The following is a 288,358-nucleotide window of genomic DNA, read 5'->3' on the forward strand; positions in this document are numbered from 1 at the left end:
AAAATAACAGAGGGAATAATAAGAACATTTTGAGTGGTGACAGGTAATTGTACAATGCAGTGTTTTTTTTTTGTTTGTTTTTTTTTTTTAACATTAAGTGGTCCACCTAGAATGTCGTGTTCAGTGCCTGAGATTGGAGTTCAGTAGGCTGACAGCTGAGGGGAAAAAAAACTGTTCCTGAGTCTGCTGGTGCGACAGCAACTCCTAAAACGTCTCAAGGAAAGATCCTCAGAGAGATAAAGAACCAAGGAACTTGTAGCTGGCCATGTGCTCCACTTCAGCCCCATCAATGTAGATGAGAGTGTGTGTGGTCCTTCTTAGTCCGCTGGTGGTCCACTATCAGTTCTTTGGTCTTCTAGGTGTTGAGTACAAGGTTGTTGTTGGCCCATCATGTTGATGCTGAAACTTGTCCCTCTAGGCAGTCTTATCAATGCTGCTGATCAGGCCTACTTTGTTGTCATCTCCAAACTTGACTATGGGTTTAGAGCCATGCAGTCATGGTTGAAAAGGGAGAAGAGGATTGGGGATTGGGCTCAGCACACAGACCTGTGGTACCCTGGTGTTTAAAGCAGAGATGGGAAGTAACTTAGTACAAATACTTTGTTACTGTACATAAGTAGATTCTTCTGGTATCAGTACTTGACTTCACTATTTATTTTTTTGACTACTTTTTTTACCTTTACTCCTTACATTTACACACAAATATCTGTACTTTCTACTTCTTACATTTTCAAACCAGGCTCATTAATATAGTTTTAATCAGCATTTGGTGGGTCATCATTCAATAACAAATCTCTAATAAATCATGGATTGGTTAGTCTTGACTGGCAATGCTCGCGCGCTCCACGTCTCCACCAAACAGCTTCTATCAGAGTAATCACTGCAACCATCAAGAATGGTCTGGAAGCACCTGGGTGGATCACAGAGGCAAAACTACATGGGGTGCATTTCCCAAAAGCATCGTTAGCCAACTATGGTCGCAAGTTCTGTCATTACCAACACAGTTCAACAAATCGATGTTTCCAGAAACCATAGTTCGTTGAGGTTGGAACTACAGCTCTCGACATGGTTAGAAGCATAGTTTCTTGTTAGTAAGACATATAGGTTCAAGCTTTAAAGGTCAAGCTACGACTGTAGCTTCCAAGTCCAGTCAAGCTTCCAAGTCCAGTCAAGCTTCCAAGTCCAGTCAAGCTTCCAAGTCCAGCAACGTCAAAGCTGTCGTTCCTGCGTCAAGCAACGTCAAGGCGGTCGTTCCTGCCTCAAGCAACGTCAAGGCCGTCGTTCCTGCGACAAGCAACGTCAAGGCTGTTGTTCCTGAGTCAAGTAAAGTCATTGTTGATCTTCACAAGCCAAGTGAAGTCAGGGCCGCTCCTCCTAAGTCAAGCAGGGTCACAGCCATGGTTCCTAAGTTAAGCAAGGTCTCAGCCGTGGTTCCTGAGTTAAGCAAAGTCAGAGGTGTTGTTCCTGAGTCAAGTAAAGTCATTGATCTTCGCGAGCCAAGTCAAGTCACTGCTGATCTCCAAGAGTCAATTCACTACTGGTCTTCACAAGCTAGGTCAAGTCACAGCTAATCTCCACGAACCAAGTCAAACCACAGCTGATCTTCATGAGCCAAGTGAAGTTATTGCTGCTGTTCCAGAGTCAAGTCACGTCCCGCCTGGCGGCCCAGAGTCAAGTCACGTCCCGCCTGACGGCCCAGAGTCAAGTCACGTCCCGCCTGACGGCCCAGAGCCTCGCCCTGTCTCTTCTGACCGCCCAGAGCCTCGCCCTGTCTCGTCTGACCGCCCAGAGCCTCGCCATGTCTCGTCTGACATCCCAAGGTCACGGCCTATCATGATGGCCAGCGTACTGGATCCACCACTAGTGTCAGTGCGGGCAGCCAACATCCCAGTGGCATTAGCGCCTTCTGAATCCACCAGTAAGGAGACCCTACCTCCCGCTGCTGCTCTTCCTTTAATGGCGGTTGCCATTTGGTGTGTGTGGGCTGCATACTGTGTCCCTGAGGTCACGTCTGTTCATAAGTCAGCCCCTGAGGTCACGTCTGTTCACAAGCCAGCTCCTGAGGTCACGTCTGTTCACAAGTCAGCTCCTGAGGTCACGTCTGTTCACAAGTCAGCTCCAGAGCTCCCATCTGATCGCAAGCCTACCCCAAAGCTCCCGTCTGATCACAAGCCTGCTCCAGAGCTCCCGTCTGATCACAAGCCTGCTCCAGAGCTCTCTTCGGTCGGAGAAGCCGCGCCAATGCCTCCTGAGGTGTCAGCTTCGGCTGTAGATCCTCCTAGGGAGCCGGCGTTCTTCCTCAAACTCTCTGCTTCTCCCCTCATTCTGTCTGCCTCCTCTGTCCCTGTTCTCCCCAGGTCCCAGTCTATGACGCGGGTTCCTGCTCTGCCCTGGAGGGCCCCCTGTGCCTCCTGCTCTGCCCTGGAGGGCCCCTGCGCCTCTTGCTCTGCCCTGGAGGGCTCCTGTGCCTCCTGTTCCGCCCGGGAGGGCTTCTGCGCCTCCTGCTCCGCCCTGGAGAGCTCCGGCGCCTCCTGCTCCGCCTTGGAGGGCTCCTGCGCCTCCTGCTCCGCCCTGGAGGGCTCCTGTGCCTCCTGCTCCGCCATGGAGGGCTCCTGCTCCGCCTCCGGCTCCGCCCTGGAAGGCCTCCGCCCTGCCGGTTCTGCCTCAGTCTCTTGGCCCTCCCACCTCAGATGTGGCTCACCACCAGATGTCACTCTCACCCTATCTTCACACACTGACTGTTGCTTTACACCCCGGACTACATCTCCCAATATCCATCGCGCTGATTGCGTCAGCACCCGTGACCAATCAGCAGCACTATAAAGCCCGGTCTTTCCCCTCGCAAGTCACGGAGTATTGTTTTTGTGTTTCATTGGTTAGCGTTCCTAGTTTCCCTTGTTCCTGTGTTTTTTCCCGTGTTTTCCCGTGTTTAGTTTCCTCGCATGGCTTCCCCGTCTCGACTGTCTTACCGCCTGCCTACTGGACTCTTGCTCGTTTGCTTGGATTATTCTCTACGTCTTGCCTGTGATATACCTGTTTGCTTCTGTTTGACCCTGCCTGTACGACCATGTATCTGTCTCGTCCCTTTAATAAAAGCTCGCACATGGATCCGCTCGCCTCTCGCCTCACTCACTCCGTTACAGTTCTAGTTGCTCCCTAGTCTTTTCCAGCTAAACATCTCAAAAGATGTTAACTTTTTTGGTTTTTCCTTTTATTTTCTCTATATGCTGTTTCCAAGTTAACTTTTCATCTAGGTGGATTTTAAGAAATCTAACAGTTTTGACTTGCTCAAGTGTTTGGCCATACAGCTTAAGCGATATTTCCTTATCTCTTCTCGAAAAACAAATAACTTGTGTTTTAGTTATCAATAGTTTAAAGGGGTCATCGGATGCCAGTTTTCCAAAAGTTGATATGATTCTTTAGGGTCTTAACAAAAAGTCTATAATATACTTTGGTTAAAAATTCTCAATGGTAGTTTAAAACAACACACTTTTTACCTTGCCAAAATTTGCTCTTCAAAAATCATCCCATTCTGGTTGAGGCTATTTTAAATGCAAATGAGCTCTGCTCACCCTGCCCCTCTCTTCTTTCTGTGGATTGATGAGCCTGTTTACTTTAGCTGCATTTAGCCACGTTTAGCCACTAAACTTGCTAACTAGCATATTATTAGGAAGAGCGAGCGCAAAGATTCATAAAAAACCCTTATACTCACTTCTGCTGTAAGTGAAGCTGGATCACGGATGATTTGCGTGAACATAGATGGATATATGTAGATCAGGAGGTGCATTCCCTTCACAAACAAATGTAATCCACTGCATCTTCAGCAGCTCAGATTTCGGGAGTAAATGACAACCACTATGTTCATTATTACATCCAGCAACACAACACCTCAATCGCTCAATTCTTGTTTAACTTACATCCATCAAAACATAAAGGTTGGACTGTTACAACTGATCAGAGGTAAGATGCTAATGTCAATCAGCTATCGTTGGAGCGGCCTCTGTGGGTGTGACGCAACAATGACAGGCATCTGAGAATGGCTCGATTTGAAAAAGGGGATATTATTTTTTACAGATTAATTAAAAACCACTGCATGGATTTTTACCATTACAGGGTAGATTTTTACATACACTAGCAACACACATTGATGTTTAAAAAACATGTAAAAGTAAACTTAGTATGACTCCTTTAAAAGCCCATTTATCTGCCCATTGCTGTACCTTAAAAATTGCTTCTTGCATTTTCTTCTTAATAAAGCAACGCTTTTGAATAGTGTGCATGCGCATAAATGGCTACAGGAACCATAACATATCTTGTGAATATGTTCATTTTTCCCTTTCATGTTTGATATCATTCTAAAGGTCTCCATGCAAAATGTAAAATGGTCTCAATTTTACAGCAGTCACTTATATATGAGAAAGATTGAAAACTTTTGTTGAATTGTGTTTTGCTGCTGAGGGGTGTGTTCTCCCCTTAGGGTTGGGTGAGAATCTCCAGCCAGGTGTGACGCTGGATCACAAGATCTCCTGACAAACCAAAAGGTCTTTATGTTTTTACAACTGATTGGAAGATTTGTTTGTTTTGGTCTGGGTATAAAAGCGAAGTGACAAAACACTACTGGAAGATTCTGTATTCAGAAGAACCCCCACACTGTGTGTGAGAGGCTCTGGCATGCTGCAAATCTCTCACATGCTGCTGTGTATCTCTCTATGGTCAGGTACACTGTAAACCCCGATAAGTTAACAGAACTCAAAAAAATTAAGGCAACCGATTAAAATAATAAGTTCTCAGAAGTTAAAAGTTTCTATTACATACTACTTGTAGTTTTTGATTGTTGTTTACTTAAATTTTTTTTCACTGGGTCTACTCAAATATTTTAAGTTATTATGACTTATTATTATGAGTTTTTAATAATTTGTGCCATTGTATTAAGTTAACAGTACTTATAAAAATTAAGTTATATAAACTCAGAAAATATGAGTATTACTTAACTCAATATTACTTAGTAGCAGTTAACTCAAATACTTTAATTACACAATACTCAAAATCATGTGGCTCAAAACTTTTTAATTTTATGGTAACCGATTGCCTTAAAAACATTGAGTACATGTAACTCAAAAACTAAAGTAATGACTTTTATTGAAAATAATTTTCTTAACCTCTTCCATTTAACACAACAATAAAATACAACAATATATTGTTTATTGTGGAAAATGAATTTCTACACACTGTAGAATTTAAAAAAATACAAACAAACAACATTTTCCACAATATCACAAAAACAAAACATCTCGATAAATGAAATAAGTCTTTTTTAACCTTTTAAAACAAAAGCTTTTTGCCCTTAATTGCACTTAAGGGCCTTGATCACTAACAACAAGTAAGTAAATGTAAGACAGCAGCAACAATAAAAGTACAAAATGTAAACATTTTACAAAATTATTTCTTTTTACAGGTTTACATTCAATAACTGCTGTTAGTGATAAGGCTGTGTGCATATATAATGCCAAAAATTAGAGCAGACAGTAATTGTGCAGACAAGTGTCACTCATTCAGAAGATAAGAAGATAAGAGAATCCCTGATGTCAGCTGTGTTGCAGTTTGGAGCGTTTAGCCAAGCCCAGGCCCGATTCTACAGGGGTTCAAGCAAAAGCACCCTCAAGGACTTATCTGGGTCCAGGTGACAAGTTCTTCACTGATGATCCACCTCTGAGGCTCAAGTTGACGTGGTCCCCGCTGACATTTAGGGCTGTAGAGGTCGTCTCAAGATGCTGATCCACTATCTAGGCTGGGTACAGACTGGATCTGGTGGCTCCGGTGACCTCAGAATTAGAAGTAGAAAAAAATATTAGCGTAGAAACAGAAACAGACTAATATTAGCGTAGATGCCATTCTTCTTATGATGCAACGAGTACATCAGGTGCTATGGGAAGTGTTCCTGGCTCCGGTTGACCTAATTAATGCAGCCTAACAATACTTTAACAGATTTGAATTATAGAATTGTGTTAATGCGTTATGTGTAAGCCAGGTTAAAGAGATGGGTCTTTAATCTAGATTTAATCTAGATCTAGACAGAGTGTGTCTGCCTCCCGAACAGTGTTAGGTAGATTGTTCCAGAGTTTGTGCGCTAAATAAGAAAATGATCTGCTGCCCGCAGTTGATTTTGGGTATTATCAAATATAATGTGACAAGAGCTCGCTCAAGTCAATCAAGTACATTTTTTAACCCATTTTTATAATTCATATCTGTTCAATTAAATACTGTTGGTTCAGCAGAAAGGTAAGTATATGCTAATCACTTGAAGATTGCAGAATTTAATGATTCATGAAATAAAAGATACTGTTAAAGGAATAGTTCACTTTATAAAAATAATTTAAAAAAAAATAATAATAAAAAAAACGATAATTTTTAATCAGTCCACTGACCACCACTGAATTCCACTGTATGGAGAAAAATCCTGGAATGTTTTCCTCAAAAACATTCATTTCTTTTTGACTGAAGAAAGAAAGACATGAACATCTTGGCTGACATAGGGGTGAGTAAATTACCAGTAACTTGTGATTCTGGAAGTGAACTAATCCTTTTAGTACAATCATGTTAAATTTGTTTAGGCCAGAAAGCAAGGTTAGGAATCAGAGCAAGTGCTGGGTTGAAAAGTTTAAGTAGTACAAATGTAATGATAACACTTTGCTATGCAGAACATTTAAAGAAAAATGGCCCACTTCATATTAATCAAACAGACAAATCCCATACTGAATGCTGGTGGAAATGTCATATATACTTGTGCTCATAAATTTACATACCCCTTGCAGAACAAGTTAAATGCTGATTTTAACAAAATAAGAGGGATCATCAAAACTGTATGCTATTTTTATTTAGTACTGTCCTGAATAAACAGTTTAACACTACGGATGTTTATATAGACAAAATAATATCTAATTTAAATTACCCCATTCAAAAGTTTACAAACCCTTGAATCTTAACACTGTGTGTCATTTCCTGGATGATTTCCCCCATGACTTTTTTTATCTTTCGCAACGGTTGTTCATGAGTTAATGTCCTGAGCAGTTCATCTGCCTGCTGTTCTTCAGAAAATCCTCCAGCTCCTGCACATTATTTGGTTTTCCAGCATCTTCTACATATTTGAACACTTTCCAGATGTGACTGTATGATTTTGAGATCCATCTGTTTACAGTGAGAACAACTGAGGGATTCATACATAACTATTACAAAAGGTGAAAACATTTACTGATACTTAAGAAGGCAACACAATGCATTAAGAGCCAGGTGGTGTAAACTTTTGAACAGGAATGTTTTGAATGTGTACATTTTTCTTGTTTGCAGATTTTTTTTTCCATTTAGAATTGTACTTCAGAAGGTATATAAATATTTACATTTCTCCCAGAAGACAATGTAAGTACAATTTACTCTGATTATCCAATTCAAATGCTTCTGTTACGTGTCGTGCTGGACGGACGAGACGGGAAACGAGATACAATACAAACAAACACTTTAATATAAATCCGATATATCCTTTAATATAAATATAAAAACGAATTAAGCAGGAACAGGAAGGAACAGAGCAAAACATCCACAAACACCAAACAACATCAAGGACCGACAGAGAACTCAAAATACAAACAGACTTATAAAGGGTAACTAATAATTACAGACAGGTGAAAGGGATGACGCTAACGAGGAATCAACCAAAACAAACAGATTGACAGGGGGAGACAATGGAAGAAACCAAAACAGAACTGACATAACTGTGACAGCTTCTTATTGCGTTGTGGTGCTTTCTTGAGCATCAGTGAATGTTCTCATCTTTTGTAATAGTTATGTATGAGTTCCTCAGTTGTCCTCAGTGGGAAAAGATGGATCTCAAATTATACAGTCACTTTTTGAAAAGCTGCTGGAAAACAAAATAATGTGCAGGACCTGAAGGATTTTTCTGACGAACAGCAGGCAGATGAACTGCTCAGGACAAACAAAGGACTCATAAACAACTATCATAAAAACAGTCATGGATCATCCAGGAAACAACACACAGTATTAAGATACAAGCGTGTATAAACTTCTGAATGGAATCATTTTTATAAATTCAGTCATTATTTGGTCCTGTGGAGTTTAAATAAACATATTTTTTTTGTGAAATAGCTTATTCAGGTCAGTACTAAATGATTAAACTAATAAAATTTTATACAACTATATATTCAATTTTTATAAAACTAACATTTTACATATTCTGCAAGGGGTATGTAAACTTATGAGCACAAATGTACATGATCATTAAGTTGGTTTGAGAAAGCCATGTTTCTAGTCATGCTAGAAACATGCTAACAACATGCTAGTAACTTGCTAATCATGCTAATAACATGCCAATGACATGCTAATCATGCTACAATCATGCTAACAACATGCTACTAACTTGCTAATCTTGCTAGAAACATGCTAGCAACTTGCTAATCATGCTAGTAACTTGCTAATCATGCTAACAACATGCTAGTAGCTTGCTAATTATGTTAGCACCATGCTAGTAAAATGCTAGTAACTTGCTAATCTTGCTAACAACATGTTAGTAACTTGCTAGACATGCTAGAAACATGCTACCAACATGCTAGTAACTTGCTAATCATGCTAGTAACATGCTAGTAACTTGCTAATCATGCTAATAACATGCTAACGGCATGCTAATCATGCTACAGTCATGCTAGCAACATGCTAATACCATTTCTATCTCTGACTGTAATACAGACTGTATTGCCTTCAAAACATCCAAACATTAACTTTTTAAAACTACTTTAGAATTTAAACTACTTCAGACTGAAAACCATCAAACTTAAAATTTTTTAAAACTTCTTAAACTTTTCAAACTTTTTAAAACTTTCTGTTCCGGCTTTCTCAAGCCAACTTAAAGTTTGTCTTGACAAACTTTTTTATCTAGTTGTACATTAAACTTAAACATCCAGAAACCAATAAGACAAACTCAAAGCCTAAAAAAAAAAGCCTAGTTCCTTAAATAAAAGTTAGAAACTTACCTTTAGTAAAACACTAAAGACCCATGATCCCTTGGTCACTAACACCCTTTGTGGTCCACTGGTGCTTGGCGATGTAATGAGGTCTTCTGAAACAAAACAATTGGTCTGTGTAAGAAACTAAATGTAACAGAGAGACGAGAGACGAGCGGATCCATCTGCATACTTGTATTTAATGGACAAGACATAGACATGGTCAAGGCAGGGAGGGTCAAACAATGGCAGTCAGGTATGTGGACGGCGAGACAAGGAGTAATCTGCGACAGGCGTGGGTCAATCCAGCGGCGAACGTTATCCGTGAAGGGCTAGGCAAAGAGTAATCCGATAAGACAGGCGAGAGGTTTTAAAAGGCAGGCAGCGACACTGACAAAACGAAATAACTAGGCTAGGTCACAAGGCAGGGAAAAAACAAGGCAAAACAAACAGAAACTAGACACAGGATTACAAGGATAACGCTTTGTATGAATGTTAAGACAATTCAATACTCGGCAGTGACTGACAGGAAGACCGGGGTTTAAATACTGTCTCTGATTGGCGCAGGTGATAAGAGCAGTGGCTGATGGGGAATGTAGTCCGGGGTGTGATATAACAGTCCGTGCGTGAAAACAAGGGGTGAGCGATATCTGGTGGTGAGTGGTCCGCAGCTCACCGACCAGATCCGTAACATAGCCTCTCCCCAAAGAGCGGCTTCCAGACGCTCCAAACGAACCATAGTCCAGGGGAGCGGTGGGGCAGGGGTGAGACAGGGCAAGGGCCGGAGGGCCAGGTCCGTGCGGAGGACCCAGTGACTGAGGCGGAACCGGCAGGGCAGGAGCCCACCCAAGCGGAGCCAGAGTCCACCAGGGCAGAGCAGGAGGCGCAGGGGCCCTCCAGGGCGGAACAGGAGGCAGAGCAGGAGGCGCCGGGGCCCTCCAGGGCGGAGCCGGAGGCAGAGCAGGAGGCGCCGGGGCCCTCCAGGGCGGAACAGGAGGCAGAGCAGGAGGCGCCGGGGCCCTCCAGGGCGGAGCAGGAGGTGCCGGGGCCCTCCAGGGCGGAGCTGGAGGCGCCATGGCCCTCCAGGTTCTGGAGCAGGCTTGTGATCAGACGGGAGCTCTGGAGCAGGCTTGTGATCAGACGTGACCTCAGGAGCTGACTTGTGAACAGGCGTGACCTCAGGAGCTGACTTGTGAACAGACGTGACCTCAGGAGCACAGTGTGCAGCCCACACACACCAAATGGCAACTGCCATTAAGGGAAGAGCAGCAGCGGGTGGCAGGGTCTCTTTACTGGTGGGTTTAGAAGGTGCCGATGTCACTGGGAGGCTGGCTGCCCGCACTGACACCAGTGATGGGTCCAGTACGCTGGCCATCATGACAGGCCATACCCTTGGGGTGTTGGACGAGACATGGCGAGGCTCTGGGCCGTCAGGCGAGACATGGCCAAGCTCTCGGCCGTCAGACGAGACTTGACTTGACTCTTGTCGATCAAGCGTGTCATGACGAAACTCTGGACAGACAGTGGGGATGTAACGGGGCTCTGAACAGACAGATGAAACGTGACCTGGCTCTGGACAGACAGACGTGACGTGACTTTGTTCTGGATGGACAGACGTGACATGACTTTGCTCTGGACGGACAGACGTGACATGACTTTGCTCTGGACGGACAGACGAGACGTGACTTGGCTCTTGGAGATCAACTGAGACTTGACTTGGTTTGTGAAGTTCAGTAGTGACTTGACTTGATACATGAAGTCCTGCGGTGACTTGGCTTGTGAAGATCAATAGTGACTTGACTTGATTCGTGAAGATCGACTGTGACTTGACTCGGCTCACTAAGACCAGTTGTGGCTTCACTTGACTTTACCTTGCTGGAACAGCTGTGGCTTGACCTTACTAAAGCAGATGTGGCTTGACTTAACTTAACTGGAGCAACCGCCGTAGCTCGACTTGACACTGTAACAATAGCTGTAATCTTGCTTGACTCTGGGGTGGCAGCTGTGACTTTACTTGACTCAGGAAGCACAGCTGCAACTTGACTGAACTCAGGAAACACAGCTGCACCTTGACTGGACTTAGAAACTTGACTTGACTCGGGAAACACAGCTGCAACTTGACTTGACTCGGAACCTTGACTTGACTCAGGAAACGCAGCTGCAACTTGACTTGACTCGGGTATGGCAGCTGTGACGTGACAGAGCTCCGTTTTCGCCGCCATTTTGTAAACAGGTTCTGCCGTCGCCGCCATTGTATGAACGCGCTCCGGCGCAGCCGCCATTTTGTGCACGGGCCCCGCTGTCGCCGCCATTACATGAGTGGGATGCGCGGCCGCCATTACCGCATTGTCGTGTTCCTCCTCCGCGACCCCCACAGTAAACCGCAAGCCCACACCACAGGGCAAAGTCCAGAAATTGACAGAATGATGAACGCGGACCCTCGTGACGGAGTTTTGATTTTAATAGCTGATTTATTCCTTCTATGAAAAAGTCTATTAAAACACAGTCCGGAAGATGTGAAAAGTGTGCAATGTCCAGATATTCTTGAATGTAGCCCTCGAGCGATCATGTGCCCTGCCCGAGGGCTAACAACCGTCTTGCAGTGTCCATACCTGTGTGGTGTCCGGATGAAAAGTTGCTGGATCCTTTATTGGCCGAGTATTCTGTAACAGAGAGACGAGAGACGAGCGGATCCATCTGCATACTTTTATTTAATGGACGAAACATAGACATGGTCAAGGCAGGCAGGGTCAAACAATGGCAGTCAGGTATGTGGACGGCGAGACAAGGAGTAATCTGCGACAGGCGTGGGTCAATCCAGCGGCGAACGTTATCCGTGAAGGGCTAGGCAAAGAGTAATCCGATAAGACAGGCGAGAGGTTTTAAAAGGCAGGCAGCGAGACTGACAAAACGAAATAAATAGGCTAGGTCACAAGGCAGGGAAAAAACAAGGCAAAACAAACGGAAACTAGACACAGGATTACAAGGATAACGCTTTGTATGAATGCTAAGACAATTCAATACTCGGCAGTGACTGACAGGAAGACCGGGGTTTAAATACTGTCTCTGATTGGCGCAGGTGATAAGAGCAGTGGCTGATGGGGAATGTAGTCCGGGGTGTGGTATAACAGTCCGTGCGTGAAAACAAGGGGTGAGGGACATCTGGTGGTGCGCGGTCCGCAGCTCACCGACCAGATCCGTAACCAGTGTTGGGGAGTAACTAGTTACATATAACGGAATTACGTAATTTAATTACAAAATAAATGTAATTGTAATTAGTTACAGTTACTGAGAAAAAATATGTAATTAAATTACAGTTACTTCTGAAAAATGCCAGTGATTACAATGGGGATTACATATGAATTTTTTCACACACCCACCCCCACTTACAGATTTAATTAACTTCTTTTAAATTGCATTGGCTGCTCTAAAATGAGACACCAATGTTTCAGTAGTTTAGGACACAGAACAGGACACATGCTTATTCGATAACGGTTTTATTTCCTATTTGGGTTTATGCATAAACTTTATTTTTTAAGATTGTTTTTTCCAAGGCATTGTTAGATGCTAGTGTTTTCTGTCATAACTATGAAAACATTTGATTTAAAACCCAGTATCATAGCTATTTCTTGTTATAATGTTATTTATATTATGATCTTGTTATGACATATAGCACAACTGCACTCACGGTGACCCGAGTTCGATTCCCGTCTCGAGATCCTTTGCCGATCCCACTCCCCTCTCTCTCCTCCCAGCTCTTTCCTGTCATCTTTCTACTTTCCTATCACAATAAAAGGCATAAAAGCCAGAAAATATAAGTAAAAAAAAAGTCAGTGCTATATGCTTGATAATTTTTGGCGGAAGCTTTGCGTTTTGTTAGCTAATAACATATTAAAGCTTAATTCAATATTATGTAGACAGTTTCTTAATTCTGTCATCCTGGTATTGTGGACTTGCTCTACTGTTTCATACAAACGCAGCTGCTGCCATTTTTTTTTTGTACATTGTAATGGATAATAAGATAACTAACAAACTAGTACTACTACTTAATAATTTATGTGGTGAAATGTTGTGTAAGAAAACTGGTATGACTGCACTGTATTCCTAAAATGTCTAGTTTGAACTAGCCACTTGATTTCTTCATGGAAGCTTTGCGTTCAAATATTTCAACTCAAGATCAGTGTTTCGTGTCTAATAATTTTGACACAAAACATCTAATAATCTATCAAGCAGCTGTGTAATAAGTGGGATAATGTACATTCAGCCAGTTGTTATCGCAAAATAAAGATGTATATTATCCCTTACTTATTATAATTTTAATTCAAGTAATAAAGGATTTTGAAAGTCTGACAGTAATCAGTGTTGAGTGCTACTGTAAGGTTAACTCTGCTGCTTTAAATGTTTCAAAATGATTAACAGTTGAAAAAATTTGAAATTTAGAAAAGTAATCAAAAAGTAATTAAAAGTAATAAGTTACATTACTTTAATAAAGTAATTGAAAAGTTACACTACTTATTACATTTTATATCAAGTAACTTGTAATTTGTAACCTATTACATTTCCAAAGTAACCTTCCCAACACTGTCTGTAACACTAAACATTATTTACTACATTACTCACATAATGACATACAGTACTTGTCTAGTTTGTAAACATTACAATTTGTAAATGTTCACAAAGAAGACTCTTCAGCTCACCAAGGCTGCATTTATGTGCTCAAAAACACAGTAAAAACATTAATAGTGTCAAAGAGTTTTAAAAATAACTTTAAAATGTTTGTAAAAGACATTTTAAAATGTAATTTATTGCTGTGAAGCAAAGCTGAAACTTCTGCATTATTACAGAAAATTTGTATATTAGAATGATTTCTGAAGAATCATGTGACACTAAAGACTGGAGTAATGATGCAGAAAATTCAGCTTTGATCACAGCAATCAATTACATTTTAACATATTTAAAAAGAAAATAGTTAATCCAAATTGTAACATTTCACACTATTACTGTATATTTGATCAAATAAATGCAGCCTTGGTGAACAGAATATACTTCTTTAAAACATTAAAAAATCATAAATCATCATAATGTTTCAATACTTTTGAAAAGTACTGTTTAAAAAAATCTGTAGAAAATCACGTGTGAACTGATGCCATTGTTGTTTACAACAGCAAGAGAGGACACATGTGCAGAAGGCAAACACAATTTACACAACTTAAACACAACTTACACTGCCAAATCATGCTGGTGCCTAACCTGAAAGAAAATAAAATGTCAAAATTTAATCCTCCATGAATTTTTTTTTTTTTTTTTTTTTTTTAAATGTGAGAGACTTCAATAGCTACTACAGGCAATCTAGGGTAAAACTATATCTGCACTACAAACCAGCATGCAATATATAGAATAATAAATTAATTAAACAAAGAAATACCTATTTGCAGTATCAAACATCAAAACAGACCATTTTCAATTGAATTTACAAATGCATGTGCCACTTTTACGTGTCACTCCTGTTACTGTGAATGTACAGTACAGTAAAACTGCAACGGTCTAGTAATGGAACTCCCGCCTTCTAAATGACAGAGTAAATAGAAAAGAAGCTGCTGCTAAGTTATACGCTTCTGTTCTGGTAAACACGAGACAAGACATTATACATTAACTGGACTAAACTGAAATGGACATCGTTTAACGTCATTTGAGTAACGTTATATGAAACGTTTCTTTTCTAGCAGCTTCACCTCAAATGGCTCTTTCAACTAAAGACTGTTCACTCGTCGCTCATATTTGCACTCTCATACACTTATATCATGACCTTCGGGCGACTATATGATACTTAAATGTATAGAGAATGGGAACATGACGTCAGCAACGCATGGCATTCTGGGACATTCGGACACGAACGCTACAGTCTAGACTGAGAAATAGTGGAGGTAGATGTTAAAATTGATATTGTACATTTAAAAACACATTAGAATGGAGAACGCTTGCTGTGACATGAACTGCCATATTGCATGGCTCTCTTATTTAACCTGATTCAGACAACCAGCTAGTCCAAAGAGAGCTCCACGACTGAACTGTGTTGCGATTAACATGGTCCCTAAACAATGTTCATTGCTCCCCACTCTCTGAGCAGTGGAAATCAGTTTAAGTTTACTTAGGAATATTCATTCTTGGATTTGCGCTACACCACCGCCTGCATAGTCTTCACACACAGACGAAACTTAGAGATGTGTGACACAATATACCCCTGTAAATAAATGCAATTTAAATTCATGTCTTGCACACTTTAATGCTCATTGAATGGAACATACACGCTGTCTTCGAACTGTAATCAGGGCGGAATATCTCGAGTTCGCGGGGCACTTACTTTTGAATAGAACAGACATCTGAGATACACACAAAATGTACAGAGCGGTGGTTCACTTACAAGACCAACTGGCTGAGATCAACCTATAGTGTGTTTATTTTATCTGGCAGATATATCAGTGTCACCTAGTTATTAAAAACTGCAAAAGAGAAATTAATTGGGTCCTGCGTGTGGTACCGTAGAAGGCGGCCGTATGATTTCTGTGAGTGTGTACGTGTCGTGTTCTGGCCACACGACTCAGTGCTCGAATGAACGCAATGTATTCAAATATTAGTACATTTATTCTAAGCAAGTGCAAGCAGCTCTTAAAAATATTAACGCAAATACAGTCATTTTTTCCTCTAGTGATTTGTATTTATTGTCATTGTACGCTATTTAGCGTGTCCTATAACATGGCGGCGACTACCCAGAATGCAATGCACAGTGACGTAAACTCCCGAGCTCTATTCGTTAGCACATTAATAGATGTAAAAAAAAAAAAAAAAAAAAAAAAAAAACATTAATAGATGTACAACCGCTGTCATGTAATTTTAATTCCTATTTCCCCTTTAAAACGGCATACAATTTCATAGCAGTATTCCTCCTTGCACCGAATATAACCGTGTTTACAGTATACCATGGCAAGTCTACAATTACTCCATAAAAAAGACTACAAACTGCCACATTTTTTAAAAAGCCCTCTTAAAACACATTTAAAAATACATATTACTTTGAGACCCGTGATGATTATCGTCGAAAAGTTAAGAGCACAGATCCAACTTGCTGCAGATTCAGTAAGCGTCTTCCTTAAAGTAGATTAGTGATGGGTCGTTCTTGAACGATTCGTTCATTTTGAACGAATCTTTAATGTGACTCGGGACGAACGAGTCGTCTCAGGGAGTGATTCATTCAGTCGCGCATGCGCAACATCTTATTAGGTTCTGTACTGGAATTAGTTTACCTGTTTCGAGCCTTCTGGTTTTTAGAGTCGTTCATTCACCTTATAGGGCTGTCACGTGATGAACGAACGACTCAAACCCGAAGACTCGAGAGATGAACTAATCAATTCTTTTTCCGGCTCAGAGGTTGGTTAGCTGGGCTGTCAGGTGATGAACGAACGACTCAAACCCGAAAACTTGTCAGATAAGAGGCGAGGTGAGCGAATCATAGACTAAAGACCCAGGTAAACAATGAATTATATTTATATACTTATATATTTATTATACTTAATTATATACTTATAGTTTCTTATAGCATTATAGTTTTGTTTTGTTTTAAGTGTGATCAACGTTTGTGTAAGAAGTAGATGTGTTAGGGAGGTAACAGGTAACATTTCAATTATATTTTGCTAAAATGAACGAAATGACTCGAAAAAAGATTCGTTCATTTTGCTGAACGAGACTCAAAGGTCCGAGTCGGTAAAATGATCCGAACTTCCCATCACTAAAGTCGATTCCCGCCGGCGCCTTCACCAGGCGGGAGCTTCTTCTGAAGCTTGTTACTGCCACCTACTGCTTTGAAACTTCGTCGAGTAATATATTCTATCAATCCTGATAAACTCAAAAGTCACATCAGTGGCTCGCACTAATGTTGAAACAATTAAAAAAATAAGTAGAGTAAAATGATACATTTAAGTGGCGCCTCATTCATCAACAGGTAGCTCAGATTAATTAAAAAAATATGTTTTATTTACTTAAAAACTAAAAAAAAAGCCACAGGAACTCAAAATATCTAAGTTAGTAGAACTTTTTTTGAAAATGAAGTTTACTGTACTTAATCTATTTAAGTATTTTGAACGTTTGGGTTTACAGTCTCCCACTCTTAGATTTATCTTTGAGTAATTGATGTTATGTATTTATTTGAATTAGAACTAAATTTAATTCTGAAATGGATTGTCGTTGTTTAATTATGTAACTGCCATGATACATTTTTACCTGACAAATAAAATGTTAATTTGATTTATTCTGATCTCTTCTGAAATCATTATTACTAGTAAATTGTGAGGAGGCTTTTGTTACCGCAAATTATGGCCAGGATAGAGCAAACTGCAGGCACAGGACTGAATGAAGTAGTTGGCACTTCACCTGGAGACCTCCTGATTTCTGTCTATCACTGATGTTAGAAAGTTGTACAGGAGAAGACTAAAGTAAACTACACTTTTTGTGAAGGCAAGCAGTTGGCGGCTGTCAAAAAGGGTATCAGTCACATACAGACCTCTGACTAAACATCAGACTGGAGTTTTTGTGACCGTGAGATTGGCGCTGGCCACGCCAGACTCAAAAGAGACATAAGGTCCCCAATCAACGAATAATTGAAAGTATAGGATTTCCAGAATAATCAAATATCTAAATTATTACATAATCAATATTTGTAATCAGTGTAAATTAGAGTAAACTGTTAAATTTTAATGATCACACGGAATTGGAGTCAGATTAAACATGGAGCTAGATTAAAATTGAAGCTAAATCCTGATGGATTAAGTGAACTTTGCAGAAGCGCTGTGAAAAGACCGAACATGCATTAAACAGTCAACCAGGCCACTGGACTCTGTGTTTGGGCCGGTAGATGGATCCTTACAAAAACATCAAATAAAGCGAAATTACATGGAACAAAAAATAGTCATCAGATGCCATGTTTAATATAGCTGCATTTTAGAGAGCTCTAATAAGTTAAATAGCATAAATTATTACTCGGTGACGTCATTAACAACGGCCCTACATTGTTGAACTAATAGGCTGGTTTGAGATGTGCCTTGCCTCGCCTGAAGTGTAGGCGAGAGTAGGCAGCTGCAGTGAGGGGAGGAGTGAAATAAGTGCAGTCAAGACAGACAGTTCTGACCTCTCGAAGCAGAACAGATACCTACAAGATTAAAGGCGGATATCACACTCACATGCTGTGTTGCTAATAAACATGATATAATTTCAGCTCTGTTGTTTTTATATAAAAAAATAAATATGATGAACAAAATACTCAAAGTGTTTGCTATTTAATTCCATATAAAAGGCCATTTATCAACCATTTTTACTTTCATACAAACGTGTATTTTAGATTCTTATAGAAATATGACAACAATCACATATCTCACGCAGAGATCGCACTGGCATAGTGTTTGGAAATATTCATGCATAATTTAAACACATAACCACATAATATTAGATTACAAAATAAAATATTTTAGAAAAGAAGGGCAACATCACGGTTGTCTGAACCAATGAGCTGTGTCGTCATCCAGGCATTTCCCATCGTGCTTTTGGTCAGCGCAGTCGGTGGAGAGCTACTGCGTCCGACCGCACAATCTGACACAGCCGCCTCGTCATCGCGCAAGTTTTTTGACACACGTCAGCATGACATCAGAGCAAGGTGGATGTAACTCGGATACATTTCTAACCGGCATACATCTCGATCACCGGTGATCGATTCTGTGCAGAATTTGCTCATCTCAAACGAGCCTAATGTGGATAAAAAGGACGGAGAACTACAGCTCTCGACCTGTGGTTAGAAGCATAGTTCCTTATAGGTTCAATAAATTATGCTCTTGGGTACAGTAAGCAAGCTAGCATGCAGTGCAATTTATATGTTCAATTCTATCTAAATATAAACACATTTATTTTTGCATGTCCTCTGTAAGCGCCGTTTTGAATAGTGTGCATGTGCACACGTGCCTAAGGGAACCCCGGAGTATGACGCAAAAGGGAACAATAATCGCGGTTGTCTGAATTGACCACGGTTAGATGAAATAACCACGATCGGGCGGTTATTTAATAATCGTGACAGGCTTAACCATATTTTATGCGCTGTATTTAGATTTTGCTATTTAAAAAAAAAAAAAAAAAAAAAAAAAAAACGTTTTGTTAAAGCTAACGATTATGTGGATAATGGCAACATGCCTGTTGCACCATATGCTGTACTGAATATAATGAGGTGGTTGTTTTGCAACAAGTTGGAGACAGTTCTGCTAATAACAGTAAATGCCTGATGGGAAAAGTGACAGGTACAAGAAAATTAGTGGAAAAAAGCAAACACACACAAAGTGAAATGCAGAGAGATACCACGGAAAATTAAGAGACTTAAAAGGAAAGTGGAAGTGAAGGTGCAGTTCAAGAGAGAGCCTTTTTCTTATTTTGCACGGCCCTAGCCTCACTAAAACAGGCAGTAGTAATGGGTACTTTTACTTAAATACATGGTTGAGCCCATACTTCTTTACTTTAACTTAAGTTTCACCTTCACCCCCTTCTCCTTGCTCTATCAACACTAATGAAAAAATTACGAGGTACGTGGGTGTATCACATCACGTCATCTCTAAAAAAATAAACAGCTTTAGAGCAATCTGGCACAGAAAACAAGTGATATTGCATTAGGATCATGCTTGAGGCAATAGCAGATTGTCCTCCTCCCTATTGTTACATCAGTAAGGCTGTAATCATCACCATAGACAATGTCACTCCCAGAGCAGGACTTGAGTCATTACTCTGGCCCAGACTTTTATGGATTAGCATTGCCATAAAATACACAAAAATGAAACAATGTTTTAACGTTCCTAGAGGAAATAATATGCAATTAGCCATTATAATAGAATATAATCCAGTAAGCGTTTTCTCATTTGCAAAAATAAATTAAAACTCTGAACATGCTGAACAAAAAAGCCAAAGATATTTCTCAATCAGCATTTTTAAACTTATTGTTATCTAGCATTGTCAGGAATTAACTTTTCCGTTAAAGTGCAGTATTCACCCCTTTAAACTGTCAGAAGCTTGGCACTTAGGGCATTACTTCACTCCGTTCACTTTCCGTACAATACCAGGGAATACCATAGAGGGCAGTGGGAAGACACCTGCAAGGTAAACAGATCTACATGTGCTTTGCTGAATCAACTGCAAATCACCTAGACTGCCTTAGGATGGAGTCTCCACTTTCCACTGAGCGTGACACGAAAGCGAGTCTGCTGATATATAAATACAAAGACTCATATCTGACTTTCATATCTGGAAGGAGCGGTAAGCATCAACTGAAATACAGCTTGAAAATAAATGCTGAGCTTTCACTGCCTAAAAGGATATACCAACAGGGTTGTAGTGGGATGTGTTTCATTTAACTGTAAACTGAAATACATGTAATGCACAACATTAAGCTGAGATGCTACAGTTTCAAAATGACCTAGCTTTGACAGAATGCAATCTTATTCTGTTAAGAATAATAGAAAATTGTTGCAGTTGCAAATGTTTTGGTATTCACATGCTTATTGTTTTTGTTTGCGCTGCACAACATGAAAAAACAGAGAACAAAAGACGAACTTGATAAAATTTCACACACAACTCAAAAATACACTGGACAAAATGATTGGCACCTTGTCAAAACTGTAAGAAATAATTGCTTTTCAAGCATGTGATTCTTCTGTAATTTGTATTTAGACACACCTGTGGCAAGTAACAGGTGTGGGCAAAGTGAGATGTAGTAATCACACTTTCAACCAGTTAAAATGGAGAAAAGTTGACTCAACCTTTGTGTTGTGTGTCACACTGAGCAATGAGAAAAGAAAGAAGTGTAGAGCTGAAGAGTTGTGGATTTGAGAGAAAAATTGTGGAAAAACATGGACAATCTCAATGCTACAAGTCCATCTCCAGAGATGTTCCTAATGTTCCTGTGTCCACTGCTCATGGCACTGTAGCTAACCTCCCTGGACGTGGACGGAAGATCAAAATTAATGAAAAATTACAACTAAGGATTGTTCGAACGGTGGATAAAGAACCCCAATTAACTTCCAAACAAATTCAAGCTGATCTGCAGACAGAGAATACAACAGTGTCAGCTCGCACTGTCTGTTGCCATCTGAATGTAAAGGGACGCTATGGTTGGAGACCCAGGAGGACACCACTGCTGACACAAAGGCATGAAAAAGCAAGATTGGAGTTTGCCAAAACTTGCGTAACAAAACCACAATACTTCTGGAAGAACATACTGTGGACAGTTTAGACAAAAGTAGAGTTTTTGGTAAAGGACATCATGGCACTGTTTACAGAAAAAGAAATGAGGCCTTCAAAGAAAAGAACATAGTCCATACAGTCACACATGGTGGAGGTTCAAAGATGTTTTGGGGTTGCTTTGCTGCTTCTGGCACTGGATGCCTTGACTGTGTGAACGGGATCATGAAATTTGATGATTACCAAAGAATTTTGGGGCACAATGTAGTGGCCAGTGTCAGAAAGCTACGTCTCCACCAGAGGTCATGGGTCTTCCAGCAGGACAATGACCCGAAACACACTTCAAAAAGCACTCAGAAATGGTTACAAACAAAGCTCTGGAGAGTTCTGAAATGGCCAGCAATGAGTCCAGATCTGAATCCCATAGAACACCTGTGGAGAAATCTCAAAACAGCAATCTGAATGACCTGGAGTAGTTTGCAAAAGAAGAGTGGTCTAAAATTCCAGTAGAGAGGTGTAATAAACTTAGGTGTAACAATTCCTTCTGTGAGTAGTTGTATCAGATTTGACTTGTCTTCAGATTTATTTATTTATTTATTCATTTATTTTGTGTGTGTGTGTTGTCCCAATGCAAAAAAAAAAAGTACCAATGAGTACCAGTGAGTACCAAAACATTTGCAACTGCAACAATTTTCTAAGAGAAGGGTTACATTTTCTGACAGAATTGCAAAGGTGCCAATATTTTTGGTCATGACAGTAAATGCAATTCTGGTTCAGGGTGTGACAGAAAATTACCTCTTTTTCCTCTCTGATTTCTGGAGTTGGCCAGTAATTTCAGACTTTTCAAGCAAAACTTATTGTACACTGACAGAATTCCAAAAGTTTCCTCCCAACAAGACCTAATGTAAACATGATAAAGATCAGAATCCAACATCCGGTCTTTGTCATTGTTTCTACTGTTGTCTGGCTGGCATTAAACAAGAGCCCATTCAATTCATCTGAAAACAATGAAAGATCACCAGCTAATTTTAAACCCCAGTGAACTGAGGGTTGCCAGGGTGTCAGTGTATGCACTTTGCTGCTCTCTTGTCTCACTGTTTCTTTTGGTACTCTTTGCTGCTTTGCTTTACATTTATTTAGTCAAGCTTTAACTGAATTAGGCATAACTACATAACAGAATGAGAAAGACAATAAGTAAATGTTATCATAAATCATACATCAACATACTGTGAGGGAAAAAAAATGAGCTGGAATAAAAATGCAGTGCACATTTATATTTTCTTTCAGCTCCCAGTGGTTAGACATTTTCAGGCTTATAATATTCTGTAAGATTTTAGCTGCTCCGCCTATTCAGTGGGATGTATAAGCATCTGCAGTGTTGAAATGGGTGTGTAAAATGAGTGATTTGATGTGTGTCCAGAGGACTAAGCCTGAGAGTGATAGAATAAGAGAGAAATTATTGTGTTGGAGGTGGAAAGTTAAGGGTTTTAAATTACAAGAGTGCCCTTAGTCACTAATTATTTCACTGAAATGAATGCATTTCTCCAGTTTCCCATGTGGGGAACTCTGATATCTGTAGTGTTTTCATTTTTAGACCATTTTAATTTTCTTTCAGAAAGCTTACGTTTCTTACAGGAAAAAACAAACAAACAAAACCAAAAAACAAAACAAAACCAAAAAAAAAACAAGCAATGTTCGTGCCGCATTAATCTGACTTAAGTGGAACACAATTTACGTTAATCCTGTCACTAAATAACACAAGACAAGGACTTCAATGACACAAAGTAAAATATTCAAACAAAAATTGCATTCTGCAAGACTTACTTGATTAAACCTGGTGTCTTCTTAATATAGTCTCTAAAATGCAGACTCTGATTTTGGGATGACTGCCTTGCGATATGCAGTTCTTCTTCTGCAGCAGATACAAAGACTGGAAAATCATGATGAAAAACTAGCAGGAGAGGGGAGGGAATATGGGGAAAAAAGCGTAAGAGAAGTAGAGAGCCCTGCCCTGCGTGTTTATATTTGCGAACTTCATAGGATTCACAAGACCACTTCCTTAAAATCTTATTATCTGTTTTACTTTTCTGAATGGTCCCTTGTTTTCTTTTTCGGTCAAGAAAAGCTGAAATGAAAATCATTATATTAGATTATCAACAGCAACAAAACCTTTAAGAGTTAATGTATTTTTTACTTAAAGTTACTGAACATAAGTCTCACACTGGCCTTCAGTCAGGCCCAGTTCCAGAATAAATAGGGATGTACCAATATTACAATTCAATATTATGTTAAAGATAAGGTACTGTGCTGCTTTAATAACGAAATAATAAAACACTAAACAATAGATTTAGTAATATTAAATGCTACAAGTGAGTTTAGACATCACAACGCTATGTATGACTAGAATGGAAAACTTTATATTTATTTTAAGAATTGCTAAATACATGTACATCAGTTGGCGCACTGATTACTATTGAAATGCTGCTAAACTGTATGATAAATTACCTTTAACTGCTATAAATTATATATCTACAACTGTGCATACACAGCTGGTAAACCACATAGCTGTGTTCCGGGTCTAGTTTGGCTAAAAGGTATTATGCCAGAGGACTGCTCTTTGTATCTGGGCATTTTGCCAACATCAAGCCATCAAGTGCATTCACTCACAATGTGGGCTAAGAAACACAAGAAGCTTATTTACCTAGTAACTTAGCATGTCTATGTGTAGGGGAGCGTGGGGCACAACCTAATACTTTTTGAATTTCTCAGTTTGTGTAAATCGATGTGGGGCTCAGAGTGTAATTTTTTATCCATGTTAATTTCACACCTGTCTAGTGCAAATATGTCACTTTGTTTCATAATTACAGTGTATACGTTTTTTTGTTATGTAACTCAAAAGGAAGTAAAGTGTGACAACATGCCCTGTAGGTAGGGTACATTGTAACGTGTGAGGGGCACCTTGTAACATGACCATATGAAAGCTTAAAATGTTATCTGATCGAATGAAAAAATATACACGACAAACTAAAATTTTTGGCAATAAAATAAAATTAATAACTTTTTCAAATAAAATAATGCTGTTTTTTAAGAATTAAAAAATTATAAAATTTTTTGAGTTTCACAATGAACACATCACAACCATGGTGGGACAGCCCTGATCGCAAAACACAGCTACACAGTATAGTTCAAAACAATGTGCGCAAATAGATGAAACACATTCAGAGACTCCCCTCCCTCCAAACACTGCTCTCATAGACCTCGAAACACATAAACAAGCCAAAAATACTTTACATTTCTTCAAATAATTTCTGAACATTAAACATTGATTGTCAGTCTTTATTCACCTGTTTCTTGTGGTTTCTTATTAAAATCCATAAATGTAAATAGTGAAAATGACATTGCTAATGTCATAGAATAGCATAGTTTAATAATAGCGGATTGTAACACACAACAATCCCCATCAACACGACTGGAATTTAAAACTGGTTTGTGTCTTCTGCTTGTTTGCTAAGCATTAATAAACTACCTAAACTGATAAATAACAGATTGTAGATTAAAATAATAGCAGATTTGTCTTATTTTAAAATAATACTAAAAACTGTAATGAAAAATTTATGTCAGCCAGAAATGTACTTTTACTATAGTAAAATATATATTCAGCAATATCTTCAAAAGGCTTTTGAATTTTGGTGCACTTTTTTTCTCTGTATAGTGTTGTTATGGCAACTAGTAAATAATGTAAATTTAATTATGCTAGCATATGTGGAAATATTTAAACCATGTCTGTTACAACTAACTCCGCGTTTGTTTGTGCCCTGTGCTTCACTACTTGAGCTGGCATAGCCTTACGTTTTAAGTAATGACCTTTGGCTAAATTAGCTTCTAAAGGCTAAAATTTATTGTTAGCATAATTGTGATGCCACATAGTAAGCAAAAGATATGAACGATATGTTGTAGTCTAGCATTACAATTTTAAAAAGGTAGTGTTTGTTACAAGTTAGAAAATAAAGAGTCGAACATCTTACGCTGATCTAAAATAAAAAAAAATAAAAAAAGTATCAGACAATAGATGTCAAAATCTATGTTGCACTTTTAAAAAAGATTGACCTACTGAACTTTTTGGCAAAGTTCACAACACCAGCTGCACTCACAGGTGTATACCATAAATGGTTGGAATAGATACCCTTTTGACCACTGAACATCTTAGAGAAAATATCTGTTTTGTTCACTGAACTTTACTCCCTTTAATTTTACCTGACACACCCCCACAAAAGTTAAAAATGCCAGATCCCCTCAATTAGACTGTAAATGAGTCGCAAACCCCCAGAAACCATCTTTAGAGTTTTACAACATTGGCTGATCTGATAAGACATGCATTGACGTTCGTAGACCCCATTCACCAACCTCTCTGTTTTATTAGGCTGTGTGATACAAGATTTTTACATTTCGTGTGATGTTGTTAAGTTTAGACGATTAACTACATGCGCGTGAACGTGTGTTTTAACTACCAGTCCACAAGTCTTACGGGAAGAAAATCCTCTCTTGTTTTTAATGTGTAGCGTGGAACGAAACATTTGCATTCACCTTGATATTTTAACTACCTACATGTACATACATAAGTGCGTTTCAACTGATATAACAGGCTGTAAGTTCTAAGACTGATAAAAATCAAAGAGTGAATAAATAAATTAAATTAATGGAGTGTGAATAACTAAATAAAATAAACTAAAAAATAAAGAATAAATTTCCTGTGGATTAGGAGAAGTTTGTTTGAAAGGAAACTGGTATGATCTTTAAAATGAAAAACTACTTGTATTAATATTAAAACAGGAAGAATGCTTTCATCAATTAAGAAATGTCATAGATTTATTAACCCTTTAACTGTCACTTTAACTGAACAGAGACGTGAAAATGCACTATCCAAACTTATATTTTTATAATTCATGAACGAAAACATTTTGTAATATGACTTTGATGTACATTTTCCATGGTAATGCAATGTCTGATTTTAAAATGGTTTTCAAAAGATACATTTTGAGACCAAAAGTTTTCAATTGATATATAATTTCTTACGATTTCTAAAACAACAAAGAAAGTTTTTTTTTTTTTTTTTTTTGTGACAAAGGTCAGAACTCCTGTTATGATGTATATTTTTGAGATGCACTCTTGTCATAAATTAATCTATTACTTTTTCTGCATAATTTGTAGCACAAACAGTGGCCAAATATCTATTTAGGAGTCTTAGACCTTTCCAACGATTTACAGTTTTGTCATGATAAGTTTAGGATCTATTTGTAATATGGTGAAGTAAACTTAGGCGTCCCGCTGAGGGGATGGGTGACAGTTTAATAAAAGTCTTTTTTTTTATTATTTTGAAAAGTTTATTTTGTTTAATTCTTTTATCATACATTTGAATCTTTGTGTTGGCCTCTGCTTATGGTGTTAAGGTTTGTGTTAGGGGGCGGGGTTTGATCGCTGCACCCGTAACTTCATTTTGAGTTAGGCAGCAAGGAGAGAGGATGTATTTTCGCTGAACAGTGTAAGATGTTTGACTCTTTTTCTTTTCTTTTACTTTAACTCTTGTATCAGTAAAAACTCTACCTTTTTAAAGTTGTAATGTTAGACTACAACATAGATTTTGACAACTACCATATGCTGTTTTACAAGATGTGTCGGATACTTTTTTGTTTTAGATCAACGTAAGATGCTCGACTCTTTTTTTTATTTTACTTTAACTCTTGTATCAGTAAAAAACTCTACCTTTTTTTAAGTGTAACAGATTTTGACAACTATCGTATGCTATTTTACAAGAATGTGTCTGATACTTATATTTTTGTTTGTTTTAGATCAGCGTAAGATGTTCGACACTTTTTATTTTCTAACTTGTAACTAACACTACCTTTTTAAAATTGTAATGCTAGACTACAACATAGATTTTGACAAGTATCTTATGCTGTTGCTTAACGATCGCATCTGATACTTTTTTGTTTTAGATCAACGTAAGATGCTCGACTCTTTTTTTCTTTTCTTTTACTTTAACACTTGTATCCTTGTACCTTTTTAAAAAGTGCAACATTTTTGACAACTACCATATGCTATTTCACAAGACGTGTCTGATACTTTTTTGTTTTAGATCAACGTAAGATGCTCGACTCTTTTTCTTTTCTTTTACTTTAACTCTTGTATGAGTAAAAAAAACCTAACTTTTTTAAAAGTCCAACATAGAATTTGACAACTATCGTCTGATACTTTTTTTTTTGTTTTAGATCAGCGTAAGATGTTCGACTCTTTTATTTTCTAACTTGTAACAAACACTACCTTTTTAAAATTGTAATGCTAGACTACAACATAGATTTTGACAAGTATCTTATGATCAACGTAAGATGCTCGACTCTTTTTTCTTTTACTTTAACTCTTGTATCTGTAAAAAACTCTACCTTTTTTAAAAACATTTAATTTTGCAATATTTTGACAACTATCGTATACTTTTGTTTTACACAGACGTGTCTGACTGCTTTTTGTTACTGGTTAACGATTGTGTTTGATATATTTTTGTTTTAAATATATCACCAAAATTGCTCAACAATACATAAATGTTTGTTTTGACTTGTTTTACTGTTTCTGGAAAACACAGTCGTCACAGTGTTTCTATTGTATGTGAAAAGCTTTAATAAAAACTATCCCTTGATCCCGTTTTACCCAACCGTTTCACAATTAAAAGTTTAAAGCACATAGTTCTGAACATTTTTCAGTGGCCCGCTTCAAAAAACACTTTCAATACAATAAGATAACGGTCATAAATTCCTTTGGATTACTGAGGTGAATAAACAGATGTCCAGTTCGGGGGGGTGAAGGTGTACATAAACAGGTGTCCAAACAGGTGTCCAGTTGGGGGTGGGAGGGGAGGATTTTTTATGAGGGGGCAAGAAATCAAAAGATGACAATCAGTGCCCTATTAACTCTCTTCTGTGTATGGTATGCAACATTTTAAATGGTCTGGCCCCTTCTATACTCAGTGATTTGTACATTTTCACTCTGCAGACTCCGCAAGATCTACTAAATCATCATCTATTAGTGATTGTGCTGTTCCTTTTCGTTACTCTGCCTTTGGATTATTGTTCCTCATTGGAACACTACCAGAAGACATAAGGATGTGCACATCTCAACTCTGTACACACTGACATGGTCGTGTTTTAATTGGATTTTAGTTTTATTCATCTTTGTGGCTCTGACAGGATGTGTGCAAGTATCAGTGTATTGTATGTCTTTGTTGTATGTCTTTGTTGTATGTCTTTGATGACCTGCCAAGGGACTGTGGATGAAAACTTGGTCAAATTTAAACTAAATTTGGTACAATGCATGAAATGGAAACATTAATGTTAAAATTGTACATGGTCCCTTTTCAAATAAATGTTAATAATAATAATAATCATAATAATCACAATCCTGGTCCAAGACCGCATTCAATGCTCTGATGAAGCCTTTTGTAACACACTGCTTATTACACATCCTGATCTGGCACACTTCAAACTAGTTTTACTAGGCAGTAAAGCTTTTCTGAAAGCTTGCAGAACTTTCCATCTTCCTGATAATTAGCAACTTCCTGTTTGACGTTATAATACCATAAAAATAAATTTGGGTCTCAGCACATTCTCTACATTGAGTAATATCTGAGTAATAGTGTGTAATGATGATGATTACTTTCAGACCTCATTGGAGAAATGAGAATTATTCAGAAATGAATAATAGTGTTTTTTGATTGCATAATACGTATGTTGTTACTTTCAAGATATTTTTAAATTTAGTTTCTCAGCTCCTAAACTCAGAAATGAGAACGCATGAAGAATTGTCCTTCCATAATGGCCTCATGACTGAACAGCTCTGTGGGCTTAAGGTTTTATTTATTATTGCTATTATTGGGGGTCCAGACACCAAAGTTGCCCTGTGGTTTTTGTACTGATTTTCTTTTTCTGCTCTAAAAGAGTTTGGTCAGCCAAAATTGTAGGTCCTACAAACACAGAATTTGGCAGGATGGTCTCAAATCTACTACTTTTTTTTGTTTTTGTCATGCATAAAATTATTCCATAATTTTGAGGGTGTTTTAATAAACTTTTTCAAACTCCTCCTAGACAGTTTGTCCAATTCTGCCAATTTTTGTATGTTTCAGCTAGAGACCCTGACGACAACACGTTATCAAAAGAGTTTGGATTGCTCAAATGGTTTAAAAGATATGGTTTAATAAGTGTATGGAGCCATGGCTACAAAATGAATTGTTTTATATCTTTTAAATGGCTTGACAAATTGAAATTCTTTTAATAACCTTTTGTCATTATTGTCTATAGATGATAAACTAAATGTTGTGTGAATCAGTCAAGTAGAAGAAGATTGAAAAAGACGTTTCGGCCAAATCGAAATGGCAGACGGACTACAGCTCGTTGTACCATAGGTCACGTTAATCAATGTGTGTCCGTCATTTGCAGAATTTATTATTAGTGTCAGAAAAATCTGAAGGCCATCCGTCACTTTGACAGTGTCTTGGCCGCGGAAGCATGGCAGCGGGCTTTGTTCTGAGCTCACTTCATTCCAAGATATGTTTGTTTTGGATTTGTATTCGATAAATAACTCAGCAACAGAATTATATTAAAGTTAGGATACAAATTATAACAAACGAAAAAGAAGGAATTTTACAAAAAAACAGAACATTTGAAGTGGTCAAAAAATTATATATGTCCCACTCCCTTTCTTCCGGCCTACTGCCGTCCAATTTTCCACGCCCTTATGACGCTTACAAATTTATTTCTTAATTAACAAATTGAACTAAACAAAACACAAATAAATAATATTTAAACACAAATAAAATAAAACATTTTCATAAATGGCTACAATAGACAGTTTACACTGAGAGTGATCTAATTGTAATTCCCACCCCTGTCCAGTTGGTGGCGCAGGATCCAGAACAAAAATGAAACTGTCACGAATCTTTTGCTTTGTGTTTGATTATGCACAAGCGAGTACCCAGTTTAAGCTACAGCGATCTATCATGTCACATTAAGGAGAGCCAAAACGGTATTTATTGACTGAATTTCCTAATGAAATGGACAGAACTTGAAATCTTAGGGTGCTTTCACACCTAGCACTTTGTTTCATAACCTGGCGCATTTCCCCCTTAGCTCAGTTCATTTGGGCATATGTGAACACGGCAATCACGCTCGGATCCACACCAAAACAATCAGTCTGAAATCGCCTGAACGAGGTGGTCTCGGCTTGATTGAAAGCAAACTCTAGAGCGGTTCGGTTGTAGTGAGAAAGCTATCCAATCCATAGGACCAACGAACCAGGCTATATCACATTGTATAATGGGTAATTACAGTTCCGTGAACAGCAGTAGCTTTGTTGTTTCAAAATCATTCAAAATATAAGACAGCTACAAAAAAAAAAAAAAAAAAAGACGTGGGATTTATCACTTTAACTGATCATAATTATATCTAATTATATCCAATCATACCATGATAGAGACACACTTTGTTTGGTCTGGTAAAATTTAATGGGCTCAGACAAGACATGAGAGATAAGACCTCCCACAGTAAGTATAACTGCTGTTGTTGCTCTTGGACTATCACAAAACAAATAGTATATACTTTTTAATGTCATGTTTTGTAATATTTGTGTTCTTTAATTTTTGTACTGTGGATTATTTCCTAATCCATTTATTTTTCCGGAGATACTGCCTCCTTTGCCTCATCAGAAAAAAACCCAGGTATGTAGAATTTAACATTAAGTGATAATTCACCCAAACCTGAATTCTGTCATCAGTTACTCACCCTCATGTCATTTCAAAGCTGTCAGGATCCTGTCACTTTGGTTGATATTGTTATTGGTTTGGTGACAGGATCCTGACACTTGAGTGTACAGCTTCATGTCTGATCAAGTTTAGTCTTGTCTATGTTGTGTTTTGTATGTTTGGGGCATAATATCTGAGTCATTCTACTCTTACAGAAGTCTTATCTATTTCAATTTTGTTTTAGTTTCAGGATCTGGATGCTCATGCTCCACAATATGCCTTTCATTATGGTCAAATGTCGGGAACTTGCGTATGATGTGTTCTTGTCTGAGCACATAGCTTGTAATCATGTTAATTGTGTAACAGGGCTGCCTGGTGGTCTAAGTTTGTGCAATTATTCACTGGGCCAACTGTCCAACAGTTAAACTCAGTAGCAGAAGAGCTTTTTTCATGCTCTTTTTCATGCTCATGCAGGTTACTTAAAAAAAAAAAAATGTCTTCAAAAAATAAAAGTAGTCTTTACTAGAGAAAAAATAGATACAAAGTACAAATAAACTAGGAGAGCTATATAAACAGACATGTGGATCCAAAAAACACAGCAAGAAACAGACCTTAACTTGAGGACAGGCAGATGAATACTGGATAAAGGGTCAAACAGGCAATATTTGTGCAACATAAACACTTTTCTTTTAATCTCTTGTTGTGCTGAGTTTACTATAGTGCCTTTAATGTTAATTATTTAACCAAAATAAGAGCAAAGCAAAATGCTTGCTATTGTTTATTTCAGTGTTTCTCAACCCTGGTCCAGGGTGCCCCAGAACACTGCACATTTTGTGTGTCTCCCTACTCAAACACACCTGATTCTACCCGTTTCAAAAGTTTACATCACCTGATATATGATGTGGAAAGGAGAAGAATGGGAGAAGAACAAGTTTGGCAAAAGATGGTTTCAAATTCAGGCTGACTGCATCAAAAGTTATTGTCTCAAGTCTTATTCCCTAAGCAACTTAGTGTAAATACACCCTCCATACACAGACATGGGCTTGGAGGGCCTATTACCAGAATTCAACATGATAATCTGAGGGTCAAAAGAGACAAGAAGAGTTTCCCGTGACATGGCAATAGCTCTGAATTATTATTCACTGCTATACTGTGCAGCTCATTGCATTTGTGGAGTAGGGAACACACATTAAATATGATAAATCTAGGCATAGTTGGCTTTAGTTCGTGTTGGTTTATTCTTATGTGAATTATATTTTCAGAATTATAGCTACGGGCAGATGTAAACAGTCTTTGCTCAAAGTGACATATCTATTACAATAGGCTTTCCATTTGTAAAACACTTATCATAAAGACATACTATGTCAAAGAGTGTGAATTTAGCTGAATATCAGGATCTTAATCTTGGTAATAGTATAGAATAAATGTGAATTCTAAACTGAAAGGATAAATGCAGGTACAGCCACATTACTCTACCCTCAGGGTTTTGGCAGTTACGTGACTGCGTGGGAGATGGTTAGAACAAAAAGGCTACTGAGATCGCAACCTTATATTAGCACTGTGCTATTTATCTTCAAGATACTGGAAACTCTTAATGAGTATATATTATTCAAGATATGTTTGCACAGTTTAGCAAAGAACAATGCCCATGTCCTAGGGACAGTACCGTAGACCCCAAGAGACACATACAGCCTCTTTGACATTAACTGGCAGATGCATCAGACATACTGACGCACTTTTGGCTAGACACAAAACCTACAGAGAATAAAACAATGGTGGCTTGAGAATTTCACATAAGTGATGCCAAATTTTTTGCTTCCAGGCAAACGGATTCACAGCAGCTTTGGTGTCCCCATTCATATGACTCATAAGGACTGTTGCATGTTTTCATTGGTTAGGTTGCAGGTAATTTAATGTGTGAGGAAAGCTGTCAGTGAAATCCTTGCCCAAGCCGGAAAATGCAATAATTTTAGCACCCAGCACACCCAGTTAAAAGAATCACCACTAGCCACTTACTACAAACAATAAACTCAGCGAGAAAACAGTGTGGTTCAGAGTAGCATTTATAAAAAAATTTATAAATTCCAAAATGTCATTTAAAGAATTCGTATATGGAAAACATCTGTGTAAAAACATCTGAAAAACACTTGTGTTGTCTGAGGTGTAGTTCCCACAAAGATACTGTTTTGACAGAGAACAATCTAAGCCTAGGATACTACTGTAAGTGCTACTTCTCTTAAACGTCAGATTTCATTTAAGTACTAACTTGTATCTTCTCTGCTTCCCTGTATTGTATGCTCATCTGATCTCCTGGAAAGGAAAGGAAAGGAAAGGAAAGGAAAGGAAAGGAAAGGAAAGGAAAGGAAAGGAAAACACACAATGTGATCTTTAACACAAATTTAGAGATTGACAGGTGAGTGCATCATTCAGAAATTCAGTTTTCTAAACACCCGGGGCAGTGGGTGTGAAACTAACTACATATCAGGCATTTATTCTATAGAAAAGCATTAAAAACTGCTAGATCTGATTACTTTTCATCTCTTTTAGAAGAAAACCGAAAAGCCTAGATATTTATTCAATACAGTGACTAAATGAATGAAAAATAAAGCACCAACAGGCGTTGACTTTTCCCAACAGCACAACAGTAATGACTGTATGAACTACTTTACTTCCAAGATCCATACTATTAGAGATAAAATTCTAACCATGCTGCCGTAAGCTACAGTGTCGCATCAGAGTACACTATAGATTTCTTGAGGAACAATTCCACTCATTCTCTACTACAGGAGAGGAAGAATTGTTTGTTAGACCATATTCCATCTAAGCTACTAAAAGAGGTGCTTCCAGAAGTCATAGATCCTCTTCTGAATATTATTAATTTGTCATTGTCATTAGGATATGTCCCCAAAATCTTAAAACGGGCTGTTATTTAGCCTCTCATTAAAAAAAAAAAAAAAACCACAACTTGATACCAACAAATTAATTAATTACAGACAATTAATTATTGTTCCTTCTTACAGAAAAATGGTATCTGTGAGGATTTCCTTTCAGGACATAGACCATATCATAGTACTGAGACTGTTCTTATTAGAGTTACAAACGACCTGCTCTTATCATCCGATCATGGCTGTATCTCTCTATTAGTGCTACTGGATCTTAGCGCTGTGTTTGACACTATTGACCATAACATTCTTTTAAAAAGACTCAAAAATTATGTTTGCATTAGTGGAAGTGCATTGCACTTATCTGACCACCATCAATTTGTGGCAGTGAATGAAGAGGTATCGAATTAATCACAAGTGCAGTATGGAGTACCTCAAGGCTCAGAACTAGGGCCATTACTTTTTATGCTTTACATGTTACATGCTGATGATACTCAGCTCTATATTTCTTTGTGGTCCGGCAAAACATACCAATTTGAAAAACTAATGGAATGCATAGTTGATATAAAAAACTGAATGACGAGTGCTACTTATCGGACCTAAAACCTCTGTGTATAATAACCTAAAACACTGTCTAATACTTGATGGCTGCTCTGTCAATTCTTCGTCATCAGTTAGGAACCAAGGTGTGCTATTTGACAGCAATCTTTCCTTCGAAAGACCCATTTCTAGCATTTGCAAAACCACATTTTTCCATCTCAAACCTATGACCTATGCCCTCAATGTCAAATGCAGAAATGTTGATTCATGCGTTAATGACCTCAAGGATAGATTATTGTAATGCTTTATTGGGTGGTTGTTCAGCATGCTTAATAAACAAACTATTCCGAGGTCACCGTAGCCACCAGATCTAGACTGTATCCAGATCAGATGGTCACTGTAGTCCCCCGGATTCAGTCCATACCCAGCCCAGATGGTGGATCAGCACCTAGAGACAACCTCTACAGCCCTGAATGTCAGCGGAGACCATGTCAACTAGATGAGTCCCAGAGATGGATTCCCAGTGAAGACCTTGTCACCTAGATGGTCATCGGCACAAGACCACTGGAACCTGATGAGTCCTCTGCACAATCTGACTTTGGTGCAACATGGAACAAACTGAGGAAAACTGCCCCCCCCCCGACTGAGTCTGGTTTCTTTCAGGGGTTTTTTCTCCATTTCTGTCACTGATGTCTGAGTCTTGGTTCCTTGCCACTGTCGCCTCTGGTTTGCTTAGTCGGATACTATTTGAGCTAAACTGAGCTGGAAGATGACATCACTGAATTTTATGATGAACTGCCTTAAACTGAAAATTGAGTGTTTTCTGTTGTCCTTTTGCAAAATGGACACACTATTTCCTATTTAATACTTTAAAGCTGCTTTGACACAATCTGTATTGTTAAAGGAACCGTATGTAAGAAATTTATTTCAGTTAATCATAAAATGGCCCTGACATGTTACTAGACATTAAGAAATCATGTTCATTTCAAATACTTATATCACTGACAACAGTGGTCCGGCCAGGATATTGTCATTTAAAAGCGAAAGTTGCAGCCCTCAACTGATGTTGATGTTGTCATGTTGTGTTTTGGTCTGAGGCGCCACCCTCCAGCTATCTACCAATCACGAAGTCAGTAGAGTTTCGTCATCCGGGTTGCCAGCTCTGCTCTAGTTACAGCTGCAGCTACGAACGTGTCGGATAAAACATGTATAAAGTTACGAAACCTAAAAGACCTTGTTATGAATCCGAAGTACGTTGTGACAAAGTCCGAAATAAAACAAGGATTTGTATAGGAGATGCCTTTGACAGATGAAGACGGCTGAAAACAGAGAAGAATTTTAAGACAAATGCCAACGTTGCTAATTTTCTCCTGGACAGGTAAGAGTCATCTATGTTTGGCTAACGACAGTCGAACAAAGGTATATATGTTCGTGCAAAGTAACGTTACGTTAGCGCATATGGAGGAGGTGGGGAAATAGAAACAGCGAGTCGTCATTGCTAACATTAGCAATGCATTATCTGAGCGCGTTTCTCTGTCATTATGCTGAAACGCCGAGGAAAACAACATTAGCACGTCGATTATGGCAATGTGAAACGTAATTGAGACGAAATATTTGGCTAATCGCCACATAATTACTTCGCAAAACATCTCTCGTGAAGCATAAACATAAGTAACAGAAGAAAAAAAAACTTATTGTGTAGGACTCGTCACTTGCCATTGGAAGCTCCTTGTAGCAGCCTACGTTCCTGCGGAATCCTGCATCTTAGCTGGCAACCTCGAGTCAGGGGGGGAGGGGATACGCCGTTCTACAGTATTTTGAAAGTGATTGCAGTACCAGTTTTGGCCACAATCCTACATACGGTTCCTTTAATAGCGCTATATAAATATATATGTTATATATATATATATAAAAGGGTGACTTTTATCACAATTCCTCCTACTTACCAGTTTTCCACAAGTGGTTACCTGTCACCTGCCACTCTCTGTTCAATAAATACCTGCATTTGGGTGCATCTCAAATTCTCTCCTTCTCTGGTATACTGCGACACAAGTTTTTTGCAAATCCCAGGAATAAACTGTTTTCATAAATGCTTGTAAAAGTAGTGCTACCCCTGTCAATCTAGTAAGTGAAAATATTTCTCATCTGTGATTATGGTAAATCTTGTTTTCTGTATTTCTGTGTTTAAACTAGCAAAACAACTCAATTATTTAACCCCTTTGACCTGCAAGACATGTTGCTGAAAAAAAAAAAAAAAAAAAAAAAAAAAAAACAATTTTGTGAAAACAATTCAATAAAGGCGTCAGTAGACTAGAGAAAGTTTACTAATAGACATTTGAGAAATTCTAAGAACACAAGTTGATGAATAAGGGGAAAAAAATCAAATTGGCTCTAAAAGTCCAATTTGGTGCAGAATCTTTTATTCTTTAAAACCACCAATAAACGCTGCTTGTAAGTGCTTAGAAGCTTCTGTCACCTCTCTACTGCAGTCTTGGCCCATTCCTTGCCTGAGAAAGCTTTCAGATCCTGAGGTTTTTCCTCAGTTGTTCTGATCAAACATTTTATGATATTGTGCTTTTTTGTTCAACACCCTCAAAGGTTTAACACCCTCAAAGTATTTAAAGGCTACCAGCTGTGTCTCAGGAACTTTTAATGTCTAGGAAATGTCTAGCCTATTAAACAGTCAATGACATCACAACTGGAGCAAAGGGCATCTGAAATACACCATCAGGGGTTTCTGATTCACCTTGGGTCTTTTACCTCCAGCCACCCTGGGCTCCACCGCAGAACCTGATTTTACCAAGTACAACATGTTCCTGGATCAACATCTTTGTTGACCCTGGAACAACATTGTGATTAACCAATCAGATTAGAAAAAACAGTTTATACTTTTTGTGAAGTTTAGGCTTACAATCAATGTTTGGTGGTTGTACATCAGTGTCATTTAAAGGTTATGTATATTGTGATTTAGCAGACAGCCCAAGCCCTGAGACAGTAACCTTTTGTCTTTATGAAGTTCCTGAACATCTGGCAGGTTTCCCAAGTTAAGTGTGAAGTCTAAGCTCAAGGTACAACTGTGCCTTTTGTTTAGCACCTTTGCATTTGAATGACACTTGTATGCTAAATAGATCAAGGCTGGGAAAAATCTTTTACTGGGCTGATTTCCTGTACCACATTTGCATGCTTTGTTTAGATTGATTCCACCTCTATGTACTCCGCCTCCTTCAAACCTATATACTCTGCTGTGCTGAGATTTTGTCAGACTTTTTGATGACCGCAGAGCTACGCAGCGAGTATCTGAATAAAGAGAAACTTCTGCTTCAAGATATCCAAAACGTCTCCTGGTCTCTAAGAAAAAATTCACAACACATTCATCTATCATTTCCTCTGATTTTAGGGATTACTCATGGGTAGGTTTAGGTTTAGGTGTAGGGATGTGGTCAAGATTACAATTTTGGATTAAAATGTTGTTCCAGGGTCAACAAAATATGTTGACCCAGGAACACATCTAACTCAGCAAAATCAGGACGTGCGGGCTCCACCACGGCCTTAAAAGTGACAGCTTTCAAAATAGGCTGTTAAAATAGGGTTTCCGTATGTAAAACACATATCAGAAAGACATACTATGTCAAAGAGTGTGAACTGTTAAACTTATATGTCAAAACAAATTGCTATTCTAAACTGAAAGGGTAAATACAGGTGCAGCCACATTGCTGTACCCTCAGGATTTTTGGCAGCTAAGAGACTGCGTGGGAGAGTAGTAGAACAATCGCACTATTGAGATCGCACTATTTGATGCCGGCACAGGGGTAGACAACAATGTGTCCTAAGTGACTGAAGTATTTTGCTGTTGGATGTACTAATGAACATAGCAGTCAATGGCCTAATGTTTTGTTCTTATCCAAACCAACAAGATGGGATAGGCTATTCACACACCATTTTTTCATTTAGGGAGTTTTCCAATTATATGTCTTTGTGTTCAGTGCAAAAAAAAAACAAAACAAAAAAAAAAAAAACATACAGATTTGGAGCAACTTGAGGGTGAGTAAATGATGAAAATTTTCATTTTTGGGTGAAACATCCTATAACCCCTTAGCTGCCACCTTTACTATATTACATTTAAATCTAATCATGACAAACTATATATTGTTGCAAAAGTTTAAGACTCATAAATAGATTTTTTTAACCATTGGTTTTGTTACAAATTATGTAGGAACAGTAATACATTAATTTACATTCAGAGTGCACCTGAAAAAATCTACATCATAACACTGCTATAATTTTATATCAGTTTTGGATTAAAAACTATTTTGTAAAATATTTATTTTATATAACAAAAAAAAAAAAAAAAAACAGTACAGTACATTTTTACAGTAAATTCAAACTTCTATAACTTTTTTTATAGTTTATTTTTTTTTAATGACTTCACAATAATCTTCTGATTATCTTCTTTAAAAAGAGACCAACTTTAAGTCTGTATTTAAAAATGTTTAATAGTGACTTTAGTGTTGTGTTTTGCAGATGCTGAGCAAGGTGACTCCACTACTGATGACCATGAGACTGCACAAATTGAGCCATTGCAGCTGTACAGCGATGCCTGCACTCAGTGGGAAGTCCAGGCATTGACAGACCACACTTATGCCTCAGGGTATACAATAATGTCACACAAAGCAACACAGTTCCACAGTGTAGATCCCTTAGCCCTTTCCATTCTCAAGAATGATACTAGCTCTTTATTGTACACTGGCTTCACACTTAGTGTCTTTAAAGAACATGTTAAATATCTCCAGCAGTTCTACACTTTCAAGTTTAAGATGCACGTAATGGATCGAATTCTAATAACCATGATGAAGCTGAAGTTAAATTTACTTCAGGGAGATCTTGCTGAACGCTTTGATGTGTCCAAGAGTGCAGTAAGCCAAATTCTTTCCTACTGGATTGACATAGTGGAGGACACATGAGAGTCTACATTCCATGGCTACCACGGGAAACAATCCGTAGCACAATGCCTCAATGCTTTAAGGAAAACTTCCTGAACACCACCTGCATTATTGACTGCTCTGAAACAGCTCAAACAATCTTGACTCCAGAGGGAAGTCGTACAGTCATTACTATTCAAACAATACTCTGAAGTATTTAGTTGCCATTGTCCCCTGTGGACTCATTATGTTCATCTCCCCTGCTTATGGGGGAAGATGCAGTGATAAGTTCATTACCCAAGAATCTGGCTTTCTGGACTATCTCCAGCCGGGTGACGAACTGATGTCAGACAGAGGCTTTACTATTCATGATTTTTTGTTTGAGAGAGAGGTAAACCTTATCTTGCCAGCATTTACTCATAAAGGTGGACAGTTGTCTGACAAGGATGTTACAGGCACAAGGAGGATGGCAAATGTTCGTATACATGTGGAAAGAGTAATCAGATGGTTCAAGGTGTTCAGAATTGTCTCCCAGACTGTCTCTATTAACATGGCACACAAAATGGACAAAATCCTTCGAGTGTGTGCAGTGCTTGTAAACATGCAAGGTGACATCATCCACGAGGATTCAGAATAAAAACTGCTACATTGTTCACCATCTGCCCTGTTTCTTAAACTTACGTATATTTTGTACATAAATTTACACTTTTAGTTGCTCCACTGATTTGACAGTGTTTCAAGAAATATTTATTTGTACATTATTAAAGTATTGTTTATATAAAACGACAAACTTACTGCTACTAATTTAGATAAACCAATGAAAAGCCTTTATATGCATTTTTTTTTTTTATTTATTAGAATGGTGTAGTAATTTCAGATACATTGTGCAGTTGTTTGGAGTTATTCAGTGTGGCTTCTTCAATGCACAGACCATTAAATATACTACTTTTACACAAATATTTTCAAGATATTATATTACTTCTTTTTCCCTATATATGCACACAGTCAAAATGTCAAGATGCAATTTATTTTGATTTGTTGACATTTGATGCCAATTTGTGTGTGTGTATATATATATATGTATATTTTTCCACAGTCAAATTCATCTACAATTCTTGGAAGCATATGGGTAAAATAGAAGATTTTAGTTTAGAGATTACTTCAGTACAATACTGAAAATCTATCAGCATATCAATAACAAGTTGCTCAGCTAAAGCCCAAACAAGCGACTTGCATTTCTCTAAGCCAGTGCAAAACATACCTAGTTGCACTTGGAGGTAGTACCCACGAGATCCTTTGGGCTGTAGCTGAGGAATGCCATCCACTATCTTTAGATCGCTGAGCGTGCTAGAGTACAGTTCTGCAAGATGTGTGGAGTTTTTGCTCAATAAAGGACACTTGATTTTCAGCAGCTCTGAGGAGTTTAATATTCCATCTGGGCTTGCAGAAAGCCATGGCTCCTTATGGCTAACTACCATTTCTCTTTTCTTAACAGCATACCCAGTGCTCTCAATCCATGCACGGGCCAACTCCTCATTCTCCTGACCATACCTAGTAGATGAATTGCCATGGAACCTAGGGAAAAGGTGTTCTCAAAGAAAATTGTCCGGTTTGTTGGACACATGGAAAGGCACCTTTTTTGCAGAGCTAGCAGTTATTCACAATTTGCGTGCGTCACGCCATACATGAGAGGCACTTTGTGTTTTGGTCACATTTTCCAAGCTGTTCAATTTACTTACCCTCATCAGTTCAACATATGTGTGGTAAAATGACATGCATTTATGACACTGCAAATCAGGGCCATGGTCATCATGAGGCTGCATCTGTGTGGTACCTGCTGGTAGATTTACTGGTTCAGCTGACATGCATTTGTGCAGAAGGCTACCTCTTGGTCTGAGCTGTTGACATGACAGATCTCATCACAGTTGCTGCTGATGGGTCCTACGATGAGAATAGAGGCTGATCCTCGTAGCACGTAGTCGGCCACAGGTAGTGCACATGAACTGACTGGATGTTGTCAGGTTTGGGGGATTTAACTTTTGGCGTCTTCGTTTGTCTATTGCAGCAGTAATCCATTTTAACTCAATAGAGTGTATAGCAGCATGGCACTGTGCTCGCCATGAGGTCTTATCTTTGACCATCTCCTCGAGGTCATTAGGGTCCATATTACAGAGTTTCAAACTGAGTTTGAGGCCATCCTTGTAACATTTAAATTGTCCTCCTTGGGAGCATGTACTGCTCTGGAGCTGACCATAGAAAACCTGCTTTGGCAAGCGCAGATCTGACATGCGTACAACATGCCCAGCCAAGCATAACTGAGCAGCAACTAGGAAGGCCTCAAAGCCTTTCGTCGACCGCAGAGTTGGATAGTCAGCTGGTCATGGTATTCCAGCAGAAACGGGTGGAACGAGCAATGTTTGAGGAACCTTTTCTATCCCCTTCTTCCATGGAAGAGAGCAGTGTCCCTCAAAAGGGCTGCTCTGACGCCTGCAGGATACGAATGGTACTGTCGTTCTGGATCAGTATCAAACGACCGTCACACCCAGGCCGCCTACGTGCAGGTCAGTGATTGAGTGCTCCCAGTGGTATCCTCCACCTACACCCGTCGCCACTCTCCTATCACCATAGGACGTGGCATTTGTGATATGCTATCATAATGAATAGATTATAGTGGGAAAGGCTTGTGTGACCGATCCCACTCTCTCTTCCAGAAGTGACCATTGCAGACGTGCAGGCTGGAGGCTGCTGGCACAGAAAGTTGGCCAGAAATTGACTCATAATAGTAAACATAACACCCTTTGGAGTGACTTGCAACTGCTCAGCTGCTATGCTGTCTTCAAATGTTGTGACATGCCAAGTTTCTATTTTATTTATTTATTTATTTTTATTACAGACAGATGTAAAAGACAGAACAATACAACGAAAAGAACACTGTCTTAACCCCACTGAATTAAAGGAATCCAAACCAAAATTAAAACAATACATAACCTCCCCCCACCCAACATTAAATGTAAACAATCACATACTGATCAAACTCAGTCAGAATCTTGTGAGGTCAAGTGGGGTTCCAAATTTTGTAGAATTTAACAGTTGAGCCCTGAATAGAGTACTTCAGTTTTTCTAAACAAAGAAATGACATGAGGTCTTTTAACCAGGAAGTAGTTGGGGGTGGCGTTAGACACTTCCAATGTAACAAAATGCATCTTCTAGCAACCAGGAAGGAAAATGCAATAACATCTTTTTGTTGTTTCGAGAGAGTGGAAGAAAGCATAGACACACCAAAGATAGCAACCATAGGATATGGAGGGAGAGAAATATGTAAAGCCCTGGAAAGAACATCAAAAAAGGAAGCCCAGTATGATGCCAAATTAGGGCAACTGAAAAATGTATGAATATGGTCAGCTGGAGAGAAGGAGCATCTAATACAAGAATCATCTGTTTCTGGGAACAATTTCTGGAGTCTAACTTTGGTAAAGTGGGTTTGATGCAAAACCTTTAACTGAATCAGACTTAACCAGGCACATGCAGAAGTAGAATTAACTCTAACAAGGGCCTCCGACCAGAGCTCTTCAGAAAAGCTGAGTTCTAACTCTTTCTCCCATGTTGACAAATATGAAAGAGATGAAGTTCTAGATGAAAGCAACATGAGATAAATAGAAGAGATAAGGTTAACCTCTATAGGGGCTGACATTAAACTCTCAAGTAGGGATTTTTCTGGCAGTTGAGAGAAACTAGAAAAGTGAGTTCTTACAAAATTACAATGCTGGAAATACCTGAATAAATCTGTTGAATGTAAATTATATTTAGATTTAAGGTCATTGAAGTAGCAAAAAATTATCAATAAAAAGATCTGAGAAATGGACAATGCCTTTATCACTCCATCTTTTAAAAGTGTGGTCAATCTTAGATGCCAAAAACAAGTAATTGTTGCAGATAGGGCTTAAAACAGAAAGTGATTCTAACTGAAAATGTTTTCGAAATTGTTTCCAAATTTTTAGAGTTGACAGCACAATGGGAATTCTTGTGTAACAAGAAGGTTGGAGGGACCAAGGAGCAAAAACTAATGCTGGAAGGGAAGAAGTAGTACAAGTAGCAGCTTCTAGTGTACACCAGTTAGACTCTGAAGCATTACACCATAATGAAATCTTGGAAATATTAGCAGACCAATAGTAAAATAGAAAATTTGGCAGGGCTGAACCACCATCACATTTACAGCGCTGAAGAATAACTTGACTTACTTTTGGATTCTTACCCACCCAAATAAAAGAGGAAATTGTTTTATCAAGGCAGTTAAAAAAAGATTTAGGAAGAAAAATTGGGAGAGATTGAAAGAGGAATAACAGATGTGGAAGAACATTCATTTTAATTGTCTCAACTCTCCCTACCAGAGAAAGAGGTAGGCATTCCCATCGTTTTAAACCAAGTTTAATTTGTTCAAACAAATTAGTGAAATTATTCTTAAATATGCAACTAAAAGAATTAGAAATATTCACCCCTAAGTAACGAAACCCAGAAGAAGAGAAATGAAAGGGAAGGGCACTTTTAGGTATTTTACTAGCTGCATCATTTATGGGGAAACGTTCACTTTTTGTAAAATTCAATTTGTAGCCAGAGAAAGTGCCAAAGGTGTCAAGCACACGCATAACCTCATCAGCATAGCCAACAGGATCCTGGAGATATAGCAACAAATCGTCAGCATATAAAGAGACTCAATGTTCAGCGCCTCCCCTGTGGATGCCGGATATTAACCAGGAAGATTTTAATGCAATAGAAAGCAGCTCAATTGCCAGAGCAAAAAGAAAAGGGGACAGAGGGCATCCCTGCCTTGTCCCCCGGGAAAGAGGAAAGAAAGAGGAATTGACAAAATTGATTCTAACACTTGCAGAAGGACTAGAGTATAAAAGACGAATCCATTGAATCAAATTGTGCCCAAAGTCAAATTTTCCTAACACATAAAATAAATAATTCCATTCTACTCGGTCAAATGCTTTTTCAGCATCAAGGGATATAATCATTTCAGGAGCTGCAGAAGAAGATGGGTCAAAAATTATATTAAGCAAACGTTGAATATTAGATGACATCTGACGTCCCTTAATAAATCCAGTTTGGTCCTCAGAAATAAAATCAGGCAGACATGAATCCATGCGCCTTGCCAACACCTTTGCTAAAATTTTTATATCGGCATTCAGTAAACTAATGGGCCTGTAACTACTACATAAAGTTGGGTCTTTGTTTTTCTTTAATAAAAGAGAGATAGATGCTTGATTTAATAAGTCTGGAAGATAGCCCTGTTGAAATGACTTAGTGACACGCTGAATTGTAGCCGAGAAGCACCATGGCAGTCTTCGCTGGAGCCCACGTTAGCCAGTCATTTTCAGGGTTCTCACTAGGCCTGTCCACCTCGCGAAACGCCCTGTGTGATTCTTCTGTATATGTACCTTCATCACTGATGGCTTAGCCCTAGCAGGCAGTCCCCTACTTGACCATTCACCCCCTCACCACGTTGAGGTGTGGGTCGGACTTGGAGGGGGCTACCTACAGGTACATCTGATAAGGTTTTCTTCAGCTCACTGTGAGAAATGAATGAAGGGGTTGGTGGTAATGATTGAGAAACAGCAGCTGAAGTCCCAGGCAAGTCATCCGTAAGTTTGTGATGCTTAAAACTTATCTCTGCCAGCCTCTTTGGTGCCAAATTCTGGTGTGTCCCTGAGTTCCAGTGGCGCTGCTCATCTGTGCATGACATTCCAGTCAGTCCCTTTGACACTGCATTCTGTACCTATACAACAAAGTGTAAATGAAACAGTTATGTATGCAACAATTTTAATGTATTTTACTTGATGTTACTTAAAGGGGTCATCGGATGCTAAGTTCACTTTTTCATGTCGTTTGAACATTAATATGTGTTGGCAGTGTATGTACAAATCTACCCTATAATGATAAAAATCCATGCAGTGGTTTTTAATTAATCTGTAAAAATAATATCCCCTTTTTCAAATCGAGCCGTTCTCAGATGCCACAATAGTTGATTGACATGAGCTCTTACCTTAGACCAGCTGTCACAGTCCAGTAACTTTTAATGTTTTGATGGCAGAGCAGGGATGTAATTTAGACAAGCGATTGAGGTGAGGTGAGGTGAGGTGAGGTGTTGTGTTGCTGGATGTAATAATGAACATAGTGGTCGTCATTTACTCCCGACATCTGAGCGATGCAGTAGATTATGTTTGTTTGTGAAGGGAATGCGCCTCCCGATCTACATATATCCGTCTATTTTTGTGCAAATTATTCATGATCCAGCTTCACTTACAGCAGAAGTGAGTATAAGCGTTTTTTTATGAATCTTTGCGATCGCCTTTCCTTATAACGTGGTAGTTAGGAAGTTTAGCAGCTAAACGCGGCTAAATGCAGCTAATGTAAACAAGACCGTCTTTCCACAGAGAGAAGAGAGGGGCGGGATGAGCAGAGCTCATTTGCATTTAAAGGAACAACCCCTTAGAATGAGATGATTTTTGCAGAGCTGATTTTGGCAAGGTAAAAAGGGTGTTGTTTTACAAAACCATTGAGAATTTTTAATTAAAGTATATTAGAGACTTTCCATTAAGACCCTAAAGAATCATATCAACTTGTGGAAAATGGGCATCCGATGACCCCTTTAATACATTACCTTAAAATGTTTCATTTTCTATTAATGGATATTATGTAGAACTCACCTTCAAGTTGCACCTGCCTTGATGATACAGTGTTACACCATTTGAAATTTTACTGATTTACTTATATTACCTGAGTACACAGCCATCAGTCATTGTTGCACAAACACACTTTTAATGGATCACTGTTATTCAAAAACTGTTTATCTGAAGTATAAAGGATTTCAACTACAATTAAAACCCTGTCATTTGGTCACTCACCATCACAAAAAAATGTGTCCATACAATAAAAATTAGTGGTGACTCAAGCTAACATAATGCTTAATGTGTTACTTTGTGTTTCACAGAATACAGTCAGTCACATAGGTTTGGAACATGCAGATGAGTGATCATGACAGATTTTTTTTTTAAGTATACAACTAAATACACATTAAGGGACCTGTATTACAGTAGCTTACTCTTCTTGTCCAAGATGCCTTGTAACACATGATTAAACGTTGTACTTACCTGGACTGGATAGAATGACCATTCTGATTATTAAAAAAATAAAAATAAAATAATAAAAAAAAAAAATCCTACAAATTCATGTCAAAATGAATGCCAACTCGTTTGGAAAATACAACTACTGGAGTCTAATAACTCCACTAATCATCATACAAAAACGCACCCATTTATGGAGCAGTTAAATTTAATACAAATGTAATATAATTACAATCTTAGCATGCATAACTATAACATATAATATAGTCTAACCAGCGCCGATTTTTTTGTCCCAGTCCAGCCCTATGGGCAGAAGCAATCAGACCTACTGTACTGATGCACATTTGGCTAGACACAATGCCTACATGGAGAAAAAGAAAAGCTGTGGCACCACGGACCTTCAACCCTTCGGCTTCGTCTTGGCTCCTTGCTCCCATCTCTCCACCATGGCCTGTCGTTCCATCAGCTCCGCTGGACTCCCTCATCCCTTTAGCTCTGCCTTGGTCAGTTGTCGACCTGCCTCCACCACTTCTTCGGCTTTGCTTCATCCCTCTATCCCTCTGGTTCTGTTTGGCTTCTCCTTACTCTCCGGCTCTGCCTTTATCCTCCATTGGTCTGGCTCCACCATGGTCTTCCAGGTCTTCCAGGTCCTTACCTCCTCCTCAGTCCCTCAAGCTATCAATTCCACCTTGGCCCTCCGGTCCAACAGTGCCACCCTAGCTCTTTTATACAGTATGAATCAGTTTCTCCAGAACACGCAGGGAAAGCACAGATAACCAATCTGCTAGAAAGAACCTGTTAAACACATTTCTCAAGAAGTTTAACAATGAGTTAAACTATGTTAAACATTAGCAAAACTGATGACACACCAGCTATTTAACAACAGAGAGAGAGCTGAACGAATCAACACAGGAACTTATACTTACACATACAGTACATTTACAGTATACAGCACCAGTACATCAGATTATGGAAATTTCACTACTCTGTGTGTACAGTAAACTGTAGCACATGTACAGCTTCAGACGTGTGACTGTCAAATTTTGATCTGAAATTTTTTACAGTAGGCCTATGTGTACTGCATTTTTGTAGAACTGAGAAATGACTGCCTAGAAATATAGTCTTGTGTCAGGAGACCAAGAAACTTGAAATTTGGCCAAATGTGCAGAGCATGCTAAATGCTGATTTATACATCTGTATCTGTTTTTTGTAATAGTGTTATTGATCTCATGAGTGCTCACTGGCAGGAAAGTTATCAGGTCTTCACCTCCATCAGCTCCATCAGAGGAGCTCATCTTCCTGCTCCCTGGATTAGACTTTTATTGGCACAAGGTTGTGCCTTCTGGGAGGGGAAGCTACTGTCATGTTCAAGTTCAGTTTCATTATCTTGTTCAGTTTCTTCCCCATTGTCTCTCCCAGTGTTCTAATTTTTTTTAATATGGTTTTTAAATAAATTCTCACCAGTTCCTTATTCTGTTAATCATCATCCTGTGCGCATTTAAAACCTGAGTACTCTTCTGGTTGCTGTCTTGCGTTGAAGTTACCTATGTGCATGTGTTAACACTATTCCTTGTTATTAGTATATTTACACTCTGAGTTTGCTGTCTGGTTGCCACAAGAATTGAAAATATTCAACTTTGGGTAAACAGCAGGATAGAGTATGTCACTGTCGTAATTGTTTGTTGGCAGTTGCTTAAGTTGCTTTCACACTGAGATACACACAGCTTTTCATGTGAATGCAAAAGCGCTTCTACATATGCGAGCTGGCAAAATCACTAATAAATGACCTTTTTATACACTGCATGCAAAATCCAGTCTAGTCATCCTTTGATTCCCTCCTGTTTTCCCACATGTTTTTCATGTTTTCCATTCTAATAAAGTTTATTTCTGCCGTCTTCTGGGGTGCTTGTGAGAATGCCTGGAATTTCCTGTGGAAATATTCACAGTAAAAATGTCTGCCCAAAACCCGCCTCCAACAAATTCCATTCTAAAACCACTCTCAATGGATTAAGACTCAATGGAAAAAAATTAGTCAGTCTACGTTTTTCAGACATGCCTATGTAATTATCTTTCAGCAACTTAAGAACCCCTCATGTACATATCAGCAAAGATACCAACAATGATAAGTAAAATGTCGGTGAGAATGCATTCCTGGATTTACAAGGTGTATGATTTATTGGTTTAAAATGTTGTAAAATAGATTACACCCGTGTCTGTGGCTACATGCACTGTAACATAGCATATTTTCATCCTGAACCTGTGTAGTGGGTTGGTGGGTGTGTTGAGATTTGTGGATTTCTTACACCAGTGACTAATTTTTCTCATCAAATCAACTAGAAAAAGTGTACTTTGACTGCTGCAGTGCTGGTTTCTGATGTTGGTGTGCCCGCACTAGGCTTCCTAACCCTCATTTATAAGCCCTTTCATACAGTATGAATCAGTTTCTCCAGAACACGCAGGGAAAGCACAGATAACCAATCTGCTAGAAAAAACCTGTTGCTTAATAGCTATGCTGACCCAAGTTGATCTGTTCCTCAATGGGTTGAAGTGCCCAAAACCCAGAATCTTTCATATCTTCACAATCTTCCTAAACACCCATACAAATGTACCTCTCTCATGTCTAGTTTGGATGAACATTTTAATTATCGCACTTCGGCAGTGATGAAGAAAACACAGCATAAATTTAAAAACCTAACATTTGAAAACCTTATGTAAACACGTCCTGCTTGGAATCTAGAATGAGAAGATTTGTAAATTAAATGTATATCACCCACTGATTTTTATTTTTATTTTACCTTTGATACCCCATATTAAAATGTGTTTTGGTCAATCTAATCCAATCCAATCCAAACTGACACAATCCCAACTGTACAAAAAAGTTTTACTGCAATGGACAACTTACAGCCTTTTCATCTAACATGAAATCATTGTGGGAAGTTAACCTGCTTAATATTAGCTAACATGAGGCAAAAATGAATAAATATGACATTAAGTAAATTATAAAGATTGTACATAAAACGACAACATACCAGCATATATGGGATATTTGTTGAAAATGTGAATTTTGCGATTCTCTTAATTTAATAACACCTGTTGGCAAATGGAGAGTAAATAAAGCATACTAAGAAGTTCTAATCTCACTCACAATCACAATCATTCACAAATACATTTTCATAAAAGCACATCTATGGAGATAAAATAATGCCATAAAGATTTGCATGTGAAGAGTAGGTGTTGTGCAAGTGTACATAAGACTGTAAGCATGAATTAAATTTGCATGCGCAAGAGAAGCTTTGTAAAAGTGTAAATCGCATTTCAAGCTTAAGAAAAAATTATTTGCAGCATTTTACTGTTACTCATAAGTGTACTTCATGTGTTGTGAAACTGCAGCTTAATGCTTTCACAAAATAAATACAATCTGCATTCTTCCGACTTCCATTCTCCATGCTTACACTTTTGGCACGTTGTTCTCGCTAAAATATGGTCAAAAGCACTGCAAGCCTGTGAACAGTGATTTGCACACAAAAACAACAGTTTAAATAACTGCAAAACGGATTGACTGCGTTGGACCAATCTGTATGTGTAAAAAACAAACTGTTGCAAATGTCTAAATGACTTGTTGTGTATGTAGGGCACAAAGTTGCCAAAATAATCTGATATGTACAGCTCTGTCTTTCTTTTATCTGTGCTTACACTTTTGTTACGATTCTCTCACTCACTGAGTTTTGCAAGCGTGAGGGGGAGGGCGGGTCCACCACCTTTTTGTAGCCAATCAAATGAGACTCTCGCGAACTCCATTTACTCTTATCTGATTGGTTCAATAAACACATCACATACCAAAACATTTATCTTCATTTAGTTCTCGCTGCTGGTGGTATGGTACTTTTAATGTACACATACATTAAAATAAATAAATAAACAACAACTTAATTAAAACACTTTATAAGTTGTGTACCATTAGGCTAGACTTTCATGTGTCTAAGTCTAAGTGAAAAGATACTGGAGTAATTTCTTTGACGATTTGGAATGGACCAACATACCTGGGACTGAGTTTCCTGCATGGAAGCTTGAGATGTAAATCCCTGGTGGATAGCCAGACCCACTGTCCGGGGGTATAACGGGGTCCTGGGCGACGATGTTGGATGGCTGTTCTAGTTTGTTTTCTGATTGCATGTGACAGATGAACGTGGGCTTGATCCCAGGTTTCCTCGCTGCGGTGTAGCCAATCAGTGACGGATGGTAAGTTTGATGGTTCACCGGACCAGAGGAACATGGGTGGTTGATAGCCAAGGATGCATTGAAATGGTGTGATGCCTGTGGCGGGTTTAACCAGGGAATTCTGAGCATATTCCGCCCACATGAGGTAGCGGCTCCAATCTGATTGATGATTATGGCAGTAGGAACGGAAGAATCGTACAATTTCTTGGTTTAATCGTTCGGTCTGCCCATTGGATTGTGGATGGTATCCGGAGGTTAAACTGATGTTTACATTGAGAAGTTTGAAGAATGATGACCATACTCTGGAGGTGAACTGTGGTCCGCGATCTGAGACAATGTCTTCGGGGAGGCCATAGAAACGAAAAACATGGTCGCAAAGGAGTTCTGCAGCTTCGAATGCTGAGGGGAGCTTGGGTAGAGGGATGAGACGACAGGCCTTGGAGAATCAGTCTATTATCATGAAAATGGTTATGGTTTCTTGGGGATCAGAGTGAGGAGAGGTCTCGGCCTGTCGAGAGAGGGCATCTGCCTTGGTGTTTTTTGAGCCGGGTCGGTAGGTAACGAAGAACTGGAAACGCGTAAAGAATAAAGCCCACCTGGCCTGCCGAGGGTTTAGTCTTTTTGCTGACCGGAGGTATTCAAGATTTTTATGGTCAGTGAGGATGGTGAATGGATGTTGTGCCCCTTCCAACCAGTGTCTCCATTCCTCCAGAGCTAATTTCATGGCTAGAAGTTCACGATTGCCTACATCGTAGTTACGTTCAGCAGGTGAGAGTTTCCGTGAAAAGTAAGCGCATGGGTAGATCTTGGCTGGGTCTCCATGTCGCTGAGAGAGAATTGCCCCCACACCTGTGTTTGACGCATCCACCTCGACTATGAACGGTTTGTTAGGGTCTGGATGTCGAAGGATGGGCGCTGAAGTGAACCGTTCTCGTAGTTCGTCGAATGCACGAAAAGCTTCTGGGGACCAGGTTAACCTGGTGGTTTGACGTTTGGTCATGGCGGTCAGGGGTGCTGCCACGGAGCTGAAGTTTCGAATGAAGCGCCTGTAGAAATTCGCGAACCCTAGGAAGCGCTGCAGTTCCTTGAGTGTGCGGGGTTATGGCCACTTTAACACAGCCTCTACCTTTTTCTCCTCCATGACTACTCCCTCTTGACTGATGACGTATCCAAGAAAGGAGGTTGAGGTTCGGTGAAACTCACATTTTTCCAATTTGGCGTAGAGCTGGTACTGAATCAGGCGCTTGAGGACTGAGCGTACATGCTGGACATGCTCTGACAGGGTGTTCGAAAAAATCAAAATATCGTCGATGTACACAATGACCCACTTATCCAACATGTCTCGAAAGATGTCATTCATGAAGGATTGAAAAATGGACGGACAGTTGGCTAGGCCGAAGGGCATGACCAAGTACTCATAGTGCCCACTAGTGGTTGAGAAGGCAGTTTTCCACTCGTCGCCCTCACGGATGCGGATCAGGTTATAAGCGTTGCGTAAGTCTAGTTTAGTGTAATATCTGGCTTGACAGAGTTTTTCCAAGGCTGCGGGGACAAGAGGTAGGGGGTAGCGAAACTTGACAGTCACCTCATTAAGACCGCGATAGTCAATGCATGGCCAAAGCCCTCCATCCTTTTTTTTCACAAAGAAGAACCCTGCAGAAGCTGGTGACGTGGATGGACGAATGAACCCCTTAGCTAACTTTTCCTTGATGTAGTTATTCATGGCTTCAGATTCGGGTTGTGAAAGGGGAAAAATCCGTCCCTTGGGTGGCGATTGACCAGGTAATAACTCGATGGCGCAGTCCACAGAACGATGAGGTGGTAGCTGAGAAGCTTTCTCCTTGCTGAAGGCCATCTTGAGGTCTTCATACTCTGAAGGGAGGTCTGCTGTAGCTAGATTGAGTTCAGATGATGGAGGGACGCTTGTGTGCAGGGGCTGAATAGTGGGGAGACAGTGTTCCTGGCAGGTGAGACTCCATCGCTGAATCTCTCCATCCCTCCACGAAATGTGGGGATCATGCTGATGCAGCCAGGGAAGACCAAGAATTATGGGGTGATGAGGTGACGGTATGGTGTAGAATTGAATGATTTCGGTGTGCAGAGCTCCGATTTGCATCCGAACCTCCTCGGTGATGCTCTGCACCTTTCCTTCTCCCAGGGGTCTGCCGTCTAACGCCAACTGACAACAAAGAAGAGCAAGCAGTGAGGGCAACGTTATGTTGGCGGGCGAATTCAACAGATATAAAATTCCCAGCAGCGCCTGAGTCAATTAGGGCCGTGGTTTGAATGGTCTTTTGAGCGAGGTGAATCACAACGATCAGTGTTAAACTTGAATGGGACACAGTGAGAAGACCATAAACACTCACCGCACATGAAGGGTTGGTTGGTCGGACAGGACAGGTGGACTTGACGTGGCCGGCTTGACCGCAGTAGAGACAAAGATGGTTGAGCATGCGTCTCTCTCTTTCCTCCAACGTTAAATGAACAGTCCCCACCTGCATGGCCTCGGTAGTTGGAGTTGTCTCAAGCGGTAGACGCGTTGAGGTGTGAGAAGGACGCCGTGAACGGATGAGATTATCCACTTGAATGGCCAAATTAATATATTCATTCAGCGAACGACCCTCATCACGACAGGCCAGCTCTGATTGTAGTTCGTGACAAAGCCCTCGACAGAACTGTACTTTAAGCGTGTCCTCGACCCACGTGGTTTGAGTAGCCAGAGTACGAAAAGTTAGAGCATAATCAGCAGCCGTTCTCTTCCCTTGCGAAAGACTCAAGAGTTGATCCCCAGCACTTTTCCCTCCGGCAGGGTGCTCAAAAACCTCACAGAAGTGTTGCAAGAAGGCATCAAAGGTGGGGAAGGAGGGACCGTCAACACGCCACAACGCGGTTGCCCAGTCCAAAGCTCTCCCGGTGAGTAAAGCACAAACAAACGCTATGCGGCTCGAATCAGTAGGATATAAGGCTGGCTGTTGATTCACAAACAGAGAGCATTGGAGTAAAAAGCCCTTACATTTAGCTGGATCCCCGTCAAATTTTTCTGGGAAGGCGAGGCGTGGGCTGATGGTGGCTGAAGCCCTGGCAGCCGACGAAATGGCGGGCGGAGCTGGTGCTGTGGCGGCCATGGGCGCGGGCGCGGCTGGCGGTATCTGAAGGCTCTGCAGCGTTTTCACCAGTTCCTTGGTAAGTGTAGTCAAGCGAGTCAGCTGGAGATGATGTGCAGCGAGTTGCGTGGCTTGAGCGGAGAGTTCAAAGGATAATTGAGCCATCGCTGCTGGATCGCTATTTGGCGAAGACTTCTGTAACGGAGACTCAGGGTCTTTTGGATCCATATGCAGCTTTTATTGAAGTGTCAGACAAGACAGGGTCAATCGCCAGCAAAACAGAGTCCTCAGAGGATAGACACAAAACGAAAATGATGAGGCAGGCAGGGTTCAAGGCAGGCAGCTTAACATCAGTAATCCAAGTAACAATCCGGGTCGAAATACACAGAGAAGGTTCACACAATGATAAACTGTCCAGGGGTCGGCAACGAGTAGGCAAAACAACAACAGAATAACGCTCAGAAATGACAGCTGTAGCAAATCAAGACTTTGCAGAGAAGTGCTCTGTGTGTGTGACTTAAATGGTGTGGGTAATGAGATACAGGTGTGTGTGGGTGTGTCAGTCCCAGGTATGAAGGAGCATGGGAGATGAGGTCCGAATCTGATCGAATTACAACTCAGGCGAGGGTTCCCTCTGGTGGTGCGGAGGAGGCGGTACGGAAGCCTAAAACCTCCAGCGGGTAAATTTTAACCAAGCACATGACTACCGTTTTGATACGCCTAAAGAACATTTTATTTCACTGTATTATGCCACTGTTTTCATAAAGAAGTGTCTAGAGTCATAAAAAATTATGTATAGTCATCAACTATATTTTTGTCCTGTTGTTTTATCTTCAAGGCTGTTTATGCAGGCTACAGTCACTTTTCATAATAGTCAATATAAGCTAAACAAGCCTGCGCTGGCAATGCGCTGGCAAAAACAATTAAAAGGAAGTATGTTATGTAAATAACTGAAATAGCCTATTGTCACGGTTGCGTGTGGCAAGGAAACAAACGATGATGAGAGTAACACGAACAGGAATCTTTAATCAAATCCACACTGGTAATTCCAATAATGACAGGAGAACACACAACCAAAAATAACCTTGAGATCCGACACAGACATAAAACTGAATACAACTTATAAAGAGTGACTAATGAGACACAGACAGGTGGAGCAAATAAACCAATAAGGACACAACGAGGGTAGGAAGAACCAAATATGGGCACAGCAGGGAAAACCAACTTAAACAGTCCAAAGGGGAGTGACAATGGGCAAAACCAACAAAAACAGTTCAAGGGGCGTTACATTACTCCCCCCTCCCGGAAGGCGTGACCTCGCACCGTGGAAAAAACAAAAACAAAGGAGGGCATGTAGGATGGCAACAGAAAGTTATTGTAGGAGGAGGCTCCGGAGGAGGACGGACTTCCGGGAGGAGGACTACAAACAAAGTCCATGGTGGAGACGACGGAGGGAGGAGCCAAGGAGGAGACAGAAGGGACCCGGAGCAGGAGGAGCCAAGTGAGACCCAGGCCGCAGCCGTGATGTTAGCCCACGGTGGAGCCGACGGAGGGAGGAGCCATGGTGGAGGAAGGGTTGACGACTCCAGGGGGCCGACCGACGGCGGCGAAGCAGGTGGAGGTGGAGCCCGAGGTGGAGACGGAGAGCCGATAGTCCAGGGCGACTCCGAGGATCCGGAGGGTCGAGGCGGAGCCCAAGGCTCTGGCGACCGAGGCGGAGGCGGAGCTCCAGAGGTCCGCAGCGGAACAGGAGCAACCGAGGACAAAGGTGGAGCTGGAGGGAGGGAGGAGCCCAACAGAGCCGGTGGGATGGAGCGACGAGGCAGAGCCGGAGGAGCGGAGTCCTGAGGCGAAGGCGGGACAACGACCGACCAAGGCGGAGCCGGAGGGTCGAGGGAGCCCGGTGGAGCTGGTGGGCCGACGGGCGATGGTGGAGACGAGGGAGCTTAGAGCCGGGGTGGAGCCGCTGGGTCGGAGGGCCGAGGCGGAGTCCAGGACTCTGAGGCTGGAGGCGAAGACGAGGGATCCTCCGGCCATGACGCCGATGGAGACTGGCAGACCCGCGGCGAGCCCACCGCACAGATGGTGGGCTGAGGGTGAGCAGAGGGGCTGTCAGGAGACAGCGGTGGCAGAGCTGAAGCAGCAGGGCTGCTTGGAGATAACAGAGGGAGGGTGGGTGGGAAATTCAGGCAGGTAGACAGTTCAGGGCAGACAGGAAGTTCCATTTCTATATCCTCATAGCAAATCAAAACCATTTCCATGTTTGATTGTCCCAGATCCCGGCCTTGCTCACCGTCAGCGGCGGTGCAGTGGGCGGTGCTGTCCTCAGCACCCTCACGCCCATCTGGAACATCCACCGTTGCGGGCTCTGTGGCCGGCTCTCGCACCTGGTCGGACAGGATGGGCTCTGGCTCCTGGGCAATCCGCAGCTCTGTCGCTCCACTTGGCGATGGCTCGTCGGTCACGTTGGGCTCTGGCTCTCCGTCCACGGTGGGCTCGGGCTCATGCTCCGCAAATTGAGGTGATTGTTGGCTGGGCTCTGGGTCAAGAGTGGGGCTGGTGTCGTCATCCGCAAAGTCCACGGTCAACGAAGAGTTGCAGGACACCAGCACCCAATCAACATAGGTGGCGAAGCTCTCTCGAGGACCATCCCCGGACAACTGCGCTCGTGTGGTGGTGTTCAATCCAGCAAAGTAGAAAGAGCAAAGGCAGTTGTCCGGGAAGTGCGTGTAGTTAGTCAGAAACACGAAGTCCGTGGTGTGGTCCTCGAGAGAGCGGTCCCCCTGCTCCAGCAGGAGGACAAGGACGGCCGGGTCATCCATGACGTAAAAAACAAAACCAAAACAAAACAAAAACTGACAGAAAACGCAAACAAAAGGCACGGGGTTAACACGCCGCTACTTAGTTTTTGTATGGTCGGATCTTCTGTCACGGTTGCGTGTGGCAAGGAAACAAACGATGATGAGAGTAACACGAACAGGAATCTTTAATCAAATCCACACTGGTAATTCCAATAATGACAGGAGAACACACAACCAAAAATAACCTTGAGATCCGACACAGACATAAAACTGAATACAACTTATAAAGAGTGACTAATGAGACACAGACAGGTGGAGCAAATAAACCAATAAGGACACAATGAGGGTAGGAAGAACCAAATATGGGCACAGCAGGGAAAACCAACTTAAACAGTCCAAAGGGGAGTAACAATGGGCAAAACCAACAAAAACAGTTCAAGGGGCGTTACACCTATAGACAATAATGTGCAATAATGATTCAACACATGATGCCATGATAAATTCAAGCAGTGTTTCACCTAATTAGTTATTAATTTAAATATATTTAATTTAAATTATATAGTTTATTATTTAAATAAGAGAACAACACCAAATAAACTTTGGGTAATCAAAAAAAAAAATGTTTTATTCATTAAACCACAGATCGGAGTATTTTTTTTTTCAGGAAACGGCAGACTAAATGGCAATACAGTAGCGAACAATAAACAATAGCAATGGCAAAACAAAAATGAAATAATTTATTTAAAGTTTGAAAAATATGCGTAATGTTAGGCTAAAATATCTAAATATGAGATCAGCCGTCAGATGCTGACTAATGGCATTTAGTGCTTCTAACCTCTTCAGCATCCATAAATCGCCTTCTTTTACTATTTTTGACTTTATTTATGAATCTGCCTAGCAATCTAGTTACAATTAAAACATAAGTAGCAAGATAATGAGAGCACGAAAATATATAAATACATTTTAGTAAAAGTCAATGACTCGGAGACTTGCATGTTTTATTCAAAGTCTGTTATGTAGGCTACGTTCAAAAAACAGCCACGGGTAAAATATACCCTGTGGCAGTTTTAGTGTTAAGTATCATCAAAATTACAATATTACAATAAACTATCATATATTGCCTTTTGAGGAGGAAAAAGACACAGTGTGTTTTTATTTTTATTTTATTTTATTTTATTTTATTTTTAATATATGTGTACATTAAAAGTACCATACCACCGGCAGCGAGAACTAAATGAAGATAAATGTTTTGGCGTGTGATGTGTTTATTGAACCAATCAGATAAGATTAAATGGAGTCCGTGAGAGTCTCATTTGATTGGCTACAAAAAGGTGGTGGACCCGCCCTCCCCTCACGCTTGCAAAACTCAGTGAGTGAGAGAATCGTGCCAAAAGTGTAAGCGCAGATAAAGAAAGACGGAGCTGTACATATCGGATTATTTCGGCAACTTTGTGCCCTACATACACAAGTTATTTAGACATTTGCAACAGTTTGGTTTTCACACATACAGATTGGTCCAACGCAGTCAATCCGTTTTGCAGCTCTTTAAACTGTTGTTTTTGTTTGCAAATCACTGTTCACAGGCTTGCAGTGCTTTTGACCATATTTTAGCGAAAACAACGTGCCAAAAGTGTAAGCACGGAGAAATGGAAGTCGGAAGAATGCAGTTCGTCTTTATTTTGCGAAAGCATGAAGCTGCAGTTTCACAACACATGGAGTACACTTACGAGTAACAGTAAAATGCTGCAAATCATTTTTTTCTTACGCTTGAAATGCGATTTACACTTTACAAAGCTTCTCTTGCACATCCAAATTTAATTTACGCTTACAGTCTTATGTACACTTGCACAATGCCTACTCTTCAAATGCAAATCTTTATGGCATTATTTTATCTCCATACACATCGCAAAATATGTTTAACAAGACAAGAAACTGCTTCAATACAAATTCTATCATCAAATGTCAGTGATGGTAATTACCATTTAATGGCTCAATTTGAGATTACAATGGAGATAACAATGGTCCCACTCAGCCCCGCCCTATATAAGCCCCCAGCAGTCAGTACTTGCTTGTCTGGGCTACCGTTCACTACCTCATGCTAGCTCCAGACCTCTCCTTGCTCTTCTCCCTGGATTTCCCATGCTACATCCTGGACTCTTTGCTGTGTGTTCAACCTGGACTTATTCATCATCATAACTCTACAACGGACTTTCAGATAAGCATTGCTCAAACCATCCTTGCACAATATTCGTACAACCTTGTCAATAAAACTCCTGTTTGGTTTGCACCTAATATCTGCCTCTGGTCTCATCCCTCTAATAACGTGACACTGATTTTTATTTATTTATTTATTTAACCTTATACCCCATATTAAAATGTGTTTTGGTCAATCCAATATCCAATCCAAACTGGCACAATCCCAACTGTACAAAAAAGTTTTACTGCAATGGACAACATACAGCCTTTTCATCTAACATGAAATCATTGTGGGACATTGTCTGGGAAAATCAAAATTTATTTATTTATTTATTTTTTTTTTAACAAATGTATTAATTTAAAATTTACAGAAATTTACAGAAGGAATTTTAAATTTATTAATTTAAAATTTTATATGAGAGACAGCCCAAATTATGGTGAATTTGGGGGACCACCTGCTTGGAAATACCCTGAGATCAGGGGAGACTGGCCACATATATAAAAGAGCACTGCCTACTTTAAAATCCTAAGGCAGAGAGGCAGCTCAAGCCCACGCACAGCTCAAGGAGGAGAGACCAGATCATCAGAAAGTAGTTCGCGAACATATGCAAAGCTCAACATTAACATCATAAGTCAAGCCTCAGTGCCTGTAAACTGTAAACAGCGGTTAAAACACTCTGATGTGTGGGGGGGAGGGGGAGAAGCTCAGAAGAGACATCAAGGTGAGACATCAGACCAATGGTCATGACACTTCCAGTCAGTCACCACTCTGAGGCCTCCCCACCTCTTATCATTGTGCTTCCTCAGTGCTGGGAAGGGGGAGGAGCACGAGTGACAACATTAATTTCTGGTACTGTCTCCGATCCTCAGATGTGATAGACCAGCTCCCTCAGAATCTCCAGGAAGGGAACTGGAAATCCTAAAAGCAATTACACCCACCTCTTCACTTTTGTGACCGGCAAGGTGTTATCCATGATTTATTACATCAGTGACTCATCAAATCATGATGATGGAAATGGAAAAGGCTGGCTGAGGCTGGAACTGTGCATCTTTTAAAAACGCAGTGATGCTGATCCGGGTGTGGAATGTTTTTGATGCCATTGCTGGTTGAATTTGTGATTGCTGATAAGAAAGAAAAAGTCTGTATAGTGACTTTTTGTAAATACTGTAAATACTGTGTTGATCTTTCTTTCTTTCTTTTTTTTTCTATTCATTTTACCCACGCAGTGTTTTGTTATTAAAGCAGATTGGTTTTCTTTTAACAGGGCTGTGTGTTTTCACCAGTTACTGTAAATATTGTAAATATCACTTCATTTCCAGCACGGCAGCTGTAGGGGTTCAGTGTCACTTTTTTTGTAACCTATTCGTTTTATCCTGTATATATTTCTTTATTTCTTTATTGGTTAGTCAGGGAGTTAGTTCAGTCCCTGTATTTTTGTTGGAACCTTTACTTCTTAGGGTAATAAGATTCTTTTGGAAAAAAAAAAAAAATTATTGTTTATTATTTTGGTCTTGGCCCAACCCTGAAGCCCATTCGCTTCCTATTTTGTGTGCTGATTATTGCCACTGAACGTAACAAGTAAAAATAAAGAAAGAACGAAAAATCACAAGAGTCCAGTGTGAAGACTTTTATTTATGTTATTCTCCTAGACCCTAGATCTGGGACATAACATAATTTGGGGGCTCGTCTGTTTTTTTATCCACAAAAACTGATTATTTTTCTTCCATTAACTTTTCTTGTGGCTGTTCAGTCGGTAAGTCATTCCAATTTTTCTTTGTTTGGCTGCTTTCTTTTTTGGTGTGTCAAGGAGCAGAGTTGTGGACTCGAGTCACATGACTCCAAATTTGAGGACTTTTGACTTGACTCAACATAGTAAAAGAAGTCTTTTGACAACAATGACTTGAGACTTGACCTGGACTTGAACTCTGTGACTCCGCAAGTCTTTATGGCCTACCTTCTATTTAATAATAAAATTAAAAAATTAAAAAATTAAAACAAAAAACAAAAAAAAAAAAAAAAACTGATCAGTAGGATGGTTACTGAAGCGTATGATCACACTGGTACAATTAGCGCACTGAGCCAGAGAGGGACTAAGTGTTAGTGTTTTCATCCACATAGTGTTTAGGATATTTAAAACGCACACAAGGACTAAAAACCACACTGTAAAAAGCTCTTCAAGGGTGTTGTCTATAGGAATTTCTTTTAAAAAGTATATTTCTTCCAATAAATTGATTCTCTTTTCTTTTTGAATTCATTTAAGTTTTACATAAGTAAAAAGTGTGATTGTTTTTGTAACTTATTATTACCTATCAAAAAATTGTTTTTTACTTACCCTCACAATAAATTGCTTCTACAAAACTCTATTTAAGTGTTTATATCCAAAGTAATACGTCACGACCCGCTCACATGCTGCAGCAGAACAACGACATCGATGCTCATTGTCACCTGTACCGGTGTTCTGACAATTTGTGCTACCCTGTCAGATTTTGCTACCTCCCATTAAAACAGATGGTAGCATAATTCGACAGCGAAAAATGCTACCTATCAGATTTTGCTTCCAGCATGATATTAATATTGTGTGAGGCTTTATTAACGTGTACACCTACCCCAACCCTAAACATAACATTACAGTATGAAAAACACAGTGTTGGTAGCACAATCTGACAGGTAGCATTATTTGTTAAAACACCGGACCAGTTTCGGATTTCTTTGGAGTTTTGGGGGGGCTTTATACAACGTGCAACACATGTAAGTAACTATTTACATCGCATAAATTTAGGTTTTAGCCGAATGAGCACGCATTTATTGCACTATAAAATGTAAAGGCGTCGCCAGGTTTCAGACAGTAACGTTAAGTTTGTCAGTTTTGCAGGCGCCATGCGGCCTTACCGAAGGTCTTGAAATTAACATTAATCTTAAAACGACTATCGCTAACGTTAACGTAGGATAGGTTTATGTGAGATATATTGCCAGCTTATGTTTCTACTTAGTCTGGGTACTTTAAAAAAACATCGTCGTTTTGTTTGTTTAAGGAGTCTAATAACGTTAGCCTCGGTGAATGTGAATTATTTTGTCTCAAATCACTCGTCTTAAATGTTCTGCCTCTTTCCGAATTAGCTAGCAAAACACTAGTAGCATGGTCTCTCATCCTCGTACATGTTTCAGTTAAAAGTTACTTTAACTGCTAGGTTTGTAGTCACAGTTGTTGTCCCTGCATGATTGAAAAAGATGAGGACATTATATTTTTGGCGTTTCTCTCGGCAACGTATCATAAAAATTCGTAAACGCTTTAACTTAATATTTTGATATATTTGGTTGAAATATTTTATATTGTCTTAAACCATTTGTTCAACTAAAAAGATTTAATATTTATTTTGCATTGCAATAACATCAATGATCCTGAGTTTTTCATAAACTCTTCTTTCATTTGTGTTGCTTCTTTAGAAGACCATCAGATCTACTGATCTGTAGCGGCTGATCAACGCATCAAGAACTTTTATTGGAACTGATACAGGTGAGGCAAAAGTAGTAACAATGTTGCAGATGCATATTAATACAATAAGTACTTTATTTACTTGTCTTGCCTATTTGGGTGAATATTGCAAAAAAAAAAAAAACATTTTTGTTTACAGCTCCTAATTAATATATAATATAAAGCTCTGTTGAATAGGTAGTACAGAACCACACTAATAATGACATTGTATGTTTGTTGTTATATTGACCGCAAGATTCAGTTTTTTCATTATTCACTTACCAACTATAGGATCCAAGTACCTCTGTGGTGAAGAAGAGAGACGTGACTCTGAGATGCCTCACTGAATACATGGGAGAGAGTGGGCAAGAGCTAATCTCTGACTACTATGTAAGTATTGTTTAAAAAGCATAGTTTGACTTTTTTTTTTTTGGGAAAAGCACTTATTCCTCAGATACTGCATCAATCTTATGTCTGTCTGAGTTATAGTACGGAGCTGGAGTTGGGGATCGGTTCTGGCTCTGTAAAAAGTTCAAAAACACACCTACAAACACCCAAATGTATGTGCAGGAACCAGGGTCCAAAATTAACCTTATGGTCTTCCAGTTGCTTGTAGACTTGATTTAAAAAATACTGTCATATTTTTCAATTGCAGTTTCACAAAAGTAAAATCCTTGTTTTACATTAATGCAGGAGTCATAATCATCTGATGATATAACTGTAAGAGTGGCATTTTCAGTACTTTTACTTAACCACACCTAGCTTTTGAAGATTGTTCTCTGTTGCCACTTATTGTTCTGTTTATTCTCATACAGGGAAAAACGGAGAGCAGTGTCCATGAGGACTTGAAAATATGCAGATATATGTCTGCCGTGAACCAGATGCAGTGGGCATCATCTTTGAGGGAATCCCAGTGCTTACTGATCTTGGAAATCTGGCCAGGGCGTGTTGCCTGCTTCTGGGGATGACATGCTCTGAACCTGCAGTATCCACCACAACTCTGCAAAACATTTGAGGTGTTCCAAAGACTTTTTGTGGGACTTGACACACTGCGCCCAAAGGCTTCCTCCCGATTCATGACACTCAAAAACAAACTTCTGAGTTAGTTGGTCAAATGCCAACCTCACACTAAATGGCAATCTTGTTGTTTTTTTGTAGAGTTTTTCAGAAGATTGTTGTGAATGTTTAATTGTTAATTGGCTGCGGTTCAGAGCTTCTGTTATATAAACCATTTTATGGTAAAATGTTTTAATACATACTAAGATATACTGTACTGTGCACTTATGGATTGAAGCTGAAGTCAGTTCTTTCTTGTCAAATGCTGTGATCCTGCTTCCCTGTGTTTTATTTTAAATTTAAATGTTCTGTGTTGAAGGTGTTCTTGTAAGGATTTATGTAAGATTATGCTTTTTTTATGTTTCTTTGGTTCATCACTCTTGCTCGGTGGGCAGTTTAACTTAGAACAGTGTGGTAGTCAAGCACAGACTTCTTCAGTTCCTGGATAAGTCTCCAGCTTGTGGGCACTTGATGTGCTGAAGTTAGTTTTGTTATATCAAATGCTGAGGTCAGAGGCCCTTTATTTTATTTTATTTTATTTCATTTCAATGTCAAATGTTTTATTGAAATATAGCACAGATTGTGCTTCAAACATGTTATTGTATTAGTTTATTATGTTTTAATACATACGAAAATGTACTGTACTGTGCACTAAAGTCAGTCCTTTAGTGTTCTATGCTGCACTTAAAGATGAGTAACTTAAAGTGTTCTATGCTGCACTTAAAGTTTCTGTAATTTTTTAATGTTAAAATGGTTACAACATTAACATAAAAATTGATGCACTTAATTGTTTGTATATGGCAGCTGTTATAGAGTAATAAACGTTGGAAACGAATACCTCTCTTTCCTTATTAATTAAAGTTATGGCAATGCTAACTAATTATTTCAAGTGGATTGAAGAAATAATTTGTCTAAATTAATAGAGTAATAGAGTAAATTAATTAAAATCAAAAAGTTTATTTTTTTATTTTAAATGTTACTTATTTTAACTAAGTATGATTTGGTCAATATGCTGCTCTTCGTCACAATGGTTAAACTCAAATGTTTTGCTTTATATTGTAGACTGTACTTAATTTTTTAGCATACAGTAAAATAAATAATACTATTTTTACCAAATCAAAATAACAAGAAGTTCACTAAACTTACAAAAAGTAGTTGGAAAATGTTGCCTTAATTTTTTTGAGTTGAATCTAAGTAACAGTTTTTACAGTGCACTTATAATAATAAGAAGATGAATAATAAACACTGATGTATAGGCTAAACCTTTCAAACATAAGTTGATTTTTTTTTCACATCAAAAGCCTGTATGTAGCCTACATATAAAGTTCACTCTATTCTTCCTGTTTACCAGCCACTCACTTTCATGTCTTTCAGAAGAAATGAATTAATTCACATGTTGTATATGCATGGTAGCGCACCTATAGCTCCTAAATGAATATTTGTTTACCTGAATAGCTACAGTTTTACCGTGAATAATTATGAATGCCTCATTTTTTTAAACCCTGAACGGTGTGCTACTTCTGGCAAAGAGTCAATAACTTGTAAACTTGACATATTAACTCTAAAATAGATTATAACTATTAATCCACTCGTCTCCGTGATAGCATGAAATTTGAATAATTTGTTATTATCAATATTTGTTGCAGGAGAGGCCTATATAAGAACATAAAATTATATATAACTATAAACACATCCAATCCATCTTTTATATCCATTCACTTATTATTTTTCATTTGACATTTGTGACCCTGGACCACAAAACCAGTCTTAAGTCGCTGGGGTTTATTTGTAGCAATAGCCAAAAATACATTGTATGGGTCAAAATTATTGATTTTTCTTTTATGGCAAAAATCATTAGAAAATTAAGTAAAGATCATGATCCATGAAGATATTCTGTAAAATTCTTACTGTAAATGTATGAAAACTTAAGTTTTGATTAGTCATATACATTGTTAAGAACATTATTTGAAGAATTTTAAAGGTGATTTTCTCAATATTTAGATTTTTTTGCACCCTCAGATTCCTGATTTTCAAATAGCTGTATCTCGGCCAAATATTGTCCTATCCTAACAAACTGTACATTAATGAAAAGCTTACTTATCCAGCTTCCACAGAATGTATAAATCTCAATTTTGAAAAAATGACCCTTATGACTGGTTTTGTGATCCAGGGTCACATTTGTATATATTATAACTATTCTTATTACTATACTATTATTACTGTAACTATTCTTACTATTCTTACTTTTCCACTTCATTTCATATATTTCTTTGCCCAGTAATTAACATTCTGTATTAATGTATCAGTTTAGGACTTAAAGTACCATAAATATTTTGTAAATATTATGAATAATACCTGCCAATCATGTCAATAAAGCTATGTCTATTTCTGTAGACCTATGTCAGTAGGTGGTGATAAATGAGCGTCTTTGCTATGTATTAGCAAGTTATTAAATAACTGACTCATTAAAATCACTCATTAAAATAACTGATTCTTTAAAATCACTAAATCATTAACAGATGAAACAGTGGACTTAAGATAAATTATTCATTCACCTAGGCCTATATTTCTTCACAAACAATAATTCATTTTTCAATGAAACATTACTAATCATTATATCATTATAATTCTACTTACTATAGACTATTGATTTTGAATTTACTGTAGTAATTAATACAGAGACACTAATTTGGGCAAATGGCACAAATGACTTGTTTATGACTTGACACTTAAAGCGGAGGACTTGGACTGTCTTGACTCGGTACTTACTTGTGACTTGCAAAACAATGACTTGGCCCCACCTCTGTGAAGGAGTACTGAACAGTAGAATTACTATGGATTTTGATTTGATCGCCTTTATACTCGCTTAGAGTTTAATCGCTATCGTAAGGGCGAATTTTTAAAAATTTCTGATTTTTTTTTAAACTGTGGTGCCACGTGTGGAAACACACATGCTTCTATGAAGGAAGTTAAAAAACTATTGCATCAAGAAATGGCTATGCAGTGGATATTGCCTGATAAGTCCAGGGTGAGTGCCATGGATGCAAGAGCTTCTATGCCGATAGAGGTCAACGAGAAACCACCATCTGCACCACTCTCACCTGCACCTTTTAGGTTTCCAGTAGCTGCACCACCCAGTAGTATTTTGTAAGTACCCCATTCGGACCTGATGTTAGTTAAGAACAAAAGAAATAGAATTGGAAATTAAATGGGAGGAGAGTGAGGCAAAAAGGCTTAGGTTAGGAGAACTAGATCTTAAGATGGAAAGGGAACGATTTCTTGAAAAGGGAAAGTTTCCCTGCTTCTCTTTGCTCAGATACCTACAGATCCTACGCCAGTCTCCTCCAGTCCCGTTCCTGCTCCAAGGCGATTACTTCGCAGGGTCTGTTTCTATTGACTTGATGCTGGGTATCTTATTGCAGATTGCGAGGCATGGAAGAAAAAGAATGCATCAGCTAAGCCTAAAATTGTAGGTTTTGTAAAAACAAAATGTGTTTTACCTGATCAAAACACTGCGGGATATGAACCTGTAATGTTGTACAGGTGGGTTGATTACAGCACTGATGACATTTCCAAGTGTCTGTGTTGCGAGACACAGGGGCAGCCCAGAGTCTGATGCTAGCTGGTATTCTCCCTTTGTCACAGGAAACTTATACAGGTGCTGATGTAATTTTGTGAGCAGGTTGTGTAAACGTTCCCCTCCATAATGTCTACCTTGAAACGGATATAGTTACGTGTAATGTGTGTGTTGGAATCTTCCCTGAACTCCCTGTGGAAGGTGTGGATATTATTTTAGGAAACAACCTAGCGGGTGGTACAGTTTTCCCTTCCCCAATTGTTGTTAACCATCCCATAACAGATGCGAAAAGCGTGTAAGGGAAACAGGTCAATTTAGCTCAAAGGAAATTATTTAAGGTTTTATGGGGAATTTGAACAGGATCTTCATTCTACGGCGGATCAATTGATCGGCCAGCAATTCATGGAATGAGCCGTATAACATCAACTCTGCAATGGATATTACTATCCAAAATATAGTGAAAGCACTATTTATTAGCACAGTAACAAGGCTGGCAGTTTAAGACATTAACTTGTAAGCACAAACACAAAATCTCTTTAATATGAATAAGAATTTTTTGGATAAATCTAAGACATATAACCTAATCTAACACATAGACACACGCATTCACACATATTGCAGAAAGTGAGAAAGTAAGGAAAGAATGAGTTAAGAAGAGTGAAAATTTGAAATCCCAAGTTTATGGCAATATGCAATTGCTTAGACCTGAACAACCATCAATCATCTATTTAACCCTCGTATTGAGTTTCTCAATGAGGCTATTAAACTTTATGTCAAATGCACCAGTTCAGATAGAATCTGGAGGTTGTACTTGCATTGCCTTTTAGTTAAGGGATTTCCTTTGATGACTTAGTTGCAGAAAGGGGTTCCCCAAGGTTGCTGATTGGCTGGAAGTTTGTGGTTGTTCAAGGGGATGTCTTGGGCGTTGGCTGAAGATGATGCAGAGTCATGTACACTAGTTAAAGTTTTGAGGCAGGCACAGACGTCTGAGACATGGCTTAGCTGCAAAATTTAACTTAGAATTTGAAACTCTCAATGGAAAGGAAAAGATTAAAGCAAAAGACAGAAATGTGACAATCTCCTCATGTTTTCGTTTTAAAGAAGTGGCTGGCGTGCAAGCCAGGAAGCACTCAAAGAACGCAAAAAGCAGCTGCAAAAGCAATGGCAAAAAGCATGGCTAGAAGCAATGACCAAAAGCAATAGCTAAAAGCATGGCTAGGAGCGATGGCTAAGACCAATAGCTAAAAGCATGGCTAAAAGCAATGGATAAGAGCCCTTACTAAAAGCAAAATTTTATAATGTCCTGAGTATTTAAACTCAGCTTCTGGACACATCCCAAATGGTGTCTTGACCGATTAGATGTTGTCTTAACTTGGGATATGGCTATGGCTATTGGCTATGTTCATCCTCCCAAAACATAAATGAACATAAATCAACATGTTATCTTATCTGTTACAGTGGGAGTGAGACGAGAGGCGAGCGGATCCATTTGCAAACTTTTATTTAAGGGACGAGACAAAGACATGGTCAAGGCAGGCAGGGCAAGGCAACGGCATACAGGTGTGTAGGAGCAAGACAAAGAATAGTCCATAAAGCAGGCGAGGGTCCATCAGCGGCGAACGTTATCCGAACAAGGGCTAGGCAAAAGAGTAAAAGACAGGCGAGGGGTTTCAAAAGGCAGGCAGCGAGACTGACAAAACGAAATAACTAGGCTAGATAACAAGGCAGGGAAAAACAAGGCAAAACAAAAGGAAACTAGACACAGGATAACAGGGATAACGCTTTGTATGAATGCTGAAGACAATTCAATACTCGGCGACTAGAGAATGGAAGTCCGGGGCTTAAATAGTGTCACTGATTGGACGCAGGTGATAAGAGCAATGGCTGATGGGGAATGTAGTCCAGGGTGTGGTGAAACAGTCAATGTAATGTGAATGTGAGAGAGTGACATCTGGTGGTGAGCAGACTGAAGGTCACCGGCCAGATTCGTAACATTATCAGTCACATGGTCCGAATTTTCTCGCTCTTGCAGAGTATAATTTAGATGTGATTTCTATAACAACAATATAATACATTTTACAAAGGATTCAAACTCAAACATACCAAACACAAATATAAACCTATAAACTATTTAATAGTTATTCCAATACATACACAATGAGTAATTTGGACATAATAGTCAAATGTGTGCATTACATACATAATTTGGAGTTATGCATAGAAATTATTAGTTTCTCATAAGTCTTTTTAGCATAATTTAGGTGTATATATGTAAAAGAGTCTGTCATTTCTGTGAACGTGATGGTATGCTCTCTGTGAGGGTACACCAAAGGTCAAAAAGGGTATAGAAGGAATCTCGGTCTGGTCCTTGTCTCCTGGGTGGGGTAAAAAACCAAACAAAGTCTCTACTAATGATTTTCCTCATGATGGTCCTGATGTGCCATATCTTGGACCATTAATATTGGGTTTCTTGCCCCAAAATTGACAATCTCCTTCCTGAGTTGGGATTATCAATAATTGTGTTCTTTTGTGTTAAAGTTGTTCAAAGCTGTGAAGGAGTTGGTTGGTTAGTCATACTTCAGGCTGGCTGGCGCCAGGGTATCATGGACAGATTTATGCCGTTGTCTGGTTATCGTGGGTCTCTTTGTGGAATTTGGCTCTTTGAGTTGTTTTAACACTTCTAAATCTTCACTTCAATTTTCTGATTCACTCTTATACTCTACAAGCGACTTGTCTTCTCAGTTCTTGTCTTCTTGTTTTCTCTTCATGTGTGGTTGCCCGAGCCCAGGCATGTAAATTTGAAGATGTGATGGACATATCTGATTATTTTCTGCAGTCTATGGTTATGTCAGGGAAGTTATATGTAGAACCAGCCTCTTCTACCTGTGATATTGCCTCCTTACAGATGGGTTGTTTGCAATTAATGGCAGCGCACATGTTTTGCTGCTGTAAAAACAAATGTTCCTAGTGAAAGCATATTTATGGGGTTTTAATGTGAAAGTGGCAATAGTGTTCATCAGGTTGTTGTTCCCATGGGTCACCGTTCCAAAATACTAATCTCGCTCGTGACCATGTCTTTTCTGGCCATTTGGGAATTCAGAAAACCTATGATCGTGTGCTGCAATTCTGTTTTTGGCCTGGTCTAAAGTCTGATGTTCTTGCTTACTGCTGGTCGTGCCATGCTTGTCAGCTAGCCGGTAAGCCAAAACAAAACATTCCTCTCGCTCCTCTATACCCAATCCCCGTAATAGGTGAGCCTTTTGAGCGCACCATCATTGATTGTGAGGGACCATTGGCAAAGTCTAAGTCGGGTTATCAATACACACTCACTTTAATGTGTGCCGCCATGCATTTCCCAGAGGCCATCCCAGTACATAGAATGAAGCCTAAAGCAGTGGTAAAAGAGATAATTACATTTTGTTCTACATTTGGTCTACCAAAAATTATTCAAACCAACCAAGGTTCTAATTTTACCTCCATGCTGTTCTCCCACCTTCTCTGCGAACTCTGATAACTGCAGTTATCTTTGGGATTAAATCTGGCCAAATTAGTCTTCAGGCATATCGTGCATGGGTCTCTGAAACTGTTACGAAAACAGTTGTTATTGGAAAAAGAATTCCAATGTAATTATGTGGTTCAGATGTGTCAGTGCTTACATCAGATGTGGGAAACTGCGCAATCAGTTTTGGTTTCAAAACAAGTTCACATGAAAGAACGTTTTGACAAGAATTGTGTAGCGCAAAGTTTTCAGCCAGGAGATTTGAAGTCCTTCTTCCACTTCCAGGTTCTGCACTGAAGGCTAGGTTTTCTGCGCCCTATGTGGTGGAAAAGAAATTGAGTGAAACAAATGATAGAAGAACATTTGTCTTCCACAGTCTCAACATACAGATGTTGATTCACTTATTCAGACAGCCCCAGGCAGACCCATGTTCTGTTTCATGATATTGAAACGATAAACTCCTCACCAATAAAACAGCAAACTTATCATGTTAATCCCTGTAAGAGAGAGGAGATGAGGAAGGAGGAAGATTATCTGTTTACGCCTAGTCTAGCGGTTCCCAGTTCGAGTCCATGGAGCTCTCCATTCCTGCTATTGCCAAAGCCGGATGGTTCCTTTAGGTTCTGTACAGATCACAGAATGGTGAATAGTGTCACCCAGCCAACCTTCTTTCCATTGCCTAGGATGGAGGATTGTGTCAATCATGTTGGTGCCTCATCCTTTGTAACCAAGTTAGATCTATTAAAAAGCTAGCGGCAGTTGCCACTTACACAGCATGCCTCACGGTGTGTTCACACGGGGTGTCAGCGTCAACGTTTCCCATTGACTTTGAATGGGTGACGTCAAGCGTTGCCGAAAAGAATTGTGGAATTTTTCAACTTCTGCCGCGAGCAACGCCAGTGAAGCGCCGCCGACGGAAGCGTCAGCCAATCAGGATCGCTCTATGCAAATACAGTAGCCAGGCGGCAGCCAATCACGTTCATCCTGTTCAAGAGCAGCAAACTGAGGATAAATTTTAAAATGGAGGAGAAACTAATTATTGTGGTGGGCAATCACCTGGTCCTTTATGACCAATCACTTTTTATGTACCGGGATTCATACTGGAGAGACCAGGCGTGGAAGGAGGTGGCAGAGGCCGTTGGTGAATCTGGTGTGTGTTGGACCCGTGAATGACAACTACCATACATAGATTGTACCGCCAAGAATAGCGTGCCATCAGCCATCAGAAATTTAGGTTAAATTTCATATAAAAAATATATACATGATCAGAGTGGTGGGTGATTTTTTACTATTTATTATATATAATAAATATACAAATATATAAGGGTTTTTATATTATTAATGTTATTAAACTGTTCTTTTCCCCAATATTCATATTTATTTCATAACTACACATTTTATAAATAATTGACAAACACGTGTATATGAAGGAACTGTTTATTTCTCTTTTTTGCATCTCAGAGGACATATGCAAGACCAGGTGGAAGTCTTTGAGAGACCGGTTTAAAAAAGAAAAAAACAAAGAAAGGGAGATGAGAAGGAGTGGAGCAGGGTCCTCGGTCACACAGCCATGGCGATTTATGGTGGTGATGGGGTTTCTCATGCCATTTATCACTGATAGAGAGACATCCAGTAATGTCCACAGGCCTCCATCCCTTTTACCCAGCTCATCTTCTGTCCGAGCATCCCTCAGTCCAGATCCAGAGGACAGCCAGGCCGAGGGAAGCAGTCAGAGCAATTCCCAGCAAGCACCTGCAGGCAGAGATGAGACAGGGAATGAGGAAGACAGTCAGGCAGACAGACAGACAGAGGCAGGCAGACACACATATTTTTTTCACACATTCACACACATTTCTACTAGGGGTGTGCAAAGCAGCCGGTATTTGTATCTGTATTTGTATTTGTTGAGGGGGGAAAAGTATTTGTATTTGTATTTGTATTCGAGTAAAATTCAAAATAGGCGTAAAAATACAGTTTTTTTGCGTTACACTTCTACACACTTTTTTTGGCTGGTGGAGGACCAAGAGATGGCTCAGCAGCAGCCGCACTCTTTTCTATTTGGTTGTCCAAATCTATGTGAGGTGTTTTAGCTAAGTTAATGAGTGACGGGAAGCTAAGGTTAACTGGGGAGTCGCTCTCTAAACGTGGGGTATTTAAAATTGCTTTTGAATGCGCGCGCGCGTTTTACTTTCGGTTTCGTTTTAACGATGGCGCGAAACTCTCTGCGGTGCTGAGCGTGCATTCTACAATAAAAGACATCAGTTTAACAAAGCAATTTAAAAGTGGTGGGACACAAACGGGATTTTGAAAAGTGTGTCCCCAGTGGAAATTACGCACCTGCGTGAGTGGAGTTATCATTTGATGTGAATGTGCCGCGTTGTACAGTATATTGAGACGGAGGCGCCAGAATTGCATCTGACAGAATGTGCGCTGTAGCACAAAATATAGTACATTTCTTCAAAAGCAGATTGTGGAGACATTTTAATTTTCCACAATCAAAAATCGTCATATCACACACCCCTAATTGCAATGTAGTTTGTGCAAATCTGGAACAGAGGTTGGTTAAGAGAGAAAAAAACGGCCGGTTCCGAGTTTCAGCGGAGCACAGTGTCAGTGACTCATGAGGAAACGCAGCTTTTTGATATAAAGTTTTTCTTGTTCCCGAATACAAATATTTTTTAAGTATTTGTTCGAAATAAGTATTTGTAAAAAACACCCTATTTGTGCCGTTCCGAATACCGTATTCGGGTTCGGCTCCACCCCTAATTTCTACTTGCATAAATAAACCAATTAGAATGAACTCATGCTTGTGCTGTGTTTTCTCTCACAAAAAACATGTATACACACATATATGCATACATAAACATATATATATATATATATATATATATATATATATATATATATATATATATATATATATATATATATATATATATACATAAACACACACATATATGTGCATGTGTACATGTGTGTATATGTGTGTGTAGCTGTCTATGTATGTGCATATATATGCCATTTTTACTTACCTCATATCAGCAGTACTAACAGATGCAGACCTTTGTATGTTCTCTCCAGAAATCTGCACAGATCATGATTAAAAACCTGAAAATGCACACATAAAATAGATTGTCATTCAAGGCAATGGAATAAAATACAGAATAATATTATACATTTATGACATAATTGAAATGTGCTCTTTTCACATAAAGTGTAGGTAGCTCTTAAAAGAGCTGTTGGTTGCTTTTAAAAGAGCCTTTGGTGGGCTCTGAAAAGAGCCTTTGGAGTCCTCTATGCACTCGGCTGCCATGGCACTGCACCCTCCTGGATGAAATAGGCGCAGTATGTGTCCCGGAGTTGGGTGGCTCTACGGCTTGCATTGTTGGGGCCCATCCTTGGTGCATCTCTCAGGCCCTCTGGAGCTGAAGGTGCTTCACTGGCAGGTGCAGCTGTGGGTGTGCATCTCCGACCTTCCAGCATTTTCTTTCAGAGGAAGTTGTGCAACACGCATGTGGCCAGCACACATGCCTCAGCAACCTTCGGACTTGTCGCGATGACACGATGATACATCCGCCAGCAAGCAGAGAGGATGCCAAAGGCACACTCAACTACCAACCTAGCATGGCTGAGGTGGTAATTGAATGCCCTTCTCTCTGGTGGGATGTGATGTCCAGGGTATGGCCGCAGAAGGTTTGTAGTGAGCGGGAAGGCCTCATCTCCCACACAGACACAGGGAAGGGGCCCACGATGCTCTGCTCCAGGGATAGCAGCATCTGGTGGTAAGTCCAGCGTACCATCTCTCAGACTCTCTCCAAACGCTGAATTCCGGAGTGTCCCACCGTCACTGGTCCTGCCATAGCCACCAACATCCACCACACGGAAGAGATAGTTGGCATCCACAACAGCCAGGAGCACTAGCGAATAGCTTGACTTATAGTTGAAGAACAAGGACCCTGAATTCGCTGGCGCTTGCAAGAGGACATGTTTCCCATCGATTGCTCCGAGACAATTGGGAAAGTTCCAGCGTGCATAGAACTGGTCAGCTATAGCCCTCCAGTCCTCCTTTTTTGGAACTGGCATGGTGTCCTCCACCAGAGCCTCCCAGATTGCACTGGCCACATCCTGCACAATGCCTGCGACAGTAGAATGGCCCACTCGGTAACTGAAGGCGATAGTTCTGAATGAGTCTCCAGTTGCCAAGTACCTGGGGGGAAAAAAAGCATTATACAGTAAAGACACTGCAATATATATATATATATATATATACACACACACACACACACACACACACACACACCTTTTACTACGCAGACAATCGGACTATCAGATATTCAATTTTATTTATTTACCAACGACCATGAGCTTGGTTTCTACATGTATGTATGTGTGTGTATATATAAAGAATACGCAGTAATATAAAGTTATTCTTACCGAAGACAGATAGCAAGTCGCTGGGCAGGCCCAATTGCCTTCCGCATCATGGAATCAGTTCTTGTGATCAGTGGTCCCACCCTGCCCAGCAACTCGTCGAAGGTGTCCGGGGACATCCTGAAGTACTGCTCAAACATTCCCGCATCCAGACGCAGCTCCCGGACAAGTCCGTGATACTCTCCCCATTGTTTTCGCTTCCTGAGAATAGAATGTACCCAGAAGCGCCGAGTACCACGTCGTTTCAACTTGCGTTGAATGTTCACAGTAACCACACCAGCTATAGCTAATGCAACCAAATTGGCGTCCATGTTGAATGACAATGAAGCTGTATCCGAGTTTTTGTTGTTGAGTTCCTATCTAATTTCATTGGCTGACGCTGCTATGACCATGGCGTCAGTGCCAAACTTCAGCCACGCCTTCCGTCAAGCGTTGACACTGATGCCCCGTGTGAACACACCGTCAGAAATCTCCGCATTTGTAACACCAGATAACTTCCTTAAATACACTGTGATGGCTTTGGGGATGTGAAACGCTCCTGCAGCCTTTCAGAGGTTGATGCAGAAAGTTTTATCTGGTGTGGAAAACTGCAAAGCCTTTCTTGATGATGTGGTAATTTTTTCTAACCCGTGGACTAACCACATGAACTCAGCTGTGGTCACTTACCTGAGTAAACAGTTTGGCCAAGGACTTGAGGTTGTATGACTAGCCAGTTTGGCCTGTTGATGCCAAAGCTGAGGCAGTTCTGAATTTCCCCATCTCTTTTAGATCTCTAAAAGAGAGCTGCGCCGTTTTCTTGGTATGGTTGGATATTACCCAGGGTTTTGTAAAAAATTCTCCTTTGTTGTGTCCCCTTTGACAGATTTTTTTGACCATGCCCAAAGATTTCATCTGAAGTCATGAATGTAATAACGCCTTCAATGTTCCCAATGACCTCCTGTGTAGTGCCCTAGTACTCACTGAACTTAACTAGTAAAAATAAAGAACGAAAAATCACTCAAGTCTGGTTTAAAGACCTCTATTATGTTATTCTCCTAGACCCTAGACCTGGGACGTAACATTCAGTGAGTTGAAGTACCTGTATCTCAGCTCTAGGCCTGCCCACTTTAAGAAATGCGTCACTAAAATGAACTAAAACTCAGCGAATACTCCACACAGAGACATGAGAGAGATATCTATAGAAAGCCTGATATGTCTACTTTTAAATTGAGTAAGTCTTACCGAAAACAAATATCATGTGTTAAAGTAATCTGTATGAAACCAACCCCATGTCCAGTCTTTTTTTTTGTAAGACCTAATTATTTTTAATTTGATCACGCCCACGAGCTACTTTCGGTTTGTTATTATAATCAGCCACGTGGAGGCGCAAGCGGCGAACCGCCCACATCAACGTAAACAAACCGGGAGACTTCACTTCATTCTTCATCTTGGCTACTTGCGTCTTGTTACTGGAAGAAGACGCGCTGTGAGGAGAAAGATTTATATTTCCCTCAGAGGAAGAGCGCGATGCGATCCACCGAAAGAGTAAGTCTTTCTTTTATTAGCCTACTTACCTTAGTTGTTGTGTTACTGTGATATAACTTGTACACATTATAGTAGTTAGATTTTTTTTCTAAACTATAATTCCTGACTACATGTAATCAAGTGAAATGTTATGAAGTATGTTTCATTTCATTGCATCGAAATGTTTGACGACGCCAGGATGTTTTTAATTAAAATAAAAATGACACGATATAAAAGTAATAGTGTTTACACTGTAACACTGAATGATAGAGTCTAAGATTGTTTAGACCAAACTACTGTCATATACTCTGTTTACGAATAGATGTACTTCACAATAGTAAATTAGTTTCCCAAACATAAAATGGCTTTGTATTGTATAAGACATACAAAGCATGCTTGTGTTTATGACTATAAAATCATATTTATTTATTTATTGTATAACAATAGGATACTGTTAGTTTATTATTAATATGTGTTAATGAACAGATGTTTAACGTGCTAAACAATAATAATTAGTTTCTCAGATATAAAATGACATTTTTTAAAGATAGTATAAAGCATGTGCGAGTCTATGACTACAAAATCATACTATATGTATATTTTACAGATGCTCCTGATATTAACATGCTTACAGATGTCTTTTTGTTTTTTTTTTTATTTTTTTTTCCCCTAGTGATCTGATTCCTGCACCACAGATGAATGCTACATGAATGCCACATGAAGTGTACTGTACCCACATCAGATGTTCAACTACACTGATTTTTTTTTTTTCCTGGACTACTGATGATGAGTTTTGTTTCTTAAATCCATGGAAAGAAGCAGCAATCACTTAAATATCAGGTATAATTTACTTGTTTCACTTGTTGAACAGAATTCAGAAAACAGGAGTTTTCAGGAATGACACAAAATCTGTTCATGTCTCTATGGTTAGATCAGTGTAGTCAATAATGTGCTTTTGACCTTCATTATGTATGTTTTGATGATACTGTGTTGTAAATAAAATACAAATAGTCTAAAATTCCATTCTTTGAATCTCTCATTGTTTCTACCTGACAGTCACAGTCTTATTGATGGGCCATTAGAGGAGGGCCTTTTGTCTTTCAGGTGCGAATCACTAAATATTCATGGTTGTTGTCACTCCCTCGCATATTCCCTTTCAGTCACAAAACATGTTTTAGAAAATTTAAATTAATATATTGTTTTCTGTAAATGCGTGAATGAGATGATTTTCACATCTTTTTGTAGAAAAAACTCTAGACAACCACATCCAGTTCTCAAAAGTCTTGTGAACAAATGTTCTGAATGTGTTTCATGACCTTATTTCAGTGACTTAAAGATTTTAGTTTTTCACTAACCACGCATAAATGTTGTTCCCCTTCAGGAACTCAAGCTGCGTCCGGAGACGCTTTGGGAACGCCTTTGGCGGAACCACGCTCTGAATGATGTGTAAACTAGCCAATCAAATGACGATATGTCACGGGCGGGTGACGTCATCGACCAGGAAGCATAAAAGCACGTGCGAAGCTGGCCGGCGTCAGCTTCTGTCTTTCAGCGGAGCGCTCTATGTTTGTGTCTGTCACCCTGTTTTTAGTGCAAGTTTTAGCACAACTTTATTTTGAGGGTGATGTCTTTTGAAATGAGAAAAGCCATTGTAATAGGAGTGGACTAGCGTTTCAGGCTGTGTTAAAAAGAAAAGAAACCCCCTTGTAAACGTTATTTCCTACAAGCATTCTTACAAATATAAGCAGCGACATTTTAGACTGTGCGTTCCTCTCTGCCCGCGCTATTTCGGGTGGGGATACACACAGTCTATTTGTTGTCTGTCTGGGAGCGAAGCAGGGGAGTCAGTTCTCGAGGGAGCTGACTGCCCGCGTTTGCGTTCCCCGCGGCTCAGCTTCCGCTTCTGCCGAGGCAGGGCGGCGGCTGTGATCATGGGGATCGCACATAGATCTACGGACAGGTAGAGACTGGTCCTCCCTATCTCTGCCTTTTGTCCCTAGATGTAGCGCTCTTTCTCTGGGCGGGAAGCCCGCGCTGCGGTTCTCCCCCCTTTGAATGAGAGCTTGCGGCGAGGCGGGTGCTGTCAACTCCCGAGGGGGCTGACTGCCTGCTTTCACGCTGCACACGCTTCGTCCCCGGAGGGCTGTCTTCGAGGAGAGAGTCCTCGTGAACTTCCTCGCGGCTCGTATCCCGCTTTTGCCGAGGCATTGCGGCAACTGCAGCTGTGGGGATTGCAGCATAGATCTGTGATCGGTTAGAGACGGGTCCGCCCTATCTCTGCCTTTCTCCTTTGATCTAGCGCTCTCTCTCTCGGTGCTCTAAGCCCGCGCTGCAGTTCTTCCCTCTGAGTGAGAGCTCGTGCTGCTGCGGCTATTTTTCTCCAAAAAAAAGAGGCAAAAGAGAAAAAATAAAAAATAAATAAATAAAAGAGAAAGAAAATGTGAGCTGACTGCATACTAGATCGCTCGTTTCTAAAATGCCTCGCCGTTCTCTAACCTCTGCGGCTGCTGGGCGTGAGCAGCCGCAACCGAGTAATATTAAAAAAAAAGCTGAGTGTCGCGACTCGCACTCCCCCATCCAGGGACTGAGACCCGCGGCACTCTAGGCCGGGGTCCTCCAAGGCGAGGCCCGACAGGTCAGTTTGCTGTCCCTGCCAGTGTTACAGGGCACAGCGGCCTCTGACGAGCATTTGCCCCGGATTTCTCCGCCCGGGATCGTAGCGGAACCGGGGTGCTCGTCACCCCCTCGGGGGTCTCTAGAACAGTTAGCTCGGCAGTCTCCTGCCGGTCCGCCGTTACAGGTCTCCGAGCTAGTAGTTCAGTCAATACCAGAGGCCAGCCTCAAGCGGCTGGTTCCCTTAGTAGACTATTTAGCAGCGTGGAAGCTACTGCCAAATGTGTCTGCATGGGTCCTGCACACTGTAGAAAAAGGTTATGCTATTCAGTTCGGCGCCCCGCCGCCGCCTTTCGACTGGGTTTTTCCCACTCTGGTGGGCCCCGAGCAGGCTCTGGTCATGGAGCAGGAAGTAGAGACCCTTCTGAGGAAGGAGGCCATCGAGGTGGTCCCTCCTCACGCGAGGGATTCCGGGTTCTACAGCCGGTACTTCATTGTTCCAAAGAAGGATGGAGGGCTGCGGCCCATCATAGATCTCCGCCGCCTCAATCGATCAGTTATGAAACTGAAAATCAAGATGCTTACAGTCAAGCAAGTAGTGTCACAAATCAGGTCCAAGGACTGGTTTGTGACGATAGATCTGAAAGACGCTTACTTTCATGCTTCCATCCTTCCTCAACACAGGAAGTTCCTGAGGTTCGCTTTCAGGGGCGAAGCTTACCAGTATCGGGTTCTTCCCTTCGGCTTAGCACTCTCACCCCACACGTTTACGAAATGCGTAGATGCTGCCCTGGTCCCTCTTCGACTTCAGGGCATTCGCATACTAAACTATCGACGACTGGCTAATCCTCGCACACATGAAAACGTTGGGGTTAAGACTAAACGCCAAGAAAAGTGTGCTTTCTCCATCACAGAGGACCACTTGTCTGGGCGTGGTGTGGGATTCGACCACGATGCAGGCACGTTTGTCTCCTGCTCGGATCGAGTCGATCCTCGCCGCAGTCAAGAGAGTCAAAGAGGGCCGGTCACTCACTGTCAAGCAGTTTCAACAACTGCTGGGTCTAATGGCAGCTGCGTCCAACGTGATACCTTTTGGCCTGCTGTACATGAGACCCCTACAGTGGTGGCTCAAATCCAAGGGGTTTTCCCCGAGGGGAAACCCGCTCTGCATGATCAAGGTCACGCGCCGAGGGCTACGTGCCTTAGATATGTGGAGGAAGCCGTGGTTCCTAATCAGGGCCCGGTATTGGGAGCTCCTTGCCGCCGCGTCACGCTAGCGACAGATGCATCCCTCACTGGATGGGGGGCGGTAATGAGTGGCCACTCCGCCCAAGGTCTGTGGACGGGTCGCCATCTCAGTTGGCACATCAACTGCCTCGAGATGCTGGCTGTATTTCGAGCGCTGAAGTACTTTCTCCCAGACCTCAGAGATCGCCATGTGCTGGTCTGCACCGACAGCACAGCGGTGGTCTATTATATCAACCACCAGGGAGGTCTGCGGTCGCGCCCCTTATACAAGCTGGCGCACCAGATCCTTGTGTGGTCCCAGGACAAACTCCTCTCTCTTCGAGCAGTTCACATTCCTGGGCATTTGAATGTGGGAGCAGACATCCTGTCGAGACAGGGGCCGAGGCCCGGGGAATGGATGCTTCACCCAGAGGTGGTGAGGCAGATATGGGAGATCTTTGGGCAAGCCCAATTAGATCTCTTTGCCACGAGGGAGAATGCACAATGTTCCCTCTGGTTCTCTCTAGTTCATCCAGCTCCTCTGGCTTCGCCTTTCCCCCGATTGCTCTGCTCCCGGGAGTTCTAGAGAGAGTACGCCAGGACGGGGTCAGCCTACTATTAGTAGCCCCGTACTGGCCGGGCCGAGTATGGTTCTCGGACCTGATATCTCTTCTCGACGGCTCTCCATGGGAGATTCCCGTCAGGAGGGATCTCCTCTCACAGGCGCCATCCTTCACCCCCGCCCGGAGCTGTGGAAGCTGTGGGTGTGGCCCCTGAGGGGGCGCAACTCATAGATTCCGGTCTCTCAACTGAGGTTGTTGAGACCATCCTCCAGTTCTCTCTATTAAGACTGTGCTATTGCTAGCTCTTACTTCCCTTAAGAGGGTTGGGGACCTGCAGGCCCTTTCGGTGGCCCCTTCTCATTTAGAGCTTTCTCCCGGCATGATCAAAGCCTTCCTTTACCCCAGGCTGGGGTATGTTCCTAAGGTCCCCAACAATACACCACAGCCGGTTGTGCTCCAGGCTTTTTGTCCTCCTCCCTTTCGGGAGCCCGACCAGCAGAAGCTAAACTGTATGTGTCCCGTACGTGCTTTAGATGCCTATGTCCACAGAGCTGCCCTGTGGCGTAATTCAGAACAGTTGTTCGTCTGCTATGGCCCCCCTAAGAAGAGGTATCCTGCTTCAAAAGAAACCTTGAGTAGATGGATTGTAGATGCTATATCTACGGCTTACGAGTCCTCTGACCTCCCCTCACCTCTGGGGGTCAAGGCTCACTCAACGCGCGCTATTGGTGCCTCTAAGCTTTCTTGGCAGGTGTCCCAATTCAGGACATCTGCAATGCTGCGGGATGGTCCACGCCCCTCACCTTTGTAAGGTTTTACAACCTTGATGTCCGAGCCACTCCCGGCTCTTCTGTTCTCCTGCCCTAGCTCTTCCACTAGGCAGGGATGTGGAAGTCTGGGGGCGTGGGCATCTCGTTCCCAAAGCGTCTCTGGACGCAGCTTGAGTTCCTGAAGGGGAACGTCCCGGTTACTTATGTAACCTTGGTTCCCCGAGGGAACGAGACGCTGCGTCTCGGTCCATCCTTCCGGCATCCCTGCCGAGCGCTCGCTTCATCCACGAAGCTGACGCCAGCCGGCTTCGCACGTGCTTTTATGCTTCCTGGTCGATGACGTCACCCGCCCGTGACGTATCGTCGTTTGATTGGCTAGTTTACACATCATTCAGAGCGTGGTTCCACCAAAGGCGTTCCCAAAGCGTCTCCGGACGCAGTGTCTCGTTCCCTCAGGGAACCAAGGTTACATACGTAACTGGGACGTTTTCTCAAAAACACAAACATGTATATTAATGTTGCTTGCATATTATTGTAGCCCCGTTTGTGCTGATTACAATGTAATCAGACTTTAGCCATTAATATGTTTTTAAGATACTGAAAAAAGCACAAATGTGAGGGCATGTCAAAACTTCTCCAGGGCCCCAAAACACCCTCAGACCCCAGAGGGTTAATGACGATCACAGAGAACAACGCGGCAGACTGCATACCCTGTTTGTTTGCTTTATTTCACAAAACCACAGAGTGTTGTTGTTACTATGAGTGTACACAAATAAAAGTGAATTCCTCACAGATTCCAGTGATGTATCGCTCTTATCTGTATGATCAAAAATGACAGAGAAATTTAAGTTCTTTTTGGCGTTATCAGAAAAACGGCCACAAACCACGCCGGCGCGTTTTTCGACCCCAGAGGGTTAAGGCCAGGGCCTCTTTTTCAACCGCTGCATATCTGGTCTCTGTGGGGGAAAGCTTCCAACTGATGTAAACCACCCGGTATTCCTCGGATGCGGCGGTTGGGACCAAGACCATGACACAGTCCCCAGGTTGAAATTCCCTCACTTGGGCAGGCCAGTCATACAACTTCTGGTGGGCACGCTGGGTGGTTACTAGATGCTCTCGGACCAGTGGCAATACACGATCGATCCTCTTTCTCATGTCCCGCACATGCTCTATGACAGTGCGATTCGAGGTGTGCTGGTTATCCCAGGCTTCGCGAGCAACATACAGAAGCCCTTGTGGTTGCCTCCCAAACAGCAGCTTGAACAGAGTGAATCCAGTGGAAGCCTGAGGAATTTCCCAGTCTTTGAACAGCACGTAGGGAAACATAAGGTCCCAGTCACGTCCATCTTTGGCTACTATGCGCCACAGCATCTGTTTAAGAGTCTTGTTGAATCTTTCCACCAAACCATTCGTCTGCGGGTGATAGACAGATGTGCATAGTTGTTTTACTGTAGTAGCCGGCAAAAGACTCATCGTGCACTCATCATAGGCCCACTGATGGAACTCCTGGGCAGTGCAGGTCAGAGACAAACCGACCTGGGTGATGATCTTGGCTTTCAGGTCATTTTACTGTTCATTGTGTGGGGCTTGTAAGGAATAATAGGTTCGCTGTGCTTCCCCCGTGAGGCAGGGCACAATGATGAAAGCCCACTCTTCTTTCACCCACCCCTCTCAGGTAGCAATGACCACAAATTTATCGAGGTAAGCTTTGACATCATTTTGGTCAGTTAACCTTAGTAGGCATTGGTGCGCTTTGCTGGTGGTGTCCAGGAGGGGAAAGCGCCCGGCTGGGCTGGCCTGTAACTGCTCAATCACCCGGTCAGTATATTCCTGCCGAGTCGCCAGCCTCTCCAAGAACTGTTGTTGGTGAGCAGAGAGTTCAGTGAGGCAGAATACCCAAAACCCAGAATATATCTTCATATCTTACTCATATTCTGAGTCTGCAGCAAGTTATCTGATTCGGCAGGGAAGGTATCTCCTTATACAGAAGCCTACCCAGCATCCCGTGAGATGCTGCACTAAACACGCATGCTCTTCACTAAGACACATAATGCAAAGGTCATGCATGTCCTCAGGTGTCAAATATCTCAGACACGGAGGCACACATATGCTAAAACACTCGGTTGACTTCTTGCTCTCCATAGTGCTTCAGACACACTGAACAAACAAATGGCTCCTGAAGGCAAAAAAGCTGATGATGTACATTAAAGTCGCCCTCTTATACTCTGGGCACTTCACTAATGATGTGTCACTGGGTGCATGATTCTTTTTTTGGCCTTCTGTACATGATACTATTACAGTGGTGGCTTAAGACCAAGGGGTTTTCCTCGAGAAACAACCCTTTTTGCATGATCACGGGTAGGCTCCGATTCCTTTGTACCTATAGCCCCCAAATTTTTGATACTTGAGTACTGCTCAATTAAACTAAAGCGATTATGACTGTATTAAATTTCACTCAGAGTTAGCCCACCCAGGGATGCCAATTAATGTAGTGAATCCATGAATCTGTTTTGACAGCCTTGAACATGAAGCACTGTAGGATGCTGATCTCCTGGAGCACCAAGGGTCCTAAAATCTGGAACATGCAGATGTGGCCCTGGAGTAGGTGCTGAAGGTCCTTAGCTTGGAACATGCAAGCAAAAGTACCTGAAGTGAAGGTTTGCTCGTCGGAGCTTAACCTTGTTGCAAATATCTGTGTGTCTTCTGCCTCTCTGGGCTAGAGACTGGTTGCCCACCCTTCTTTCCTCCTGTGGAATTTACTTGCATAGTCCAAACAGAAGGTTAGAAAAGTGTCACTAAAGTTTTACCAGTTCATTTCTCACTTTCCAAACCTTAAACAGAATGCATTTGGCAATGTTATGAACACATTAAGTCCAAACATGATGGGAAAAGATCCTGGCATCTTTATCTGATGGCATTGGAAGCAAACTGCTTATGTCAGTTCACTAAGATCCAATCAAAATGTAGCAAACCTCTGTCCACTATTGTGGTCAGGGAGGGGCCCACCATAAACTGGGCCCTGGAATGTGCTGTCCACTACATGACTGTTATGATTAAAGTAAAACATAAAAATGTATATTTTTGTATATATGTAAGCTATTTAAAATTATAATAGTCTCACTATTGTCTAACATTATACAATAATTCCATCTTTAAACAGAATGAATCATCATTAAACATAATGTAAATGCAACTTCTGTGCAACCTTTGTAATGTAAAAATTGATTTGTTGAAGATTTGTTGAAGTTGATAAAATGTTGTTGGTGACTCAGTAATCAAATACTAAGTGGAAAAATATGATGGTTTGCATCCATTTGCCATTGCCTAACATGATTTGTGCTGAATTAAAGCTTTGTCTGATACATAAACATGCCACGAGACATGGTGTCTCAAATGAATATATTTTTGACCCAGATTCCCAGACTATAGCAGCTACATCCTGTTGCCTCTGTCTGTATGGTAATGGCAGTGTCGGCTACTACAGCATGTTCAAACTGTTTCTGATACTTTTCCAGACTTGATGGCGACAGTCTTTACGCAAGTTAAGTGTGGCACACCTCTCTCTCTGTCTCTCTTACGTTATTACTTGTCAATTCACTGTAAATCCTTAAAAAATGTTTCCAGACTGAAGCTGTCTGCAGTTCCCATATAAAATAAACAATTTGGATGGATGCAGACGTAGACACAGCATTCAGCCACCTCAAAGAAATCAGTGGTTTTAAGAGCATGTCCGTTTGCAAAACCCTTTGAATAAATAGATTTTTATGACAGCTATTAGTAGGGCGTATTTACAGTGCAATACTGTCTAAATATTTCTGTAGTCCTGCCAATAGTTACTGACCACCAACACAACTCAGCAACCACTAATCCAGGAAACCATTCCTAATAGTCACACAGCCTGTTAGGAGCTATAAATAGTAAAGCTTGTTATATGAATGTGCAGGGAGATTTCAGAGATATAAAAATGCTGATGTTTTCTCATTAAGAATGTATGATCTTCTATAATGTATGAAGGCAATACCAAAATGGCAGCATGGTGGCTTCTACTTTTATGATGTCATGAGCAATTCAGTTCTCCATTTACAGATCAGTGTGACCACCATAAAAACTATATAATCAGAAAAAAAAAGATTAACTAAGTCAACCTTGATTATAATCACTGTGCTTACCATCTTGCTCTATTAAACCTGTTATTGTGTTTATTATCATCATGGAATTATTTAAACTAAGCCCCAGTAGAAGTTTAAATGATTTAAGCTGTAATCTAATGATCAAAATCTATTACAATAGTCTTTTTATTTTACCATTTATATCAATGCATATGTGTAATGTTTATGAAATCTTGTGATAATTGGTTAGAAGGCAGACAGACCTTCATCTTTTCATACATATCATACAGTCGCCGCTAATGTTATGTCTACATTCTATTGTTTATTGTTCTGCATATCCTGCCTGTCAGGAGTATAAAGTACTTGGGTAATCACTGGTCATCATGCTGTAATCATCATGAGACAATATATACAATATTGCCTCAGTGAGGTAAATAAAATCACATTTGTGACCCTGGACCACAAAACCAGTCATAACGGTAATTGTTTTTAGATTTTTAGCTTTATATTGATGTATGGTTTGTTAGGATAGGGCAATATTTGGCCAAGATACAACTATTTGAAGATCTGGAATCTGATGTTGATATATATATATATATATGGAGAGAGAGAGAGAGAGAGAGAGAATATTGAAAAAAAATTTAGCAATGCATATTACTAAACAAAAATTAAGTTTTTATATATTTACGGTAGAAAATTTACAATACATTTTCAAGGAACATGATCTTTACTTAATAACCTTAATATTAAAGTGCTCCTATTATGCCTTTTTAAATATGACCTTTCGTGTAGTGTGTCATGTAGCTGTATGTGAACATAAACTATCTGCAGAGTTGTGAAGTCGACAGTGCACGATACATAAACGTATTGTCTATCAAAAAAAGGAATCAGTTCACAATAGCCTGAACGAGTCGTCAGGAATTCAAATCTTTTTCTGTTACGGACATACATCACAAAGTAACATATTTGCATAATGTCCACCCACGTTCTACGTCGCGAACAACTTGCCCACCCACAAACACAGTAAAATTTCCATATGCTTTACATCATGTCGAGAAGACGCTGTATCCTAAGTACAATGCGGGATTCACCAAAAGGCTTGCTCTTAAAAGATGGATCAGTGACCAGTTTATTTGGACCGGCTTCCTCCTCTGAACCTCTACCTGTAAGTGTGATTAATAATTGATGGTTGTATTTTCTAGCGATCGTTCAAAGACGTAGTTGTGTGTTATGTGGTGTAATATTATGTTGTGTATGACATGGGGGTGAGTAAATTATCAGGACATTATTATTCTGAAAGTGGAGTAATCTTTTAAAACTTGTTGCTCTCACGTAACGTTACTCTGTATCATGCAAAATACATATTTAGTAGTTTGTGTGTTGTGTTCGCTCCGTGCAGCTCGTAGGTCTCTGGCTAACCGGCTGACAGAACGAACCATTTGGGAGTCGTTGAACAAATAAGGTAAAAATAAATGCATATCATAAGACAATAAAAGTGTTTTATGACCTTGCATGTATGTCAACTTCTTGCTGGGGACTCCCAAAACCAAAATATGAACCTTTTTTAATCCATAATAGGGGCACTTTAAAATAAAAGAAAAAATCAATAATTTTGACACATTCAATGTTAATACACATTTTAACACATACAACGCTAACGCTTAGGGGTCAATCGTGGCCTAATGATTAGAGAGTCAGACTTATAACCCAAAAGTTGCAGGTATGAATCACATGTCTGGCAGGGTTTGTCGGTGGAGGGAGTGAATTACTAGTGCTCTCTCCACCCTCAATACCATGACTGAGATGAGACCCTTGAGAAAAACACCAAAGTTTACTCAAAGGCACTGCAGTTTTGGCTGCCCACTGCTCTGGGTTCACAGTGTGTGTTCTGTGTTTGTGCTGCATTTGGATGGGTGAAATGCAGAGCACAAATTCCACGTATGGGTCGCCACACATCACATCACATTTTTTTCCTTTCCAAACCAAATATAACCGTCCTATGTAAGACTGGTTTTGTGGTCCAGGGTCACATTGGTGAATCTTATGTAACTTTTGTTTTCATTTCACATTTCACAGCAGATTTGGCACATTTTACGCTGGATACCCTTCCTGCCCAACCCAGCCCTGAGAGTGCACTAATCCTCACATGACAGTAAATGCCACATAATAAATATCCCGAGAGGTTAAGAATGACTGTACTGATTTCAGTAGACCAGCAGGTGGAAGCAAAGGTGTTGTCATCAAATACCTTTACCTTATCCATACTGTACATCCATTCATCCATCTATCAGTGCTTTCTTTTAAACCGTTTGTTGTGTATGTTGCAGCATGCTGGAACCTATCCCACCGTCTCAGCCTGAAGAAAGGGTAACATCCTGAACAGATCTTTTATAATATGACTCATCAAATCTCAATCAATGTGAAGTCATGTACCAGCTATAATAACGGATGTTTTCCACCTAGCAAAAATAAACCAGGTTATGTTGCAATTGCAACCAGGTTATGTGGAAGTCACGATTACGAGTCATAATATAGAATTTAGTCAGAATTATGGAAAAGTTGCAAAAGTGAAATACAAGTTCGACAAATTCTAACAGTGGTTCCCAATCCTGGTCCTGGAGAGCCCCCAGCACTATGTGTTTTTAGCCCCGCTTCCACCGCAGGAATTTTACCCAGGAACTAGGGACTTTGGGCCGATACTCAGTGTGTTTTCACCGCAGTAATCAGGATCTATAAAATTCCAGGTAAAAAATTGCCCCTCAGAAAGTCCCTGCTTATGAGGTGGGACTTGGGTGCAGAACATGCTGATTGGTTGTTTACGGGACCTTGCATTTCAACCACCATATTTTTAAAAAATGTGTCACGTAATGTAGTTTAAAAAGTATTTCAGGCGAGAATGTAGTTGTTTAAAACTCAAATCTGCAGATTATTTATAAAGACAGTGCCTGTTTGAAAATGTGTTCATGTATCCTGATGAGAGCAGTCCTCAGCTAGTCCTTCTGACATTTGCCGCTGGCTCTGATGTTATAATTAATTTTGGGTCAATCTAACAGGTAATCTTTGGTCTTTATTCTATTAATCTATTAATATGTTAAAATAAAAATGAAAAGAGGCAACACTGTTTGACATAATATTTAATTTCATTGTAATGTACATTCGCTGAACTACATTTCTGCAGCTATTAATATGTTTAAAAGAAAATGAAAAGCGGCAGTGGTGTTTGATATCATATTTCGTCTTATTGTAAATACAGTGAGGAAAATTGCAGTAGCCAAGGCGAGCTGACTGACGTTTACACTTCTAAATCGAACTTGCTGCGAATTCCAAACTACAGAGGACGCAAGTCCTTACGTAGCCTACTTGGTATGGAGTCACCAGACTATTTCTAAATTTTCAACAGTACTTTGGACCACAATGGAAACACAGACAGCAACAGGTTTGGGGCAAAGAAAATCCTGGGACAAATTGTTCCAGGTAATTTCAGTGAAAAAGCAGCTTTTGTCTCTCTTAGGCTGGCCACACACGATTTTAAGGCCAATTTTAAACCTGATTTGCACCCCCAAACAAATGGGGGTGCATGGCGAGATGGTCCTCAACACAAGATCCAGGGGGTGAGGTTGGATCCTCCAACCACCTTACATTACCGGGCCATGCTTTTCCACTCAAAAAAATCCCGGACCGGTGCCCAAATCCTGGTTCCAAACCGGCCCCGAAACCTTGCTGGTCTTGAACAAGGGAACCTATAACGTCAGTAGGCAGAGCATCCAATACAGACCACAGGTTGGAAGGAGCCATACATAATAAAAATAGGCCTGTTCGAGATGCATCGGCGCTATGCAAACCAATTAGTATATGAAATGAAAGTACTGCGAAAGCAACTGGAGAGCAGACGACTCTTTATTCTTTTGAATTGCTCTTGCCGTACTTTGATGTCACACACCAATCAGTTTGTGCGTGCCAATGTATCTCTAACAAGCCTATTTTAAAAGCCTTCGGAGTTCAGGTAAAGTAACAACATTAAGACAACAAATAAATATGTAAATTCAGAAACGTTCAGCAGAAGAGATCAACGCTCTAGTCCCGTAAGATATAACAAGCGAATTCGGTCACATGTTGATGACAAAGATAGTTCTGTTCCCTGCAAGTGAATATGTGTTGGGTTCTGAATGAGTGCCAGTCTTGGGCAAGTACCGGCTCCAGCTCCGGCACCGGCACCAGCACCAGCACCAGCCCCAGTGGAAAAGCAAGAAAATGAGACTTGTGTCACTGTTAAATTGTTCCCACAATCAACAAGTGTGGTCTCGTGGTCTAGTCGAATCAATTAGTGTGCACATTCAATTATGAAGCTAAAAATTGGTTGAAGCCATCTTCATGTCTGTGGTCTCCCATGGTTTTAAAATCGGTTAAGATTTGAAAATCATCTGGTCCAGGGCTGGGCAACTTCGGTCCTGGAGGGCCACTGTCCTGCAGAGTTCAGCTTCAACCCTAATCAAAAACACGTTCCTGGAGCTTTCTAGTGATCTTGATCTCGTGACATTGATTAGCTTGTTCAGGCTTGTTCAAGTTGCCCAGGCCTGGACTGGTGTGTCCTAGGCCTTATCTGACAGACACATTTGAGGTCTTGGAGCAGGGTTGGTCCTTGGTCCTTGGTCACTTGGTCCTTGAGGGCTACTGTCCTTCAGAGGTTAGTGCAGAATTACTTTAACACAGCTGCCTGGAAGTTTCTAGTATGCCGAGCGAGATCTTGAGTAGCTGGTTCAGGTGTGTTTAATTGGGGTTGGAGCTGAACTCTGCAGGACAGTGACCCTCCAGGAGCATGATTGGACACCCCTATCTTGGAATCTTTACTAATGAGCTGATGAGTAAATTCAGGTATGTTTGATTAAAGGAGACATCTAAAATGGGCAGAGTTGGGGGTTCTCCAGGACCAGTATAGAGGGTATGAATGTGACATCACCATCAACTGAAGTGAGTGTGGCCCTGCCCTCCAAGTGGCAAAATGACTGAATGGCAGCATTGGTTTCAGTGTGAATGCTGCAACAGAATGCACAAAACATCAAAAATGAGAAAGAGCTTTGCAACTGACTGTACAAAAAGATTTGACAAGAAATCTGAAGCGTATTTTAACAGACTGCCGAAAGCTACAGAAAAGAGAAGCAAATGGATTGTTGTAATTCACAGAAACAAACGAACTCCAGGTAGCAAAAACACAGATTTGCAGTTATCATTTCATGTTGAATTTTGCAGTAGACTCATAACCTATATACTGTATTATAATATATTGCATTGGCAACTCAAAAATTAAATATTTACCATGTTAAATATTCTGCATAACTGAATGTTTGGTCACGCTTTATTTTAAGGTCCAATTCTCCCTATTAACAACCCATTAACTACAGCTTTTGCATCAATAAACTCCTAATTTGCAGCTTAGTAATTAGTTAGTAAGGAAGTTGTTAAATTCAGGTATTGGGTAGCATTGGGGATGTAAATTATGGTCAGGCAGAATAAGTGCTCTGTATAAAATAAATTAGAATATGGTGACATGCCAATCAGCTAATCAACTCAAAACACCTGCAAAGGTCTCCAGAGCCTTCAAAATGGTCTCTCAGTTTGGTTCACTAGGCTACACAATCATGGAGAAGACTGCTGATCTGACAGTTGTGCAGAAGACAATCACTGACACCCTTCACAATTAGGATAAGCCACAAACATTCATTGCCAAAGAAGCTGGCTGTTCACAGAGTGCTGTATCCAAGTATGTTAGCAGAAAGTTGAGTGGAAGGAAAAAGTGTGCATGAAAAAGATGCACAACCAACTGAGAGAACCACAGCCTTGAGAGGCTTGTCAAGCAAAATCGATTCAAGAATTTGGGTGAACTTCACAAGGAATGGACTGAGGCTGGGGTCAAGGCATCAAGAGCCACCACACACAGACCTGTCAAGGATTTTGGCTACAGCTGTCGTATTCCTCTTGTTGTGATGATTTGGGGTGCAGTGTCATCTGCTGGTGTTGGTCCACTGACCATGGTGTTGGTGTGCTTGACTGGCCAGAAAACTCACCAGACCCTTTACCCCATAGAGAATCTATGGGGTATTGTCAAGAGGAAAATGAGAAACAAGAGACCAAAAAAGCAGATGAGCTAAAGGCCACTGTCAAAAAAACCTGGGCTTCTATACCACCTCAGCAGTGCCACAGACTGATCACCTCCATGCCATGCCAAATTTAGGCAGTAATTAAAGCAAAAGGAGCCCCTACCAAATATTCAATACATATACAGTAAACGAACATACTTTCCAGAAGGCCAACAATTTACTAAAAATGTTTTTTTTATTGGTCTTATGAAGTATTCTAATTTGTTGAGATTGTGAATTGGCAGGTTTTTGTTAAATGTGAGCCAAAATCATCACAATTAAAAGAACCAAAGGCTTAAACTACTTCAGTCTGTGTGCACTGAATTTATTTAATGCACAAGTTTCACAATTTGAGTTGAATTACTGAAATAAATGAACTTTTCCACGACATTATAATTTATTGAGATGCACCTGTATATGTTTTTGGGATAGATGATATGACGATATACAGTAGTCAACATTTGAAGTGGATCAAAAAAAGTAAATCAAAGTTGGCCTAAGACAAGAAAGGGTATTGTTTTGGGTACAACTTTTTTTTATATTTGGTATTGTTTTGGGTACAACTTTTATGAAAGGTTTTGATCCACTTCAAATGTTGACTACTGTATATAACATTGATATAAGTGATAATCAACCCATTTTGTATTTAAAAAATGTGTTCACAGGCAGATTTGCTTTATTTATTCCCCTGGCATCAAAATCAGGCACATATAAACGGAATAAACGTCAGGAAACACGATTCCTGGCTACATATCAATATCCGTCGCCACTGGATCTGTGGTAAGTTGTAAGGAACACTATATTGAGTCCATCAACCATTAGTTTAAACAGATTATCATTTGTTTTACTCATGTTTTTGCCGCTTCCCTGTTAAATTAATTCATGGAGCCGTCTATTTTGCCACTCAGTCTGGCTGAGGGGATGTGTTCCTGTGGGAACGTGACATCAATGCTGGGAAAACTACTGAATTACTGTATGAGGATATGAAGTCACATTGTGATTGAAGTCACAATTACAAAACTTCCCATTGTGATTTTTTATTAACTCTATTGAGGAAGAAACAGGCATAAGAATCCCATTTATATATATATATATATATATATATCCCATTTATTTCACATTTATTATATGTAACACAAAGATCCATCTACAAAATGCACGTTTTTGCACTAAAAATTATACACTAACTTTCTGTATCACCCTATATCAATGTTTCCAGTTTTTACAGTAACTGCCTGCCACCTCATTTCAAGCCTCCGACTCAGAATTATGACAGAAGGGCTGTGGGAGGACCAGGCGAGACAAAGTCATGTTCTCGACCTACCTCAGTGTCTCCACAGCTGCTTATTCTCAGCAAAATTAGGTTCCACTCAGCATAACTACACTGTGAAACAGTTTTGAGATTACTTCCAAGGTTATCACACTTTTTAACTTTGACCTTTCACTGAACCATCAGGAGCCGTGACTGGGCCACAATGAATGTCTTATTTTTGGCCCCAATAAAGCCCAGAGGTATACAGAAATGTTTATTCTGGGCTTCCTTCCTTCTGTGTTGTTGTTGTACCAATGTCTCCTGTCTGTTATGAGATTAACATTAGTAGTGAACAAAAATGTACAGGAACTGGGTGAAGGGTCACTTAGTTTGGCACTCACTGAAAAAAAATTCCACCCACTTTGAGGAAGCGGTAGAGATATCAGATTAGCAGGAAGTGTGTGGAGGACAATTACAAGCCTCCCAGGTCTGCCATAAAACAAAGTCTTTGGCTCAAGAGGTGCATCTGGAAGAGAGGATGTGAACTTGAACTATCATGCTTGTCCAAAAATAATAATAATGGCTATACACACCCAAGACACTTCACACAACCAGTCACTGACAAAACAAGAGAAATTACTGACTGTCAATCAATATAGAAAAGTGTCAATAAAAACAGTTCAAAATAATGAAAAATTATTATCATTATTATTTGATGAATACAAAGTTCAAAAGGACATAATTTATAAAAGAAATCTTATATGTTTACTTCTGATAAATTTAATGAATCCTTTAAAATATTATTATTTTTTTTAATCTTGTTGATCTGAATATTTGAACAGTAGTTTATACTAATTTGTGTATCATGCTGTCAGCTAGAGTTTTGTTCCTACAGAACGTCATTTTAGGATGCTGCTCACTACAAAGTTTAAAGAGAGGAAGACTGGAGATTGTGGGCATAAGGCAGAAATTTTTCCGTTTGTGCCACTTTGTAGTTCTAGGAAGTGACTTAAATGCCAAATACACACTAATTCATCATCATCGTTAATTCATCATCAGAGGAGAGATGAAAATAGACACAGATTGAGGAAAGACCTTTTGTACAAAGAGATCAATGTCAGTTACGTAATATAAAAGAAGGAAAGTCACTCTAGGGAGAGGAATAGGGGAAAGTACATGTGGCAGACTTTGTAAAAGTGTACCATGCATTTGTGAGATAGATCTGTGTCTGAATATGTGGACAAGTGTTCATGAGACGGACCTATTAAGTAGTTGCTATATTCGATATGGTTATTATTGCCAGATTAGTATGGGGATTTTGTGCATATCTGTTGGTTCCTTAAGCCTTCTACACACTGCACGATTTTAGCAATTCTAAAAGATCATTGTTGATCACTCTGTGCGACATGGATCTAATAAACTTGGGTACGACATCCATGTAGACTGTACGATGATGACACCTATTGACTCGTAGGCTACGATGCACGTTACTATAGAAGAATAAAACATCACCAGCATGTGCTAGTGGTAAACAAAAAGAGCATAATGAATCACACTTTGGCAGCTGTTTTTATGTATGCTGAAAAAAGTGGAAGCAGTGAAAGAAGGAGGAATAAGATCGTGAGGTAAGCAGTTTTAAGTTTTAATGTAATGTCACATTGATTTCATGTGGCATTTTTATTGGCTGGTCAGTAAACGTTGGTCGTGGCAGCAAACACACTGTGCGATGATCAGGCTGAATTTTTGACACTGCCAGAAAATTATCGCAGGCTATCTTTGGCAGCAAGACTGTGACAACGGCCGTCTTTGAACCTCTCTCACTGTACGACATAGGACCACAGATTAGGAGTCACAATCACAGAAATTGCCACGATTGCTTCACGATGCCAATCTTTTGTCTGGGACAGCAGAAAATCGTGCAGTGTGTTTTGGGTTTAAGCTATGTGTGAGAATCCAGAGTCCAGAATGGCTGAGGAGAACTCTATTGATCTCTATAGAGCCATGTGTGACAAAATTAGTACAAATAGCAGTCAGGCTCTGCTAATCAAATGCCTCTGATTAACTGATCATCAGAAATTGTGGCTGCAGAACTCTAGAGCAGGGGGTCTCAACTCTGGCCCGCAAGATCCATTTTCCTATTTCAGCTCCAACCTAGTCTAACACACCTGCACAAGTTAATCAAGGTCTTTAGGATCACTAGAAAATTACAGGCAGGTGAGTTTGCAGATAAAGGTTAGAGTTAAACTCTGCAGGAAAATGGATCTTGCAGGCCAGAGTTGAGAACCCCTGCTCTAAAGGCCTCAGTTGACATGTTAAATAATAAAGTTCATGACAGTACAATTAGAAAAATATGGGACAGGTATGGCATGTTTTGAAGGGTTGCCAGGGTTTTTTTTACCTAAAAAAAACAGCGTATTAGCACAAACACCTCATACCAAAAGGGAAGCTTTTGGGCTTGTTTTGTAGCCACATGACCTGGAGTAATTGAGCTGAACATGAACTCCTCTGTATACCAATTTTGTATTTAACTCTGTATTCTAACCATCGTTTAACCATTGTATTTGTAGTAAAACAGTTGCTGCTAAAAGTGGATCTACAGGCTTTTCCATCTTGGCTTTATTTTTGTTAAATATATAATTACACTGTGTGATATGTCATGTGATGTTGTTCATCTGTGGTTTTGTTTCAAAATTTTAAGACGTGCCAAGGACCAGATCATTTTCACATGACTATATATCAGGGAAAGGCAACGTTGCGTCTGGAGTGTTGATGTCCCGCAGAGTTCAACTCTAACACAAAAAAAAAACCTACCTGTAGCCCTAGTACAGGGGTGGCTGCTGCCTTGTAGAGTTTTGCTTCAACCCTAATCAAACACACCTGAACTAATCATGGTCTGAAGGGTAACTAGAAAGCTAGTCTCAGCCTCATACGTCACACGCATGGGCTGCTGGCTGGACCTCTGATGCATACAGCACACTTAGCTGGAAACGCTTCAGGAGTTTCAAAGTCGTCATCGGATTGGTTAGATTATAAAGGATTTGCGGGAGATCTGTGTGTCACGGTTTTTAACGTTCCATCTGGAAGCAAAAATGCCGTGATATCAAATCCTTTCATGGAAGAAGAAAGCTGTCGTGTTTACAACTGTGATGATGAGTGCTTATCAGGACCAGCTGAATGCTGGATTTTCAAAAGTATGTGAAAAATGTAAAATTCGCAGCATAGAAACTTTACTCCAAGTGTTCCACCAGTCTATTATTGCGGCGACATTTCCACACCCATAAACATGACGTGGCACAAAACAAAACATGACTGGTTGCTTTATCTGTCAGTCATATGGCCTCTTGGGCAGGCCTTAACCATTCAAAGCGGCCAAGGTTCCCAGACCTTTTGTCGTCCGTCTATGCCAGGGGTGGCGAACGTCGGTCCTGGAGAGCCGCAGCCCTGCAGAGACAAGCTAATCAAGGTCTGTAGGGTTACAGAAGCTACAGGCAGGTGGGTTTTTATTAGGGTTGGAGCTAAACTTTCCAGGGCTGTGGCTCTCCAGGACAAGAGTTTGCCACCCTTCCCTAGTAATTCTGAAAACCTTGTTTAGCTTGTTCAGGTGTGTTTGATTAGGGTTGAAGTTAAATTCTGCAGGACAGTGGTGCTCCAGGACCGACTTTGCCTCAACATTCAACATTTAAAGTTAACATATGAAGTGGTGTCATTGCGTCATTTCTGACTTTTTTGTTTTGTGACAGGTGTTCATGGGTTCCTTGTTTGTTCTGCCCACTGTTCTTCAGAAAAATCCTCCAGGTTCTGCACATTTGACCCCTTCCAACGATGACTGTATGATTTTGTGATCCATCTTTTCACTTGGAGGACAACCGAGGAATTCACTACACAACTATTACATAAGGAGGCAACATGATGCATTAAGAGCCCAGCGGGTGTAAATTTTTAGTTTCTTGCTATAATTCTGTCCAGTCAGAAGATGTTAAACATGTTTAATATTTTGAGCCAATTTTAGAACAAATACTGTATTGTTTTCATTTGTTATGTGTTCATTTGTTAAGAATTGAGTGAGTTTGTTGTGTTCAGAACAACAAAGTCTTTTAGCATGTAATCCTCATTCATTTATTGTATGATGGCTAGTGTTTCTGTTAGACATGTTGTGTATTCAAGCCTTTACATTACACTGAATACATTTTATCATACATTTTAACCCACAGTCTTGGTGTTGCTATCAGTTCAGCTATATGGTGACCTCTAACCTACTGTAGTAAACAATCTAGGGGACTTTCTACTGAGAATCAGTGTTTGTCCCGTCTCCCCTTCACCTTAGTAATACTTTTGTGCAAGTCGTTCACAGAAGCAACTCTCTCTTTGCTGATTTTGGGCAGGGTGGGCGTTGACAGTGATGATCCATGCCAGGATGCCGCACTCCTACTCGCACTACCAGAATGCCACTCAGGCAAACGCTGACTATTGCTTTGAGTGGAACAACTGCGGTGGTTGCGTGTTTGAGGACAGCTAAGTGCGCTGGGATTGAGTCTGGGGAAGGTGAGTTCTGGGTGAGTCACTGTAGATCTGGAAATTTGGGTGCGTGTTTGGGTATCATGTGGTCTTGTGATGGAGTGTTTGAGTTCCAGCAGTTGTTCTTTGGCCAGCGTCAGTGCTGCTGTCAGTTCTTCCCTTTCTTCACACTCATGCCTTACTGTCTCCTCAAGAAAGGACTTCTAAATGGCAAAAAAAGGGTGGAGGGACAGAATGAAACAACAATATTGCATCATACCTATCACAGATCCATACAACTATAACCCACAAAACTCATCAAACTCCCCTCAGGGAGATCAAAAAACCCCTGTCACCATGACCAGTTCTCCACATTAACTGAATATTTACATTTAAGTGTAATTATAAAAATATGTACACAGTACAACAAATATGTACTAAATAAGCTTTAGCTTAAGTAGCTACAGCAGCTTTAAACTTTAAACAAATGCCGTTCCCTTAATTTACAATAAATCTGTAACCCATTCTGATGTTTTTGACATAAAAGACCATTTAGGAAACTCTGTCTGGAAAAAATCTAGCACAGCTGGAAAGTGACATGAGCACAAGAAAACACACGTGCCTGTGGAAACTCACATGCTCGAGGAATACTCCAGTGTTTTCACACACAAGTTCTGGGAATTCCCAATTTACGTCACAGATGCACATGTGCTTAAGACTGAGGTCATGATCAGTATTTGTCTCCAAGATTTCACCAGCTACAATCTTCAGGTGAAACACTGTCATCTAGTGGTCATAATGAAATACTGCAGTATACAAATTAATTCAACACTGCTCAGACTCCAACCTCACCTCATGTTCAGGATGTTCATGTATGAATTTGCATTTATGTATATATATATGGCTAGTGCTAAAGAAAAAAATTAGATGAATAACTTTTAAGCTTTATTCTAATTGGCTGACAGACATTCTAAAAGGTCTATATCGGCAAGTCTATGAAGTACGTACAGGTTTGTAGTAGGGTTATTCATCAGCTAAAATAAATGAATAAATAAATTAATTAATTAATTAAAATGAAAGCTAAAATAAAATGTATATATTAGATGAAACACTTTAAAATGAGATATACTGTACCGGCAAATAACTAAAGGAAGGTCAAGGAACTAACGTTACTAATTGGTTATAAATATAAACTAAAACTAGACAAACATTAAATAATAAAAATAAAAAATAAAAAAAAATAAAAGACAAAAGAAAACTTAAGAACTTACTAAATAAATAAATATTAATACAAATTCTTTGTATTTAAATAACACATATAAAACAACATTTCCCAAGTTGGGAAATTTATGTTTTTTGAAGAAAACATTCCAGGATTTTTCTGAATATAGTGTACTTTAATGGTGCCCAATGGGTTGAAGGTTTAAATTGCAGTTTCAATGTAGCTTCAAAGCACTCTACACAATCCCAACCCAGGAATAAGGGTCTTCTCTAGATAAATGAACGGTCAAAAAAATAAATACATTTCTATACTTAATTTTTAAACACAAATGCTCATCTTGTACTAGCTCTGTGATGCACATGAGGGTCTTCATGCATTACGTAATCACGGAGAAAAAAAAAAAGTCACGCATTGTTAGTTCTTCATCTGTGTACTTTGACTCAAAAAGGTAGGGAAGGGTGAAAAACTTCATCTCATTTTCTCTTCCAACTTCAAAATCATCCACACTGTTCGACCAACACCGTTGTTTTATTTTTATTTTTTGGTAAAGGCTGTTTGACTTTCTTAGCACATTCGATTTGTAAACACTTGGTTGTTGCTTCCGCCTATGCTACATGTGTGAATACGTAATGCGCGAGGTTAAGCTAATTAGGGGTGTGAATCGGCACTATTTTCACGATTCGATTATGATTATCATGTCGATGATTTGATTTGATTTGATTTGATTTGATTTGATTTGATTCGATATCACGATGCATCATGATTATATCTAATTTAATATTGTGCATTTTTATTAAATTATATAAGCAGGCTACTTTTTAAAATAATTACACATTATTTAATAAATCAAACAATTGTTAAGAATCTAACCAAGTAAATATAAAGTAACTGTAACTTGGGGAGGGAGACGAGAGGCGAGCGGATCCAAATGCAAGTGAAAAATGAGCCCATGCACAGTAAAACAAAGTCCATGAATTGGATAAGTGATGAACGCGGACCCTCTCATCTAAGTTTTGCTTTCAAAGGTTCGTTTAGACCATCACAAAAAATCTCAATTAGTAAGTAGTCCGGGAGGTCTGAATGATTATCTATGGCCAGAAATTCGCACACATGCTGTTCAAGTGACCGCGGGCCTTGTTTCAGTCTGAATAATATTTTGGTTGTGTCCATACCTGTAGAATGTCCGCGTTTAAAGCTGCTGGATCCTTGTTTGATCGAGTATTCTGTAACATGGAGAGGGAGACATGAAACGGGCGGATCAAAGTGCGACCTTTTATTGGTTTTGGACAGGGACATGGTCGCAAACAGGCAGGGTCGGAACAATAGCAAACAGGTATATTCGGGCAAGACACAAGAATAGTCCGTGAAGCAGGCAAGGGTCGTTCAGCGGCGAATGTAATCCGAAGGGAGAGGCAAAGGGGTTATCCGTGAAACGAGCGAGAAGTCCAAGAGGCAGGCGGCGAGACAGGCGAAACGAGATGACCAGGCGAGAAAGCTAAACACAGGGAACACACGCAAAACAACAATGCAATAACCACAATACTTGGTGAGATACAGAGGGAAGTCTGAGGCTTATATAGCTTATGTGAACTGTTCGTGAAATGTACGTGCGACCTCTGGTGGCGGGCAGACCGGACAGGATTCATGACAGTAATGAAGGGGGAAAAAGACTAATTGTGATAAACAAAAAGTCCTTTCAGTATCTAAGAGTGCTTTAAGTAGTTTACAGACAATCATGGTTTTGCATCATAAAAGTATTCAGAGATGCAAGTGCATTTAACTACAAAACAAGCTTCAAGATAAACAAAGACAAAGACAAGACAAGGCAAGCAAATATGGGCCATAATACGAAGTCAACACATTTAGGCCGTGTGTCCACCAAAACATTTTTCCCCATGGCTAGCTTGTTTTTTCAATTGTTCTCAATTGGAAAGACACGTTTTTAAAAATGCCAGGAGCCTGCCTAGCATTGAGCTTGTTTTTGACGTTGAGCTCTGAGCATTCAAGCATTTTCTTCTTGGTGCCGAGAGTTGAAGAATGTTCAACTTTGAATAAAGCACTGTGTTCATCACTGTGTTTCAGCTGGCTAAAAACACTTCGGTGGACACGCAGCCGTAATTCCGTGTTTTCATCCCATAGAAAACCGTTATAAGGAAAACGTTTAACAAGGCTTAATGCATTAAAACAGTGTTTTTAAAAGACCACACTCAAGTTTGTCCCGTACATAGTATGATTTATTAATAATTTATTAGTAGTTTATTGAGTTTGGTCATTTAAAAACCCAGTTTTAATGCTCGGAAATAAGCATTATTAACTTCTCCAATGTTGTTCAGCCATAGTACAAGCAGGGTGGTCGGTATTAGTCCCGCCCCTCCTCCACTCTGATTAATTAGCTGATTAGAAAGTGACAGTAATGAGTGCAGCGTTTTAGTCAAAGTTGAACATTTGAGAAAAAAAACACCCGAACGCTCAGCATTCAGCATGAAAAAAGTTGTTTCAACACATGTTTTTTAAAACGCACTCCTGGCTCCCACTGAGAACAACTTAAAAAATATGCTCGCCGCGGGGAAAAACGCGTTGGTGGACACGCGGCATAAGTGTTTTAGAATGTCCCTCTCAAAGCACATATCCTATACAGTGAAGCCTGCCGCGATTGTCTCTAGCACGCTGGGAAAAAGGGGAAAAGGCAGAACTCATAATTGATTCTGAGCATGTTCCCCCCTTTCGACTGAAGAAAGAAAGACATGAATGTCTTGGATGACAGAGGGGTGAGTAAATTCTCAGTAAATTTTTCTTCTAGAAGTGAACTAATCCTTTAAACTTGCATAAAATTATTTTAAATTTAAAAGGAAAAATATTAAAGGTTATTACATTGCTAGAATGCTATAAAAGTAGGTGATAATCCCAATTTACACTGTAGCTCATGTGTAACCAGCGCTAATCAAAAACACACATCAGTTTTTTCCCTGCACACATACCCACACACCAACCAGGCATGAAGATCATCCACCCACACATACACTGCATAGGCCTGCCTGCTTAACAAGGCATACACTCTCTAACTGCACTGGAGAGACTAGAGCGTGTGTCAGTAAAGGTCAAACGCTATACAGGCATCTGTGTAGACACAGTGACCTTTGCTTCACTCCTCTCCTCATCTGACACATGATGCCGCAGAGAGTTTATATCACAGCATCTGACCACAGTGTGGCAGACTGAGCAAAACCCCAGTGCAGGATGATGATCTTAGTGACAAGGACTAAGAGGTCAACACTTTGCAGTTTAGCATTGCCCATATAAGGGCTTCTATTAAACAACAATGCAAATTAAACACTACGGGTTGGAAAAATGGTCTTGATGCAAGTTAAACATGCAGTGACAACCACACAAATGTTTTCTATTCAATAAATCTGACTAAATCAAGACAGTTTAGGCAGATTAAAGCTTCAGTGTGGAATTTATATTCCAGAATACCATTTAGAAGTAGATCCCACAACACTAAAGTTTGTAATAATTCCCAATGGCTCACTCCTGTTAGTCATTTTCAAATTAATGGCAGATAATAAGTTTCTACTTCAAAAAATGCTGTTTCTATCCATCAAAGGAAATGTTTCATGTTTTCCACAAACATATTAAGCAGCACAATTGTTTTCAACATTCATAATCAGTGTTGGGCAAGTTACTCTGAAAATGTAATCAAATTACTAATTATTGATTACTCCTTTTAAAAGTAAGAAAATTACTGTTCTGATTACGTTATTTCAATAGTAATTAGTTACATTACCAGTTACATTACTGTTTTTTTCTGTGCATCCATGAAATTTACGTGAAATAGCATGTTTGTGTATTAAAATATTTGTTATTAAAGCATCAACATTCACAAATCACTGTTTTTACTAAAAGCAATAGGCTGCTGCATGCGTGGTTGCAGAATGCATGAAAATGCACGTCGCAACAGAGGGCGGCGCGGGACAAGACTTGATGGGCGAGTGTGGGTGGGCAGAGACAATGAGTTCAATGAGTATCAAATACTTTTATAGAAGTTGATGCATTGCTCAAGAAGTTTTAATGTGCCGTGCCACCCTTTCAGGTGTTTTCAATTGGATATGGAGTTTTTCATGGTTGAAAAGGTTTTCTTCCCCCTAACTGACAACGCACAATAATGCTCTTGCCTTTGACAGAAATAAACTCAAAATAATGATTGTATTTCCAGCTACAGAACACGTACTTTCCTCTATCCATGCTGACTTTGTTTACATTGGTAGTACCCGCCTCACAGGCGCTTACCAGTCAAAGTAGGTCTCAGGTAGAGAACATCGCCAACAACCTTTTTACAATCTAGATGATAAAACACATTCTATCGGCAGTGATGTAACGCAGCGGTAAAGCATGCTTATAAATAAGTAATGCGTTACTGCCCAACACTGTTTATAATCATAAGAAATGTTTCTTGAACACAAAATAAACATATTAAATTGATTCATGTGACACTGAAGACTGGAGTAATGGCTGCTAAGAATTCAGCTTTATATAACATATTAAAAGAGAAAACAGTTATTTTAAACTGTAAAAATATTTCAAAATATTACGTTTGACTGCATTTTTATCAAACAAATGGAACCCTGGTGAATTTGAAACTATGAAACCAATTAAATACTAACACAAGAAATATTATCAACCTTAAACCTTCGAAAGTTAGTTTATATAATACAAAATACTCGGTACTCAGACTCAAGTCTGGTCTCAAGTACACTTTTTAGTGGACTCGGATGCATTTTTATTCAGACTTGACTCGGAACTCAAGCCTTTCGGACTCTGAAAATAGTCATAGTCCAGGGACAGGTGACGGAAATATCACTCAAAGCATCACGAAATTGATATTCAGTATCTGCATGTGTTTTTAAGCCTTGTCCAGTAGGCTACTTGAAAGCCGACGTTTATGTACGCACACACTCTAGGCGCGCTAACAGAACGCGCCTCTCAGTCAGTGTGCGAATACCGAGTTCTCTTTTGCTTAAATTCCGTTAGGTTCTGTTATTGCGACACACACACTCACCTTGCAGACTACTGATATAAATGCAGGCGGGTTTTGTCCTAAGTAAACCTGAAAAGTTGGGAGAAATACTGATGCGTCAAAATATTTGATCTGTGCGTCAGATCTTAAAGCGACGACAACGTAAAGCTGCCGACCGCGTTATAAATGTTAATCCAACAACAAAAGAAAAGGAGAAAATCACTCACTGTTCTTCACTGAATCACTTATTAAATTTTATATGAATATTTTGCAGTGATTTATTTTTACATTTATTACTTCATGAAATGTCTGTATAGGCTATTTCTGTAATAGCCTTTAGATTGAGTCCGAATATCTGAAAAAACTTTAAAAAAAACCCTAAAAATTCTATTTTTAAAAAAGATTCTATTTTTATAAATACTATTTCATTTGGATTTTTGATTAATATATTTATCTATCATTTTGGTTGTATATAATACTTGGAATGTTTACTAACATTCAGTATTCACTAATATTAGTTTTTGCTGTATGGAACTTATTATTATGTTTTTAAACATGGTGGCAGTTTATAGCTTCAATGCAAAATAATTTTTCGAACATCTTTGTGACAATAGTTTTTTTTTTTTTTTTTTTTTAGGTCCAAAACCATCGTGGGTGTGTATGATTTTTTAATAATAATTTAATGGCCCATCATCAATTATTTCTTACATAATGTAATTTCATTGTAATTAATGTAACTATAAATTCATTTACAAATAAAACAGGTGTGAGTTGGCTTGTACAGTGGTTGTAAGGTAGTAAAGACTAGGTTTATCCTTCACAGCCTCATTTTCATCCAAGAAAAAAATTCAAAATCTGTCATAACCATTTGTCATAACCCAAAACAAACACAGGTGTGTCTAATTGGGGCTAGAGCTAAAATCTGTAGGACACCGGCCCTCCAGGACCGAGTTTGGGTTAAAATAATGTTACAATACTGACAAAAAGTACTGTTTCCTTGGACTCGGCCCTTTGGGACTCAGACTTGAGTCTGATTCGGCCCATTTTGAACTTGGACTCGACTTAGGTGGACTCAAACCCAACACTACAGTGTAGTGTGAAACCACAAATGCCAATGTTACTGCTGTTACAGTTACTCTGATGCTTTGCTTATACTGCTTGTTTGTGCAAAGTGTAAAAAAAATATCAGTCAAACAATAATACATCAGTGTGTGTGTTGAAGGATGAATAAATAAAACAGCTTAGTGTTTATTTTGTCAAAGGAATGAAGTGTGAAGAGGAATACAAAAATGGTCTTACTATACAAACACACACACACACACACACACACCAAACAAGAAATGAAAGCAAATTAAAGAGGAGAGCATTGGATGCACACACATCTTTACTGAGAGGGATTAAAGAGCATTAGAGCAATACAGAGTCCATACATGTCAAATAGAACCAGACTAATTGAGGGACTTTAACCCTTACACATAAAGCAAATGCTTTATGTGTGGCTATAAAGGGATTAAGAGGGAAATAATAATCTACTTTAGAGGAGGTTTGCCTCCAGTACACCTATGCAAACACCACATACTCTACATTTATGGCATGAGCAGTAGCGTTTATTAAAGCCAAGTATGAATCTCATTAGTGTTTTTAAGCATTTTACATTTATTTCAAAATAGCAACTCAAGGCAGTAACAATTTAAACAATGTATTTTATTTGTGAAATTATTTTCAGCTATTCTTTTTAATAGTTATCTTTTAACTATTTTTGAAGTTTCCAGATTATCAGTCATCAAAGCTTGGTAAATACTGGTCAAAGACATGAAGATTTACTTTAAATTTCACCAAGCTGATTACTCAGTAAAAGCTCCCACAGATCATGTTTTTAAGTCATATTAAGTCTTATTTATCCATTAAAAAGTGGTTATAAGCAGCGTTAAATTTGTTCACCAATGAAAACAAGACGATAACAAAACAAAAACTATGACGAAAATCTATTGACATTTTTGTCAACGAATAAAAATGAGACGAAAATGTTAGGGAGGGACAATTGGGAAGAGACTCATTCAAGACAAATCTGCTGCATTTTTAGGAGATTAGATGCCTACATTTGAACTGTATCATAGCCTATTGATCTATCCGACAAGACATTAGCTTGCATACATTTGCTGCACATCTCATAAATTGTTAGAAAATGTCAATATCTGGGAGTAAGAGAAGTTTGACAAGGCAAAAAAAACTCAATTCGGTCTGGTTTCTGAGCACAGACACTGAAGCAGCGCCTCTCACACAGCTCACAAGTACTCTTTTGCGTCTCATGAAAATACATTCGGTTACCTTTTGCGTGAACATAACAGTTGGGAGAATATCGGATGTGTATCAGTACATTGCATCCGTGCATTTGGTTTTAAAGGGAGACCAGCCTAATTGTATGTCACATTGATGTTAATCAAGCAACAAAAGAAAAGAAAATCACTCACTGCTCTTGACTGAATCACTTTAGTAGCCCTAATACAGATTAATCTAAATTTGTTTCTATAAACGAATATGTCTGCTTGAAAGAATGAAGAATGTGGTAAACATTTTTTTTTTTTTTTTAATTTTTTATAAAGAATACATAATTAGCCTATATGACCATTGGTATTTCATTGAAAAGAAGACCATGTTCTTGTGTCTTTATGAGAAGTTTTAATATAAGGTATCAAACCTATACAATGAGTTTGGTCATTTTAGAGAAACGCTTAATAAATGCATTACACACTGTAAAAACTAACAAATGGACTAACTTTTGTGCTAACAAATGTGCTAACAATCGTTTTCAGAACAGATGGAGCAAGTGCATTTGCTATTTAAATAATGTGGTGCTGGACGTGAAAATGATAACTGCGCTGGGCTGTAATGAGCAAAAATGAGCAAAAAAGTTTCATGACAAAAATGTACCTGGGGGAACTTTTAAGCGACATGCGAAATGCATACCACTAGTACATATCAACACAGTTTCCAAAACAAATGAACACTAGAGGTGGTAAAAGAGCATGATTACAGCTCCATATTTTTAGCTTTCCGGTTATCTGACATATAATGCTACCTATCAGTTTATCCTACCAACACTGTATTTTTAATACAGTACAGGAAGGTTTAGGGTTGGGGTAGGTATAAACGACAGGGTAACAAAAATATACACCGGATGAAACAAGCTTGCTCTGTATAGCTCAGGTGGCACAGCGTTAGACTCAGGATGCAGAATCCTTGGATACGAATCCCATGAAAACATGACTCACGATGAAAGAGCTGAAAGATAAGAGTTTGAAAAACAAGCTAAAATGGCACGTTTGCGATTGCATTTTTACGTCACATACACTTTTGTTAATATACTCTCGGGTAGGTTTAGGTGTAGTGCAGATGGAATGTTATTTTTAAAACGTCTAGTAAATTAAAATTTCTATCTATTGGACTGTGTTTTATTAATGTCTACACCTACCCCAACCCTAAACTTACCCCATAAAATAATGCAAAAACAGTAACTATTGTACAGTACATCTGTAGTATACCATCTAGCCTTTAAAGTTTCATATGTATGTTCATTTGTTCTGAAAAAAAAAGAACACTCTTTTAGCGCCACTCAGTGGACATTTCTTTTGGAAACTGCAGTGATATGTACTTATTGGTACGCATTTTGTGTCTCGCAGAAATGTTCCCACAGGACTGTTGTTTAAGCACACAGACTGTGATGATCTGTAAAACTACTAACATCAAGCACAGTGCATTGAATAACAGCTTGAATTCCAATTATGTTTTCACCATGAGACCAAGTCACAAAAAAATATGCATTGTGTCAGGTGAATGATAGTAACTTTGTAACTTTACCTCCTGGTGTCGCTGTTGGACAGTGTTACGTTAGAAAAACAAGTAATTTATACACTTTTTAATGTTATATTTTATAATACTGGCGTTGTTTTATTTTGTACTGCATTTTTTTTCTTATCCAATATTTTGAGGAGACACTGCCTCCCTTGCCTCTGATATGTAGTAAAATAATATTACAATAAACATTAATAGTAATAAAAAGAAAAATAAATCTATAAAACAATTTTTTTCAGCATTCATTACTCTAGTATGCTAGTTTGGTGCTTAAGAAACTTAATTCACCCTCTGAAGTAAACCACTTTAAATTACCCTTCATTAATAAAATATTAATTTGTTTTAAAAAAAAAAAAAAAGTTTATTTTAAAGGAGAAGTCCACTTCCAAAACAAAGATTCACATATAATGTGCTCAACCCCTTGTCATCCAAGATGTTCATGTCTTTCTTTCTTCAGTCGTAAAGAAATTGTTTTTTTGAGGGAAACATTTCAGCATTTTTCAGAATCAGAATCAGAAACAGCTTTATTGCCAAGTATGCTTACATGCTTACACATACAAGGAATAGACAGAGATGACAATAACAACACACAGAAAATAAAAATAAGATGAGAATAAAAAAATACACACATGTAAATATAAATAGACAAAAATTGCAATATAAGATTTTTTTAAGGGGGGGACAGAGTAATTTTCTGAGCCCTTTTCCTTACTCTGGATGTATACAGTTCTTGAAGGGAGGGCAGGGGAGCACCAATAATCCTCTCGGCGGTCCGAACCGTTCTCTGTAATCTTCTGGTGTCTGATTTTGTAGCTGAGCCAAACCAGACAGTTATTGATGTGCAAAGAATAGACTCGATGACTCTAGCGTAACGATTGGTTCTTTTCATAAAAGTAATACAATTTATATACTTTTTAATGCCAAATGCTCGTCTTGTCTTACTCTGCCTGGACTGTTTTTTTCCGGTTCATGACAATTAGGGTATGTCGAAAAACTCTCATCTCATGTTCTCCCTCAACTTCAAAATCATCCTATATCGCTGTTTTACCTTTTTTTTTTTAAGGCTGTTTGATCTTCTTTGCATGTTCACTTTGCAAAGACTGTGTCGGAACTTCTGCAGTGATGTAGGATGATTTTGAAATTATTTTTGAAGTTGAGGGAGAAAAAACGTTTGGAGTTTTTCGACATACCCTAACTGTCTTGAACCAGAATACACAGAGTTTAGGGAGAGCAAGACAAAACGAGCGTTTGAGATTAAAAAGTATTTAAATTTTATTTTTTTAATGAAAATAACCGATCGTTTTGCTAGAAAAGACCCTTCTTCTTCAGCTGGGATCATTTACAACTGGATTCTGGATCGTTTGAAGCTGCATTTAAACTGTATTTTGGAAGTTCAAAATCGGGGAACCATACCAGTCCTTTATACGAGGAAAAATGCTGAAATGTTTTTCTCAAAAGACAATTTCTTTACGACTAACGAAAGAAAGACATGAACATCTTGGATGACAAGGGGGTGAGTACATTATATGTGAATCTTTGTTTTGGAAGTGGACTTCTCCTTTAATATTACTCAGTACTTAAATATGTAATTACACTGTAACAGGGACACCTTAAGGGTGTTTGATCTTCTTTGCATGTTTACTTTGCAAAGACTGGATCGGTACTTCAGCAGCGATGTAGGATGATTTTGAAATTATTTTTGAAGTTGAGGGAGTTTTTCGACATACCCTAACTGTCTTGAGGCAGAATCCACAGAGTTTAGGGAGAGCAAGACAAAACGAGCGTTTGAGATTAAAAAGTATTTAAATTGTATTTTTTAATGAAAATAACCAATCGTTTCGCTAGATAAGACCCTTCTTCCTTGGCTGGGATTGTTTACAACCGCATTTGGGATCATTTGAAGCCGCATTTAAACTGCATTTTGGAAGTTCAAAATCGGGGCACCATATCAGTCCATTATATGGAGAAATATCCTGATGTGTTTAACTCAAAAAACATAATTTCTTTACGACTGAAGAAAGACATGAACATCTTGGATGACAAGAGGGTGAGTACATTATATGTGAATCTTTGTTTTAGAAGTGGAGTACATGTACAATCAAAACGTGAATTAGCATGAATTACTTGTATGGATGCTTTTAGATAATTAATGAAATCGAATCTAATTTTAATCATATCTGGAATCTTGAATAAATCATTTCCTTTATCACGAGGATTGGCCTATTTGCTAAGGATAAAAATTGTTGCTGCCTTTAAATTGAACCAAAATTAGATCTCTTCAAAGGGGGTATTTTAGAACAGCTTTTGCATCAAAACTGTGTGTATGATGTCTTAAAATACTGTCTGGGTGGGCAGTACATTCAATTTAGGAAGAAAGCTATAGTTCTTCCCACATCCTACTTGCTCTTGAACCTGCAACCTCATAAATCCTCATAAATATCAACTAAAGTCTAAAATATCTCACATGCCTCTGAAGAGAGCAGGCACAGTTCAAAGACAAGATGAAAAGGCCGAGAGAAAAAGAGAGTGCAAGAGGAGGAGGAAGGGAAAAGAACATCAAGAAGGTGCTTCTTATGAAAGGTGAAGCGTTAAATGCCCTTAGGTATCGATTTTATATCACAGTCAGATCTTAGATAGCTTTAATGGATTCTTAAAATGCAACGAAATCTTTCCCACAAAAGAAAGCCATTTGCTTTGAAAGCGGGGAGGGAGATGAGAGCGGGAGAGACGCTGCGCTCTGGGGCCGGCATAAAAGAATATGTCAGCTGTGAAATTCACGTCACGGCACCTTGAACTAGATGAACTGGCGAGACATGCACGAGAGAGAGAGAGGGAGGAGCGGGCTGTGAAGGGTGGGGGTGGATGGCGGACCCTGAGGGGCGGAGGAAAGGGCTTTTGGAGTGGGAGAATATGAGAGAGAGAACTGACAAGAGTGTCGTGACTGAAACCACAGACTGCCCCCTGGAGACACAGGCATGCGTGTCAACAGAGTACTGCCCCAAATACTCGCTCTCTGACTAGAATGATTCACTCATCTCTCCCACACTCTCACGCAGGCTCATGTCACCTCTGCTGTTTCTTATTTTGGTTCTGGATATTTATTCTTGTTCTCTTCTCTGACCTGGGTAAGGTTTGTGTGTCGGTCATCTGCTGCACTTATTCCAGTGGTTACTATGATTCCTGATTTCGGTCATGGTTGTGTTTTTTGCTTTTTTGTTTTGTTTTGTACTATGATATAAATGACAGATTTGTCAACTGTGTCAGGACAACAGTGAAGGCCACCTTTCATTGGTTTGTTAGTATGGCCCTTTGCTATTCCTTCATTTCTAATTGTCTGCTTTGTGCAAGCAGAGTTTGAATTATGTTAGAGCTCTTGCTCTTCACTTTTTTACCTCTAGGCGTCAGTAAAAAGCCATTTAAACCCAGTTTTAAAAAAAACAAATCAAGACTAGTTTATCAAGATTAGGTATGGTTAGGTATGTTTTGAAGCATGGCAGCTGGTTTGAGCTGGTTCTGGACAAAGCTAAAATTAAAGCAGCTGTTATTCCAGTTTTCTGGAGTAGACAGTGTAATTACTAGGGATGTGATGAAATCTCGTGAGGTCCGGTGTGTCTCGCAAGATCCCACTGGTCTCACGAGAACGTGACAATATCCTTGCAAAACATTTTGCAGCCTTTACATTAGAGCTGCACGATTAATTGTTAAACACTGCGATTTCAATTCAAACACCCACGCGATCTTATTCCTAAATGACAAGGATTCAGCTATGTCTATTATGACTGTTTCACATCGCGAGTGTCAGTGGAACATGAAAAGCACATTGTCGCTCATTTACTGATATGGGCAGCGACAAAACACGGTGCTCACGCGCCACTGACACTTGTGATGTGAAACAACTTCAAAGACATTTAAATCTGCATTCATGCTGCTACTGATCCAAAAACAGCAACAGTCTTTTTAACCACCCATTATTATTTCTGTTACAGACATTTAAATAACAAAAGTACTGGGATAAGTACTGGGAGTTTATAGTTTGTGTATAAACACTTACTGTCTACAGTAGCGATCAAAACGAAGTTGATTGCAAAATGCACCTACATTTTTTGCATTTTGTGTTTTTCAGCTGAATAAAATAAAATTTTTCCCTATATTTTTCAACATTGAGATTTCTTATAAAAAGTCTAAGAACCTTGTCTCGTCTCGTTCTCATGAACCCAGTTTCATGTCTCTTCTCGTCTCGTGGGATGAGTGTCTCGTCACACCCCTAGTAATTACTCACATGATTATTCAGAAATCATTTTAATATGCTAGATTCGGTACCCGAGAAATTATTATCAGTGTTGAAAATGTTGTCCAGCTTAATATTTTTGTATGAACTGTGATGGATTTTAAGGACTTTTTTGCTAAATAAAACTATATATAAAAAAAATCTTACATTCAACTAACAGTAAAATTTCTAATTTTATAGTAAAATGTAACTTTCTGTGACAGGTTTTTCCTTTTTACAGGTAACCTATCTATCATTCTATCTATCTATCTATCTATCTATATACCTATATATACATATTTCTTTACAAATTAGTTAACATTAGTTACAGTAAATACTTTAGTTAACATGAACTAAGAATGAACAATAATTCTACAACATTTATTAATCTTAGTTCATGTTAATTTCAGCATTTACTAATACATTATTAAAATCACAACTTGTGTTTGTTAACATTAGTTACACTGTGAACTAACACAAACAAACAATGAACAACTATTTTTTTTATGAACTAACATTAACAAAGATAAATAAATAGTTTAACTCTGCTGCTGCTGCTGCAAAAAAAAAAAAAAAAAAAAAAAAAAAAAAAACTAAAACCAGCCTAAGTTGGTTGACTGGACTTAGCTGGTTTAAGCTGGTCTCCCAGTCTGGCCAGCTAAGGAAGTGGCCAAAACCACTCTAAAACCAGCCTGCTGACCAGCTATGACCAGCTAAGACCATCTAAGACCAGGCAGGATGACCAGCTAAGACCAGCCAACCAGCTTAAGCTGGTTTTATTATTATTATTATTATTTTTTTATTTTTATTTAATTTTTTTCTCGTCAGCAGGGAAATGTATTTTCCATTGTTCGTTCATGTTAGTTAATACATTAATGTCAACAAATGACACCTAAATTCCCACCATAAATATATCAAAACTAATTTTTGATTAGTAATATGTATGACTAAGAAATTCATTTGGACAACTTTAAAGGCGATTTTCTCAGTATTTTGATTTTTTTTTTTTTTTTTGGCACCCTTAGATTCCAGATTTTCAAATAGTTGTATCTTAGCCAAACATTGTTCTATCACAACAAACCATACGTCAATGGAAAGCTTATTCAGCTTTCATGTGTAAATTTCATTTTCAAACAATTGACACTTATGACGCTCTTGTGGTCCAGGGTCAAATATTTGAACTTGGTTTGATGCTGACATGAAATGAGCACTCCTATGATGCATTTGTCAATGTCTGCCTACACTAGAGACTATATACATGAAATTTGCTGTATCTCTATCTAGTTTTTCTTATAAAGTGCTCAAAAATTGTGTTAATGTGCAGTCTGTTAAATCCATTTCTGGACAGGCTGTGGCTCATGGACATGTCGATAACCCTTCTGAAACTCCCACCTGTAAGTGGACAAGTGGAGAAATGTGCCTCACCTCTTCCTCTAGGGTGGCCCTCTCTTCTTTTAGCTGCTGTATGTTACTCTGAGCCTGGTTCAGCTCCTGTGTCTTCTGTCGCAGCTCCTGCAGGGCCGACTGCAGCTGTGCTTCTCCCGTCCTTAGCTCTTGCAGTAGCTGCTGCTGCCGCTGGGAGGTGCTATCACAAACATGTTGTAGCTCTTTTTCCTGCTCTTTCATGCGCTCCTGGAGCACTGCCAACTCCTCATGAAGCTCCTGCGTGGCCGAATGAATGAGAGCAGGAATCTAGAGCAAAAGAGAAAAGGAGAGATGCAAATATAGTTTAAAAAAACAGACACACATACAGGCCAAAAAACCATCTGTGCTGATGACTACGACTAATTATGTTCATCCTTCTGACAAAATAACAACAACAACAACAAAAAATGTAAAAAAAGGCCATGTGTCTACCGAGAAAAGGGACACTTTTTAATGTTTTTCATATAAATTTCTTATTCTCACTGCATTTATTTGATGAATACATTAAAACAGTAATACTGTGAAATATTATTACAAATTAAAATAACAGTTTTCTATTTAATTATAATTAAAATCGTTATTTATTCCTGTGATGGCAAAACTGAATTTTCAGCAACAATTACTCCAGTCTTCAGTGTCAAATGATTATTTGGAAATCATTCTAATATGTTGATTTGGTGCTCATTATCATTTATTATTGGTGCTCAACAGAAGCAGACAATAGTGAAGTATTTTTACTCTGGTTTAAATGTACGTTTCTACTGTCTGTACTTTATTGGATTTTTTTTTTTTTTTAAACTTTACTTCACAACATTCCAAAGGATAATATTGTACTTTTTACTAAACTATGTTTCATATTAAAAATCATTTAATACTTAATTACATTAGAAATCTAGTACTTTTTTTTTATATACTTCAGTAAAAGTAATTCAAAGATTACATTTTTAATGTTCTCAAGTAACAACATTTACGAAATGTAGTACAGTAAAAAGTATGATATTATGCTTTGGAATGTAGTGAAGTAAAAGTTTCCAAAGAAAAACACTCTGATAAAGTACAGATTTTTAAATTTAATTAGGGATAGTAAAAATACCTCACTACTGTCCACCTCTGGTGCTCAGTTATTAATAGTGGTTCTTATTATTATCAGTGTTTTTGCAGCTGAATATGGATTTGGATTTGGATGGATTTTTTTTAGGATCCTTTGATGAATATGAAGTTAAAACAACAGCATTTATTTGAAATAGAAATATTTTATAAAGTTATAAATGTCTGAAAATTCAGCTTTGCCATCACAGGAATAAATAAAAATGTAATACATATTCAAACAGAAAACAGTTATTTAACTGCAGTTTGAAAGCAAAAGCAGAAAGACATCTTAATTATTACAAACTTTGGATCCCTATAATTCACCACCTTGGAATTATAAGGTTCTACCTGACATTTTGTAAAAATTTAGTAATTCAAATATATTTATTATTCTGTGACAATGTATTTATATTATGTGATATTTCTTTTGTAAGCTGTGTACATTTTGGGCTTTTTTTTTTTAGAAAACAAAAAAAGTTCTGTCTACAATCTATGGAATGCAAAAACCTTGAAGCTTAATATTTCAAAAGTGCTCAGAATGCAGATAGAACCTTATAATTCCAAGGCGGCGATATATACAGTAGTTAAAGATAATTTGGCATCACGTCAACTTGTCCTGAACCCCTTCGCTCCCAAATCCCCTCCCCATTTTGGCCAAGCCCAGCAACCCCTTCATCTGTGGCATGCAGGCAGACAAAACCTCTCAACATCACTTCTGGACCAGTAGACCTGCCTCCACCAATCTTCCTCCAGGCAAACTAACACGCACTGGGTATCAGGCTCCACCGGACGGACAGTAATCAGACATCATTTATGGCCATGAACAAAGGAGAGGTGTGAGCCAAAAACCAAACACTCTCAGAAAGAAAGACATGAAACAGACACAGGGGGCTGTGTGTGTGTGTGGGTGTACTGGTATTCACTAGATGTAGAGAACCAAACGTCCTCACAAGTATAGTAATACCAGTCAATTTTGACCTTGTGGAGACATGTTTTGGGTGTCTATTAGGAAATCATATATGATGAAATGTTTAGAAAATCTAAAAATGTTTTGTGTAAGGGGTAGGTTTAGGGTAAGGGGATAGAAAATACAGTTTACACAGTAAAAAATAATAATAATACAATTTTAAAAAATAACATTACGCCAGTGGAATATCCCCATAATGATAGGAATACCAGTTTGTGTGTGTGTGAGAGAGAGAGAAATACAGGTGCTGTAAGATAATGGACTAAATCTAATTATGTCAGTCAGTGACCACTTATCTCTGTCTATTGACAGTTCTTATTTTTACATTTTTATAGTGTAGAGCTCAGATCTGTAACTCTCTTTTTCTATTCTTTTCTTGTTTTAATGCGAAAAGAAACTAAGATAAGATATATTTATTTTTCCTTTGAGGTTAAATAATTCATGCATCAGAGGGTTAATTAATTAGTCCAGTGGGACTCTCATGTTCTCATGTTCAAGTCCTCCAAGCAAGTCAAACATGTTTGTCTTTATCTCAGGATTATATGAAAATATGAAATTATCCAGTTGAGATCAAAGGGTCAAATAAGGATGTCCAAGATTATGAAAACTCATCTGAATATTTTAAAAATCACATTCGATGTTCTTGATGAAACGTCTCATTTAAGGAGATTCGTAGTAATGACTGGAAATTCGGATCCTAATAGGTTGTTGCACATGCGCGACTGAAAGAATCACTCCCTGAGATGACTCGTTCTTCCCGAGTAACATTAAAAATCTGTTCAAAATGAAAGAATCGTACAAGAACGACCCATTGTCGTTGTAGATGTGCATCCCAGAGCCTGTGCTACACAAGCTTTTGTGCTTAAAAAGTATATCAATTTTTATTTTTCGAAAAAAAATGACAGAGCGTTTCGCTAGATAAGACCCTTCTTCCTCGGCTGGGATCATTTAGTGCCCTTTGAAGCTGCATTTAATCTGCATTTTGGAAGTTCAAAATCGGGGCACTAGTGAAGTCCATTATATGGAGAAAAAACCTAAAATGGTTTCCCCAAAAACCATAATTTCTTTACAACTGAAGACAGAAAGACATGAACATCTTGGATGACAAGGGGGTGAGTACATTATATATATATATATGTATATATTATATATACAATCTTTGTTTTGGAAGTGGACTTCTCCTTTAATGTTAACTGATGATATTTACTGCGTAGCTGCTTTACATTTAAATAGCTGGTAAGCATTCACTAGAGTTGTCATGATAGAAATACGGTGTAACCAAGTAAAAATACATATTTGCCTATACTGAATACAATTGAAAATACACATTTTAATTATTATGTATAAAGTTTTCTTGGGGTTGTACCATTTGATACCCCATGAACTGACTTACTGACCTTAATACATTAAATGTGATATTAAAAACGTCTTACTATGCTTTTTCATTTTTTGAATTTTAGTCAGTGTGTGGTGTTTATGTTTGGCCATAAAAAAGATCTACAAAGTTAGATCCCAAAGTCGACTGCAAAGGGAGATATTTTGTTTAAAAAAAAAAAAAAAAAAAAACTTTCAAGAACTACAACGAATGGCTCGTTTGGACTACAGTGTTGTTTCGGGGTGTTATGATGTCACAAAGCCCATTAGAATATCATTAAAATAAAGCCCACCTACAGAAATTCGAATGGTTGGGGGTTGGACATGATCTGTTCCGGTGGCTATGTTGGTGCCGTTACTGTAAATTCCCTTTCAGTCAGTCACGTTCGACATTACATCAGAACAACTAACGAGTTGGGAATTCTGACGTAGCGTCTCCAGGGAATGAGGGTTACATAAGTAACCGAAACACATAACAAACACATAAACTTGTCACATAACTCTGCGTTTGGTTATAACAGAATAATTTGGGCAAAGGTTTTTAAAATATGAACAATATTTAAAAGCAAAACTGCTTCACTAAACTCATGAGCAGCATGCTATTTATCCACAATCAAGACATGTAGCTGTCACATGGTCAGTCATTTGTACCTTGTTTTGAAGTTGCTGTTTTTCACTCTGGTATTTGTTAATCAGCTCCTGATTTTTTTGTCTTTGGATGTCCAGTTCAATATCAGCTTCTCCTCTTAACTTCATTTCTTGCTGTTTCAGCAGTTTGTCTTGCTCAGCCTGTTTCTGCTGGAGAAAAGCCTCCATCTGTATGCACGCAAATATGGGTTAAATAAGGGTTAAGGTCAAATAAAGTTTAAAAGATCTACCGAGAATCAGATTATTATATGTGCAGTTAACCGAAATTCAGTCTACTGACATTATTAATTACAGTACAATACATTTTAGACAGAGCAGTAACTAAACTTAGTTAACTAAACCTAAAATAAAAAAAAGAAAAAAGAAAAAAAAAAAACTGTTTTGTTAATTAAAATAAAGCTGAAACAAAATCTAAAAATGTAGTCACAAAAGAAAAACAATAAAAAAAACAAAAAATAAAAAAAAACACCATACATAAACAAATTGGATGCCCCATGCAAATCCCCTGAACACGTGCAGTTATAAATAGGCACTATTTATATGATGAATGAATTCTTGCATAACAATAATTGAAAAAGTAAAAAAACTAACAGGACAAAATGGCTATGAGATACACTCATCTCTTTTCATTTTGGCTAATTAAGGCCTTGTGTTGTAGGAAAAAGCAAATAAAGCTGTTTGCGCAGTCTTTCTGTGACTGCATGCTGTCATTTCAAAGACTGGGATTGTTCACCAAGTGTGTGTTGTGAAATACTGAACTGTCAGCAGTTGAATAAAACGGTTAGAGCAATTACAAACAACAAAGACGGGGATAGTGACATGCCATGTATTTTAAGTCGGGCATGACCAAGGCCACCATCTTTTTCATAGAGACCAGAGTGCAGACAGAGTGCGTGTGAGAGAACACAGCAGGGTTTGTGTAAGTGTGTGTATGATGGCGAGAGAGAGAAAGCATTTTAGTGTGTGTGATGAAGAGAGACTTTGTGTTTATGTGTGTTTGACAGTAAGAGACCACTTCCACCTAGACTTGGATGCATGTCTGCGTTAACAGCAGGAAACCGGCGGGTCTTAAATGTAATTTGCACTAAATCAAACGGCATTCCTCTTAATGCAGGCAAGCTGAGAGCAGACCTCATCCCACAAAAAATACAAATTAATGAATTTCAAATAATAAAAAAAAGAACTAAACTGAATTTCAGACAGAAGGAAAAGAAAGAAAATGTGCTGGTGGTTCTCTGGGATAGTGACGCTATACAGAACACTATATTTGTCTTTTCAGTGTTCAAAGGGAATATATTAAATTTAAATACACTGGCCCCAAAAGGCATGAAAATAATTGAATTAGATAACAAAATATCGGAACAAGTGGAATTCATATATATATATATATATATATGTATAAATATTCTGCAAACATACTTGTCAAACATAACATTTTACCAAATAAATAAATAAATAAATAATGGATAAACTGATTAAAATGAAGACATATATTCGACATATTCTGGTTGTCAAATTGTAATGAAAAAAATTTGCTCCCAAGCTCATGAATCAGTATATACATCACCGCTGGTATAAACACTGTAAAAAATGATCATGATTTTAACAGTAAACGACTCTAAAAATGCTGCAACCTATTCACTGTTTAACGGTAAGTTCCCCTACTACATATAATGAGAAACTATATTGGACATGTCATGTCAGTTTTAGGAAGTGAAAAAGGATGTATAATTTACAGTGAAAACCTGTAAATTGACATTCCCAGAATTCCCTGAAATTATATTTCACTACTATATTTCCTACTTTTGGTGGTTATCAAAGTATTACAAAGGTACTAAACAGATTTCTGAACTTTCAGAATAGATTAGTATATTAATATTTGCAGCGGATATTTAGTGATAGAGGCTATTTACACTAAGTGAAAATAGCATATTTTCTTAGTGAGAGATACTATTTGCACTAAGTGCAAATACCAAATACCAAAACATTTTTTTCAACAAGAGATGCTATTTACACTAAGTGTATATAGCAATGGGTTCTATTTACATTAAGTGCAAATAGCTGTAGATTATATTTACTGCTATTTATTGGATTATCTGCTATTTATAGTACTGCAAACAGATGTAATTATCTGCACATCAGCATTGTAGTACATTAAAGCGGTATGCAGTAATTACGTATTGAGTGTAAATTATAGTTTTAATTACATTTATTAAATGGATGTTGTCTTACTGGGACAATAAGCCCGTTTTACACCTACCCTAATTGATACTTTATTTTCAACTTTTCGATTTTTTCCTTCATTTTTATTGAAAATAAATGCCTTACCAACATGATATGAAATTTGAAAAGGGAGACGGCAGATTAAAACCTGGGTCAATCGCGTCGAAAAGAGTAGAACATGTGCTTTATCCTCTGCGCCACTATAGCTCACAATTAACAACCGTCTTTTGTAGTGTTGACTAGCCTAATCACACACTGGTGGGCGAGGTTAGTGTAAATAGCCTCTGCCAACGAGGCGGACTATTTGCACTTAGTGTAAATAGACACTGCAATTAAAATATTATATCAGTAAATGAAATAGGATTTTTAAATGTAAATGTAAGTTAAATCCATAAAACCTAAAATGTTGCTACCACATTTTTACAGTAAAATTCTGGCAACCAGAGCTGCATGGTTTTTACCATAAATTTTACTGTTTTTTTTTTCTTTGTGATAATTTATTTTCTTTTTTATGCTATTCAAACACATTGTTCTTTTACATGTCCTTAGAACATTTAATTTTGTAATTTATTTCTGTGATTTCAAAGATGAATTTTTAGAATCATTACCCCAGTCACATGATCCTTCAGAAATCATTTCTGCTTAAAAAACATTTCTTCTTCTTCTAATTATTATTATTATTATGTTGAAAATAGCTTTTTTCAGGTTCCTTTGATTAATAGAAAGTTCATAAGAAAAGTATTTATCTGAAATAGAAATCTTTTGTAACATTATAAATGTCTTTATCAGCACTTATGATCAATTTAAAGCAAACTTGCTAAATAAAAGTATAATTTTCTATAATTTAGAAAAAAAGGTATAGTGTATAAGGTTACAACTCTTTCTATTCATCAAAAAATCCTAAAAAAAAGTGTATTAAACTGTTTTAAATATTAAAAATAATAATAATAAAAACTGTTTCTTGAACAGCAAATCAGCATATTAGAATTATTTCTGAAGGATCATGTGACACTGAAGACTGGAGTAATGATGCTGAAAATTTAGCTTTGATCACAGGAATAAATTACATTTTAAAATGTATTTTATTTTAAATATTAAACATATTTCAAAATGTTACTGTTTTTGTCGTACCTTGGATTAAATAAATGCAGGCTTGGTGAGCAAAACTGTCTTCTTAAAAATAAATAAACAAATTAATAAAAAAAATAAAAACCTTACTGTTCAAAAACTTTTGACTGGTAGTGTATGTTAACTAGATGTAGTCTTCTATCGTGTGTCAATAAATTAATTCTTTTGGCTTTTATGCTTCAGAAATGTGACATACTAGGGAGTATAATGAGCTCCCTGGTAAGGGAGTATAATGAGCATCGATGCTCCCTGATTTTTGCAGTGCATTGTGGGATTTTTCAGGGAGAATGTTCCACTGCACTCCCTGATAAATGCTTTGACAGACCTAAGGAGCTGAGTGAGACTCACCCAATGTCTTCAAACTCAATAGAAATAGAATCCAAGAAAGGGATTTGACTCCCCTAATCTATAGTGACCGAATATTCTGTATTGTATTCCTTGTTTAACTTGCTTGTTTAAATCTTTTAATGATCCAAGGACTGAGCATCTATGTTTACTATCCATATTCTTCATCCAATCCAGATTAGCAACTAGATTAAAAACCCACAACATTTTTCAAACACATGCCTTTTCAAATACTATATAAAGTACAGTAAAAAGTAAAATATAAAGTCTCTTGGAGAAACTAAAAAAACTTTTGTGAGTGAATGCAAAGGTCCTTGGGGAAATGCAAGCAAAACCACTAAAATATATTTTCAGTAGAGGTCTACAGGAGTAACTCTGAACTACAAGCACAGAAAAGATGTGAAACTGAAAAAAAGAAAAGAAAAAAGAAAGAAAGAAAATCAGAATAGTGTGAGAGCCACATCTTTCTATAATGTATTATGAAAAAAGCACCCATCATAAATAAAATCTAATCATTATGAAAGATTGTTTCCTTCATCTTACATCAATATAAAAGGTTTTTATTTGTATTGTGTGACCTCACCTTTAAACTGTGCTCATCTGCAGCTTTTAGCCTCACTCTAAAGCTCTCCTCCAGTCTCTCCAGTTCTCCCACATGAGTTCTCCTCAACTCCTCCCTAAAAGAAAGTCTACAGTAAATACACCAACAGAAGACCATATAAATCAACTGAACATACTGAATAACATAAATGCATAGGAGAATGCTTTAATATCATTGAGCAAATTATCAAACGTAACGTAAAGCATCTTGTCTCGTCTTATTCTGACTCATGCTGTCATACCTGCCGTGACACGAGTTTTCTAAAACCACTATATGATTGATCTGTTCAATATTACAGATAAGACAGAGGAGAGATATTAGGTCATTTGGACATAAGGTGTCATAATTAACTGCAGATTTCAAAGAGTCACGGTGACACATTTACTGACACATTTATGAGCAAGAATATTTTATGATGCAGTTGTTATGGAAACATAATTGTTATTTTTGTTAATTGTCACATGTCATAAAACATTCTTATATAAAACTATGACTAATGTCAGGCTGCAGCCTCAGGGCTAAAGAGAAAATGTTACAAAGGAAATGAGAAGGGTCGTTGAAACACAATCCACAAAGTCAGACAGTAATGAGTAATTCAGAACAACTAGTAGGTGAGGTAGACAGAAAAAAATGCAATCTATTAGCTTTCATACTAAATATAACTAAAATATAATCATACATAAGAAAATATACACTGCCATTCAAATGTTTGGGGTTAGTAAGGTTTTTTATTTTAAAGAAAGTAACACTTTTATTTAGCAAGGATACATTAAATTAATCAAAAGTAACAATACAGTCTTTTACACCATTATACAGTTGAGGTTAAATGTTTCCATCCCCCTTTCAGAATAATTTAAAATGTTAATTTATTTGACCAAAATAAGAGGAATCATACAAAATGCATGTTATAGTTTTAGTACTGACCTGAATAAGATATATCACATAAAAGATGTTTACATATAGTCCACAAATGAAAATAATAGTTAAATTTATAAAAATGATCCGTTCAAAAGTTTACATCCCCTTGATTCTTAATACTGTGTTATTACCTGAATGATCCACAGCTGTGCTTTTTTTGTTTAGTGATAGTTTTTTATGAGTCCCTTGTTTGTCCTGAACAGTTAAACTGCCTGCTGTTCTTCAGAAAAATCCTTTGTGTCTCACAAATTCGTTGGTTTTCCAGCACCTTTGTGTATTTGAACCCTTTCCAACACTGACCGTTTTATTCTGAGATCCATCTTTTCACACTGAGGACAACTGAGGGACTCATATGCAACTATTACAGAAGGTTCATATACTCACTGATGCTCCAGAAGTAAAAATAATACATTAAGAGCCAGGGGGTGAAAACTTTTGAACCAAATGGATATGTGTACTTTTTTATTATTTTGACTAAATGTCATATTTGTTTCATTTAGTACTGCCCTTCAGAGTCTACAGAAGATAATTACATGTTTCCCAGATGAAAAAAAAAGTTAAATTTACTGATCTTCAAATAAAAAATTAAAAATAAAAACAAATAAAAAAAATCATGTATTTAAATTAAAACATTTACTGAACCACAAACTTTGAAAACAGTATGTATAAAATGTAAAGAAAAAAAAGTATCTATATTAAAGATACATTATCTAAATAATTAATAACTTAAGGACTAGACATTGTAAAGTTATAGTTCACCCAAAAATAAAAATTCCATCATTACTTACTCACCCTCATGTCATTTCAAACCTGTAAGACCTTGGCTCATCTTTGGAACACAAATGAAGATATTTTTAGTTAAATCCAAGAACTCCGCACATCGAAGTTGTAGACAGAAGAGAAAAACATTAAATAAAGTTATTTTTGTTTTCTTTGCACACAAAAAGTATTCTTCATAACACTACGGTTAAACCACTGATGTCACATGGAGTATTTTAACGATGTCTTTACTACCTTTCTGGGCCTTGAACATGGTAGATATATCATTAAAAATATCTTAATTTGTGTTCTGAAGATGAACGGGGTCTTACGGGTTTGGAACAACGTGAGGGTGCGTAAAAAATGACAGAATTTTCATTTTTGGGTGAACTATCCCTTTAAATGTGAATTAACACAAATGATGCCATGTACAGGCAGTAGACATGGAAAATAGATAAGCCTTCCAGGATTGTCTCTCGTCTTGTTTGTCGTCAGTTTAAAATTGTGATTATGGTTTGACTCATCGAAACCTACTTCCTGTTGTGAAGATCTAAACAAAAGCCTTTGAAAAGCTCTTCTGGTATTAGACGACACAGACAGCGGTAATATGAGGAACGCTCGTGACTAGACAGACAACTTGGCAGAAATTCCATTTTTACTGCACATTCCTCTGTGGCTCAAACATTCCTCCCATGAGACATAAACTGTGACTTTGTAGACAGACTACTTCCATCACAGATTGGTGAAGACTCAGACGCACACAAAAACAAACAAACAGCTCAGGAAAAACATCAAAGTCCAAACAGGCTGACTGAATCAGATGGCCACATACCAGCATTCCTACATCTACCTATCCTGACCTAACCTCTTATAGTTAAAATGTGTCTTGAATACAATATTTAGAATATTAGAGACTTCAAATGACCATAATAGGCTAAAATTAACCTAGATACACCCTAGTATGTGTTAATGGAGGTTGCTGTAATTCCCCTGAGGGAGAGGAAGTCACACAGAGAGGAAAATAGAGTGCGTGAGCAAAAGATTCCAGGCGTATTCTTTTATTTTCCACCCAAAGAGAGAGGGAATGTTTCATCTTGCCGCTCTTACGTGCCGTGAGGCGCCATACTATTAATGTTAGATAGGTTGGGGACTGACAGACATGCAGCTCTCTGACAGCAGTTGTGCGATGGGCCTCAAGAGAGTTGGCCTATAATGGGGATGTCTGGGGGAAGTGGCTCTCAGAAATACAAGTGTTAAATAGGCCCCGTCTGGAATGTCCACACTTCACTGCACTTGTGTAATCAAATCAATGGGAAAATATCGGAGTGGCAGATAGAAAGCAAATGCTCTGAAAATGGAAAAAGTTGAAGGAGAGGAGGAAAAAAGAAACACATGCCAAATAAGTTCTGAGAGAAGTTTAGCGTAACTAGAATTTTTACACAGCTTTGAGGTTAAGGTCACCAATACTAAATGTGTAATCGCTATTGACATAATTATGAAAAATGGCCTGTCATAGTATCAAATTTAATATCATATAATTTCAGAGTTTTATATTACAAAAAATCTGTTGAAATAATTCAATGTTGTGCTCTTAATAATTGTGCTCTTACTTTTGTAATACAACAAAAAGAACACTGAATATCTAAATACAATATAACCAACATACAATAAATAATGTATCAGGTAAACAAATGTTTGAGTGTAAAAGAACATAAAAAACAATAATAAAGAATCCGAAAATCTCTAGCTTTTCTATGTACCTATCTATGTGTATGTACACATACTCTAATATTTGCATCAGCTACATTTTAATTATAGGCCTATTAACTGCTTGTTTGTCGCTTTATTTTTGCAATTTTTATTTTAAATGATCCTAAACCTTTGAACAACAGTTTAAAACTTAGTCTCTAAAATAACCTAAAATAATGATGCCTATCTCACTCTTTAAACTGTTTTTTCATTAGCTGGTGTGAAGGGGGTTGTCAGGGGTTCAGTGACTGTGGTTGTATGACCCTTTGCCGTGCTTGTGGGAGACCAAAAGTAGCTTCCTCAGTGAAGTGTTAGTCTCTCACACTCCCTTTGTCTATAAAAAAAAAAAAAAAAAAAAAAACATCAACAGTGTCATTGTGATCTGGGCGGATGCATGAAAGAGGGGTTTGTTCTTATTATTCAGTGCTTATACAAAGGCTAAAACAGGAGTTGGTTAGTGGGCAGGGATACTAGACAAAATGTCCTCTGTAGAGCAAAACAGGGGTCAGAATCTTTCCTGTTTTAGCCGAGAGAAACACATGAGCACATGAGACTGTGATAATTAGCAAAGCGTGGTTACTGCAGGACCCTTATTCTATGACTCTGAGTGTGTGTGAGAATACAATGTGCTTGCCTTTTAGTGTGCTTGCTCAGCGCTTGTCCCTCTGAACTAAAACAGAACGATCAGTTCAAGCACACGGTCAGGACATTCTGTTAACGTCTTCGCAGTTTTACAAAGTTTATTCTTTGTCTGAAGGCACAGTCCCCTCCTCTATTTTTTATTTTGTTTTACCTCATACTTATTTCCAACCAACAAACTCTAAAACATTTGCATATTATTACAAACTATTAAAACATATCATATCAAATTATTATCAAGCTGTTTTAATATTTTATATAAGAACAGAAAAAACAATAACATAAACAAATATAGCAATTAAGGGGCCAAGCACAAAGAAGGCAAGATAAGTCTGGCAGCATCAGACCAATTGCATCAATGAGCAATTGAAGACTATTTTATTATTATTATTTAAAGCAAAATGGCTCAAAAATTAAAAGCAGTCACTGTTAATATAATTAAAATATTAATCACTGTTGACTAGTCAGTGTTGCTGTTACAAAATTGATGTGGTGTGGTTAGTGTGAGGTGACAATGGCACAAATAAAATTTGGTGTCAATATGTCAAAGCTCTGCAGAGATAAAGCCCTTAGAGTCATTTTGGCATCACGCCTCACATTTGTTGCAGCACTGTACAAATACGGTTTCATCTATCGACATGAAATGTCAGCACATTTATTTATTTTCAAATTTTGGTGTTCATTTGCTTTGGCATGAGCCAAGGATTCAGAGGAAAAAAATTCCTTCTAGACTTTATGGTTCAAAAGTTATTAGCATAAACATAAGTGAAAATTTGGACAAGTGGTGGCGCTAGAGAGTTTGAGTTAGAGACTCCAAACTTGCTATGGTTAATTTTAAGACTGTCTGCCAAAGTTCACAAATTTCCTGCAAGCGTTTCTATGGGCTGCCACTGGGGCTGGAATGATTCCTTGATTCTATTCAAGTATTCGATTTAAAATAAAAAAAAATAAATAAATAAAAAATTAAAAAATTAAAAATAAAAATCCAGACCTATATTTCCAGCACAGATGGATATCTAACTGCTGCAATAGCAAGAACTCTCTTGATATTTTAAGAACAATTACAGATGAATAAAACAAAGCATATTTCGTTGCCTTTTGAAACTTAGAAGAGTTCAATTTGAGCAGATGATTTTACCATCGCCGTTATCGTCAGAGCGCACTTCCACAGTACATTCACATCTGGCTCATATTCGCGATCTCAGCCATATTCGCAAAACTATCGTCATTGTCTATCAAACTGTGCTATCCCGAGGACTAAGGTGAATTGCATGTATTTAGTCATCAGATATTTACGTAATTTTGCGCACGAAAAATATACTTACACTATTACACACCTCGGGTCTCTAGTGACCCTATACACTTTTTACAAAAAATGATATTTTATGTTTTTTTCTTGTTTTATTGTTCATAATGAATAGATTGAGGAATACTAAGAAAGCTGATGTCAAATTTGAAAAAATTAAGGAGGGTAGTAAATGACGTTCCGGGTCGCTAAAGACCCGAGGTATGCATTTAAGGGTTAAACCCATTTAAAAATCATAATAAAGCATAATGCTATTAAGAATTTACAAAACGCTACGATTTCATTAAATATATGTGATGCAGGTTTAATATATGTGCTCTAATTATTCACATGCATGTCGGTTACACGTGCATCTCAGAGTGGCTCCATTCACAGTACTGCTCCACAAACTGTTATCATTTACAAGTGGAGTGGAGTGTAGTCTCAAACTCCATCTCTGCATGTTGTTGTGAGTTTGGATTTATTATAATATTCATATGGGAACGCAACGTGCACTATTTCATCATAATTGTAAGGTAAATCATTTATAAACCTACACAAACATAGGAGAATACACCATTAGCTTTCTAAATATGCTAACTGTTCAACACGATTTCAGAATAAAAGCTTAAAACCTCACTCTGAGTATGCACGTTTTGATGTCCACGTATTCAAGAAATTACAGTGGCTGTAGCGTACTAAAGATTAAGTGGACTGGACATTTGAATTCAATGTTGTTGAGTCAATATTAAACACGAATTAGACTGCACAGTAAAGTGTAAAAACAATTGTCATGCCTTTGGTGCCCTCTGCAGTCATTTGTTTTAATGCGTAATGCACATTAGCTCTGTTGTTTATAATGCCTTATTATTTTAACAGTTTTGATCAATAAAATCATATGATTACTTGTTTTTGATACTTTATTTAAACTAATTCTCATTGCCTCACTGCTATTATATATGTATTTTAAGCATTTTTAAAGGCTATTGTTCACTTAGGTCTACTTTTATCGCTACAAAAAAAAAACAAACAAACAAACAAAAAAAAATCAATTATAATTATCTGATTCTTTGATTAATCATCAGAATAATCGACAGATTACCTGATTACAAAAATGATCGTTAGTGACAGCCCTAGCTGCCATAGACTCAAGAGCAGTAGAAGAAGAAATAAATACATTTCTTTATTTATTTATTTACAGACTCTTATATTTCTAATTGTTTTCTCTTAGTAGTGTAATTTTTTCCCTCAATTTATGAACAATCAAAAGGAAAACTATAATGACTATGCCTGTCTACATCTAGACTCATTTTTTACTGCTAGTATTTACTATGATTATTACTGCTTCTGAAGACAAGCTGGATTTTCCCCTCCGTGTCTTTAACAACCTAATCAAGCTCTGTTTTGGGGCTGTCTGACATCCTTGTTTCTCAAAGGATGACAGCTTAAACGCTCATTTCCATCTCATTACTCAAACACCTGCGACCTCTAACCTCTCCTCACCTGCAGAACAAGCATGAGCCTGCCTAACAAAGCCCATGTCTGAAAATCGTCTCAACGACTAGATCATTACATTTTTAGAAAGTCAAGTGCTTGCCTTGGGCTGAAATGAAAGGTGCTGAATAGCACTTGACCAGATGATGATTTAACAACTAAAGGAAGATTTCTGGGAAAATGTCTTTGCTGTAATATACAAGAATGTCGGGCAGGAGTGGACTGAGTAGAGAACACTGCATGCTGCTACTGTAAAACTAGAAAACATTCATGAAACTTAGTCATACTTGCAAATACATGTTTGAAGGTATGATACAGTTGCTGTGAAAGGTTCTAGTTGTTCTCAGCAGTGACCAATAAGCTGACTAGCCATTTTCTTGCCCGTATCTGACCTGGATAATTAGCAATGCCCTAGAAATCAACCAGAACATTCAATAAACCATCTAAAACAACCTAACAACAATTTAGAACACCCTAGCAATGCCCTATATACACACACACACACACACACACCAAGGGCCAATTTTTTGTAAAAATACATTGTCAAGAGCCAATAACCTCAATATTTTCAGGAAGTGTTTGTGCAGCTGCTGTTATTATTACAATTATTATAGCTGTTTGACGTTTTTAAATATGTCACAACATAAACACTGTAATTTTTTGTTTGCTTTGTTCTCTGTATAAGTAGTATCAGTACTATGAACGTTTTATCTGTATACAGGAACACAAAACTAAACAGACACACACACAAACCTAATAAATAAATAAATAAATAAATAAATATTGCCCTCCATGTGAGACATTTTCCTTTTCATCTCCACATGGGATCTCCACTTTGTACTTTCCCTAATTACACATTCAATTAGTACATCTATCACCATTAACATCATTATTGTTCTAAAGTTTCATAGGGATCAAAGTGTACCTTTATTAATTGACATCTACTCATCATTCGTCAATGAGAAAGGTAACTTCTGTTGGCAGTGCACAGATTGTTCCGGATAATTGGAGTTCAAGCTGTTATTCAATGCATTGAAATGGTGCTTGATGTTAGCAGTTTTACAGATCATCACAGTCTGTGTGCCTAAACAACAGTCAACCTGATCTCATGATGAAAACGTACCTGTGGGAACTTTTGTGTGGGACACGAAATACATGCCAATAAGTGCATATCACTGCAGTTTACAAACAGAAATGTCCACTGAGTGGTGCTAAAAGAGTGTTGTTGTTTTTTTTTTTTTTTTTCCCCTGCATCAATTGAATATACATATCACCGCAGTTCTGACTTGAAATGTCCGTTGAGTGGTACGATAACTCTAATGCTCTGTGACGTTTTAAAATAACGTACCATCTGCACTACACCTAAACCTACCCGTTAGTATGAACAAAAGCGAATGTGATGTAAAAATGCAATTACAAGCAGCCGTTTTAGCTTGTTTTTCGATCTCTCATCTTTCAGCTCTTTCATTGTGAGTCATGTTTTTAATAGAATTCGTACCCAAGGATCCGTATCCTAAGTCCAATAATGTACTGGCTGAGCTACCGAATAAGCTTATTACATCTGTTGTTGTATCCATTTTCAACCCCCTGCCAAAGTGTTGCAATCTGGTCAGTTTTGAAAAAACTAATCTTGTCAATCATGACAAAAACCTACTTGGGGAACGTTTTTGCAAGACGCGAAATACGTACCAAAAAGTACATATCACTGCAGTTTCCAACAGAAATGTCCACCGAGTGGGGCTAAAAGAGGGTTGAAACAGTACTTTTTATGGTAAAGGCTAGATGGTATGTACTGTAGAATCAATACTGTTTTTTCATTACTGTAAAGGGTAGGTTTAGGGTTGGGGAAAGTCCAGACATTAATAAAACACAATCTAATAGGTAGAAAATTTAATGTATAAGACGTTTTAAAATAACTTACCATCTGCACTATACCTAAACCTACGTGATAGTGTATGAACGAAAGCAAATGTGATGTAAAAACGCAATCGCAAGCATGCCGTTTTAGCTTGTTTTTTCGATCTTTTATTTTACAGCTCCTTCATCATGAGTCATGTTTTCACAGGATTCACTCGCAAGGATTTCGCATCCTAAGTCCAATTCTGTGCCACCAGAGCTACCAAGCAAGCTTGTTACATCCACTGTTGTGTCTATTTGTGCCACCCTGTCATGTACACCCAACCCTAAACCCACTCTTACTGTATTAAAAATACAATGTTTGTAGCATAATCTGCTAGGTAGCATTATTTGTCAGAACACCGGAAAGCAAAACATATAGAGCTGTAATCATAACTGTGTACGAAAAGTGTTCACTGTTTTACCACCTCTAGTGTTCATTTCTTTTGAAAACTGCAGTGATATGTACTTATTGGTACACATTTGACGTCTCAACAGACGTTTCAAGTCAGAACCGCTGTGACACGTACAAAACCAGCGTCACATAAAATGTATCATATGTACTTTTATCTGTTCAGGGAAAAAAGAACACTCTTTTAGTGCCATTCAGTGCAGTGATATAGTTCCCACAGGTACGTTTTCATCATGAGATCAGGTTGACCTATTCCTAACCCCTCCCCCACACCTAACCCTAAACCTACCAATATTAGGGGGTAGTAATCTGGCGGGGTCAACACCGGAAAGCTAAATGGAGCTGTAATCATAACTGTGTACAAAAACGATTACAAGTGCTCTCTGTTTTACTGCCTCTAGTGTTTGTTTCTGCCGGAAACTGCAGGGATATGTACCTATTGGTACGTATTTTGCGTCTCGTGAAAAACTTGCCCCAGGTACTTTTTTGTCATGAGATCAGGTTGCAACAATTTGGTAGGGGGTCGAAAATGGACACAACACCGAAATGTAACAAACTTGCTCAGTAGCTTAGCCAGCACAGGATTGGACTTAGGATACGGAATCCTAATGGAATGCTTGCGGTTGCGTTTTTACGTCACATTTGCTTTTGTTCATACTGTCGGTTAGGTTTAGATATAGTGCAGATAGTCCGTTATTTTAAAACGTCATGGAGCATTAGAGTTATAGCACCGCTCAATGGACATTTCAAGTCAGAACTGCGGTGACACGTACAAAACCAACGTCACATAAAACGTACCATATGTATGTTCATCTGTTCCGGGGAGGAAAAACAAACACACTTTTATTGCCACTCAGTGGACATTTCTGTTGGAAATTGCAGTAATATGTACTTACTGGTGCGTACTTCGTGAAAAAGTTCCCACAGGTATGTTTTCGTATGGTTTCACCTAACCCCTCCCCACACTTAACCCAAACCTACCAATAATAGGAGGGTAGTAATCTGGCGGGGGTCAGCACCAGAAAACGAAACATACAGTATGGAGCTGTAATCATAACTGTATGAAAACAATTACAAGTGCTTGCCGTTTTACCACCTCTAGTGTTTGCTTCTGCTGGAAACTGCAATGATATGTACTTATTGGTCTTGTCAAAAAGTTCCAGTAGATCAGGCAGACAACATTTGCCTTTACGTTGTGGTGGTCAGATAAAATAACACATAAAATTGTTCAGTCTATGTACTTTTGGTCTATTTACTTTTCTTTCTTTTTTTTCACTCATACTCTGTTTTCACTGTCAGACTAGCACGGATGCAACCTGTTGTCGGCTTTCTACACTAGATACGTCAAAGTGAAAGTAGCAGAAGCACATGAAGCATTTTAGAAACAGAACAGGGCATCAGTTTACTGTCTAAGACTCACTGCACTGACTCACAGTCTGTTTGCTTTTACCGCTCGTGTCCGGTGTGCACATTGTCAATGATGCTGCTTTATAACTATTAATGATTTTATGCCTATAGCATGGTTACAGTGGTGTTAACATAAACATCTGACTTCAGCAGAGAGCCGCAGGCTAAACATGTGTCTCTTGTGAGCCTGATGTGGCCTGTGGGTCACCTATTGTGAAGCCCATCCTATCAACTACCTAGCAATGCCATAGAAACCTCCCAAAACACCATAGTAATTACACAGAACAGCTTAGCAACCTAGCAACAATCTAACAATATCCTAGCAGCCACTCAAAACAGCCTAGAAATGCCCTTGCAACCTTTAAGCTATGCTGTAGCAACCACCCCAAACATCATAGTAAATCACCCAGAATCATGGCTTTGCATGATCAAGCACCACTCATGTTCAGTTCACAGACAATTAAAAGTGATCAACAATGTATAAACTGGAAATACACAAGCTTATAAAGAGGAAGAGGGAATCTGGTGTTCAGACAAGTCTGGACATCAACGTGAGAAACAGTGAGATGACAACAAGACCATTAGCCCATGCAACAGCTGAGGTGTAAACAGGTAAGAGAGAATATAACACTGTAGGCGAAAGGAAGACAAGCCTGTGCTGTTCGTTGCTAACAGACAGGTAGACCTCAGGGACAAGAGAAGTGTATACAAACAACATCAGACATCCAAACACGCAAACAGCTGGGACGTAACAAAAGCCCACTGAAAGAGAGAAAAACACAGAAACTCAAGACCCAGGTGGCCATTAACACAATTAGGCACTAATAAAGGAGAGAACAGACGTGAATTGAGTTGCAATTACCCTGATGAACAGGTGGAAAAGAACAATAGAAGATCAAATAGAAAACAGTTTTAAGAAGAAAGAGGGGTTTAGAGACCCTAAAGCACCTCCAAGGAGCCATTCACATAGAATGCAAGATGCACGACAGTGGAATGAAAAAAAAAAAAAAAAAAAACTGAAGAAGAAATGAAAAACACAAGGTCTAGACATGAGGTGTTTTTTTTTTTTAAATACTGACATACTTTAAACTTGTGCTGTGTTTTTAGAATGCAGTGCAGAGTGTGTGATACTCCAATATCATCAGTCTAGTGCAGGTTTACGTACAAAAAAACAACAGAAAATCAGCACAATGGAATAAAAAACTGTTTTTCAGCATAAAAACACAAGATGCAGGGCAGTGGTTTAATACTTTTTTTAGTAACACTTTACAATAAGATATTGTTTGTTAACATTATTTATATTAACTAACATGAACAAGCAATAAACAATACATTTCTTACACTATTTATTAATCTTTGTTAATGTTAGTTAATAAAAATACAGTTGTTCATTGTTAGTTTATGTTAGTTCACAGTGCATTAATTAATGTTAACAAACACAACTTGTGATTTTAATAATGTATTAGTAAATGCTGAAATTAACATTAAACAGCAGGTCATGTGGTATTTTAAAGTGTCCTGATATTGTGTTGGAGTCCCCTACAGCAGGTTTAAATGCATCTAAGGTCAGAAAACATTGTAGTTTACTCAGAATATACATTTAATATTAAAGTCATTTGCTAATGATTTCGAAACGATTTGTTTGAAACAGTTTGAAGCAAACTCCTCCCTTCCATAAGCCTCCTCTGCTCTGATTGGTCAGCTGGCCAAGTCTGTTGTGCTTTGGTACAGAGAGGAGTACTTGGGTAAGTTAGCGAGCGTTACCATTGACAAAGCATACACCTTTACATAAAACAAAAATATAGTGCTCCAATCCATTCTTAAAATAACATACAAAACATTTTGTTTAACATTTACTAACACAAATCGTGCCCACAGGTAAAGTTTAGCTGATAAACTGTAAGCACTTTACAAAACAATGATGGTGGATACGTTAGCTGAGTGCTAATGTGACAAACTGATGAAACAATACAGTTTGTAAACCAAAATATGTCTACATTATTATTAAACAAAGTAAGAAAAACGACAGACATGAATCGACACATTCATAGGAAATAGTGGGTTCACAGCGAATTATCAAAACTGTTTCAGTAAGATAGTAATACCATGGTTTACCTGGAAACCTAAAGCTACACTAGGTATACATCACATATTGGCACAATAAAAAAATGATATTTTGAGCAATCAGTTGAAAATGTACACATAACGTATTAATCGTACTTACAGGTTGTGGTTCAGAGATGCTTGTTGGTCCAAATAAAGAAGTTATGGATTTATCTTTCATGGACAAGTGTTTAACAAATCTGGCGTTAAACTTGCCAAGATTAAAGAAGCAGTCCTCAGTAAAATGACGATCACACAACAAAAGGTTTAAATTCTATTTAATTCTATATTCATCAATAGAAAAAGCAACATGGTGGAATGCAAAAACGTGTTCTAAACCATTTCTTTTAAAGCAGAACATTTTCATTTGAGTTCCACATTTTAGAATGACATCATGCACAGGACACATCTGTCTTAGGCATGCTTGCATCAAAAAGCAATGACGAAGCAGCAAAGTGGAATGCAAAAACACATTCTGGGTCATTCACACACAATGCTTTTTTGCATTCCACATCGCTGCTTTTTCATGTTTTGTTTCTATGTAAACATGCTCTAGATGGACATCTTGTGTCTGACTGTTGTGCTCTCACGTCTTTTGCAACATCTCACGCATGACATGGTGTTAAAAAAATGTAGTGCATGCTCAAGATAAAGTAAGTTAAACTTTTAAAAAAATATGTCTCAAAACCTTGTGTTCTTTGCAACCCAGGCTCATCGGAAATACAAGCCTCTATTCATTTCTTCAGCACTGTATGTACCTTACTGCACATTTCATGGCAGTTAGATGTCCAGAGAGTGGTGCTAAAACACACATTCAATATCTGACCGTGGAACCTTTTTATTACGTTGGGACATGCATGATTTGCTTATGTATTGCAGCTGTTTAGAATACAAATATCCGGGTAGTGTAGCTAAAAGTTAATGCTCTATTGTGTCGGAAATATCCCCTACACCAAACCCAACCCTAAATCTAACTTATAGTGTTAACAAATGCAAACGATGTATAAAAATGCATTTGTTGAGGCAGCCGTGCTATTGTAACTTCCTTATGCGGATTTGAGCTGTTTTGCCGAAATGTCGTTTCACAGGGTTTGTACCAGAGCTCTTCATCACTCAAGTGCAACACCATATCACATGAACTACCAAGTAAACCTACTGAAATTTATGCATATAAAGCCGTATATGTGACGATATTGTTCAAAATATCGGCTTTCAAATTGCGCAGGATTGTTTTAAAGCCATAATCTAATATAATCCTGCAAGTAATTGTTTGAAACTCTGTGTAAGTCATACTTTGTGTGAAAAGGAACAAAAAATGTTAGCGTGTTATTGCCTCTAGTGTTTATTTCAACTGGAAACGGCTGTGATTCGTTCATGAGTTGTTGACATGAAATGGCATTTTCACTGTCCCACAAGACAAAAATGAATATAATTAATACTGTCATTATGTAAAAATGCAGTAAATTGTTAAACATTTATTTGTCCTACATGGACAAATGTTGTTATAAAACATGTTGTTATAAAAGCTACAGTGTTATTTGATTATTTTTTTTAATTAATTTATTTTTTTGAGCCAACTATCAAAATTGTCCTATGGTGTGACTGTCTCAAGCATGGTTTAATAAATTACAACTTTTATAAATAAAAAGAAAAGCATAACAAATATTAATAAATACCTCTGGCATAATTTTTCAAGTGTCTATTTTAGTAAATGGCAATCATTTTTTTTCATCCAATATTTCTGAAAGCATAGGAACTTGATACATTTTGTCTCTAAAAACCATGTCCTATGGTGTGACACCTTATCCTGATTTAAAATTGCCCAATTCCAGAGAAAATTTTAATTAGCTGAAGGACCCCATTCATGATCATATTACTGAAGCCCCCTTTCAAGACCATGACATGTGCACTTTGTAAATTTTTTGTCTCAGAATTGTTCAAATCTTTCACTTTTTTGGAACCACTGCAAAAGTGTTACGTTTTGTTGTCCTTTGGTGTGACATGCCTAATTTTTAAATTAAAAACTGTATTTTAAAACTACATAATCATGGAAAATGTTTCTTGCTAACTGCTAAAGACAGGTTAGCTAGGAATAGCAAGGTCATTGACACAAATGGCTGAAACGTCCTATGGTGTGACAGAAAATGTGAAAATGTCTTCTGGTTTGACACCTGTCACACCACAGGACAAGGTCTTTTTAAGAAGCGTTTTTGCATGTCATGAAAATAAGTATAAAATGTGATACTTTGTTTTTGAAACAGAAAGAATTGAGGGAGAGAAATTAGTGGAAGAGAGAGGACATGGAAATATAGACAGAAAATTAACTGGGATCCACCAGAAGGAAGGAGATTCTAAGAGAGCGATGCAGAAAGTAAATAGAATCAAAATGATGCCTTAAAAAGAGTAGCCATATAGTTTTAAAAAATTCATTGACATCTTAATGAATGGCGTTTCAGTTCCAACTGGTAAGGTCTGTTTAGAATTGAAAGTGATTTATCTATTTTATCCATTCAAAAGATTACGAAAACGTGACATAAATATAGCGCAATGTAGACTAAAAATGTAGCAGAATATTTGTGTCTATGTTTCGCAATACCGTCTTTTGTGACTGGCCATAATACCTGCTACTGCAGCCAATAGTTTCATGACAGCAGACTGCAGTTTTTGTAATTAATTTTTAACAAAGTGTAGAGACAATGTAAATAATAGATTCAGTGTGCATTGTAGAGAGGTTCATTAAATAAAATGCAAGTTTGTGAGATCACAATGAACTAAGACAAGTGACAATTTTTAATGATTATAAGGAGAGTTTCCAAACGTGAAACTGGATTTATACAACAGTTTTACACATTTTGATTTTATACAAAAGTTAATATTAAGTGACTTACATTTTAGGAGGACTGTTGTCTGATCGTGCTATATTTCGTGAACAAAAATAGTTCCAAACAAAGTCAAAGCTGAGCCAGTGCACATCTATAGTCTTTGACACAGCGCTGTTTTGTTTATGAATGTTTATGAACTGTTTTCAACAGTTTTGAATGGATGACAGCAAAGTTTGTCTAAAAATTGTCCAACAAGTCATGGGGAAAAATGATGTTAACTATAATTTCATATTAAATAAATAACACTATATAAAAATAAGTGTCTAACAATGAAGATAAATCTCTCTCATTCTATTTGAATATTATTAAGTTTTTTTTTTCCTTCTAAATTTTTGCTATGTCACACCATAGGACAAATTTATGGTACAGTTCAGTAAAAATGATAAAAACAAAAAACAAAAAACAAAAAAACAAAAATGAAAGCACAATTAAAGAATTGACAAAGTTAGTGACCCTTTACATTTTTTCAAAGATCAGACTACATAAATATAGGCATTTCTTCTTCAAAAATGGACTTAAATTAAGCATTTTTTACTGCCTATTTGTCAACTACCCACATATAGAGGGTATGCATGTGACATCACCGTCAGCTGGAGTGAGTGCAGCTCCGCCCACTGAGTGGCAAAAGTGAGTGGCAGCATTGGTTTCAGCGTGAAAGTTGCGAAAGAACACATAAAACACCTCTAAAACCAGAACAAGCTTTGCGAATGACTGTACAAAGAAATTTGACAAGAAACCTGAGGTATATTTTTACAGGCGGCCAAAAGCTACAGAAAATAAAAGCATATGGATAGCTGCAATTCAAAGAAACAAAGGGACTCCAGGTGGCAAAACACAGATGAGCAGTTATATGTTAATATGTTAAATATTGCGGTAAAATCACACCCTATATATTGTTCTGTCATATATCACATTGACAACTCATCAATTAAATATTTACCTTATCTTAAATTCTGCATAACTGGATGTTTTTAAATAAACACTGACAAAAACTACATATGATTTTGGGCTGGACCAAATGACCATATACAGTATATATAACATTGATATGGCAAATGTGCTTTGTTTATTTCCCAGACGTTGAAATCAAGCATATATAAATGTCAGGAAACACGATTCCTGGCTGCATATCAATATCCTTGGACCACTGGATATTTGGTAAGTTGTAAGGAACATTATACTGAGTCCAGCAAAATGATTATCATTTTGTTTTACTCGCATTTTCGCAGCTTTCCTATTAAATCCATTTACGCAGCTGTTTCTTTTGCCACTCAGTCGGACTGAGGGGGCGTGTTCCGTTGGGAAAGTGACATTTATTCATACCCTTTAGGTACGTTTTGCAGAAACATAGAGGCACGTATTTCAAATGAGCCCAAGTTGTTGTTTTTTCCATTTCATTGCCCCATATCTCACGTCTTTAACGCAAAAACATGTCTATGTGAACCAGCCCACACTTTGCTTCACATCAAGCCTAAGAACACTCCTCAAACCTGGTAATGTCCTAGAAACACTCAGCTTTAGTTTGAGCACAGCTTCTGCATAACAGCTTTTCGTGGTTTGCTTTACCAATGCAAATGAAGACAGATAGAGAGGAAACAGGTTCGCAAACAGTGAGTCATATCCTACAGGTCCCGACATGCCGACAGACTATTTAGTGGAGCAGGTGGGACGGAGGGATGTAACAGAACAGAAAAAAAAAAAAAAAAAATCCTTAACAGCTGTAGTATGGCTGAATGCACATGTATTTGTGTAAAGCAAGCAACACTATTTATTCGCTCCTGCTGTGGAGTGCGACTAGTGAGTGTGTTTGTCTAACAGACCTCTCCTGCAGTAAAGTGGATCGGGCTACTCTCAGGTCCTTCATCTCGCCCTCTGCCCGTTCTAGTCTCCGGGTCACCTCCTCCTCTTTCTGTTGCCACGCCAACAGCTGCTCCTGCATGGACTTGCATCGTTGTTGACATGACAACCGGCTCTCCTCCTTCTCCCTCAGGTCTCGGGACAGCCTTCAGGGGAAAGCGTTAACACATTGACTCACGACACATGCAATCATTTACACCCACATGAAAGCTAGATATCTGCACACATCAGCACACACACAAAATAAATAGCTTTGTTCCAAAACCAAGAGTGCTGCCTCACTGCATACTGCCTACATACATCTTACCCTGCTGGAAAGATCAGCATATGTTGTGTTTTGGATGATGACATGCTGGTTGTCTCAGCAGATTTCTTAACTTCTTAACATTCACAGTTGATTCCAATAAAGCTGGCATTAGCACATGTTGCTACGCAAACACAAAACATAAGCACAAACAAATACTGGGTAAACCGTTTTTGTTTGCTTAATATTTTTGTGGAAACCAACATGTTTTGTCAAGATCCTTCAATGAATAAAAAGTTAAAAAGAACTGCATTAGAAAAAAAGATAACTCAAGAAGACGATAATATTAAAGGGATAATTCACCCAACAATTTAAATTCTGTCATTAAATACAAACCCTCATGTTGTTCCCAAGTTGAGTTGTTTTCTATGCAGGTTCAGAAAGCTCTCAGACTTCATCAAAAATATCAAATATAATTTGTGTTCCGAAGATAAACGAAGATCTTACAGGACGACGTGAGGGTGAGTAATTAATGACAGAATTCAGTCATTTTTGGGTTAGTGACATTTACATCTATTTTGACTCTGTCAAGGAAAATAGTTCCAAACTACGTAAAAGCTAAATCAACTGAGGCTGAATCAATCACTCTGAATCAACTTGTTTGAACAAATGAAACAAGGGAAAGATTCAATGACTCAATGATACTCACTTGTTTTACTTGTAAATGCATCTTTGTTTTTAAATGAATTGGTTGAAATAAAAGGAATCAATGTATAACTTATGATACAGTCACTTGTCGCCACCTACTTATAAAACCATTTAACCTGCATAAGTCACTTAGTTGCCCATAAATGTTCTTGGGTAAAAAAGGCTGTTTTTTTTTTTTTTTTTTATTAACAGTATTGTAGTAATGTATAAAGCACAGTTCACACATTAGTCACTTTCAAACCTGGCAAACTCGATGACCCACCTAAACCTGATGCAAAATATGCATGGAGAATCTTTCGATCTCATATAAATTCCAGATTGCAGGTATTCCTATTGAAACTTCTTCTGCACATAACTTTACTGTAACCTCTTAGCAACAAAGCTGAATTTCAAAAAAGTAATTACAGTTAAGGTCAAAAGTTTACATACACCTTGCAGAAACTGCAAAATTTTATTTTATTTTTACCAAAATAAGAGGGATCATACAATCATACATACAATCATATCATTTTTTATTTAAAACTGACCTGAAAAAGATACTGCACATAAAAGACGTTTATATATAGTCCACAAGAAAAAAAATACTATAGTTGAATTTATAAAAAATGACCATGTTCAAAAGTTTACATACACTTGATTCTTAATACTGTGTTGTTACCCAAATGTTCCTGAATTATTTATTTATTTATTTATTTATTTATTTATTTATTTATTTATTTCATCTCTTCACACTGAAAACAACTGAGAGACTCACATGCAACTATTAAAGAAGGTTCACTGATGCTTTAGAAGGAAACACAATGCATTAAGAGCTGCTGGGGGGTGAACATTTTTGAATTTGAAGATCCAGGTAAATTTAACTTATTTTGTCTTCTGGGAAACATGTAAGTAGCTTCTGTAGCTTCTAAAGGGCAGTAATAAAGAAAAAAAAGATATTTAGGCAAAATTAGAAAAATACACATTCTGTTCAAAAGTTTACACCCCTTGCTCTTAATGCATTGTTTTTATTCTTCTGGAGCATCAGTGCGCATTTAAACCTTTTGTAATAGTTGCATATGAGTCTCTCAGTTGTCCTCAGTGTGAAAAGATGTATCTCAAAATTATACAGCAATTGTTGGAAAGGGTTCAAATACACAAAAATGCTGAAAAAATAAAAAAAATAAAAATTGAGGGACCTAAAGGATTTTTCTGAAGAACAGCGGGCAGTTTAACTGTTCAGGACAAGCAAGGGACTCATGAACAACTATCACCAAACTGTGAATCATTCAGGTAACAAGACAGTATTAAGAATTAAGCATATGTAAACTTTTGAACATGGTCATTTTTATCATTTCAAGCATCATTTTCTCTTGTGGACTATATGTAAACATCTTTTATGTGAAATACCTTATTCAGGTCAGGACTAAATAAAAAACACCATGCATTTTGTACAATCCCGCTTATGTCGGTAAAATAATTAACATTTTGCAGATTCTGCAAGGTGTATGTAAACTTTTGACCTCAACTGTATTTGCATTAAATATAATGTTAAAACGTTAAAAAATAATGTTTTTGATAGGAATACTGCCTTGGTTGCACTAGTCATCCAGTTTGGTAGGTAGCGGTGTCACAAAACAACTAGGGTCCTAGAAATGTGGTTCTAGGACTGTGGTGATCCTAAAATTGCAATCTCTGCAGGAATATACTGTTGTCAAGATTAAAAAAAAATATATATATATATATATATATATATTTTCACACTTAACACGGACAAAACATAACTTCTTTTACCTGCATGAACAAGGACTTCCGGGAGAAACCATTACATTTCTACATCTCTCCCTTTATCTGTCTCTGTCTGCTCTGTCATTTCTCTGCAGGACAAAAGTAGGAAATACCCAAACACAGAAGATCTTATCCATTAGCCTCCAGCCTCCTCTCCCCCTGATTTAGGAAGACACTTTAGGAAAAGGTGTGATAATAGCACACTTCCCATGAGGAACAGTTATCACTTAAAGATCAGACAGTTTCCTCCATAAGACAGTGCAGCAGAAGATCTCTTCAGCTCCTTTAAGAGGAACCAGGCATAGAAAAACAAAAGAGGGTGGTATGGCCTTAGATCTGAGCTAATGTCCTTAAGTCTGACAAAGATAAGCACCATCCCACAGGCACGCTCACATCTGTGGATTTTTTTTTATGCTTGAATGTCGTGGATAAAACATTTTCCCAAAGTACACACTGGCTGCTTTGGAATGCCTAAACAATAAATGAAATGCTGAAGCTTAACATATGTTCACTATAAAGTTAAATACAAAATGAAAGCAATGTGGGGAGCACATGGGCTTCTCCGTGGGCGTTGCAGAGTCGGGGAGTCACTCTTTCATACTTTTTAAGTATGGAAGAGTGAGAACCGTGGTTAAAGATGACAGGGGTCGGATTTAAAATAGATTCAGTCTGATATCTGTCATCAGAATAAATCATTAGCGCCTGCGACATATGAGTCTACTTTGCAGATATCGTGGCTCCTTTGGGATGGTGAAAATTAAAGGAGCTTTGAAAACCGAGATGTGAAGTGTGTGCGTGTGTATGTGAGGTGCGGGAAGCTCTGAAACCCGAAGCTCTATGAGTGGGAAGTGCTTCCATCTGCCATCACAGAGTTTCACACGTAGCTTAAGCCTGCTGACACATTACAGAATTTAATATCTATACAATATCACTCCTTCTGAAACAGAACTGTGATACATGAAGAGGAGGGGGAGGGCGTAAGACCTCAGAGCGCAGAACATCACTCACATACGCGCTGTTTTCTGAGCTCAAAGGCATCGGGTTCTCTTTCACCTTTCTCTTATCTCTGTCTTCTGTCATTTAGAATGTTACAACAGATTTCGATTTCAAATAAATGCTCTTCTTCTGCACTTTTTATTAAGTTTCTTTCTGTTCTACGTAAAAATGTATCCACAAAAATGTGAAATATCACAACAGTTTTAAATATTTATAATAAGAAATGTTTCTTGAGCATAGTACAATGATTTATGAACAGAATGTCTGAAGGAAGGATTTCTGGCTGCTGACAATTTGGATTTGCCATCATAAATTAGATTTTAATTATATTTGCGTATAGTTGCTGTCTATGAAGGGTCATAAAGCTTTTGGATTCCATCAAAAATAACTTAATTTGTGTTCTGAAGATGAATGATGGTCTTACGGGTTTGTAACGACATAATGGTAATTAATGACAGAATTTTCATTTTTGAGTGAACTATGTCTTTTACTTGTTTTCTATCTATGCTGTAGAAACCCAGTCCAAATGATTGTATTATTAAGATTATTAAGACACTGCTCAGTGCTTTAACCCTCTGGTTGTGTTCGGGTCAAATTGACCCGGAGAAGATTTTCTCCCGAAAATACTAGTTAACATTATCGCACTGGACTTAAACTTACTGACTTTGTTCACACAGGGTATACGTACTTCTCCGTATTTTTGGTCTTTTTTGTGGGTTTTATTTAATCTTGTCACACTTGTGGTGTTACCGGTCAAAAATGACGGGATTGCACACAACTGCTTATAAGTCTCTCATTATGCTACATTATCACCAAATATTGGATTTAATCTTTTTGTCAACTTGTTTTCTTTCATTTAGGACTGGTTTTGTGTTTCTATTTGCATCTGATTAATTGTAAGCCTCATTTGTCAGAGAGTAGGCACCTCTTTTTTGAGTGAAAAAAACATTTTTTTATGAATAATTTTCTAATAACAAATAATTTTCTTAAAAGCTTTAATGTTTAATCAGGAAGTTTGCGTTTAAATGCTTTTATTTTGTACAAAATTGCACAAAGTCTTACTTGTCAAAAATGGCCAGCCATTGAAAATGAATGGGGAAAATCACAAACAGGATCTTTATTTTGAAATGCTTTTATTTTCTGACAAGGGGCACAAAGTAACACTTATGCTGTTGCTGTTAAATCTGACCATGGTGACATACAAGAACACATTAAGATAATTTACATTATAACATTCAATGGAACAAAAAAACAAAAAGTGTTATATTTCAGGTATTCATATATATATATATATATATATATATACATATATCCTGCACACTAACACTGTCAAACAGAGACAATATCATGGAACAACAAGCTGAAGCTCTCTCTGTGCTAAAGCATTTATTTGTAAACTTTCGTCTACTCTGTGAGAACATGAAAGCCTCAAACCTTAGACTAAAGACAAGGCAGTTTGAGCGTGTGTGAGAGAGATAGATAGAGGATTATCATAAAAGCATATTGAATGCAGTTCAGGGTAGGATGAAATAGGTATGATACTCACATAATGAGGTGCCAACTTTTGGATAAATGAGACCTACAATTAATCAGATGCAATTAGAAACACAAAACCAGTCCTAAATGAAAGAAAACAAGTTGACAAAAAGATTGAATCCAATATTTGGTGATAATATAGCATAACGCGAGATTTATAAGCAATTGTTTGGAGTCAGGTCATTTATGACCGGGAACACCACAAGTGTGACTTTGTGCAATTTTGTACAAAATAAAAGCATTTAAAAGCAAACTTCCTGAGTAAACATTAAAGCACACTAGTGTGAGAAGCCATGCAAATTTGTATAACTTTTATCTGATATTGTGAAAATTATTCATAAAAAATGACTTTTCCACTCAAACAACGAGGTAACTACTCTCAGATAAACGAGGCCTACGATTAAACAGATGCAAATACAAAACACAAAACCAGTGCTAAATGAAAGAAAATATTTTGACAAAAAGAATGAATCCAATATTTGGTGATAATATAGCATAATGACAGGTTTATAAGCAATTATTTGGAGTCTTCGTCCTTTTTGACCAGGAACACCACAAGTGTCACAGGAATCCGAACACAACCAGAGGGTTAATGCCTGTACTGGGAAACGTTATTTGTGGAATTTGCCAGTGTCTCTTTATGTCTAAGGTCTCTTTGCTCGCTGTGAAAAGCTTTCAGGTCTTTTCAGCCTTTCTTTATCAGCGTGTCATCCTTTCTTCAGACTGGTGAGCAATTGTGACAAACAACACACAGCACTCCAAACCACATCCAGGAATGTGCATCAATCCACCGAGACACTTACAGATGACTGACAGACACTAACAAACTCTGTCTCCGCCACACATAAACACACAGACGCACACACTCACCACACTCACATACAGACAAACACATGAAGACACCCTAGTCAAACAAATACACAATAGTTCATGGTTGTGCACAGTTTAGTGGATCATAACATCAATCAAAACAGAGAAAATGTGACTGAAGAAGCTCTGTTTATAACTTCCTGGTCCATCTGAGTTCAGTATTTGTGTAAATCTGAGAAACTACTGTTTTTCTCTTTTCAGAGGAAAAAAGGATGCTTGGTTATTGTATCTTTAGAATTGCCTTTAGAATTAACTGGCAACATACAATTATAGCTAATATTACTTTTCTTTAAAAAGTAATATATATTATATATATTTCCAGTCCTCAAATCTGATTGGCTGAGAGGAGTGCAATATTCTAGTGATAACAGAGCTCTAACCGCTTCACTGTTCGTATCATTCCGTTTCTCACAGTAAGTGATGTGGCGGACACCCCGATTCACTATAATCTTATAAATAATACTGTTTTTGTCTCATGGAATGTAGTTTTAAGAGTTTTTAGGCAAAAATGTACTTGTTTAGACTTCAAATCCGCGGTTTGTTAATAAAGAGAATGTCTATTTGAAAATTAGCTTAGATGTTTTCAGAGATCTGAGCTCCAGGGCGCCAGCGGCTGTTCAACTCATAAACCCGCCGAGAGCAGCCTCACCTTGGTCAGATCTTCTGGAATTTGCCACTGGCTTTGACATCTCTATAGTGGTGACTATAGAGATATAATTAATTTGAGTAAAACACAAGATAAAATTCATTTGAGTAAATCTAAATCTAACGTCAGTCTTTGATCACATTAATCAATTATTTGTTCCAGAGCAAACAGTTTTGGCTGAGGGTAAAATCTCATCACGTTATATTTTGTGTAACTTTAGTGCTGTATGTCAGAGCGCTGCCTTTGTACTTTTGACTGAATTGCCTAGCAACTTTTATGATGGCTGTTGTTGTTATTTAATAAATCAAATTTTATATAAATAATAGTAGTATTTAACCCTTAAATGCATACCTCGGGTCTTTAGCGACCTGGGGTGTCATTTGCTACCCTCTCCCTCCTTCATTTTTTAAAGTTCGGCATCAGCCTTCTTAGTATTCTTCAATCTATTAATTATGGACAATAAAACAAGAAATAAATAATAAAATATAAAAGAATGTCTGTTTTCTGATTTATTAGTTTGTAAAAAAAGTGTATAGGGTCACATGCAATGCACCCTTAGTCCTCGAGATAGCACTGTTTGATAGACTATAATTGTCAGGGTTATGTTCTGTTTTGTCTCGTTTTTCCCTAGTGTTTTTCCCTTGTGTTTCTAGTGTTTGGTTTAGTCTTTGTCTCCCCCCTTGGTTTGTTTAGTTTTGGTTTAGTCCAGGTTTCCCCCCCTTAGGTTTGTTCTTTTGGTTCAGTCTTGCCCTTATTTGTACTTCCCCTCGTTTCCTCGTTTGTGACCACTCCCCTGTTTCTGTGTATTTAAGTTTGGTGGTGCCCCTGGTCCTTGTCGGTGATTGTATTGTTTCACAGAGTGTTTCGTTGTGGTTGCTGGTCTCTGCTGTTCTCCCTCGGTTCCTGTTCTTTTTGGATTGTTTAATAAACTTGCAATTATTGGATTCCGCTCTCCTCCTGTTCATTCTCGCACACAACGACATACCCGTGACAGAATCACCGACCTCAAGGACAACAACATGGATGCCGAGAGGAGGATCATGGGCATTCGTCGGGGATTGAGGCCGGTGGAACGATATGTGGAGGAATTTTGGAGGTTTGTCATCTGGTGAGTTGGAGCGATGCGATGATTAATACATGTTTTCTAATGGGGCTAAATAATTCCCAGTTGCTCAGTTCCATACCCTATGAGGATCGCTATAAACCGGTTGCTGAATTTATCAACCAGGTCCTCACCCTCAGTCATTCCGGTTTTTACGTTGATGTGAAAGATTCCGATCTTTCCCCCATTAGAGAACACGTTGCCGCTCCAGCCCACCATCAGCCAGCTTCCTCCACATGCCGTCCCGACCGGTCCGCTCCCTCTGGTCTTCCTGCGCTTTCTCCTGTTCGTTATTCCTCCTCTCGCATCGTCAGTCCGGAGATCGCGGCCAGCCCTCCGAGGTCATGGCCAACCTTGATGGCCAGTGTGCTAGACTCACCACTAATGTCTGTACGCACCGCCAAGCCCGAGTCTGCACGCAAGATGGCCGCCGTCACGCCCGAGTCTGCACGCAAGATGGCCGCCGCCACGCCAGAGTCTGTTCGCAAGATGGCCGCCACGCCAGAGTCTGCTCGCAAGAGGGCCGCCACGCCAGAGTCTGTTCGCAAGATGGCCGCCACGCCAGAGTCTGCATGCAAGACGGCCTCCGTTCCTGAGCCCCGGCCAAGATGGCCTCCGTTCCTGAGCCCCCTGAAGATGGCCTCCGCCAGCCCCGGGATGGCCTCCGTTCCTGAGCCCCAGGCCAAGATGGCCTCCGTTCCTGAGCCTCCGGCCTCCGTTCCTGAGCCCCCGGCCAAGATGGCCTCCGTTCCTGAGCCCCCGGCCAAGATGGTCTCCGTTCCTGAGCCCCCGGCCAAGATGGCCGCCAAGCCTGAATCCCCGGCCAAGATGGCGTTCTTGCTAGAGCGCCCTCAAGTGACCGCGCCGCCAGAGCCCACGTCTCCTTTGTCACTTCCTGAGCTTAGTCAAGACTCAGCTCCATTTCCTGAGCCAAGGCAGGACACAGCTTCGCTTCCAGAGTTAAGTCAAGTTGCAGCTATAGTCCCAGTGTCAAGTCAAGCTGCGGCTGCTGTTCCAGTATCAAGTCAAGTTAACACTGTTGCTCCTGTCTTAAGTCAAGTTACAGCTGCATTTCCTGAGTTCAGTCAAATTTCGGAGTCCAGCCAAGTTGCAACTGTGTTACCCGAGTCAAGTCACGTCACGGCTGAGTCAAGTCACGTCACGGCTGAGTCAAGTCACGTCACGGCTGAGTCAAGTCACGTCACGGCTGAGTCAAGTCACGTAACGGCCGAGTCAAGTCAAGACACAGCTCCACTTCCTGAGTCAAGTCAAGCGGCCGAGTCAAGTCTAGACACAGCTCCACTTCCGGAGTCAAGTCAAGCGGCCGAGTCAAGTCAAGCGGCCGAGTCAAGTCAAGACACAGCTCCACTTCCGGAGTCAAGTCAAGCGGCCGAGTCAAGTCAAGCCACTGTTGCAGTTCCTGAGTCGAGTCAAGCCACAGCTGTAGTCCCAGCGTCAAGTCAAGCCAAGGCTGTAGCGGCTGAATCGAGTCAAGCCACGGCTATACTTCCCGAGTCAAGTCAAGCCACGGCTGTAGCTGCTGAATCGAGTCAAGCCATGGCTGTAGTTCCTGAGCCGAGTCAAGCCATGACTGTACTCTCTTCCACCAGAGAAGCCGCGCCCATGCCCCCAGAGGTGTCAGCCCCGGCTGTAGAGCCTCCTATGGGGGCGGCGTCAACCCATAAACTCTCTGCTTCTCCCCTTCCTCTGTTCACCTCCTCTATCCCTGCTCTCCCCAGGTCCCAGGCCGTGACGCAGTTGCTCGCGCTGCCCAGGGAGGCCCTAGCGCGCCCTCCTGCGCGCCCTCCAGAGTCGGCTCCTCCTCCAGCGCGCCCTCCTGCGCGCCCTCCAGAGTCGGCTCCTCCGTTAGCGCGCCCTCCTGCGCGCCCCCCTCCTCCAGCACGCCCTTCAGCGCGCCCTCCAGCGTCTGCGCGCGCTCCTCCTCCAGCGCGCCCTCCAGAGTCTGCGCGCGCTCTTCCTCCAGTGCGCCCTCCTGAGCCAGCACCTTATCCAGCGCTCCCTAGGGCTGTCAGAACCATAAAATCCCCCAAGAAAATTTTGGGGGGGGGCTACTTCCCTGTTCAGCCATGGCCTCCTGAACTGTTTACCCGGCCATGGCTTCCCGAACCCCTGGACCCGCCATGGCCACAAGGACTGTGTGCTTGGCCATGGCTCCCCGAATCCTCAGACCCGCCATGGGCCCCTGAGCTCCCTGATCCGCCCTGGAGGCCGTCTCCACATCCGGTGCCTCCTGTGTCCCTGCCTACCGGCCTCCAGAGCACCCACCCCCCCCACCCCAGTGTGTGTTACGGCGCGAGTCGCGCCTTGTAGGAGGGGGGGGTAATGTCAGGGTTATGTTCTGTTTTGTCTCGTTTTTCCCTAGTGTTTTTCCCTTGTGTTTCTAGTGTTTGGTTTAGTCTTTGTCTCCCCCCTTGGTTTGTTTAGTTTTGGTTTAGTCCAGGTTTCCCCCTTAGGTTTGTTCTTTTGGTTCAGTCTTGCCCTTATTTGTACTTCCCCTCGTTTCCTCGTTTGTGACCACTCCCCTGTTTCTGTGTATTTAAGTTTGGTGGTGCCCCTGGTCCTTGTCGGTGATTGTATTGTTTCACAGAGTGTTTCGTTGTGGTTGCTGGTCTCTGCTGTTCTCCCTCGGTTCCTGTTCTTTTTGGATTGTTTAATAAACTTGCAATTATTGGATTCCGCTCTCCTCCTGTTCATTCTCGCACACGACGACATACCCGTGACAATAATGATATATATATATATATATATATATATATATATATATATATATATGATATATATAATGATGTATTACTCGTAATTGTCGCAAACATAAAACAAAAGAAAATTTTAATTAGTTTAAATGGCTTTACTGCAGAGCAATTACTGTATGCAATATAAATATCACTGTCATTTGATGGTGGATGTGGTGAATAAGATGCCAGCGATCAAAATAATGCTTATGAAGTCATACGACAGTTTTGCGAATATGACTGACATTGCGAATATAAGCCAGATCCTGAATGTACTGTGGAAGTGCGCTCTGACGATAACGGTGATGGTAAAATCATCTGCTCAGTTTGTACTCTTCTAAGTTTCAAAAGGTAACCAAATATGCTTTATTTTATTTTTCTGTAATGGTTCTCAAAATATCAAGAGTGTTTTTGCAGCAGTTTGAGATACCATCCATGCTGGATATGTAGGTCCGGGTCGCTAAAGACCTGAAAATGTAGAAGTCATGCATTTAAGGGTTAATTATAGTATTTAGTATTGAGAAATGGTGTATGTGTGTTCATGATGGTGATTAGTTAGTTGTTCCATCATTAGATGGCGACAAGAAACTGCTTTTATGAGTGAATCAGCAGTAAAGACTTTTATATTGAAAGAGACTGAAACAGGGTTGTAAACAAGGAAGTTATTTTTACTTTCAACAACACCTTGGAAGACGCTGTCATCGGAAAACACCATTAACAGATGAAAGGACAGTTTGACAAAAATATCGCTTTTCTCAGGAGACATTCACAATGTTTTATTGTGAATATGAGATTGAGCTGAAGAATGAATGCTGTATCAGATGCAGGTAACCACACTCGCTCAGTCCATCTCTCTCTCATAATACTCTACAAAATATAGTGAGCTTTTAATACATTAATACAATAAGCTTTCAACAAAGCAACTCATCGTTCCTTCATTGCTAGTTCTAAAGTGACGTTTTCGAATAAGTGCCAAACTGAAATTTGAATCCGTGGTGGAATGAAGTAGTTCTGCACAAAAGAGGGTTTTTAATGACACTCCATTGTTGTTTCGTATGCATTCACACACTCATGCTGTTGAACTGTTGTATAAACACAATATCACACTCGTAGCCGTGTGATATGGCTGTACATTGGCACAGTTTTTGCTTTTGTTGCAGACTTTAATATCTTGACCTTAATATCAACTGTGCTGTGGCATGGAGATATTTGTGATTTTCTTATGATTGTACCTCTCAATGGCGGCCGTCTGTTCACTCCACAACACTTTCAGATCCTCCTTCTCCACTGATTTTATCCTGCAAGACAACAAAGATGTGTTTTTATTTAAAGCAGCGGCCACTAACATCTGTTCCCTCTTTCCTCTATTGCCTGTGAGCGCAAGAGACACTGAAAAAAATTCCCCTCTCCAAAAAAGTCACCCAAGCATGTCCCTCTGGCATCCTCTTCTAACACCAGCAACTCAGCGTGAGCAGCTAAACAATGACGTGTAAACGAGTGTAGCCTAGGGCACGTCCACGTGTGAAGTTAACAGGTACCATCAAGGGTATAATGGGTGTTGAAATCTCACTGAGTGAGAGGAAGAAGGTGAAAAAGTAAGTAAGCAGGTGGAAAAGAGATGGAAACACAATCTGACGTACAGCTGTTAAGTGTTATGGGTTTTTTAGTAATATCCCTCTGTAGTTTGAGTAATAATGTGAAACTTGGTTAGCGAGCACAGAAGTGACAAGAGTGGATATGGGAGTCTAATAAAACACAGAATGAAAGCAATAGTGGCGCCAAGTGATATTATGTTATTATAATGAGCGCCGGTGAGGAAAAACTAATCTCTGGATTTTGGCAGTGTTTGTGGCCTCAATTATTTAAACGGTATTCACACTTGTCCACTAATCCTCGAGTATTTGATGCACTACAGACATTTTGCAGACATGTTTTTCCAAGTAATACTATTATTGCTCAGATTAACTTAAAGATTTATTTTTATTCAGATTTACCCTGTACATAAACACTTCAGATAGACGGCCTCTTCACGTCATAACAGAATCATCTGCAAAGTAGACCAAACTTTGTTGCCGCAAGTCAAAAGACTGGCTAAGCGAGACTATTAATATGCTAACGGGGCTTTTGTGTGCCTGTGTGTGTATGAGCGTGCTTTCGTTTAATGCGTGCCAGACAGTGTTTACATGTGTGTCTATCACTCTGTCAGTGCTTCAACTCATTAATTCACCATGACATTCTCAAATTCTGCATGCTAGTCTAGCAATTGTGTCATGCAACATCCAAACATTTGTTGCACATGTTAAGGCCTGTTTTTCTTACATGGTGTGAACTTATCATTGACTATTATAATATAATATAATATAATATAACATAACGCACAAAACTGTAGGACTGACGACACCTAAAACAGAAATTGTTTACGTATTAACAACTTCACAGACTTACAAATGCACCCTTATGAATATTGAAACTGTGGTATAAAATTTTTATATTATTCAGTTATCTTATCAATATCATTATGTTTTCAATTGCATTATTAAATGGAGCTTACTTATTTACTTAATACAAAATGATAACATTTCGTTCAGTGTGATTTCTGCTGCCAGCTCGTTCCAATGTTAAACAAGACTATGCTTAAAACCCTTAAAATGAATAACATTTCTGCAATCTTTAACCATTACTTATGTAATATTTACTTTGTTTGCTGTGGGACACAAAAGGCGTTTTTCTCCGACATGCTGTGACTGAGAATAAAACCATAAAACACACCAAAACACAACATAATTACAAAAGGATCGACTGTATTAGTGCGTTGTAATCTAAATATTCAGAATCCATACGACTACGAGGAACAGAACCAAACTCAAACATTTATTTAGCAATCTTTATCTCCTTCCCGAGTGGCCGTAAGCAGCAATACCCGTGCTGACGCACACGTTACAAATTCAAAAATTGAGACTTCAAGAAGCTTTACGGCAGAAAAACGTTCACTGCCTCTCGCCTCTGTCGTCACAGATTGCGACATGTCGTGTTTCTGGTGAGATGTGTTTGAATGAGTGCGTCTCACGGAGTGAATCAGGATAACAATCTGGGTAATATTCTCAGTGATTAACAACTTAAATTCTGCTCTGCACCTCACACAAACCTACTGTATTCAGACAGAGAGGACTGTGGCTGCAACGCATTGTCATTTGAACAGCTTTTGGTACTGCTTTTGATATTTTTGCTTGGTTAGGTTTAGAAGTAGGAGTGGGATTAGTGACTATAAAATATATATTTTTTTAATTCTGTATTGTTAATAAAATGGTTATTTCCCTGCATATTATGGTCAATTACATTTTATATCTTTTTATATTCACTATAAAATGAGTAATCTAAATCGCTTATCAACGAAATGATAAAAATGCACTGATATCTTTAAGGATTAGTTCAATTCCAGAACAAAAATTTATAGATAATTTACTCACCCCTTGTCATCCATGTTCATGTCTTTCTTTTTTCAGTCGATAAGAAATTATGTTTTTTTGAGGAAAACATTTGAACAAGTTTGAACTTCCAAAATGCAGTTAAATGCAGCTTCAAAGGGCTCTAAACAATCCCAGCCGAGGAAGAAGGGTCTTATCTTGCAAAACGATCTATCATTTTCTAAACAAATTGACAATTTTTATACTTTTTAAACCCAAATGCTCATCTTGTCTAGCTCTGCGTAAATTCTGTGTATTCCGGTTCAATACAGTTAGGGTAGGTTGAAAAACTCCCATCTCATTTTTTCCTCCAACTTCAAAATCGCCCTACATCGCTGCAGAAGTATCGACCCAGTGTTTACAAACTGAACATGCAAAGAAGATCAAACACCCTTTACAAAAAAGGTAAAACTGTGATGCCTGATGATTTTGAAGTTGGAGAAGAAAATGAGATGGGAGTTTTTAGACCTACCCTAACTCTCTTGAACCAGAATACACAGAGCTCACGCAGAGCTAGACAAGATGAGCATTTGAGGTTAAAAATTATATAAATTGTCTTTTTTTTTTTTTTTTTAGAAAATGATCAATCTTCCTCAGCTGAAATAATTTAGAGCCATTTGAAGCTGCATTAAAACTGCATTTTGGACTCCACTATATGGAGAGAAATCCTGAAATATTTTCCTCAAAAAAACATAATTTCTTTACGACTGAAGAAATAAAGACATGATCATTTTGGATGACAAGGGGGTGAGTAAATTATCTGTAAATGTTTGTCTGGAAGTGAACTTCTTGATATAAAGATTCATAAATAGTGTTCATTTTTTAGCTAAAAATACATAGCCATTTTTAGGTCGTAAATGTTAAAATGCATCCAAATTGTACGTTTCAGCATCAATAAAAACATACAAAAGTGTACATTTTGTACAGTTAGTTAGTTAGTTATTGAATAAAAATGTAAAGTTTGGTGTATGTAAGTTCTTCTCAAGTGGAGATTTTTGGCTCAGAAAATATTTTGAGAAAACGATATGTATTGTGATTGAAACCTACAGATTTGTGAGAAAAAGTCAGAATTGCGCAATACAAACATGCATTTTCAAGAAAAAAAAAAATGTGAGTTTATATCTTGCAATTCTGACTTTATAACTCAGTTTATATCACAATTCTGAGAAAAAAAAAATCTGAATTGTGGGTCTAACTCATGCAAAAATAAAAAAAAAAAGTCAGATCAAAAGTTCAGTGGTGGAAATGGGCTTCCATAGTTTTGCCTTAAAATGACTGAAATGATTTTAGTTTCAGACTGTTTACTTGGAAAAAAAAAATTATAAACTGTATAGGAATTGGCCATTATCGGCCTTAACATGAAAATATTTATCAGTATTGTTAAGTAAGTGTTGGTGCATCCCTCATCCTTGCAATGAAGTTAAAATCTGACCCACTCACACCCACACACAAATCCTCAACCCAGATCACTTCATACACAGGCCTCCTCAGACAAATTCTCCCTCTGGCTCTCAGACTGACCTTCCTGTCGATCAGGACATAAGCACAGACCTTGCATGTCGTAGCCTGGTTTCTAATAAACGGAAACTCTCCTTTCCTCTTTCTTCCTTTCTTGCCCTCTGCAAAACATCTACACCGGCCGAGGCTCCTGGGGCCTAACGTTAAGCACAACATAGCAGAGAAATCCCTTCATTGCTAAGCTGAATAACAATCAGTCTCTCGTTCTCCGTCTCATTCCCTCGTTCTCTAGTTTCTCCAATTCTCTCTCAAGGTCAGCACGGTATAGCTTCCCTGCGGGTGTCGTCTGTCAACCGTTAACCCTTCTGCATCCCCCCATCAGCCCACCCTAACTCACAAATATTTTTCACCCTCTCACGCCAACACTCCCCATCAGGCTCCCTCAACACCAATCTGGAGAGAATCAGGGGAGTACGTGTCCCAGCTGAGCACGGTATCTGCCGAGCGAGCGCGAGTGCGAGTGATGGTGTTTAGAGGATTGACGAGTTTTTACGGAGGTTTGGTGAAGACCTTTCTTCCTTTGTTTATTATGGCTGCCTGAAGGTTTCGCTGAGCTCTGTGACACTGCTATCTGACAACGGGTTAAGATAACCTTTTATTTCCCCTGGATCTCTGTGACACTAGAGATAAGAGTGAGGGGGAGAGGAAAAGGGAATGGGAGAGAAAGAGAAAGAGCGATTATGGGATTAACATGTTAAAGATGGATGTCTCCATTTGGTTGAAAACATGACGGCTGTCAGGTCAAGTGGACCTGAAAACAAGAACGCAATCTGTAATTCTCACATTCTCGCTAGATGTCTGACTCTTACCATGGATCAGAATTGAAGGAAATAAATGATCTAAGTCACTTTTGCTCATGCTTAGAGTGTGGTATTTCATCAAACCCTATTGAACTACGGCATACACTATTTGTGCAAAAGATAAGAATGATACCCCGTGTTTAGGAAAGGTGTGCTGTTACTGTATCTTCCAACACAAACTCATGGCAATTCGTACATATTTTACGAGGTGGTTAATTCGTACAACCTCACTCGAACTGGAACGTTTTTTGCTAAATCGTACGAATCGTACCTCTAACTCTACAATTGTATCATGAAGGGAACTTTTGCATGGGTAAGAACTAATCACATTTTCTTTAGAACAAGTACAAATTCAGTTTATAAGAAAAATTCTAATAAAGCATAAAACACTATCTCTTTATTCTCTTCCTATTTATGCTACAATAACCTCTTTGAGGTTCATTAATGAGGAACAAATGGAGGTGGAATTTGTGGCACGTAACAGTCTATTTCTTAGAAAGCACTATGATGTTCCACATGTGCGTTTTAGGCCTGAGGGGCATCGTAATACATGTAAGACCAGGTATTTTCCGCTGTGTTTAGAAGGGAATACTGTGAAAAATGTGTGACATTTGCACTTGAGGAGTTCAGTACTTCAACTGAAAAGTTCCAACAAAATGTTTTGCATATCAACATATTTCTTAGCTATATACGGTACTTTATATGACTTTATATCTCACTAGATTGAGGTCCGGATCATTTACAAAAGTGTTCATCCTTTTTATCTCTTTCAGTCTTGCTCTTTTCCACTCTCTCTCTCCCTGCAGATTAACCACATTGGTGTTGTGTCACCCCATGTGTAATTTAAATAGCTCCTAACTATTTCTGACATGTATCAGCGTAGCCAGGGAAACAAACCGGCTCGGCAGATGTGTGATATGCATGTCTGAAATAGGGTTAGAGGTTGTGTGGTTGTCATGGGAACACATGCTGCATACAAACACTGCTCTTTCTACTCTGATATGGTGATATCAAAGCTTTGGCACACATATCCGCACACACATGTCATGCTGCTTCAGAGAAGCCGAAGCACAATCTAATTCATAAAGGTCTAAAGTTTCCTTCTGGAAAAAAAAATCATCTGAGTATCTTTACTGAGAAAGTTGAATAATTCAGGTGTTACTCTTGGCTTGGTTGCTTTTATAACTCAAATTAGGTCAAAGAGATTGTTCAGACAAAAACGGAGATTCTTCCATCATTTACTCACACTTATGTTGTTCCAAAGAAAATGTGTTGAAGAATGGTTTTGTCCATATAAAGAGGTATAAGTATAGGGAATTATTTTTGTAAAGGGATCCAAAACAACATCTCATCGCATTGAGTTTAATTTTTTAGACAAAATTACCCAATGTTTGTCTTTACTTAAGTGATTAAGTAATCTTGACTAAACATTATTTATATTTTTTGTGTTTGGGCCCATAAATAAAAATCTAAGTTTGTGGTCAGTGCCGATAGCCTTGTGGGCAGTGTGCTACGGGCGTCCCGAGTTCAAATCCCAACTCGAGGACCTTTCCCGATCCTGCCCCCTTCTCTTTCTCTCCCACTTCACTTTCTGTCCTGTGTGATCTGTCCTATCATAATAAAGACAAAAAGGGCAAAAATAAATCTTTAAAAAAACTAAGTTTGTGTGACTGGTTTACTTACAAAATGTAATAGATTTAGATTCTAAAGTTTTTAAGTGTTTGTCAACTCAAAATCTAATTTAGTAAAACAGCTCGCTCTGGTCTTTATTTAATTTGATTGGCCATGCAAACAGTTCTGCCTAGCAACAAGAGAACTTACGCACTTATTGATACATAATTACAAATGGTGGATCTCCCTTCATTTTGTCTGTAAAAATCAAAGATTCTTTGACAAACATAAAGTTCCAAAGAACAACATTTATTTAAAGTGTCCCTATTATAACTTTGAAACATTGCATTTTTAACAATCTATTGAGCACCACTGAAGTGCACTATATGAAGAAAAATCCTGGAATGTTTTCCTCAAAAAAACGTAATTTCTTTGCGACTGAAGAAAGAAAGACATGAATATCTTGGATGACATGGGGGTCAGTAAATTATCAGGACATTTATGTTCTGAAAGTGGAGTAATCCTTTAAAAATCATTGCTCTCATGTACTCTGTAGCATGCAAAATACATATTTAGTTGTGTGTGTGTTGTGCTCACTCCACGCAGCTTGTAGGTCTCTGACTAACAGCAATATCTGTCCTGTAATTGTCTAGAAATGTGTCGATGAATAGTGGATGTTTGTTGGTGTTACTTGGAGTTATGATAAAGAATAGAGTGATACGTTGGTGTACAAACTGCAGTGTTTTATCAATATATATCTTTATCATGGTATATGCTAACGCATGGCTGTTTGGGTCTTTACCACCGAGCTGTGGGCTAGAGTAATGGTGATGGGCGTTCCGTTTCTGAAATGCGCTGCACCCAGTAGACCAATAACAACAGACTGGGTCATCGGACCAATCACCAAAGATTAGCTTCAGGCAAAGCAGGAAATTTGGAAGTCATTTATGAACTTAAGCAAAAATAATGCATCAATTAAATGTGTCCTTACTGAATAAAACTATTAATTCTTTCAAAAATGAAAATCTTAACATTAATGCACACACTGTGTGTTTTTACAGAAATGGAGGCCTGTCAGTTGCATCAGATCTGTTTATCAACCTACCAAACTAGATTAGCGCAAAAGGCAGGAAGGACCAGCACATGACGACCCCCGTCCCACGCACACATACACAGCTGTCAATGCCAGAGCGGCCCTGACAGCTACCACAGCTCTCCCACTGTCACATCACATACACTGTCCTGCCACGGAGCATTCTGACAGCTCTCATCAACAGAGAAACAGAGAGAGGCTTCCTCGCTCACAAAAGGGAAAAAAAGAAGCCAGAAAAACAGAAGTTGGGACAGCTTATAATAGGAGTATGAGCCAATGTTGAGTCAGTGTGTGTAATGCGATGAACCTCAGAGGAGGGAGGTGTACAGAGTGTGAAGCAACACCTCAAACTTAACAAAAATGTTTCTTCCTCATGCGCTGCCAGGTCACATAGCTCGCAAGTCTTCGTTTCTCCTGCACCTCCAGGAAAAAAATAAACTCCCTTTACATCACACAGGGAAAATATCCTCATTGCTTTGGTTATATAAATACTGCTTGGTGTGGACGTTAGTGTATTGGCATGCAAATGTAATACTAAACGGTTTCTCTCAGACTGGGAGAAAGATGGATGGCTGTTACCCAACTGAGCAAATCATAAAATGCTCCTCTCTCTCCTTCCCCACACGCATTAAATCATTTTAGAAGGGAGGAGGGGGTGTTTTATAGATAATGGTGTTATATTGAGCTGTAATGTGAGCTGTGCTGAGATGCTTGGATGTAGTGCGTATGATGAAGAGCTATCAGAAGTGAAACACTGAATCCTGGGTAAATCAGGATAAAATACCAGGTCAGAGAACTCCACCTGGAGTGTGTCAGCCTTCAAAATAATACTGGCATTCGTATGTGTGTGTGTGAGTGTGAGTGTGTGTGTATGGTTCAGGTATCACTTCTCTTTTCCCTTCAACTGAAAATTACAACCAAAAGCTGCACAATGTGGCACCATCTTAGTATTTTATTTTCTTGTTGTGTATTCCGAGTTGTGTTGTGGTAAAAATAGTATCAGGCAGCGGCAGTAGCTCACTGAGTACAACCATTTCACGTCAACGAAATAATGGCTCCCTCCATAGTCCAAAACATGTATAAAACAATGTGGATTTGTTAAAAAACGCTATTTTCATGGGTTTTCTACTAGTTATTTGAGTAAGAGACATAATTTACGATATATTAAGCCATACAAGTCTTAATATCCTATTTTATCAAATATTTGTGTTCTGTCATTTGTATGTTAAATCACTGCCTGTGAAAAGCGTTCCAAATCTGTGTTTTAATCAGTTACAATATTTTAGAAGCCAGACAGCAAGGCAGATTCCTTTGTTTTTGAAACTTACTGTTTTTATATAGTCTATTTGCAATAACTGAAAATAGCGACAGATGTCATTTGCTCTAGTCATTCTCATTTTCAAAGGCTACTTTCATACTGTCTGCACTTGGAATTGACAACCATATTTACTTACTGATCTGAGTTTCAAAATCTTCTTTTCACTTGTCTGTAGAAATGTGCAACTAAAGACAAGCATGTATTTAATTATTGACCATCACCTTTAACCATAGCAACAGTCACTAAAGTAAATATCAAAGGTGGCGGCGTCCAATGCTGCAAAGTCTTATTACATCTGACACATTCAATTCAATTAGGTCACAGTTCAATCCATCAAATCTAAATTAACCGGCCGCAGCTTTTATATCTCAGTAAAGTGAGAGCAAGCTGACCACAAAACTGTCTGGTGTAGCTCTGGTGGAGAACAACGGCTGGATTTAAACCTTATATCTGTGTCTCAGCGAGTTATTGAAACCACACATGAAACCTGTTAGATGTGATAAATGGGTATTGAAGTGCAGAGCAGTTGTCTTGCGCTGTATAACGTGTGAGACAGCTCGTTGTCCAGCATGGTTTAATTCACACAGCAAGACATTGCCGAAAATAGGGTTTTTTTCAGAGTCTTGAAAATTTACAGATGTGTGATTGGCTACAGAATGTGGTTTGGTTGGATAACTGAATATTTAATCACCCAAAAATTAAAATTAGCCCATTATTTACTCAAGGCACCCTCCTAGGTGTATATGACTTCCTTCTTCCTTCTTTCAGACGAATGCAACGGAGTTATATTAAAAATGTTCTTGGCTCATCAAAGCTTTATAATGGCAGTGGGTGGATGGTTCTTTATTGCAACAGTCCAAGACAAGTCCAATGAAGTGCATCCATCCATAATAAAAAGTGCCTTACATGGCTCCAGGGTAAATAAAAGCCCCCTGTAGTGAATCAATGTGTTTTTGTAAGAAAAATATCCATATTTAAAACATAATCACTTTTCTCTAGGTTACGCTAAGAGTCGTACACTGAAGCCGTTCCAGGTGGATGATATAGGATGTATGCGTTGCACATATGTCTGTGAAAACCAACATTTGTTTACAGGAGCAAAGGAAGCAAAGATTCCTGACTTTAGCAAAGGAAAACCAGTCTCCTCTGGCTTATATCGAAATCCTCCAACATTTTTATTTACAAATCCTCGTTTTGTACTTCTAATTTGGGACTGACCATTGTTTTGTTTTGCTCTCTCCAATGCACATCAGCGTTCGTCACTTCTGAGTAGCGCATGCGCAACACAGACATTTCTACATTATCCACCCCAGATGGCTTCCATGTATGACTGTTAGCGCAAGCTAGAGAAAAGTGATTATTACGTTTTAAATATGGATATTTTTCTTACACAAGCGCATCGATTCACTACAGGAGGCCCTTATTCACCCCCCAGAGCCGTGTGAGGCATTTTTATTATTATGTATGGATGCACTTTATTGGACTTGTTTTGGGCTATTGCAAAAAAACACCCACCCACTGCCATTATAAAGCTTTGAATAGCCAGGATAATTTTTTATAGAACTTTGTATTCTTCATTAGAAGGAAGTCATATACACCTAGGATGCCTTGATGGTGAGTAAATAATGGGCTAATTTAAATGTTTAGGTGAACTAACCCTTTAATGACTCAAATACAGGACTGACAATGTTTGGGTTCTGTTTCAAGTGGCCTAAAGCCGGGCTCATACTACAGGAGTTTTAGGCCAATTTATCCCAGATTTTTCATGATCACATCAAACATGTTTGACATTTAGGATCTTAAATCGGGTTGATTTTAAAACTCCTGTAGTCTGAGTCTGACTTAAGTGTAAATAGTGTTAGATGCTGTTTACTGTATACACTCTAAAAATGCTGGGTTAAAAACAACAATTTCTGGGTTATTTGGCAACCCAGTGCTGGGTAAATATTGGACAGAACACATGCTGGGTTATTTTGACCCAGCTTGTTGGGTTTTATTAACCCATTTGCTAGGTTGTTTTTTGACATAGTGCTGGGTCAGTCAACCTACTTCTTTTTTAATAATAAAAATGCACACTAAAATCTGTTTATGTTTTCAGCCATCGGGCTCAACCCAGCATTTGGGTAAAAAAAAAAAAAAGCCCAGCATATTTAGAGTGTATATAGTGCAAAGAGTTGATGATTATTTGCACTTAATTATTAGCATTTTATTGTATTGTAGTACATTACAAAACAGTTTGCAATAATTAGCTAAATATTCAGTGTATATTTTTTTAAATCATAAATAGATGGGACATTACTTACCCCTATTTCTAAAGGCCACCCTTACACCCCTAACTTAAACGTAAATAAACCTGCTGGTCAGTAAATCTGTCCTCGAAGGTACAGGAAGAAAACCACGGTTTTGAGCATGGTAACAATATGAGTTGCACGCATCACAGTTGGTGGCCAGTCTATCGGATCAATCCACATCCAGTTTCAATTATAGGTCTATTAAATACCCGTTAGGCACATTATTTTCACTATTATACATCTGATAGGCACTTTATTTCCACTTTATGAATATTTTCTGCATTTTTTATTTAAAATAAACAGCTCTCTAAGCTGATATGCAGAGGGAAAAAGATGAAGAATTAGATTGGAAAAAGGTGGATTCGAACGCCTTCGGGTCTGTCGCATCAAAAGCGATTAACTTAAATAGTCTTCACTAACAAGACAAGCTAATTGCACAATGTAAATACTCAGCCCGTTTCATAGAGTTGAGGCACCATATATTGAAAACATGAACACATCGAAATGTGAATATGCATGGATACTAGTGCAGATTATTCAAAAATAACTTACTCCAGGAGTTTCTTGACATGCTCTCGTTCACGCATGCTGCTCTGGAGATCTATTTTCAGAGTCTTCACCTCCTCCCTCAGGCCTGTAAAAACACCAAGAACAAACGAAAACCTTCAGGTACCCTGTTAAAAGTCAAAAATATGACACCACATACCCTTAACAGGCTGCAGTGTTGGTCTGGTGACTAAGATATGCTTCAGGAAACAAATGTTGATAGATATGTGTGTGATAATAAATTCAGCTTGGTTCAACATCTACTGTTGGCAAAAGTTAAAAACAGATTTTTGTTTCACTGTCTTTTGTCACTTGCTATAAATGTTCATCTGGGTTTCTTCCCTCATTCATCTGTTTCCTCCTGTGCCAATAAATGTAATTCTCTCTCTCTTTCTGCTTTGTATCTCTCTCGAAGCACTGAAGCATAATCTGGTGCCTATCGGTTGCCAGCAGCCATAATTGAGGGTGAACTCTACACCCAAACACGGGCCAGTGAAAGCATTCTCATTCATCATCTCAGCTCGGTGACATCCGATGCAGTATTCAGGAGACCGTATTCACTCAGCCCTGCTCTCATTATCGTGAAGAGGGCAGAGAGACAGGAAAAATGGCCAAGGATTTGAAACAGGAGACATTTTAAAAGACAAGAGGGAGGAGAGGATGACAGGAAACCGTAGGAGTCAGACTAGCCGCAGATTTAGAGCTGTGCTACTGCAGTCACCCGACATGCAGGACATCTAACCCACAAATTACGGGCATACAAGCCTATCTTCGTCTGGTTTTGTATGATGACAGCATTCTGTATCTTCAGTGGCCTCAAAGTGTACTCAGACACTTAAAATCTATGTCATTTAATTATATAACAAACCTAAGAGGCATCTACAAATAAATGTTGTTAGAGCCTTTCTCAGAATCACTGCCACTTTTAATCATGTTTGCACTTATTTTTAACCAGCTGTTGTCAAGGATGTTTTAGTGGCTGTATGAAATCAGTTCCTCTTAAACCCTCACAGGACCTTGTGAACATGTTCCAATAACATTTAACAACCAGAATGTGGACAAATACCTTCCATACGGTCATGGAAACCTGGAAAGAGCATTCGGGAGCAATGTATTTCTCAGGCCTAGAAATGTGATGGGAGTAAAAAAAAAATCTAAAAAGCCATGGAATATATTTTTGTAGTTCTGCTCTAAACATATTGTTTTTATGTAGATCTTATAGTGTGTGAAGTTAAACCTGCATGCAAGATATATGGGGGTAATGCATTACAAGTAATGCAAGTTACGTAATTAGATTACTTTTTTAAAGTAACTAGTAAAGTAACGCATTACTTGTTAATTTACAAGGAAATATCTGAGTGACTTTTTCAAATAAGTAATGTCAGTTACTTTGTTTTTTCATTTATTGACTGACAGCTCTCCTGCCCCTATGTTGAGAGAAACTGGGAGTAAGATGTTACTTGCATTTACTCATCTCACTCGCAATCAGTATTTCTCAAAAAAAAAAAAAAAAAAAAAAAAAAAAAAAAGGAAGCAGTGAAATACAAACTCAGAATATGGCACAAATCTGCAATAATTAAATATGTTAAATAACACAAATCCTTTGTGTATTTAATTCCATTTTATTAACCAATGTTTTTGCTGCTGTCCTTCGATGACCTGTGTTCTTTTGTAAATACGTAAATTTACTTTTCCTTCAGCCTGAGGCAGATTCATTTCACTTTGTGGAGTGAAAGGGCTTTTACATTTGCTAAAAGTGTAACTTTGTATATTAAAAACAAACAAGAAAACCATGCCTAGATTTAAAAAGTAATGCAAAAGTAACATAGCACATTACTTTCTGTAAAAAAGTAACTAAGTAACGTAATTAGTATACTTTTTAAGGGAGTAACGCAATATTGTAATGCATTACTTTAAAAGCAACTTTCCCCAACACTGGTGATGTTCAATTCATGAGTAAATTGTTATTTCGAGGGCAGTTCATATTAAATAAATTAGTCAAACTGTTTCACAAAATGGCTTAAATTATTATAGAAGCCATTTGAATTAAAATAAAGGTAACATTTTACAATGAGGTCTCATTTGTTTACATTAGTTAATGCATTAACATGAACTAACAATGAACAATACATTTTTACAGCATTTATTAATCTGTGTTAATTTAGTTAATAAAATGTTCGTGTTCATGTTAACAGATGTTAAACTGCAATAATGCAATAACTTAATATTAACTAAGAATAATAAATGCTATATAAATATTGTTTGTATTAACTAATATAGTTAATTAATGTTAACAAATTAAAATATGAAGGGGCCGAAAGTCTGAAAATGAAAATTGACTGTTTAAAAAAGATGGAAATATATATACTGTGTGTGTGTGTGTGTATATATATATATATATATATATAAATTTAATGAAATGGTACATTTCTCTCACTTAAAATGGATACTTTTTGAAATGAATTATACTCAATAAACATCTATAATGTCAAAATGACTGTAAATATATATTGGCCAAAAAAAAAAAAAATCTATAAAATGTGAAAATGTAATTCACGTAACATTAATTACATGGTTTGTCATATGTACTATAAGTCAAATATACTGTGCAATATGAATAAAATTAAACTGACTAACTACATTAGGTAACACCAACAACCTTTAAACTTTTTTCTAAAGATTTTCCTATTGACTACAGTATAGTTGAGCTATATTTAGAGTTACAGTTATGACTGTCAATGGTTATTAATAATGCATGGATAAACAGTTTCAGGTATAACTCTACCTATGAACAAATATCAAGAGATAAGATCAACCAATTTGCATTAAAAATTACTGACATTTACAAAGGTATCAATTCAACAAGCAAGAACACACTGTCACAAATGTAACAGCAGTCAGGAGACACACACATGTCCCATCAGTGTTTCAGTAGATGAAGTCGATGAGAGGCTGCCCTTTACTGCCACCGACCAGAGCAAGTCGTTCTGACCTCTCTCTCTCTCTCTGTCTGTCTCCTCCTTCTCTCCTAATGATTAGCATCATAAACCACAGGACAAAAATACCCGAGAGAGGCTGTGAGACTTCAGAGATCCAGAGAGAAATGATTTGTAAGACGCCAGTCTAATTTTGAAGCACATCTCCTGAGGAAAAACACCACAGAAAGCACAACAACGTCTTTACAGAACGAAGAGACAATAATTAGGCCATTGCATCATCTCTGTCAAAACAGCAGCTGCAGAAAGAGAGATAGAGGGTGTAAAACCACAGTAAATTACGGGAAACAAATGTGTTTGTTTCTAAAGGAACTGGGGGCCAAGCCATAAACACCTGAAACCACAGTCCAGAGGAAGCGGTCATTCTGTTCTCAAACTGTTTGTGCTGGCAAGCAGGTCCGCTAACTCACAACAGGATGTATTCCAGAACTGCATAAAGGCCGGCGGGATCGTTTCACCACGCGGTCGGTCCAGAGGGCTTTTATTCAGAGGAAAAATGGGCTGTTTTGTTCTGTCTGTTTGTTGGTGAATTGGCTGTCTGGCTGGCTCTGAGAGGCTGAGACCGGTTAAGGTGACGTTGTGCTTTTTCTGGTGAAAGTGCTCTCTACTGCGCTGCCAGTGTCAGTCTGACATTTTCTTGATGGGGGTAAAAGAGTGCCTAGTAGGAAGAATTCGTCTCTTCAGCAGCATGCTGACAGTTTCTTTCTGGTCACCGTAACATGAACAGGTGAAATACAGAGCAAGGTATAAACATATACACTCTTTGTTATGCTCACTTTTTCTTTCTCTTTTGCCTCGCATGGGATGGAAAATCTGTCTGCTCCATTTATGAGTGTAGGGCAATGAGTACTTCTCCAAGGACAATTTTTATGTTCTTTCATAGCTAATGTTTTTTTTTTCTTTTCTTTCTTCATTTATATATCAATTTTGTCTCAGAAGGTTTCTTAAAATTCTTTAGAAGAAAAAAAATTAAAATAGATACAAATGACACAAATTTTGAGAGAATAGAGGCTGAAAATGAATGGCAACGGCACAGCTCAGATCATTTGGTCTGGAAAGAGCTAGATGAAAAATGTTTAGAAATGACCAGTTTTGATACACTTACTGTTCCAAAAAGCTTGGGATCAGAATGATTAATCAGAAAAAATAAAATAAAATAAAATAAAATAAAATAAAATAAAATAAAATAAAATAAATAAATAAATCAAAGGTGACAGTAAAACCATTTCTATTACTATAAAAGATTTGTATTTCAAATAAATGCTGTTCTTTTGATAATTATATTCATTAAAGAATCCTCAAAAATATTACGCAGCACAACAGATTTCAAAATGTATAATTACAAGTAATGATTTTTTTGAGAGCAAAATCAGCATATTAGAATGATTTCTGAAGGGATCATGTGCCATGAACACTGGCGTAAAATGGCAGCTGAAAATTCAGCTTTGCCATCACAGAAATACATTTATTATTTATATTAATATTTCACAGTATTACTGTTTTTACAATATTACTGTTATTACTGTTTATAAAAAAAAAAATAATAATAAAAATTAAAAATTAAAAGCATTAAACTTTACATGAAGTTCAAAAGGTAGGTTCGGGAGAAGCCTAAATCATTCATTCAATCATTCAATCATTCACTGCTACTTGTTTCCAGCCAAAATATCTACAAAATAAATCAACCAGGATTTTCTAGACAGGTAAAAATTATTGTCTTGTTTTCAGAGAAAGAGAGAGTTTTTGATTAGAATAAGCAAAACAATCTGTCAATGCGGTAAGCAAAATAATCTTACCCCACTGGCACTTAATTTTTAAATTATTTTTTTCTTTTTTCTCTGACAATATTTTTTACTTGTCTATAAAATCCTTCTTGCTTTAAGATTTTTTTTAGATATTTTGGCTGGAAACAAGTCAAAACAACTGCAAAAACTGCAAAACAACTGCATTTTTTTGCAGTGCAGAATAGGTGCAAACTAATATTCAAATATTAGATGTTTACTAAGATTCATAACATTTAGTTTTTATATCAAGACTGAAACATGTCATCATTATTTCGGTAGTGACAAAAGGGAACACATCATCCTTTATTTGGGGGAAAAAAAACTATATTTTAGTACAGTTATGCAAATTTTTGGTATTTTAGTATGTTTTAGTATGTGAGTTAAAATGAAATAAAATTTTATTCCAAGTCTATGGAGCCATGGAATAAAAGAATTTTAAAAAAGGTAAATTTGATTTTATATTTCAAAATTCTGACTTTATTCTCACAATTCCAAAATAATACCTTACAATTCTAATAAGGAAAAACAACTCATCATTCTCTCTGTTCCCCTCGACTCAGAATAGGAGTTTATATCCCACATTTCTGCCTTTTTTTTTCCCCTCAAAATGGACAAACTCACTATTTTTGAGTTAAAAAGAGTTATAAAATCCGAATTAGGAGATATAAACTTGCATTTGCGAGTCAGAATTGTGAGATAAAATAAATAAATGTTACGTTAAAACGTTAATAGTAATAGGATTAAATAATATTTCATGCTGTAACTGTAGGGCTAATACAATATGTCCCCTATGAACAGCAGATGTGAATATGTTGTAGACCGATTGTTTAAATCAAATGTATGCTTTAAAAGTAGAGTAATCATAGCAGTTTTCATCCATAGTATGTACGTTTAAACGTATGCGTTTAGCTTCAAATGGCGTCTTTAAGGACAGTATTCTATAAAAATTATTTACATTAACATCATTTTGACATCAAAAGGCACACAAATTGTTTGTTTCTCTTATTTCATGGATTTTACCCGTTTACCTCCACTTGTTACCAGTGTTTTTCTGCAACCACTATGCACGCGCAGCTGCAAGTGACGTAACTACTCCAAATTGGTCTACAAGCAGCAGTCATTGCGCCGTCCCAACAAGATCCCTCCACCTCCATATCGCCTCCTGTACTTGTTATTTTCCGATATGTAGTACCACAATGGGGGGGTTGAACTCAGAGCTCAAGCCAAGCCTTGGGTTCAAGCCTCCATTGAGGACAGCAAGCCAAGCTTGTTTACCATTAACCATCAGGACTGGATGGACTCGAAACTTGTGAAACAAATCTCTAAATCTAGTCTCATTTAAATAACTGAATAATTTGTTAATAATGTGTGATGTTTCTTCCTTTAAATATTAAGCCCTGTTTCTCTCTTTGTTTCAGAGGCATCTCCCATCAGGCTGCTCACAGGGGTTAGGAGCTGTTAGCTTGCTGACAAGGGTAACATTTCACAAGTGTTAACTGCACCACTGAGAGTTTCAGTGGCTCCATAAAGAAATAAGCAGGGGGGTTGAGACTCTTACCCCTAAACACCTGCCTAACACAAACATCACTACACAACACAAACATCACTACACACTCAGCACCCCACAAACACACAAAGACAAGAACTGAAAAGCTGAAAGCTGAAAGCTGAAAACTGAAAACGCATGTGTGGAGACTGACAAGGTGTGAGACTGCAACTCCAAAACACCTGTCCAACATAAACACATGTAAACACATCACACCAGATGTAAATGGATTTCCATGGATGATGCACATGCTGAACAAACATGAAAAACACAAAGAAAATGAATGCAAAAACTGCTGAACACCTGGATGAGAGGTCCTGAGCATTGTAAATGTATTATTATTACACTCACAGGATTCACACCCAAGGATTCTGCATCCTAAGTCCAGTTCCATGCCAGCTGAGCTACTGAGCAAGCTTGTTATGTTATGTTAAACATATGGAGCTGTAATCATAACTGTGTACAAAAACGATTACAAGTTGATTTTTGTTGAGAACTAATATGTACTTATTGGTACATATTTTGCGTCTTGCAAAAAAGTTCCCATAGGTATGTGTCACGAGTCTGGTCCTGATCTTCGGTCCATTCGAAACCAGAGGCCGCCTTGCCACTACACAGACTGTTGCACTACACCCTGGACTACCTTTCCCATGCTTCACCTCACTTGCCAGGAGTGGGAGGCCCGCAGAAGGATCACCAGAGGTGGCAGCTGAGGCTACAGAACCTCCTGAGGCGGTATCGTTCACTTCAGCTCTGGTCCCGGTAGTGGCGCCCACTTCTGAACTCTTGTTCTGCACTTTTCTGGCCATGGAGGCCACTTATGAACTTTCTGCCTGTCCTGTCATGGCTATGGAGGCCGTCAGTGAACTCTCTGACTGTTTCACTGTGTCTCTGTCTCTGTTCTGTGTTTCAGATCTGTCTGTCCTGTCTGCTGCGCCCTGATGGGCTCCTGCTCCGTCTGTTCCACCCTGGTGGGCCCCTGCTCTGTCTGCTCCACCCTGGTGGCCTCCTGCTCTGTCTGCGCCACGCTGGTGGGCACCTGCTCCGCCTGCTCCGCTGTGGGTGTCTTCTGTCCTGCTCTGGTGGTCCCTAGCTCACCCTGCTCTGCTGGTCCTGCCTCAGTCCTCCACATGGACCTGGCCCTCCAACCCTCGCCTTGTCTCTCCCCCGACCCACCGCTCTCCTGGACTGTCACCTTGCCACTACACAGACTGTTGCACTACTCCCCAGACCTTTCCCATGCTCCACCTCACTCACCACGCTTACAGCTGCAGCCAATCACGAACTGCATAAATACGAGGCCCTTCCCACTATTCTGGGCCGAGCAGCATTTAGCACTCGTCTTGCTTTACAGAGCCCTTTCCTAGTTTCCATGTCTAGTTATTTCTTGTTATCTAGTTTCGTCATTTGTATCTTGCCTGTCGTGGATTTACACTTTGTCTCGTCATCACAGACTCTGTTCGCTCCTAGTATGGACTCAAGCCTGCCTGTTTGGAATACCCGTTTGCCTCGCCCCTTGGATTATGTTCGCTGTTGATCGACTTTAGCCTGTGTCACGGAATACTCTTGTGTCTTATTGTATGTATACCCGTTTGCCAGTGCTCGACCCAGCCTGTTTTTGACCATGTTTCTGTCTAATATCAATAAAGGCTTGTGTGTGGATCCGCCCGCTCCTCTCCTCGTTCCCTCTGTAACAGTATGTTTCTGTCATGGGATCAGGTAATTTTTTAGAGTGTGTTAATGCAATTCTGTTTGGTGCTGCTAATGGCAAAAAAACACACTTTACCTTTAAACTGTGGTTATACACACCCTGTATGAGAAACTGTGCTTCTTGGTTTTGGTTCTGCAGTAGTTTCCGGGTCTGGACCTGATTCTCCAACTCTAGCATTTGTTCTTTTGCTTCACCAAGACATGACCTCAGGTTCGGCACCTCCACCTGTAGCCTCTTCAGCTCCGCCTGCAACCTGGTTACTTCCTGCTTCAGATGAACACACTCTGAAAAAGAACAAATTTGTTAAAGTGGTCAGAGAGAGGAATCTCTGTTTACTTGTGTTTTGCATATTTCCTTTTTTTTCATAGTTTGTAGTGGCAATGCTGTGCACTAACGTCAACCACATTCAACCCTGGTTTAATGTGCAGTATTCCAGAGAATAATTCAAATGCAAAACAGATTCTAGACAAAAATTAATAGCGATAAAAACAAGATGCCTGAGCGTAAACTAATTTGACCTGTTGGAAAGACAATGAGTTCACTGAAGTGCAGGGTAATCCAGTCAGCATGGTTCCCACCCTCTAAAGCAGACTGTATAATGACACAGTAAACAGGCCATTTGCATGGATGCTGGTAGGCTAGTTTTAGACTGTTTGGGGCAAAGCTAAAAGTACATAAACACAGTAGGCTAAAATATACAGAAAACATTACTATTATTAGTAGTATTTTAATTATAAAGTATCGATACACAGGCCACACGATACAAAAACACTGTTTTCAACAGTGACAATTAAAATACAGCTGCAAGCAGCTATTACCAGGGTTCAAGCACTTTAAGGCATTTAAGCATATAACAAGTCAACGATTTAAAAAAGCATTTTAGGCACAGGTAATTTGCCATAGAAATCTACATTTTTTAACGTTTATGACTGTTATAGCACCAGCTATGGTTCGATCTCCCTAAAACTTTGCATGCTTGTTTAGAATCACCTGTCTCATGTGCTCACCAGGTTTTGTGACATTTTGAGTTTTTTTTAGGCTTTATGGGCTGTTGGCCTTTTTTTGGACAGGTTCGTTTTCTAAATTACACCACCATAGCTTCCAAAGGAGTAAATTCCAACACCTAGACCTAGAGAGTCCAGAGAATTGCACTGCAGTGTTTTTTTTTTTTTTCTAGATTGAGTGAAAAACCTAGGACTAGGTTGCACAAAATATTTTTTTTATTTACATTTCTTCAACCATTTAACAAACGGTTTGACAGCAGCGGTTCTAGAGGCAAAGTTGTTCGGAATGAGAAGGTCTATCATATGATACGAATATTGAGCGCATGTGTGAAAAAACGCGCAATAGACAATTGTTTACACCCTTAAAAAATGCGATATCGCCCCCCCAATGGCTGCCCGCTGGCAGCGTCTGAACAAAAAGCTGTGCTTGAACACACCGCACAGACGAGCAAGATAACATCTGACTCAATATGTTGAATTGGGTAAAGTCCCACCGACGTGAGCCCGACAAGAGCCGACGTGTGGAACACACCAAACAAACTAGCCCAACAGGCAGGCTGACCATCAGCTTGGTGTGTCCCGGCTTTTAGGGCCGTGATTCAACCAGGCCCATGAGTTTCATTCCGATCAACCTCCGTTAAGCTTGTCTAATAGGTGCTCAAATTTCATTGGCCTACGGTGGCCATGTTTTTTGAGGTACACAAATGTCCTCAAGACCATGCATTAATAGAACAAACGGGTGTGTAGTAATGGCAGTTTTTATATTTTTTCCCTCTTAAAGCACCACCAAGTGGCCAAGCTTCGCAACTTTTTTCACATGACCTCAGATTCAGCTCTTACATACGCAATGTGAGTTTGGCGAAAATATCTTATTCTGTTCAAAAGTTATAGCCGTCAAACATTGTGCCATTACTTTGCAACGGAGGGTTGAAAGTTCAACTTTTTTTGATAATTATTGGCACTGGTTTAGTTCCGATCAAGTGAAAAATCTAGGACTTGTTCGCAAAAGTAGGTTTTTCAAAAAATGCTAAATACCCGAGAATTTCACCAGAACACTTGATTGTGCGACAAACCGTTTAGGAGTTATGAGTGATTTCGTACTTTTGATTGCTGTAGTGCCCCTGTCAGGCCCTACTGGGGTGAGCCTTGGTGACATTGTAGATAGTGTGAGTACTACCATCCCTCCAAGTTTTAAGTCTCAGCAACTTACAGTTTGGTCTGCTTGATCAGTTTTACATGGTGATTGCTGATCCCTGGCTATTCCAACAATTTTAGCCCTAAAAACTATTTTACTGGAACTGATAACAAACATGAATTAAAACTGTTTAAAAGTAAATCTGAAAATATTTATCATACTATATATCTGTATAAAGAGTTTGATCAGTAAATCAATATATTAAAGTGTAAAGTGTCCTAATACTTTCTGGGCATTACATATAAAAGTGTGATTTGATCTGATTTACCTCACATACATTATCATCCCATCGCTTTAAGTACTTCTTTATAAGGAAATTGTGAAAGCTTTAAGATTCATCCACTCAAAGTGACACAAGAAATCAGTCACCCGAGAAGGTAAAATACGTAACTCTAAAAAATCTCACACAAGTGTATGTGCATGGCATAACAAAGATAACAACAAAACGAATTCTCTGATGGGTGAGAAAATACCAGAGAACTTTTAACAACAGCAGCGGGTGCAGTATTTCACGTCAACAACACAGACCAAGTGCTTGCACATAAACAGAGCTAAACAGAGAGGGAGCGGGGGTGAGAGAAAGAGAAAGAGAGAGAGGCTGAGCCTCTGTCTGCTGACTGATGTACTTCGGGTCATGGGGCGGTTACCATCAGCTCTGTTCCAGCTCAGTCCCAAACCTGCTGTCTCATGCACTTGAACACACATTCAAACACATTCAAACCCTACCTGTATCTCTCAGCTGACTAAGCACCTGAACAGCAGCTGCTAGTGCTGACCGAGCCTGAGTTAGGGTTCAATGAACGCTTTGGATAAGACTTGTTAGCATACTGCATAATGTGTGTGTACGTGTATAGGGGGAGTTGCAATATAAAGCTCTGCCCTGTGTGAGTGTCTGAACTTGCTTTTGGTTTTCCCAGCATATATGAACAGTAGGGACACGTCTGTAACAAGACTACTGAACGCTGCCTATACAATTTTGAAAATGAAAGTATCATTAACCTTGGTTAATTTAAGTAAGAGTTACTAGGGTTGCTATCTGGCACCAAACTGTAACCATATACTTAAGACTGGAATGGAGATCATATGTAGAAGTTTAGGATTTGGTCATTGATCGAGCACTAATCTGAAGATTCAGTGTCAGCGGTATAGTATATGACTGGTGTAGTATGTGCACAAGCTAAGTCTTGTTGAAGTCTGACGCATTCGCTCCAGCACAAACCACGGCAGACGGTGTGTGCACCTCAAAGGCATTGGGAGGCGTTTATACTATATGCTCGGTTGCACTATTCTCTACAAACAATAGGCAGCAGTGTGGAGAAAATATCAGCCCAAATTCTAAGAATCCTCAGTGAAAAGAATTAGTTTGCTGAACTTTTGTTAACCCTACCAATACTATTTGATGAACTATTTACTGTCTATTAAAGAGATGGCTCTCCCACAAATAAAAATTGTCATAACTTACTCATCCTTGTGTCACTGCAAACTATAACTTTATATATATCTATATATATACACACACAGCTGCAATCCAAATTATTTAACCTCCTTGATCTGCAAGACATTTTGCGTTTTGAGAACAACATTTTATTAAAAAAGTTCAACAAAGGCATCAGTAAACTATTAGAGAATTTTTATAAATACACATTTGAGTGATTCGGAGAACGTAACATTGATGAATCATGATAAAATTCAAATTGGCTCTAAACATTCATGTTAAAAATTATTCAACCCCTGAAAGTTAAATTTGGCGCAGAATCTTTTATTCTTTAAAACCACCAATAGACACTGTCTATAAGTGCTCAGAAGCTTCTGTCACGTCTCTACTGCAATTTTGGCCTATTCTTCACCTGAAAAAGCTTTCAGATCACTGATAATCTTTGGTTTTCACTTTGCCACTGCTTTCTTCTAATTCAACCAAATATTTTCAATGAGAATTAAATCTGGAGACTGAACAGGCCACTCAAGTACATTTTATGACTTGAGTAGATTTAGATGTATACTTTGGGATGATTGTCCTGCAGGAAAGTCCACTGATCATTAGCTTCAGTTTGGTATCACAATTCTTGCCAAAAAAGAATCCATGATGTCCTTCATACAGTCATGATTTCCACTGCAACAGCAGGTTGGTTCCAAAACATTCTAGTTTGGTCTCATTACCCCATAAAACATTATTCCAGAACTGCACAGGTCTCTCCAAATTCATTTTAGCATACCCAAGTCGGCCTTTTATGATCTTGTTGGCCAAGACTGCTGTTCGGCAAGGTGTCCTGCCATTAAGCCTGTTAGTGTTGACCAGTTAATGATGCTAAAAGTTTTAACATATTAAAATGCAGTGCAGTTTTATTAAATTATTTTATTATTTCTTTACATCAGAATAAATTAGAATTCATTTCAGTTTAAAAAAGTAAAAAAAAAAAAAAAACATGCTTTTCATGTTGTATATATGAACTACATTTTAATGCATTCTTGAATGGAGTGTCTATTTACACTAAGTGCAAATAGCACGCCTTGTTGGCAGAGGCTATTTACACTAACTTCTCCCACCAATTGTGGTAGTCAACACTACAAAAGACTCTTACCAAACATCAGTTCTGATGGCATCGATGGTAAAGCTTGTGCTGTAGTGTTTCTGACGTGATTGACCTGAGTTCGAATCTGCCTTTTGCCAAACTTTTTATTTCTCCCTTTGCAAATCTCATATCACATCGCAGAGGCATTTATTTTCAACAAATATGAAGGAACTAATCAAAAACGGTAGGTGTAGGGAAGGCTTATATTGTGCCAATAAGGTGGCATCTATTCATTTATTTGCACTTAGTGTAAATAGCAACTATGGCTAAGAAAATATGTTATTTACACTTTTTTTGAATCAATCAAGACAAAAAAAGACCAATGTCATTGACCCATTGTCCCTACCAGTTTTACTAAGCTAAAACATACTTTTTTTTGTTAGAGCTAATGATTAGCATGAAGCTAGCAGCAGTGGAAAACAACATATACAAATGATGTTCTGTTCACCTTTTTTTCTGTCTTCCTCTGCTTTGCTTTTTATACCTTTCTACTCTCATTTCATCTCCCCCTCATGTCTCACAACCGTGGAAAGCAGACAGACAGGTAGCAGCGCATAACTGTTGCACCCACACCCATCGGTTTGGCCTTTACCCACGCACACACATATGCATTTCTGCACATAAACAAGCTGTCTTTTTGAGCAGAGCAAAACCTACACACACAAACAGCCACATATGGCATCCAAGAGTGCTTTCCATCAACTGAGTGGAGTGGAGAGCGTGTATATAAAAATATGCATGCATTACACGTGTATGCTGAAAGACAGGTAGAGGGAGGAAGGAAAAGCAAAGCCTAAACACTCCTTAGGCTACTGTAAACAAAATACCTGTCCGTTGGTTCAAAGGATTCTAGCCTTTTGTACTCACTCACCTCTCAGTGACACACACACGCACGCACTTGCTGGAATTTGGCAGCTTTGTGGAACGTGCAACAGGCAGAAGGAAGGCGGTTCCAAACGTTTGTGGGGAGGAGGAACACACCCCATGGGGTGAGCGAGAGGTTAACTCACCCTACGGCACCCAAATCATCTGCTAACCAAAACTATGTTGAACAACAACAAGTATGCATGTGTTAGTATCAGTGCATGAAGTGATTTGCATGTCGATGTATGAACCGAACAAACGGCTTTAAACATGCAAAAACTCTTAACACATAAGCACAAACATGCAAGTCACAACAGAGCCAGTCTGTTAAAAACTAAAAAAAAAAAAAAAAAAAAAATTACTCATAATCTTGCCCACACCGTAACACTCTATTCTCACTCTTAAGGTGTGGTCACATTAAATTTTGGCAAAATTTAGCAGGCAAAAAGGTCTATTTTCCACTGTCAGTGATGCATAAAGCACAGCTCACGCAGAATTCACTTTTTCAGCAGCTTTCATTTAAGTCTTGTTCACACTGTCAGTCCAAATCCTAATTTGTGGATATGCATATTTCATAGCATGTGTGAACAGCAAAAAAAAAAAAAAATTAAATAAAATTTAAAAAATCACATGAAATCAGATTTTTAGAAATCCGTTACGAGCTACATACATATGTGGTTTAAAATCGTTTTCAAAAGACATTTTTGGAAATCTGACCATTCAGGTGTGCGTTTGTGAAAAGCAACTATGGTCGCAAGTTCTGTCATTACCAATAAAGTTCAATAGAAACAACGGCATAATTACCTAACAATACTATTGCAAAACGCACCCCTGATCAGAATAGCCTTAGCTTTTTCATGTTCTCATGCCACGTAAAACGTAAAGACGTCAGACGTTTTTGTAGAAAACATGCTGATAGTCTTTGCTGAAACAAACTTGAGTTGTTGCGAAGTGCGAGTTAATTGGAAAATGACAACATACTGCTAGTATACGCAACTTTTTGAGTTTTAAGACTCAAAAGCACAGAATAAAGCTACATGCATGCCAGCCTCCCACATTTCTGCCGCTGCCTCATAAGACAAAATAGTAAAAATACATAAAAATAGGGACTTTAAGCAACAGCTTGCAAAGGAAAGGCTACGATGACCAGAAGCAGCCTACGCTGTTATGCCGCCATTGTCAAGAATGTAAAAATAGATACTTTTAGCCGAGAACGTAAAAATACCGTAGGTAAGCAGCAGTCACTGATGGAACACCAGCAGCATTACACGTCATATTGCACGTTCATGACTTTAGCTGTTACTTCTTGACATTCTACTGTAACCATCTACAACGGGAGAACAGTAGTGACAGATTGGGTAGGTAAATATTACGTCTTATGGTATATATCACTGCAATTCCATATTATAGTACACGATTCTGCAATTAGCCTTTAATTTGATATGTTTTAAACTTAAGCTACAGTGGGGGAAAAATTATTTGATCCCCTGCTGATTCTGAACGCTTGCCCACTGACAAAGAAATGATCAGTCTATAATTTTAATGGTAGGTTCATTTTCACAGTGAGAGACAGAATAACAAAAAAAAAAAAAAAAAAAAAAAAAAAAAAAAACGCATTTCGAAAAAGTTATAAATTGATTTGCATTTTAATTAGAGATGCACCGATTGCAAATTTCTTGGCCGATTCCGATTTTACAGTAAGTGTGACCTGCCGATTCCGATTTTTGCCGATTCCGATTTTTTTTTTTTTTTAAAGAACTGTAATGAAAGTTGGAGTCCATTTCAAACTTTTGATTTTTTTGTTGTTTTTAATTAAATACATGTGAGGAATGAAAGATTGGATGCCACAGATGATTTTGCGGAGTAGGTGGTGGAATTTTCACAAAGAAAACCGTATAATTTAATAAACACGAATATCTCATTGTAATCAAAAAGTTGATTGATTGACATGAATTCAGCGATCTGCTACGCCACATTAGAGAGCTTGAAAAACACATTATTGCAAGATGCATTGTTTGTATTTTGCTATAACTGACAGATTTTGAAAGCTGAGACTGTGTTTTACATTAAAAGTATCAAAAGCACAAAGCTTATTGCTATTATTGGGTGGCTGGTGCACTACAAATAAGCCTACTGAATCAGGGCTCGAAATTAACTTTTTTACTTGGTAGCACTGGTGCTCCCAACTTCAAAAAGTTAGGAGCACCAAAAAAAATTTAGCAGCACCAAATGAATATTAAGGTTGTATTAAATACAACTACATAACCTATAGTCTACAGCCTAGATATGTTATGTAGACTAATTTGCGCACATTGGGGAGTCGCTCTCTAAACGTGGGGTATTAAAATTGCTTTTGAATGCGCGCGCGCGTTTTACTTTCGGTTTCGTTTTAACGATGGCGCTAAACTCTCGGCGGTGCTGAGCGTGCATTCTACAATACACGACATTAATTTAACAAAACAATTTAACAGTGGTGTTCGACTGTGGAGAACGGCTGGTCATCAAGGGCCATGAATTCCATAATTTTACTCGTAATTGCTTTGGTCTTCTCACTGCTCATCCCAGCAAAGGATAGTACAGGCTGCTGACTTGTGGCTGACGAGCTTTGACTCGGACTCGGCGCGCTAGCTTTAGCCACTTTCCCCTTTTAAAACTGGGCATATTCAGCTAAATGATAGTGTTTTAAGTGTCTTATTAGGTTTGTTGTTCCGAACGTTTTTGAGCTTGTTCCCCCACGATGTATTTTTGCTTTACAAACTTCCACACCAACGACATGTTAACACCAGACTGTGAGTGTGCGTGTAGCTGTGACGTAATTGCCTGCGCCGCCGCTGGCAATAAAAGGATCAGCGGACGTGAGCCTGACCGGCCGGTCACCGATCTGGGTCGATCATATGAAAAATCGGCCGATTCCGATCACTAGCCGGTCAATCGGTGCATCTCTAATTTTAATGAGTGAAATATTTGATCCCCTATCAATCAGCAAGATTTCTGGCTCCCAGGTATCTTTTATATAGGTAACAAGCTGAGATTAGGAGCACTGAAAGAAGAAGCAGAAACAATCAGTCAATCAGATTCAAACTCTTCACCATGGCCAAGACCAGAGAGCTGTTCAAGGATGTCAGGGACAAGATTGTAGACTTACACAAGGCTGGAATGGGCTACAAGACCATCGGCAAGCAGATTGGTGCGCAAAGGGAAGAAAACACAAAATAACTGTCAATCTTCATCAGTCTGGGGCTCCATGCAAGATCTCACCTCATGGAGTTTCAATGATCATGACAACGCTGAGGAATCAGCCCAGAACTACATGAAAGGATCTTGTCAATGACCTCAAGGCAGCTGGGACCTTAGTCACCAAGAAAACAATTGGTAACATATTACACTGTGAAGGACTGAAATCCTGCAGCGCCCGCAAAGTCCCCCTGCTCAAGCAAACACATGTACAGGCGCGTCTGAACATCTGAATGATTCAGAAGAGAACTGGGTGAAAGTGTTGTGGTCAGATGAGACCAAAATCGAGCTCTCTGGCATTAACTCAACTTGCCATGTTTGGAAGAGAAGGAATGCTGCCTATTACCCTGTCAAACATGGAGGTGGAAACATTATGCTTTGGGGGTGTTTTTCTGCTAAGGGGACAGGACAACTGCACTGCATCAAAGGGACGATGGACAGGGACATATATTATCAAATCTTGGATGAGAACCTCCTTCCCTCATTGAAAATGGGTCGTGGATGGGTATTCCAGCATGACAATGACCCAAAACACAAGGCCAAGGCAACAAAGAAGTGACTCAAGAAGAAGCACATTAAGGTCCTGGAGTGGCCTAGCCAGTCTCCAGACCTTAATCCCATAGAAAATCTGTGGAGGTTTGAGTTGGCAAACATCAACCTCGAAATCTTAATGACTTAAGAGAATCTGCAAAGAGGGATGGGACAAAATCCCTTCTGAGATGTGTGCAAACCTGGTGGCCAGCTACAAGAAACATCTGACCTCTGTGATTGCCAACAAGGGTTTTGCCACCAAGTACTTAGTCATGTTTGCCAAGGGGTCAAATACTTATTTCACTCATTAAAATGCAAATCAGCTTATACCTTTTCTGAAATGTGTTTTTCTGGATTTTTTGTTGCTATTCTGTCTCTCACTGTTAAAATAAACCTACTATTAAAATTATAGACTGATTATTTCTTTGCCAGTGGGCAAACGTACAAAATCAGCAAGGGATCGAATAATTTTTCCCCCACTGTAATTTTAATGGTCAGGTAGCACTTAGACTAAAGATGATGTGAAGCGAACAATGTAAGTATTGCTTAAACATACTCATAATCCATCATTTGTACTTATATAAATGGCTGAATGCCGCATCAGGGTATGTCGAAAAATTCCCATCTCATGTTCTCCCTCAACTTTTACCTTTTTTGTTAAGGGTGTTTGATCTTTTTTGCATGTTCACTTTGCAAATACTGTGTCGGTGCTTCTGCAGCGATGCAGGATGATTTTGAAATGATTTTTGAAGTTGAGGGAGAAAATACGGTCTGAGTTTTTCAACATACCCTAACTGTCTTAAGCCAGAATACAGAGCTCAAGGACTGCAAGGTAAGATGAGCGTTTGAGAATAAAAAGTATTTAAATTGTATTTTTTTATGTAAATAACCAATTGTTTCGCTAGATAAGACCCTTCTTCCTCAGCTGGGATAGTTTACAACCGCATTTGGGATCGTTTGAAGCCGCAATTAAACTGCCTTTTGGAAGTTCAAAATTGGGGGACATTTTTGAGAATAATAATCAAAATGTTCTCAACATTTTGACTTTATTCTCAAAATTTCAACTTTATTCTCGTAACATTTTGACTTTATTCTCGAAACATTTTGACTTTATTCTCGAAACATTTTGACTTTATTCTCAAAATATTTTGACTTTATTCTCTAAACATTTTGACTTTATTCTCGAAACATTTTGACTTTATTCTCGAAACATTTTGACTTTATTCTCGAAATATTTTGACTTTATTCTCGAAACATTTTGACTTTATTCTCGAAACATTTTGACTTTATTCTCGAAACATTTTGACTTTATTCTCATAACATTTTGACTTTATTCTCGAAACATTTTGACTTTATTCTCATAACATTTTGACTTTATTCTCAAAACATTTCGACTTTATTCTCAAAATTTCAACTTTATTCTAGTAACATTTGGACTTCATTCTTGTAACATTTGGACTTTATTCTCAAAACATTTTGACTTTATTCTCGAAACATTTTAACTATTCTCGAAACATTTTGACTTCATTCTCAAAACATTTAGACTATTCTCGAAACATTTTGACTTCATTCTCGTAACATTTTGACTTTATTCTCGAAACATTTCGACTTTATTCTCGAAACATTTAGACTATTCTCAAAACATTTTGACTTTATTCTCGTAACATTTTGACTTTATTCTCAAAACATTTTGACTTTATTCTCGTCACATTTTGACTTTATTCTCGAAACATTTTGACTATTCTCGAAACATTTTGACTTTATTCTCAAAACATTTAGACTATTCTCGTAACATTTTGACTTTATTCTCAAAACATTTTGACTATTCTCGTAACATTTTGACTTTATTCTCAAAACATTTTGACTTTATTCTCGTAACATTTTGACTATTCTCAAAACATTTCGACTATTCTCGTAACATTTTGACTTTATTCTCGAAACATTTTTACTTTATTCTCAAAATTTCGACTTTATTCTTGAAACATTTTTACTTTATTCTCGTAACATTTTGACTTTATTCTCAAAATTTCAACTTTATTCTCGTAACATTTGGACTTTATTCTCGAAACATTTTGACTTTATTCTCAAAATTTCGACTTTATACTCGAAACATTTTGACTTTATTCTCAAAATTTCAACTTTATTCTAGTAACATTTGGACTTTATTCTCGAAACATTTTGACTTTGTTCTCAAAACATTTTGACTTTATTCTCAAAATTTCAACTTTATTCTAGTAACATTTGGACTTTATTCTCGAAACATTTTGACTTTATTCTCAAAACATTTTGACTTTATTCTCAAAACATTTTGACTTTATTCTCGTAAAACATTTTGACTTTATTCTCGTAACATTTTGACTTTATTCTCGAAACATTTTGACTTTATTCTCGAAACATTTTGACTTTATTCTCGAAACATTTTGACTTTATTCTCAAAATTTCAACTTTATTCTAGTAACATTTGGACTTTATTCTCGAAACATTTTGACTTTATTCTCGAAACATTTTGACTTTATTCTCGAAACATTTTGACTTTATTCTCAAAATTTCAACTTTATTCTCGTAACATTTGGACTTTATTCTCGAAACATTTTGACTTTATTCTCAAAATTTCAACTTTATTCTCGTAACATTTTGACTTTATTCTCAAAATTTCAACTTTATTCTCGTAACATTTGGACTTTATTCTCGAAACATTTTGACTTTGTTCTCAAAATTTCGACTTTATACTCGAAACATTTTGACTTTATTCTCAAAATTTCGACTTTATACTCGAAACATTTTGACTTTATTCTCAAAATTTCAACTTTATTCTCGAAACATTTTGACTTTATTCTCAAAATTTCGACTATACTCGAAACATTTTGACTTTATTCTCAAAATTTCAACTTTATTCTCGAAACATTTTGACTTTATTCTCAAAATTTCGACTTTATACTCGAAACATTTTGACTTTATTCTCAAAATTCCAACTTTATTCTCGAAACATTTTGACTTTGTTCTCAAAATTTCGACTTTATTCTCGAAACATTTTGACTTTATTCTCAAAATTTCGACTTTATACTCGAAACATTTTGACTTTATTCTCAAAATTTCAACTTTATTCTAGTAACATTTGGACTTTATTCTCGAAACATTTTGACTTTGTTCTCAAAACATTTTGACTTTATTCTCAAAACATTTTGACTTTATTCTCAAAATTTCAACTTTATTCTAGTAACATTTGGACTTTATTCTCGAAACATTTTGACTTTATTCTCAAAACATTTTGACTTTATTCTCGAAACATTTAGACTTTATTCTCGAAACATTTTGACTTTATTCTCAAAATTTCAACTTTATTCTAGTAACATTTGGACTTTATTCTCGTAACATTTGGACTTTATTCTCGAAACATTTTGACTTTATTCTCAAAATTTCAACTTTATTCTAGTAACATTTGGACTTTATTCTCGTAACATTTGGACTTTATTCTCGTAACATTTTGACTATTCTCGAAACATTTTGACTTCATTCTCAAAACATTTAGACTATTCTCAAAACATTTTGACTTCATTCTCAAAACATTTAGACTATTCTCGTAACATTTTGACTTTATTCTCGAAACATTTTGACTTTATTCTCGTAACATTTAGACTATTCTCAAAACATTTTGACTTTATTCTCGTAACATTTTGACTTTATTCTCAAAACATTTTGACTTTATTCTCGTAACATTTTGACTTTATTCTCGAAACATTTTGACTATTCTCGAAACATTTTGACTTTATTCTCAAAACATTTAGACTATTCTCGTAACATTTTGACTTTATTCTCAAAACATTTCGACTATTCTCGTAACATTTTGACTTTATTCTCGAAACATTTTTACTTTATTCTCAAAATTTCAACTTTATTCTCATAACATTTGGACTTTATTCTCGAAACATTTTGACTTTATTCTCAAAATTTCGACTTTATACTCGAAACATTTTGACTTTATTCTCAAAATTTCAACTTTATTCTAGTAACATTTGGACTTTATTCTCGAAACATTTTGACTTTGTTCTCAAAACATTTTGACTTTATTCTCAAAATTTCAACTTTATTCTAGTAACATTTGGACTTTATTCTCGAAACATTTTGACTTTATTCTCAAACATTTTGACTTTATTCTCAAAACATTTTGACTTTATTCTCGTAACATTTTGACTTTATTCTCGAAACATTTTGACTTTATTCTCGAAATATTTTGATTTTATTCTCACAATTTCGACTTTACTCTCTAAATATTTTGACTTTATTCTCGAAACATTTTGACTTTATTCTCGTAACATTTTTACTTTATTCTCGAAACATTTTGACTTTATTCTCAAAATTTCAACTTTATTCTTGAAACATTTTGACTTTATGCTCAAAACATTTTGACTTTATTTTCAAAATTTCAACTTTATTCTCGTAACATTTGGACTTTTATTCTCGAAACATTTTGACTTTATTCTCGAAACATTTTGACTTTATTCTCAAAACATTTTGACTTTATTCTCGTAACATTTTGACTTTATTCTCGAAACATTTTGACTTTATTCTCAAAATTTCGACTTTATTCTCGAAACATTTCGACTTTATTCTCGTAACATTTTGACTTTATTCTCGAAATATTTTGATTTTATTCTCACAATTTCGACTTTACTCTCTAAATATTTTGACTTTATTCTCGAAACATTTTGACTTTATTCTCGTAACATTTTTACTTTATTCTCGAAACATTTTGACTTTATTCTCAAAATTTCAACTTTATTCTTGAAACATTTTGACTTTATGCTCAAAACATTTTGACTTTATTTTCAAAATTTCAACTGTATTCTCGTAACATTTGGACTTTTATTCTCTAAACATTTTGACTTTATTCTCGAAACATTTTGACTTTATTCTCGTAACATTTTGACTTTATTCTCAAAACATTTCGACTTTATTCTCGAATCATTTTGACTTTATTCTCACAATTTCAACTTTATTCTTAAAATATTTTGACTTTATTCCTCGAAACATTTTGACTTTATTCTCGTAACATTTTGACTTCATTCTCAAAATTTCAGCTTTATTCTCTAAATATTTAGACTTTATTCTTGTAATATTTTGACTTTATTCTCAAAACATTTTGACTTCATTCTCAAAATTTCAACTTTATTCTCAAAATTTTGACTTTATTCTTGCAATATTTTGACTTTATTCTTGTAATATTTTGACTTTATTCTTGTAATATTTTGACTTTATTCTCAAAATATTTTGACATTATTCTCAAAATATTTTGACTTTATTCTTAAATTTCAACTTTATTCTCGCAATATTTCAACTTCATTCTCAAAATTTCAACTTTATTCTTGCAATATTTCGATTTTATTGTCATATTATTTTAACTTTATTCTTGTAATATTACGACTTTAACCTCACAGTCCTAGTTTTTCTTTTGTTTGATTGTTTTTTTACATGGCACTAAAACGCTGTTGTAAGTTTCAAGTCTTCAAGTTTTTTTTTCAGAACAACATCTCAGTCTGGTAAGAATGACACAAAACAAAGACTGTGCAAACCTATATTGCTCACATTATAATCAACAAAGCAGTCTACAATAAACAGCCAATTTAGTTATGCATCATTCAGTAGATCCAGACAGACAACACATTCTTATGTGTGACACAGTGGCTTTAACTACTTTATTTTTCCTGCTCATCTAACAGGATAGTTCACTAAAAAAGAAAATTACCCCATGATTTACTCACTTTCAAGCCATTTTAGGTACATATGACTTTCTTCTTTCAGCCAAATGCAATCGAAGTTATATTAAAAAATTTCCTGGGTCTTCCAAGCTTTATAAAAGCATGGGTCAAGATTTTGAAGTGCAAAATTTCCACCAGAGCTTACACTACACCTACGTCCTAAGTCATCTGCTGGAACACCACTATCTCATGAAGGCACATACGACAGTTAGCAGAAGCTAGAGATATTTTTATTACACAAATGCATCAATTCGCTTCAGGAGGCCTTTATTAACCCTCTGACCTGTAAGGAGTACTTTTTATGATGGTTGGATACACTTTATTTTACTTCAAAATCTTTAACACCATTCACTGCCATTATAAAGATTGGAATAGCCAGGACTTTTTAAATACAACTCTGAATGTATTCGTCTGAAAGAAGTATACATCCAGGATGGTTTGAGGGTAAGTAAATCATGGGGTAATTATCATTTTTGGGTAGACTATCCCTTTAAAAGCCGCTTGTCATGGCAAAAAGACTGTGTACCCCAAAACTGCAAAGTAGGACACTCAGAATGATTCAAAACTCTATAATAAGTATACAAAACTACATTCAATGTAATACTGCATTTTTTGTTACTTTTTCCACCCGTGTAACAGCACTTTAAACTGCTCTGTAAGACTGGTTGACACTATACTGAAAACCACAGTGCGAACCACAGTGTGAAAACAAGCCATTTTGAAAGATTTCCCGAAAATGTACAGAATAATATTGTTTTTTGTCTATATGGCCTTTTTATTTCTGGTTGCACCAGCTCACATTTGGGGAAAAAAGTTCAACATCTTTCCTTTTTGCATCCCATATTGCAGAAGAATGTATATTATACATAAATATAGAGTCTTGAATGCTAAATTATATTTAAAGTATAAATAATACACCACACTAATAAATAAATAATAATAATAAAGTATATTTAATAAAATGTATTTTTTATTTATTATTATTATTGTAAATTTCCCATCACGTGGCATACCACCTGGGGGCACTCCAGTTTGACCACCACAGTTTGAGAATGATAGAATTAGACATCAGAATACGCCTTACCCAAACCTTAAGCCTAACCCTTCTCGTATCCTTAACCATTAACTCCAAACACACATTTAGTTATTTGTAGATGTGAAGAAACTCATTATTAAGTTATTTTAATCTGTTCGAGGGGACAGTTTGACAATGCACACTACCATTTTAAAAGATGGGGGTGGCAGGACTTTTTACAGTTTTTGAAAAAAGTCTGCGTCACACTTTATTTTAAGGTCCAGTTCCTACTTTTAACAAACCATTAACTACGGCTTTTGCCTTAATAAGCTCATAATTTGCTGCTTATTAATAGTTAGTAAGGTAGTTGTTAAGTTTAGGTATTGGGTAGGATTAGGGATGTAGAATGTGGTCATGCAGAATAGGTGCTTTATAAGTACTAATAAACAGCCAATATGTTAATAATAGGCATGCTAATAAGTCTGCTATACTCACCAAGGCTGTACTTATTTGATCAAAAATACAGTAAAACAGTAATACAATTACAATTTAAAAAATTTTAACAGCCATTACTTCAGTCATCAGTGTCACATGCTCAGAATATGTTATTTTTGATCAACAATGCTGAATAAAAACATTAATTTATTTAAGAAAAAAATTAAAATAAAATATATGAACATCTTTACAAAAATCTTCATGAATTTAAGAAAATTTCAGCCCCACAAGAGTACCAACACCGCACACATACATGATTGTGGGGCATATATCAGCCCTGCCATCCACTGACACTCTCCTCTCTTCTAGCACTTAAATAGTAAATGTATCACATCCTCTATTATCATTATACTGCAATTATCTGAGCACAGCGGGTACAGAGTGCCCTACATCTCATAGTCACCGACACGCACCCACAGAGGCCGAGGGAGAGTGTGTTCCTATTTTAATTTCAGCCTATGACAAGATATATTATGATTGTCATCCTCACTGTGCACGAGGCTCAGATTCAGTCTGAGCACGTGTGTAATACACATGCACATACACACACATGTACAATAAGCTGTAACAGATGTACAAATCAGATAGGAGCAAATGTTTTCTGAAGAAGGGCAGTGTGTTTTGTGTGTGTGTGTGTGTAATTACCTGCATCAGCACTGATGCAATTCTGCTGTATCAGTGCTTTGCTGTTATCCCAGGTCTCCAGGAAGTGAGTTAACTGGTTCTTAACAGTCGTCATCTCCCCACGGGACGACTGCAGCAGGGCCAAAGCCTCCCTGAGAAGCGACCGCTGTTGCACAAACCTTGATCTGATGCACAGACAGACACAAAGCGAATTGATAACACTTTAGTAATATTCACTGAATATTCGATCTCAATGTTATCCAGGAGAAACAAGTGAGATAATAAAATAATAAAGAGATCTCAGTTGTGATTTGTCTTTAATACAGGAATTAATAAGTACATTAAAAAATAATAAAATAACTATTTATTCTACATTGAATCACTGACATGTTGGGTATCTTGGTTTTGATCCATTAAAAATTGTATGTCAAGTCTGTGAACACAAATCATTAAATATTTAAAAACAGGCATAAGCATAAATCAGTTTTACACTTTATGTATGGGTGGGATATTTATACTACTCCTGTTCATTTTAAGTTGTGTCTCATTTGTCATCACATTTTGTTCACATTTTCATTCAATCCTTGAGTAGCCCTAAAGAGATAGCTCACCCAAAAATGAAAATGTTGTCATTAAATACTCACCCTCATTTTTTTCCTAAACCTGTAAGACCTGATGATCTTCGGAACACAAATTAAGATATTTCTGATGAAATCCGAGAGCTTTCTGGCCACATTCAAGGCCAAGAAAGGTAGTAAGGACATTGTTAAAATAGTCAATGTGACATCAAATTGTTGAATAAAGTCATTATTTTTGTTTTGTTTGCACACAAATAGTATTCTCATAGCTTCATAACCAGTGTTGGGGGTAACGCATTACAAGTAACTCAAGTTACGTAATAATATTACTTTTTTCAAGTAACCAGTAAAGAAACGCATTACTTTTGAATTTCTAAGAGTTACTTTTTCAAATAAGTAACGCCAGTTACTTTTTTCCCCATTTATTGATTGACAAGTCTCCTGTCGGGAAATTGGGAGTAAACATGATATTACTGTATTCTAGACTAAATGTGAACATGCATTAATTCATCTCACTCACAAAAAACAGATTCAGTATAAAAACAGTGAAATGCAAACTCAGAATATGACGCATCTACTGTAGCCTACGTTTTCGCTGTGTTCACCCCTCATCACACCACAGCTGTTTCCTCCAGCTAAAATGAAGCACATTAACGCATACTTTATAAAACGATCCTGTTGCCATTTTCATTTGAAAATTTAACTTTCAATTGTTTCTAGTGCATGTGGCAAAGAGGTTTGCATACTTCAGCTAAGAAAAGAGGCTTGTACTAGAAATGCAAACAGTAAAATTTTGTATTTGTACAGTAAACGTGTGTGTGAGATCAGAAAGACTTGTATTTGGCTTATTCAGTAATCAGATCTTATACCTATCTATACAATATAGTGGAATATTGCAATAAGCATAGCATACCACCCCTATTAGTCTTTTTTTTTATTTTATTTATTTAATTTTTATATTATACCCTTATTGGGGGCTGAGCCCCCCCTAAAATGAAAATCGTAGAATCGCCCCTGTTGAACATTATAAAAATTTGCTTTATTTACCAGCGCTATTTATAAATGTAATAATTTTGTGCTTATTTGTGTTTAACCTAAACTACAAGTAGCGTTAATGCAGACTTACATACCAGTAGCCTATCTAAATATGATTTTATAATTTTATGCTATATCGACCTACCTCATTACCCTCCACTATAATGAGCAGCAATAAACTACATTTTGGTATTTTTATAATGCCTAGTCATACTTCTGTGGATATTTTGGTGAAAGTAACTCAAAAGTAACTTAAAAGTAGTGTAACGCATTACAATTCAGAGAAAGTAATATTGTAATGTAACTAATTACTTTTAAAAGACAGTAACTAGTAATATATAATGTATTACATTCTGGAAGTAACTTGCCCAACACTGTTCATAACACCACTGATGTCTCAATGTCCATACTACCTTTCTGGGCCTTAAACGTGACAGTTGCGTTGCTGTCTATGCAGGGTCAGAAAGCTTTTGGAGTTCATCACAAATATCTTAATTTGTGTTCTGAAGATAAACGTCTTACAGGTTTGGAACAACATGAGGGTGAGTAATTAATGACAATTTTTTTGAACTATCCCTTTAAGGTAAACACATTTGGTAAACAGCTGTTTAAACAGTACATACGTTAGTGTTGTGACTGACAGGATTAGATGAACATGCTCCTGCTAGACCTTCATTTAAAACACCAGGACAGTCTCTTTGTCTCTTTGGGTTTGGCCTCTTGTAGTCTCTGGCTGAGCGTCAGCACTGTCACTGTTTTGCTGGGTGATTTAATGAGGTTTATACACTTGAAGTTCTGTGTCAGTTCGGCTGTACTGCTGCCCTACATCACGCCCCATTCATTTCCACCAGCATTACATCATCATCATGAGACAGCGGCAGATAAGAGCTGCCAGAAGTCTCTATGTGGATAAACAGGACGCCAAATCCACACACACAGAGACAAAAACACATGCATGAAATCTCTTCAGCGACCACACACCAACCATATGTGTATCCATCCCCCCATCCCAGCCTGTCACCACGTAAACAAACATACACAAGCACACACTCATCCACTTGTATAGGAGTCATAGTAACGGGTAAACATGGCAGTGTTAGGGTGAGACATGGAGACAGACAGACATTAAAAGAGGCAGAGAAAGAGAGAGAGTGACAGTGGGAGAAGACCATGGGAATTAATTTTTCATAACAAGGGAACAACACTGGGTACAAAAAATGGCTATTGTCAGAAGAGAGAAGACTAAAAGATGAAACGGGAAGCACTGTAAAAAGACAAAATGAGAAAGACAAGAAAGGAAGAGACGGAATTACATGAGTTGAGAAACAAGTAGGAAACGAAATGTTGAGACGACTAGATGAAATAAGAGGAGAAACCATTAAATGTAAGAAAAAAGATTATATGAGAAATGATGAGAGAAGAGGACAATAGGACACTAGAAGAAGAAATAAAATGAGAGGAGAGGAAGTGGAAGGAGAGGCGAGGAGAGGAGATTAGACAAGAAAGATGAGGAGATGAATTAAGAGGAGAAAAAAATAGATGCAAGGAAAAAAGATGATAGGAAAAAAGGAAATTAAACAAATTAATACAAGATTAGATGAGAGGACAGAGACAAGAGAAAAAAATGAGATGAGCTGAGGAAAGAAGAGAAGACAACATGGTGAGATGAGACGAGACGAGAATGAGATGAGAAAGGAAGAGAAGAGACAAGATGAAAGAAGAAGTGAAGAGACAAGATGTGATGAGGTGCGGTGAAAAAGGAGATGCAGTTGAGATCAAAAGTTTACATACACCTTGCAGAATCTGCTAAATGGTAATTATTTTACTAAAATAAGAGGTATCATGCAAAATGTTAAAAATAAGATATTTCACGTAAAAGATATTTACATATAGTCAACAAGAGAAAATAATTGCTGAATTTATAAAAATGAACCTGTTCAAAAGTTTATTGATTCTTAATACTGTGTTGTTACCTGAATGATTCACAGCTGTTTTTTTTGTTTTTGTTTTTTTGTGATAGTTATTCATGAGTTACTGCCCACTGTTCTTCAGAAAAATCCTTCAGGTCCCACAAATTATTTGTTTTTTCAGCATTTTTGTGTATTTCAACCCTTTCCAACAATGACTATATGATTTTGAGATCCATCTTTTCACACTGAGGACAACTGAGGGACTGATATGCAACTATTACAGAAGGTTCAAATGCTCATTGATGCATCAGAGGGAAGAGCCGGGGGGGTGAAAACTTTTTGAATTTGAAGATGAGGGTAAATTTATATTGCCTTTTGGGAAACAAGTAAGTGTTTTCTGTAGCTTTTGAAGGGCAGTACTAAATTAAAAAAAATAATAATTATATTCAGACAAAATAAAAAAAAAATTACATATCTTCATTCTGTTCAAAAGTTTACACCCTGGCTCTTAATGCATCATTTTGCTTTCTGGAGCATCAGTGAGCATTTGAACCTTCTGTAATAGTTGCATATGAGTCCCTCAGTTATTCTCAGCGTGAAAAGATCGATCTTAAAATCATACAGTCATTGTTGGAAAGGGTTCAAATACACAAAAATGCTGAAAATCCAAAGAATTTGTGGGACCTGAAGGATTTTTCTGAAGAACAGCAGGCAGTTTAACTGTTCAGGATAAACAAGGGACTCTATAAACAACTATCCATAAACAAAACAAAACCAAAAAAAAAAAAAAAAAAAGGTCTGGATCATTCAGGTAAAAAAAGTATTAAGAATCAAGTGTATGTAAACTTTTAAACAGGGTGATTTTTATAAATTTATGAATTATTTTCTCTTGTGGACTATATGTAAATGTCTTTTTTGTGAAATACATTATTCAGGTCAGTATTAAATAAAAAAATAACATCCATTTTGTATGATCCCTCTTATTTTGGTAAAACAATTAACATTTTGCAGATTCTGCAAGGTGTATGTAAACTTCTGACATCAACTGTAGGCTAATCAAGAGGAAAGGAGACCAGATTGAGAAAAAGCTGAGAAGAGAAGAGATGAGAAAAGAAGAGAAAAAGATGGAAGACTAGAATATGAGTTTAAATGAGAGGAAAATAGAGGAGAGGAAACAAGACTAGACAAGATGAAATAAGAGAAGAAAGACAAGATTCAAGGAAACTGGATGTATATGAAGGACATTAAACAAAGTGAAATAAGACGGGTAAAATGAGATGAGATAAAACTAAACATGGTCACAAAAGAAGAGGAGAAGAAACAAGTGGAAAGGAGACAAGATGATAGCAAAAGAGACAAGATGAGACGAGAAACCTCACCAAAAACCAGACAGACCAGTACTTCCAACAGCTGTGTGTCTTTCCTGGAAGTACATCCGTCTGTGTCAGTTAAACTGGACTGCTGTGGCCCCGTTCAGACTGACCCTTCATGCTTTTGGGCTTTTTTTCTGTCTTTTTTCCCCACTCCTGTCCTCTTTTTCTTTCTCATTTTGTTCTCAGTGTTTGAAGTGTTTCTGGAGTGTGTCTGGACAGCACATGGTCTGTTTTTGATGTGTGTGTCTGGCCAGCTGCTAACCCGCTTTCCCCCTGCTTCTCAGCATTCTTAGCTTGTCCGGTTTCAAATCTATGACTTCATCATAACTGTCTTTATAAATCACCTCCCATATCATCATTACCATCATAATCATCATTAACATTATCAGCATTCTGGTGCTCTTCACTTTGCCTAGGGTTGTTCATGGATCAAACAGTTTATGCTTCCTGTCTCGTTCGCTGTCCTTCCCCGTCTCTTTCTCTGAACCGCTGGGGCGTAGTCTATAATCAGGCTATAAACCTTTTGACCGAACAGACTGCTAGACCTCACGCTACAGTGAGCTCGCACTACACACGCACATGCCCCATATGTGAGGCACGCACACTTCATTCCAAAAAATAAATATGCACACACACAAGACATGAAAAGGGGCCTTTAAAGAGACGCTAACATTACGGCTTGGGGGTTAAGGAGGGAAGACATCTAAGAATCGCACTATTTCATTTTTGCTTTGCTCTGATGGCTGAGGCAGTTCAAAGATGTGAAATCTACTTCATATCTTTGTGAAGTAGAGAATAAAGAGAGTGTACTTCAGCGCTCATTTTATCAACCCTCAAGGGAAGACTTCTTCACAACTACTCTTTCCTATTTTCTGATGAAAATATGAGTAATAATTTTCAATGCAAAAGTCGGTTCCACAGTGTATGACCGTCATAGTATCAGATTTTCAGTACATAACGTGATATCTATAGAAAATAGTTCAAATTTAATTTGTTTATTTTGTGTTTCCAATGAATCACACAAAATTTGTCTATAGAGAGAGAGAGAGAGAGATAACAATCATAACTTACAAAAAGAACTTATAAAAAGAACTGTTGATTGGGGTCTAACACCCTGTCTTTTTTACCGATCTCTCACACTGATGAGCTAACCTAGGACTGAGTGACTGAGTGTCACACTTTTGCTTGTCATCTCCTCTCACATGAGTTTGTGAGGCAGTAATAGCTACACACTGATGTTGCATCCCAATTTGCCTCCTTACACTATGTCATTTAAGTATGTACTCTTTTTGCAAAGAAAAACTTTTAAGTGTGTAGCAGAAGAGTAAGCAAGCTTTGGTACATACTATTGCTTCATACAGTTGCGTCTTTATTGGAAGCTCTATCGCATGGTTACACACATCCTGTCACTGTAAACTGGCCTGGCAATCATCTTGATAAAGTTAACATCCTTCATATTTCATTTAATATAACTTCCTACCATTTCGGAGAGAAAAGACTTAGCAATTAATCTGCCAGCCATAGGTCTTTCATGTGGAAAACTCTGCTCATATTTTTTGCACAATGATGCATTTAAAAGTTAATGGCCAAACGGATGGTTACAAAAGTTCACGTTGTTGTTTATTTGTGTTAAATATAACACAAATAACTTTTTCTTACCAGGTTAAATTCTGCTTATTAATAACTCAAACCCCTTTATCTAAAACTCTACTTTACTGTTGGTCACGGACGTTTGCCATGTTTGTATTTTTTAACACTTTTTATTTGGTGTTTGTAGTTCTGAACTGAATCCTTCTCCAAAGCGCAATGTGTTGTGGGCAATATTAGCCGTTAGAATGTGCACAGAATCACCAGAAATCTAAAATCTACCGCAAATAGCACACCACCCAGGGAGTTTTGGCATACCTTTTTCAACATATTATGCTTTGGGACACATGTGTTCTAATACAGTGCTGTATTAGGCAGGTGGCACACGTAAACAGTAGACGTATAATACCGGACAACCAAACACGGAACAGACTTGAACTTAAGTACTAAAGCAAACAAGGATAATTAAGGGTGCTTTCACACCTGGCACTTTGTTTCAGAACCTGGCATGTTCCCTCCTTAGCTTGGTTCATTTGGGCATATGTGAACACGGCAATCGTGCTCGGATCCACACCAAAACAATCGGTCCAAAATCGGTCGAATGAGGTGGTCTTGGCTCGATTGAAAATGAACTCTGGATCGGTTCAATTGTAGTGAGAAAACAATCTGATCTAACGGACCAACGAACCAGGTTATATCACAATGTAGAACGGGTAATTACAGTTACGTGAAAAGAAGTAGCTTTGTTGTTTTGCTAATACCTCTTAAAATTAACCTGTGAATGCCTGTGTGTAGGCATGTCTTCGCCATTCAAAATCAAATTGCGCCTTTTCACTTTATAATGCCGTCTTATTGCTCTCTTTGTAGTAGGTGCTGGGATGGCAAAAGACGAATCCTTGACTCTTGCTCAAAATTATAAATGATTACAACGACAGCTACAAAAAAATGCAACAAAGCTGTTGTTGTTCCATCCTGACGGATGAGAGCTGAGCAGATTATACAATAAACCATGGAACTTTGACCAATGCAAGGACAGTTTACTCACGCGTGACTTGTATTAACGCATTTGGTCCGTTTAGAAACTGTGAACCGCACCAAGAATAAAAAAGCAACACTGTAATAATTTCACACTGGGAATGCGTGAGGGAAGAAATCAACCTAACAGTCCATGAAGTGTGATAGTTTCCCCCCCTCCCGGAGACGCAACCTTGTGCCGCAGAGAAGGAAGGATTAGGAAACGGTGGAGGGATGGCAAAGACTGGTACAGACAGGCTGGAGGAGGTTCAGGAGGTGGCCGGATGACTGGGAGGAACACAACCAACAGATTCCAGGGTGGTGATGATGGAGGGAGGAGCCAGGGTGGAAACATAATGAGCCAAGGTGGATCAGACGGAGGGAGGACCCAGGGAGAAGACAGGAGGGACTTGGAGCAGGTGGAGCCAGGCAGGACCCAGCCCGCACCCATGAAGGTGACCCATGGCAGGGAGGAGCCATGGTGGAGGAAGGGTTGACTACTCCAGGGGGCTGACCGGCGCTGGCGGAGCAGGTAGAGCCCGAGGCAAAGACGGAGAGCCAATAAGCCAGGGTGACGCAGAGGATCCGGAGGGCCAAGACGAGGCAAATGACTCCAGCGACCGAGGCGGAGGCGGGGATCCAGAAGGTCACGGTGGAGCCAGATCGACAGAGGACCAAGGTGGAGCCAGAGGGAAGGAAGAGCCTGACAGAGCCGGAGGGACAAGGCATGGCCGGAGGAGTGGAGTCCAGAATCAAGGGATCCTCGAGCCAGGAAGCCGATGGAGACTGGCAGACCCTCGGCGATACCACTGCACAGATGGTGGGTTGAGGGTGAGCTGAGGGGCTGACAGGAAGCAGCAGTGGTGCAGCTGAGGAAGCAGGGATGACAGGAGGAGGCAGGTGAGAAGTTGTGAGCACCAAGGCTTTCTGGGATGGTGTGCGCTGCCCACACACACCAGACTGCGACTCCCAACACCGGGAGCGCAGCAGACAGGGGAATGACCTCCGTGGTCGTGACAGGACAGACAGACAGTTCAGGGCAGACTGACAGTTCACAAACAGCCTCCTTGGCCAAAACAGGACAGACAGAGACTTCTGAAGATGGTGGGAGAAGAATGGGCAGTCCTCATTAAATCCTTCAGTCCAGTGTCCAGAGTCCAGTAGAAGCTCACCCTCAGTGGTGGTGCAGAGGTTGGGGCTTTTCTTCACGCCCTCGCGCTCCACAGCTTCAACCACCATCGCATACATTTTTGCCGGCTCTCGCACCAGGTCAGACGTTGTGTGAGGCTCTGGCTCCAGGACAATCCTCGGCTCTGTCGTTCTATTTGGCAATGGCTTGTTGGTCGCGGTGGGCTCAGGCTTTTGAACCCCACACAGCGGGGTGATGGTGGGCTGGACTCTGGGTCTGGAGGAGGGGCTGGTGTCGTCATCTGTGATGTCAACGATGAGCATTGATCCATCAGCACCCACTCCACAATAGCAGCGAAATCCTCTCGAGGACCACCTCTGAACAACTGTGCTCTGTGCAACTGAGTCTCTTATGGTCCTTGAGAGTGAGCTTCTCCTGCTTCAGCAGGAGAAGGAGGAAGGCAGGGTCCATAACAAAAACAAAAGAAACACTGATCAAAAATTATTTTATCCCCAAGTCTGATATATGCTTTGGTTCATTTTGTCCGTGAAAGTTTCACTCATTTTAGGTAAAAATCCTAAATGGAATAACACCAAAAAATGAAAATTGTCATCATTTACTTATTTGGTACTAACCTGTATGATTTTCTTTTGCCTGTGAAACACAAGAACATATGGTAACACTTCAGTATAGGGACCAATTCTCACTATTAACTAGTTGGCATGAATATTATTAACATATTGGCTGTTTATTAGTACTTATAAAACAGATATTCTGCATGACTATATTTTAAATTCCTAAGCCTGCTCAATACTTAACAACTACCTTAATATTTATAAGTAGCAAATTAGAAGTTCATAAATGGTTTGTTAATAGCGAGAATTGGATCTTAAAATAAAGTGCGACCAAAGATATTCTGAAAAATGTTTCAACTGTTTTTGTCCACACAAAAAAAAAAAAAAAAAAAAAAAAACATTTTACAAGATCTTTTTTGTGTGTGTGTTCCACAAAAATGAGTTACGAGTGATCGATGACAGGATTTCCTGTTTTGTCTGATTAAAGTAATCACAAACCACATCTCAATAAACTCGCACATGGTTCGAAGTATCATTCATGTCTGTAGTACAAATGGTGCTGGATAAGTTTATAACATTAGGTCTTTTCACATGAATAGTGCCAAGGCTTCAACACACCCTACAACACAAAGGATCACGCTCTGCTTTGACATATATGTGAAAAAAAAAACATTAGATAATATCTCAGAAGGAAGATTTTACAAGGTTGCTAGGTAGCAGGAAATTGTGAAGTGCTCACAGTAAACAGTAAAGAAATTTATTTGAGTTTAGTACAGAAAAAAAAGCCCACAACTGCTTTACAGAAAAAGGAGCCATTAAATGTAGCTTAACACAAATGCTCTTGGTAAACTGAGGTCCAGTGAGTAAAAGAAGAGTTTGACAGTTTAAAACATTTTTTTTTTGCTCCAAAAAAAATAAATAAAATAAATCATTTGTAAAATGAGGTGCGAGGATAAACCTGTCTTTTAGAAGACAGAGTGTACATTTCATTTTTTTTTTTTTTTTAGTTAATCATTGACTGATAAAATGTAATTTTGCAAATGAAGTGAATTATGAACTGGATTATCTGAAAGTTGAGTATTATGTTCCAGTGTTTGACAAGAGTGCAACACATTACTGATGTTACGGCTGCGCTCCGCAGAGCCCCGAACAGCCAAGAAATACAAAGAGTGAGAGAGCGAGAGAAATACTTTAATCATCATAAAACACAACTATCCTTAGCACGGGAACACAGAATAGAACGTTTTGTTTTTCAAGGGATAAATTGTGATGGGGTGTAAGGTTAGACCGCACCGAGAGCACTTTTGATTATTTCTTGAGAAATGTGAAATGAATCCTGAGAAAGTCAGACGTAATAATAACACCCACTACAGACTACAACGCTACACCTTCCTATAGGTCATGACACATAAGGGAACGCAGGGAAATAATCTCCTCCTTCTGCAGGTGGTGAAATATGATATAATCATTATCACTGAAAACTAAATGAATCACTTGGTAAGACCTTGCGGTCATGAGGCTGTGACATGGGTGTCTTTATGTGCTAGTGTGTGATACCAGGCCCAGATAGCATATTTTCGTGAGAGAAAAAATTGTTTACATTTTATTTTAATTTATTATTCTTTTAAACATTGTACCTTTGTTTTGAGAATTATGACTGACAGATTCTAAAAACTTACACAGGTGTCAGCCATCAGCTAGGCTAATCAATTAAACGGGACAAAGAGAAAAAACAAACATGAGGGAGGATGAAAAAGAATATAAAGCAAATTAGAAATAGATTTTCAACTCACTCCAGGCTTTGCTGATGCACACTAACCACAAATAAATGTTTGCCACACATTCCTTTACTTAAATACAATCCCTCGACACACACCTTTCCTGGAAACACTTCGCAGTATGACGCCATTACGGCCTTTGTGTGTGCCACTCACATTGACGGTTGGAGGAGATGGGAATCCCTGTCAGAAACCTTATGACTGCATTATCGCCTGCCAGTCAACCGAGACCTCCCTTCTGTCATTCATGACAGCTTCACTTCACAGCGTCTGATTATTAATTGTTTACATCTCAAACAACAGATATTAGCAGGAGGAACAAGCTTCAAAAAATAAAAGTGAATAACATGGAAAGAATGTATAGAAAATCCATGATGCTAAAAATGGATGCTGAAAATAAAGCTCTGCCTTCACAAGGTATTTTACATTATAATAATATTTTACAATATTACTTTTTTTACTGTATTTTTTGATCACATGCAGCTTGGTGATCATGAGGCTTCATCCAAATACCAGTCGAAAGTTTTTGATCAGTAAGATTTTTAATGTGTTTTAAAGAAGCCTCTTTTGCTCACCAAGCCTGTATTTATTTGATCCAAAGTACAGCAAAAACAGTAAAGTTTTGACACATTTTAACTATTTAAAATAACTGATTTCTATTGAATGTATTTTAAAATGTAATTTATTCCTGTGATTCCAAAGCTGAATTTTTAGCATCATTACCCCAGTCACATGATCCTTCAGAAATCATTCTAATATTCTGATTTGCTGCTCAAAAAACATGTATTATTATCATTATTATTATTTTTATTGTTGTTATTATTATAGTTGTTGTTGTTAAAAACAGCTAAGTAGAATTGTTTCAGGTTTCTTTGATGAATAGTAAGTTCAAAAGAACAGCATTTATCTGAGTAGAAATATTTTGTAACATTATAAATTTCTTTATTATCACTTTTTTCATCAATTTAAAGCTTCTTTGCTAAAGAAAAAAGTATAAATTTCTATAATTTCTTTCCCAAAAATGTAAATTAAAAAAAATATAAATTATACTGACTCTTTTGAATGGTATAGTGTATAATGTTACAAAAGCTTTTTTATTTCAGATAGATGCTGATCTTTGGATCTTTCTATTCATCAACTATGAAATCAAATGTTTACTGAACAGCAAATCAGCATATTAGAATGATTTCTGAAAAATGAAGTAATGAGGCTGAAAATTTTGGTTTGATCAAAGGAATAAATTACACGTATTCAAATAGAAAGCATTTACTTTAAATAGTAAAAAAATTTTTTTTTTGCTGTATTTTGGATCAAATAAATGCAGGCTTAGTGAACAGAAGAGAATTCTTAAAATAAATAAATAAATAAATAAATAAATAAACACAAATCTTACTGTTGAAAAACTTTTGACTGGCAGTGAGTGTACAATTACAGATTAATATGTAAAATAGTGCTGTCAAATTGATTAATTGCGATTAATCGCATCCAAAATAAAAGTTTGTGTTTATGTTAATATGTGTTTGTGTTTATATTAATATATTAATATTTCTTAATGTATGTGTGTGTATTTATGTATACATATAAATATACACAGTACACAGACATATATTATGGAAACATAACATTTTATCTTGGATTTGACAGCACTAATATAAATACATTTGCGATGATACAACACCTATTCACTCTGTTAAGGTTTGTTTGTTTGTTTGTTTATTTATTGTCAATTATTATCAACCTCAGGTCCGTTTCCCAAAAGCATTGTTAGCCAACTATGGTCGCAAGTTCCGTTGTTACCAACATAGTTCAACGATTCCGTGTTTCCCGAAACCATAGCTCAAACGAACATTCGCAAACAGCGTCACAAACTACAGCTCTTCCTTGTTAGTAAGACATGTGGGCTCAATAAATTATGCTCTTGGACACAATAAGCAAGCTAACATGCAGTACAATCTATATTTGTCGCTCTATCTAAATATAAATGCATTTTAATCTATGTATTTTTAAACTTTTTCTGCAAACAATGTTTTTGAATAGTGCGCATGCGCATAAATATCTACGGGAACCCCGGAGTATGACGTAAGAGAGAACCTGGGATTAATCAAACATTAAATAAAGTGAAATAACATGGAACAAAAAATAGTAAATTAGTCATCAGGTGCCATGTTTAATATAGCTGCATTTTAGAGATCTCTAATGAGTGTAATAGCATAAATTATTACCCATTGACGTCATTAACAACGGCAACAATTTTTTATAACTCATCCGTTTAATTTATATTAAGCCTTAAAGTTCTGCATACTTTAGGGTGTGGCCACTGGAGTCACAGGTGGATTGCCGCTGCTGTCACCACTGTCGCGCTACGCGGGCCTGGTTTCAGCAACCAGCTCCACCCACGTCCCACCTATTTGCTCATTTTTGATTGTCCGGGAGTGACGTGCAGTGACGCGATTCCATAATGGCGACGGCCAACTCCCGCCCACTAAGAGCTTCAAAAATGCTCTCCAGAAACCTACGGGTGACGTCACGGACACTACATCCATATTTTTTACAGTCTATGGGTTCAAGCGACGGAGATGCGAACGTTTTCGGAAAACAGTTGTGACTAGCTAGTTCGTTTCCACAACAATGCATCGTACTATGGAGGTTAATCAGCGAGTTACACCGTTGTACGGGAAAAAACGCACCCCTGGTCTCATGATAAAAACGTACCTCTGGGAACTTTTTCGCAAGACGCAAAATACATACTGCCATATACATTTTGGAACACATGTCCACTGGATGGTGCTGAAAGAGTGGTGCTGTTCATTTTTTTTCCCCAAAACTGATAAACGTACATTCCTGTTGGAAACTGCAGTGATTTGTACTTATCGATACCTATTTTGCATCTTGCAGAAAAGTTCCCAGAGGTACGTTTTTGTCATGAGACCATGTAAGTTATTGTTATTAGTAATACTAGTAGCAGTAGTATATAAATCTATCTATCTATCTATCTATCTATCTATCTATCCCATATTGTATTGCCCTTGGGAAACTAAAACCTTTACCATACCAATAAAACATCTTTACTCTGCTTCTGAAAGCCATACTTAACTGAGAGAGATATGTAAGTCAATCATTTTGATTTGCAATTAGACTAGTGAATGATTTATACTTCTGCTATAGTCAAGCAATCTGACTAAAAAAGAAATTTAATGGTCAGACATAACAATCTTTCCTGAAAAAAATGTCAGAGGATTTGGAGATTTATTTTGTCCTTTTTTCCATATACATAACCCCAGTATAGGGTCATGCAGAAATGTATTCTGCTCAAATCAATGTGCGCTTGTTCTCTTTTTAGTTCTCCTTCCCTTTTCACTTTGTTTTTTTCTCACACTTGTGCCTGCAAACACCCACAAGTGTACTCACACACGCACACAGTTGTTTCCCATCTGCAGAGCTCTTCCTGTCGTGCCGTGGCTAAGGTGGCTACTGCAGGCACTCCACACACGCACTCACGACCCAATGAGACCTGCCCAATGTGCTGCGCTTGTTCTTTTGTCTCTCTTACACCATTGTTCCCTCATTTCCTTACCTGAGGTGCAGGCGGCAAGTGCGCTCGCTTTCCAGCTCTGTGATCGTTGTCTTTTTCTCCGCCCTCACGCTCTCCATCTCACGCGTGACCGCGCACAGCTGCAGGTCAAGGGCTTTCGTGCTGGAACAGAGGCATGCGAGTGAGATATATATGCAGAAAGCAGCAAAGGCACAATAATTATTACATTGCGTTTTTTATATGGAACAATATTGTTTGTGTGGAAACATTTCACATGTTGATTTTCCAAATATAAAAAGTCTTTCTTTTTCTCTCAATAAAAGTTCAATGGCAGGAGAGCAGCCCAGCCACAGAGCAGGAGGGTTGCGTTATGCGCTGTGTGTGTGGAGTGTGTAAGACTAAATGAGAGACAGACTTCTGTAGGGCAGATATACGGTCTGCAGAGTATTATGGGCTTTTGTGGATCTCACACAGACAAGGTCGTTATAGCAACGAGAGAGTACACACCAAGGCTGACTAAATCCCTGGCACGAAGGGGTTTATCAAACCTGAGGCAATAGCTGATGTATCAGTGTGATATCACTGGGACCGTAATTGTCTGTCACTGTGTTTGCGTGTGTCCATTTAAGTGTCTAATACAGGCTCGTGTTTGTGTAAGACACAACGAGAGCGTGACAGAGAGAGTGTGTGAGTGCTATTGTTTGTGTTTGTGCTGCTAAAAGACATGGGTATGAATAAATTTAGATCTTAAGGAGATTCCCAGCTGCAGATTCTTGGGCCCTTGTGGCGAAGTCATGAATTTCATTCACACCATCTGTATGTATGTGTGGGAAATCAGAACACATGCTGATCTGTAAACTCCAATAAATCAGTTTTCCCTTCTATCAGTAGCTGAACTCAGAAAAAGACCCTAGCTTTGAATTTTTTTTTTTTTTTTTTTTTTTGCATTTGGACAGATTTTGCAGTAACATACTTTACCTAACAGCTCTCTACGGCAATGGAAAATGTTTGGGAAACTAACACATTTGAGAGAAATTCATTTCTCTTCAAATTAAATTGATATGTACTTCAAACTACTACGGTCTCAAATGGAATTATCATTCAATACGTCCTTCAGTGCTGTTCTTCAAAGCATAACGCATCCTGACTATTAAGCTGATTCTGCACTCAGCGTTCTGTATTTTGCCTGAGAACAAGTTGTTCATGCATAAATCAATAACTGCAAAACATTTAATTTCCATAAAATGTCCCAAGGAAATGCATCATTGCCGTTTCAGCTGGGATGCAGACACACACACACACATATACATATACTGCAAAAAAAAAAAAAATTGATTTAAGAATTGTTAGATATTTTGACTAGAAACAAAACAAAAACACTAAGACAAGCCTTTTTTGCAGAGTGTGTGTGTGTGTGTGTGTGTGTGTGTGTGTGTGTACGTACCTATATTTTGAGGGTCAGTAAGATTATCCTGATTTAAGAATGTTTAGATATTTTGACTAGAAAGAAGGCAAAAATGCTAAGATACGCCTTTTTCAGTCTGTTTGTAAGAATTATTTGAATCATTAAGGATGCATTAAATTGATCAAAATACATTTTCACGAAACATTTCGATTTAAGATGCTTTTCTTTAGAATTTTCTACTTTGAAAAATCTTTTCAAAATTGATAATAACACAAAATGTTTCTTGAACAACAAGTAAAATTATCTGCCAGCGGGGAAAGGAAAATACTCAAAAAACAATAATATTTTTTGTTCCCCACTGTCAGATAATTTTACTTATTTTAAAGTAGGCTAAAATACTCTTAATTTAGTGTTTTCCCCTAAAAAACAAGACTAAACATCGTATGTCATTATGCTTATCTAGTAAATGCATCTTAATTTAAGAATTTTTTAGATATTGAAACAAAACAAAAACACTAAGACAAGCCTATTTTTTGCAGTCTGTGTGTATACATATGTGTATATAACACCTAACACACACACAGACACACACACATACTAATTTATACCTATATGTTGGGGGTCAGTAAGATTGTTTTTAATTGCACTGCAAAAGACTACATATCTTATGTCGTTTCGCTTATCTATAGCAAATGCATCTTGATTTAAGAATTTTCAGATATTTTGACTAGAAACAAGACAAAAATACTAAGATAAGCCTTTTTTGTGCTGTTTTTAAAGAAATTAAATTATTTTAATCAGTTAGGATGCATTAATTTGATCAAAAAACATTTTCACAAAACATTTTAATTTAAGATGGTGCTCTTTAGAATTTTCTACTTAAAGAATCCTCAATCTTTTCAAAATTTATAATAATACAAAGTGTTTCTTAAACAACAAGTAAAATTATCTGCCAGTAGGGAAAGGAAAATACCCTAAAAACAAAAACAAGAATATTTTTCTTTCCTCACTGTCAGATAATTTTACTTATTTTAAGTAAAATACACTGAATATAATTTTTTTTCCCCCTAAGAAACAAAACTACAAATCATATGTAATTTTGCTTAACTATGCATCTTAATTTAAGAATTTTTAGATACTGAAACAAAACAAAAATACTAAGACAAGCCTATTTTTTTTGCAGTGTGTGTGTATACATATGTGTATATAACACACACACACATACTTATATATACCTATATGTTGGGGGTCAGTAAGGTTGTTTTTAATTGCACTGCAAAAAAAAGGCTTGTTTTGGCTTGTTTCTAGCAAATAGTATGAAGCAAAATTCACCTAGTTTAGATTTCCCCATGTGTGTGTGTATACATATGTGTATATATAAACACACACACACATACATACTTTTTAATTGCACTGCAAAAAAAAGGTTTATCTTACTTAGTACTTTTGTCTGGTTTCTAGCAAAATTGTTTTAAGCAAAATTAAATTAATTTAGATATTTTTTTCACAAAACATTTTAAATTAAGACACATTTCTTTAGAATTTTCTACTCAAAGAATCCCTTCAAAATTGATAATAACACTAAACATACACTAAATACACTGTTTGTAATGGCTGCTGAAAAGTTTGCTTTGCCATGCTAATTTTTTGCCAAATTACATTAAAAAATCACATACAAAACAATTATATCAAATTGTAATATTTCATATTAGTGTTTTTACTGTATTTTTGATCAAATAAATGCAGCCTTGTTGAGCACAAGAGACTTCTTTTAAAAATATATATTTTGTTGGAAAAAAAAAAAAAATCTTACCTACCAACAAAAAATATATATAGTATATCATAATACAGTAATATAATGTATAGTGTATAATGATGTTTCTAATACATTATATATGTATGCGTGTGGATATATATAAGAAAAAAAAATTCATTGTAAGAAAGTGAAGGAAAGCGATACGCAGCCATATGTCAATACCACAACAGGACGAAAATAGAAGAAAATCCACACACTCAGAAACAAACAAACAAACAAGGTTACAATCTCAGCAGATGCTCTCTTTCAGCAAAATACTTAAAAACAAATCCACACGGCATAGCTGTGTTCTCCTAATGAATATACTCTACTGTTTGGATAATGTTAAAAGAACTCTTTTGCCAGATCAGTTTATGGGGTGTATGGGGAATGTAAGTGTATAAGGGGCAAAAACTGCTTCCAGATCAACATTCTTAGCTTGACATTTCTGATATATGGCCCTTTGAGCTTAAATACTTAAAGTCTCTGCTCATACTTCGAAAAAAAGACTTCAAAAACCCCACAAAGGAAACTAAAGATGAGGCTCTTTTGACTCTTTATTATCCCTTAACAAATCTCAGAGCCACAGCTGAACACAGAGATGCAAGAGTGAGAATGTACTGTTCTCACTTCTGTTGTCAGATGATCCAGCCATGCTGAAATATGGCACAGCCACAGATGGCTTCGGAATGCACTGTACCCAGGACTGTCTGTGAAATTACACACGCTACAATCTTGTAAGGACATGAGAGACCTGTTCCAGAATCTTCATCACTTATTTAAGGGCATTGAGAGAGCAGCACGAAACATTATATTCATCTTCAGACGTCTCTGTTACTTCCATTATACATTCTCACCATCCACACAGGTAAATTCCAGGGCTTACGGGTATTTAGAAGGCTTTGGATGCTCATTACCACTGAAAATGAGCAGCTTACAGAGAATTTCATCAGAACAGAAATCCATACGTTAAGCTTTGGCGCAGACTATGGTGTCTGTCGCGGCACAGAGGGTTCTGATGCATTGTGGGTAAACGTAGCAGATGTTGGCCCTATTGTCTCAAAGCAAGGCTTAAAGAGACAAAGTTCCACAGCAAGTGATGTCTGGCTCATTACCTCATTTGTTACTCAATCAGAATCAGAGCAGACTGAGTACAGACATTCAGCTGCCTACGAGTTGAGTGTGTGTGTACCAAGAGACATGAGTCGTGATAATGGGCTGCAAATCCCAGACTAAAGACGACTCTGCTGTTCCCTCGTCGACCGCGTGTGTGTGTAGGAGGCTGAAAAAATCGTGATAAGAGCGAGCAACTGGCTGTGGTTGCAACCATGTGCGTGAGCGAGCCGGTGAACCGACCTGCTCTTTCTATTAACTTGTGATTGAGTGGGAGGCTGAGTGTGTGAGTGTGTGTGTTTCCGTACATTTAGTTGTGTGACTGCATGCCATGGTGAATCACTGTAATGATTTTATGCTAGTTATAGACATTTATGATAGTGGGCCTCTTGCTTTGTTCCAATATCTATTGAGTTGCTTGCCGTCTACGGCCTACACAGGCCGCTGCCGTCTGAGCTGAAATGGAACCTCGTAAGTGAGTGATTTAAAAGTGAGGTAGTGATTTTGAGAATCTACAAGAATGAAATAATGGCTTTATTCAACAATTTCTTCTCTTCTGTGTCAGTCTTCGATGCACGCTCATGAGATTACCTTAACGTATGCAGAACAGAAGAAATTGTTGAATAAAGTTGTTATTTTTTTGTTTTCTTTGTGCACAAAAAGTATTCATAGCTTCATACAATCAAAGAAAAAGTTCACTTCAAGAACAAAAATTCACAGATAATTTCCTCACCCCCTTGTCATCCAAGATGTTCATGTCTTTCTTTTTTCAGTTGTGAAGAAATTACAGAAAACATTTCAGGACTTTTCTCCATATAGTGAACTTCTATGGCGCCCGTGAGTTGGAACTTCCAAAATGCAGTTTATATGCAGCTTCAAAAGGCTCTAAAGGAAGAAGGGTCTTAGCTAAATGGTTGGTTATTTTCTAAAAAAAAAAAAATGACAATTTATATACATTTTAACCTCAAACGTTCATCTTGTCTAGCTATGCGTGAACTCAATGTCTTCCGGTTCATGACAGTTAGGTTATGTCGAAAAAAAAACTACCATGTCATTTTATCCTCCAACTTCAAAATTGTCCTACATTGCTGTTTTACTTTTTTTTGAAAAGGGAGTTTGACTTTCTTTGCATGTTCACTTTGTAAACACTGGGTTGGAACTGCAGCGATGTAGGATGAATTTGAAGCTGGAGGAGAAAATGAGATGGGAGTTTTTCGATGTACCTATAACTTTCATAAACCGGAATACACAGAGTTCTCACAGCGCTAGACAAGATGAGTGTTTGAGGTTAAAAAATATATAAATTGTAATTTTTTTTCAGAAAATAACCGATCATTTCGCTAGATAAGACCCTTTTTCCTCGGCTGGGATCATTTACAGCCATTTGAAGCTGCATTTAAACTGCATTTTGGAAGTTCAAACTCGGGGCACCATAGAAGTCTATTATATGGAAAACATTCCTAATTTTTTTTTCCTTAAAAACATAATTCCTTTACGACTGAAGAAAGAAAGACATGAACATCATGGATGACAAGGGGGTGAGTACATTATCTGTAAATTTTTGTTCTGGAAGTGAACTACTCCTTCAAAGCGGAACCTCTGATGTCACATGGACTATTTTAACGATGTCCTTACTACCTTTCTGGGCCTTGAATGTAGTAGTTGCATTGCTGTCCATGCAGGGTCAGAAAGCTCTCAAAAATATCTTAATTTGTTTTCTGAAGGGTGAGTAATAAATGACAGCATTTTCATTTTTTGGGTGAACTATTCCTTTAAATGTTTGATAATATTTGAATATGTGCAGCTCTTGGCATTGGTATAACAACTTGTTTGTAACTGAACTTTTGGATGATGAGGTAGGGGGGCCCGGGAAGAGGGAAAATTGATGGGAAATTGAGTTTTTGCAAAGAAAAATATCAATAACAATACATTAAATAATTATTTAAAAATGCACACACCATGTTTATCCTTACTGCAGGTTAACCCTTATTTAATGTAGCCTGTGCTGTATTCGCTTCCAACTTTTCTTTCTTTTTTCTTTATTGGTCACACTACCTGCCCATGTTGGCATCTGTATAATTTCTAGATTCTACCAAGGAACAGATGAATTTTTGCCAAATAAATGGACTCGTCTACAGCAGAAAGTTTATGGAAAGTTTTGGGAGATAATCCTATTTTTCTGTTGCTATTCTAAAATCATATGGTAACACTTTAGATTAGGGAGCACATATTCACTATTAAATAAGAGTTTTCTCTAAACAAACACCTAATATTCTGATTATTAATAGTTAGTAAGGTAGTTGTTAAATTTACGGTTGGATAAAGGGATCTAAGTCTGGGAGAATAAGGCATCCACATGTGTTTTATAAGTACTAATAAACAGCCAATATATTAGTAATATGCATGCTAATAAGCACCTAATTAAAATAAAGTGTTACCAATTGTGTTATTTGCATATTTGCATTTAGCATAGTTTGTTCTCTGCCGTCCATGACCTCATCAGAACAAACCCGTGACTCATATTTGACCAGATATAAAGCAGAAGGATGCCAGATTTATAATTTGAAACAGAGTCGAATATTAACTTGGCAGCAGTAATGTAAGCAAATGCCATGTGTTTGTCACTTAAAGAATGATTAAATAAAGAGTCATCATTTCACTGGCTAATTAAATTAGACAAGGACCTAATTTAAAATTAATACCAGTGAAACCGGTACACATCTGGATAACCTATGTGTTGTAATACTTTGACCAATGTTAGTCTATTCTGCCAACACATCAAGCCTTCTTTTGCCAGTCACTGTGATCAAAAGAAGAAACATCACACCATCTAACAGCAAACCAATTATGCAACGATTAACAAGTACGATACAGCATCATGCCAGCAAAAATGTTTCTGCCGGTTCTGCTTCTTTCAGCACGCCGGAAGACCCGGAAGGCTTCTCACCCCTTTGTTGAACAGCTCTGTGATTGAAACGTGAGGTTTTGATCAGCAGTGTGAAGCTGGGGAGCATTAGAATAATGAACACAGAACAGAGACGTGACTCATGGCCGCATTCCCGATCAGTCGAGAAGCTCAAAGGGCTCATTCTAAATCACCATCTTACTGAAAGAACCAGGCTACTGGAAAGCAGCTATGTGGAATATTCTGGATCACTTCTCAAACCTTTGGAAATGTAAAAAAAAAGACTTGCTTTAATCAATGCAAAGACAAACAAAACCTATCCTAATTAACTGAACTGACATGTACGGTCTGGCTAATTTTATTACTCGGCGCTGATGAGCAAATGAAGCGGTAATGTGAAAACAAGAATAGAAGTAGCACGCAAATTTCAAAGGGCAATAGGTTCATGTATGTGTAAAACAGAGAAAGAGCCTGTCCTTCCCATTCTAAAGCACTTCCTTGATTATAATCATTGCTATGGCATCATTCATGGAAACCAAACATCATAAAACACAAACAAGATGAGATGACATACAAACACTGAGGTGAGACACTGAACCACACACTCTCTCTTTCACTCAGGAACGAGATCCTTTGATGTTATTTCAGTCAAAATGGAAACGTCGTTAGCCTTTCTCCAGGCTCACCTAAGTTTATGCATTTGAGTCTTGAATGAGATCACAAAAAGTCTGGCTGCAATATGAAAATCATATGCACCATTCTGACACTCTTCTTTCCTGCAAACCCACAACGAGAGGCTTTCATGCTGGCTTTTATTATTTATTCTTTTTTTGCAGTTTACTCCTCTGTTGCTGCTGCCGTTGTCATCGCAACCATTCAGGAGAATCTTCAGTGTGTGCCTGAAGCTAAATGTGTGGCCTACTCATGTTTTCCCAGACTTCTTTATAGAAGCAAGACACACAAAGCATATCAGATGCATTTTATGTGCAGGTGGGTGAATGACACCTCTGGGTTTGCATACACCTCTCTCACATTCGTATAGACAAGAGTATGCAGACGTGCGCAAAAACGTGAGTAGGGCCTGGGGTTTGAGGTGATGAGGGAAGAAAGGATGGAAAATGTAGCTCATGTTTCACCTCTTTCCACAAGGACACATATACACCTGTAGAAAGTAGGAACAAAAGACGAACTGAAGAAAAGTCGAAAGGTCAAAAGAATGAAACAAAGAAAGAAAGAAAAAGAAAGAAAAATGGTTCAAAGAAAAAAAAAACAAATAAAAGATCGAAAAAAGGTTAAAAGAAAAAATTATTGAAAAACAAAAGAACAAGTGAAAGAAAGAAAGAAAGAAAGAAAGAAAGAAAGAAAGAAAGAAAGAAAGAAAGAAAGAAAGAAAGAAAAATGAAAGGTCGAAAGAAAAAATATTGAAAGACGAAAGAACAAATGGTAGGTCAAAGAAAGAAAGAAAGAAAGAAAGAAAGTTTTAAAAAGAACAAATGTAAGATCAAAAGAAAAGGTCAAAAGAAAGAAAGAAAGAAAGTTTAAAGAAAGAACAAATAAAAGATCAAAAGAAAACTCGAAAGGTCAAAATAAAGGTCGAAAGAAAGGTTGAAAAAAGAAAGAAAGAAAATGGTTAAAAGAAAAAAGAACAAATAAAAGATCAAAAGAAGGGTCAAAAGAAAAAAAAGGTTCAAAGACAACAGAACAAATGAAAGGTCGAAAGGTCAAAAAAAAGAAAGAAAGAAAGAAAGAAAGAAAGAAAAAGAAAGAAAGAAATGCTCTGTTCTGCTAGTCAGGATCCTTTGATTTGGAAATATATCCTCTATGAATATTCCATGTAAGAGGAGGGAAACAGTATATGTTAGGGATGCGCGATATTGGATTTTTGCAATATCCGATATGCCAATATTTTTCATCTTATTTTGGCCAAACCGATATATATCCTTTTGCTTGGAAACAATGCCAAGTCTCTCCTGTGCAGAAATTATAAGCAACATATTTGTCATTTTTGTTAGTTTTTTTTTTTTTTTTTTTAAGTAACTTATGCTTATTGCTGACATTATGATTGTTTCAAAATACAACCAAGTACTATGGAACAATTTCAAAATTATTTTGTTTGTGCCCCCATTTTTCATGAGCTGAACTCAAAGATGTACACAAAAGGCCTATTTCTCTCAAATATTGTTCACAAATCTGTCTAAATCTGTGTTAGTGAGCACTTCTCCTTTGCCGAGAACATGCTCAATGCTCAATGGGTGATATGTCTGGTGGGTATGTTGGCCATGCAAGAACTGGGATGTTTTCAGCTTCCAGGAATTGTGTACAGATCCTTACAACATGGGGCTATGCATTATCATGCTGCAACATGAGGTGATGGTCGTGGATGAATGGCACAACAATGGGCCTCAGGATCTCGTCACGGTATCTCACGGTATGTGCATTCAAAATGCCATCAATAAAATGCATCTGTGTTCGTTGTCCATAACATATGCCTGCCTATACCATAACCCCACCACCACCACGGGCCACTCGATCCACAACGTTGACATCAGCAAACTGCTCACCCACACGATGTCATACACGCTGTCTGCCATCTGCCCTGTACAGTGAAAACCAGTATTCATCCGTGAAGAGAACACCTCTCCAAAGTGCCAGACGCCACTGAATGTGAGCATTTGCCCACTCAAGTCGGTTACGACGACGAACTGCAGTCAGGTCGAGACCCCGATGAGGACGACGAGCATGCAGATGAGCTTCCCTGAGACGGTTTCTTGTATGTGGAGGTCCTGGGCTGGTGTGGTTACACGTGGTCTGCGGTTGTGAGGTTGGTTGGATGAACTTCCAAATTCGCTGAAACGCCTTTGGAGTTGGCTTATGGTAAAGAAATGAACATTCAATTCACGGGCAACAGCTCTGGTGTACATTCCTGGAGTCAGCATGCCAACTGCATGCTTCCTCAAAACTTGTGACATCTGTGGCATTGTGCCATTTTAATAATAATAATAGATAAAAATGCACATTTTAGAGTGGCCTTTTATTGTGGCCAGCCTAAGGCACACCTGTGCAATAATCATGCAGCCTAATCAGCATCTTGATATGCCACACCTGTGAGGTGGATGGATTATCTCGGCAAAGGAGAAGTGCTCACTAATACAGATTTAGACAGATTTGTGAACACTATTTGAGAGAAATAGGCCTTTTGTGTACATAGAAAAAGTCTTAGATCTTTGAGTTCAGCTCATAAAAAATGGGGGCAAAAACAAAAGTGTTGCGTTTATAATTTTGGTCAGTGTATAATGTTATGTTTAAAGTAATGTTTATGTTCTCTATTACAGATCAGTGTCTATCACACAACAAACGCGTCATTCTTTATAGCATAAGTCTTATGTGTAAATATACAGTGGTCCAAAGGTCCGAGACCACTGAGACCTAAATGCATCTATTTTGCATTTGTTTGACTGACATGTTTAAGGCCCAAAAAATTAGTGAGGGCTTTGTTAAAATAGTCCATGTGACATGTGATGGTTCAACCATACTTTTATGAAGCTGCAAGAATACATTTTGTGTGCAAAAAAAAAAGGAATAATTACTTTATTCAACAATTTCTTCTCTTCTATGACAGTCTTCGTGCATACGTCATGGTAATATCATGAACTTGCAGCTAAGACAGACATGGGTGAAGACTGATGAAGACTGACATTTTTAATTACATCCTTACTACCTTTCTGGGCCTTGGACATCAGTTGCATTGCTATCTATGCAGAGTCAGAAAGCTCTCAGATTTTATCAAAAAATATCTTAATTTGTGTTCTGAAGATGAACGAAGGCCTTATGGGTTTGGAATGACATGAGGGTGAGTAATTCATAAAAAAAAAAATGTCATTTTTGGGTAAACTATCCCATTAAACTTTAATAAAAGGAGAACATCCAACCATCTGTCAAAGAGTTACATAATCAATGTCACAGATTTACTGATCTGATTAGTGATGTATTGATATTTCTTCATTATTTATATCATACCTGTTTTAAATTTCTTGGAATCCAGTTAGTTTCCAGGGTTAAATGAAAAACATCTTACTGTACATTTACAGACATGAATGCAAACACATTATCATGTGCATAATGATCTGTCTGTCACCACCTTTACTGTGGCCAGTTAAACTGTCAAATCCAAAAATGAAGACAAATATGATGAATGATGACATGCTGAATACACACTTACCTACACACATACAAAAACAGCACAATTAACTGAGCTATTAATAATACATGCAGGTGTTAAAAAGTACAGATTCAATTTAATTAAGAATAAAAAAAGTCAAGAACCCAAATAATGTTAGATGGAAATCATGTTACATCTTTCTATTTGTTTACACTACTGGACTGGTACATTCTGGTAAATGCTAACTTATGTAATCAAAAGTAATACTGTAAAATATTTTTAATTGAAAAAAAAAAGTATATATATATATATATATATATATATATTTTTTTTTTTTTTTTTTTTTTTTTACATATTTAAAAAAAAAAAATTATATGTATAAATTAATTTATTTAATGTAATTTTCAGCAGGCATTACTCCAGCATTCAGTGTCACATGATCCTTCAGAAATCATTATGCTGATTTGGTGCCCAAGAAAGGTTTGTTTTTATTAGTTTTTATTTTATATTTTATTGTTACTTTTATGATGTTTAAAATAAAATAAAATAAAATAATTTAAAAGAAAAGAAAAGAAAGTAGAGTCAAATAAAATAAAGTAAAATAATGTAAAAGAAAATAAAGTAAAATAAAATAAGGTCAAATAAAGTAAAGTAAAAAAAAAAATAATGTAAAATAAAATAAAATAAAGTAAAATTAAACAAAATAATGTAATATAATAAAATAAAATAAAGTACAGTACAGTACAATAACATAAAGTGAAATAAAATAATGTAAAATAAAATAAAATAAAGTACAGTAAAATAAAATACAATAAAATAAAATAAAATAAAATAAAATAAATCTCTAGAAACTTTTTTTTTCTTGTGTAAATTGTGATATATTATTGTCAGGATTGTTTTATGAACAGAAAAAAAATAAATAAAAAAAGTTTTATGAATAGAAAAAAGAAGCTTCAGTAACACTGAAAAGGTATTTACTGTCACTTCTGACTAATTTAATGCATCCTTACTACAAAAAAAAAAAAAAAAAGAAAAAAAAAACATTTTTTAAACAGTGCTGTAATTTCATTTATTTATTTTTAACAGAATATAAAAACTACAGTGCATATATAATTATTAATTAATTAATTAATTAATTAATTAATTAATTAAAAATTGCTGGTAGAGACTGGTCTCTTTGTAGTGTTTATGAGTTTCAGAGTAATTGTTACTGTAGCGCAGACACTCAAGAGTGTAATTTTCATAATCACAACATGAAACACCAAAGGCTATTTAGCCCCTTTTCCATTTCTAAAAGATGCTTTGCATTTGTAGCTTATAGGCAGCAACTAAGATCATATTGCAGCACATCAAAGGAAAGCTTTAGGGCAGTTGTGTGCTGAAGTGGCATGACACAGGCCTGATTTGAATCTCTAATCATTCCGTTGACTCATTCAGAGCCTCTTTCTGACAATCACAAGAACACCATCACAAACAGCCCAAAGAGTCTGATTTACATTCTCCATGCTTCCCTTTTAAACCTGAAGGATCCCCTGTAGGGCCCCAGCCAGACTTGAACTAGATGAATCTATTCTGCAAACCCAGACCTCATCAGTCTCCATGCATAAATCCAATCCCATCATGCATCATTTGATCTTTTGACCCTGTCAATCACAGAAATCTGACATGGATACTGATGCCCTGTGGGCGTGTCGGAGACTCACGAGTGGGGTTTAACATGGTTTAGAGCTACATTAATGATCGCATGCTGATGGGGTCTTACTTAAGCCCTACAGGGAGAACCCAGGGGGTCTTTTAAATTCACACACTCACACAACTAAAAAACCACTTATCAATAATGAAAGAAACCGTTGAGTGACCTCCGTCTGAACTCACACAGACAGAAAACAGGAACTGCTCCTCCGCTCACTGGCTTAGCAACCACATACAAAGCATCTGAGGTAAAATAATAATAAAAGCCTACTAATTGAATCTAAAATTTGATGAGTGTAAAATGTTGATTTATTGGCCAAATAATATTTTACAGTGTAGATTATTGTAACAATACCAACTGAAAAACAGAAAAAAATCACATAGGTGAATTTTTTTGAAGAGCAGGTACCACAGCTGGCCTGTCGATCTCCATTAGTTAAGGTGAGAACAAAGCTAAGCACAGCTCGGCCCTTTCAACATTAATATCTCAAAACTAATTGAGGCTGTCAGACATAATTTCACAAAAACAAAAGCCTTTTCCATCACCGAGAGTCCTTGCAAACAGGCATTAGCATATAAATAATGTACCGCCAAATAAAGTGTGTTCACACCTTTATATGACAAGGAGAAAATCACATATGAATAAGTAAGCGTTCGACTCATGTGCATCTGTGAAACATAAAAAAAAATTCAGATCCTAATTAGCGTGTGTAAGTATGTGCTTTTGGTGCAGTTGCAGGGCAGAAAAGCATGTGGAGAAAAATAGAGCCCTTATATACTGCCCTCTTCCACTTCCTGCACCAACCGCACACGAAAAGAGTGTCTTTGTGCTTGCGTGCTTTACGTGTAAACGTGCATTTATGGTGGCTGTGACACCTATGCAATCACACGAAGATGCAAACACATTAACCCTCAGAGTGACAGAGGTGTATCCAAGCTCACCGCAGATACAGCGCATTTGGTAAACATGCGTGCAAGACACACCGAGATATCAAAGTCTCAACAGCTGAGAGATACACTATGAGGAAGTGAAAAACCACCAAAGCCAGTACAGTGCTGTCAGCCCGATAAATCTACATCATTGCGAAAGCCACACACGCACACATACGAACATAAAAATGCATGAATATGCTTGACAGCAACTGTGTAAAAACAATACACTTCAACTTTACCTTAATTGTGTTTGGTTGAAAGTTCCCTGTGCAGCTGTAATTTTGAAATCTGCATCAGTACTCCATTTATGTAGCTGATGCTTTTTTACTCAAAGGAACTTGTCTGCGCCATTCTCACACCTCTGTCACGGATGTTGTTGCCCACTAAACTATCTACATCTACCACATGCCATCTCTCCCACGACCCATTTACTGCCATCTCACATCTGCCTCTTCCTTTCTCTAGCTTTGAGTTTTGCTTTGTGTCACCTCAGAGGGTTCACTAGCAGGTCGCAAAACTATTTGAGTCAAACTGAAAGTCTCAACTAGGCCTACAGCTTTTTTCAAAAGGAAAAAAAATGTTTTGTCACTAGAATATTGTCACGTAACGTTTGATGAAGGGGTGTACAAAGACGAAGGTCAGAGATAAAGTCTTTATTATTAGAGGTCAACCGATATTGGATTTTACCAATACCGATAACTAGGTTGGACCACACTGGCCAATTCCGATTAATCGACTGATAGTTTTTAAAATGGATACTGAACAAAAAATAAACAGTGCTCTACTATTAAAAAAAAGTAGCCTATTGAACCATGTTAATGAATAAAAATATTAATGTTAATTATATATTGATCATTACAGTTAGTTCACTGCTCATTAATGTTAGCAAAAGCAACTAAACATTTTTAAATATATCAGTAAATGCTGAAATTAACACATTCTAACAAGGAACAATACTTCTATTCTACAGCTTTTATCAATCTATTTATATCAATTCTAACTTGAGCTGTTCAAATAAATATGAATTAGCTTTGGGTGTACAAAAATTGAGGCAATCTCAAAAATATAAATATAGCTGCAAGCAGCGATAGCGGGTGTATGCGAACACTGCAAGAGCTTCACTAACGAGAACAGAAAGTGTCCAACTTAATGCCTCAGTTTTCAACTCGCCCCCTAATCTCGTTGATCGCCGTCTGTAACCGTAGTTCAAGTCGAACACGCCTAAAAGCAGGAATACATGAGAGCAAGGAAATCACATGACTAGACAGGAACCATGACTAAACTACAAAATAAAAGATATGAAAACCTAAACAAGAAACAAAACTCAAAAACCAGTGTGACAACAGCACTAAGTGAGAAACAGCAGTCCGCCATTACTGTTTTCTTGCTGTATCTGCCGGAGATATACAATGTCGGAGCCAAAGAGGCATTACAAGTGTTGTTTGTTGGGATACACAAACAAACATAGGAGCCTCCACAGACTCCCTCCATCTGAGCCACTGAGGACACTGTGATTATATTTCATTATGAAAGGAAATGTCCCAGAAAAACTCTGTTTACAGATCAATATCATCACACACTGGATACAATACCAAGTATCACGGGTTTGTTTTCCAAACGGTCTTTCTGAAAGTGCTTCTTGGCACTCTGTAAGGCTAATGTTGCTAAAGCTAACATTGTTGCTGCCTGTTTTCACTGATGCTGCCTTGCTACCAGAAGGATCGTAAATAGGACTGTGGTAGTTCAAAATTGCATATGAAAGCAATGTGAAGTTGACTGCTTGAATTTGTTGAGCTCATAGTCATAAGTGTTTATGATAGCACGCGATGGCACCATGAGACCAGCTATGTCGTTATTTTTATCGTGCCATGCTCCCCGTCTGTGTAATTCATAAACGTACTTTTATTATGCACAGTACACTCAGATGACTGACTTTTATACCGAGTACGTTTTCTGTAAAGATAACAGGCTTGTACTAATAGTGGAATGTTTATTTGCAAAGGCCAGCACGGGTATCACTGGAGCATGAGCTTTTGAAGCTCCGTCCTCTTCTCCAGGAGCACCAGCTCATTTGAATTTAAAGGGGTCCTATTATGCTCTTTTACAAAGTCTTGATTTTGTTTTGGGGGTGTATTTTTCACATAATTTACATTATTACAATACCTATCTCCTCAGCCTGGAACAAATGGCTTGATTAGTACCGGGCTTGATGAAAGCCCGCCTTCTGAAAAACTAAATGTGTTGTGATTGGTTAGCTGTCCCAGTGCATTGTGATTGGCGAACAGCATAGAAGGTGTTTCAGTACTGCCACGCCCCTTGTCAAAGCAGCAAGTTTCGCGTACAGCTGTCAGCACAAGCTAGCTTAAAGTGATTCTTACGTTTTAAATATGAATATTTTTCTTACAGAAATGCATCGATTCGCTACAGGAGGCCTTTATTGACAAAAAATGCAATGCTCAATATGGCCCCGCTTTCTGAATAAAAGCGCCAATAGCTTGTAAATGCGATCAATATAATCTACATTGCTAATCTGTAAAGTCAGCGCATCGCTACAGCTGCCTTTAGAAGTCCCGGTTGCTACAGAACAGTCAGCTATCTAAGATGTGCGCTTAGGACTGCGCATGTGCACTGGTTGCTCTAGCCTGAAAAATAAGCTTTTTTAAATGCTATTTGAACAAAAGTAACATCTATGAGATAGTTGCTGTCAGATTTCATTGGTGATTTCAAATATGAAATTTAATCGTAAGCTTGGTGAACAGTTTTGGAGAATTTAATGTTTCCCCATTCAAAGAGATGGGAGCTGCACTTGCATGCCCGAGAGGCGTTTCAATGATGGGTGTCGATTGAAATAACTTGCGTTAAAGGGACGTTATGAAACGTTGGTGATTCAACCTATTGAAAAGCTGTGTAATATGGGCCTTCCTGTCATCGATCTGTTGTGTAGTGTGCAAACAACAGCACCTAAATGTTACCCCAGACAGTCGTGCAGTGTAAAAACAGCAGCAATATGCCTATTTTTAAAATCGTGCAGTGTGAACCTGGCCTACCTGCTTAGATATTACCACTTGTGTCCCTATCAGAATCAAAATTAGCTAGAAATGATTTGAAATTATCATCTGTGAGTGAGCTGGTTTTAAAGGAGAAGTCCACTTCCAGAACAAAAAATTACAGATAATGTACTCACCCCTTCTCATCCAAGATGTTCATCTATCTTTTTCTTCAGCCGTAAAAAAATTATGTTTTTTGAGTTAAACATTTCAGGATTTTTCTCCATATAATGGACTGCTATGGTGCCTCGATTTTGAACCCAAACGAACCCAATTGCGGTTGTAAACGATCCCAGCCAAGGAAGAAGGGTCTTATCTAGCCAAATGATCGGTTATTTTCTTTTAAAAAATACAGTTGAAATACTTTTTAATCTCAAATGCTCATCTTGTCTTGTTCTCCCTGAACTCTGTGTATTCTGCCTCAAGACAGTTAGGCTATGTCGCAAAACTCTAAACGTATTTTCTCCCTCAACTCCAAAAATAATTTCAAAATCATCCTACATTACTGCAGAAGTGCAGACCCATTCTTTGCAAAGTGAACATGCAAAGAAGATCAAATACCCTCAACAAAAAGGGTAAAACAGCGATATAAGACGATTTTGAAGTTGAGGGAGAACATGACGTTTCGCTAGATAAGACCCTTCTTCCTTGGCGGGGATCGTTTACAACCACATTTGGGATGGTTTGAAGGGATCGTTGGGATCGGGGCACCATACCAGTCCATTATATGAATCCTGAAATGTTTCCCTCAAAAAACATAATTTATTTATGGCTGAAGAAAGAAAGACATGAACATCTTGGATGACAAGGGGTGAGTACATTATCTGTCAATTTTTCTCCTGGAATTGGACTTCTCCTTCTTGGATGACAAGGGGTGAGTACATTATCTGTCAATTTTTCTCCTGGTTGGACTTCTCCTTAAGTGACTACTCGGTTTGTCAAATTAAAGTTAAATAAAATAAAATAAAACAATGGCTGTAACTGTTTTCTAAAAAAAATAGTATTAAAAATGTTAATGTTTTTGAAAGAAGTCTCACCGAGGCTGCATTTTTTAAATCACAAATATCGTAAAAACAGTAATATTATTGCTTTAATATTTGTATTAATTTAATAATGTTAATATTATTATATTATAAAATGTTATTACAATTTAAAGCAGTGCTTTATAATTTAATATTTTAATTTTAATAATTTTGAAAACCTAAATTAATCTTTTTATTTATTGGCGCTCAAGAAATATCTCTTATTAATATCCATGTTGAAAACACTTTTGATCAATATTGTTGGTGAATACATGTAATCATTTCTGTTAAATACATTTACGATGGGCTAACAAAACCCAAAAGCAGAGAAGTGACTTTGTGTCCTAATTTCAGAACTCCACCACATGCCACTAACAAACACACAACCCAAACACGCACGCTCTGTCGTGTCGGGTCTGGAATGTGCTGGGTATGAATGAATCGTTGGGGGCCGATCTAGAAGCACGACCGCTGTGCTGTTTGGTTTTTCTCGTGAGCTTACACGGACAACACAACCTGCTATTATTATCAGGAACAGCAGGAGAGAGTGCTGAAATTGGATCCACAATCACACACTCGCTTTGCACCTCTCTCCTCATTCTCTGAATTTCTGTCTGCGCTAAGCTGTGGAGGCGTAGGTGTTGAGAGGTTTATTTCTGATTGCTGTGGTGGTATAATTATGCCTGGCATGCACGTCAGCTGGAAGAGAAGACGTACGCATGCACGTCTCTCCCACAGTGACTCACGAGGGAAACCAGAGCTCAGGAGTTCAGGGCATGAGGAACTATTCACACATACGCAAACAGATATACATGCATTCATACGCACAGGCCATCATCAAGGACCCGGAGTCCCCGGCCTGGTGTTGAGGGGGGCCTACTAAGATCCTGTAGGGCAGGGATTCCCAAATATTTACTTGAAGTTTCTGTCTGAAATTTTCCATAAATATTTCAATAATTAAATATCACGTTTGCATGTTCTATAAAAATAACAACGGCTTTCTAAAGTTGGTTAATGGTTTCATAACATGCTAATAAACAAATATTATTATTTTTCAGTGCTTTACTATGTTTATATTGTAAAATAAATTTAGACAATTTTATATAAAACAAGACAAGGTCAGGGTTCCACAAAAGTGACTAGATGACTAGTATATTAAAATAATTTTTTTAGTCAGAACCTGACTCACTAACTAGTTTGACTGGGGAGGATGACGTGTGAATCCAAACTGAAGCACCAAAATTCTTAGGTAAGAGGTGGGTGGATGCTATATGAAGTGAAAGATTGAATATATGTTATGCAGTGGGTGTAAGATTTTTTAGATCAGTGAATTCATATATTTTGGCTTGTCGGTACTTAACCACTTTGCAGCGGGTGACAGAAAAAGCACTGAGAGAAGCAAGAAGAAAATAGGTGGTATAAAATCATAGCTCTTCTGCAGCACTGACAGGTTATAGAATCTAACTACACTTTTAAGGGGAAGATGGGATTTGATGTAAGAAGTCTCTCTATTTGCTGTAAGTCTCTTTGATGGTTTACAGCAGTGGGACGATAGACAGGAGATTTTTATGCTTTGTGAAGAAAATGTGAGTGGTGATTGCAAATCCAAAACCTGCTATGATGCTGGAGTGTCATGGGAGAAAATCGTAAGCTTTTAAAGCACACGTCTCCTCAACAACCGAGGATCTAGAAGTAATATACTTCTCTATACAAACAATGCAAGTATAATACTTTGGGGATTCAACATTAAACGGTTCATGCACCAAATGAATGCTGTAACCTGTCAAAATGTGCACCAAAATGAACCCCATGCACCACGGATGCAGTATGTATGCAACAGGCCTAATATCGATGTAAGTAGAGAGCACCAATGAAAAATCAGAACTTAAAGGTCACCTAAAAATAAAAATTCTGTCCACGATTTACTCACCCTCATGTTGTTCCAAACCTGTAAGACCTTCGTCCATCTACTAAACACAAGTTAAGATATTTTTGATGAAATCCGAGAGCTTTCTGACCCGGCATAGTACCGTGTTCAAGGCCCAGAAAGGTAGTAAGGACATTGTTAAAATAGTCAACATCAGTGGTTTACAGTGTTACTTTTGAAAGGAGTAACTAGTAACAAGTAATAAATTACATTTTTGAGTAACAAGCCTAACACTGGTGGTTCAACTTATAATTTTATGAAGCTACGAGAATACTTTGTGTGCGCAAAGAAAACAAATATGACGTTTCTCTTTCATGTTAGTCTTAGATGCACGTTTAGGAGAGTACCACAACACAACTCAAGGCCCTCATATACTCAAAACAAAATTCCTTTTCGTTCTTCGTTTAGAGGTAAAATGAAGTTTGAAATACGTTAACTGTATTAAACATGAAAAAGTGTCCGTGTCTCATTTCATCAGAACCACAACTTCATTTGCTACTATAAAACGGCTCTCCACTGTGTTCACGTTTTTACCTGTGGACATCTCACCTCCAAGGACTCAACAGATGAAATAAACCCAGACAAGAATTCTGCGTGAAAGAAAGCGGAGCCTTAGTGCACACCTCCTATGATGTAACCGTCACGGACCAATGGTAGTACGAAGGTGTTTTGCAGCCTGAATGAACATTTTTTCAGAAAGTTAGCTTTGGCAAGTTGTTTCGACTTGAAAAATGAACATAAAACGAACATCGTTTTGGCCAGATTTAGTTCAAAATGACGTCACATCAGTTTGTTCTCCAATTGTGTAGTATTTCAGGCCTTCAGAGTAGAATCTCTCTTAGTTCATCGCCTGTATATTCTGGTTCAAATAAGTAAGGCTGGGCAAAAATGTGCAAGTCATTCTCTCTGTAGAAATCTTCAGACATGTTTATGAAGACTTTTATGTATTCTTCTGCTTGTAAACAAGGCACATTGCATGTGGGTTCTACATCAGAGAATCACATACATTGTGGTACTTTCCTGAATGCGCAGCGAAGACTGACACAGAAGAGAAGAAATTGTTGAATAAAGTCGATTTTGTTTTCTTTGCACACAAAAATTATTCTCATAGCTTCATAGCATTACATTTAAACCACTGATGTCACATGGACTATTTTAATGATGTCCTTACTACCTTGGGCCTTGTGTCAGTTGTGTTACTGTCTATGCAGGGTCAAAAAGCTCTCGGATTTAATCAAAAATATCTTAATTTGTGTTCCAAACATGAACGAAGGTCTTATGGGTTTGGAACAATATGAGGGTGAGTAATGATGACAGAATTTTTACTTTTGGGTGAGCTAATCCTTTAAGACAAACTTTGATTACCCAAGCCTAAACACCACATTTATCTGCTAGAAATATTCTGTTTTGTATTCATGTAGGAGTAATGAGATATGTGCAGTCATGGAACTGTGACTAAGACTTACGTTTCCTCCTGTTGAAGCACAGATGTTTTCAGCTCCTCTAGATGAGTGTAGGCTTCTTGAAGCTCCTCTCTCAGGGTTCTCTCTCTCTCTGCACTTCCTCTTTCCTCCTCCAGCTCTCTCTCGACTTCCCGCAAACGCTCTTTCAGACACTGGAACTCGTGAAGGATCAAATAACTTACACCACAGTAGCGACAGGCCTTCTCAGAATGCTCCATCTGAACAAAGACAAATAAACACAAATATAAACGCAGAAATATTCACAAACATGTTTACCTATCTGCTATTACCCATCCATCTATCCATGCATCCATCCATCATCCATCTCTCCATGCATCCATCTATCCATGCATCCATCCATCATTCATTTACTCATTTATCCATCTATCTACCCACCTACCTACACACACATACACTACGCACTTCTACCTAGGTATCATCCATCTACCACTCATCCATCTACCCATCTATTTGCTCATTTACCTACCTATACATCTATCTATTTGTCTACAGTTGAGGTCAAAAGTTTGCATCCCCCTTTCAGAATCATTAAAAATTGTAATTATTTTACCAAAATAAGAGGGATCATACAAAATGCATGTTATTGTTTATTAAGTATTGACCTGAGTAAGATATTTCACATAAAAGATGTTTACATACAGTCAACAAGACAAAAATAATAGCTGAATTTATAAAAATGACCTGGTTAAAAAGTTTGCGTCCCCTTGATTCTGAATACTGTGTCCATGCCTGAATGATCCACAGCTGTGTTTTTTTGTTTAGTGATAGTTTTTCATGAGTCCCTTGTTTGCCCTGAACAGTTAAACTGCCTGCTGTTCTACAGAAAATTCCTTCAGGTTCCACAAATTTGGTTTTTCAGCATCTTTTCCCATCAAGGACAACTGAGGGACTTACATGCAACTATTACAGAAGGTTCAAATGCTCACTGATGCTCCAGAAGGAAAAACCATGCATTATAGCAGAAGTCAACTTCCAGAACAACAATTCACAAATAATTTACTCACCCCCTTGTCATCCAAGATGTTCATGTCTTTCTGTCTTTAGTCGTAAAGAAATTACGGTTTTTGAGGAAAGCATATCAGGATTTTTCTTCATATAATGGACTTTTTATTGCCCCCGATTTTGAACTTCCCAAATGTAGTTTAAATGCAGCTTCGAAGGGCTCTAAATGATCCCAGCCGAGGAAGAAGGGTCTTATCTAGAGAAACAAACGGTCATTTTTTTCGGAAAATAAAAATGTGTATACTTTTTAAGCACAAAAGCTCGTGTAGCACAGGTTCTGGCATGCGCGTTCTATTGAATCATGTCGAAAGGTCATGCCAAACGTAGGTGGATCTACAGACCCAGTGTTTACAAAGCGAACGCACAAAGACTAAGAAAGTGCAAGTAAGTCAAACGCTGTTTACAAACAAAAAGGTACAACGTGTCGGACGATTCTGAAGTTGTAGGAGAAAATAAGATGGAGTTTTTCGCCATTCTCTACCTTTTTTAGCCAGAGCACACAGACAATGAACTTAGACGTGATTCGTAGTAGTGATGGGAAGTTCAGATCATTTTACCGACTCAGATCTTTGAGTCTCGTTCAGCAAAATGAACAAATCTTTTTTCGAGTCATTTCGTTAATTTTAGCAAAATCAGTGTCACGTGACATACCCATAAGATAAACGAACGACTCGAAAAACCCGAAGACTCGAAACAGATGAACTAATTCCAGCACAGAACCTAATAGGATATTGTGTATGCACGACTGAACGAATCACTCCCCGAGATGACTCGTTCTTCGCGAGTCACATTAAAGATTCGTTCAAAATGAACGAATCATTCAAGAACGACCCATGGACGCGCATCCAAGAGCCTGTGCTATGCGAGCTTTTGTGCTTAAAAAGTATACAAATTTTTATTTTTCGAAAAAAATGACAGATCGTTTCGCTAGATAAGACCCTTCTTCCTCGGCTGGGATCTTTTAGAGCCCTTTGAAGCTGCATTTAAACTACATTTTGGAAGTTCAAAATCGGGGGCACAATTTAAGTCCATTATATGAAGAAAAATCCTGAAATGCTTTCCTCAGAAAATATAATTTCTTTACGACTTAAGACAGAAAGACATGAACATCTTGGATGACAAGGGGGTGAGTAAATTATTTGTAAATTGTTGTTTTGGAAGTGGACTTCTCCTTTAAGAGCCAGGGGGTGAAAACTTTTGAACAGAATGGAGATGTGTACATTTTTCTTATTTTGCCTAAATATCACATTTTTTCATTTATTACTGCCCTTCAGAGGCTACAGAAGATAGTTACATGTTTCCCAGAGGACAAAAAAAGTTAAATTTACCCTGAAGTTTTCACCCCCCAGCTCTTAAAGCATCATGTTTCCTTCTGGAGCATCAGTGAGCATTTGAACCTTCTGTAATAGTTGTAATAGCATATGAGACCCTCAGCTGTCCTCAGTGTGAAAAGATGGATCTCAAAATTATACAGCCATTGTTGTAAAGGGCTCAAATACACAACAAAATGCTGGAAAACCAAAGAATTTGTGAGAACTGAAGAATTTTCGTTTTCTGAAAAACAGCAGGAGGTTTAGCTGTTCAGAACAAACAAGGGACTCATGAACAATCACTATACAAAAAAAAAAAAAAAAAACAGCTGTGGATCATTCAGGTAACAACACAGTATTAGGAATCAAGTGGATGTAAACTTTTGAACAGGGTCATTTTATAAATTGTATAAATCCATCTATTATTTTCTCTTGTTGATGATTATTCAGGTCAGTACTAAATAAACAATAACATGCATGTTGTATGATCACTTTTATTTTGGTAAAATAATTAACATTTTTAATGATTCTTAAAAGGGGATGCAAACATTTTACCTCACATGTATCCATCTATCTTTCCATCTATCCATCCAACCAACTATCTACCCATCTATCACAAACCTAGCAACACCCAAAACTCACAGGAATTCAGTGAAAATTAGTCATTGATTATATTTCAAAGATCTTATTTGCACTATCATACACAATTGCACTTCACTGAATCCAGTGGCAGCTTTATAATGACCTTCTAAGAATGACAAATAACCAAGCCTTGCCACTCCTTCCAGGAGTGAAAGAGACCTGTCATCACAAATGCCACACCAAAGCCCACTAAACCTTGATCTAAACAGCACAATGCTGGCAACGTGTTTCCCTTTTCTTTTACGTTTGTGACTAGAAGCAGAGGTCAGACACAGCAGTTTCATTTTTTGTGGCAGCCTTAGTTTCTGTTAAACTTACTGTAAGATATCATGTGTTCATGATGGTCGGGCATGCAGCTGTGCGTTCCAGTCATTTTACTGTAAAGATATATGGCCTGCGACTCAGAAAACAGAACTGATAGAGATGTTCTTGCTGAGCCAGGAATAATTTATTTGCATTTGTATCGCCCCATCTCTCACCAGTCATTTTCACCCCTTCACTTTGTGTCATTTATTTTCAGGTTGGCTGTTGTGCTGATCAGCTCATAAATAAGTCATTACAATTTCCTCTAATCAATCATACAGTGTCTCAGATCATAGCTGGAATTTCTCACATAAACACAAATACAACACTGGGCTCTATGAGTTTGACCCCGTCTCAGTTAAAGCCTGTCTGTGATCCTGCTTACCTAACTGTCTAAACACACATGCACATGCAATCCTCTGCCTCCCGGAGAAATGCGAACATTTGCACGAAATCTGAAAGCCCTGATCCCCCAGCTCTCTCTCCCTCACGCACTCAGTCGCGTTTAGACACAGGCACGCATGCATAGGCTTAAACACACACGCACATGCTGGCCTTAGGGGAGAATGTCTGCCACCAGTAGGAACGTGTTCCCGTGACAGTGATGGCCCTCGGGGAGGCCTTTGCCCCTGGCACTGACACATCCGCTTAGTACTTATACACACTGCCCTCGTCACACACATGCTTACACATACCTTGTACCAAGCTGGATGGATACTTCAAGACACAAAAGGCCCTGTTTCTACATCCCTTCTTTGAGGGGAAAATATAAAAGCTGGCTTTGTATAAAAGAAAATTCACACTTTCAGATTCAGTAAAACATTTGACTGACAGGTTATGCTGGTCACACGTTTTAAGAAGTCAAATGAAAGGCGTAGTGTGTAATTTCTATGCTATTAGCAAAATTGCAAAAGTAATGATTTCAGACAAGTCCTCATATTCCATTGACAAACATTGTCTAATACAAACCGACTGCAGTTCCTTTTAATGTTGTGCAGAAATAACACACTTCCCACTTAAGGTCATTTCAAAGCCAAAATGAGCCTATTTTATGTCTTTTTAATTGATTTGATGCTGCTTGCCACAATTCCCTAGGACAAGATGAATTAAACATATGACTCATAGCAGGGGGGCTGAAAATAACAGCAGAGGTCTTATCAAGGAAAGAGGCATAATTAATTTAAATGGAACCTTTCTGCCTTCATCAAGCATCAGGGGTTATCGTCTCATGCACACCGGGTAGGAAAGAGCAGTTTACGTGCCACGGTCTTCAAAAACAGACCCCTAATCTGTTTTTTCCCCCCGACTCACCCCTCCCCTCTTCTCATCTGCCTCCATCAAATCCTGTGTCAGAAATGGGTCAGTGTTAAAGGCACGCAACATACCCCCAATACCTCCACAAATTACCACACCCCCTCTGACCACTATACAAAGCAACTAGTTATGAATTTCCTCTGACAATTATGCATTTAAATCATTTGGGACACAAAGACTGTAAATTTGTCTTTTGTGGAAATTGACTATGAAATGTCGTTTTTTAGGAAAACATTCCAGGATTTTTCATCATATAGCGGGCTTCAATGGGACACATTGTTGGTTGGACTAAATTACAGTTTCAATGCAGCTTCAAACAGCTACACACTATCCCAGCCTAGGAATAAGGGTCTTATCTAGCGAAACGATCGTCATTTTCTAAGAAAAAAAATACAAATATAGTATAGTTTTTTAACCACAAATGCCCGTCTTGCACTAGCTCGACCTCATGCATCATGTAATCACACACATATGACGTAGGCAAAAGTACTGAAAAGAAAGTCGAACAGCCTTTGCAAAAAAAGTTAAATGATGTCGGACGATTTTGAAGTTGGAGGAGAAAATGAGATTGGGTTTTTCGCCCTACCCTACCTTTTTGAACCAGAGTACACAGACGAATAACTAACTGCGTGTGACCTTTCCAGCGTGATTACACAATGTGTGTAGACGTGCATTCAAAGAGCTAGTCGTTAAATATAAATATAAAGTATATAATTTATTATTTTTTTTATTTTATTTACTTATTTTTTTTAAGAAACCATTGAAGTCCATTATGGAGAAAATTCCTGGAATGTTTTCCTCAAAAACTTAATTTCTTTGCGACTGAAGAAAGAAAGACATGAACATCTTGGATGACATGGGGATGAGTAAATTATCAGGAAATTTTCATTCTGGAAGTAAACTTCTCCTTTAAAGGAATAGTTCACCCAAAATTGAAAATTTGCCCATTATTTACTCACCCTTCAGGCATCCTAGGTCTATATGACTTCCTTCTTTCAGACGAATCCAATTGGATTGGCACTTCCAAGCTTCAGAATGGCATAGGCGGGTGTTTCTCTTCATCAGTCTAAAACAGGTCCAATAAAGCGCATCCATTCATAATAAAAAGAGTGTGTTTGTGGGGGGCGGGGGTGAATAAAGGCCTTCTGTAGCAAATCAATGCATTTTTGTAAGAAAAATATCCATATCTAAAATGTAAGAATCATTTTAATGTAGCTTGCGCCAACTGGTCGTACACAAAAGCAGCTCTGGGCAGATGACATAATATGTCGGCGTTGCACATGCGCCACTCAGAAGTGACGAACGTGAACGCAAAAACAAAACAACACTCACAAATTAGAAGTTCAAAAGGAGGATTTTGATGTAAACCAAGAGGGGACTGGTTTTCTATTGCTAAAGTAAGGAAACTTTGCTTCCTTTGCTCCTGTAAACAAACATTGGTTTGTGCGAGACTTACAAACGCATGTGCAACGCCGACATCATCCGCCCGGAGCTGCTTCCATGTATGGCCAGTTGGTGCAAGCTAGATTAAAGTGATTCTAACGTTTTAAATATGGACAGTTTTCTCACAAAATGCATCGATTCTCTACAAGAGGTCTTTATTCACCCCCGGAGCAGTGTGAGGCACTTTTTATTATGGATGGATCCACTTTATTGGGCTTGTTTTGGACTGATGAAAAGAAACACCAGCCTATGCCATTTTAAAGCTCGGAAGTGCCAGGATCATTTTTAATATAACTCTGATTACATTCATCTGAAAGATGAAGTAACATACACCTAGGATGCTTGGAGGGTGAGTAAATAATGGGCTAATTTTAATTTTTGGGTGAACTATCCCTTTAACATGACAATAGCATAAATGACATTAACAAGTGCTGTCAGACCACAGTTAAACTACAGTTTAACTTTTAAAACTTTTTGTCATCATAACCAGAAGCAGAATAAGGACATTAAATATTGGGGACAATTTGGCCATATGTGACCCTGGACCACAAAACCAGTCATAAAAGTCAAAAATCTGAAATTGAGATTTATATATGAATTAATAAATAAGGTAATAAATACGCTTTCTATCGATGTATGGTTTGTTAAGATAGGACAATATTTGTCTGAGATGCAACTATTTGAAAATCTGGAATCTGAGAGTGCAAAAAAATATTGAGAAAATCGCCTTTAAAGTTGTCCAAATTTAAAGTTTATAGCAATGCATAATACTAATTAAAAATTTAGTTCTGATATATTTATGGTAGGAAATTAACAAATTATCTTCATGGAACATGATTTTTGGCATAAAAGAAAAATTGATCATTTTGACCCATACAATGTATTGTTGGCTATTGCTACAAATATACATGTGCTACTTAAGACTTACTAAGAAGGTTTTGTGGTCCAGGGTCAGACATGTTATTGTTGTGAGGGACTTGTCCCCCTCGATGTCTATGACTCTGTGAGTAAATAATTAACATTTTTGATTGAACAATCCCTTTAAGTCTCCAGAATCCAGAACAACTGGCTCTAGAGTCATTTCCTGTGTTTTTGATCTTCTCTCATCTCCTATTAGCCATGAAATAGTCACAGACACTGCTGATCACGTAAAAGAATAAGCAGCTAAGGAATTTCTCCTTGATATTTCCTTCATTTCTCTAAATTATGTTTTCGAGCAAGTGTGTGATTGGAGCATGAGAGGACGGTTCGTGACTGCAGCTTTGTGGATTTTCAAAGAGATAAAGACCCCCCGTGGTGCTCACTGTACCATGAGCCAATGCTGAGATTCTCATCTGGACCTACAGTGCCAACACATTACATGACAGCAGGATGGCTGTTGACAGGGGAAATGGGGAGGGGAGTTGGGGTACAAACTAGGACTTGGGGCAGGGAGGGGGCAGGCGATGGCCTTCAGCAGTCATGGGTGAATTTTTGACGCCTGGATGAGTTCTCCCAATTCCCTCCTTCCTCTCCCGCCTTTACGCACACTTCCTTGCGTGGCGGGAGAAGAAGGCTAGTGGCTGAGATGAATCACCTTTGACCGCGTGTTGATCTACAGCCCAACGCACACAGAGACAAACAAGCTGGAAGTGATGGGGTGGAGCATTGTTTTCCATTGTTCTTATGGAAGAAAAATAATAAGAACACTTCTTTTTTTTATCTATCTATCTATCTATCTATCTATCTATCTATCTACCTATCTATGTATCATGTTTTTTATTATCATCTTTTATCATGTTGTATTGTGTTAGCTGTATTTTTTAGTTATTTTTACTTTATATCAAAGTTTGATTGAGATTAATTGGAATACATAATGACTTTTTTTTTTTTTTTGAAAATTGTTAAAACAGGAGTTATACATTTTTGAAAATAAACTCCTCATATATATATATATATATATATATATATATATATATTTTTTATATGTTTTAGATATGTATAAAAATTTATAATTCTATTTGTGTGTGCGTGTGTGTGTGTGTGTGTGCCATTCAGAAGTTTTGAGTCAGGTTTTGTTTTGTTTTCTTTACTATTTTTAGAATAGTTATCTTTTGCATAGCAAAGCTGCATTTTTTGTATATTGTATATTTTGAAATATTGTGAATATTGTTACAATTTAAAATAACTGATTAAAATTTACATTTAAAATTTTTATTTTATATTTGAATACATTTTAAAATGCTATTTATTCTTGTGATGCACTCAGTGTCACATGATCTTTTGGAAATCATTCTAATATGGTAATTTGGAGCTCAAGACACATTTGTTTTTATTATCATAAAGTGCTTCCTGTCATTTTTGATGAATTTAATGTATTTTTGCAGAATAAAGCTATACATTTCTTGACTCACTTTAAACTTTTAAATGGTATGCATGACTTACGATGAACAAGCAAATCTCTAGAAATATAGTTTAGTAATACATAAAATTAATTTAATTAAACTGGGAAAACAATTACCATAAAGAATTTAAGACTTGACTTTAATCAGAGACTTGTGAAAAGCCTGAGCCAGTCTCTATGTGAAATGCTTCCTCTAATAAAAACATTTATACTTGCGTTTTGGTGGCTTAACATGAGTAATAGTTCACGTATGTGTCACCATATGGAGCTCTGAATGGAAAACAAAAATCTTTAGACATCCTCAATAAATCTCTGACGGCAAATTTTCCATTAAGGTAAAAGTGGAAGATCATTCTTGCCATTTAAACCACATGCTTTATAGTGCAGTTCCTAATAAAGTTACCAGCTAGTTATTTTTTACGCCAAAGCCTTTACACTTAATGAGTGTTTGTTTTTAACCCAGCCTAAGATGCACAGGTGAGAGATGAGAGAAGGTGTTGTTTGTGCATGGAGGGTGAGCAGCGGGGGAAGCTGAGGATACTATCATGCCATTAAACACGCAACACGTGCCGCCATTATCCCCCCATGTCTCCCAAGGTAGAAAAATGTGGCTGTTTTTTGTCCCATTCATTATTTAGAGAGCAGCAGCGCTAGAGAGAGGCACCATAGTGAGACTCAGTAGGATCTCCATCATTTTTCTTGTCACATTGGAGCCACTTGCCACGCTAACATCAAAAATAAATAGAGGAAAGTCTGAAAATCTTAAAACATGCGGATGTGGGAAGAAAAAAACAAGAAGGGAAGTAAATCCGAATTTACCACTAAAGAGAAGTTAGAGTAGGTGTATATGTGTTTATTAAATGTCACACGCATTATTTTTGATTGACATCTAAGACAGAAACGATCTGTGTGAAAACACTTTTTACGAGGCAAGTAAAAGCTAAATTAACTGTTCATAGCCCAAGGATAATAATAGGCGTTTTTGACCTAGTGTTTACCCTGAGAGAGGCACGCCATGAATTTGACATGGAACATGATACTAAAAGGAGTTCATTTAAATGGGATCCTCCCTATGTAAAGACATTTCATAAAGCAAGGGCATCTTAGGGCAAAATGTGCACATGTGACTTAATCCAAAAAAACAAAAAGACTGTTGAACATAGTTGTATTTCAGTAAGTTGAGTGTCCTTTTTAATATAATTTCTGAGTGTATTATCTTAATTATGAGCACGCTGGTTTGCATTACCGTTTACTGCAAGTTGTTATTCTTCTCGTTATTTCCCTATAGTGGCTAATGAACCAGAAGCCTCACTCATAGACTTACTTCTGTGTTAAAGAATAAGGTGGATATGTTAAATAGTACAATACAAAAGGGATTTTGTAACTGGTACAAGTAGGCCTATTTTGGAGTTGTGAGAGAAAAATACAGGCGGAAAAAAGGCAAATGTAGAAAGTCTGAATGTTTTTACTAAACAAAGTAGTTTTGATAATATACCTCCTCTGAATGACCCAGTGCAACATGACCTTTTTAGGACACAAAGGCACATGATAAATCAGACAGAATGAATGCTGATTTGGATCACAAAGGATCAAACTTCCCTCTCTATCATGCAGAGATGTGAAGTGTCTGCAATTATAATGGAGTAGAATAGCAACAAAACTGAGAACCTATGCAATTACATCTGCACAGCATGGGTGTAAAATCTGTGAAATTAATGTTGTTTACTTGCTGTATTTCCAGAGGTAGGGGGTATGAGGGGTTGTGTATCACCATTTCTTCTTTATCAGCTGTCTCCCTTGGGATCTCCTCTATAGGACAAAAAAAAAGCTAATTTTACTGAATTCACTGACAGAGACACTATTATGCAAGCCAGCTTGACTAAAAAAATGTAACATATATAAATGCATTATTTCATTCATGTCATTTATTTCATCTAGCTGCCAAAAGGCAACATTTCACATTTTTCATTAGGCTTAACTTGATGTACTAAAATATAACTTAAATAGCAAATAATAAAAACATATTTAGATATATTCAAAAATAAAATTAAAATGTCAAATATAAAACTGAAAACTATTTCTAAGTATTTGAACAATAAGTAACATAAGCTAGTATAATCTTTAGTAAACATAATAGTTAGCATAATAGTATCATAATGATACAATAAAACTCTCACATAATATAACTAGAGCAATACGACGTTTTTATAACCACAGCAAGAAAAAGTCATTTTAAATTTCATTTTAAATCCTTTCTTTATTAGCAGAATAGCAGAAATGCATAACTAAACGTTAAGTACGCTAGCTTGGATACAAGAGCCTACATGTTTGGAGGAATTTCTGATAGCTTCCAACAGTTTAGTGAAAAGACTCGAATTTAAAAGTGTAATTGCATTAGAACTATTTACATACCCATTATTTTGTCCGTTTGCAGCAAAAAAACGAGTCGTACAAATCGAAGCACGTAAAACGCACGCTTTTAGAGTAAAACTAAAGCGTTACGCAGTCACCATGACGGCAACGCAAGTTTCTACGCAAACAGCGTAAAGAATAGGACGCTCTTTGAACTGTTTTTGAACTGGGTGAGTATTCTCAGAGCGCATTAGCGTGATTCATTTACCCAGCCCACAAACTGACAGAACACCATTTATTTAAGTATCCTCCTAAGATATTGTCGTGCCCATGTTTCGCTTCCATGACGGTATGGGTTACTGAAATCTAGGTTGCGTGGTGTTTGTAAAATGCAGATGAGCTCGACTGCTCTGTGGGTCTTCGTGTTGGCTGATCCGCATTTACAGCTGAATAGCGAGAATGTGTGTGATAAAAATAAAACAAGTGGGCTTTGAGGGGATTTTTTTAGAGAAAATCCTCGAAACCCCGTCCTTATGTGTCCCTCAACGCTAAACCCTGGAAGACACGCAACGTCCGGGCAGTCAGGATTTACTCTGGAGCTCATTCTGCTCAAAATGCGTATCTTTGGATTTTTATTCTTTCAGAATTTAATAATAGTGTTATAAATAATAATACATTATATTTAGGATATTACATAGTATAGGGACATTGCTTATTAAGCGGCTGATTGGTGTTAATCCAACAGAGAGCGACCACTGTTTAATGGCAGTGTGCCTGGGGGGACTGGGAAGCTTGCGTTTAGAGTTCATCCAGGCACGCAATGTGTATGGGGAAGTGTGTAATGTAAATAGAACCTTGCCGAAAGGACAAGTCACTGAATGAGTGTGTTTGCGTGCGTTAGGATATGACAGAGAGTGTGCGTGCGATCCCTTGTGCGTGCCGTGGCGTAAATTTGGTCTGTGCGTGAGAGTACAGAAGAAATGGGTGGAGTCTAAAATAATCATAAAAAAGCACTGCCTCTTAATAATATGTAAAATACAATTATGTTCATAGAAGTATTGGAGATATCCCTATTATTTGACTGCCTTTTTTTCTGTTGTATTAGGCTACTGTATTTGTATTTGAACCTGTCATTACAGGCTGTTTATGGTTTTATGGATGCTATTTTTAAATATCTGTAAGATGTTGTATTTCAGTAAAGGCTGTAAGTTGTATGTGGAAACAAATAACAAACCTAAGCAAGCCTTATTGCACAAAGGAAAATATGCCCTATATAACAGAGCGAGTAAACAACATAATGAAATGTTATGTGACATAATTATAACAGAGAATTGCACACAGATATATAAAAAGACACATATGGGACATATATGTTTTTTGAATCATAGATAAATTATTTAACCAACACAGGCTGGTTTGTTAACAGCACAGCTCCTGTAAACAGTGGTGCTATTATATACTATACTATACTATATATATATATATATATTATATATATATATATTTTCCATATACTTTATTCTGAAAGACAGCTTAAAATGCTTCACAGTTATTGGAATAGTCCTGTGCACATAAACTGACTGACCATTGCCTGAAAATATTGGATATGCCCTTAACAATTACACTGCGTTTTTAGTTGTTTACTTTTTTCTTTTAATTTGTAATTTAATAAACATTTCAATTCTTGTCTTATTCTCTCTCTCTAGTCTCTCTAGAATGAAAGTGTGTGCTGTGTATAATTAGTCTATATATTTACATGTATATTATGTATTCAGAATTATATGATAGAACATTTATATCTTATATATATAGGCCCACATGTAAATATATACATGCACACACACACATGTTATTTAAACACAAACTGTTATTTTAGATATGATTAATCAATTTGGCAGTACTATATATATATATATATATATATATAGTCTTTGTAACAATAAATAAATAAAGTGTTGACATTACCAAAAATAATAAGAATAATTACTTTACCACATTGTGTCTAATTGTATTTCTGTGCGCATTATTTTGTCAGATAACATTTTATGTTGTTTACTCATTCTGTTATTTAGTAGGACATGTTTTAGTTTGTGCAATAAATAGGCTTGCTAAGGGTTGTTTTTTTGTTTCCACACAGAACTTTTCTGCTTTGCACTCAGTCCTGGGGGATTTGTGCTTCTCAGGGAACTTAAACACCAAATGGTCTTTTCGTGCTGTCTGCACGCAAACGTGTGTTAACCCAATTTCGCAAATCAATTAAAGCTGATGGCCAGTATGTCGCTTTCCATATCAGGCCGTGCACGGCAAGTTGCGTGACTGTTGTTCACTTATCGTCCCAGTTCCGTGAGAGAGTGCTATAAAGTATAAGACACCTGACGTTGACTGGGCAGCCTCATGTAAGCAGCCTATTACAGGAAATACACCCACAATTAAAGAGAATTGAAGAGTGAGCGTGATGTAGTCCGTAATAAATTAAAAGCGGCAGGAATATGATCTTACATTTATTTAATTTGATAAAAAAAGACCGTTTTGGCTAAGATTAGCCAATAGGCTTACGTACATTTTTGAAGGAGACAGCTGAGCTCGTGCGTGTCTGTGTGTTTAAGGATGGAGGAAGGGAGATTTAAAAGAGCCCTTGTGAATCGATTTGCATGAGAAACGCAGAGGCGACTCGGCTCCTCTCACGGCAGCGCGTTGTGTTACACATTTAAGCGGCGGATGTCGTGACAATCCCCCGCCGTATCAGTTCAAATAACCGCTGTGACTTACTGAGCACAGTCACGCATCAAGCACAGGGGGCGTGGCCTCAACCACTGCGTCACAAGTGCCATAAATCCTGCCTGTTTTTTACCACAAAGAAACAACTGGCGTAAAATGTGGGCTACATTAGGTTAATTATTTCATTTAAAGAATACACATTGTTTGTAATTATCATAATTATAATTATTTTGTTTTTGTCTCTGTGTGTGTGTGTGTGTGTGTGTGTGTGTGTACTTGTTTTTGCTACATTGTGGGGACCAAATGTCCCCACAAGGATAGTAAAACCTGAAATTTTTGTTAATGTTAAAAAATTATTACAAATAGTAAATGATGTTTATCTGAAAGTGTAACGATGCGAACATGTTTTCTGTGAGGGGTAGGTTTAGGGTTAGGGTTGGGTTAGGGGTAAGTTATATATATATATATAGGAATACTGAGAAAAAAAAATCAGCATATTAGAATAATTTCTGAAGGATCATGTGACATTGAAAAATGGAGTAATGGCTGATGAAAATTCAGCGCTTCATCACAGAAATAAATTAGATTTTAAAGTATAATAAAATAGGAAACCAATATTAGAAATTGCAATAATATTGCAAAATATTTATTCCTGTATATATATCTTCCTTACACATTAAGGAAGAACCAATGCATAATTGCAAGCACATTACTGTCACCAATAACTGACGCCGCAGACAATATGCACATCAGAACTGCAGTTCATGCTGAGTGGCGTAATTAAAAAAGATTACAGCACATGTCTGGACTCAACATGTTAACCTTAGATAAACTTTAGTGCATGATGTCAAAGAATGGATTAAAATTTTATTGTTAATCATCAACAGAGTGTGTCTGGAGTAGATAAGGCTTGGAAAGATCTAAGCAAAATGTTTTCTTCTCAGTATATCTAACCACATAAATCATCTAACCCCACCATAACCATCAATCTCAAATGACATGTAGCAGACAACATGGACTATTTCCACTTGAAATTGTTAACCCAGAACTATTCTAAAGCCTAGGATGTTTCACACCATTCATATTTTAGGTATTAAGCTATCAAAATTTCACTGTACAGTTGTAAACCCTGGGTCAACAGTCTAATTTGCATATTAACGAAGTGAGTAACGTTGAATGAATGCATGCAGCCTGTGACAGGCACACAATCTGTTTAAATAGCCAAAGTAAGCACAATTTAATTTATGATTGGTTGCCTTTTGCTATACAACTCACTATAACATGTACTGTTTCATGTTGTATACTTTTGGCACCAGATTTTGTTAGCAGTAAGGTCGAAACATGTGACAAAAATTGCCACCAATGCCACCAAACTGACCAAAAATGCCCCTGCACACTAAAATTAATTCTATTACGTCTGTTGCTAACAAAGTGAAAATGAATGGAAAGTGTAGACTGTGGCATTCAATAAAGATCTGCTCATGTTGCACCGTATTTCGTTTAAGGTGTTTTTACAATGTTGCGCATTATAACCAATCACACACGAGTTTGTTAAGTTATGGCCAATCAGAGGAGTTCAGATGAGTCATCGCAGAAACTCAATGTTTTGTTGAGTGCGCGCGTTCCCTGACTGAATTCCGGACACTCGTGTATTCTCTCATCATAAACAACAAAGCGCAGATGTACTTACAATGTAAGTAAAAGATAAATTTTCCAGTTTAGACAGCTTCAGTGATTTTTGAGAGCGCTTAAACTTGCGTTAGATCAAAGTTAGTAATGTTTATCGCTAGCTTCGCTGTTTGAATAACCATGGAAATGTAAACCTTATAATTAACAACTTACAATGTTTTTATTAAATTATGATCATGTTAAATGCAAATTCAGTCCTATTAAAAATATTTTATTAGCCTACATGACATTCATATCTAATACTTGCCTAAAAAGATTATGATGTTTGTAGTTAATAGATAGGCTGCTTTTAGCCTTACCTGGAGTATCACCTTCACCTGTAAGTATTCTTGTTCATCTTGTTCATACAGTTAAATCAAAAGTTTACATACATATTTTTTCACTGAGTCCCTCAGTTGTCCTCAGTGTTAAAAGATGGATCTCAAAATCACACAATCATTGGTGGAATGGGTTCAAATACACAAAAAAATGCTAAAAAACAAAAAAAACAAAGAATTTGTGGGACCTGAGGGATTTTTCTGAAGAATAGCAGGCAGTTTAACTGTTCAGGACTCAGGAAACAACTATCACTAAACAAAAAACACAGATGTGGATAATTCAGGCAACAACACAGTATTAAGAATGAAGTGTATGTAAACTTTTGAATGGGGCTATTTTTTTTTTTTTTTCTCTCTTGTGGACTATATGTAAATGTCTTTTATATGAAATATCTTGTACTACAGGTCCGTACTAAATAAATTTTTTTTTAAAAAACATGCATTTTGTATGGTCCCTCTGCAAGGTGTATGTAAACTTTTGACTTCAACTTTATGTCTGATGCAATCAAAGCAGTCATAGCTAATTTTCCGGTTGCTAAAAAAAGGAGTTTAGCTATAGCTAAAATCTCTCCAACAATAATTAACCCTGTCCAGTCATTACTCTAATCATTCCATTACCTGTAATCTCTTTACATAATCAGCTGCAGAAGATAATCAATGTACAAGATAACCCTGCACTCCTTTCCCATTCATAAGCATTCATCAGGTTTTTCAAAGAACTCCAAGGCAGACCTGCCACTATCTTTCTTTCCCTTAACTGCGACTGTTTTAGTGGGCCATTCTCCAGCCAGTTCTCCCAAATCTGATCTGTATCAGCACCTCTCCGTTGGGTTATCTCCACCAGACCACCCCTGAGGTAGGCGGGAAAGGGGAAAAACAGTCTTCTAGCCCTGAAAGAAAAAAGAGATTCCTCTGTGAGAAGGCAAACACTCTCAGCGACAATAGCTCCTTCATTGGAATGGCTATTGTGTGGATGTTTACTATTAAGCTCTGTGAGAGACTGGTGGGGAAGATTGTTCTGGAAAGAATCTAATCAAGCAGTTAAATGGGGGAAAGGGGGGAATTAAATGGATTGATTAAAGCTGACAGTAAGGAAGTGGTACGGCGTGTCTGCTTGATTAGAATCTTCCAAGTAAGTGTGAAATAAATGTGTGATGCATAACGATAAGGCAGGTTTCAGTTTGCGCCTGAATATTAAAGACAACTGATTGATCGTATCAGGACAATTGTGAACACCATGTTCAACGGGTGACCTTCAATGACTGTTTCTGTGGAATAGGTTTATCTTTGTGAACGTTTAGGAGTTGGCATCGAACTTAATTTGTTTAGATTAATAATTCACAAGGTTCTTTGCATGCGATTTTTCATTAATCAAGGTTTAGCGCCACTGCAGTGCATAATCTCATATTCGAGTCAGTATTATGGAAGCCTTGTGAATTTATTTCTTACTTTACCTCACATTACCTTTTTATTTTTTACTTTGAGGGGGAAAAACAAGCTTCCATGTGACACTGCATGTGACCTATGAAGTGGTTAAGTTGTTTTTGTTGATTATGATTAGGTTGTTGTTGGGCATGGTTGAATTTGAGCTCCAGTTTCTAATTTGGAATTGGTTTTGAGCCCAAAGCCTCCACTTCACGCGAACATAAAACACTGAATAAATCATGTCTGGTCAACATCATCTGACTGTATCAGCCAAGCGGGAATGGGAAATATTAAACCATATGAACATCAGAAATTTGCCTTTTATTATTTTTTATATTTGTACACAACTCATATGTTTTACTTTATAAACTTAATAAAGAGTGGCAGTGTCACACAGTTCTGAAATAAACCCATTGTTTAAGACACAACCCAGTATCTGTAATTAAAGCACTGCTGGAAACACTGCTTGAGATTCCAGCCAACGGCAGTAAAATGGCAGCTCAGCATAGGGACATGAATGTGAGGGGAATTTTAAGTTCTCAGCCTTTTCTCTCCGAGGCGGATCATGAGAGGCTTCTTCTGCTTTAATTCAACATGAAGAACTGTTCAGTTCTCTTATATAAAAGCATACTCACGTATACACACGCACACACACACATACATGGAATTCCGGTGACGCAGGTAGTGTGAGACTATGTGCCCTCACTGTTGCCGTGACAACCTGCCTGGGCTTGTTCTGTGCGAGTGGAATGAGCAGCACTCTGATGTCGGATCAGTTGAGTGGAGGGAGCCAGTGATTGTTCTTTGTCACCTGTTACCTCCTTGCCGATCCCACCGTCATGCCCCAACACTCGGATACGAAGACGTGTCGTCTCACACGTGCCAGAGGCGAATGACACAAATGCATGTTTTCTTTCTCTTTTAATTCTCTATATCAACCACATCTCTCAGTTAACTCCTCTGAGAGCAAAACCTCAGCAATATTTTAAAAATATGATTATAGTATTTGAGGTTGCAACTTGGAGGCTATCCTTGGGTGTCTGGGCTTGGTTTGGCCTCCATGTTCAAAGCTTGATTGGATTAGACATATGCTACTTTTCAAAATGTTACCAAACACACTCTCCTATGGTGACAAAATCTGCTATGGTCCTAACCAAATTACACATACGCATTTCCCTCTTGCTTAAGGGTTTATATAAAGTGTTGTGTGCCTTCAATGAAAACTGTTACCAGTGACTAAGACTCAGGAATGTTTGAAGATGTTAGACGCTGGATTGAGATCCCTCAGGTTAGGGGAAGTTACAGTTGTAAGCAACACCCAGGCAGGCTGACACTTGACACGACGGCATGCATTCTGTACAACACAGGCCTGGAATCCAGCTGGGCTTTTGAACGCTAGCTTTTAGTTAGGAACGTACATTTAAGAGACAACAATGTGGAACATCTGGTTCAAACTGGACATACAGTCAAAAGTTTGAATACAGTTGACAGCATTTAAATGTCTATTTGCTCTGGAGGCTTTTGTTTAAATGATTCAAATTAGTTCTGTAATCAAATGTACGTTTTGCCTATGTATAAAATTCTTTACAAATGGATGAGTTGGAACGGGTAGTGAAGAAAAGTCTGCCAAAATGTGTCCAGCATACAAGGGAACTCCTTCAAGACAATTCCAAAAAAGCATCCCAGGTGGTTTTCTCATATAGTTGCTTGGTAAGTGTGTAAAGCTGTTATCAAGGCTAAAGTAAACAAAAAAAGTTTTGATTTTTGACTTTTGTTGCAATTTCTACATAGTTTTGATGAGTTTACTATTACTTGAAAACTTAAAAGAGTAAGTTCAAGAGTACAAGAGTAAAGAATTAAAATATAGCTGCAAACAGTCATTAAATCAATTTAAGCACATATGAAAAAAGACATTACACAGTATTTAGCAAGCCTGTAACAAGCTAAATCAATGATTTAAAAAGCATTTTTGCAAATTTCAACATTTTGTTTGATAATTATTGACCTAGAGAGTCCAGAGAATTGCACTGCAGTGCACTGCAGATTGAGCGAAAAACCTATAATTAGTTAGCAAAAGTAGGTTTTTTAAATTTCTCAATCGCTTAACAAACGGTTTGATTGATAGCACAGTAGTTGTTCGGAATGAGGAGGTCTATCATATTATATAAATACCATGCATATGTGTGAAAAAATGTGCAATATACAATTGTTTATGCCCTCGAAAATGTGATATCGCCCCCAGTGGCTGATTTATAGCCATGAGTCTAATAGGTGCTCAAAGTTCATCAGCCTATGGCAGGCATGTTTTTTTGAGATACACAAATGTCCTTGTAGATGTTTGTGGCACTATTGACAAATAGTGTCCATACTAATTTACACGTCGATTAGACAAACGGTTACGTAGTTATGGACATTTCCATGTTTTCTCCCTCTTATAGCGCCACCATGTGACCAAGCTCAGTAACTTTTTTCACATGACCTCAGATTCAGGTCTTACATATTTGCGTTGGGAGTTTGGCGAAGATATCTTATTCTGTTCAAAAGTTATAGCTGTTTTAGTAAAGGTGGCCCTGCCTTTTTCAAAACGTTTTGGCATCCCTTTGTGACGGAAAGTCTAAAGTTTAACTTTTTTATTTTGATAAGTATTGATATTCACTCTCCAGAGAATGTTCCTCTAATGGTTTGGTTCCGATCAGGCGAAAAAACTAAGAATAGTTTGCAAAAGTAGGTTTTTCAAAAAATGCAAAATACCTGACAATTTCCAAGGATTCCAACGACATAAGACACGTGAGCCTGCGACAAACATTTTAGGAGTTATGAGCGATTTCATACTTTTGACCACTGTAGCACCCCCATCAGGCCGATTGGGGTGAGCCTTGGTGACATTGTAGACGGTGTTAGTATTACCATCCCTCTAAGTTTCAAGTCTCTACAACTTATGGTTTGGTCTGTCTGATCAGTTTTATGTGGAGACTGCTGATCCTTGGCCATTCTAACAATTACATGACTAACAATCTAATTACAATCTAACAATGTGCTTGAACCCTTAAAAAGAAAACCTGTGTCCACACATATGACTGTCTGTATGTGTAGGGGAAAGAGTTTGAACCTAGATGTGCATTCCCAAATTATTTATTTTGTATGTATTTAGTGTATCAGTAATCATGTTTTTTTTTGTTTGTTTGTTTGTTTGTTTGTTTTTTTGTTTTTTTTTCCTGTGTCCTTTTACTTCACACTTCATGTTAATCAGGTACATCCTGCAGAGCACAAACAATTTGTTTTCATGTGCACACGTCAGAGTTCTGTGAATCACATTGGTGGCATGTTGATCAGCCCTGATTCTTGTGATAACCAGAAACTGTGATGCAACAGTCAGCTCTACCCGACAATTTTATCTACAGAGATCATTTCCTTTACGAGAGATGCACCAAGTTCTTTCACCCTAATTCAGTTCCTCACTGACCCTGCCCTCTCTGAGTCCCATCTTTTTCTTTCTCTCAGCCTATCGCTCTCTTTTTCCAGTGTGGTTTTGGGCGGGAGGGATGAGTGTTATGCGCATACTGCCGGGGCGTATGCATTCCTGCAGGGCTCAGCATCCTGTTCCTTTTGTCTCCACCTCCAGCACCAGTCTCAAGCTGTGTGGCACGTACGCTACCCCTAGCTTCACACCTCCCCCCTCTTTTTGTACCCTTCCTCTGGGCATCCAGCATATTCCAGAACCTCCCATTGCTCCAGTCAGGAAATGGTACCAAGGGGCTTGTCACAGCCAACAACCCTGCCCAACCATGAACCAAGTGTTTATGATGATGTACATGACGTACAGGCAGCATTACCTTCCCGGATACCTTCTCAGGACTGAGATCTCTCCTGCCTCCTCACATTTGCTCCACCTGTATACACTAGCAATGAGCCTCTGTCATCCACCTCCTTCCTGTTCTCCATTCTCCCCTGTCCTCGCCTTTCCTCCCACCCTAATCCTCCAGATGGAGATTTTCTGAGAAAACAGCACTACGCAGTCTGTCAAGAGAGGTCGAAACAGTATGAAATAATCATCATCTGCATTGGCGGTGGTAATCATGTTAAGGACAGCAAGCCTACTGAGTAAGCAAATCATTCACATGCATTCCACAACACCAAGATTTACTGCTCAGATCGTAGCATGTGTGAGTGTACTGTTGGCATAAAGCAGGGAAATGGAAGCAGAGCTCTGGACTTAGAGGAACTTGATAACCTGTTGGCCTCTAGATAGAGCTGCTATATATTCTTCAGTCCAATTCAGCCTCCTATCAAGTTTCTGCCCTGCAAATGAGTCCATTCCTGGATAGCCTTGGCCCTAACCTCCCTTCTCCTCCTATCCACTGCCTGACCTGCTCTAAAATCCAATTAGAGAAACAGACAATGACAGGTAGACAGCCCAAAGAAAAGTGAAAGAACGGCTTGATTGCTCCGTCAAACTGCCAAGCCCTTCTAGAAACCCAAAATACTCCTTCCCCACAAGAAGAAAAGAGATAAAACAGAGGAAAAGGGCACTAGATAAAAGAAAATGAGATGGCGAGATGAGTTGGAAGTGTGCAAAGAAGAAAATCCAGAGCTTGACCATGCATGGAAAACTGGCTGTTAAAGCCCGCTTCTTCAGGGCAGAAACCAGAGGTCATGTGGAGCAGGGCTGCTTTTAAGGTCACGCTAAGTTCAGGGCAAAATCTCCTTCCCATATTTGGTGCGCCCCTGTTGCTCTTAAGGGCTTATGGCAGAAATTTGAAATGATGAAAAAAGTGAGCTGGAATGTTCATTGGTTGCAGCTGGGCGTCATTGGAGCAATATGGAACTGGGTTGAGCAGGAAGTATGGGGATTCAAGCATCATGAAGCTCTCTATGAGCTCTTTTTGGCTCTCCCCAAGCCTAACCCTCCTCTAAGAAGCAAACAAGAAGTCAAATATTTGAAATCAACATAAGAAGTCAAATATCTGAAATCACGCACATTCTTTGCCTGTCTCTTTTAGACACTCTTTGAACAAATATCTCTCTCTCCATTGCGAGATTTATCAGTCAATGAGCAATCTTGTGAGCAGGAATTACTGTAGAGAGTGTGGCTGCTTCATGTCATCCAGTGGATGTCTGGCAAGTAATTCAAAGTTGTGCCCAGGGGCTCACGTCTTTGATTGCGACTCTCCATGGCCTTTAGAAACACAAGATGGCACAGGCGTTGGGGGAGAAAGGTTGGGGGAAGCATGCAGAAAGAGAACTGGTAGCTGGTAAAGAGAAAGGCTAAGTTTCTCCTTTCAGGGTCACATCCCAGCAGGTTGCAATCAGTGACTTCTCTCAAGGGGAGACCCTTCTTGTCTTCTCCCCGCTGACTGTCTTTTGCCTTTCCCCGCCACCTCGGTTATATGCCAGTAATAGTTCCACAAGGGCATTCAGGAAGACAAACAGCACCTGGCTTTTGTACAGGTTCCAGAGCTGTTTCTGAAGCAATCTAACAACACATCATATCAGGTTCAAGTTCTGGACATCTGTCAGGGCATATCCCACACTCTTGATCACCCTTTGATACTGGAAATTACTTATCTCGACACAAGGTCAAAGAGGCGTATAGCTCAGGCTGAGAAACGAAAGGAAAGATTGAGGGCTGGAGTAGGGGTTGGGTAGCATGTGTTATCAGGCCTCAGACTTTGAGGGACCTGTTGTTTCCTAAACTGGCCGGCTCTAGGGTGGGGAGGGTGTTCCCTTGCTGCCTCCTTTCTCTTTCTGCTACTCTGGGATTCATTAAGCAAGGAGCTTAGGAACCCAGAGTCCTCTGGAGAGAAAGGGCAGGAGAGAGAATAGTGTAGGTTAAAAGGGCAAGAGAGAGAGAGAGATTTTTCATTCGGAGAACATGCTTAAAGAGTAATCACATCTAACTCCAGGGTTGGTTGATAAGAATGAACCATTCTGTAACAAGTAAATCCCTGCCGTGTCTGACTTAAATCCCTTTCACTCTCTGAATGTCATGAGATGCCTTCAATGTATCAATGTATGTTTCTAGATACTCAAAGGATCAGCCTCTGTTCCTGTCACCTTGTTTTTATGTTCACGTCAACACCACCCAATGTCGTGTGAATTGTTAGATAAAAACAGGGTATGATTAAAACGGTCAGAGGCAAATGGGGGCAAAGTTGAAGCTGTATGAACTGTAAAAATTGATAGTCACATTACTACGCCCAACCTGAACTCAATGCAAGTTAGGCTATATAAACAAACACCAGATTAACACCGGTCACATTCTCTTTAAATTGTTTTTATTTACTTGTTACATTGACTAACATAAATAAACAATTTATTTATGAACAAAAGGCACACAGTTCAAATATAAACAAGGAGAACATATTTACAACTTCGAACAAATAGCAAGTATGGTACGCGAATGGCAGCAATGAGAACGGTGAGTTTTTTGGGAAAAAAGAATAAGAATGTGAAGCTGCAACAACAGCCTCGAGTCCGAGTGGCAAGCCATTGCCGTGCCTCTTACTAATGCGGGTTCCAATTCATGTTCATCCATGGAAGCCACAGCAGAGACACTCATCCGCACACATGATTCACACACTAAACTGTCCAGCACAGAGGAGGGACGCCACACACACATACACACAATCCCCATTTGTATTCACAGGGGCATGAGAAGACGGGCACTGAAAGGTCATACAGAAACCCTCACACGTGATTGAGGGTGGGAACCGTATCCGAACATATCCCATATGGTCCATGAGTTCCTTTCAGATTGCCGGCACACAACTACTCCTGTCTCTTTTCAAACTGGCCGAATGTGTGCACAGGTCTCTTGTGCAGGAATCCAGATGATCTTCAAATAGCCACTGTATTGCCCACCTCTTCATATTGAATGATGAAGTAAGGATAACTCTGATCATCGCTGAAGATGACAAAGATCTGCGGGTCCATCCAGTTGTCCACGCAGGAGTCAAATAAGTCACTGGAGGGTTCTCTTGGATTCAGGGGAGGTGGTCGGCGCATGGAAGGGTTGCCCACTGTGAACTTGCCTGTCAAGACTTTGGCCAGAAACATGTAGTGCACACCACGGGGCGAGCGCTTGGAGAAGTTGTGAGAATAGACAGCCTTGCGTGCAAAGTAGCTGCCTTGGCCGAACATGGTGGCGTGCTTGCCGCACACACGTGGGTCAAAATTGTGCTTGCAGATGCCCTCCACCACATCCTGGGACGTGCCGTGGAACAGGTGGCGTTCGTTTAGCATGCGGTCCATTTCTGTCATTCTCCGTGACATGTATTCCTTCTTCCTGTAAAGAGAAGGAGAAACAGACATTTTAATTAATCTTGAAAAAAACAAAACAAAAAAAGCAGAAGCAGGCATCAGACAAAAGTAAAGAAAGAACAGACTAAGAATCTTAATTCTGTCTTTACAACCTCACATCTGGTAAATCTTATTAATTCTACCACCACTAGCAGGTGATGAAAAAGTTCATTTCGAACCCTGATGCCGACAATTACCGAATGCACACTTCTAGGACTAAAATACAACCAAACTTTATTGTGTCAGAGCACGCCAGCTGTCCTTGTACAAAAACAAGACAACAAGCCAAACTCTGAAGCGCTCAGCCTGTCATCTGGTCAAATGGAAACAGAGAAGTGAGAGGGTACAGAAAGGGTGAGTGAACAGATGAGCGCCAGGGACCTGAGTGAACCCAGTCAGCAACAGGGCTCCATTAGCCTCGAGTCTGTGCCTCTATTGTTGTGGGCATAGGGGACGCAAGGTCAGCCTGGCTGAGAGAAACTCTCTGATCAGTAGAGTACTCAGTGTGACACCGCCTGGCCCTAACTGACCTCAAGTGAACCTACAGCCACTGACAAGGCCCAGTTGTCACAATCATCGACTGACACACTCATTGCCGGGGAGCAGTGACTTTGTATGCGTCAGTAAAGTCATCACTTGTGTTGTTTCAGCTTCTCCTTTCATCTCATTTAAGCTCTTTTTACACCAAGCTACTCTGCCATCAGTCTGTTTAGTTCTTTCTTTTACTGATGCAAACAAATCCTCTTTCATGCTTACCCAGTGACATTCTCTTTCGCTCGCTCGTTGGCCAACACCCTGGAAACACTCAGAACTATTGTACAAAAGATCTTCACCTGCACAAGCATATGAACACACCAACCTTTATTCCTTCAACTCTCTTTCCCAGGCTACTACAATAAGTGCTCGCAAGGATGAACTAATCACTGGATTAGAAACATTGTGAGGTTCAGTGCATTGAATCTTTGAAAGATATTCAAGATTTCTGTTTGAGACATGTAAATAAGATATCCACGCCTCTATATGATCAGTCTGTTCTATATATATATATGTGTGTGTGTGTGTGTGTGTTTTAAAGAAGTCTCTTCTGCTCACCAAGCCTGCATTTATTTGATCAAAAGTACAGCAAAAACTGTCAAATTTAAAAATATTTGTACTATTTAAAATGACTGTTTTCTAAGAGAATAAATTTTAAAATGTATTCCTGTGATCAAATCTAAATTTTCAGCATCATCACTCCAGTCTTCAGTTTGTTATTATTATTATCAATATTTAAAACAGCTGAGTAAATTTTTTCAGGATAATCTGATGAATAGAAAGATCCAAAGATCAGCATTTATCTGAAATCAAAAATTGTTTTTTTGGGAAAGAAATTATAGAAAGTAATACTTTTATTTATCAAGGATGCTTAAAAATATAAAGACATTCATAATGTTACAAAAGATTACTATTTCAGATAAATGATGTTCTTCTTAACTGTCTATTCATCAAAGAAACCTGAAAAAAAAATCTCCTCAGCTGTTTTCAACACAATAATAATAATAATAATAATAATAAATAATAATAATAATAATAATAATACATGTTTTCTGAGCAGCAAATAAGAATATCAGAATGATTTCTGAAGGATCATGTGACTGGAGTAATGATGCAAAAAATCAGCTTTGAAATCATAGGAAAAAATTACATTTTAAAAATATATTCAAATAGAAAACAGTTATTTTAAATAGTAAAAAAATATTTCAAAACTTTATTGTTTCGCTGCACTTTGGAGCAGAAGAGACGTTTAAAAAAAAAAATTAAAAACCTTACTGTTCAAAAACTTTTGCCTAGTAATGTATATTAACGTTTTACAGAATTTAGTAATAATACTGTTTTATTATAATTATTAAAGCGTGTCTAAAGTTTTAAATCATGCAATTATTTAATTTTATTCTATTATATTTATTGATTTATTGTCACCAATACTACTTTCTTTGTACTAATTTCAGTACCAAAGCAAAAACTATTAAAACTCTTTAACTATTTTATTTAACTGGTTTGAAATACACATATTTTCCAGAAAATATGAATAATTTCACTTTGTTTTAGTAAAATGACTATACAGAAGCCATTACTTAGTTTTTACAAAGCAACATGTTGCCTTTATAGTATCATAGTATATTTTTTCATGCAGTATAAATGTGCCAAACTTTGCACATTGAAATATGTAGCTGCCTTCATATTTTAAGAAAGTTGGTTCACTGTATTTAAGGGTCACATAACAACGTTTAAAAAAATGCCTATGCTTGACTACCAAAATTTAATATACCAAAACTGTCACCACATTATTATATTTACAAACTTACTGTCTACTCATAAACTTGTTCATAAACAGCAATCACTCCAGAAAAGACATTAAATTATGGAATATGGAATTACTAGACATATGGAAAAATGCAATGATTAGCTAATCGGTCGCATGCTTAAGATAGCAGTGAAGAGGCACGCACGCACAAACACCTCATGAGTCAGCAGCAATAACTCTTTCTTCCTGACTCATCCTTTTTCTGTGACCTATCGTCCACGGATGAGGGGGACGAAATGTCTTATTAAAATAAAAAAAGCCCCACCACTAGCACTCCATCCTCTCTCACTCACTTCCTCTGTACATGTTCCACATTTCACATGCTGAGAAGTTCACCTCACGGACCTACCACAAAAACACATCTGTTTCCGACCAACAAAACTTAGTAAGAACCGTTAACGCGGTTGACACATAGCAGCATGAAAGCAAACATCAAAGCCTCAGTGTCTTGTTCAGGGGTGAAGCTAAATACTCACTTTCAGACGTTTATGAAACACAGATCTGTCCTGATATCCTTTTATTGTCCAGTTCGCAATATCAGTGTTTACTAAACACTGCTTTGGCCCCAGACAAATAGTCTAAACAACTTTGAACAGCACAAAGAATCTAAACATTGTTTGAGAATCTCCTACCACACCTTTTGTATTTCTCCCAGAGGAAGGGGTTTTGGACACGGAGGATCTTCAGGATGCGGAACTTGGTCTCAGATACGGTCTTGTGGAAGAGGCTATAGACAGTCCGGTAGCTGCGGTCATCTCGGGAGACGGGCACCTGCAGGTAGTCCTGACTGGTGTTCATGGGTAACCAAGTCTCAGGGTACACTTTGGAGGGACCGTTTGACGTAGGAGAGAGAGGTTGGTTTCCAGAACTTTCCAGTGAGGAGAGAAATGCTGAGGAAAGGCCACCGAGAGTCCTAAAGAAGAGAGGAAAAATGAGATTAAATGATGAAATACACAGAAATTAATGAGTAAAAAATAATTAATGGTCACTGCTATTGAAAATCAAGCCGTTTCACAAATTTCTTCTGAATTTTAGGCACTTGTATGTTTATGAGAGTCTGGAGGTTGGGGGTTAGGGTTCAGTCCTGTGAATAAACATCACACGTGATTTCTAGCAGGTAAAGGTTATCCCTCAAGTCAGTGTGACTACCTTATGAGTCATCCTTTAACTTTTATCTTGCGTAACTTTTGTCTTTTGACTCGATTGCTCTGATTGTGCTTGAACTGCAGCAGTTCCTTTACCATATATTCTGAGAGGCATTGAGGAAAAGCAAATGAAAGGAAACTAGGGCAATCATTTCGAAGAGATAAGCAAACACTTTCTGGAAAGCAACTGTTAAGGGTCTGTTTGTTAAAAGTGTCTGTGTGTGAATGAAAGGGTGATTTATGCTGCTTGCTGAGCATGAACTCAGCTGGTGCAGGCAGCGGATCGGCCAAATTGTCAATCGCACTAATGAGTTCCACCCCTGTGCTCGGGACAATGTGTTCCTGACGCCGCAGGACTCTTTAGATGGGTGGACCAGCATTACAGTGGCCTCTACCTGACAACCTATTCCTTGATGGGAATAAGTTAATAATCTCTACTTGTCTTGCAACTTGCAAGTATTAAAACGATAAGATCAATAGCATGTCTAATTTAAACATCAAACGTCTGTTTTAGTAAATCATTTTAAAGGAGAGGTTCACTTCCAGAACAAAAATTTACAGATAATTTAATCACCCCCTTGTCATCCAAGATGTTCATGTCTTTCTTGCTTCAGTCGATAAGAAATTGTTTCTTGAGGAAAACATTCCAGTATTTTTCTCTGTATAGTGGACTTCAATGGTGCCCCCAAGTTTGAACTTTCAAAATGCAGTTTAGCTGCATGGCTCTAAACAATCCCAACCGAGGAAGAAGGGTCTTATCTAGCGAAACGATCGGCCATTTTTGAAACAAATGGACAATTTCTATACTTTTTAACCTTAAATGCTCATCTTGTCTCGTCTCTGTGATGCAAAGTCTGTGTAATCGGGGTCAATACAGTTAAAGGAGGTCGAAAAACTCCTGCTTCGTTGTCTTCTTCAGCATCAAAATCGTCCTACATCGCTGTTTTATCTTTCTTTTTGTAAAGGGTGTTTGATGTTCTGTGTACGTTCACTTTGTAAACACTACTTCTGCAGTTATGTAGGACAATTTTTAAGTTGGGGAAGAAAACGAGATGGGAGTTTTTCGACATAGCCTGTATTGACCATAGTGAACCGGAAAAAAAACGAATTGCATGCAGACTTAGACAAGACAAGCGTTTGAGGTTAAAAAGTTTATAAATTGTCAATTTGTTTTGAAAATGACAGATTGTTTTGCTAGATAAGACCCTTCTTCCTCAGCTGGGATCATTTAGAGCCATTTGAAGAAGCATTTAAACTGCATTTTGGAAGTTCAAACTTGGGGGCACCATTGAAGTCCATTATAATTCCTGAAATTTTTTTCCTGAAGAAACATAACTTCTTGTCGACTGAAGAAAGAAATACACAAACATCTTGGATGAAAAGGGGGTGAGCAAATTATCTGTAAATTTTTGTACTGGAAGTGAACTTCTCCTTTAAATGGACTACATGACTTGAAATACAACGTTCAAAAATGTCCTTACATATTGTGATATATAATATTGTCAAAAGGCTAAAAAGGGGGCAAAGGCCACAGCTAGACACATTGACAAAACTGCTGTTCACCTTAATTTACATGTAGCAATAAGGAAACCTGCAGAAAAAATGTCTCTGACCCTTCACAGGCCTGGATGACTTAGCAGATGTAAGAGATGAAAGAAAGGACAGGAAAATGTCACAAGAACAAAAATCTTGCGCTATGACTTTTATATGGTCACATTAGACTCTAACGCAGAGCCTAACAAGTCTGGAACCCATTTAACCCTCCTCCCTTCTCTTCTACCTTTTTACATCTGTTGGATTAAATTTTTTTCTTTGTCCCTGTAAATAAGCACACATCCTATTTCAGCTGACAATAGATGATAGATATAACAGAGATTTCTCTCCTTATGACAATTATGATAGACTAACCTAGGCTGCAGTCCATGTTCTAGCTTAAGGTGAGTAGGAATATTATGTTTCAGGAAAGCATTCTGGAGGCACAAGCAGTACTTCAAGCAATTAAAATGAGATATATGCTTTAAACCTTTCACTGATGGGAATACCGCAGAGTCCGATATGTTCTCGGAGAGCAATGAACCGCTTGCGAGTTATCTTGGGGTTTCGGAGCGGATCCAGAGGAAACAATGCTTCCTCTTTTTAAGATGTTTTGAGGAACGCATTTTTTGGGATATTCAATGGTGTCTAACAAAAGTTTTAGGACACTTTGCGAGTTCTCAAGGTAAACAGGGATACTCACTGGAGGTAAGGCGTGAGCATGATGGAGGACCTGAACAGCGGTCGCTTTTTGATCTGCCGGCGGAAACCGAAAACAGCATTTTGCTGGAAGCCCTCGCGGATGTTCAAGATGTACTGATTCTGCAGCGTGATGAAACGGACCTCCTTCAGTCCTCGGCCGCTGGCCTCCTCAATCAACCGAACCACCGGCTGTGAAATGGAGAAAGAGAGAGGAAATGAGTTCGACAGAGAAAAAGGGAACAACAGAACACTTAAACGCGCTCCGACTCCCACTCAATTCATCCGGAGCACTGGTCAGAATGTATCCATCACAGGAGATTTTCAGAGGAAATAAAAAGCTTTGTTTTCAAAGGAACGCTTATGCAATGTTCTGATTTCAGCCGCTTGTGAGTAGAACAGGACGTCTTCTCCGGTGTGTGCAAGCCAGTTTGACTTGAGACCCAATACACAATGCAATCACGCGCACATTTACTGAGCCAACCACACACACACAAACAAACGCTAACTCTGAGAACTGAAATTTATGTGCGGCAAATCTCACAAAATCTTTCAAGAACAGGGTTTCAGTTTTCCGCCCAAAAAATCAAATGTTTAATCTTTTAATATTTTGAAAGAAGTCTCTTATACTTACCAATCCTGCGTTTATTTGAAAAAACACCAATATTATAATATATTATAACTATTTTAATCCGAGCAGCCATTACTTGAATTTCAGTGTCAAATGAACCTTTAGAAATCATTCTAATATGCTGATTTGGTGCTCAAGAAATATTTATTCTTATCATCATTGTTGAAATCAGTTGTGTTGCTTTGTATTTTTGTAGAAACTGATATTTGTTTATGTGTGTGATCAATTCAACTGTGAACATTTTGATTCTTTGATAAACAGAAAGTTCAAAAGAACAGCATTTATTTAAAAAAGAAATATGTAACATTATAAATGTTTAAAAGGAATTCTAAAAGGAAGGAAAAGAATGGAGCCAACTGTCGTGTCTCACCTCTGAATATTCTCTCCAGCCAAAGTTATCTCTACAGTAGTACTTCCACACAGTCAGGCAGTTAGGGGTGGGGCTTGTGTTTGTGGGCGTGGCTGTGGAGCTGGAAGGCGTGGACAGACGCCTGACAAGGTCAAACTCCAGGTCACAAACTCGCATGGCACTGAAGTCCAACGTAAACACTCGACCGCTGTGCGTGAAACAAAAGTAAACAGATGTAAACACAGAATCCCAAACACATACACATGACAGTCACTTACACAGAATAAAAACAGTTGGTTCTGTTCCCGACAGCTAATAATCTGTTCTTGAGCCATGACATCAATAAACTTCCTAGGCCTTTGAAGAAAAACAACGTCTTACACCTAATTTAATTTCCTTGGGCTTATTAGAAAACTCTCCCTTGGTCTTTGTGGTCCTCAAATCCTGAAAAACCCAATGAGGGTTTGTGAGATGTGAGATTGTCCTCCAGATGGAGGAGGAACGGTGACCCTCTGACTGCCCCCCTGCGTTGAGACCCTGGCTTTTTAGGTCACCTCCCAGGGGTGGCGGCCCACTAATAATGGCCTCATCGATCACACTTACTCTCCAACACAAAGAGGATTTGGGGTTAAAGGTGAAATGTCTGGGCAAAAGTGCTTCAAATAACCCTCAACCCACATGGAGACACAAAATTATACTTTAGGGAGAATAAAAGGCCCGTACAGGCCCTTTTTAAACCTCAAATCATATAAATCGTTTACAAAAAACATACTCAAATTACTTCTGCTCAAAGCTAGCCAAACACAAATCATCCATTATCAATGCCCATTTGGGTTCCTGAGGGGTCAAATATGAAGCCACACAAAAAGTTAAACATTGAGGAGTGCGAGACGTGATAAAATGGAACTAGAAACTTATAAATAATCACTCTCTCACTTAAACGTACCTGTAAAGGTCAAAGACCCAGACAACTGCTGAGTGTACTAGATCGTACTGCCTGACACACTTAAAATCAACACACCAGAGAGTTTTGAGAGCTAATCTCAGAGGCACACCAGAAGGACACAGAGCTCTGACAGGATGGGTGGACTGAGGCCTGAAAGAAACACTCACAAGCGAACGTGGCGGACAGAAGTGAGGTAGACTAAACACTGGATGTCCAGAGTACAGGAGAGGGGGCCAAGCAGAGAGAAGATCTCAACAACCTCACCAATACATACACACTAAATACAATTAAACAGCAAGAGGTCACTTGTGAGCATTAACAAGCTTTCAAAGCATGGCTGTAGTAGACTAAACATGGGCACGTTGATCAAAAACAATCTATGTTGGACTAAACTGAAAAAAGAAAATGCTATGATGATCTCAGTCCTTTTTATAGACTTTACTTTAATGGTAACCAGAAAGAGGACAGTTAAAATCTTACCAACAAGGTAAAAATCACTGTCCCCACTGTTTTTTTTTTTTATTATTATTATTATTATTTAGCAGTATGGTAATGAGAATGTATAACAATGTGCTTATTTGTCATAGAAAAATAATAATAAATAAAAAAGTCACCCTGCAAAAATCTACTTTGGATTTTTGGAATACGACCAGGATATTTCTCAATGACAACCATCATTTTAAAAGATGGGAGACAAAGCATCTGAGAGAGCAGCACATGAGCTGCCAAAACTGTCATCATAGTCCAAAGATGGCAAAGAACAGATAGAATAAGCAAATGAGGGTTATTCGTCTTCCCTTACTCACGCTCACACAGTCTTTCTATCTTTGAAATCATGCCAACAGACAGAAAATCTGATCTAAAAAATGCATGACAAACAAAACCAGGCCCAGACTCCACATTGAAGAGAGAGCAAAAGAGAGAAGGAGGAAGATGCTTATCATTGCTGTCTTAACTGACCTACTGAATTGAGTCAGCCCAAAACACACGTATGCATAAACTAGCCATTCACACACACAAAATGTGGTCTCTATGAGACAATGATGTGTAAGAGGGTTTCCCAGCAGTCCTTTCCAAAATTAAGCCTATTGTGTAAACAAGTTAAAGGCTTACTTCATCTAAAAACTAAGATTCTGTCATCAATTACTCAATCTCTTGTTGTTCCAAACCCATATGACTTTAATTCTTTCACAGAAAGAGATTCTGGAAGAATGAAAACAGAAATCTCTGATTTGCAAATGAATCACTCTTGAGTCAGATTGTTGTTAATGAACTGAGTCACTTAACAAGTTTAAGCTAACTGAAACTAAAACTATTAAGAATTGTTTTTATGGTAACACTTTACAAGAAAGTTCCATTCGTTAATGTTTTTTAATGTATTAACTAACACGAATGAACAATGAACAATACATTTGTTAATGTTACATAATGAAAATACAGTTGTTCATTGTTAGTTCATGTTAGTTCACAGTTCATTAACTAATAATAATAATAAAGCATTAGTAAATGCTGAATTAACATTAACTAAGATGAATAAATATTGTTCTTTCTTAGTTCATGTTAACTAATGTAGTTAACCAATGTTAATGTAGTTAAACTAATGAACCTTATTGTAAAGTGTTGCTGTTTTCATTAATTGAAAATAAAGCTTCATATAAATTCATATAAATATTCAATAAAAAAAAAACTAACTGAACTGAAACATAATTTTAAGCTGAAGTACTAAAATAAAAATAAATGAAAGTTAAATGGAAATGTTTAAAAAAAATATATAAAAATAAAATTACTAAAACTTAAATTAAAGTAAAATCTATATATATATATATATATATATATATATATATACATATATATACATATATGTATATATATATATATATATATATATATATATGCACACACATACGTATGGAAAATTTAAAAATGGCAAAATGTTAAATTTTACTGAAGGGAATAAGCCATACAGGTTTGGAACAACTTGAGGGTGAGAAAATGATGACAGAAATTCAGGGCCTGAAATCACCTAGCGTCGACCAGAACGGTCCTTACTCTCTTTTTCATAGCAAAAGACACACATTGTGTCCTCTCAACTGGAACACCATGGGCTTCAATCATACACACCCAGAATCACTCTAAAGCAGCATGTTCAGGACAGTCTGTCTTTTACAGACAGTTCCGGGCACAAACACATATTCTGCCCTAGCAAGTGGCTTCTGGCTCAGCTAACAAAAACCAACAGAGAGACCGGCTCCCCATGCTGGAGACCAGAACACAGCCGTTTCAGCACTTCCATCAGGTCATCAGAGCCAAGGCACTAGATAATACCAGTCTAGCAGCCAAACGTGGACAATTACAGGCGTTAATGTCCTTCAGAACACTAAAAAGGACACTAAATCCAGGATTACTCAAACACCCGGACGCAGAGGGGACGAAATGTAGATTGTTTGTGTAATCTCACGTCTGGAAAACATTCATTATCTCAGGGGGGCAAGTAAACATGGGAGAATAAAATTAACAGCTCTGGAAAAAAATGGCGAAATTCAAGCAAACAACTTTGTCTCACATTCCGGTAATTGAAACACACAAAACCGGAACATCTTGACAGGGAATGTAATCACATAAGCCCAAAAATGTTCTTACTAAGAGGTACACCTCACTGCAGTTCTCAGTTATGTCTAATAAAATGACAATAAAATAAAACATTTATGACATACGGTGAAGGTCAAACGTTTACGCACACCTTGAAGAATCTGCAAAATGTAAATTATTTTACCCAAATCATACAAAAATGCATGTTATTTTTTATTTAGTACTGACCTGAGTAAGATATTTCACATAAAATACATTTACATGTAGTCCACAAGATTTTGAGAACCATCTTTTCACACTAAGGACAACTGATAGGGTTCATATGCAACTATTACAGAAGGTTCAACTGCTCACTGATGCTCCAGAAGGAAAAATAAATTTTGAATTTGAAGATCAGGGTCAATTTAACTTATTTTGTCTTCTGGGAAACATGTAAGTATCTTCTGAAGGGCAGTACTAAATTACAAAAATATGATATTTAGGCAAAATAAGAAAAATGTACACATCTTCATACTGTTCAAAAGTTTACACCCTGGCTCTTAATGCATCGTTTTTCTTTCTGGAGCATCAGTGAGAGTTTGAACCTTTTGCAATAGTTGCATATAAGTCCCTCAGTTGTCCTCAGTGTGAAAAGATGGATCTCAAAACCATACAGCCATTGTTGGAAAGGGTTAAAATACACAAAAATGCTGAAAAACCAAAGAATTTCTGTGACCTGAAGGATTTTTATAAAGAACAGCGGGCTTAACTGTTCAGGACAAACAAGAGACTCATGAACAACTATCACTAAACAAACAAACAAAAAAACACAGCTGTGGAACATTCAGATAACAACACAGTATTAGGAATCAAGTGTATGTAAACTTTTGAACAGGGTCATTTTTATAAATGAAACTATTATTTTCTCTTTAGAGTATATGTAAGCATATTTTATGTGAAGTATCTTAGGTCAGTATCCCTCGTATTTTGGTAAAGTAATTAACATTTTGCAGTGTATGCAAACGTTTGACCTCAACAGTATGGGAAGAACATAAAGCTATAAAGTGAATTGCATCCTTGGTTAAACCAACCAGTGGTTTGAGCTAGTTTAAACTGGTCTAGGTGGTCTCTCAGCCTAGTCAAGCTGATGTTTATAATATGGTTTAGCTGGCCATCCGATGGTACCCAAAATCCCTCTAAAAAAAAAAAAACAGCCAACAGACCAGCCTACGCCAGGATATTTGCTTAGTTTTAAATAGAATAGGTTATGTTTGCAATTCTGAGGACAGTCTTGAATTGCTCTGTAAGATTTTGGGCGACGCAAGCAACAGTCTTTCTTCGTGACAATTGAGATATTAAAGATCTCATTTTTAGATTTTTCTCATTTACAAGAAGTGCAACATCTCTGAACCAATAATGCAAATCCTTCTTTTGAATGCAAAAGACAACAACAACATTATCAGATTCCCTGGAATCTACGTACAAAATGTCCGCCCAGCCAAGATGCCAGAAATAAAAACGCTGTCCCTTACACAACAAATGATCAGAAATCCACTGATGCAAAATTTAAGATAGGGCTGAGCTAGAGTTTCTTAACAGAAACGAGCCACTCATGAGTTTCACAACCCAAATATCCTTCTGCAGGAATCACTCTGTTGCTAGTTTCGCTCTAGGGTGTTGCTGACTCATGCTAAGTCATCTGCGCTCAATACAGCAGCAGAGACACGCTCGACAGTGCCAGCATCTCTCCTCAGGGCTCGTGACCGAGAAGGCCGGTGTGGACAGCGCGCTTTCGTTCCACCTGCCCTTCTGCGTCCAAATCAGGCCATTAATAAGAACGAAAGCTATCACTTCCTAGAAAACAACAACAAAACAGATGAGAGAAAACTGGTTTGGCTAAATCAAGAGGCTATTTATAACGACAGAAAGAAACAGAGAGCGTTTGCAGTGCGTTTCTTTCTGTTCTTTCTCATTCTTTGTCAAGAACTCTCTGCTTGTACAATGAGGTACAATGAGGAAAGAACAGGGCATTCTGGGATTAAGGAGGAATGGGTGGTTACAGAAGTGACTGCACCGGGAGGTAAACAGCTGAAACAACAAGTGTCTCAGAACAACCAGAGCTCTCTCGCTACTACATTTGCGTGCAATGTCATTCACAACGTCATTTCTCAAATGCGATTAGTTGCGGTAACCTGGAAAGCCAGCGGTGGGACGTAACGTGGTTTGGATTTCACAACATGCTGCACTTTAACGCGAACACATGCGCATTTGTATAGCGCTCAGCTCGTGTTACCCTTTTCTTTTGGATGTGCATCAAGGTATGCAACACCTAGCACGCAGTGTTTCACTGCAGCACGCACACACACATTAGCACCGGCTTTCCTGACAGACTAGGTTTCACAGTAGCTCTCCCACACACCCTTTTCATTTTCGCACAAGTGCTCGCTTCTTTTTCAAGCCTGGCACACCGAGCTCAAGTCGGCCACCTGTGCACCGGGTAACCATGGCGACCATTATCCGTCCGGGCGCCTGACGGACCGAGTAATAGCATGGTGATAACAATAGAAGTCCCAGTGCCCCCTTACCCTGCCTCGCAGACAAAGCGCGGTCACCCCATACAGAGGACCCCAAGACCTCCTTCCCTCTCTCCAGTGCTAAAAATAACCTTCCAGCCATTAAATTAAGTGCAAAGACTCATTCTCTCTGTGCGTATCAGCACAGCCTACTTATGAAGCCACAGGCTTTTTTTAGTCCACATCCGCACACCTGCAATTCTGAAAGCAAACTGATAAGTGCAATATAGATCGAAAAATGCGAATGCGCAGACAATAAGCAGGATGGAGAGACTGTAATTAAAGGCAATGAAGGGTGTTGAGGGAAACAGAGAGAAGGAGAGGGAGAGGGGAGCGGTTGATAAGCCAGTTTCACCTCTCTTTATCTCTCTCGGTACCTGTGAGGTGGAGTCACGGGTGAATAACCTGTCCTGCTCTTCCTGTAAGCCCTGCTAAAGCACTGCGTCATTTTGATGTCCCCCTGACCCAATCATGAGGCAGCATTCATCGTCACGGTGACCATGACCTGTAACCGCCTGATGATTCACCAGTGTCAGGCACTGAGATCAGCCAGTGCACACACACACATACACACACCCTCATCTGACTCGATGTAAAAAGATTGAGGACGAGGAGTATTTTAAAACACTATTCAGCAACATTACCTTGAATAACCTGAAAAGTACATTGTTATATGAAAGGCATTTTTACAAAGCCTGTTTAATGATACAAGATTATCGACTAATGGCATTAAAAACACTACGATTAGCCAAATGATGGACTTTACAGAGAAACTGCGAATATGCGTTCATATAAAGGGCTTTGGAATGCAATGCCACATGAGACAGATAACAAAACTTTGCGTTCATGTACTTACGCATTGAAACGAAGTCTGAAATCCCCTAAACTATTCTTCTCTATGCTTACAAAGTCACTCCTGTCCTGATCTTAACCACTGATAATCAAAGCAACGTTTCGGCTGTAAACAAGAAACATGGAAACCAACAGTTTGGCATTTGCGAATATTATTTAAATGTTAAATAGTGTATAATATCACGATAGATTGTAACAATATACTTTAACATATTACTAAATAATTATGCTCAGCATTCTCCTTCTCACAAACACAATTTGTATCTTTCCGCTAGAAAGCAAGGTTGTTGAGAGCAAATGTCAGTCAGAAAATGTAAACCTCTGTGAATGAGTCAGATCACCCCTAAAAGAGATTTACGTCATTACATTAACAACTAGTTTAAGTTAGTACACGCTTTGCAAAGTTAATTTAATATTTTTTTGAGAACATGTTTTACTGTTTAATACAGTTTGCAACTTACGTGAACAAACTGTGTGTACAGAACAAGATTAATGTCGCAATGAAACAAGTAAAAATAGATGTTTTCTTCAGTATTGTGACGTATATCAGAGTGAAACTCATTATCGGAAAAGAAAATTATGAAAGAGTTGGCAATTAACCTCAAATGCTCATCTTGTCTAACTCTGTGTGAACTCTGTGTATTCCGGTTCAAGACAGTGTAGGTCAAAAAACTGCCATCTCATTTTCTCCTCCAACTTCTAAATCATCCTACATCGCTGCAGAAGACCTCACTGGTTGAGACCCAGTGTTTGCAAAGTGAAATATAAAAAGTATACAAATTGTAATTTTTTCTAGAAAATGGCTGAGCTAGTTTCACCAGATAAGACCTTTCTTCCTCATCTGGGATCGTTTAGAGCCCTTTGAATCTGCACTGAAACTGCATTTTGGAAGGTCAAACCTGTGGGCACCACTGATGTCCACTATATGGAGAGAAATCCTGAAATGTTTTCCTCAAAAAAGCTCTTTACAACTAAAGAAAGAAAGACATAAACATATTTGATGACAAGGGGGTGAGTAAATTATCTGTAAATTTTTGTTCTGGAAGTGAACTTCTCCTGTAAGACTTCAGAACAGGAGCGACAAGCATATTTAGCAGCAGTGTGCATGCAAACGAAGTGAATTCTGATTTTGACCTTACTTTAACTTATCCAGTTTAGGCCATTCTCTTGTTATCCAGCACTTCTGCAAATCAGGGGAACTTGAGCCCAGCTGGCAGTCTAAACCACTATACAGTTCTGCTTTTCTGAAAGCTAAATCATGGTTCTGCTGATTTCACCAGCTTTGGATGCACACACACACGGTACTAAAGAGAAACACTGATAAAAGGGTCAAAGCTAGGGGAGGGAGGTGGCTGAAAGCAGAGTGGAGAAAGAGAACGCATGAAGTGTGAAGGATTAGCAGCCCTTAAAAACCTTGTGCGCCACTGAGCATGCCTGAACCCAAGGTCTGCGTCGGGACTGGCATGTTCCACATACAACCACTTCTAAAAGACACGCTCCACTGATTAGCCTTTAACCCTGCAACCCCGTGCCCCCCTGGCACACATGCTCCGAACGCCAGTAAAAAGGCACCTCCGAGCCAGCTGTGGTTTGCGGTGTCAGACGGTCGACTGGGAAACAAAGCAGACCAAATCCGAGTGGAAAGAGAGAGACATTTAATATTTCTACGCTCTACTGCCCCTCATTCCAAAGCAGCCAAATACAGCACGATCTTCTTACCTACGTAATCCCATACACACTAAACAACTCACTTTTACGTGCTCAGCTTGAGCAGCCCGCATGCCAGCATTATTCACACCCAGCACGAGCGTCACAGTCTGAGAAGAATTAAACAAACACACACACTCACGTATGCACCTGATCACACACTACCAACCCTGAGATAAGGCAGTCACCTCTGCGGGTGGCAAACTCAGCAATGAGACACGCTCAGCAAACAGATACTTACAAAACGCACACACGATGACACGCAGGGCAGCTGCAGAAGTCGTATCAGTAACGTGCAAACACTTTTTAAAGTTATACGCCATAAAGTTATACATTTACACATTTAAACAGACAAAGGCTCTGACTAATATGCTATTAAAGGTAGAGTTCACACAAGAAAAAAAAATAAAATTCTGTCATCATTTACTCACTTTTATGACTTCCTTTATTCTGTGGAACAGAAACAAAGATATTTTGAAGAATGTTTCGATCTATACAATAAAAGTCAATAGGGTCCAAAAGGACATGATAAGGACTCCATTGGCTTTCATTGTAAGGACACAAAAACAGACATTTTTAGAATGTTCCACAGAATAAAGAATGCTTTGAAACAACATGAGCGTGAGTAAATGATAAGCTGATGTGTGGTTTGCTCGAATAGGACAATATTTGTCCGAGATACAACTATTTGAAAATCTGGAATCTGAGGGTGCAAAAAAATCTAAATATTGAGAAAATCACCTTTAAAGTTGTCCAAATTAAGTTCTTAGCAATGCATACCACTAATCAAAAATTAAGTTTTGATATATTTACAGTAGGAAATTTACAAAATATCTTCATGGAACATGAACTTTCCTTAATGATTTTTGGCATAAAAGAAAAATTTTGAGCTATACAATGTATTTTTGGCTATTGCTACAAATATACCTGTGCTACTTATGACTGGTTTTGTGGTCCAGGGTCTAAATAAAATTGGTTTATCATATAAAGCAAAAGCGTATCTTCAGAAGATTAAACCACTCGGTTCATTCTGTTTTGGTGTAATGGACTTTCAACGGAGGACCAGAAATCAGAAGTTATTTGAGTTTGGATTGAGATGAATAAGTAAATGACAGAATCTTTCGTTGATCTATCCCTTTAAATGAGTAACAGCAATGGTTAAAGTTTGAACCAGGTGACTTTGGGATAATTTATCGCTTACATTGGCTTATGAGTAAGCATTTTAATCCAGGACTCACTGACTTATGTCACACACAGCAGCTGAGAAAATCTATTCAACAGATGACTGATTCCCATCACAAATATGTCCAACACTTCAAGTTGAGCGGCACAATCCGACCAAAATATACTGCTCCCCAAAATAATCAATGTAGCTGTCTACGCTATCTAGTTTTATTGCGTTACGGAAAGGATGTACCTGTCACTGTACTAAAATAATCAGGTAAAGACGATGGAAGCTTCCATAACTCTGATCCAAAAACAAGAGCTATCATTTAGTAACAACGTGATATCTATATGGAAACTCTGCTGTAATAAAGCCTCTGACTGGCAGCTGATTATAAAGTGCAAAGGGCTTTCCATTCTTCCTCTTCAAGAGATTTAAGGGAATAAATCAACCTCAGTCAACACTCTTGACTTCTTGTTTTTTGTTTCCATTCAGGGAGGACGCGGTAAAAAGAGCTGAGGGCAAGTAAATGCTCTCATTTTCCTGTACGAGAAGAAAAAGTCTCAGGATGTTCTGGAGGCCACGGACTGACGGGACGTGCGCTACTGAGCACCACGAGGGACTAGGACTGAACTGTTTGTTCAGAAAATCCAGCCACTATTTGGCTCTTTCTCTTCGTCTTTGTCCCTCTCAGCAAGAGAGGAACACATAAACATACTTCAGTTGCAAATTTTGGCAGCTTTTGTTTATGTTAGAAAGCACATTTGAAAGAGTGGGAGAACATTAGCACGCTATGATCCGACTCACATGAAAGACTGAATGAAAAATACGTGGTAAAAAATACTGTTGCTGTGTTAAACTTACATTTAACATAGTAATACCATTGTACTGTAACTCTTAGAAAAAGTACTGTGACAGTACTCAAAATAGAGATAGTATTATATGGTAATACTATAAAATACGTTCCATCAGGTACTTCCAAGAATACCAAGTGATGACAGCACCATGATACTTTGATGTATCACGGTATTTACAGGGTACTCCAAGAATGGTAGTATCATAGCACAAATAACACGGTAGCACCATGGTACGTTTTCGCAAATTAAAGTGCATATTCATTTACATGCTATATATCCAAAGGTACGGTATGTTATTACCATTTTTATAAGTGTAAGAGAGAAAGAATGCAGGAAGAACAGATTTTATGAGTCAAACTGATGGTGAAGTGTGAAAAGTCAAGAGACCTCACCCATGTGAATAATTTCATGGCCCGTCTAAGGCGTTATCTCCTTTCTCACACACGCAGGCTCACATGCACGCAAACACACATGCAAACACCTTGGTTTCAGGTCACCGTGCCCTTGGTGCACAGTGAGATTGTGTGACAAACACAATCATCTCACCCTCAGCTGCTCCCATAGAGACCAAACCTACAGGATCAAAGGTCACGGGTTCTCACACATCATGGCACAATGATACAAAAATGAAAAGCTATTGGGGCGCCTGTTCATCCGTTTCATAGAATATATACAAGAATGAAGAAAGCCTCCGCTCCTGAGGATTACTGCAAGCCAGTATAAACAGTAAAAGCCTGTGTGTTGGCATTCAAAAGCACACTGGCCCCGGGGTACTGGGACACATTAATAATGATTTGCATTGGATTAAAAACAAAATGTCAAATCGAGATCTCAGAAGCAATTTTTGGACAAGTTTCACTTTGTTTGACAACCAGAAAGTACCCAAATACCATATCTTAGATTTAAACCGTATATCTATTGATTTACCATTTTCAGTCCTTGGCTTTTTCCAGAAATGTTTTATTTGGAAAGTCCTTGAAGTCCTGCTATTTTTCTTTAAAAATAAAAGCGATTACATTTAATATTGTGTTTTTGCATACATAAATGAAGCGTTTGGACACCTTGGTCAACAAAATGTCAAACAAAGATCTAAAAAGTGATTTTTGGACCTGTTTGTCTTTTGTTTGACAACCAGAAAGTGTCTAAATTGAGCCCCCGAGTTTGAACTTCCAAAATGCAGTTTAAATGAAGCTTAAAAGGGCTCAAAATTTTCAAAAAAAAGTTACAATTTATATAGTTTTTAACCTCAAACACTTGTCTAGCTCTGCGTGAACTGCGTGCAAATTCCGGTTCACAACAGTTAGGGTAGGTCGAAAAACTCCAACTCCAATTAAATCTTCTCCAACTTCAAAATTGTCCTACATTGCTATTTTACCTTTTTTTTGTAAACAGCGTCTGATCTTCTTTAAACGTTCACTTTGTAAACACTTGGTCGGTACTTCTGCCACAATGTAGGATGATTTTGAAGTTGGAGGAGAAAATAATTTGGGAGTTTTTCAAGCCACCTGAACTGTCTTGAATCGGAATACACAGAGTTTACGCAGAGACAAGATGAGAATTTGAGATTAAAAAGCATATAAATTGTCAATTTATTTTAGAAAATAACCGATTGTTTCGCTAGATAAGACCCTTCTTCCTCGGCTGGGATCGTTTTGAGCCCTTTGAAGTTGTATTTAAACTGCATTTTGTAAGTTCAAACTCGGGGGCACCACAGAAGTCCATTATATGGAGAGAAATCCTAAAATGTTTTCCTCAAAAACCAATTTCTTTACCACTGAAAGACATGAACACCTTGGATGACAAGGGGGTAAGTAAATTATCTGTAAATTTTTGTTCTGGAAGTGAACTTCTCTTTTAAGTCTGAACCGTATATCTATTGATTTATCATTTAAAACCCTTGTCTTTTTCTAAAATCTTAAACTGGAAAAGCTATTTTTCTTTAAAATGCCAATATGTTTGATCGTATGTCCTGACATTAAAAAATACAGTGTCCCCAAGCTATTGTTGATTTAGCATTAAAACCCTTGCTATTTTACTTCAAAATAAAAAGATACTAAGTTTGATATTTAAACCAACGACAGTCATACATTTTTACGTATGGCTAAATTATCCAAATTTGCTCTAGGGCAACTACACACAGACCCTCTCACTTCTGCTCTGAAATGGTCTATATCATTACACAATGCCTTCTTCTAGAGACAAAAAAATCCTTCACAAACAAAAAAGATGGGGGGTCAGCATATAAGGGTGTGGTTTACAGGCTCTGTGGGTCTCACTTTACCCCGAACTACCAAAGTCAGCAGGAGGTTAATGGTCGGCTTTAGCTATTGAGAGCACATGGGCTAAACGGGCCAACAGAGACAGTTACGCGGCCGTTCTGTCTATTAAACTCCGTAGACAAAGACCCCCTAAATAGCTGGCTGGGAGAATTTCCATGACAAATCGACAATGCTATCTTCAAGAAGGAAGCAGCCAGGAGTTGTGTCATGGTGAGCATTAAAAATCACTGTCTCTTTTGCTTTGTCATGACCAAGTGCACTTCCTTTTGCAAACCACTTTTGCATACAGATCACGCTTGGGACCTAAACAAGACTCTCACAAACAAAAGAGCCCCTTTGTTTAGACCAAAAAAAAATAAAAAAATCCCACTGGGTCAAAGCAACCATGATTTCAGCTCAGGGATAAAAATTGTGGCAATGAACTGTGTGATTGGTACGGATGTTTGTGTTTGTTTGTGTTGTGTGTAAAAGATCAATAAATTAAATTAAAAAGGCACAGACTAAATGTGTGCGTGCTTGAAAGCAAGTGTGGGTGGGTGAATGTGTGCATAATTGCATGCGTCTCTAAAGCTCATTTATTTGCGTGTTTGCGAGAAAGTCTGCGTGTGAGCCCTTCTCTGTCTGTGCGACGAGTGCGTGTGACCGCCTGAGTGCAAGCCGCAGTGAGTGGGAGCGTGCGCATGTATGTGTGTGCGTTTGACCGAACTAAGCAGAGGCGGGTCGAGCAAGTTCACGGCTCACAGCTGTCAGTGTGCTTCCACACGTCAGGCCAGCCAATGGAAGGCTTATGGGAAAGGACCAATCTCTTAGTCACATATACACATCACATCATCCACAACACACATGCTCCTACATACAAGGCAACTTCCTGTCACGTACTGCACTCTTTGACTTTAACTAGGTGTCTCCTTCAATACGTCTCAATGAAATACAACAGCCTAAGCTGGTTGTAGAATGGTTTTGGCTACATTTTAGCAGGTTTAGGCTGGAGGACCAGCTGGCTGACAAGTTAAGCCAGATAAAACCAGTCTAGGAGACTAGTTTAGGCTGTTTTGTTTCAGGAGGGAATCATACCAGTCCCTCCCTTGCACCAATTTTGTCTGTTTTCTCATTAAACTGCAAGCTTAGCTGAGCTGTACTTTCTTATTCTTATTGGGTAAAGCATGAATGATTGAAGTTGCTCAAGAGGTTTCAGTGAAAACCAGAAGCACTTACAGAAACTTAAGTCTGACATGTTCGTTGTCAGGGTTGCAATAAAGCCTTTCCAGTTGTTCTTGAGAGTCATCCGATATGCTCTGCCAGATCTGCGTATCTGCTCTGCGGATTTGCCAGTGGTAAGGTAAAACGGTGTGGTGCTGGGCACAGTCACTGCCATAGACGCAAACGCCCTGGAGGAAATCCACACAGATCGATACAGCGTCCCCTTGATGCGTGTGATACTGGAGCTGGGTCAGGAGTTCAAACACTAGATCCAAAGAGGCCTCCTCGCTTTTATCCTGAAAGATCTCGCCCTCTTTGATGGCGAGGCAATTTGCACCCTGCAAAGTCTCAGTGGTGTAGATGTCATTTAACTTCGACCCCGAAACGACGGAGGAGGGCGCCACCTCGTCGCGCTCCTGGGGCTGGAAGCGACGCTCATTAGTGTCTATTGACACCCGCTGAATATCCGTCACCTTCTGTTCCCCCGCGAGCTCGCTCGCGGCCACATCAGTGTCCGTGCTCTCCTCCTCATCTTCCTCCTTCAGGCACACCTGACTAATCCTCGACTGCTTCTCTACGGCGGCGGTGCATATATTCCGCTGAGGTTGAGCCGGGTTACGTGGAACAAACACTCCGTCCCCTGACACGAGGGAGTCCGAGTTTAATAATGTGCTCAAAATAGGGTCCTCTAAAGCACGTAAGCATTTTGTGTCCAGTTTTCTCTGTGCGTGTTTCTTTTTAAAGTAGGGCTTCACCAAAGGGATCTTGTCGGCGAGGCCCATCTGCTGCTCGGAGAACTCTCCGGTCCCCATGGGCAGGCCTAAAGCGGGCACAGCGGTGTCAACTGCCTCCTGCATGGTGCAAAAATGTCTCCAGGATACCTATTTTAAAAAAACAGAACAGCATATGTATTTTCATGTCTTGAGGGAGGGATATGAAAACAAAACGGAAGTAAAATATGCAGTGTTCTATTTTTTAAAAAAAAAAAAAAGATCACATTTGTCAGGACAGTGTAGCTTGGCTAGCGAGAAAAAAAAATCGCGTTCACCTGAAGAGGTTACTATAGCAACAGTACGCCGCTCAAACGCTTCCTACTAAGATACATATTTGACATCACATTATCAAAACATTAGCACTGCCATTACTTATCACTTTAGTATAGGTTTAAACGTTCTGTAAATGTTTAGTGTTTGGTTTAACACGTCTTTGCGCTAGTTAACGGTTAACTGCAACGGTTTGCAAGAGGTGTCAAAAGACACTTTAGGTTGTACGAGATTAGAACTACTGACAGGCTATTTGTTTAAAACCCTCACTCTCCTATGTCATTGAATGATTCGCACACTATACCATGTTTGTTCTTCTAATTTTGTCCACTCGTAATGAATACTGTGTACATCCCGTGACTTGTTCGTCATATACACAGAGTGTTAAAAACGACATACTGAAACGGCCATTAAATCGCATAATTTGCGCTATCAATTCACTCCTTGATGGGCATTAGTAGGTGATTAATCAATACTTTTAACCGGGCGTAAGCTGAAACCTTTCCTTTCTCGAGAAGAGAGAGGAGGTGGCATTCGAGAAACAGAAAGTTTCTTTCAAGACCCTCCTCCCCCCGCAAATTGTAATAAAATGTTTATTATTACGGTAATAACATCGCTGCTCCTATGCATTTAACCCGAAACAATCCGTCATTTTCCCCGCTTTACGTGTTTAAAACAAGCCTTTCTTTAACCATAATTAAATAAAAATGAACAAAAAGGTGAAATGTACTTACCAGTGCAGGTTATAACTCGAGTTTAATGCAATTTAAAGAATTTAGGGCAGCACTCATATTTAAGCTTTCATTTTAGCTTCGACTGTGCATAAACACCAACCAAAAGCGCAATGGTGACTTCAAGCGTATACGATCATTAACAATTGTTATAAATACCAATTTTCGTCTTGATTTATTCTTTGCGAACGAATGGAATCGTTTAATTACGCTGCTCCTTGCGATAAAAATCAGTAAAACGCAAGCCAAACGATCTCTTGGGAGTATTTTGATGGCTTGATCTAGATACATGGAGTTGGGAGCGTACGTGCCAGTTGCCAATAGCTGCTCGTTCGAGTTCGCACGTACTGCCTGTGTTAAAGCGATCACTGCCCACTGCGGCGCCTGGCCCCCATTCTTCTACAAACAGGCGAATTAGCTACATTACAACCAAATCTACCTCTACACAAAGACCGGGTTCCGTTAAACGATTTATTAGAGTCCGATTCAGCCTTTTCCCGTACGCAATGCAGAAACAGCGCTCCGTTTTTCCCAGTGGATTAGGCTCGGTTAAACGCGAAATATATTCCGGATCTGTTCCAAATGTACCTGTAAAACTTCCCGACTCCTCTGATGCTACTGTCGAAGCCAGCAGCCCGTCCCGGGGAATTCGTACTCCGCTTTCATAAAGGACAGACAAAGCGTTCATCCACAAAGCGAAGCGTCCACGTCCGTCTCCGGGAGCTTCTGAGCGGCTCGCAGCTGTTGCAGAACACAAGCGCGATAAGACTCGCTCATCCAATCACAGCGCGGTGTGGAGCGTTAAGGGGGCGGGGCTTTGGCTTCTGCTGGAGCGGAGGAAAAAAAAATCAGGAAGTTGTCCGATGCGTGCATGTGTTTTGACTCACCCCGCTAGTTTGCTTATGCCAGAAATCATCAGGTGTTGTAATTACACGGCCTGAGCTGGTTCGTGGTTTTTTTTTTGGTTTTTTTTTTTTCACATAATAAAACTTTAGTAGAGGAAAGGTGAACAATCAAATGGAGGTCTGAGCCTAACGGCGGTTTCTGAAGGGCAGTTTTAGGAATGTGTTAATGGGAGTGTTAGGAAAATTAAATTTAGTCATCAGTTTAAAAGTCCAAATAAGCATGTTAATGACTAACTGATATGTTTAACAGCGACTGGTTTAGGGAACTAGATTTCATGACGTCAAATGGCGACCCAAAAACAACGTCAAAATGTATAAATAACATAGCCTGATACACTGAACAAACACTAAGACAAATATTGGGTAACATCATAAATACTTTAGTAATGATAGTGAATGATACATAATTACAAGTAACTAACCCTAAATAAACCCTAGTAGGTATGTTGTTAATTAACAGTATGGAATACTTATTTGTGTGACAAGGACACCTTAAAATAAAGTGTAACTAAATATCTCACTGGGTTGCGACCTACCAGTTAGAAACCCCTGCCGTAGATCATAGATCATAGTGTGACGTGTGACTGAAATGAGGTGAAAGGTTATTCTCTAATGACAGCCTGTTTTCGCAGCAACTTTACACCTTCACTCATTCAAACTGCGAGTGAATTCTGAAAGAACCACCCCACACAGTTTAGGACAGTAAGTAAATACAAGCCAGACCATAGTACGAGTGTAGGCCCGTCAGACAGAGGATATCATCAGACAGACAGTGGATGATGTCGTCATTCCATTTAAAAAAGATATTCTCTTCACTGCAAAATTATATCTGCCATTGAAAGGAGTAAAAAGACACAAATGTTTAATTGCATGGCTACGCCTCTGTGGCCGAGTTCACATTGTACCTCGCCCAAAACACGTTCTGTATCTTGCGTATAGACATGTCGGTACGAGCCCTCCCTTAGAGCGGAATCTACAGTGAAATGGAGTGACGTCTGTGCGTTCCCATGGCTCTGCCCCTGAGAGCACTGCAGGACGATCCACACTGGGGCAGATCTGTTCTTTACACACTTAATAATCATAATTTTCCCTTTTGGGTTTTAAAAGCTGCTAACCTGCCATAAAAAAGCCAACAACTGCAAATGTATTACATATTGCAACAAATATTTATAATGATGAGAACAATGCATATTAAAAGTTTTATAATAACATAATTACACCTCATAGACTGGAACAGCTTCCATCAGAGTATGTTTAATGATCGACTTAGCTAATTATACATAATTACTACGCATTAAAATGAAACTGGTACTTATTATTTTGGGACTAAAATCTGCTTTGTGTGCCACTGAACTTTCTGAAGTAGGGTCACCTGTGACTGAAGTGTTTATTTGCTCAGACCCTGTAAATACAAAAATTAAAGGTATAATCTTGCACTTAGTGGCCAGTGCATTTTTAACTACATTTCAAAATCTAGTTTGGTGCCTAGTTCCCATAAAACACATTTTTGCATTCCACCACTGCATTTTCATGATGTTTCTGTGTGAACATATAAGTATTATAAGTAGTTATATCATGACAACTCAAAGATTTTAGCATGGTAATGGATATGACAATGTTAATATAGTTGGTCCTGGCAAAATAGATGCAATAGCATATAAAATAACCCGTAGCAGATCTATACAGGTGGAGCTGGGGAAGGTGGAGGGTTACAGAGGAACTACGAACTGCTCTAGTGAATGCTAGCCAACCATTTATATGTAAAGCAGCAAGCTCATTGGCTGCGTATGCAACATGGTCCAAGCTTGTGCCAAGTGGTTCAACGCTGTGAATATCATTAGTTTGCATTAACGACCCATCAGCCTGTGCTATCTAGGTTACGTTCACACTGTCAGTTTTTGGGATTGACAACCGTTTTACTTACAGGTGTGAGTCTCGAAATGTCATAAATTACAGAATTCAGTCCAAAAGAGCCACTCTGCTGCACAAATGTGCGTCTACCATGAGTTGTGTGCATTCATGTGTGGTTTCGGTAACTTAAAGTGACGGAGAAATGAGCTGTGTGTCATCTGAAAGTTTTATATCCAGTTTTCACCGGAGCAGTTCCCATCAGATTTGTGTTGTGTGCGTGGCTCAAATGCTCCGCTCCTCACCCAAATAAAAGTTGCTGCCAGTTAATGAAGGTTTGATGAATGAACTCGCGGCTCGATTGGACTCTTGTCATGTGAGAAAGTGATAAAATTTGCAGTTTTATAGACGTTGCCACAACAGACAAAACACATCCATCTAGCATATGTTTACACAGAAAAAAATACACAGAAATATTATAAATATTGGTTAAAACAACCCAGATAGCACACGTACGTCTGCAAGATATCTGTTAAAGATCTCTTGATCTGAAAAGCATCTGCTATGTACAAACGTCTGACAGACATCTGTAAGATGTCAGTTTTACATACATTCTAAATAATAAACATCTTAAAGACATCTAATAGACGTCTATTTGACATCTGATAGGAAACGTTCTATAGACATATTGCAGATGAGCAAACACTCTAAAAATGACATCTTGCAGATTTAAATGCAGACGTCAAATAGATGTCTCTGTGATGTACGTGATGTAAATATATCCGCCATCTTGGATATATTTGTTACTAGGTTTTGTAAAAAAGCATTCTGTTTCCCTAAGCTCTGCTCTGAAACTTCATAAACAACCTACCTATGTCTGCTTAAATGTCTGAGATTTTGACCTCATGACCTTGTCCTTGTTATGTGCGTCTCTAAACAAATGAATGACTGCTTGAGGTTACTCTAGAGAGGCCTGTGAGTTGCTGGGGTTTCAGTGGGGGGTTTATGAAAAGAGGTGGAGATTGAGAGGCAGGTGGCGGTGGCAGAGCTGACCAAAACAAAAAAGGCTTCCGTAGTGATTTAGCCCGGAGAGGACAGGAAAGAGGGAACAATACCCTGTTCTTGAGTTGCTGCTCTCCCTCCCTCTCTCTGCCCTCTTCTCTCATCTGCACATGACCAGGTCACCCAGTGTGCACTCACAATGTGCTGATCAAAGCCCTGGGTTTGATCTGGCAGGCTCTTGTTGAGGCCACCAGGGATGCAGGAAAATTGAGGCTAAAGGTCGCCTGAAACATCTTCAGAGCCAAAGTCATGTATCTGTTTCTCCCTTGAATGAAGTTCACCTCCCTTCAGGGCTTTTACCTCTTTTTCATCCGGCTGTTACGCCCTGATCCAAGAACGGTTTCTGCTCCTGACGTTCTTATCTGTATTTTAGTAAGTGAAAGAGCAAAAATCTCAGATCAGTGTAAAAGGGCACAATTTTCCAGCACCAAAGAAAGGAGATGGACATGAGCCAACATGTAGCTTTTAGTAGCAGAGAAGAGAACAGGAATTTTAATGACCCTACAAAAACCCGCCCAGCAGGTTGTCATCTCACAAATGCCACAGATGTCTCTGAAAAAACAGCAGGGAGAAGCGTAAAAGAAGCTTACCTGGCCCTAGCTTTGGGTGCTTGTAATCAATTAGGGATATGAAACCGAACGATGCATTCATTTAATACTGTTAATTCCTCAAATAACCCTCATTGCATTTTTAATACGAGGAACTCCATTTTAACAGTTGACATTGATGCCACTGGAATGAATCGTACATTAACAAGCTTTAGCTGAACCAACCCTTGATGACAAATTAACCCATGGACTTGATGACAAACCTTTTGTTATCTCAAAACCAGAGCTGCTACAAAATTTCCAAAGAAGCCTACTGAAAGGAAAAAAATAAAAAATAAACATTCGCACTTTGTCTAGACATGATGTATCATATCATTTAATGACCACTCACTAGCTGGGTGGCACCAGTATGGTGCCATTGTTTGTTTAGGGAAATGCCATAACACCTTGACTTTCATTTCTCCATATGCGCATTCATAAACTGCTCATAGGAAAGTTTACAGACACTCAATGACTACAAGCATTGATATGAACAGGAGTCTGCTGCTTTCCTTTCTCTGTAAGGCAGCGAGGCTGGAAGGGTCTTAAGTTTCCTTTCTGTCCCCCAGGTGAATAAGGGGGCCCTATGTTCTATTTTCTGTTCATGACTGGTCCTCCTGTGACAAGGGTTGCGGTACGTGGATCCCTTTTCCCGTCATCTGCTAGGAATGTTTTCTCTTACACCACTCTGTGCTCAACTGATTGTGAAATGTACACAAACTATGTCTAGCTTGGTCAACAAACACATATACTAGGTCTGCTGATGGTGTGGTTTAAGGGGATCCTTCATGGCCAACTTCATCCTGTTCTATTCAGAATAAAAAAATGACTGAAATAACCTTCTCTTCCAGACAATGTGCTGTCATCCCTAGAGATAAGGTTGCATTTACCTGTCTGGGCTTCCTTGAAATGGAATTGACAGATCCAGCGCTGTTCAGGGACTAAAATGTCTCCCGTTTTAGATGTCTGAGGCAGCTCTTTCTCACTCCGAATATCCCCTTGGACCCCTGCGGGATACTCCAAGACACTGAGACATGAGCTGTCTGCTCTTTAGATCCTCAACAGACTATAACAAGCTTACTCTGACAGAAGCACCGGAATGGGGCAGGAAGACAAGACTGAAAACCGGCTAACAACAAATAAATAATGGACACAGAAGACAAATAGATTACAGAAGATGGCTTAGGTTGAAAAAGATTTTTTCGATGAAGCAAAAAAATGATATTCCCATATTTCCTGGAAGGGAAACAGATTCGTGGAATGCCGGGTAGAAAGGAAACTGAATGAACCCTAGATGGACAACATGTGGGTGATGCGAGCAAAAATGGGTTGTTGCCACAGCAAAGTTTTCTGGTTGCTTCCTCTTTGTAACGGTGTATGCTGACCGCAAGGCTAATTCAATTCAGGAAAAAGTTTTTTTTAGGACTGGGAATTACTCGAACCGGTTTTTCTAAAACCAAGATGGCTGACACACTTTGAGCCATGTTGTGATTTAACAGGATAAATGTAATGATCACAGGATCAGATTAGAATAATAAGTGCCTGATGCATCCTGTGACCTCTTATGAAACGTTTTGTCTCCATCACATGGCTTTATGTACAGAACTAATTAGAGCAACTGTCAGGTCAGGAGTGGTGTAATTTAATAATACAGTACATCTGATAACACACACCTCTGAAGGATTACATCACATGAAGAATGATCAAGATTTGCAAAGAAGATCAACAGGAAACCAAATGGAGAAAACAATCCTGCCATCTATTGGTGATTTGGAGTCACATGTGAGAGGGAAAAACAAGCAATGATGTGTTTCTAGATTGCTTTATTAACGCTTAAGTTCCTGTCCTCATCTAACCCATCTAACCACAACCAGAAAACATCTATCAACCGGTTATAAATCTTTATTTAGGATATTTTTCATTGAATTCTGCAACACATTGCTCACTGCATAGTAAAGTGTTTCATGTCTGTTTCATGAGTGTTTTTAATTGGGTCTTGAGCAGCTTATATTAACATGCAGGCAACCTGTTTGTGGATGAAAGGGAATGTCTGTGCGGTATTCCAAGAAAGCGCTAACACGATAAAGATGCTGCAGCTACTGGCACGTAAAGAAAGTGTACGATATACAGCTGCTTATGGCTTGCCTAATAGACACTGAGCCATCTGGAGTACAGATGTAAGACTGGGTGTGTTATTCCGCCTGTTCTTTTAGACTCAGAGGTTCTCAAAGTTCCTAGAGCCAAACTTAAGAAGAAACATTTTAAACACAGTTTTCTGCAGAATCTGCAAAATGTTATTATTTTACCAAATTATTTTACCAAAATAAGAGGGATTAGACAAAAGTCATGTTATTTTTTTAATTAGTACTGACCTGAATAAGATATTTCACATAAAAGATGTTTACATATAGTCCAAACGAGAAAATAATAGTTAAATCTATATAAAAAAAACCTTTTTAAAAGTTTACATACACTTGATTCTTAAAGGAGAAGTCCACTTCCAAAACAAAGATTCACATATAATGTACTCACACCCTTGTCATCCAAGATGTGTATGTCTTTCTTTCTTCAGTTGTAAAGAAATTATTTTTTCATATAATGGACTGATATGGTGCCCCGACTTTGAACTTATAAAAGGCAGTTTAAATGCAGCTTCAAACGATCCCATATGCGGTTGTAAACGGTCCAAAGGGTCTTGTGTACCGAAACGATCGGTTATTTTCATTTAAAAAATACAATTTAAATACTTTTTCATCTCAAACACTCGTCTTGCCTTTTTCTCCCTGAACTCTGTGTATTCTGACTCAAGACAGTTAGGGTATGTCGAAAAACATCATTTCAAAATCATCCTACATCACTGCAGAAGTTCCGACCCAGCCTTTGCAAAGTGAACATGCAAAGAAGATCAAACACCTTTAACAAAAAAGGTAAAAAAGCGATATAGGACGATTTCGAAGTTGAGGGAGAACATGAGATGAGAGTTTTTCGATATACCCTAACTGTCATGTACCGGAACAAAAACAGTCCAGGCAGAGTAAGACAAGATGAGCATTTGGCATTTAAAAGTATATAAACTGTATTATTTTTATTAAAATAACTGATCATTACGCTAAATAAGACCCTTCTTTCTCGGCTGGGATTGTTTACAACCGCATTTGGGATCATATGAAGCCACATTTTAACAGCATTTTGGAAGCTCAAAATTGGGGCACCATATCAGTCCATTATATGGAGAAAATTGGTGAAATGTTTTCCTCAAAAAAACATAATTTCTTTACGACTGAAGAAAGAAAGACATGAACATCGTGGATGACAAGGGAGTGAGTAAATTATTTGTAAAAGTTCTCCTTTAATACTGTGCTGTTACCTGAATGATCCACAGCTGTGTTTTTTTGTTTAGTGATAGTTGTTCATGAGTCCCTTGTTTGTCCTGAACAGTTAAACTACCCGCTGTTCTTCAGAAAACTCCTTCAGGTCCCAGAAATTCTTTGGTTTTTCAGCATTTTTGTGTATTTGAACCCTTTCCAACAATGACTGTATGATTTTCAGATCCATCTTTTCACACTGAGAATAACTGAGGGACTCATATGCAACTTTTACAGAAGGTTCAAATACTCACTGATGCTTCAGAAGGAAAAACGATACAACAAGAGCCGGGGGGTTGAAAACCTTTTGAATTTGAAGATCAGGGTAAATTGAATGTAATTATTTTGTCTTCTGGGAAACATGTAAATATCTTCTGTAGCTTCTGAAGGCAGTACTAAATAAAAAATAATAATTATAAAAAATAAAAATATATATTATATTTGGGCAAAATAAGAAAAATGTACACATCTTCATTCTGTTCAAAAGTTTACACCCCTGGCTCTTAATGCATCGTATTTCCTTCTGAAGCATAGGTGTGTTTGAACTGTAAAATCTTATTCTAACTACTCATAGCCCTGCTTATATTTGTTTCTGGAATAACCATCATTTTGTCTTAGAAATGTTTGATTCTCAAATTAATAATGAAAGCACATCCATGTTATTTTATTATTATTTATATACTATTATATTTTTTTATTAATATTAGCTTTTAATTTTATATTTTTCAGTTGTACTTTTTTTTTTTTTATCTTTTTTGAATGGTTTTGACATTTTAATTGTTTTTTTTCTCTTTTTAAATATTATAGTTTAAGTTTAACTTAGTTTTGTTTTCATTTTGTTTTAGTTAAGTTTTAGTTTTAGTTTAGCTCAGTTTCAGTTTTGTTATTCAACTTAGTTAGTTGCCAGGGCAAGATTTCTCATTTTTGTTTAGTTGTAGTTTTTTAGCTTTTTGACCTTACATACAGCAACATAATTACCACGTTCAAGGCCCAGAAACGTAGTAAGGACATCAATAAAATAGTTCATGTAACATCAGTGGTTTAACCACAATGTTATGAAGCTATGAGAATACTTTTTATGTGCAAAGAAAACAACGATAACAAATTTATTGAACAATTTCTTCTCTTCCACGGCAGTCTTTGACACACAAAGCGCTCAGATTTCATCAAAAATATCATAATTTGTGTTATGAAGATGAATGACGGTCTTACAGGGTGAGTAATTAAAGAAAGAATTTTTTGGGTGAACTATCCCTTTAATGTGCACTGTGAAGGTTTGGTGAAAGATTGTGTGTTTATACCTCACATTTCTCTTACATCTCACACCCCATGCTTTAGGTACATTTCATGTAAAATGGGTTTTCCAAGTGGTACTTAACCACCCTACTTCCACGTCCCACCTTATCTGGCTCCCAGGTTTCCTTTCTGCCCATATGCCATCACGTAACTAACATAACACTCGTACAATGGGATACATGCATAGCCTATATAGAAACACACCCACGCTTGCCTTGTTGACACAACTCAACATGCACTCCTCACTTCCTATTCACTAAACTCACTTATGCACACCAACAATGAATTACAACGAGTAATGGAAACTGCTGCCAACTCGAAACTGTTCCATAACTACATCTGTCATTTGCATTTTTGTTGAAACCTGTTTCCACATATGGAAATTTAAATACTTACATTTGTTGACAACACCTCCAAATCAGTCATGGATGTTTCCAAACCATTGAGGAAAAGCAAAACTTAATGAGACACCTCAAGCACCTTAAGTTGTTTATAAATAAATCTTCTTTAAAGGGGTCATCGGATGCTAAGTTCACTTTTCCATGCATTATTATGCAACATTAGTGTGTGTTGGCAGTGTATGTACAAATCTACCCTATAATGATAAAAATCCATGCAGTGGTTTTTAATAAATCTGTAAAAATAATATCCTCTTTTTCAAATCGAGCCGTTCTCAGATGCCTGTCGGTGTGGCGTCACACCGACAGAGGCCGCTCCCACAATAGTTGATTGACATGAGCTCTTACCTTAGACCAGCTGTCACAGTCCAGTAACTTTCCATGTTTTGATGCCAGAGCAGGGATGTAAGTTAGACAAGAATATCTCCGATTGAGCGATTGAGGTGTTGTGTTGCTGGATGTAATAATGAACATAGTGGTCGTCATTTACTCCCGACATCTGAGCCGCTGAAGATGCAGTAGATTACGTTTGTTTGGGAATGGAATACGCCTCCCGATCTACATATATCCGTCTATGTTTGTGTGAATCATTCATGATCCAGCTTCACTTACAGCAGAAGTGAGTATAAGCGTTTTTAATGAATCTTTGCGATTGCCTTTCTTTATAACGTGGTAGTTAGGAAGTTTAGCGGCTAAATGTGGCTAATGTAAACAAGACCGTCTTTCCACAGAGAGAAGAGAGCGGGGCGAGCAGAGCTCATTTGCATTTAAAGGAACAACCCCTTAAAATGAGATGATTTTTGCAGAGCTGATTTTGGCAAGGTAAAAAGGGTGTTGTTTTACAAAACCATTGAGAATTTTTAATCAAAGTATATCAGAGACTTTTCATCAAGACCCTAAGGAATCATATCAACTTGTGGAAAATGGGCATCCGATGACCCCTTTAAAGGAAAACTCCACTTTCAGAACAACAATTCACAGATAATTTACTCACCCGGTTGTCATCCAAGATGTTCATGTCTTTCTGTCTTCAGTCGTGAAGAAATTATGGTTTTTAAGGAAAGCATTTCCGGATTTTTCTCCATATAATGGACTTCATTGGTGCCCCGATTTTGAACTTCCAAAATGTAGTTTAAATGCAGCTTCAGAGGGCTCTAAATGATCCCAGCCATGGAAGAAGGGTCTTATCTACAGAAACGAACGGTCTTTTTTTTTTTGGAAAATAAAGTTTTTTATACTTTTTAAGCACAAAAGCTTGTGTAGCACAGGCTCTGGGATGCGCGTTCACGATGCTGCGTAGTACTGAATCACGTCGAAAGGTCATGCGGAACATAGGCGGAACTACAGACCCAGTGTTTACAAAGCGAATGCGCAAAGACTAAGAAAGTGCAAGTAAGTTTGTAAATGCTGTTTACAAAAAAAAGTACAACGATGTCCTCCTCTCAAGTTGTAGGAGAAAATAAAATTAAATAATAAGAGTTTTTCGCCATACTCAGTACATGATGAACTTACACGTGATTCGTAGTAGTGATGGGAAGTTTGGATCATTTTACCAACTCGGACCTTTGTGTCTCACTCAGCAAAATGAACAACTCTTTTTTCGAGTCATTTTATTCATTTTAGCAAAAAATAATTTAAAATGTTACGTGTTACTTTCCTAAAACATCTACTGCTTACACAAACATTGATCACACTACAAACAAGACAAAACTATAATGCTATAAGAAACAGAAAAGATTCATTCATTGTTTACCTGGGTCTTTAGTCTATGATTAGCTCACCTCACCTCTTATCTGACAAGTTTTCGGGTTTGAGTTGTTTGTTCATCACGTGACAGCCCCAGTACAGAACCTAATAGGATGTTGCGCTTGTGTGACTAAACAAATCACTCCCCAAGACGACTCGTTCTTCCCAAGTCACATTAAATTAAAGACTTGTTCAAAATGAAAGAATCGTTCAAGAACGACCCATTACTAATTCGTAGCATCATGGACGTGCATCCCAGAGCCTGTGCTACACAAGCTTTTGTGCTTAAAAAGCATACAAATTTTTATCTTTCGAAAAAAATGACCGATCCTTTCACTAGATAAGACCCTTCTTCCTCGGCTGGGATCGTTTAGAGCCCTTTGAAGCTGCATTTAAACTACATTTTGGAAGTTCAAAATCGGGGCACCAATGAAGTCCATTATATGGAGAAAAATCCTGAAATGCTTTCCTCAAAAAACATAATTTCTTTACGACTGAAGACAGAAAGACATGAACATCTTGGGTGACAAGGGGGTGAGTAAATTATTTGTAAATTGTTGTTCTGGAAGTGGACTTCTCCTTTAAACACTACACGCAATGAGATAATCTAAAATAAGTTAGCAAGACCTTTTAAGACTATCTCATTATATGAGTTATTATTATAAGAGCCCCGTAAGATGTAACTCAACATAACAACGCCCAGTGGTGCAAGAGGTCATTGACCCATTTGCAAAATTGGAAAGATTTGCAGGTTAAATGAGACCAAGATTAAAAATTAAAAAATTGTATGTATTACCACACAAAATAAAATAAAATATGTATAGTGCTAGTAGACACACCAAAATGTTACAAATTTCATATGTGATTTTATATAAAGTGTAAAATACCCACATACCCACTTTTTTTTCAAATGGAAAACTAAATGTGAAAACAATTCATCCATATGATGGATAACTTATAAGCTTATTTGAGGCATCCATTTATGTCACAAGAAAAATACAGAAAAAAATGACACCCATATGCATTTTAGAGTTAAAACTGGATGCTGTATACAAACCTTTTCAATTTTAACTTCTTTTTAAAATAGCTTTTATTTGCAGTAACTAAATTCTACAGCATTATATTAATATTAGAGCGCAAAACTGTATGTAGAACTTGTTATTTGTAGTTAAGGGTTTTTCACTATATAAAAACAAAGATTAAAATTTCTACATTATATCTAATTAGATATTTGGACAACTTGTGATTATGAAATCCTATACAAACGTTTCTCTTTTAAAACCAGACAGATTGAACTGTGTAATCACAGAATGGTTTTTAGTTCATTTCAGATAAAGTAAATAGACATCAACTACTCCAGAGTTCAGAAGAAGGGGGAGGATCTGGGAGTACAAGTTAATAATGAGGTTTGGGAGAAGTACCTTGAGAGCATGTGCAAGGTCAATAACTGTATGACATATATTGATACAATTCAAAACACATCAAATACATCTCTCCAAAATACGCATCACAAGGTCTTTCCCCTCAATGCAGCAGATAATGAATTCAGCACTCATTCATCTCATTCATTGTACACATGCCAAGCTGCATTCATGTAGTGTACTTAACAGTCTACAGCAATTGAGAGGGAGCGGTACTTCATTACAATCCTTGGTGTTGATTCACTGAGAGCAAACGTGACATACAAGCTCTGTCGCCTTTGGCATATAGTCACACCAGCAAAGCAAATCTTTCGAATGTGAAAGGGGATTTTCCAGCCTTTGAATGCTGAGCAAGTAAAACTGTAAATATGCCACATCTGGACATACAAAGGTTTTCTACGTAATTAGAAATGGCATTAAAGAATCATAATTTCAACACAGTTCTACATTAAAGAGTCAAGACAAAATGAGAAGATTGTTGACTGCTGTACCATTGTCATTTGATGCAGCAACTTCAAATAGTCTATTGTTATTACATAGCCTACATGTCTTTTTAGAAAGAAAGGAACCCCCAGTATGACAAATACCACCTGTAAAAACAGTATAAGAAATTTTACATGGTAAGCCTATCACAACTATATATAAAGCAAACCGTGAAACTTAAAAATTATAAGTTAAGTCATAATATAACAAATACTGTTTCAGATTCCAAGCCTCCACTCCATTTCAAGTGAGAATAGACTCTCAAAAGCTGTTTCTGAGCGCTATTCATCTATAGCATATTTTAGCTAAGCTTATAAAAAGTCACTGTCATAAACTTATAAACTTCCGGTAAAGCTGATTTGACGCCAAGATATATATAGGTAGAGACTCATGAGACCCTTACAGAAACCTCTGATTCCTTGTTCTTGTCAGAAACTGAAAAACAATCTAATTGCAACACAGTAAATAAAGATAGCGGCATTAACATACAGTTTCATGGCAATCCCAGCAGACCTAGACACATAATTGTACATTTACAGGTGTCATCAGATGCCCATTTTCCACAAGTTGATATGATTCTTAATAAAAAAAAGTTCATAACATACTTTGGTTAAAAGTTCTCAGTGGTATGGTGTAAAACAACATCCTTTTTACCTTGTCAAAAACAGCTCTTTTCACAGCAGCCCATTTTAGTGCATGTCCCTTTAAAAGCTAATGAGCTCTGCTCACCCCGCCCCTCTCTTCCCTGGGGTGATGAGCCATTCTCTGACTGTAAACATTAGCCTCATTTAGCCGCGGAACTTGCTAACTAGCACATTATTAGGAAAGGCGATTTGCAAAGACTCATAAAAAACCTTTATGCTCACTTCTTCTGTAGGTGAAGCTGGATCAAGAATGATTCTTGCAAACATAGACGCATTTAGGTAGAGCGGGGCTCACATTCCCTTTAAAAACAAATGTATCCACTGCATCAGCTCAGATGTCGGGAGAAAATGAGAACTGCTATGTTCATTATTACATTCAACAACAAAACCCCGTCTCCAGGCCCAGAATGATTACAATAACCCAAACAACCATGGTCAAAAACAGCAAAAGAGAAGTTTTTAATTTACATACTTCAGAACAAAGAAATAACAGAAGTAAGTAGAGAATTCAGACTCTACTTGCAGGGTAAATACAGTACCACAGACAGAGACAGCACCACACACCAACAGATTTTCAACCAGAGTCCTGACTGTGAACATGGGAAATCTCACAAAATCTCTCGAGACTTGAGAATAAACATTACACAACAGTTCTATAGAGCTTTATTTCAATGAGACAGTTTCGCTTTTTGCCTTTGCTTTATGTTTATTCATATTGGAATCAATTGACAGACAATATTGTTTGGACAAAAGTTTGGTTAATACCTAATCAATATTTAATGTAATTATAAAAAGGGTTAAGGAAGTATCATTCAAAATTATACACAGAATTCACCCAGCAAAATATTATTTGGTAAAATTTATATCTGATATTTAGTTGCTCCTTTATGTCAGTGGTACTGTCACACCCCTGTGGACTGTTTTTGTGGTTTTCCCTATGTATGCCCTTATTTGGTCTTTCCTGTTCCGTCTTCAATTATTACGTCACTGTTTGATCATTCACACCTGTCTCCCTCTGATTGGTCTGTGTATTTAAGTTTGGTTGTGTTCCCCATTTGGTTGTTGGTTATTGTTTATGTCACTCCGTGTAATTCTACGTCTTTTCGTGTCGTTTTGCGTTGGATTCCCTGCTGTTCCTGTTCCATGTGTGGATTATTCAATAAATGTGCATGTTCCTTATCTCCTCGTCCCTACTCCTCATTCAAGATGTTCTGGGCTGAGGAGTTTTTAATGAATATCCAGCAGGCGGAGAGGCTGTTGGAGCAGTATGTGGAGGCATTCTTGAGCATGTTACATCTGGTGAGTTGGAGCGACTCAATGATTAATGCATGTTTTCAGATGGGGCTAAAAGATGACCAATTGTTCTGTTCCGTGACTCCTGATGATTGCCGCAGACCCATAGCTGAATTCATTAATCATATCCTTGCTCTCTGTCATTCCAACTTCTATGTCGATGTGGAAGATTCTAATTTTCCCCCCATCCGAAAACATGCTGCCGCTCCAGCTCACCACCAGCCAGCGACCTTCACCTACCACTCCAACGAGCTCACTCCCTCCGGTCCTCCCTCGCTCACCCCAGTTCTCTAGACCTCCTCCCTCATCCTCAGCCCAGAACCCGCGGCCAGCTCACGGACTCCAGCCACGCCCCCGCGCTCTGGATTACTGGCTGAAAATATGGCAAGCCATATTAACTGTAAGGACATTATGGACTCGTGGATTATTTTCCCCGTTGTCTCCGCTGATCCCGTCCAGCTCTCCTTCGTCTCCGCTGGTCCTGTCCAGCCCTTCCAATTCTCCACTGGTCCGGTCCATTCCTCCAGAGCTCCCTCCTGAGCCTGAGCTGCCTCCAGAGCGCCCTCCTGAGCCTGAGCTGCCTCCAGAGTGCCCTCCTGTGCCTGTGCCTCCCGAGCGCCCTCCTGTGCCTGCGCCTCCCAAGCGCCCTCCTGTGTCATAGCCTCCTAAGCCCGGCCTTCCTGTACTTTCCTGGGCTGGCAATGCCCTAAGTTCCCCCAAGAAAATTTTGGTGGTGGGGGGGCTCCCCGAGCTCCCTGATCCTCTATGGCCACCTGAACTGTGTACTCGGCCATGGCTCCCTGAACTCTCTGACCTGCCATGGCCACATGGACTGTATACTCGGCTGTGGCTCCCTGAGCTCCCTGACCCGCCATGGCACCCCGTACTGTACGCTCCGCCGAGGCTCCCCGAGCTCCCTGACCCGCCATGGCATAATGGACTGTATGCTCTGCCGTGGCTCCCCGAGCTCCCTGATCCGCCATGGCACCCCGTACTGTATGCTCTGCCGTGGCTTCCTGACCCGCCATGGCATACCGGACTGTATGCTCCGCCATGGCTCCCTGAGCTCCCTGATCTGCCCTGGAGGCATACTTCCTCTCCCTCCTGTGTCTGCCCTGAATGAGCCTCCAGGGCGCCCACGCTCCCTCCCCGGTGTATTTGTTACGGTGCGAGTCACGCCTTATGGGAGGGGGGGTAATGTCACCCCCCTGTGGACTGTTTTTGTGGTTTTCCCTATGTATGTCCTTATTTGGTCTTTCCTGTTCCATCTTCAATTATTACGTCACTGTTTGATCATTCACACCTGTCTCCCCCTGATTGGTCTGTGTATTTAAGTTTGGTTGTGTTCCCCGTTTGGTTGTCGGTTATTGTTTATGTCACTCCGTGTAATTCTACATCTTTTTGTGTCGTTTTGCGTTGGATTCCCTGCTGTTCCTGTCTGTTCCTGTTCCATGTGTGGATTATTCAATAAATGTGCATGTTCCTTATCTCCTAGTCCCTAGTCCTCATTCCCTGCATACAACGCCGTGACCGGTACATTTATTTTGGCATTGCACTTTTGTAAAACTATTTTGCAAAATGTATGTGATTTTATTGTACAAAATATTGATAATCATTTTGTTTTGTTATGGACATTTGTATTGTATTTATTCCCTGCAGAACAGCCAAGAAAGCACAGTCACGTCTACATGATAAATCCTTTTTTTTTTTTTTATGTAAAATTTAATATTCACCTATTTCATATTCACAAATTCTCCTGCAAAACAAACAAAACAAAAAAAACAAAACTTTTTTTTTTCTTCTAGGAAGGAAATTCAAGAAGCATTTGACGGTGAAAGTTTGTAAACGCTTTAATATTTTTATATAAAAACTTGTATTTGTATACCACTCCTCTAGTGTATAATTGTTTATATTGTGTTTAATGATATACATGCAATTTCATCTTGTTAAATAAACACTGTAAAGACTTAAACATGGTGGACGATAGGCAAGAAGAAATTACGATAATAGTGTTTGGAATCTGGAATGATTTTGACAGAAAATCCTTTTGTGCTGTGCCATGGCTGCGTTTGTTATGGTTCCATCTTCTGTCAGCTCGCTTTCTGATTGGATATTGTTTCGTTTCACGTGATAATTCACGCGTTTGTTCTCAGGGTTCTCCCCACACATCAGGATTTCCGATCGTAATTCTGATTCGCGATCGGGGTGCCTCCGTTTTTCCGAGCAGATTCAGTCACTCTTAACACACCTCACACCACAGGTAAATCTGATAAGATAATTCTTAGAACCACCAAGATAATCTGACATTACCTAGGATTGTTGGAAGGAAAGAGATCGGCCCCAAATCAGCCTGATTATCTTGTGATGTGTACCCAGCTTAAGGCATACAGTTTTCAGGTGAAAACAATGGTTATTCATTTTTCTGAGGTGAACCATCAACATTAGGTATGAACTTCCTTGTAGCTTCTTTAAATGCAGAAGGAAGTGCATACTTCAAATAGTAGCCTGCTTAGGTTACCTTTATTATGAATATACACTACGCAGCACAAAAATAATACATCTCCCATGAAACTTAACAAATTTAGCAATTTTTGCTATTTTTGGAAAACATATTAGATCGTTGGAGAGATAAAGTTACCAAAAAAGAAAATATATATAAAAAATAAATATACCAGTATGATTAATGGTTAATGCTTCTCTTGTTACCACAGTCACCATGAATTAGTTTGAGCGTTGACCTTTAGACCTTCAAACTGGAATGCTTAAATTAAACAAACACCACAAACTTAGCTGTGATTTAGTTCACAGCATCATATTTACTTTTC

The 288,358-nt window shown here is 38.3% G+C and overlaps 2 protein-coding genes and 2 long non-coding RNA genes across 5 annotated transcripts; 1 reads left to right on the plus strand and 3 right to left on the minus strand.

The window, feature by feature from the left end:
* Positions 1–3,718: 3,718 nt before the first annotated feature.
* Positions 3,719–23,184, minus strand: LOC127181054 (uncharacterized). Its single transcript, XR_007829726.1, has 3 exons — positions 23,091–23,184; positions 9,039–9,124; positions 3,719–5,822 (listed from the first exon to the last, which is right to left on the minus strand). It is a non-coding gene; the product is annotated as an uncharacterized LOC127181054 (long non-coding RNA).
* Positions 23,185–61,295: 38,111 nt separating this feature from the next.
* LOC127181055 (uncharacterized) lies at positions 61,296–63,364 on the plus strand. The gene is made up of 4 exons (XR_007829727.1): positions 61,296–61,580; positions 62,277–62,346; positions 62,596–62,694; positions 63,120–63,364. It is a non-coding gene; the product is annotated as an uncharacterized LOC127181055 (long non-coding RNA).
* A 33,680-nt stretch (positions 63,365–97,044) lies between these two features.
* lekr1 (leucine, glutamate and lysine rich 1) lies at positions 97,045–234,569 on the minus strand. Of its 2 annotated transcripts, none has more exons than XM_051135539.1 (13): positions 234,476–234,569; positions 233,790–233,872; positions 223,649–223,863; positions 202,227–202,346; positions 187,695–187,858; positions 170,484–170,669; positions 162,355–162,436; positions 150,940–151,005; positions 139,052–139,234; positions 121,670–121,763; positions 117,394–117,558; positions 113,313–113,579; positions 97,045–97,756 (listed from the first exon to the last, which is right to left on the minus strand). In XM_051135539.1, exons 1-13 carry the CDS (start codon positions 234,477–234,479, stop codon positions 97,331–97,333), a joined length of 2,055 nt encoding a protein of 684 aa, XP_050991496.1. In that variant the 5' UTR covers positions 234,480–234,569; the 3' UTR covers positions 97,045–97,330. The 2 variants fall into 2 exon arrangements, with proteins under 2 accessions (XP_050991496.1, XP_050991497.1); XM_051135540.1 differs by lacking the exon at positions 97,045–97,756 and adding an exon at positions 106,892–107,050.
* A 12,828-nt stretch (positions 234,570–247,397) lies between these two features.
* Positions 247,398–271,226, minus strand: tiparp (TCDD-inducible poly(ADP-ribose) polymerase). The gene is made up of 6 exons (XM_051135541.1): positions 271,074–271,226; positions 268,727–269,592; positions 254,586–254,772; positions 253,589–253,776; positions 250,845–251,120; positions 247,398–247,849 (listed from the first exon to the last, which is right to left on the minus strand). The coding sequence occupies exons 2-6, from the start codon at positions 269,566–269,568 to the stop codon at positions 247,402–247,404; spliced, it is 1,941 nt and encodes a 646-aa protein (XP_050991498.1). The 5' UTR covers positions 269,569–269,592; positions 271,074–271,226; the 3' UTR covers positions 247,398–247,401.
* Positions 271,227–288,358: the final 17,132 nt, after the last annotated feature.

Source organism: Labeo rohita, chromosome 18 (genome assembly GCF_022985175.1).
Source record: "Labeo rohita strain BAU-BD-2019 chromosome 18, IGBB_LRoh.1.0, whole genome shotgun sequence".
Lineage (NCBI taxonomy): Eukaryota > Metazoa > Chordata > Actinopteri > Cypriniformes > Cyprinidae > Labeo > Labeo rohita.

Excerpts from the sequence above, each read along its gene's own strand:
- lekr1 (XM_051135539.1), bottom strand. Across the intron at positions 187,859-202,226 it reads ACTTGCCGCCTGCACCTCAG|ATCAAGGTTTGTGCAACAGC; the intron begins GTAAGGAAATGA and ends TCTGTGCATCAG. Across the intron at positions 151,006-162,354 it reads CATGTCAAGAAACTCCTGGA|GATAAAATCAGTGGAGAAGG; the intron begins GTAAGTTATTTT and ends GTTGTCTTGCAG.
- tiparp (XM_051135541.1), bottom strand. The coding sequence starts at position 269,568 with ATGCAGGAGGCAGTTGACACCGCTGTGCCCGCTTTAGGCCTGCCCATG. Across the intron at positions 254,773-268,726 it reads CATGTCAGACTTAAGTTTCT|CGGTCGAGTGTTTACGTTGG; the intron begins GTAAGTGCTTCT and ends TTTCACGCACAG. Across the intron at positions 251,121-253,588 it reads ATGCTCACGCCTTACCTCCA|GACTCTCGGTGGCCTTTCCT; the intron begins GTGAGTATCCCT and ends TCTCTTCTTTAG.